The sequence below is a fragment of the Psittacula echo genome (assembly GCF_963264785.1).
Source record: "Psittacula echo genome assembly, chromosome: 2".
Classification (NCBI taxonomy): Eukaryota; Metazoa; Chordata; class Aves; order Psittaciformes; family Psittacidae; genus Psittacula; species Psittacula echo.
In genome coordinates, this window is record NC_137737.1 from 18,794,207 (window position 1) to 19,082,564 (window position 288,358).

The 288,358-nt window shown below is 40.0% G+C and overlaps 5 protein-coding genes and 1 long non-coding RNA gene across 16 annotated transcripts; 2 read left to right on the top strand and 4 right to left on the bottom strand.

Moving 5' to 3' along the window:
• Window positions 1–12,948: 12,948 nt before the first annotated feature.
• DPH3 (diphthamide biosynthesis 3) lies at window positions 12,949–108,045 on the bottom strand. Of its 8 annotated transcripts, none has more exons than XM_080609956.1 (3): window positions 103,951–108,045; window positions 103,750–103,824; window positions 12,949–13,631 (listed from the first exon to the last, which is right to left on the bottom strand). In XM_080609956.1, the coding sequence occupies exons 1-3, from the start codon at window positions 104,056–104,058 to the stop codon at window positions 13,599–13,601; spliced, it is 216 nt and encodes a 71-aa protein (XP_080466082.1). In that variant the 5' UTR covers window positions 104,059–108,045; the 3' UTR covers window positions 12,949–13,598. The 8 variants fall into 8 exon arrangements, with proteins under 8 accessions (XP_080466082.1, XP_080466083.1, XP_080466080.1 ...); XM_080609957.1 differs by lacking the exon at window positions 12,949–13,631 and adding an exon at window positions 62,978–63,101; XM_080609954.1 differs by lacking the exon at window positions 12,949–13,631 and adding an exon at window positions 66,406–66,591.
• GALNT15 (polypeptide N-acetylgalactosaminyltransferase 15) lies at window positions 61,035–85,647 on the top strand (the record flags this gene model as incomplete). The annotated part of the gene is made up of 11 exons (XM_080609950.1): window positions 61,035–61,652; window positions 62,596–63,120; window positions 68,808–68,974; window positions 69,680–69,884; window positions 77,363–77,530; window positions 78,114–78,231; window positions 79,015–79,209; window positions 82,850–82,981; window positions 83,482–83,583; window positions 84,408–84,548; window positions 85,501–85,647. Exons 1-11 carry the CDS (start codon window positions 61,627–61,629, stop codon window positions 85,645–85,647), a joined length of 1,926 nt encoding a protein of 641 aa, XP_080466076.1. The 5' UTR covers window positions 61,035–61,626.
• On the bottom strand, window positions 90,552–101,185 carry LOC308217193. Of its 2 annotated transcripts, none has more exons than XR_013956200.1 (3): window positions 101,007–101,185; window positions 100,436–100,498; window positions 90,552–99,488 (listed from the first exon to the last, which is right to left on the bottom strand). It is a non-coding gene; the product is annotated as an uncharacterized lncRNA (long non-coding RNA). The 2 variants fall into 2 exon arrangements; XR_013956201.1 differs by having other exon boundaries at window positions 100,432–100,498.
• A 135-nt stretch (window positions 108,046–108,180) lies between the features above and the next one.
• On the top strand, window positions 108,181–123,359 carry OXNAD1 (oxidoreductase NAD binding domain containing 1). Of its 3 annotated transcripts, none has more exons than XM_080639670.1 (7): window positions 108,181–108,527; window positions 108,805–108,868; window positions 112,349–112,455; window positions 115,907–116,048; window positions 119,174–119,416; window positions 122,221–122,329; window positions 122,990–123,359. In XM_080639670.1, exons 1-7 carry the CDS (start codon window positions 108,397–108,399, stop codon window positions 123,142–123,144), a joined length of 951 nt encoding a protein of 316 aa, XP_080495796.1. In that variant the 5' UTR covers window positions 108,181–108,396; the 3' UTR covers window positions 123,145–123,359. The 3 variants fall into 3 exon arrangements, with proteins under 3 accessions (XP_080495796.1, XP_080495797.1, XP_080495798.1); XM_080639671.1 differs by having other exon boundaries at window positions 122,287–122,329; XM_080639672.1 differs by having other exon boundaries at window positions 122,290–122,329.
• A 7,092-nt stretch (window positions 123,360–130,451) lies between these two features.
• RFTN1 (raftlin, lipid raft linker 1) lies at window positions 130,452–216,804 on the bottom strand (the record flags this gene model as incomplete). Its single annotated transcript, XM_080611379.1, has 9 exons — window positions 130,452–130,856; window positions 136,129–136,210; window positions 137,590–137,693; window positions 148,553–148,668; window positions 157,224–157,427; window positions 161,387–161,810; window positions 175,615–175,723; window positions 186,567–186,753; window positions 216,660–216,804. The coding sequence occupies 9 exons, from the start codon at window positions 216,802–216,804 to the stop codon at window positions 130,452–130,454; spliced, it is 1,776 nt and encodes a 591-aa protein (XP_080467505.1).
• A 28,137-nt stretch (window positions 216,805–244,941) lies between these two features.
• DAZL (deleted in azoospermia like) lies at window positions 244,942–260,162 on the bottom strand (the record flags this gene model as incomplete). The annotated part of the gene is made up of 11 exons (XM_080611380.1): window positions 244,942–245,431; window positions 246,200–246,298; window positions 247,024–247,128; window positions 249,425–249,475; window positions 250,350–250,427; window positions 251,808–251,941; window positions 252,242–252,308; window positions 254,351–254,402; window positions 255,789–255,880; window positions 256,096–256,230; window positions 260,103–260,162. 11 exons carry the CDS (start codon window positions 260,160–260,162, stop codon window positions 245,378–245,380), a joined length of 927 nt encoding a protein of 308 aa, XP_080467506.1. The 3' UTR covers window positions 244,942–245,377.
• Window positions 260,163–288,358: the final 28,196 nt, after the last annotated feature.

A 288,358-nucleotide genomic window follows, 5' to 3' on the forward strand; every position in this document is an offset into this window, starting at 1 on the left:
GCACTCCTGGAAATGGTGTCTTGAGCAAAACAAGGAATGTTTCTTTGTTTTGGAGGAAGAGGAGGAGGGATGGTGGAAAGAAGGTGGCTCTAAGGAGAACCATATGAGCAAGAAGAATAATTTTGTTTTCTTTACCATCTAATTAAAAAAAGCGTGCTACGGAACATTTAGACTATGGAAAGGACCATGTTTCTGGGACTGCCTATTTTGATTTGTGGGATGCTCTTGAGTGCATAATAATTGATGTATTATGGGCAAAAGACTGGGTGACTTAAGAGTCACGTCCACCACATGACATTCACCAAAATGTCTGGACACGTAGAATGTGCAGATGCTTTGCCCATAAAGCTGTGTTGAAGGGCAGAGGCTGCCTGAGGGAGAGCCGCACTTCCAGTTAATACATATAAGATTAGCAATCGGGAAAATGGAGGTAGGTGGATGTGCGAGGGAAAGTTCCTATTGTACAGCAGATGTTTTCAGCCTGCTCAGTGGAGTCTTCTTCCAGCTTAAAATCAGGGAGGCCAAGCTGAGGGGACACAGACCAGGTCAGGAGTTCATGGTCCTGTTGACTAATTTTTCTACTAGTGAAATGTTAGGGAGTGTTCGCTTGCACTTTTGGGATGTCTTAATTCCCTCCTCCTGTCATGATTCCTGTCCTGTAAATGCTTTTACTGTTGCTGGTTAATGAATTCCCTTTAGCCTGGCAACTTATCTACTAGCGTAGTTTGAGCAGCAGATAGTTGATATTTACCAGGCTGGAGTTAGAAATAATTCATGTGTTAAATTTGAATGTTGATTCTGAGGTAAACAGTCAACACAAGAGCGTAGTCCATAAGTAAGAACAGATGCAAAATTAATCACATACTTTTTTTCCCTGTTTCCTTTCCTATGACTTGTCTATTCTTTCTGTTAAACCCTGACTCTTCCCATCTTTTCCTTGCTGCAGAGAATGACACTGCATGCCAAGCTCACAGGCAAAACTGCCTTCTACAGTCTTTCTGCTGGTAAACACAGCTAAGTGCTCATCCATCCTTGCAGTCCCAGGAGTGACTGTAATGACAATGTTATGTGTGACCAAAGTGGTGCCAGGAGGTGCAGGCTGCAGTGTGACAGGAGCCGAATGTCCCTAAGTGGCCAGCGGCCAGAAAGCCGAGAGCACATACCACAAGAAACACTGCCGTATGCCTCCCTGTATCTTTGCTTTCCTTGCAACAGAAAGGCTTTTGTCTGACCTACCATGGCAGTTCCTATGGCTTGTTTTATGTTGTTTTCTTAACCGCTTGTTCCCACAGAGATCCTGTATACCAAGGAGAAAAACCCCAGAGATTTATCTTAGCTGGAGTGGATTAAAAATTCCTTCAGGCACAATGCTGCCCATGTACTCATGGCAGTGCTGCAGGGGGAACGCAGCATAGCAAGCTGCTAAAAATGGTCCCATACATTCCCCCTTCAAGTTCCCCAGGCTAGAAAGCTTGCCCATCTGGCATGGCTGCTGAACAAGCAGCTCCAAGGACTGGGTAGGGAGTCCTTATGGGCAACAGGGACGAATGGGGTCCATCCTGCTCTCAGGAGGTCTCTTCCAAAAAGGCCACCAGGCTTCACACTGCACTGATTTCTGCTGACTAGTGACATTAGAGAGGCTGGACTCTATAATAAAGAGTCTGACAGACACTGATGGGGCTCCTATAGCTATTGCTTTCCTTGCCCTGCTGCCTTTGTTAGGAAAGATTTAAAAGGTTTGAGGGGCAGGCTATGAATAGGCTTTGTTCTTTGCCCTGTAGGAATGTTGTAAAGGCAAATGAGAGGCGTGCACTGTGGCAAGCTGACTGTGCTTATGTCTGGTCTTAATAGCATCCTGCCTGCCATTTTGACACCACAAGACTAGGATTTCACAGTGAAAAGACATAAATCAACATTAGTTACCTTGGAGAGTGTCAATGAACTGTAAAGTACACGATGTGCTTGGCTACTGCAGTAAGAGCACCAATGTGCCACAATCCATGCCACATAAATTTTGGGCAATTGAACATAGCCTCTGCCTGTTCTTATTGAGAGCCACAATTAGTTAGCACACCTTCCTAGCTCAAAACAACAAAAGCATGGAGGGTAACTAGAGGAAGACTCCTTAGGACTATTGCCATAGGTGGTGTTTATCCTCAGGGTATCAATGACTGTCGGATCCCCAGCCCTCCCCAAAATGCAGGCTGAGAGAAAAAGAGAAGCCAGTAGGGACCCAGTAATGATATAAAAGGATGTGGCTGGGAAGCTGGTGGAGCTGTTGATATCAGTGCTGCCTTGCCCCAGGTAGGACTAAAGATGTGCCTGTCATAAAGATAGGGTAACTTTTTCCCCTGAAGGAAAGCTTGTCTTTCTCTCACTGCACCTTTTTCAATGGCCTTCAGGCAGTGAAGACCCTTTCAGTTTGGTCTAAAGATGTCCCTCCACCCTCCAAGCCTTGTGCTCAACTCTGTCCTCAGCTGGGTCCCTGCAGTCCAGAAGAGTGGCTTGATCTGCTCTCTATTTCTGTCCTGCAACTTGGACAGCCAAGAAAGGCACTTCAAGTATCTCAGCTGACTGTCTTAAAGGGTCCCTGCTGTCAGTAAGGAGGACACAGGCAGCTCCATAATGTCCAAAGACAGTTTCAGCAAGTCCTTGAAAGAACATTTTGCTCATTTTCTAGGGCATGTGTCTGAAAAACACAGACTGGATATTAAAAATAATAAACATTTATTAGGTAATAAATCCCAGACTGTGCTTTCTTGATAAACTAGATGATTGTGTAGGACTCTTCAGTGACTGAAGGCAGATTCTTTCGTGGTGGTGTCATTTGTTTTGAGCTTTGCTCTTTGTTACCTGGTTTTGCCTAGACTCTTCTCTACGAATGAGAAAAAAAATCCTCTAATTGCCCTTTGTGTAATCTTAAGGGAGAAATTCAAGTAACTGGTAAGGTAATAAATCCTTACTACAGATGATCACTCATTTTTCTTATGAATATAGTAAAGACTTTTACTATCGGTTGGAGAGGGAGAAAGCAAAGGTTAGTGCAATTCCTCTGCTTTGTTACCACAACAGACTGCAAAAAATAACAAATCCCTCCCTCTCTCCAGCTATTGCACCAGTCCAAGTCTATGCAGTGGGACTGTGAGTCATGTCACCAACAGCTCTGCAAGTACAGAGCTATTTCTACATCCTAACAAAAGCAATTCTGTAGCTTAGGATGACAAATTCATGAAACATCTGTGAAAGGTCATGAAACAACCTGCCTCTTGGGGACAAACAGGCTTTCTTCTGAGGTCCCACATTTCAGTGAAAATCTCTGTTTCCTGGCACATGTTGCCAAAAGTTATATTAAAAATATCATACCATAAAAAAGAAAAAGTGTTGCTGTAGCACAGCGCTGTTTTATTTAGGTCTTTCAGCAACCTCAGAAGGGCAGTTGTAATATTTTAAGAAACCAGCAAGCCAGCAGCTAGGCATTAGTATTCTTCACACTGTGCAGATGCTTCCTTGCATCCAAGCCAGACCCATCCCTGCTGTCCTTTTCCTTCTCTGTATAACCTGTGCAACTTAGGGGCCACAGGCTGCATATTTTCTGTATCTCTCCCTTTTCTATTCTGGAGATTATTCCCAACAAACTAAGACAGCTACAAGGGTGTCTCCAAAGAAAATAGGCTAACTGGGGGTAAGGGTGAAGTGAGAGGTGAGAAAGACCCTTAGGGTAGGTCCTGAAACAAAGTTAGCGTGAAAATCTGTGTGTCCACTCTGAAGGGAAAATCTGCCTCCTTTGGAGAGCAGAAAGAGATTCCACCTCTGGCATGAGTCGATCTGCAGATCACCATGTAGCGGTTTCGAAGCAGAAATCCTCTCCTGTGGGTTTTAACACAGAAGGGGCAATCTGGCCCAGGTTTAAGAAAATCCCCAGCCTTTTAAATCCCTTGGAACATAGTTTGCCTTTCTGTTTTGTCACTTACAACCAGAGGTGCTGTTACTGCGCTATCCATTGTTACACCAGGGTAATACTTTCCATCATACCCATTGTTTCCAGTTGCTTGTAACTTTGTCAGACTTCAATTTTAAAGGTCTGAAGTCTTCCATGCTCGTTCTTTGCCCAAGGTCAATTACAAAATACCATGGAAAGTTCAGATGCTTTCCAGAACAAAAACTAGCAGCAAAGGCAGGTTTCCCCATCCCCTTGCGCAGATCACTGTGAAGATTCAGAGCAGGAAGTTGAAATTTGGCAGAAAGACAACAATGGAGTTAGAAAGGTGTGCCACACCATCTCACTGATGGTTCTTTTCAATCCAGTTGACATAGACTTGATGAGCAAGGTACCAATGCCTGCCCCTCCTGCGTGCATGGTTGAGTTTGGTGAGTTCTCAGTTACTCCGTTCCTGAAGCAGAGTGTAGGTGGTAGAAGCTCAAGCTTCTGCCACTCACATCCCAGGCACTGGTGAGCCTGGTGCTGTTCAGAAGGGACTGTGTGGGGTTCTTATGCCATATGGGAGAGAGACAACGTGGCACACAGTCTGCCAGAATCTGTTTTAGACTGATGCTGTGGTCAGTGCTGCAGTGGTAGTGCAGCCCTGCATTCCCAAGTCACCAGGCAGATGCATCTGAACCACCTCACCTGTGCCATTGCCACAACCCTGTCTGTAAAACTCGGGAAGATGCACTTCTCAATAATTTTATTGACCATTGCTATGGACACATTATGCTAGTAATATAAATTGCATTGGTAACAGCCCTGCCCTGGTCTTCCCTGGTGCACAGTGGGAATATTTGCACACTGGCCTGCATGACCTTCGAGGGCTGACTCCCCTCCCACAGAAAGTGTACTGCCACTGACATTATGCACTTTGCAGAGCAATCCGCGCAGCACTAGGTATTCCTGAGCAGGGTGTCTGTGCTCTCACTTACCAAATGGACTTGGTGACCAGCAGGTGATCTGTTAAGGGACTTAGTACCCATATTTTCTAAACCTTGTTGCTAACATTTCTCATTGAAATCAAGGATGGGCTATGCCCTTCATACTTATTCAGTGGAAGCAGATAGCACAGTTTGGAAAAAGAACAGAAAGCACTAGGCAGACCCCCTTTGTGGGTTGGTTCTTTGAGTAGCTCTCAGCAAAGCCACCAGAGCAGAAACAGCCAAATGAACTCTGGCTCACAGTCCCTCCACAGTATTTCTTGAATTGCTTTGACCTGACAAAGGACAAAGTATGCAGCAAAGGTGTCACCATCACACAGCTGGACCATTTCCAGTGGGTTCCAGATCTGTGGTTCTGACATCTAATCTGCCTTCAGTCTAAGGGATGGACCCAAGAGACTAAGTTCCCCAATCTCAACTGTGTTCAGGTTGCTTTGTACCACTGATATATGGAGGAGGCAGCAAGACAGAAATAAGCTCTTGGGTAAAAGACGTTCTTAATGTTGCTTCTTCATGCATGTACATTTTGATACACCATTCATTTTTAAATAGCATTTAAACAAGCATGAATAAAAATTTCTCTTTGCAAATGTTAATGCTCCAAACATGTAGGACTGTATGCGCCATTAACTTTCAAGGAAGTAAAGGCTCACAAGTGCCGGCATTATTGCTGAAAATGAGATCTAAGTTGCTTAGATCTTGGAAAGTCTTGTGCACAGCTTTTAATTACATGCTTGAATCATTAAAGCATGTACAAAAATAACATTATAAATGTGTATAAATATCTAGTTAATGGACACACACATTCACATGTGTTTAAGGTGGCTTTTGCACGCTATCTGCTTCCTCTATTTGTGACTAGGATTGAGCCAAGACATTGATTTGGTATTTCCTTTTCTTCAGCTTCTTGTAACTTTCGTAGGATAAATTCTCCTGTTTACTCGCACCTCAGAATTACAGTAACTCTTACCACAGATAGGAAAAATTACGTATTTCAGCTATTTTCTTCCATTATCCAAGCATTTTTAAAAAATTACTCTCAAAAAAACGTTATTAAAAAAATTGCTTTCAAAATGAGGGTATTTTATGGTAGTAAAAGGTCTGCTGACAAAACTGCTTTGTAACAACCGGATCTGTAGATCTATACTGATGCACTGCATTGATTTTAAAGGAACTGCTTGGCGCGGTAGGCTTGTACAGGCTGGGACATCCTATCATATACAATTTTCTTGCCTCTCAGCACTCACTACAGATGTATTTCTATTGTTTCTTCACCACTTGCCCTGTACTTTATTGGAAAACAAAACAAAGTACAGTAATCCATTATACTAATTTTGAAGAGAATAGAGTTTTAAATTTTTGAAGCAAGAAGATTTTCTTGTTCTGGATTTGACCAGCACCAACAGCACCACACTCCAGCTCAAAGACTTGTCTTTTATGTTGCAATTACATTACAAATAAGCTATAGGATAGACCAAGATACACTTGAAAATTGAGATACAGGTAATAGAATTTTAAAGAAAGTTATTTTTCCAGGGAAGATTTAAATCTTTACACGTTTTGAAGCCTTCTCTTGAATCAATATCTAATAGGCCACACCACTGACTTACACTCCAAAATTACACCTGCATATATATTAGAAAATAGGGAATATTTTGCTTTGGATTTTACTCCTGGTCCTGCGGTTGTTCTGCAGACTGCATCAACTCAAAAGCCAGTGACTTTGGATGATTTATGAAGGACAATCAGCACTGGCAAAAATGCTCCAAAATCCATCTACTGCTAAGAGAAAGGACAAAGCCATAAAATCGGGTTGAAAAAGAAAAGGAGGGGGGGGAAGGAAATAAAAATAAATACATAAATAAAATAGAGAGAGAGATGAATTCAAGCTGACAAAGAAGACAAGAAGACCAAGAGAAATTGAAGCAGCAATAAAATACACGGAGTACCTAAGCAGTGAATTCTTGAATGCTTGGCTAACTTGTGGGGGAATCTGGGAATCAAACAAAATACAGGGGAAATAAAAGCCCCCTAGTTGTGTTGCTCAAAGAATAAAAAAGGTCATGTATGTGAGGAAAAAAGACCAGGTGAAATATGAAAACAAAAAAATTTCTATGCAGCAATATGACCAGTGTATTAAAATCATTGGTGTCGTAAGTATTTTCTCAGTTTTTAAGGTGCAGGACAACACAAATGGATCTTCAATTAGAAAGAGAGATTCCCCAAATCCACCTCTATTTCTTCTAGGACTTCAGTGAGAGGAAGAATTCTTCAACAGAGCTACAGCCTGAGCATATTTTCCCACCCCTAAATGCCTTTTGGAAACCTAACTGAGCTTTTCTATCTTTGTGTTTGCTAAAATTATTCCACACAGTGACTTTGCCTCAGCTACTCTATTAGAAGTTGTTAAATTGGGCTGCTTTACAAAGTACTTAACACACTCACATATCCTACCCTTGACACGGTCTTAGAGATCATCTTGGTGTTGAACAGATCAGACTCAAAAATTTCAGCAGGGGATGGGTGAGTGAGGAGAGGGAGAACACAAATTCTTTGTGGCAGAGCAACCCTAATTTGAATCAGGACTTGGAAGACATTCATTTCAAGCACCAGTCTCACAAACATATCTCCCTGGATGACAAATCCTTCCCGTAAGTACACTGTAACTAGTCAAAAGCAAACCCACTTTCAGAGTATATAAATACTTTGGGGCTGGTTAGAACTACCCACATATTAACATCATATATTACAGTTGTATCAAAGCAAGCAAGAATTTCAAATTACACTGGTTGGATCTTTTTTATAGGAGTTGTAGTGTGCTGGAGATAAACCTTGGAGAGCAGATGCTCCAATGGAGAAGTGGCTGTGAAGCATGACCTACCTTTACATTCTTTTCTTCTTTTCATTTTTTTCTTGAAAAGCAGGATTATTAAGATCATCACATTACATGACGCAAAGCAAATTATTTGTTCATCCAGGGCTTTTGTACAGAAACCAGTATCTGTGGTTTCCAATGCACTCTCCAAAGAAAAGCGGAGATCAGCATTTCCACTTTGTAAACAATAAGAGGGCAGCACAGGGAGTGGAGCGGCTTATCCAAAATCATGTGACACTTCGGTAACAGAGATGGAAGTAGAATCCATGTCTCTTTGCCATACTTTAATGCCTTTATCCTTACCCAGACAAGTGAGCAAACTGAAATGCAGTGGATAGGAGTTTGCAATGACCACTACTCATTAAACTGTCCCCTTATAACTGTCAATTGAGTCTGGTGCCCAGCAACTGCAGCAACAGGAAGGGTAAGAAATGAGCTGCAGTTTCGTGAGTTGGTGTTGACAGAAAGAAAATTGCAAAGATGTGGTAACTAATCTCAAACCCTCCCTGGGCTGAACTGCAATACAGTCTGGGACTTCGGCAAAAACCCCAGTCTCCAATGAATTGTCATGTACTATAGCTTTATAACCTCAAAGAGAAAAGCCACCAAAAGCTTTCTGACAAACCTCAAAACCCATCTGATCATGACATTCATAACATTGCTGAGTACCAAACCTGCAGTGTTTAAATCATGCAGATCTGAACAAGAAGAATGGGGGAACAACAGAATGAAACACTGAAAAAATGGTGAGAGAGTATGGGATATCTTACACGTTTTGTTCGTGGTGCACATCTGTCTCCTCTCTTTGCCCTTTCTGGCAATCCAGATGAAATGCTTGAAATTGCTCTTTTAGCCCATTTGAACTGCTGTTTTTCTTCACAGCAAACCTGGGAATACCTGGATTTTGCAAAGGAAAAATAAACAAACGGAGATTTTCCATGTAATTCCAGCATGGAAAAACTACTAGCAGGATCAACACTTTTCTCACATAAACACCTGGGCAAAGCACTTCACAATTTGCAATTCAGTCTTATGGTACCAACTGCAGAAAACATGACTGAAATGGAAGTTAACATTATTCTGCATCCTTTCTTATTGTTTAAAACTAACTTTGCTTTGCCAAGCAGACATATGAGCATATATCTTTCATGAAATTAGACACAACGCAGTTGCCTTGTCTTCCAGTGGGCTGGTGGTATCACTCATCCATTCAATAACAAATATGGGCCTAAGCTTATTTTTCAAGCTCTAAACTTTATCCACGGTTTTCTCTGGAAAACCTCTCTATTTCAGTCTGGTTTTTTGCACTCCAAAGGACCGAACAAGTTTTTAACGTGTTGGCCAAGCTAATAAATCAGTTAGCTGGCACAATTTGAGAAAAGTCCTGCATTCATATGCAGCATCTTTATAATTATAACTCACTTGCAAGGACAAGAGCAGTCACGAAGCAGTAACTTAGCTCAAAATAGGTATGCAAATGTTGGCTGCACTGGATCACTAAGCCACCTGCTACAGAGTCATTTGCATCTACTTAAACAGAACAGGGTTTATAGGAACACAGGCTGCTTTCTTTAATATCTATTAGGATCTAGGCAGGACAAATTTAGTTTGTTAATGAAAAAGGTCAGATTCTGCAATCCACACACTAATGAGAATTTTGAAGAGCTGAGAATGACAGCATTGAGAACACCTGTATTCACAGAATCAAATGAGTCTCCAAAATAAATGTCAAGATTGCTTTAAAGGCAGATGAGTTATCTTATGTGCTTGTATGCAGGAATGCAGCTCTCCCTGCACTGACAAGTTTAACACCAGAACATGCAGCAGCCATTCCAGGTAAATAAGCTTTCCACAGAATTATAATCAGAAAGCTTCATCAAAGCAAAGATTTTTTTTCTCCTGCAAAGACAATAGATGCTACCCTGAAGTGCTAAGCATGGCAGTTTCTGTGTGATATATCTGCCTGCCTGTGATCACCTCTTTAAGATTTGAAGTCTATGTGCTGCCAACAAACAGCCATGCTACAGAAAGTGTTTGATCACACTGAAGTACTTTCACTATGCAGGATTGTGTCTGGCCCTGAATCTTTTCCAGCTCTGCTTCCTGCCAGTATTGTAATAAATCCATTAATAACTGTGGAGTTACAGCAGCATAAGCCTATAGTCTGCCTACCTCCAGTGGACTCATCTATTAAAACAGAGGTCACGTCCCTTTGCTGGTCACTACTGAGACCAATAGAAATCCAGACCTGCTACTGCAATGGAGCCAATGCCTTTAATGGCTGAATCTTTAATCAAAAAACTACAGGTGTGGCCAGACAGCTACAGCAGACACAGACCAGGCATCATCAGCTTTGGAGTAAGTACCCCCTTATATAGAAGTTTTCTATAAACTCAGCAAGGCCTGATTTTAGGATGCTTATGTCTGATGAGGTAGAGAGAGTGTATGAGAGATCCTGGACACAACCAAAGCAAATCTAAGACATTGCTCTTCACTGTTGACTGGTGACTGACAATGAGAATACTGCTACAGATTTTAGCACCAGTGCAGTAAAAGTATACCTAAATAACCAAAGAGCTAAGAAAGTAGGAGTAATGCCAGTCTTAAAAGGAAGACATTTTAAAGAATGTTCGCTAAGTGATGTAAGGGTTTACATGCCCTGCTTACATATCAGTATGTTTTTCTTCTCTACCCATATTTTTTCTGCAGCATAGATGTATCTACACAGCACAAAACTGAAAGGTGGAACATATGTGTCTGATAAACAGCCTGTTACAAGCTGATTGTATTTCAGGATTGTTCCACTTCAGTTTACAATTTATGTTCTTTTGAAACCGCTTTGCTAAAACTGGGATTAATTTAATACACATTTTATGAAGATTTTTTGCAGTAGGGTAAGAAAAAATCGAAGTACAGCAGACAATGAAGCACTGAGTGGCCTGTAGTGCTTAGGGCAACTAAAAATAAAGCATATCAAACTACAGATTTCACAAATTTCCTGATTTCTTGGCCCCATTCACCCCTTCTCAGATCCATGTTAGAGTGAAAGGTCTCTTATACAATTCAGCCTTTCCTTAGACAATATGATAGGTATTAACACTAAATTATATCCATGCAGCCACTGTGTTCAAACAATGAAATTCTCAGTCCAACTCATTTTGTAAATGTGCTATAGCTGTTCAAGGGCTCTCTGAGCTCATGTGATTGGATTGATGGCCCTCAATGGTCAAAAGAAGGGAAAATTCTCTGCTGGGAATTTTCCATCTGGTTTACATTGCAGTTCAAACTCTACGGATCAAAGAAAAAGCATTTTCTCTTTCACTGTGTTATCTAACATGAGCCAAAGTATTTTTGGGTCTGTTCAGTGGAAAAGCAAGAGAGCACCACTTTCTGGAAACTACACCTGGTTTTATTAGTTTCAAGTCACTTTTTAAAGTCATAATGTACAGTAATAGACATGGGCAAAAGCTATGTGAGTGCCAGTACAAGGAGCTGAACAACGAAATCTTTGCTCAATTTCTATTTGGTCCTGAACAAAAGCTGTGACATCCATTCCTAGAAAGCTAATCAGATGCCTGCAAGCTTAGAGGCAAACATAAGCAAACTTTTGGCTTTTTGCCTCCACAAATCAATAGCAGAGCTACCAAATTCCTTTAGAAGTTTTAAGGCTCTCCAGACTTCAGAGCTTGAGCTAAAATACTGCAGTCTAGAAAAAACAGTTTAGTTAGTGATACAGAGTTTTGACCTCAAGCCTTCTAAGGTAGACATGCTCTGCTTTCTTTACCTGTTAGGCACTTTCTTCTAATGTTTCCTAGTTACATCAACAGCCCTTCTAAGTCAAGTTTTGGTGCTTGCTTCTTGTCAGCTGGCGCCCAGTCATACTGCCTAGCAAGCAGAGTTGGCTTAGAGACAGAAAAAAGCCTTTTAAAAGAGAGAAAGCAAAGAAAACAAAACCCACACAAAACCCCCCCAAACGATGTGCAAGAAACACAGACTCCCTCACACCCTGAACTTTACAGGAATGTAACAAACAAAATCATAGAATTGTTTAGGTTATAAAAGACCTTTACCATCGTTGAGTCAAACCATTAACCTAGCACTGCCAAGTCCACCACTAAAGTGCCTCATCTACATGTCTTTTAAATGTCTCCAGGGATGGTGACTCTGTCACTTCCCCAGGCAGCCTGTTCCAATACTTGACAATCTTTTTGGTGAAGAAATTTTTCCTAATATCCAATCTAAATCAACCTTGATGCAGCTTTAGGCTATTTCCTCTTGTCCTATTGCTTGTTACTTGGGTGAAGAAACCAAAACCCACTTCATTACAACCTTCTTTCATGTTGTTGAGGAGAGCAATAAGATGTCGTGTCCCCCCCCGAGCCTCCTTTTCTCCAGGTTAAACAACCCTGGTCACCTCAGCCTGTCCCCATAAGACTTGCTCTCTAGACTCTTCACCAGTTTTGTTGCATTTCTTTGGATACGCTCCAGCACCTCAGAGTCTTTCTTGCAATGACATTATTCTTTCAGACAGGGTACACGACTTCCAAAAAACCTCCAAACACTCTACATCCAAACCTGAAAAACAGCATGAAATAGCCATAGCTTTGTAATTTTTCTGTCACTTAGACAGTAGAGAGACCTTTAGTAGCTGTAACTTTACTGAGAAACAAAGGATGTCAGTTACATAGCCACACATTTTGTTCTGGATTGCTGATGAAGTCTTTTAGCCATATCAGCATTTTAATAGGGATCATAAACACAAAACTTTTTAAAAATTACTAGATTTAAACTTAGAAGAAACATAAAGATTAAATAGATGTACAGAGTGTACCCATCTAATCTCATCAGATCTCGGTGGGAAGACCCTCAGACAGCAACTAGCACAGGCAACTCAGTGTGCTTATTCTACAAAGTCTGTGAACAGCTCAACTTGCAAGAGGTAAAGGAGCACACATGGGATCAAGTACAAACACCCAGAGTGTCCGACTGCTAGAAGAAGCTTCTCCATCTGCAGGAAAACCAGACATTTCTACATCAGTCTGTGGAAAGGAAAAGAATGTACCCAAGAACAGTCCAAAGTGCACATATTCTGAATAAAACAAATTTCAGCTACAGAAGGGAGAAAATATCATAATTCAAGAGCTAGATACATCCACCGATTGGAATATTACGTGATTTAGATGAGATGATTATTACAAACAGGACATGACTTCAGTGATTAGTGTGACATCTGAATCTAAAATAAAGATTTTACAGAGAAAGTTGTCTCATGTGGAGTACAGATGGGTAAAACTTACAGAGTACACAGGGCAGATTATTTGCTACAAAGAAACAGTCTTGAGAAATAAAATAGTTTGCGTTTGCCCATGGAAATGGAATACCTGTTTTTGGGTTGAAAACATATCGGAGCGTGTATTTCGTGTAAAGACTTTAAAGTGCAGAGAATGAGAAGACCTTGAAAACGGGAAATATTTCTATAATGAGGAAGGAAACAGAGCACAGCTCTGCATGAAAGCTGATGTGCTGTAATTGTGGGCAACCTCCAAGAGTGCAAGGCCAGCTCCTTCCCCATCCTCCTTCGGGGCTGCAGCATCTGCTGTTCTCTCATGCATTGGTCCAGCTCCATCAGTCCAGGCCACTCGTCTCCCACAGAGCTATGTGCTGTTCCAGGAGTTAGTTCGATGTTGAATCTGTTCCTGTCTTGACCAGACATTTACCACCTGTTTACTATAACCAGGCTGTGCGTGACAGTGAATGGAAGGGAATCAGGACTGCCTTTTCTGGTGGCAGCCTGCAGTTAGACCAAGTTCCAGTGTAAGCAAGAGATCACCTGAGGAAGAGACAAATTGCCAGCAAATAAATACCTTAGATGCTACATTGCTGTCCAGTTTTAATATTACAAAACTTCTTAAAAAATAAACATTGCTTAAGTTTTATGGCAGAAAAGCAGAATGAAAACAGTCTGAAATTGCACACACAGATACATGCAAGCAAATGTTAAATCCATGATACAAGTTTGGTCTAGGAGTACTAGTTAATGGTGACTCTGGGCACCGCTTCTGCATTACTCCTGCCACTGTCCAGATCTTCTTAAAGAATATATGATCTCATGTATAACCTCTATATTTAATAGCTATTACAAACGGAGGGTAATGACTGACATTGAATCACAATTTGCTTATTATGTTTTGCAACAGCTGTGATTTGAGTGGTGTTAACTTCATAACCAGGAAATTACAATTAAGCCATCTTATGGAAAACGGTGTCAATACTGCTAAAATGACATTTTAGACCCCTGGTAAGTTAAGTTTGCATAGGTAGGGAGTATTAACCTCCAGGGTAACACACCTAGGACTATCACCTGTTGAAATCCTGTGTAAGAACAGCTTTATGAATAGGCCACTAATACTAAGAGTTTTGTGAGTGCTTGCAAATACAATGAGAAGATGAGACGAAGAAAAGCATTACAATCATAAGCCTGTGCACATATATAGTATAAAAAACAAAGTCCTTGTCCCAAAGGCGTCGGTGTCTAATGAAGCTGCTTCTATGAGTTGATTGCAATGGTTCTGAATACAAGAGAGGCTCAGGTATTTTAACTCCTGCATGGCACTGGGTTTTCGCTTACAATAGGTACTGTGGGAATTGGAGCCGCTTTTCAGAACAAATTAAACAAGGACTTGAGCCACGGAGAAGTTGCAGGAAAAAACCGAAACCCACTCAAAGCAAATGAGATTGTGGTCAAAGTCACTGTGGCACTTAAGGTTTCATGAGAGTAAAAAGACACTGAGCCAGCATTAAATTCTGTGCATCAGTGACAGGAGCAGAGGAACATATAATGAGAGGCCTCAGGTTTTTGTGGGTCCCCAGGCATGCACATATTACTACATGCTAAAAAATAATAAATAGCAAACCATGAATCTAGAGAGAAAGAGCATTTCTCTGGCAACTGCAGCATGGGCTTATTTCTAAAGGAACTCCATAAACCCTAGCAGAGAGGCTGTGTGAGCCAAAGAAGCAGAAGAAATATATCTGGGAATGGTAGCAAATGTAGGTGGAACCAAGAAAATCTGTCACGCTCTTTCAGTATTGCTCCCTGCTGAATGCAAACATCACCTCAGTGTGTGATGCTTTGTTCAGATCTAGAAAGAGCAGGATAGGAGAAGTAAATGAAAACAGAGATCTTGATGAATTCCAGGATTAGAGGATTGCGAATAATTCATAACGAATTTAATGTTAGCTCTTCTGCTGCTTATGAAACTGCTAGAAATAATGTATTCATTTGTTATGTATACAGTTAGAACAAAAATCTTTCAGCTGATTGTGAGTTGTTTACAGAGACCAATAATTATCTGATATATCCATTTGAGACAGGTCAGCAAGTACATAGACTGTCTCCTGGCTAGATACATAAGAATAATTTCCAGTCAGAAAGGATGGCTTAGGAAGCTTGATTCTCTTGCAGAAAGTTAGCAATACTGGGGAGGCAGAGGATTAAAAAAGCACAAGACATTTCAGACACATAAACTTGCCTTGTGAGGGCAGTTTACATTGCCTGATATGTTCTCTTTGAAAACATTAGCTTTATTGGCCAGAAGCCCAATTCTCTGGTCACATTCACAGAGAGCTCTCATGTGAGCACGGACTCTGACACAGAGGATGAGAAGAAGCTCTTGAAGTCCGTATCTTGGATGATATGAAAAGGAATAAAAAACCCCCCATCTTGTTCTGTGAAATAAGTATCACTGCCAGCCTGTTACAAATACTTGTGGTCAAGATGCTCAGCAGATGTGCGAGTGTCCAGCATTACTAACTTCAGTAGTATAAAGCCAGCTGCTCTGTGTAGGGCAAAGCCTTGAGCCTTCATAGTTAACAAGTTTTACTTCTGTGGAGGTTCGCATGGGTAATGCTCAGATTGTTGAGCCATTTCTAGAAAGCAAAACATGGGGCTAAGCAAATTTTTTTTTCTTTTGGTAAAATGAATTATTTCCCTCCAGAAATAGAAGCTTTGCACAGAAGTTTGACTCTTATTTCGGCTAAAAGGAACACCTCGCAATTCCAAAACTTCACAAGCCCTACATGAGGCTGACGAAGTACATATTCCTGTATATATGGATATATAGCTGGCCTGCTGTGATAACTTCCTGTTTTCTGCTGCTGAGGAATTTTATTTGGCACATGAAGCGGTTGCTAGCAGCCACAAATGGCATCCCTGCCCCATATGAAGGGCTTCCTGCAGGGTTGCACTGTCCATTCGCAGATGGCTCCAAGTCTGCAGTAATGTGGGCAAACTGCCCTGGCAGTGGCTGCCACATTATCAAGCAGATGGGATCTGGGCAACCATGTGGACTCACCACAGGTGAGCAAACCAAGGAGCAGCTCAGCCTGTGAGGCTATACTAAAGAGACCAGAGGAGAGTTGAGGGGGTCCCTTCCTCTACTAGCCACGAAACCTGGCAGCTCGACCCAGGAATTTTATGCTTTGTAAGAATTAAAGTGCACTGAGGCAATTTCAACCATTCTGGAGGAGAGACAAAGCCATTTTTGTGAAACATTGAAAGCCTCATATGGGTCAATGTGATTTTTTTACTGTACCTGGCTGCCCAGGACAGTGAGGTAATACATCTCCTCACTAGGTCAGGCACAGTCCCACAAGCTATAGAGCAGCCCAGCACCAGCACTGTTCTATGTCTACCTATGCAGGCCAGATGCTTGTGTTTTACAACCCGCAACAGCAAAGACATGAGGCCTGCTGACTGCAGGCAACAGTACACCAGCATCTCACACCAGACTTGGGTTTTGTCTTCAACAGCCATTCAAGGTGCCTGTGGCAGTTTTCTTTTGACTCTTGAAGACAAAAGCTTCTTCCCAAAGGATCAGTTGATCAAGCTGAAATACCTGGTTTGGACTTCATCCTTAAGACAACCTTCATATTTTGCCGAAGCAAATGGCATTTCTTTCCTCTGGAAAAATTCCGCAGAGGCAGTTAACCTCAGCCACATGTATCTACACTACTAATATATTTTTTACGATGTTATTGAAGCCTGGTGGATTAGAAAGCCTGCTGCATAAATTACACTTTGCAATCCTTTGCCAGCAGCTCAGGGGGAGACTAATTTTAACCAATCATCATCCCTTCTCCTCCTTATGGGCTGCACTAATTTTCAAGCGATAAATTCCCCATAGCACTCAGGGTTCTAGTTTTTTAGGCTTTTAAAAACCAACATAATTATATTATTACATAATGCAGAAATACTTTCAACTCATTATTATTATGAAAAAAAGAAATAAAAATCTCAAGTTTAATTTTCCCAGATTCTTGCTTTGCGAAAAGGCTTGGTATAGGCAAACAATGCAAGAAAAAGCCACTTTGGGTTTTAAAGCATGACTTAGAAGCCAGGATATATTGCTCCCAATGCAAACTGACACCTGCTGCACCTTCCCTTTATACTGTGAATGCAGGTGAGGCTGGCAGCAGGTTCAGGATCACTTCAGTGAGCAGAGCTAGCCAGAGAAACCACAGCAAAGAAAGACCCCATCAAAAACCCTGGGGTTAATGAACCATGCGGCAGCACCTCGAGATTCTCATTTCATTCCAATGAATAGCTGTAAATGGAAATTAAAACCACCAGCAAAGCTAAAACCATGAAAGGAGGAAAAGATTTACGGTCACCTGCATGGGGAGTTTTGAATCCCTCATTCCCTCAAGACAGACTCTTAACTCACCCAGCAGGAACTGTGGTTTGTTGAGCTGCTTTGTCCATACAGATTTTTCACATAAACACCCGGTACATATAATCTGTATTGCACGAGCTGTATGTGTTACAAAGGGTGGGACCCACAGACAAAAAAAGCAAAGGTGAACCCACATGTCAACTAGTTTTTACTCACTTAGGCTCTTAACATGACGTGGAGAGAATACTTGATTCTTTTCCCATATTTTACACACTCATGCACATCTGTGGGGGGTTGGCTGGCTTTTTTTATTTTTATAGTAAGGTCTATGAGAAAGGTTTCAGGAAGCTGTTACTTTCTGAAGTTCTTCCCTAACTCACAAGATCTATTAAACAAGCGAAAAGTCAGCTGCAGTGATCACTTGTGCCCTCTTTTGGCAGCCTGTTCTGCCACAGACAGCCATTTTTAGACCCTCCATAACAAGGAGGTTAGATGGGCTCTACACTGTCAAAGTACCTGTGAGCTGGAAGCAAGTCTGAATTGCCAACTAAAAACATTTTAGACACAAGATGTTTGAGGAGTGGCTGTATAGCTGGAAAAAGATTATTTCAACAGGTGTTTAGCCAAAATAATTCCCACCGTATGAAAGATGCCTTCCTCTTTTATCTAAAGGAAAACTGAAAAAATCCAGCAATGTAAGCTCACTTAAGCCATATGTCTCAGTTTTGGAATTAAGCTGTTTGATCTTTCCGGGTTTTTTGAGACCCTGGGAGCTGCAGTTTGAGGCCTTAGTTCCTGTTGTACTCCAGTGCATTTTACCAATAAACTGTGGTCAGATCAAAGCTGTGTTTCATGGGAATTTTGGTCATAGGTTAGCACAGGAAATGCAGGTCAGCTGGGGAGCAATGCTTGTACAGAACTGAAGCACGCGCCTGTGAAACTGTAAATTTCATGAGGCACCACAAGAGCAGCGGAAGCACAGGCTTGTTTTGACCTGAGCTAGAACAAAGTATTCATACTCTGTACAACACACTACTCAGATATTTTTGTCAGAACCATAAAAATGAGTCTGAATTAATGCCTTCCTTAATTTGCCATTCTGTAAAATAGAATGTCAGACTTTTCACCCCAACTGGACGCTTTTGCTTTTGAAATAATCTGGCTTCTTTAACAGACAGAATTTACTTCTCTGTGAGCTCAATAAGGGCAGCTCATGTCTCTCTCCTTGGAAGAGGTGGTAGAATGATGGACTCAGCATGCAGCTGGGAAGTTGCTCTCCAGAGCAGCTGGAGACCCCAGAGTGTGTAATTTGAATAGGAAAATAATGAGCCCTTCTTAATATGCGTCTTTCAGGAAAACACACCTCTAATCCCTGTGGTCACATCACATACTGAACACTCGCAACATGTCGTTTAAAAGCAGGAATAGATCAAATTTTAAGGAAGGGTGGGAAAAAGCGTAGGCAAGTGATATAGAAAACAGTAACTATAAACCAGCTACACCAGTAAAAAGTTGAATTCCCACTGCTGGGAGAAGGCGAGCTTTCTACCAAGGTTAAAAACAAGTTCCCTGTGGCAGTGGCTGGGAAAGAGATGACACTGCAAGGAGTCACAGTACCCATGTCCTCAGAATGACTGAGTAGCCCCCCAAGCAGTGGGACGTGACACACCTAATTCCACAAGGAAAAAGCCTACAGAGAGGGGTTGTACAATAACCACTAAAGGGCAGGGAGGGAAAGGGCTCAGTTAACATTCTGGCAGGATGAATTTGGCAGTTGTTAAATCCCAGGTTACTTAGGCCTTTATGAACCAGGAGACTGAGTTCAATTCCCAGACCTCCTGTGGTAGCAGAATAGGGACCAGAGCACTACTATGGCTGACCATCTTGATACAAGCAGCCTGCAAAGGGAATTTCCCTGTCTCAAGTTTCAAATCAGCTGAATTTCCAGGACCATTCAGGTCAGCCCTAGGAAAATGTTCCTTTCCCTCCTTTACTTCAACTTCATCATAAAGTAAGTGCAGAAGCTTCCAGCTTGGAAACACTTTAATAGGTGTACAACATGTGATGGTCTGTCTGGGCCAACAGAATAATCGATCACTGAAGTAAAAAACCAGAGATGGGTGACCTGACCAGCTACAGATGGCAGAAACGGGAGAAGGCTTCCTGACCTGACTTTCATAAGCAGGGACAGCCCACAGAGATGTCTAGTCTTCTTTCTGAAGAGCAGTGAAAACCCCACAAACAAGTGTGACTCATGATTTCTTTATTAAGTGAGAAATTGAAGCAGAGGTAGATACTCATATGACCTAACTGCTGATACCTAGCATAAGCCTTTTAGGTTCTCAGTAGGCAACAGCACAAGGGAGAGACACATGCACCTCCCTAGGGGTCAGACAATTTATCTACATTACACTCCTGCTATAAATCCCCTTCTCAACAGAGAAAGCATCTCTGCCTCTCTCCATTCATAATGTTAAGGAGTCTAGTTTCTGACTTAGGAGTATAATCACTGTCATAAGTTTCCTGCTGCTAGTACTACCAGGCTGTCTTTTCTCTTTGTAGTGTTAGAGCTGTAGAGCAGGCTGTTCTCTGATCTTTCCTAATGGTTTCTGTCTGCTTCCAAACAAAGGAAAAGCATAATTTGTGTCTGGTTTGTGATTGAATACCTACGTACTGGTAACAGATATATACATAGCAAACAATGGTTTTACAATGAAAGACAAGCTAAATATTAATAAACATCACAAAGTCTTCTTGGGGACCTACATGTAGAAAACAGTTTTTAGGACTGTACAAGCATTGGGCATTACTGTAAGTGATCAGTGATACTTACAGCTGGGGTATGTGTAGCCACTATGACACTAAATAACTTAAAATAAAGATAATAAACTAACTATATACGCACACACACACACATAAAGCAAACAAAACCATCCCACCTTCTCCTGAAAGATTATCACCAGTTGGCTGGCTGACAAGATGTAGCCCCATCTGAAGCAAGCAAGATAAAATAAGAAAAAGCAAGGCTGTAATAGTTTTTGTTAGGCCAGCATGCACTTCTGATGCAGTGCTTGAGGTTTTTGGGGTACACATGCCCTTCTCCAGGTCTGAAATAGAAGCAGCAAATACCAGGCCAAGTGTGCATGGGAGCAGCCGGTCTGAGTTTTGAGCATAGCAGCTACACCTAGACTGTCCTAACGTCTGCATGATGTTCCCCAGTGAAAATGTTCAGCTGAGAGAAAATTGTGAATTCAAGCCAGGCAGGTCCTCCATCACCACTCACAGGGGTTGTGCCTGCCCCTGCCCAGGCAGCTGTTTTTAGAGAGGGATAGTGTCTATGTAGGCAAAGAGAGTAAAAAGCAACAAGGCAGCAAGTCATTTTCAGGCCTAAAACAAAGATAAAAGCCAAGTGGAAACATACTCCACAAAACATTTCTCCTTTGAACTGCTTTCCTTCTAAGGAGAAGCAAATGTTTCATCCTGACAAAAGCTACAAATGAAAAGCTCTGAAGTACTTTTATCACTAAAGTTTCCTATGTTAAAAAAACAGTAATTTTTTTCTCCTAGTTTTAGTCTAACCCAAAAATATTTAAATGTAGGAGAAGAAAGAGTGAAAAAAGAAGAAAAAGGGGCTTTAAACTGTAGACACGTTTTTTCTGCAATGAACTTGGAATGACTGAGGTTTGTAACAAAAGTTGAGCGTGTAATATTTTCCACTGCTTACGGTTCCCTTCTGAACTTCCATTTTGTGGGAATACACTTGGATCACTGCTGACCTGTCTCTGGAAAAGGCTTGCTGTGTATTTTGGCTTGGCTTCCTTCCATTTCTACTCCTCTAAGTCTGTTCCCCATTTCAACATCTTATTGCCACATTTCCAAACATGTTACACAACCCTAAAGAAATAATTTATAGGAATATTAGAAATTCAGCTGTGACCAAAGAAGCGCTTTTCCCTTTTAACAGATCATTCTCTCCTGGGAATCACAGTTACATGGCTGTTTGCTCACTTGTTTACAGGATTGTGCTGGATGTGATATTTAAACAGGCAAACGACTCAAAGGAGTATAAACCTGTGAAAGCCAGTGCTCTGCAGCAGTGTTTCAAAGCAAAACCTGGCTGGCAATATTCTGTGAAGACTCTTCCAACAGAGCCTGAAAGAGTCTCATAAGTGAGTGTGTAAACTTCCTACAGCCAGTTGTGCCAAATACATACACAGAGAGACCCTGCTTTCATGTCTACAGCTTGAGGTAGCACCATGTTGATAAGAATCTTAAACACTCCAGTGATGGGTTACATTCCTAAGTACAGGGTACTCTTATAAAGCCATCAAATACAAGGATATGGAACTCCATAACTTACCCCAGGACTGGAGTTACTCATACACAATAAGTAGGTCAAAGGTAGTCTCACCAAATGTACCAAAATTCACAACTGTTGCCTGATCTTGCAAACACTATTTGCTTGAACACTGGCTCCCATGGGATACTCCTTCAGGCCATCAGTTTGCCAGGTCAAAGACCTTAGTTTTCAGTATTTTATTAGAAGATTACATCAAGTTCAATGTCATCTTCTCTGGAAAAAGAGGACCCCTGTTATGTGAGGTTAAAACCTGAGCCGCAATTAAGACCTTTTCATCCACCTCTGCAGAACAAGAGCTTCCGATTCATAACATGCAGTGTATTTTGCTGATCTTCAGTTGCCTTTTTTACTCCACTCCAAACGTTACTCCAGAGCTTCCCAGGTGGAGTATCTACCTGCCACAGTTTACAGCCTGACACACCAGCATGAAATAAAATGACTGACTAAATTTATGCACTCACTACAAGCTGCAGCTCATGATCACATTTGTTTCTGCTCAGCTCCAGCACTTACAAAGACCTTTGGAAAAGGTTTGTGGCATGAATTAAGGGCAGTAGTTGCACAAGCCATCTCCATGAATTCCACCTTCAAGTCAACCCAAAGGAAGTCCTGTAGCTATACTGTGCTCTCCCACAGTTATATGCATTCCTGTGTTGTGCAGCTGGTATAACTGTCATGGTTTAAGCCCAGCTGGCAACCCAGAAACCACACAGCCGCTCTCTCATTCCCCACCCTGCCCCTTCCTCCCCCCGTTCCTGGAGGGATGGGGAGGAAAATCGAAAGAATGTAACTCCCATGGGTTAAGAACAGTCCAGTAACTAAGGTATAACACAAATCACTGCTGCTACCACCAATAATAATAATGATAAGGGAAATAACAAGGGAAGAGAATACAACCGCTCACCACCCACCGACCGATACCCAGCCCGCCCTGAGCAGTGATCTAGCCCTTCCAGGTAACTGCCCCCAGTTTATATAGTGGACACGATGTACTTTGGTATGGAATACCTCTGTGGCTAGCTTGGGTCAGGTGTCCTGTCTCTGTTTCCTCCCGGCTTCCCCTCCTCCCTGGCAGAGCATGAGACTCAGAAAGTCCTTGGTCAGACTAAACATTACTGAGCAGCAACTAAAAACATCGGTGTTATCAGTGCTGTTCCCAGGCTGAAAGTCAAAAACACAGCACTGCACCAGCTACTAAGAAGGAGAAAAGTGACTGCTACTGCTGAACCCAGGGCATAACCCTGGTATAACCTAGCACTAAAGTGGAGCCTTTCACAGAAATAAGAAGTCTAGAGAGACCAAGTCAGAGAGCACAAGCAGAGCAGTGAGCTGCTGAGGCAGCAGTCACAACTTATGCTGCCTGACTCCCACCTGAAGGTAAAGCAGGTCTATTAAAAGCAACACACTCAGCCTCACCTGTGAGCACACAAGGAGATGGCCTCACAGACACAAGATGACATTTTTACATGTAAGGCACCCAAGATATCCAACACAGCCTGCACTAGCTTTAGTGATATGCAGACTTTACATTTTCCTGCCCAAAAGTGGTGAGCTCTGCAATCTGCCAAGGAATGACACAAAGAGACCTCTCTCACCACAGAGAGGTCTTCATCAGAGGTAGGCAAAACCAAGTTTCTCTATCACTGGTGCCATGCAATTACCAGTAATATCTTCAGCCTGAAACTTGGGTACAGAATAACACCCATATACCTGTGCCTGAAGTGACAGATGTCATTCCTGTCATACATTGTTTCCTTTCATCATCCTAACAATATTATTTGATGTCTTTTCTGGCTTCAACTACTGCTTACCTATAGGACACCACCATCAGTACATTGCAAGGGCAATGGGACATCTAATTACTGGGTGACATGCAGTCAGTACACAGTGGCTATCCAACTAACGGATCATTTCACCTATCCCCTTCTCATCATTCTTTCATAAGTAAAGCCTCAAGAAAAAGTTGTTTTTTAACAATTCTACCAGGAAAACCGAGGAGGAATGATGAGGCACGTGGCAGGGAAAGGAGTGAGGGGCAGGGGGAAGCAGAAGTGTTATAAGCTGCTCCCCATAAAGCCACTGAATTGTGTAATACACCCCCAGCTTCTAAATGTCAGCAGTAATGAGTAGGTTTTCTCCTGCCTCTGCAAGTTTTTCATTTCTCTCCAGGACAGAACTGAAGGCTATGTGGGCAGTAACAAGGGAAGAAGTAGGCAAACCAAGTGACAGATATTTGTCAAAAGAATTGGACAGAACATTCCCACATCCTCTTCAAAGATTTTAGTTGCTATAGGATCACAAGAATAGCACTGGGCTATAAAGGCACTGTAAACCAGTAATGCTCTCTCATTGTCCAAACTTGTTGAGGGGTAAACAGGAGAAAAATACAAGACTAAACCCAGAGCTATAAGCTATTAGGAGCTCTTGCGACTGAAGGAAAATTGGTTTGAGCCCTCCTGTGTGAAATTTCTGGGAAATAATAAAGTTAATGAAAACCTGCCATATCCAGATTCAGTACAGAGATTTACTGATGGCTGTGACAGCACAGTATGATCTGCCAATTTGCTGGTTACCCTCAACAACAAAATAATTGGACTTCCTTTATCAAGGACATTTTATCCGCACTCAGACTAAAATACTAATATACTCAGACTAAAATCCTAACATACCAGGACCTTAATAGTTGTGCCATAGAGATACCATGGGGGACTTGTTTCCTCCTGTGGGAATTTTAACTTGTCAGTACTAAAGCAAAGCTCAAAGATGCATTGGCCATTGTTTCTAAAGCACTTTGAACATAAAGAACCTGATACAGTGTTAGTAAGACCACCTGCACTGACTTTCACCTGTTCAAGAAGAGGCCAGAGCATCCCAGAGCTGAATGTCCTAAAGAAAGGACAAACTTGGGCTGGGATGAATGCTAAGAAAGAGGCCCAGGGTGTCTGCTCTGCTGTTCTGCCATTTCTACCAAATTTACAAGAGGAGGAGGGTAGAAATGACCCTTGCCCTGGGCAAACACAGAACAAAAGAAAGGGAGGGACACAAATGCAATGCTTTTGCTAGAGCAGATGTAATCACAATGGGACACAGGTAAGACAGAATACATCAGACTCCATACTTGCTTTTGTCCCCATCCATCCTTGGTGTCCACCTAGATCTTGTTGCATCACAGCACTCACTGCAGGCCTGAGTCCCTTGGTACGTGTTCCAGTGGGATCTGGGTCCTCCCAGCCTCACAGGGCCTACAGTTGCCATCACCACATAGGAACATTATCTGGGGTGGTGGCAATGTTTTGGGGTTGGCTCCCATTGGGACTCTTGTTCTTTAACCACTGGGACTCTTTAGGCAGCATGCAAGCCAAGCCTCTTCCTTTCTTCCAAATTACCATTCCTTTTCCAAAGAAAAATTAATGAATCAGAATAAAACCAAGCAGGGTACAAGGAGGCCCTGGGGGGGTGCTGGTCATGGCCATCAATGCCCTGCTAGTGCCACAGGAGCCCATACCTTGCAGACAAGACCACAGTGACAAACAGTGCCTGGAGGCGCTAATTTCATTATGCTGATAACTGCTTTGTTTTTCACTCCACATTTGGAAATGAAAGCAACTTCTAATCAAGAAGAGGAGCAAATGCTGAAAAACAGGCAGGATTTTTGGGTTCATCTTTGGTGAGGGTGATAGCACAGCAAGGGTATTTACAGCATTTTGTTCTGGTCCAAGATACTTCCCACATAATTAGCCCTCTTGCTTCTGTGAAACTATGTCATATATACCTTCCCTAGTGAGCGGTCCCATCTAACCACAGCAGTCAAGTAACAAATAAGACTTTGATTGTCCATGCTTATATTTTCCATCTTCAGCAGAACACATATTTTATTTCCATTAGATTTTCCAATCAATTTTCTCCCATCCATGGCAGACATAAAAGAGGACAGTTAACCCCTAACTTTCTTGAGGCCACCTCATTTCAAAGCCTGCTATCCAGATTTTCTGTTACTCTGGAAAGTGAGGGAGAAAAAGCACTGTATGAATAATTCTACTTATTGTGCTATGAGTTTGTGATAACAATAATGCAATTTTCTTCCCAAATCCTCAGTTGTTCTTCCGAAATAATTGACAAGAGTCAATACTCCTACTCAATGTTTTCTTTTCTTCCAAATACATTCATTATTTTGAGGTACGTTTGGTTGTTTTCCCCAAAAATACTCAATATATTAAAGCAGTGACTAAAGACGATTGCTGCTTTTCAAAGAAGCCAACCATGTGAGACTTCCTGTCTCTTCACCGTTAAGTGCATTAATAGGAATAGGAGAAAGGAAGAGCATTCCCCCAAAACACATGGATAATAAAACCTCACAATAACAGGCTCTGGCCCTCATGGACCCAGGAAATTAATGCATCTGTTTACTTCTGAACAATAAGAGCTCTGAACTCATAAAATCATAGAACAGTTAGGGTTGGAAAGGACCTTAAGATCATCTAGTTCCAACCCCCCTGCCATGGGCAGGGACACCTCACACTAAACCATGTCACACAAGGCTCTGTCCAACCTGGCCTTGAACACCACCAGGGATGGAGCATTCACATCTTCCTTGGGCAACCCATTCCAGTGCCTCACCACCCTCTCAGTAAAGAATTTCTTCTTTATATCCAATCTAAACTTCCCCTGTTTCAGTTTGAACCCGTTACCCCTTGTCCTGTCACTACAGTCCCTGATGAATAATCCATCCCCATCATCCTTGTAGGCCCCCTTCAGATACTGGAAGGCTGCTATGAGGTCTCCACGCAGCCTTCTCTTCTCCAGGTTGAACAGCCCCAACTTTCTCAGCCTCTCTTCATACGGGAGGTGCTCCAGTCCCCTGATCATCCTCGTGGCCCTCCTCTGGACTTGTTCCAACAGTTCCATGTCCTTTTTATGTTGAGGACACCAGAACTGCACACAATACTCCAAGTGAGGTCTCACGAGAGCAGAGTAGAGGGGCAGGATCACCTCCTTTGACCTGCTGGTCATGCTCCTTCTGATGCAACCCAGGATACAGTTGGCTTTCTCAGGTAACTTAGGATCACTGAGTTCACTCTACCATTAAATCTCTGCCACAGCAGCCTTCCACAATCACTGTCCAGGATAAAGAAAAATATTGTGAAGTGTGGAAAAGAACTAAACTAAACCCAAAGTATTTTAACTTGCCTTTGTACTTATTCATGGCCTATATGACGCCTGCTTTAATCTGGATCTTAACTTCCTCTAAGAAAAAATTTCTAACTCATTAAAATTGCCCACACTTAACAACTCAACCATCAAACCACCAAATCTAAAAGTAAGCCAGGGGTGACAGGGTGGGCTTCTTGCCATTTATGCCTATGGAAATCTGGTGGACGTATGGCAACTTCCTAAATGATTATTTTGCATGCTGTGTGCTTATGGCAGAGAGAGGAAACCAGACAACAATGAGTATTTTGTTTAAAATTTCTCCAAGAATTTCCCCAACTAGGTAGTCCAGGCAACATCTATAAGAAGAAACCATTACTTTAAGATAATATTTTATGTATATCTTAGTAATTACAACTTCCTGTAACATTTAGACTTCACAGTGTGTTTGCTGTTTGAAAAAGATTATGGTAACTATACAAGCCTATGCAAGCTAGAATTTTATTCTGAAGCAGCTTAATAATTGCCAGCTTGGTTTTTAGCAAGTGAGGAGTTGGAGAGAGCTTTGTGCCATACCACAAAGGCACCAGAAACTGAAGAATCTGAGGGTAAGGAAATACAAATGGATAAAAATTATTTTGAGTATATAGTCTGACGTTAATAGCTGATAGCAAGGTGAATACTATGAGGATTATGAGGCTCACATTGCAGAAAAGTGAAAATAAAAAAATCAGCATTTTTTTTATCTATCCTTCCTGCTTTTAAAAATATATATATAAAAAGGGAGTATTTCTCTCAACTAGCTTTGAATTAAGACTAAAATATATTGGTCATTTTCTTTCACTTCTAGCTGACAAGCCCACTTTCACACCAAAGTAAAACACAAGTAGCTCAAGAGCTGTCTGAGGATCATTAGAGGATGGGAAAACTGCATAATATCCTGTACTGCTTGTATTACCTGCTCACAGTCTAATAGCACTTTACAATATGACTCAATTTAGCCTCAGGTTTGCATAATGGGAAACTAGGGCACTGCTGATTTAAGCTTAATTCATATACAGATGCAAGTTATTGTTTTTATCACTTGTGTCTCAGGGGAGCCATTGAATCAAATAGACATTTTCCTCCCAGGGAAAAAAAGGTAAGAATAGCCGTACTAGGCCAGAGTGCTATATCCTCCAGCTCAGTATCCTTTTTTGGACAGGGACCAGTAAAAGATGTTGAAGTCAGGCTATAAGAACAGGCTAAGCACACAGTGATGCTTTGCCAGAATGCACTCCAAGCAATCAACAGCTTTAGGACTTCTCAAGCCAGAAGCATACACTCATGTATCTCAGCTGCTAATGAAATTTTCTTCCATGAGCTTGTCTGGTTGCTTTTTGAAGCTGTGTAAAGTTTTGGTCCCCACAGCACTCTGTGGCAAAGGCTGCAGGAGCTTAAGTGTGAATCACGGAAGATAATTCTTCTGCCTCCTGAACTTTTAAACCTGCCATTTAACTTGGCATCATGTAATAGAAGTAGTAGAGAAAAGACCATATGACTGTTCCTTGTCCACCTTCCCTGCTACTCTTTATTTGATAGCTCTCTACCATATTCCTCCCTCCTAGTCATTTATTTTTCATGCCGAAGAAGTGTAATGTATTATGTCAGCCCTTGAAAGGAAACTATTCTGTATCTCTGATCATTGCTCCATTCTTTGTGTGCTTTCTCCCTACTTATCTTTTTTTGAGAATGGAGGATTTATGAGTTGGGCACGCCATCAGCTCTTAGTGCGGTGCAACTCTTTCCCCTCTTTTTCTACCCTATTCCTTTCCTAACAACACCTAATTCTCTTTTTGCCTCTTTGACTCTCACTGCGCACTCAACTGGCATTTTCATAGAACTGTCCAAAATTACTCTAAGATCTTTTGTGATTACTAATAGCTACTTCATAGCCCTCCACTGCATATGTGAAATTAAGGCTGTTCTCAAAAGCACACCACTTTGCTTTTATCAACAGTAAGCATCAAATAGCATTTTATCACCTAGTTATGAAATGTGGTTTTTCTACACCATTTTGAAGTAGACTCTTTCTCCTCTCCTTTCATCATTCCCTACCTCCCTTTGCCAGATCACCCATCAACAATTTGGGCAGTGTTGGCACTAGTATTGATCTCTAGGAGACTCCAATGATCTCCTCCCCTATGAAAACGCATTAGATATTCCTGCAGTTCAAGTGAGATTCAGTGTATAAAGGAAAGCAACTAATGAAATTTTGTGTGTGGCACAGCCTGTATGGTATCAACAAGCACATGTTTCTCTTCAATCCCAGGTCACGTCTGTCAGTTTCATGCAGATGTTTTGGATATTGCAGAGCATTCCAGGCAGCACAAAGTGCCTATTTTTAGGCCACTGGGTCCAACTCTTTGTTTCTTGTTTCTTAATGAGTTAGAGACATATAAGGACAATTGCATTGCTTAGCAGTTTTGTTCCTTTTCAGAAGTTTGGAAAAGCTGGTCTGGAAATTCAGACCTACCATATAAACTTTTTACACATGCAACTGCTTTAGTAAAACCTCTAATAGATTTGCAAGGGATGAAATCCTTCTAGAAAAGCAGTGATAACACATTCCTATCACACCTTATTTGTTTATGCACCTATTTTTTGCTACACTTTCCACAATTTTCTTGATAGAAACATTAGACTTCCACTACTTCCCCAGAACCTGCTGAAAAAGTATTTCATATAATGAACCCACTTTTGCCACTTTTTAATCATCTGGTACTAAGGCAGTTTTAGGTGCTACATTATAGACTGAAACAGTTCTGCTTCCCTACACTAAATGTTGATGCAAAGATGCTGAGCTAATCTGAGCGCTGTCTCAGCATAAATTAATCCATGAATTAATCTGTCATCCATATGCCATGATCAGCCTTTGACAAAAATGAGAGAGGACATGCATCTAATACTTGGTCTCTGGTGCTTTCATGTTTAAAAGCTATAGCCATACCAGCAATTACTCCTAGGGTACACACAACCAAGAGTTAGCCAAAAAAGGTTCTTCTGTCCATGTGGTTTGTATCTAGTCCTTAGCAGAACATCCTACAGTAGCAAAATGGATTATTTTGGCTAGCATCTGCACTGGGGCTATGCTGCTATTGTCACATCAGCAAAAAGCTCTCACTCATCACTGACATTTCTATGTCAGCAAAACTTTTAAAGTGGAGCCTTGGCCTATGTTTTAGTACTTTCTCATGGCTGCCCCAAGGGCCACAGCAAAATCTCAGCTCTCCACAGATCTATGGCCCTGCCTCCAGTTTCAGTCTTCTTGCTGTATCTTTCCTTCTACCTGGGCTTTCAAACGAAAGCAGCCCCAACTACTTAAAGATGTTTCCCACCGTGCCTACACTAAACACATGCCACCAGAAAAGAGGTGAAAGACAGTGGGGTACAAATCATTTATCTGGATTTTAGTTGGAGAGATGGAGGTGAAAGCTTGGGGATATTTAATCCATGAGTCATCACCATCATTAAGACGTCAAATCTTCCTGTGAATTCAAAACTTGAATAACTGTTTGAAATTGATTAAACAATGTCTCCTTTTGTGTAATGAGTTGTAAAAATATTACATTGTATCTAAGTGAGTATATTGTCATGCAGAGCTGTTTTAGAGAACTCATTTCTCTTGTCCACAAGGGAATCTATCTCCAGATGGAATTTATTCCTTCATAGGGATCTTATTTCTCTGTAATATCAGATGCAAAATCTCTCTATTTTGTGATTTATTCACAGCAAGTCTTCTGGTAAGATACTTGAATCTTGTAGTAATATTTAGACAAGCTCAGTTTCTGGCTACAACTGCTGTAGATTATTCCTATCCTCAGCCAGTATCATGTCACATAAATGCATTAGGCCATTTTTCTGGACTACATTGTCTTTATGTGTATTGGAACAACTACAGAATAAACAAATGGGAAGGCATTCCCTGTGGCTGACCTGTGATTTGGAGTTCTCTCTCAATTCCTTGAGCTCCATTTTCAGTATACAAAAGTAAGTCCAAGCATCAAAACCATACAACAGTCACTTCCTCTAATGTCCATCTGTCGTTACTTATCTGAAAGGAATACAATGTGTAACATGCTTTCATGAACACCCATGTATCAATACATCTCTATTCACATCTATTTCATCGCTATGTTGCACCGATGTCTATCAAGTCCAATGCTATTTCAAGCACCTTTTGTTCCTTGCCTTCTTCCTTCTCCACCTTCATGGGGGAGGAGATCACTGGAGTCTCCTAGAGATCAATACTAGTGCCAACACTGCCCAAATTTGAAGAATGAAGAGGAGAAAGAGTCTACTTCAAAATGGTGTAGAAAACTCACATTTCATAACTAAGTGATGTTTTGAGGAACGAAAGAAGGAAAATGTTAGATGAAAGTCAAGCTATGCTGACTCTTCAGTAGACTTTTGTGGCTCACCCTTGCCTGGAAGATCCCCACGCAGAAGGACTAATTTGGGATACTTCACACCAGATTACAACAGCGTGAGAGAAACAGCGCTACTAAAACACCACACTATTTAATGCAATGGCCTACTTTGCTGCCTCAGGATTTCCCAGATGCTAAGATTAGGGTTACTTCTGTGCCATGCAAAGCGCCAAGGAGCAGGGAGGGTGGGAAGATTCAGAGATAACAGACCGAATTTTGACTACAAAGTATAGGAAGACCTTGGAGTTAAAATTATGAAGAGCAGCAAGTTCACAAGACGCTTTGTGTGCTACCCCGCTGCTGCAGCACATTTTCAGGAGTACATACAATCTTCAAAGGTGCATCCAGAAAGCAAGGCATAGAGCAGGCAGCCGACATCAGCAGACAGCAGCTCCACAGAGGGCTGCACAGGTGCTTCCCCAGCACACAGCAGCACAGGATGTGCATGGGGTTGCTGTAGCATGTCCAGATGCCCATTGGAGAGCTGGGTCATTTGGCAAACATTGCAACTTGGACAGGAAAACATAGTGCTTCAGGTGTTAACCACAGAGGTGGTACAACTGTCATTCCATCTCAGGATTTTAAAAATTTTCAAGAGTGTAATTTTCACCTTGGAAACACCATAAAAATAGTAGGCTATAGAGGCTGGAATGAAGCATTAGCTTAAGAGCATGAAATCAGAGATATCCTTCCAAGCGGATATGGTTGACAGTATGCTATGATAGGTTAAAAAACTCGAGCAGCCATGATAAATAAATATCTCTGAGGGAAGGGCTGAGGACAGGGTGGGAGATTCTAGCTAGGTGGATGCTTTAGCCCAAACATCAAGAAGAAACCTGCAGATGTTTCAGGGCCTATTTCAATATGCAAAGCTCAAGCTAAGAGTCTATATAACAGATGGCAGTTTCTGAGTCACTAAACATTATTATTTGGCAACAAACTTATGCTCTCTCAACCATTTCTTACGGGATTCTTGCCACAAACTGCTGTGAAAGCGATGTGTATTCTGTAACATTGAACTGCAGTTTCTAAACTGGCAGGCAGAGTTCCATACAACTGTAGACACAGATACATACTTAAATAAAAGATCTAAAGTAAACTTAACATACATCTGCCTGAGTCAGACAAACCAACACTGAGGTCCAGAGGCTCACCATTTTCTGTGTATTTCTGGGTTACTTGTGTTTGTACAATACTATCTCCTAAGAGAGGTAGATCTTCAGGAAATTTCAGTAAACATGACAGAGGAATTAAATCTTAACACTAACTTCTGGCACTGAAAACGACTTCTTTAAGATATTTTTAAAACACAGCCAAACCATGTTTATAGATTGATTACAACCCTACTATGAGTGTTACACATCCCACTGAACAAGTAGATAGAGGCTGAGATCAGATACACGAAGAGATTCAGGTACCCTCATGCTTCCTGATTTAGTTTAGTCTGAGTTTGATGTGATTTAGGTACCAAAAAACTTTATAGGATATGGCCCTGTGTATCTTTGCAAGGCTATTGGGGGCATTATTCTCATTGACAGAATTAAGAAGTCCCATCTCCAGTCTCATCCTCAGTTTATTAGGCTGTAACTTTTCCTCAATTGTATGAACAGTGTTAATAGAAATAGCACACAACCTTTCTGTGATAAGGGTCTTTATCATAACAGCCTCCCAGAGAGTCACAGTGTCTACTGCAGAGCTAATAATAGACAACATTCCTACAGGGACATAATTCATAGGGCTGCACGCACAAGACATGCACCAAAACCTCATAAAGCACCAAATGAATTATGCTCTACATAAAACCAAACAAACTGCATGCACTGGACAGTGATATGTTTAATGCAAGCTATCTGCATAACAGCTGCATGTCTTAAACCCCAATAGAGAGAGAAATGGTAGATGGTAGGCAATAGCCAACTGATTGTGTATCACATCTTGGACAACGATGTTGCTATTTTTGCCTCTGTGGTAACTCCTTCTGCCCGTTACACGTTTTATTCCTCTCCTGCAAGACTGTTGACTAGGAAGAGAAGGGAAACTATGAGCAACAAAAGCAGAGACTATTCACAAGAGATCAGTATGGTCTACTTAAATCTGGGAAGAAAAAGTACAGAAAAGGGGAAAGGATGGCTTGGCTTAAGACAAAAGGAACCTTCAGAGTTAAAGCATCTTCCTTTCAGAAGGAATATCCTCTTTCATAGAGCCATAGAACTTTTGGAAGGGGCCTTAAAGCTCATCTAGTTTCAACTCCCCTTCCATGGGCAGGGACACTTTCCACTAGACTAGGTTGCTCAACCCCCTCCCCTCTACAATACCGTACAGTTTACCAAGTGAAAGTCTGCTAGATGAAATGCTTCTTTCTCAGCAATATGCCAGTGATATCTAGAACTGCTCATAACGGAAAGCAAAGCCTGCAGCTATCTTCTATAAACAAATGTTGTTGCTTGTAACCACATATGTATCTGAAAAGCGATGAGTCCTTTCTGTGTTGCCATTTAAGTTGTCATTTTTGGCACAAACCTGCATTTTTGAAAAAGAATCAAGGCATCGTGTTACGCAGAAGAAAGACATCATGTTCCGAGCTGGAAAAATACTCTCACTTTCCTCTGGGCTTTGTCTATCAAAACAGGGCAACAGAGCTTTGTAACCTTGATATTGTACACTGATGTCAAAAAATTGTACACTGTTATATCCTGTTCACTGTGCTAGCTACAAAAAGAAACCTACTCCATTAGTACATATGGTAGCAGTAGTTTGGGAAAGGAAACAGTTACTGATATAAACTACAGTCATAAACAAAGAGAAGATGACTCTTGAGGATAATTAGCACACAGAAACCTTTTGGATTTAACTTTTAAAATTCATGGGCTTTCCTACTATTTTCTTCATGCATGCTGCAGTTTTATTTTGTGGCTGATTCAAGGAACAACAAAGCTATTATATGGGTAGTGTCAAGCCTAATGTCATTGCAAAAGTATGTAGCATGAAATCTTGTCCTTTCTGAAATGCACAGGAGTCTGTCATTGAGTTCAATAGGGACAGGATTTCAGCCATCCACTGAAGGTGTTTCTAAGTGGTAAGATGAGGCACTCAGCTTAAAAACGTACTAGTTACTGTCAGTGCTTAGACAGAATTCTGTGTCGTACAGTTTTGCTGCTTGAGGGACTTGCAGTGAAGGCACATGAAATTAATTTCCAAAGTCAAGCCTCGTGAACTCTTCTTCTGTAACTAAGTACGTACGCAGAATTAGGTGTCATTAGAGAGCCCTTTGTGATCTCTTCTTCTGTAATGTTTAATGCACCTCTGGTTAGCAAAAAGTGTCCAACAACTCTAGAGGTGTCAAATGTTTTCTGACTTGACTTTGTAGTAGCAAACATAAGATACTCCCTAGAGATTTAACCTTGCCAAGCTTTCTCCTCCTCTGTGTTTTGTACTCACAAAATAAGACATCCATGCAGCTCTACTTGTATCTCACCTTACTCCTGAGATTTGGCTAGAAGTATCTGCAACACTTCTGCTTGTAGTGACTTCACTTATCACAATCTTTTTTTTTCTCTTAACTTTTTTTTCTTTCCAGCAAGTAGGAAGCAAAACAGAATATTGACTCACAGACTGAAATGAATCACTAAGTCCAAAGAAACCTTTGAAAGAGATGGCAGTTTTCCTCTCATAAAACAGACTGCATAATCTCTAGCTTATTCTTTTCCTAAGCAACACATTCCTTCTCAGAGAGCAGTGTAAAACCACCCCATATTTCTCATGACTGCATATTTTTACAGTTGTTTGGTTGCTGCTTCAGATATTGTAAAATGCACCAGTTCAGTCAAGTGCTGCTTCTGTCTGTGTGAAAACAGGCATAAGAAATTCAATGCCTTCTAGTTTCTTTCCCTTCCAAATTCCCATCAGCCACTGTTCCATCTCTTTACAAACAGTACCCAGATGTTAATAAACATCTCAAACTTACATTCTTTAACCTTTTCCTATTCATCTTTTCCTACTCTTTATTTTGTTCACCCTGCAGCTCTTACTGTTTGCTCGTATTTCCAGCTCACCACAAAGTACGTTGTATGAGTGTCAACAAAAATTCCTTTAATAAGAACCAAAACAACATTATTTGCTTCAAATCCAGGGAAATGGAACCTGCATTTAAATTTATGCTCATTGGAGCTCCCACTAATAGTTTTCTGGATGGGAATTTAGTGTGGAGCGTCACTGAGTGTTCCAGTTGGAGTTCAAAAGTGAACTTTTATTTTCAGACTTCACAATAACAGAGATTGAGGATCTTTTCTGCATTTTTTAAGTGTGCTTCATTCAGTAGAAAATAGATCCCCAGGTCAGAACTATGCATTGTAAATAAATACAGGCCTGATAAGGTTGACAAGTAAAAGAAGTAAAATATGCAGCACCTTGCACAGGCTTTGTAGCACCACTGAACAGACTTATGGGCATGCTGATTTGACTAGAGAAAGAGGTTTTAATAGCTATATGGGAAATATGAAAACATATTATAATGTGTTTGCCATAGTTCCCATAATTGTGTGTATAGTGATACAACCTGACAACAACGAAAAATGGCATAAAGATTTGCTAAAAAGTAGTGGCCTGTTTCCAGAGTCTTGGGACTGAGGCTTAAACAAGGGGAGCTCTCCCCGAGTTTATCACCTTCTCAGGAGGGCTCCTGCAGGGAATCTGAAAGATTCCAAGTTATTAAAAGAAGGTGACAGCAAGTCTGGGAAATCACAGAGTTTCTTAGGGAATCTGAAAACTCCAGCTATTCGAGACATTGTTCCTTTGAAAACCACCTTAGGATCTGAAGTGTGGTGCAAATCTGAGGTGGAATTTCACTGACTGAATCACAGCTCTCCTGCTGTGTACCCTGTCCTGCAGAGATGAGGATAATCTTGTTTATTATTGAAAAACTCGCTTGTCTGGCTGCTATTTGTGCCACAGGACTGAGACTTACTATGATGGGTTAAACCCTTGCCTCCAATTAATATTGTTTAGTGAATCTAATGGGTATGCTGGGTTTGCCAGCCCAAGCTGAAGAGTGGACAAGAGCCAATGGCTTACCTTATTTCAAAGCCATGACAAGGGCTGGCAGCATTGAGGAAGCATGGAGCAGACACTGTGGAAAGCCAAAGCTCTCCTGGCATGTAGAGCCTTGACAATATACAAACATTGTCCTTGGGCCTCATGTTCACATCTTCCCTCAGGGGAATTTGGCGCTAGAGCATAAGCTATTTGCTAACACCTAGGGTCAAAAAGCAGTCTCTGCACCTCCCCTGTGGGACTGAATCAGACCTAACCCTAACCAAAATCCAACCAGACCAATGTTTTTAAGTCATTGCTAAACTCATACTAGCCTTCTGGAAAGTGTTCCTACTAATCAGAGTAACAGCTCAGCTATCACTGCCAGATAGGCATTTGCTGAGCACAGGACTGTCTGCACCTGTGCAGATCTGTAACGCTGTGTAATATCCTATACTACTACGGTGCATGTCCTCGACATCCATAGGACTCCCCAGTGGGTGCGGCACCAGCCCCTACACAAGGATGTTTGGTGCTGCCTAGATGCTGCCTGGCGTCTGTTCCTTACCAGAGTCTCATTGCTGTGTGCTATTGCTAGCTTTCATTTCAGAGACAGTCTGGGTTCCAGCTCATACGGGTTTAAATGGATTTGGGATTACCAAAGTGGCCAAGATCCCACCAGTGGCCTCCATGGGAGCAGAGCCAGAAGAAAAATCAGCCAGAGCAATGAAAAAAGAAAAAAGCCATGGTTCAGCTTTCTGGTTTTACTTCTCCAAGGACTTTGCAAATGGAAGTGAGAAAATTTTAAAGGAAATGGAATGATGTAGAAAATGATAGTATTATTACAGCCAGCCTCTGGAGTCTCTGGTAAAATTAGAGACCCACAGGCTAGATTTTGCATCAACACAGTCCTTGGCTCGAACAAGCTCCAACCCAAATAAATAAGAGAGGAAGGGAAGAAATTAAAACAGCGTGAAGAAAGTTAAATCAGAGTAGTAATAGTGCTGCCCTTGAGCACAAGCCCTGTGCTTTGCTCCTGAGCTGAAAGGTGGGAGAAGAAAAATACACACACATACACACACAAAAAAAGCAAGCATAGAAAACATCTTTGTTACAGTCCCCTGCTCAGGCCACAGTTCCAGGGTTGCTATTTGTTCCCCTATTAGACAATCTCACTTTCCCTGGCAACTTAGATTATTTTTCCCCCTCCTATCCAGACAAAAACATCAGAAACATGACATGAAACTGCAACTCATGCAGTAGATGTTCTGTTATCCTAAAATCATAGAATGGTTTGGGTTGGAAGGGACATTTAATATCATCTGATTCCACTCCCCCACCATGGGCAGGGACATCTTCCACTTCAAAGCCTTGTCCATCCTGGCCTTAAACATTTCCACGGATGGGGCAGCCATGGCTTCTCTGGGCAACCTGCTCCACTGCCTCACCACCCTCAGTCAAGAATGTTTTATCTAATACCTGATCTAAATCTCACCCTTTCTAGCTTAAAACCATTCTCCCTTGTCCTGTCACTATATGCTCTGGTAAAAGTTCCCTCTCCAGATTTCTTGTAATCTGCTTTTAGGTACTGGAAGGCTGCTATAAGGTGTCCCCAGAGCCTTTTCTTCTCCAGGCTTAATAAGCCCAACTCTCCCAGCCTGCCTTCAGAGGAGAGGTGCTCCAGCCCTCTGATAGTCTTCATGGCCTTCCTCTGGACTCACTTCACCAGCTCCATGTACTTCTTTTGCTGGTGGCCCAAGAGCTGAACACAATACTTCAGGTGGAGTCTTGAAAGAGGGAAGTAGAGGGGAAGGATCACCTCCCTCAACCTGCTGGTCATCCTCCTTTTGATGCAGCCTAGCATACTATTGCCTTTTTGGGCTGCAAGCACATGCTGACAGCTCATGTTGAGCTTACTATGACAGGATAATAGAAGTCAGTTGTGATTTGAGCATGATTATGGGAAAGGCCTACATTATTTTAATTTGGTTTTAAATTGTCTGAGGTCTGTAGCTGAATACTTGTTCAAGGAAGTAACAGGTATAAAGTGATCACCATGCAGCAAAGGACCAGAATATTAAGATAATTAGTTGCTGTGGTGACTCAATGTACAACATTTCCCAATACTACATGTCAAACATATTTATGCGTAGGATTTTCTTGTTTGGGGTGGGAGGAAAGTAGATACTCCCCTTATCATGCAGAGGTCTCTTCAGAGAATGCTCCACAACATCCCATCCACTAAATTTTTGGAAAATTTTAGAGATACAGCAAATATGGCATAACATTAGGTTAGAATTCAGGATCATGGTCACATCAGAACTAACCAATGCCAAAAGCCACATAAGAATTTGGTATAAAAAGCTAGAAATTCAATACTCATTTCACAAAATCCCACCACCTGGAACTAACACAAATAGAAAATGAAGGAACCTAGACTGGAAACTTCATATATGAAAAAACAAAACAGAAAACCACCATGGTTTGATCAGTTTGCCATTGACCTATTTACCAGAACATGCTTGCCAGGAAAATTCAACCCAATGCAGTCAGAATATGACTGCTTTCTTAGCTTCTTCACACAGTTGCTCTCTTACGCTGCTGTAGAATCATAGAATCACAGAATAGTTAGGGTTGGAAAGGATCTTAAGATCATCTAGTTCCAACCCCCCTGCCATGGGCAGGGACACCCCACACTAAACCATGCCACCCAAGGCCTCATCCAACCTGGCCTTGAACACTGCCAAGGATGCAGCATTCACAACCTCCCTGGGCAACCCATTCCAGTGCCTCACCACCCACACAGTAAAGAATTTTTTCCTTATATCCAATCTAAACTTCCCCTGTTTAAGTTTTAACCCGTTACCCCTTGTCCTGTCACTACTGTCCCTGATGAATGGTCCATCCACAGCATCCTTGTAGGCCCCCTTCAGATACTGGAAGGCTGCTATGAGGTCTCCACGCAGCCTTCTCTTCTCCAGGCTGAACAGCCCCAACCTTCTCAGCCTGTCTTCATATGGGAGGTGCTCCAGTCCCCTGATCATCCTCGTGGCCCTCCTCTGGACTTGTTCCAACAGTTCCATGATGCTGAGATATTAGTTCAATCATATATTAAAAAACAAAAAACGACACTTCTCTAGATCTTTAGAGGTGATACTTGGTATAGCCCCTTCTGCCGTATTTTGACTTTCATTTCAACTCCTCCTTATTGCTGATTTTTTGGTTCTTGCTGAGCACTGGTTGAATCTTTTTTATGGGAGAAGTATTCTACACCAGCAGGAAAAGTCACTTTTCCATTTATCAGTTGACCTGCTGTGTTCTGTTTGTGTAATTGTTAAGCCAGTTCCTTCCCTGCTCTGTATTATCTATTTTACATAAATGATTCATGAGGGTTTGGGGGTTTAAGAGTATGCAGTAATTATACAAAGGATCATATAAAATATTTATGAAGTTTAGATAAAATACACCTGCTTTGTGGATGCATTACCTACCAAGTCTTACCTCAGTTGGACTGGATTTATTTATTTTGGCTCTATTCTCAGTCTCCCAACCTTTCCCACTCTTTCAAGCCATATAACCTTCTAACCAAGGAAGTTAAGAAACTAATGTCAATGAAATCTATTCAAAGCTTTCACTTTTACTGATTTTGTCCTTCCAGATGTTCATAGATACCATAAAACCTGATCTGACCAGGGCCAGATGGCATGAATATGCCTCATCCATTGTACTAATGGTTTTAGAGGGGATTACTTGAACAGTAAAGGGCACGTATCAAACAAGAAATGCTTTTTCTTGCTTGCACTGAAAGACACAAACCAGCACTTAAAATGCACTCAAAATTAAATAATTTGATGCCTTCTTTAAAAAGGCCAGTATTAAATAAACAAACTATGTCATTAAGTGTATTTATAAGGATACCATGAGATGATGACAGAAATGAATGAGTTTTGCCAGACCCAAGTTTCATCTCTGTATCACTGCTCCCAAAGGGGAACAACCGTGCAGTTATCATTCCATTACACTGATGCATGGCTTTTGTTTCTTCTAGAGAGTGAAAAACTAGAAGATTCACCAGCTGAAACAGCTTTGCTCATAAAAAAAAAAATAAAAATCATAATTTTGTCCACTTTGTATTAGAATGAAGATCTTCAATAATCAAGGGGTTATCAGTACTTCTTGATGAACTAGTATGTTAGGCCTGATGTCTTTGGTGTCCTTTTGTTTCCATCTGAATCAGTGAACATCTTTTAACCTCTGATATTTCACGTTTGTTTCCAAAGAAAACCCTTGTATACATCATTTCTTTAGAACAACAAAAGCAGTGTCCTAGAAGTATGGTGTTGAGCATGAGGATTATCTTTTTCACTGCAACACTTAGTGGCTTATTTAAAAACTAATATTCCATGACTAACATAATTGCATAATGATGCTAAATAATACTCAAAAACATAATGAAAGCTTTCTAACAACGTTTTTGGAATACACCCTGAAAAGTCTGTTAATGAGTGACCTTCAACTCATGAGGAGCTCAGTGATTATACTCACATGAGCTGCTTTTTTTAAGAGATTAAACGACAGAAGACACACAAGGCAGCATTGAGCAATCATATCACTACTGGTGGCTGCACAGATCTACTAATACACCAACTCCATGGACAACAGAGGTAAAGAAGATGATAGAAACACTGGTGAGGAAGTTGTAGTCCACCAATGCCCACTTATCTTCAGCTATGTGGCTTATTCTGGTGATGGGCAGGGCTTTATGTGCAATCAGCCTTCAAATGTGCTGTACAGGCATTACTTCCATACATGCCAGTGAATCCAATGCTGTTAGGAAAGGGATAATTACTTCAGTTGATTTACAGGCCAGAAATCTTTGTGAACCATTTATACACCACTTGATCTGAATGGTCATCTTTTTTATGGATAACACACCAAGGAGGATGAAAGAATAAAACTCTCTGAGCACTAGGTGCCTGCTTTTGAGTTTTAAACTTCTATACAGGTTTCAACTAACAAACAATCTCTACATACTCATTCTGGGAAAGATTTTTGGAACATTGGTCTGTAGCTGGGGTGGAAGAAGTGCAGATGAGTCAGTTCTGATTGGTTGCATAAATTTTTATTTCTAGTAAATGGTTTTCTAAACATGCATTTCATTTTTTTTTCCCTACTTGCTGATGTTGATTTGGCATTGATTTTGTCTGCACCAGAACAGCAGTGGTTGCTATTTTCATGGCAAGTTTTGTTTTCACATTTTGGTAACTACAAAAAATAGTTTTCCCAGCACTAATTAACCCAATTTATCGTGATTCCAGAGCTGACAAGTAGTGGCTTCTCTGTGGGTACACTTCAGCTTATGCTTTTCAGCTAAGTACAATATCCATCCTGCCTCCTAGCTGGATTTCACTTACAATATACATTACCTAAATGGAGAGCAGCTCCTTGTAACCATGATCAGAATCCAGCCCAGACAGTTAATTCAGGAAAGGAACATAAAAATACCACAATAGTATTTGATATGCCAAGGAGAGCATGGTTACAACGTACTAACATGCTAAATATGGTGGCAGAGAACCAGCAAGTAGGTAAAGATTCTCCGCTTCGTACTGCTTTGACGGGGCTTGACATATGCAAGAGATATGTCACACGTAGTGTATGGTTAGGTCAGCCTCCATATGTAGCTAGACTAGTCCAAAAAGTCTAAATTTCCCTTAATGGGGCACTGCTAGAGACATCTGTGCAGGAATGGGAACTGACAGCTCAGTTGTCCTAAAAACCTCCCCCATATCCATTCCAAGCTGGGAGCACACTGCTTACAGCAGCCAACACAGGTGAGATGAGACAGAGGCCCCCAGCCAACATGATCCAGCCCTCCACTTGGTGTGCTCAAGTACCAACGCACAGATCAGTGATACACAGCATAGGAAAGCCCAAGGCCATTTCTTGCCCCTCTTTGACAAACCCTGCTACTCACACACCATGTGGACAACTGTGAAAAGTGGCAGCAATAAAGACACCAAAGGACGGTGTCCTCACAGTGAATGATCCAGCTTCCAATCACATTGTGAAGGATTTGTTAGTTTACATGGAGCAATGAGAACCGAAGCTGTTTCACTGCTTTTTCCACCCATTATATTCCACATCACTCAAGAGCTGTATTCCACTTTCTGTAGTTACCTGGCGCTAACTTAATGTGATGCACCAGCACTTGCATTTCCAGATCTGGCACAACGCAGTTACAAGCTGTAGGCATCACCTGCTCCTTACTGTGCCTTGAAGACACACTACAGGTACCCATCTCTTTCCTTGTCCCACTGTGCAGTTTGAGGCTACTCTAGAAACATAGTTCACTGCCTGCCTTTGACTTTGCTCTTGTTTGAGTGGGGGGCAGCTTATTGCCTGCTGTGGGGCTCATACTTCCACTCTTCCAGAAGGGCAGCTTCCCAACAGCAGCACACCCATGCCTCAGCTCTGTATGCCAATGCAGATAATGGGAGCAAACAGCTCTGCCTTTCAGTGGATATGCTTTATTTTGTGGGGTTTTAAACCCAATATTCTATTTAAACACTTATGTCATTATTACAGAGCACAGAGAAAGAGCAGGACAGCTGCTGTCCTTCACTTCTGCAAGGAGGCCAGCTTATCTCGGTACCTTGTATCAGAGATAGGGGCTACATACTACTGTGTACTTGTAAGCCAGTTTTAAACTTTGGAGGCAAGTAACTCTGAAATGCGTTAAATATGGTTATTTTAGTTCCTTGTCTGCCTGACAGTCTTGGACCACTCCTACAGTTTTTCAATACTTAGCCCTTAAGTCTCCACTAAGGAAACTGGAAATTGTGTGCGGTAATTTGTCTATTTTATCAATTCAAGTGTATTAAGGTTTTCCAAAATAGCTGGAAATAATACCTAAATGAATCTTAGCTGTAAGATAATGGATAAATATCCAGACTCATGGACTACAAGGTTTGGTAACAATTCTAGAGGGAATTAAAACAGTTTGAAGTGAAACAAAGGTTATTTGTCCTCTCCACACTTGATCACCTGGGGCCACCCTGATTACATTGAGTAATGGGTAAGGAAGGAAAACCAGAGTTGTCAGTGTTACCACAGGGCTGACCAGAAAGGGAGCAAAACTCCTTTATTCCTGAACTTTAGCCACTACAGCCCATTTTCCCTTTCATTTTCTCTGATCAGTAATCAGCCATGTCTCACCACCCAAGAATGAAACTGCCCTACAAATAGGTTACATACTAATAAAGGAATGCGTATTTTTCCATCATCTCTAGCCTCCTATTTTAGGAGGTTAGTTTTGGCTTCTCCCGCCATCCCTCTTTCCAACAATATTTGTCCGTCCCTTTCCCTTCACAGTTTCTTGAGCCTATTTCAAAGGGGGCTCTTGCCATCCTTCTCTCCATTGCATCTTGCTCACCCACCTCTTTGCGCTTGATCCCTCAATTATAGTTCCTACAGTTTTCCCTAAAACAAGCTGGTGTGAATCAAGTAACAAACAGCATTGCCTTAAATGCAAAGATGTTAATGGACTAAGTGGACAGGAAACAAACTCCAAGAAGACAAAATTAGTGCTACACAGTCCACACTGAGGAATGTCTCCAAATACTCCTGAATAAACAAGATGTAAGGGACACAAGGGCATTCAGTCACAAAGATGGATGAAGTAACAGTTTCCTCTTCTCAACTGCCTGGCATTCAAAATATCAGTGACATGGCAGCAAGCCTTGGCTGTGGTACAGCTTGAGCCTGTATGGATAACAGTCTGTACCTCTGCCTTGTGGGTGCCACATTTATGCCTTGTCAAACAGTAGTGTGGGAACATTTGCAGAGTTTTGCCTCTGGAGTGCAGGAAGCAAATAATTGCATGCAATTATCAGAGACATTCCAAGGACACACTACTAAACACATGCAATAATAGTATTTATTGTTCTTCTTCCTCTAAATGGACACCAATTAGCCTTGCACTTTTCTGACAAAACCTTCCCATTCTTCTCAAAACAGAATCTTTGAATGAGTTTCTTGTGTTCAGTGATACAACTCCTCAACATACTGTGATGTGCCTTATATGAGTCAGGGCAGCTGAGTAAAAAGTAAAGACCCAACACTGACATTTTGTCTTCTGTTACAGTTAAGCAGTTATGAATGTGGACAAAGTAAAAGTTAGAAATTCAGGCAATGAAGTCTCGACCTTGCCAGAATCCAAATGGATGAAGCTTCCTTCTCAGAATATGAGATAACAGAGATACAAGGATTCAATCAGCCCCTCTGCAATATATGAGTAGTGCATAATTTACCTTTATGTCAAGCAGCCTGTGAGTACTTCAGCTGCCATTCTGACTGCCTGCCACCATGTGTTGTCTATTTATGTAGTGAGAAACAAAGGGATTTGGTGTTTGGGTTCTTTTCCAGTCCTTATGGCCTTTAATTTCTGATTTGGAAAGAAATTCACTGAATTTTTCGATTTTTCTTCACCTGCAACTCCTATCAGAGGGAAGAAGAGGGAGTGGAAGAAGGGCAATATGAGAAGAACAGAAGGAGGAAAAAAGTAAATACCTCAAGCGTGTCCTCATGCCTTTAAAATTCCAAGAAAGGATAACAATTTCCATTTCACTTCAGCCAGTCATTGTCTCCTCTCCTATAGAGTGCTTGGGAGTGGAGGAGTGAATGCAGTAAGAGGTATATCACAGGCAACTGAAACAGGAAATCTAACAGTGTTTTGAAGGTCAGGAAAGTTCCTCCTCAGTGGGCTGGAAGTTGTGATGTGAAGCCCAACCCTTTCATAGAAAGGCTTAGGTTGGAAGAGACTCTAGAGATCATTTAGTTCCAACCCTCTTGCCATGTGTTCATTCTCCCATTTCACTGCTTACAATGTTATCCCCAGTTCACCCTACATTAAGCTTTAGAGGAAGTGGTTTTCTCCATTGATTCTCCAGAGGTGTTTGCTTGCGGCCACATCTAATACCACTTGTGCAATTCATGAACCACTAGCATTAGTTACTCCCTTTTGTTCCCTAATTGATCTAGGGAAAGCAAAATGAGATAGAGGAAGGTTGCAAACAACAGTTGTTCACTGAGTGACAAGAGCTTTGGCAAACTCAAGCTGAACACGAGTTTTCATACAAGAATTCTGTATGAAGATTTTCTGCTGTTACCTGAAGTCAGCAAACTTCAACCCTTTCACAAGGCAAGCATCTGAGCACTGCTGTCAGCAGTGAGGCCACTACAAGGGTAATAAAAAATGCCAGCTCACCCAACCCAGAGCTTGGCAGACCCACATCTCCGCTCCTTGCATGTCACAGGGTATCTTTTGGTGCTCAAGGCTGCCTGTGAGGAGGGTTGATTCCTTAGTCTAACAAAGCCGGCTGTCAAAGATTATCTGGGCATTCAGCCTACATTTTTCATTTGTATTTTTCACATTTCCACTAATTTATGCATATAAATAAACTATATGTACACATTAGCTTTTCTACATTTTAACAGCCAAGTATTTCTGAGTGAATATTAAAGAGATGGTAATAACATGGCAAGGTTAATTAAACATTGAACATGTTGCTATGTAGCTAGCATTTTAAGGAGAACTACAGCTGTTGTGATGGGATTTTATTTATGTGCCAGAAAAAAAACCAACCCCTCTTAAATTAATCAGAGATACATTATTCAGAAAAATAAAATATCAAAAAATTTCAGCTTTCAAAAATAATAAAAAAGAATCTGGTGGAAGCAAATCAAGTCATTTAACAATTGTATAAGAAAGCTCCAATTTATAGGAGTTGGTGAGGCTTGTTACTCATATCCTAGATGATCATGGCTATGATAACACATTTATGATGGGTTTGCATGAAGTAATCCAATCTTAAATGGAACAAAAAGAGATAAATACATATTAATATAAGCACAGATCAAAAGTGTCAGCAGATATGCCAAGTGAGAGATAGAGATATCAAATGTTGTTAAAGAGTTCAGTAAATAGCTATTCTGAATGTTAACAACAAGTGCAGGCAGGCAATTTAGACAAAGACTGAAGGAGCAGGCAAGCCATACTGCACTGATCAGCTGTCTCTCTTACTAAGCATCCAATATCATTATGCGATTGTTATTTTCCTGTTTTTGATTTATATGGTAAATCAAAGTCTGAAATACAATTTTCCATATGAAATCTAGTTGCCAGCTCCACTTCAACTCTGCTAATGTAACACTGCAAAGTTCCTTGCTCCCTGTTATTTCCATGTCAACTATTAACTCTTTAAGCCTTTTTCTGTTACTTTTAAGACTACAGTCACTGTAAGCACCCTTTGATACATGAAAACAAACCTAATTATCATAGCTTGTACTTCTCAAGCATCACAACAGCTATACTGCAGCTGTACAGACATCTCATTGTGCCTTCTGATAGCTGTGCAAATTACAGTGGGTTTACATAAATGAAACGTCTGCAACTTAAGCAACTCAGAAGGCAAGATAAGTATCCAACTCAATGTTTCCAAGGAGCATCAATTCTTCTAAGAAAAATGGTTAGTAAAATTAAGTGTCAAAACCAGATATGGCTGTATCCGCAGAGTCATCGTCTGATAAATGGCATAGTGGCTTCATCAGTATGGAGAAAAATCATAATTTAAAGCCATGTTGGTTCTGCAAAATGAGCCAAAATTTGCCCTTTGGCTACAGCTACTGCATATAAAAGGACAGAAGCAGGTCCCACCAATCTCACCATGTTAATGAGGTATTCTGAACTTTAGAATGATTTTTAAAACCTGGAATATATCCAAACAGCACTCCCAACTCCTGCAAAATTTCCCTTGAAATAAGGAAGATGTTGGCACACCACATTTGAGCAAAAACAGACTTCTGTAGTAGGGTGAAGCATTGAGCCATTTAGATCAGCAGCAACAAAGATTAGATGCAGTTAATGCTTGTGTTTTATATAAACACAATCAAGCAGGTTATATCCCAGAATTTCAACAGCCTTCCCTCTTCCAGACAATCCGTCACTCCTATGATGTAATAGGGAAGCCTCCAGACAGGAGAAACATTTTCCTATGCTGCTTTTTACTAAGGTCTAAAGACTCACTGCAGGGTTATTTTCACCAATTGTCCCCCATAGGTCAAAACCATCTGTTTAAGATATGCATCTGTAATGAATATCACTGTCATGTTCCCCAAGGCAGCAAAACACAAGGAAAATTTTGGCAAGATTAAAAATGAACAAAACACCCCACTAAGACTGAATGCCAATATGCAAAACTGGTTAAGTAGTAGCCATGCATAAAAACCTCTGACATGAACTCTGCTTCCCAGGACTGTCCATGCTCCTAAATTTGAGGCTTTGATTGCTGAGTCAAAGATCTTCTTCATGAATCTCTTTAAGGAATATACAATATAGTGACCAGAGATAATTGCTTGCATTCAAAGCATAGCACCTTTTGTTAGAGAAAGCCACCATCTTCAAGAAGGAATAACAATCTGAGAAGAGACAGCAGCTGCTGGGACAACCCTTTGAGCAGACTGCTAAAACAACATCTTCCATACGGAAATGGGAAACAACAAATGATGTCCCATGGATGTGATCTGAAACCTTAAGGGATGCTAGAAGATGGGTGCTCTAATTACAGTTTTGTACAGAATATTTGTCTTGAACAGACAGAGAACATGACATAAGAAAGACTTCAACCTGAATGATAGCCACTCTTCCTAATCCTCCCTCACTCCCATACTTTGCAGTGGGTCTTCAGAACCCCTAGCTTGAACCAGAAAATTCTACCTAAAAAGATAAAAAGCTGCATAGCATGACACATGGCAGAGGATCCAGATCTGATTTTTCTCACATCCCTGAAACTCTTCTCCTGACACTTGCAGAAGAAATGAGGCTAAGAATTCCATGACCAAAGAGACAACCATATCTCTTGAATGGGGTTAGGAACAAGGCAAATTGAATGATCTAAAAGATCAGAAATAGTATGGATGTCCCTGAGCCTAGTTAACTCACTAGCAAAGTAAGTGTAAGTAAGATCATATCGTTAAGGACCAGTTGATGAACTATACCCATACTCTCTGACTTAATCAGCCAGAACCCAGCCCACAAGTGAAGCTTACTTCTTTTGGACTTAGAGACACAAAGGAAACCTAGCAAGACTTCCAAAAAAACAGAGACCAGCTCAGGTAAGTAAACCTATCTTTACTTCAAGAGCAACATGGGCAAATATCTTTTATATTAGCAGGGGAAAAAAAAACCTGTATGTACTTGTCTTACATCTTGGCGCAAATCATTAAAATGACCACACTGCAGCAGAGTGTAAAACCGATTTTCATTAGAAACAGGACAAATGAGACTATGTCTGACAGTAGGCTACAGCTTAGCAAGTGCGAGTTTAAATCATTTGCAAGGAAGTGTGAATTTAAAAATGTAACAAGCAATTCCCATCAGCACAAATTAAGGGCTTGGTAGAAAACAGTGTCAAAATAAAATGCCTACTGCAAAAACTATAGAATGAGACTGCGATCCATATTTAACACTCTTTAATTAGAAGATACCAGTGGAGAATGGATAGTTGCTTAATGACACTTTGTTTGTTAGGTTGAAAACTAGTATCTGCAATGTCACAAATTCATGTTAGAATTGCTGAGAATTTACAGAGATATAAACAGGCAAAATGAAGCCCTGAATCTGATCAGGAACCCCAGGAACTCTTAGCGTCATGGTAATGATTCTTTACATATTATCCATGAAAAGACCCAAGTGTCTGTTTTCTCCACAATATCATAGAATCATAGAATAGTTAGAGTTGGAAAGGACCTTAAGATCATCTAGTTCCAACCCCCCTGCCATGGGTAGGGACACCTCACACTAAACCATGCCACCCAGGGCCTCATCCAACCTGGCCTTGAGCACTGCCAAGGGTGGAGCACTCACAACCTCCCTGGGCAACCCATTCCAGTGCCTCACCACCCTCTCAGTAAAGAATTTCTTCCTTATATCCAATCTAAACTTCCCCTGTTTAAGTTTTAACCCGTTACCCCTTGTTCTGTCACTACAGTCCCTGATGAATGGTCCATCCACAGCATCCTTGTAGGCCCTCTTCAGATACTGGAAGGCTGCTATGAGGCCTCCACGCAGCCTTCTCTTCTCCAGGTTGAACAGCCCCAACTTTCTCAGCCTGTCTCCATATAGGAGGTGCTCCAGTCCCCTGATCATCCTCGTGGCCCTCCTCTGGACTTGTTCCAACAGTTCCATGTCCTTTTTATGTTGAGGACACCAGAACTGCACACAATACTCCAAGTGAGGTCTCACGAGAGCAGAGTAGAGGGGCAGGATCACCTCCTTTGACCTGCTGGTCACACTCCTTTTGATGCAGCCCAGGATACAGTTGGCTTTCTGGGCTGCGAGCGCACACTGAAGCCAGCTCATGTTCATTTTCTCATTGACCAACAGCCCCAAGTCCTTCTCTGCAGGGCTGCTCTGAATCTCTTCTCTGCCCAACCTGTAGCTGTGCCTGGGATTGCTCCGACCCAGGTGTAGGACCTTGCACTTGGCATGGGTAAACTTCATCATGTTGGCATCAGCCCACCTCACAAGCATGTCAAGGTCCCTCTGGACGGCATCCCTTCCCTCCGGCGTATCAACCGAACCACACAGCTTGGTGTCATCGGCAAACTTGCTGAGGGCACACTCAATCCCACTGTCCATGTCACTGATAAAGATGTTGAACGAGACCGGTCCCAACACCAATCCCTGAGGGACACCACTCATTACTGATCTCCAGCCGGACATCGAGCTGAACAAATATATTCACAGCTGAATATAATATATTAAATAGAGGTCATACAAAACAAATCACCACAGCAAATGAACTTGGTGTGTGAAAAAACAAAAAGGTTTTTTTGTTCCAGAAAAGGTGAGAGAGAATCAGGCATAAGGCCATTCATTCTGCAAGATGGGCAATAAGGCAGCTGGATGCAGCAGCCAGCCACCCTGGCATGGCAGTGCATGGCACAGATGGACTTTATCCAGGAACAACACAGCCGATGTTCCTCAGGAGACCAGAAGATCACATAATAAATAGCAGAGCATGTCCCAGAGACTAATTGAGCATAATAGGTCCTTGGGTTGTTTTAACACATCTAGAACCTTCTCCTAATCCAGATCCTAGTCCATAAGGATACAGACTCCTTATAAACATCACTTTCATCCATGGGAAAGCTTAAAAAAAAATACATCAGACAGCAAGTAAATATTAAAGCTTCTGGAGAACAAGTAATTTTTTGTAGCTGTTAAGAGCCACACTGAGCTGTGGGTAACTGCATCACAAACTCTTTCTGCAGCACTCAAACCTCCATTGTGAACCCACATTTGGAAGAACCAGTGGAGGATTAGTAGAGACAAATTTCTCACCCTACTACCTTGAAATGTCCTAGCCATTTTGAGCCTTTTTGTAGAAAGAATGTTCTGGCTGCAAACCCATTCCACCAGTGAATTTTCTCTTATGAAGGAAATGGCATTCAGAGCTACAGGCATTTACATCAGTCAGTTCCACCTGTGTCTAGTTGCTAGGTTACTTTTACAGCTTCATAAAAGAGCCTCACTTTAAGGTCCCTTCCAATCCAATCCATTATGTGATTCTATGGTATGAAGTCCCACACTAGCCAGCTACTTTCACATGGACGATAGTTGTTGCACCAAGAATTCATTCAAGTTAAATGAAACAAGGCCAATACTTTTCCTAAAGAATTACACCCATTACTGGCAGTAATGAGGTTCACATCTAGCTTAAATGGTTTTGGTTCTATGCACTGTATTTAAGCACCCAATGTTAAATTTATTCCTTTGCTTTGCTAGTGTTCCTGTTCATTTTTTTCCCCCCATATGAAAGATGAGAGGTGTAATCTGAGACATTCCAGCACATTGGTTTGCCAGCCATTACCAATCCAAATGGAGTTCTGTGTGAAGCTTCTGCTAAGAAAGCAAAATGCAGACAAATTTTTCCAAAGCTTGCTCAGATAAAGAGGGGATCCTTGAACTCCTTTGCAGGAGCCAAGCAAAATGCATTAGCTTGCACTTCCAGTATGCAGGGCCAAGGGGAAAATAAACAGAGCTAGCCTCACTTATTGGCCTTGTGCCCTTTCTATGCCATAAAATGACTGAGGCAGCATGGAAGAAATGTTCTTCATACCCTGATAAAACATACAGGCCAGCCTGCTTGTATCCTCATTTCCAAAGGCCTGTGCTTTATTAACAGGCATAAATGCATTGCTTCCTTTCGGGTGCCTGTATGATATCCGGTGTTTCCCGTTCCACAACTTGAAGTTTGAGAGAGTCCATACTGTCAAGGAATGCACCAAAAGTGATGCTGTTCAAGAGGGCAAGAAAGAGAATGAGGTGCAGTCTTGTATGTAATATGATCTATAGACATTCATACTGCATGTAGTAGGAATAAAATTAGTCGTTAGATGAAATATAAATTTTACACTCCTGTAGTCAGTTACTTAACTGATCTTTCCAGAAACTTGGCAAAAGAAGTGTATTGCAGCTATGCATATATATTATACTTAATGATGGCCATTAAGCCTGCAGTCATAAGATTCAGTTTGCCATTTGCTGCTAAATTTGTACTGCAGCCTCACAGATTTTGTAATAGTTACTGACAAGGTAGTCCTGTGAAACCATGACCCTGACTAGTAAAGGGGTAACTGCACTCCCCTCTTCATCTTCATCAGTCCCAGCTGGTTTATACCAATAATAAATTTGGTTCATTCTTTGAAGATGAAAGTTGTTAGAAAGTGTACTTTATTAAAACCACTATAAAGACTTGTTATTTTTGCTCATATACTGCTGAGTAATGGTTTCCAGAAGTCTAATGGCACCCCCCGAATATGCAGACTCACTTTACTTTCTGGCTTGAAGGATTCCTCTTAAAATAGCAAGCCAGTTTTCCAGGTTTTGGTGTATGGCTTCTCAGATGCTTCAGGGCTATAGATCAGCCTTTCTATAACCCACACAGATGTGAGGTAGATTTACTGTGAGGTAGAAGTGATACTGCATCTTAAGAGAGGGAGATGATCCAGTGGACCAGGTTCAGAGTTAGATGCTGATCTTTACTCTTGACCAGGCCATGTTCTGGTGGGTCTGGATTTAGATTTGGCAGTGCCAAATTCTCACCATCTTTGATCCCAGTCACAAACCTCCCACAATTCATATAATCACTGAATGGTTTGGGTTGGAAGGATCATACAGATAAAGATCATACAGTTCCAACCCCTTGCCACAGGCTGGAACATGTTCCACTAGACAAGGTTGCTTCAAGCCCCGTCCAACCTGGCCTTGAACACTGTCAGGGATGGGGCAGCCACAGCTTCTCTGGTCAACCTGTGCCAGTGTCTCATCACCCTCATAGTGAAGAATTTCTTCCCAATAACTAATCTAAATCTCCCCTCTGTCATCTTAAGGCCATTCCCCTTTGTCCTGTCACTATAGGCCCTTGTAAAAAGTCCCTCTCCATCTTTCTTGGGGCCTCTTTTAGGTATTGAAAGAGTGATAAAAGGTTTCCCCTGAGCCTTCTCTTCTCTAGGCTGAACAAGCTTATTCTAGTGATTTCTTCCCTTGCATGACAACTTTCTTTACATAAGAAGAAGCCTGAGAAACCTGGAGGGCCATTTATTAACTTCTGGGAATTTTCCTCCCCCTCTTTCCTTTTGGTACAGAATCTCTGAATCACTGTTTTCCAAAACAGTATCCCAAGACTCACATGAGCTTTTTCTTTTTTTTTTTTTTTTTTTTTTGAAGCTGTTGACAGAAATATTAGTTCTAGCAGAAGAACAGCCCAGCTTTGAGGACCCGTACAATGATACAAGTCTAAAGTCACCAGGCACTTCCAAAAAGGACGTCATCTCCAGGTATGAACGTTCAAAACCAGTACTCTTCCTACCAAAACTGCCTGCTTAGCATACATTAACATACAGCTCTGCTGTATGGATGCCAAGAGTATGATTTCTGAGAAGCACTCCAGAACCTTGAACAAAGGCTTTGTTCAAATTACTGACTGCAAGTCTGCCTCCTAAACTCTCCTTTTCTCCCCCTTTAACAGCTCTATCATTTGTTTCAATTTCTGTATTAACCAGCCAGCTGGCTTCTCAGACCACATCTGCTAACCACCTTCACAAACCAAGCACCCCATCTATGCCTAGAGAGGCTTTCTCCTAAACAGGAAAAATTAAAAACATTAAAAATAAAAACCTCAGGCTTTCATATGAAGAGGAAAGGAATTAGTGAAGGGGGGGAAAAATAAATCTATTGTTTTATGCCATATACAACAGTTAAGAGAAATAAACTTTCACTTCTGTCATAAACACAGAGAAAATTAACTAATAGTTACATATAGTTAGTTTGTGTTCTTGTGCAGCTCAAAGTACATCCAGAGTCTGGTGGGTGAATGACACTAGTTTTCCTGGCATTTGACAGCCAGGAATCCCCGCCTAAATGACTGTTACAAACCAAATGGTATTTCCATAGGCATATCTTTAAAAAGATCAATCAGTGTCTATTAACAATCTGACTTGCTTGGGTTTGGAGCAATTAAGCTATTTGGGTCTATTCCTTCTTGTTTGACAGTCAGAAGTGACCAGAGCCTGTACCTTCTGCTACCTCTGCCCCTTTCCTAAGCTGCCAAGGAGTCAGAAGTTTGAGAGATTTAACCTATTGTTACGACAATTCTGTTCCACTTTAGTTTCCAAAATCCCTATTCCTGCCTAAGTTTTTGTTAATAACAGAAGAAAGGGCAGAAAAATCAGAGACAACTCCTACAAGCTACAGGGAGGATTTCCTTATAGCAAGTGTTCCTTGTAGCTGCATGCCTCACTTCCTTCAAAGGCTATTTTTTAGAAAGGACACTATTTTGCTTTTTACCAGTTCCTTTGGAACAACCTTTGCATCAAGGTTGTCTCCTATTTTAAGGCAGGGGAAAACAGCTGATCCAAAACAAACCAGGGTTCACGATGATTGACACAACACGGAATCAAGTCTAGCTAGAGCAGAAGCAGCTAGAGAATTTCCTTTAAATCGTTCTAAGTTCTAGCCATTACTGAGCAACTTCCCAGAGCATCATTGTTAAACAAAATGTATATAGATAGCAAGTTTTAAAAGTACAGTAATAAATTAGAATCATATACTTAATTCAGCTGTAGAGAATTCAGTTTTATACTGCTAGAGGGTTGGGAATAACAGACTTTTATCTATTCCAGTTTAAAATTTAAAAAGGCAAGGAAGAAAGTATCTTCAGCAGTTGTTTTACTGATTTCTTTAGTCACCCTGCCACAAACCAGAGCACACAGCACAAGACAGTAGGATAACCCAGGTATGAATGGATGTGTGAGCCACAGGAGTAGACCAGACTGGTTTTATTTTCTAAATTTATATTGTCATATATATATCTATGCATACACATGTAGCATATACAGAGACTGGAGTTCTAGACACTACACATTTCCTTTCTTTCTCTTTAAAATCAAGCCTGCTTTTAAATACATAGGCCACACACACAGCTCCCACAGATATCAGTGGGAGTGCATATGTGCATCTTTGGGCCAAACATAGTTTATCTAGCATATCTTAGGCATGAAGCCAACCTTCATTTTTTAATACTACTTTAACTTCTATCCACTCTACATGAGTATCAGTGATCCCAAATAATTGTAAAGAAAAGCACAGGGTTTGCTTTGGATACTTGAACAAAGATTTCCAAGATCCACATCAGTATAAAATGCTTCATATTTTATAAAATACTCACCCATTTCTTTCCCCCTACCCCCCCCGCATTTCAACAGGGAAGGGAGAGCGAGGAGAAGGAATCCAGTCCTTTATTCTTGGAAGTGAATTTTTACCTGCGCACAGCTGAACTGCATCCTAACTTCAGTGTTAATTCTTGTGAATGTAATGTATTTTAAAATTTGAATTTTAAACTGCAAAAATTAATAATAATAATAATAAAAAAAAATAACAGGCTTGCAAAGATGAGTATTTTCCACACTCTTATCTAAGTGCTAAAGAATAGAAGTCTTGTTTGGGAGATATGGAGAGAAGCCATAGGTCCAGCTCTCACACCTGCTACATTAACGTAAGTTACTTTCATTTTGTCTGTATTTTCTTTATACTAAAAATGAACACACACAAAAATAATACCTACTACAGCCTTACCTCAAATATCAATCCCATATTTGCTCCAGCTCTTTCTTCATAACAACATTCCCAAACATGGTCTCTGTGCACTCAATTTATGCTCACCTGCTATCCAAATGCAGCTCATTAAGCTGCACACCTGCAGTGACTTGGGCTTTACTCAGCTCTTAATCCTCCCCAGCAATAGTGAACTTGTTTGCTTTTCATGCCATCATTAGTGCTGTCTCATCAGGTCTTTCACAACTATGATATTGTCTGCTAGTTTCCTTGATAAGTCAAACCCATAATACTCAGCAAGTACCTGAAGAACAGTTACTATATCAAGTATTCACAAATACGTAACTGTTCAGAAAAAAATATAATAAAAATAATTATAAAAAAGGTGATTTCCAGCTTAAGTGATGTGGATGACCATTGCATTGAAACAAATGCAATCAGTCACGTTCTGCATGTCACTAAATGCTTAGTATGTCAAGAGACTCAAGAATATTTAAAGCTTTTTCTTTTTACTTATCGTAAACACCATTTCAACTGAAACTACTTCTTCTGGGAACAGCCTCTCCATATGAATATTATGACTTTTAAATACAGTCCGTATTTAAAGTTTCTGGGAAGCACACACTGTTTATCCATCTCCTGTATATGCAGAAAGAAATAGAGTAGATGTGAAGTTAGAGCTGCGGAACCGGAGAAAGAGTACATGGTAGGGAAAAAAGGCTTTGCTATGGATGTCTCACGTATAACTCAGATTTCTAGAGATACTTTGTTTGCAAATGGTTTCATGGCCTGTTCTGTGGAAGTAAAATAGGTTTCTGACCACAGGTGAATCTCTACCAGTAGAGTTCCCCAGGTAGGAGGATTTCATTTCTGTGACCTTCCACTTGTACAGCTGAATTTACTACTGAAGTAATGCTACTGATGTTATTAATATTACATAAGGGATCGACTTCCCTTACCTCATTTGTTTCATTTTTAAAGCCAAAAAGGCCAGGCCAGCCACTCCAAAGGAGTAACCCACTTTATTTCCATTTCCACCTCTGTGGCTACAGGAATTTAGAGCCTGTTAAGAACCTGTCCCATTGTCTCTAATAGTGAGTTAGATTTTATGGTCAGCACGGGATAATTTTGTAGTAAAGGATGTTGACACTAAAATAGTCCAAACCAGTCCCAGTTTAGAGCTGGATTCAGGTTACCCCTGATTGGGGTACTGGAGGTTGAAGGTATAACTACAGTTTAAGGATATTAACAGAAGTTGAGTATAAGAGACAGAAAGTAGTGATGGCATTTGTATTGCCCACAGTGCTTGAGATATATGATTTCTAGGTAGATTAATAATGATGAAAATTCTCATGCCTCACAAATACCTGCTAACTGTCTAAGGCTATGTTAGAGGGTAGGTTTCAGGCACAGAGTACATACTACTGCCCTTAAAGTCCTGAGAGTTACCGTTTCTGAGTCTGCTAAAGGCTTTGGTGCAGTAAATCCAGAAGCTGTCACTCCTATAATATATTCCCTCTACTTTCCATCAAGTGGGACCTCGACACGCTTGTGAGGTGGGCTGATGCCAACATGATGAAGTTTACCCATGCCAAGTGCAAGGTCCTACACCTGGGTCGGAGCAATCCCAGGCACAGCTACAGGTTGGGCAGAGAAGAGATTCAGAGCAGCCCTGCAGAGAAGGACTTGGGGCTGTTGGTCAATGAGAAAATGAACATGAGCCGGCTTCAGTGTGCGCTCGCAGCCCAGAAAGCCAACTGTATCCTGGGCTGCATCAAAAGGAGTGTGACCAGCAGGTCAAAGGAGGTGATCCTGCCCCTCTACTCTGCTCTCGTGAGACCTCACTTGGAGTATTGTGTGCAGTTCTGGTGTCCTCAACATAAAAAGGACATGGAACTGTTGGAACAAGTCCAGAGGAGGGCCACGAGGATGATCAGGGGACTGGAGCACCTCCCGTATGAAGAGAGGCTGAGAAAGTTGGGGCTGTTCAACCTGGAGAAGAGAAGGCTGCGTGGAGGCCTCATAGCAGCCTTCCAGTATCTGAAGAGGGCCTACAAGGATGCTGTGGATGGACCATTCATCAGGGACTGTAGTGATAGGACAAGGGGTAACGGGTTAAAACTTAAACAGGGGAAGTTTAGATTGGATATAAGGAAAAAATTCATTACTGTGAGGGTGGTGAGGCACTGGAATGGGTTGCCCAGGGAGGTTGTGAATGCTCCATCCTTGGCGGTGCTCAAGGCCAGGTTGGATGAGGCCTTGGGTGGCATGGTTTAGTGTGGGGTGTTCCTGCCCATGGCAGGGGGGTTGGAACTAGATGATCTTAAGGTCCTTTCCAACCCTAACTATTCTATGATTCTATGAGTCTAAGCATACAGAACTGCTTTTGCAAAGCAGTGCAAAGGTCCATGGCTTCCATGCTCCATTTTACATTGGTCACATGATTTATGAGCAGAAATCTTATAAAAATGGAATTTCAGCTGTATTTCCTTCACTGACAGATTGGCAAACATCTTATAAAATATAATGTTAGTGCCAAAATCCCTGCCTGTGATTAACAGATTTTATCAAGCATTAATAGCCTCCAAAACCAAGTTCCAAGGAGTCTTGTTCCAATTCATTGTTAACTTGCTCTTAGAAACTGCCATTGAATTAACAATATTTGGTATAATGCCAAGTACACAAAACATCTATAACACCTGCAAATAAATTATATCTTATGATAATCTAAAAATGTGTGTTTCTTATTGTATCCTGGGAAAAATGGGGAAAGAAACTTGTTTATAAAGCCACCACAGTTCCTGCTCCACGTGTAATTAGTCTCATTTATGCACTGACTTTCTTCACATCTGTGCAAATAAAGCCATTGTTACAATGCACAAAGAGCTGTGGCATATATAATATATGCAGCTATGAAACCATGAGTGCTGCTACGTATTGAGTCTTTAAATGGAAGGTGGCACATCTGCTTTTGGCATAGAAGTATAAATCAATCCAAGATGTTTATTAAAGAGTAAGTAACAACCTGTCCACACACTCTTTCTTCCATCCAGACTTGGTTTTGTTCTTGCTTTGTTATTTTCTTGGCAGTTAAATATGGGCTTTGCACATTGGAAGTATGTGTTGTTTCTTCATGTACGGATAACATAACATGTCACATAATATTTAACAAGTATGTCATGGGGAGTGGTTTGGACAAAAACACAAGCCAAAATGAGGTAGGGAGGAAAGGGTAAGTACAAACAGCTACACTACAGTGACTGAAAGGTTTATTACTCTGAATAAGGCAACTATGTTTCCTAATACTTTTAAAATTAAAATTATTCGATTTCATGCTCTACCTCTTGGCCATTAGTGAGCAAAAATTGCAACAGTGAAGGGTGGTTAATATTTTCTTCCTCATCAATCAGAGGCATGAGCAAGCATTAAAGAATGGAGTAGTCAATGCGTCCTGACTTTGTATTTACTAAAGGCATGTATACTTTCCACAGCTGGGTCTGTCTGAGCAGGACTGAGAGGAGACTAAGTCTTTCAACACTTGCATGGGTTGACCAGCAGGAAAGGCAACACAATATTGGCACTAGTCAATACTGGCACCAGAGATTGGCCCTTTCAACAGATGTATTTGGCTCAGCCCTTATGTAACATGCTCCTCTCCTACTTTAGAACAACACCCAAGGACAGTATCTTTTGTGGGCAGACTCCTTCATGGACTACCTGCATGAAGCAGCACTTTAGAGACTGGAAGTGGGGAAGAAGGCAGTGGCTCCAGGCCTGAAGGTAGAGCCTGGGACATGCAGTGCTCCTTCCTCTTCCATCAAAAGATGTACAGGAAAGGGTCCTAGGGTGCCTGGAGAGACAGACTCCCCCACAGCTAGGCAGGAGGAGCAACCCACTCTGTGTCCCAGGGAAGGGCCTACTTTGTAGCATGCTTTTTAGTAACCACAGGTAGAAAGAAGATACCATGGACATGGTCTTCTTGACTTCCAGGCTGATGAGAAAGCAAAGCTGTTCTTCAAGTACATTTTGGAAACAAGTCATGTCCTGTCAGACACTGAAGGGCTCATCCATTGGAAAGACAATCTTTCTTTTGTATGCAGTGAAAAAACCACAGTGCTTTCCTCGCCTTTTTTAAGAGATGAGGTTGGAAAACATGCAGGTTCATGGGAGATGGTTCAGGAAGGCTTGTTGTGGAGAGCTGAAGATGATTGTGAGAAAGTTGCAATAGACAGGTCCATGCTGAACAGGGAATAGATGCTGCTGGAAGTGTGCCACTCAGTGTTTTATATTTGCATGTCCAATTGACTAAACTGACCTCCAAGCACCTTCTGTAACTGCTCATTTCTTCTTTGTTAAAATGGTCAAAGGCCAGATTCCACATGCATACATTTAAGTGATAATTTTACCTATCAGCTCTATCCTAAAAGTAGGAAAGATTGCTGTAAAATTATCAATTTGGTCTCTTTTCATTTGTAGCTGAAACAAAACTGACCCAGGTGGATTTTTCAGCAACACAGAACATACCAGGACAGAATTTATACAGCAGTTACCACTGCAGGCTAGGATTATCTTGATCAGAGTTGTTACAGCATGCTGTTATAATACTTTAGCAAGGCCAAAAATATTAATTAAATTAAAACAAAACTTCTGGGAGGATGAGAAAAGTGAAAAAAAAAAAATAGATAAAAGGAAAAAAACCCAGTAATACTTTCTCCCATTTATTCCACACACTCTTATGTTTCTCCTTTTCTTTCATTTTCTTTTCTTCCACATGTCTGATAATAGGACTCTGTGGAACTGAACCTTTTGCAAGTCACTGGTGCCAGCTTTTTGCAGAGTGCCTTGGACAGGTCTCTTCATTTCCATTTCATTTTGTCTTTCTATGGCTGACACATATTGTTATTTAAATGAACGCTTTTGAACGCATATATTTTTAAATGCAAATGTGTGCTGCTTCCCTATTGAATTGAAAACATCAATACTTTTTTTCCCTATGAAAAAAACAATAAAGAGTAATATTCTCAGAACTGAAGGTGGGCTGGGATGTTACATTTCTGTGAATTTAAGCTAAAAAAGGGAGACACAAACAATGGTGAAATAGAAAAATACTTGCTAAATCTTCCTTCTACCCAAGATATGATTAAAGCAGTATTACATCTTTTAAAGAACAGCTGAGGTAGGAAAGATGCCAAGACACAGCAGACTGATCACACCACCTCAAGGTGTTCTGTATAAGATTGGGTGGGGTAGTACACACAGAAATGAGAGACACTACATGCCCTCAGCAATTTTAAGGTGCTCTATCCCACCCTTCCTCTTGAAGGACATGACTCATTTTAGTTTGAAAGTAGGTGTCCTCTCTTTTTTAATTTTTCTGGAAGTTGTTTACCAGGAACCATGAGCTGAACTTACAGAACATCTTACAGGGAAGTTATGGGGAAGAAGGGAAAATAGAACAAATCCTTGGTTCTCTTTAGAATATGCTGCAAAGTCTTTAGGCTTTTCCTTTACCCGTAATGTCCAGAAATGTACTTCAGAATAGAAGGTGAAATTCTGAAGTAATCACATGCCTCCTAGAGCTGGAGCTTTCTATTTATAAAATCTTACAAGATATGCAAAAAACCACACCCCATGCATCAAAAGGGTTGGTAACACCTGAGTTAATATCCATACCTGATCTCTGCCAGACCAAGAGGCATGTGACACTGAAGCATGTGGACTGTCTCATCCATTTCCCCATTGGACAAGCATCCATCTTGCAGCAAAAAATGTCACTGTCCTTGCCCACTAGCACTCGTGCCAGCAATATTAGCAAACAGACCTCAGAGACTGAGCTCCCCTTTTAGTCACAGAAGTTACTGTTTTCTTTCAGTGTCAGTAGTTGTTGTTCCAGCCCAGGCTTTCTACATGTTATTCCTGGACTAATAAAACCTTGAAGCGCCGCTTGCCCTGCAATACCAAATTTATGGATGAGGAGACAACTTCTGTCTGCCAGGTGATAATTTGGCATTCTTACGTCAGTGTTAAAATCCTTGCAGCTGTAAATATTTATTGAATATGAAATATACTCATATACTCCAGATAGCACATTACCATAGGAATAAATCTAACCTTAAATAAATCATGTGCACTACATCTTTTATTCAGTTTAAAAAATTCTTGCTTCTTGCTCTGAGCATTCTTAGCTTAATACGGTTACTCAGAAGCAGAGTGATTCGTGGTATGCCTTGATTTCTCTTTTAATACAGCATTTTGCTTCTTATATTTCACCTCTTACAGCTTTTGCAAAGTTTTGATTTGATAGAACACGAACAGTGAGGGCATTAGGACCAAGAGAAAGACGCACACATTGCTCTGTATTATGTCTGGCAAAGCGCTTCCTGACTGAGTGCCGTAGTTATGTGTGAAACAAAGTCAGGGACCGACTAGTTCTCATCTGTTGATCACAGTTAACTTGAAGCCTCTGAACGGGGGAGAGCTGTCAGTTCTGCTTTCAGAGATAAGGAGCTTCAATACAGGCAGCAACTGCAAACTTTGAAGAAACAGGATCTACTCTGGAAGGAAACCATAAGAAATGGAATTTCTTTTCACTTAGAATTTATAAAGGAAAAAAACCCCAAAACTTTACTTACTTTTTGCATCAGATAAACATGTGCTTTCCTAACTAAGCTGGGACTCTGTATCATAAAGGATCTACTTTTTCTCACTGGATCCATGCTACGTTTTACTACAGTAAGTGCAATATTAAAAGGAATGCTATATTTTGTCTGTAAATAGAGAGGAAAGCATGAAACGGCATCAGTGAAATGTGAGGGAAGCAAAAAAATCCTCTTGGCAGATAGTGAAAACCAGGGCTTTGCTGCAACCCGAGGACCAGAGTCTGAGGAAGATCCGAGTAATATTTAACATGACCATCTGTATCATTTTGTCACCAACAGTATGTTCTTGAGGAAGAAGTGCAGATATGGATCACGTAAGCTGCAGTTTCTCTTGTTGTTGCTGATGCTGGGCTTTTTGCTCCTGATGGTTACAACGCTGAATCCACCAGCCAGCAACCAGAGCAAGGAAGGGACTTTCCAGCCTGTGGAGTTCAACCCCCGGGAAGGCTATCAGGTGGACTTTGCGGAGACCCAAGAGATGCTGGAGACCCAGGAGGAGAGCCAGCAGTATTACCCTTTGGATGGGCTGTCACCTTTCCTCTCCCTGCGGGAGGATGAGTTGATCGTGGCCGTCGCGTCCCCCACCGGCAAAAGGAACCACAGCAAGGCCAGGAAGGGCTATCGGGTAGTGAAGCAGCAGAGCAGGCGGCCGGAGGGGAAGGCAGAGAGAGACGCCGAGTCCCAGCTGCTGCCCCTTCCTCTGCAGGCTGCAGGGGAGCTCGGCCTGGACACCCATGGCTTTAACGAAGCGCTCAGCGAGCGGATCTCTCTGCGCAGGGAGCTGCCTGAGGTACGACACCCGTTGTAAGTAAAACAGCCTATTTCATTTCTGAGAGAAAACTTGTCTCTTGCCGCCATCCCTCTGAACCTCTCCTCCTCCAAGCCCCGCGTCTTTCCTAACCACCTCTCCCCTCCGGTTCGGGTAACGCTTTCCCGGGCGCTGCGCGAAGAGCACTGCCGGTTCCCCACACCCAGAGGTGCTCCCAGCCTCCCGCCGCGGCCCCGGTCCCGCACCCGGCGGCAGCCCGAGACGCCCCAGCCAGGTCCCAGTTGCCCAGCCGCGGCCCGGGCACACAGCCCCCTCTCTGCTCGGGACGGCTGCAAGTGCTTCCAGCCCTCAGGAGCCGATTGCAGGCAACAGTGGAGGGGGACAAGGAGAGGCGTGAAGGCAGCTACGGCTTCCTTGGGGGAGCCGGGTGAGAAAGGGGGGTACGAACGAGCGCAGCGCGCCCGGCTGAAGGCTGCTGTACGCCGTTACCTGCGCCTCCCGCACCCCTCCCTGCGTGAACCGGGCACCCGGCGGCTGAGCCCGGCACGACCCGGCCCGGTCCGTCACCACGGCAACGCGGCGCCCTGCGGGCGGGAGGGCGGGCAGCAGTGCCCCCTGCCGGCAGCGGCGGGCGCGCGCGCTCTGCCGCAGCAGGTGCCGGGCAGGGGAGTGCACCGTGTGCCCCGGGACCCGATGGTTCCCCAGCGGTTTGTCTGCCTGCCTGCCTGCCTGCCTGCCTGCCTGCCTGCCTGCTGGGGCTGGGAACGGCGAATGGCCCTATGCTCCGCGCTGGGTGTGAGAGGCTGTCAAGCAGGAAAGGTGGCTGCCCCGCTCGGCCAGGGCCCTGACCAGCTCTGTGGCGAGGGGACTCACAGAATCATCAGGGAAGGGACCTCTGGTGGTCACCCAGTCCAACCCCCCTGCCAAGGCAGGGCCATCCAGGGCAGGTTACACAGGAGCGCATCCAGGCAGGTTTTGAATGTCTCCAGAAAGGGAGACTGCACAACCTCCCTGGGCAGCCTGTTCCAGTGCTCTGCCACCCTCAGTGTAAAGAAGTTCTTCCTCATGTTGAGGCGAAACTTCCTGTGTTTTAGTTTATGGCCATTGCTCCTCGTCCTTTGCTGAGCACCACTGAAAGAGTCTGGTACCATCCTCCTGGCACCCACCTTTGGGATATTGATCTGCATTAATGTGATCTCCTCTCAGTCTCCTCTTCTCTAGACTAAACAGGCCCAGCTTCCGCAATTGCTCCTCACAAGAGAGATGCTCCAGACCCCTGATCATCCTTGTGGCCTCCGCTGGACCCTCTCCAGTAGCTCCTTGTCTTTCTTGTACTGAGGAACCCAGAACTGGACACAGTACTCCAGATGCGGCCTCACTGGGACTGAGTAGAAGGGGAGGATCACTTCCCTCAACCTGCTTAGCTGATCCTTTTGGAGCACAGCTGTAGCAAGCATTCATATCTGAGAGGAAGGAACTGCCATTCATCATTCATGTCCTTTCTGTCATTTTAGGATCAATGATCTAGGTCCTGCAGTGTCACATGCAAAGCATCACACAGAACACTATAAAGTGTCTGTTCTTGGAGCACTCATACTTCACTCCTGCCATCAGTGCCATGCTGCAGCTGGTTGGGAATGGCTTTGCAGGCTCAGTAGCTGTGTTCTCCCCAGCCTTGCTCTGCCCAGGTGCTGAATGCTACAGTGCAAGTAGCCACCCCTCCGCTTCCCACTGCTACAACTCATTCTAAGGCTTGACAGATCCTCCTCATGGTGGGCCCCTGCCAGGGCTATGGAGTCACTGGTCTTATGGGCTGATAACAAGTCAGGAGTTGCAGCTTTCAGGTTTTTTAGTATAAGAAGTGACCCGACAAACACTGAAAGGAAACTCCTGGGAGGAAGGAAGGTGGAGATTGGTGTGTCTGACCAGACCTGCCAACACCACTGTGGCTAGCAGCTGTGGCCAGGCTGCAAGGCCGCAACAGTGTTGTGTGTGAAGCCCCACATGTTACATTTGAACCCTTCATGCTTCATTTGAAACCTGGAGGCTTGAGACCCAGTTACTCTAACTGCCCAAGACGAGCCATTCATCACAGCTCTTAAAAATGACATGAGGTGTACCTATGGAGAGGGGAAGGGATGTCAGTAGCAACCTGGTTTGCTTGCCTCCTGTAACAAAAGCTATTGCAGCTTTCCTCCCGCACACGGTGGAAAGATGCATCAGAAAACTTAGAAGTTAAGACACAGAACGTATATAATAATAATATTTCTAGTGGTCATTTTCACATGTTTAAAGACATCTGGTGGCTCTGATTTAAGGGAATAATCTTAAGAAAAAAGAAATGAAACTGTTTTCTGTGCTTGCTGATTAGGTTCAGTGCTAATTTGAGTAATTCCATTGAATAATGAAATGCTGGATAATTTCAGTCCTTTTTCACCATGCTTCACTGGCAACTCTTTGAACTATGTAATGTTCAAAGGAGGAATGATGACCCTGCCTGTGATGTGAGCCAAAAAACAGTATTACTTTGGCAGCTGACAGGCCATCCAACAAGAGACAGGTTTAGTTAATTCTAATCTTGGTGAGATTTAAGGCATGGTCTCTTGGATGGATTTTCCTGTCTGATCAGTTACAGACCAAAGAGCTATCAGCACCACAGCATACAGAGCCCAAGTTGAAACCACAGATCTGAACATCTGAGGCTTTGCTATTGTTCAGATCTAAAACCAGATCTAAACCTGCAGCAGAGGTCTACCTCTAAGCCAGTGCTGTCCTTTATAGCACCACACACAAACCACAATGATATTTTTTAGTGGTAATTTACTTGGGGGGGGGGGGGCCCTAATTCACACCTACATCACAACAGTTTTATAGCAGTGTAAAATGAGAGCAAACCAGTGATGAATCAGATTGTCTATTATTACTCTATTCTGACTGAATCATGCTGTTCTTAATAATGTCTGACATTATTTAGTCAGAGAGAACCCAACCAGTTAGAAGCATTTCAGTGAGTTAGCTCCATGGAATCAGTCTCATTTCATTTGAAATTGACAGCCTGGAAAAAAACATCTTCCCCTGGAAAGTGCTTAGTACTTAGACCTCTCTCACTCAACCCCAGCATCTAACATAACCTACTTCTCTTTGCATGCCTTTCCAGGTAAATGTTTCATGCTACTTCTCAGAAAGCAGATGCATAAAATGGTCTCTCCCAGGACTCCTACTGATCCCACAGTAAAACAACCCCTGACAAACGAACCGAGTGCCTTGTTTTTTCCCTTTTATTTTGAGATCAGTTTTGACACAGATAGGGTTTCTGGGTGAAGAAGCTTAATAACTTGTCCAATTGTACTAGAAAGTTGTTCTTCCGCACTAAAGGTCATCCTCAGAAGTACCTTCATCCCTCAGAGTGCTTTGTGCTGCTATCAGTTGGTCCAGCTGATGCTGACACCCTCCTGCAACAGTGGACCCAAATCAGGCCTGCCATTGTGACTTCTGTGATAGGAGTTCTGCTGGAAAAACAAAGATCTGTTTTCCTCTCTTGGGCTTGAGCGTCTAACATATCCAGGCAAAGAGAAACTCACAATGTACCTGAAAAGGTTCTGAGTTTCATTACAAAAGCATAGCTTCCACTTGAGTGCTGTTGGGAGCTGAATCTCAACGAGACATTTTCCTAAAGGTGGGTGGGAGTCGCAGTTGGCAGTGCCTTTGCTGTGTCAGAATTGCAGCATGTGACAATTCCTTGTTTTTCCCAAACGGGATTAAATCACTATGTCTCCTATCAATCACAGCCTTGACATTTTGAAATGCCAATTTATGATGGACAGTCTATGAAACTGCTTCAAATTACAGGGAATGTATTTCTGTATACCAGTACCCTTTTGCATTTTTCTGAAGATTAGATGTCTCTATTGCAAGTCTTTGCCAATCTCCATGGCAACAGAACACTCACAACTTAGGTTATGTATTCAAGTACAGTTATTTTCAATTCTTTTCCAATTAAGATTCCACAACAGCCTGATTTTCTTGCTATAACCACAGCACTAGCAAAAAGGCATTGTAGCATTATGGTGGAAAATACAGGTGCTTAATAGCTGTACTGAATAGTCCTGGTTGGAAGCTCCCTGGTAGTAAAAGAACTGCATTAGATCTTCACTTTTCTCAATTTCCCCTGGATTCTTCTGCCTGAAAATACAAACACTTCCAAGTCATGAGAGTCTCCTTTTCTCCATCCTGCTGAAAATGGAAACAATTACTCCATATGAAATTGTGAAGTAACAGCTTTGTTGATTACAGAAAGTTAGTAAACCAAGGACAACAAGAATTCATTACAATGTAAAAATCATCAAGAAAATCTCTCTTTATGCAAAAAGATATTATGTGAAATATTATAAATTATAATAAATTACTATAATTGTGCTCATTTAAAATTGGTATTCCACTGGTTTCTCTATAGTATTCATTTATTTTTATTTGTTATTAAATCATTCACTTATGGTTTCCTTTAAATGATAAGCAGCTTTGTGTCCTGGATCGTGTCTAGCATCGTAGGGCCTCAGTCCATGAATAGAAGCACTAAGTAAAATGGTAATAAACATAGAAATATCAAAATTATATCCCTTACATGAGGTTCTGCTGAGTAGCTAATTGTTTAACAACCACTGTAAAAGCTGTGTGAGGATTTGCTTGGCAGTGCAAAAATGCTGAAATAGCAATGGGCCACATTCAGCAAATTCTGTAATTTCTCAAAGAACTTCTTGTTGCTAGAGGTTAAATGAGTTAGGAAACCAAATAACTGCTACTCAGGAAATGGAAAGATTTCAAAATGTGTTTTCTAATGTGAGCAAAGCACATACACAGGCACATTCTCTGCATTCCTATAATTGGCATTTGAAGGCCTTTTCTGGAAAATGTGCATTCTTAGGCCAGTATAGCATGTCCTATGTCTCTGAACCAAGGCTCGTACATCAGAAAACACTTTTTGTTGTGAATGTGGTTTGTAGATCCTTTCCTTACGTTTATGAAACACTCATTGTCTGATGAGGGTTTGTAGTTTTCATATACTGTGAGGGTGAATAGGAAGTGGTTTTCAGTCTTATATGCTTGAGTTGTCTAAGCAACATCTAATTCACAGTAACTTTGATGGAAGTTGTTTCAATGTCATGAGTGAAATCTTGGCCCCATGGGAAAATGAGGAGGCCTGAGATGTTGGATCCTTCACTAGGATCCTGGTCAGGCACTGCACAGGTATACTGATCTGTTGTGAAGATGAATTATTTTACTTGCTGGTCTTAAAGGTACTGCATTTCAGTTTGCTCTTTTCTCTGTTAGTTGAGAAAATGTGGAAATTGGTGGAAGCTGACTGACCTGCTTTATCTCCTTCTCTGCTTTGTCTAATTATCTTTTCAGTTTTTCTTTGCCTTCTGGACCATTACTGTTTGACCTCTGTGTTTTGAGGCAGTCAGAGCAGAAGAAAGTATCCCAGAACACAGAAAACTTTCCTTTTTTTTGTATTCTATTTTTTATAGTGTCATTCCCGTTTTTTCACTTTATATTCCAGTCTTAGACACCTTAATACTCCCTTACTTTTCATTAGAAATTACCTGAGATCTTTAAACTGGTTTTCATCCTTGAAGGTTTAGGTGTAGCTTACAACTTTGCTCTGAGAAAAAAGTACCCAGTTGTACCAGTGTTGCCAGTGTATCCCTTATTTGATCCCATGCAGGTGCCTGCAGCAAGAATATGACTCCAGTCTGCCTACTGCCAGTGTCATCATCTGTTTCCACGATGAAGCTTGGTCTACTCTGCTGAGAACGGTGCACAGCATTATGGACACAGCCCCAAAGGCGTCCCTCAAGGATATCATCCTGGTTGATGATCTCAGCCAGCAAGGTATCCCCCATTTCTCTGTATATGAGCTCTTTTTCCAAGGCTTCAGGGAAGAAACTGTCCTCCTCCAAGAAGTGCATGAGGAAAGTAGGAGACAAAGAGCACCCCCAGGAAGAGAGTTAAGCAAGCCCTGAGCTGGCTGCCAGGTTTCACTCTTCAATCCCTAGAATTCAGCTTAGCCTTTCAATTTTTGAATACTTTCTTTTTTCTCCATCATTTCCAATCACCCTGAACTTTTTTTACTTTAAAATAAAATCGTAGTATGCAAATTTTAGTCTTCCCACTGGACCAGATCTGCTGTCATAATTTCCAGACTTGGATTTTGGCTGAAGTATAGAGTGGAAAACTCCACATTGCTAAAGCAATCCAAGAGCCTGGGAAAGCCAGACACCTGTAGTGTCTCATTCTGATCTGCGCCTTTTATGAGATTATGAGAACAACCACCTTTTGCTAAAAGCAGGGTAGGAGGCTATAAAGTTTCTTACAGGAATAGCTTCATACCTAGTGAATCTCAGTTTCCATCAGTCTCTACTTCTCTTTGGCATCTTGCTGCTGTGGGGATATTTGGAACCTGGCTTACTTGGCCAGGTAAAACAAATGCCCCCAAAGCATTTTACCAGCAAGATGTATCATCTACTACTAATTTGCTTTTCTATAACATCTTGAATCAAAGCTAAAACGTTTCGTTAACCATTCTGTTTCTGACAGGGCCCCTGAAATCAGCTCTGAGTGAATACATTTCTAAGCTGGATGGTGTGAAACTCATCCGGAGCAACAAAAGGCTTGGAGTCATCCGAGGTCGGATGCTAGGAGCTGCACGGGCAACAGGGGATGTGCTCATCTTCATGGATTCACACTGCGAGTGTCAGAAGGGCTGGCTGGAACCCCTCTTAGCCAGGCTGTCCAGCAACCGGTAAATATCCTTCTGACCTTGGAGCTCCTTCATATGCCATTTTCTGCTAAAGAGATGTACCTGGGAAGCTTTAGATATTTTTTTTTTTTCCTCTGTTGGTTACCTTCTTCCTTCTGGTCACACTGCTTTTATTTTCTGCCTTAGCACCACATGCATCACTCTGATGTGTGGGAAGCAGGGTAGGTCACACAGTTCATAACCTTCACTTCACATCCAGCATCACTAAACTGTCAGAGTTTGTATCCATTTAGAGCTATAAGAAATCTTGCTGGTGGTCTGAATTAAAAAGGTTGCAGTCTCAAGCTGCTCACAAATCGGCAAACAGCCATCAGAGAAACTACTGCAAGACTTCATCATTTTTACTTTTTAGCTGTCTCAGTCATGATATCAGGGATGAAATGCTTTGTCCTGCTAAGCCAGTCTGGCTACATATCAGTGTCATCTGCACTGTCTCTGAAGATACAGATTCATATTTTCTGAGTCTTCATGTTTAGGTTGGTGCTTGGCCCTGCTCTCTAAAGTACAGCTGAGCTCATCTATGCAGTCCCTAAGTCTTTCAAAGAGATTAAATCACTGCAAATGTTTCAAGAATTACATAGGAGTAAATCCTTTATTAAATGGACTTTTCTGAGAGAAAAAAAAATATACATTAACATCACTATCATTATCCATTTGCGATTTGGGAAAAAATGAATTGCTAGAGAGAGTAAAATTAAAAAACCTCAACCTATAAAACTCTTACCAGACTGTTAAATAGTCATACTAAAGACTTTCAAAGGCTCTTCCTAGGCACTGGAACAAGCTGCTTTTATGGCTGATTGTTTGCTTATAAGAGAATTAATATGAGTTTTTTAGAAATGATAACATCCTTCAGATAAAAACAGTACCAATACTGAAAGCAAGAGTAATGCTGCCCTAGGATGTCAGGGATATTCTTTTTAAAAGAGTAATGCTGCCCTAGGATGTCTGAGATATTCTTTTTAAAAGGTCCTCCTTGGAAAAGCAGATCATTTTTTTGTCTGCTGACTTATTAGATGGTTTATTATGACTATGCTTCATGATTCTTCTGCCTTTAGCTATAGTCTATTGTTGATGTTCATGCAAAACTGTCCTTATTCAAAGTTGTATTGCTGAAATTAAGAGAGTTACAGAAAGTTAGGACCCCACCACAAGTGTGGTGATTCACTGTCAAAAATTACCCCTTTTGAGGGAATGCAAATCCACCAAGCCTACTATTGCTCTGAGATTTCGTGAGAAAGGGATTCTCTTCCTCTGTAAGGGCCCATATGCTCATTCATTCTTTCAGGAGGGCAGAATTTAACACTGAGTTAACTAATGGCTAATTGGATTAATGGAGCAAAGCTGGAAAAGTGTTTGGTTAATAGTATGGACTAAGCCATCCCTTTCTGTATGCTGTACCAGTCGCTGTGTCTGAGCCTGGAGGCTTTGTCACTGCTAGTGTGGAGAACGTGTCCCATTCTCCTGTGTGCAGGGAAGACATGCTCTGGGGCACCTGGCAATCACTTTCCTTCCCTGTCCCTCTTTCCCCAGCTGAAGAATGGTGATAATAACACTGACCTGATAAGGAAGTTAATTCATGACTTTTCTTAAATTGCTTGTAATGCTTGCATGGAGATCACTATGGAAATGTAAAGCATTAGCATAGTCAACCTGGCCTCATTTACCAGTCGAGGAGCTGTTAAATTGAATCATGTGCACTCCCTGAGACTACCCAAATGAGGTAAGTACAGTGAAAAAAAAGCTCATAGTGACTGGAGAAATACCCATATTTCCTCTTCTTAATGTACCAGTCAAGCTCCTACTCATGCACTTTTGCTGAAGAGACAAGATGGGAAAACAATCACCCAGAATGGGTGAGTTGTTTGCTGGCAAGGCAAAAAGCAGCCTTTCCAAAGCTCAAACCTTTGCAGCAGCTTAACCGAGCTGGAGAGAGATTTTAACTTTGAAAATTGTGATTAAGCCTAATTTTCTAGACTTCTGATCAAATCTGCCACTGTTACTGTGACCTGCCTTATAGCGACGCTGAGAGATCCTTACCCAAACTGAGACCTCACTGTGAGCTGAACATACAAAATCAGAAATCCCCACAGTTCTTGGTAGACTGTGGTAATTACAGATAGGACAAACATGAGAAAAATTATCCCACTTTAACAGGTATGGAAATATTGGATAGATATTTGACGTTTCACCTCCCTACATGATGGCTTTATTCACTAACCCAGACAAAATTATTTTCAAAAAAGTATTCTTTCTAAAATCATTACTCATGCATTTATGGGCACCTTGACTGGAACTAGTTCTGTGAAGCATACCTAACGAATTGACTGGGAAGCTATGCATCAGCTTAGTATATTGCCTGGAGAATGGTTCAATGGTTTGTGTAGTGTCCCGTGACATTTTGACTGTTCAAGGGTGAATACCGTACGTACATGGACAACATTAGAAAACTCAATGAAATGCTTCATAGATCGTTTCATTTGACAACTGTTTGTGTTCCAGGCTAATTCTAGGTGAGTAGCATGGTGCATAGTAATGCAGCTGTGCCATTATTACAGTCATCTTTCAAGGTGTTTGCCTTTTCCAGGAGACTGCAGGAGACAGCTGCTAGATTGTATTCAGTCCAAAGGCAGTGAAAGGTGGAGAGGGCATAGAATGAACTGTGCCATGAAGCCTTGAAAAGATTCTTTCTTCAACTAAAACCAGTGACCATCACACTGAAGCAGGATGACTTTTAAAAAAATAGATCCTAAAAGTGGTTCCTGAGAATACCTCATGAAAGCAAAATGAGCCTTGATTATATGCTTGACAAGGAATTCCACCTATAAAAAAGGCATAGGCACCATAACTCTGGCAGAGGAGTGGCTTGCAAAGGGATAGCTTGCCCTTAGGATCTTTCACCTTTCTCCTTGCTCCTTATTGCAAGGGCTGATTCCCCCTGTGTTGGTGCACTGCCCATACCACAGTTCAAATACTACATTGGGAAATAGCAGCATGTGATATTATTCAAAGAAGCCTATCTAGTTTCTAAAATTCAAAGGCCTTAACTTAGGACTGTGATTCTAGGTCACTAATCTTTAAAGGAAATGCTGTTAAACAGTAAGAAATTAACACAGTGGAAAGGTATCTCATCCACTCCCTCTGGATGCTCTCATTCCACTCTCATCCACTCATCCACTCCCAATGTTTGCTCCCATTCAGGAGTGAATTGGAGCCTCTGCTTGTAGCTACGGGAGTTCTGCTGTCCAGAAAATTTCTGTGCTTCTAGTTTTATGGTAATACACCAGAGAGAAGGGAAATATTTTGCACTACAGTTTAACAGCTTGTTCGTCTCTTTTCATCTGATTCTCCACTTCTCAGTGGCCTATACTGCAGCTTTTTGAATTACCGAATACATAAGCCATCTGTTTTCTACTTTTTCTCAGACTCAGGGAAGCATGAATCTTATCCATCCAGAGCACGCAGAACCCCAGCATCTGATCTTGCAGTTCCTTGCTATTCTCCTTGTTATGGAAACATTCCATATACTTCACATATAACAGCCTGCTTCCTGGGACAACTCCTTTTGCCTGATCCTTTTACGTCCTTCATTTGCCAATAACACTCACTTCAAATTCAGTAAATTAATGTTCTGCATTTACATAGTACATTAGGTGAAGATATGCTATCTCTTTACAGTCTTTCACAGTTGATCAGGATCAGTAGGTGACCTATTTTAAAGAAGTTGAGGTAAAGAATCTGAAGACAAGAATCTAAAGCCAAAAGCAAATATTACTGCCAAAAGTAGGAGCAATGAGGATTTAGGCATGATCTATGGCACAGTGCCCTGACTGTCCAGTGTGAAAAACTATTGGTTGTTCCTACAGATTTTGATACCCCACATACAAATTTGGATATTTTAACAAAAAAGACAGGTTTGAAAGATTATTTTTTTAAATAAAGCATTCCTTTAGCAGTCTACCTAGCAAAGATCTGAAATATATGTTTAGTGCTTAGCACATGAGTTGTCCATCAATTCAAGGAGACTGTTCATATGTCTTGTGTTAGTCTGGAGCTGGTCTGTAGAGCAATATTTGAGTAAACCACTCTGAAACTGATTGAGAAAAATGTATAACTTTCATGTTTGGGTTTGGGGTTCTTTTGTTGTTGTTTCTCCTTGTTTAAAGGGGGTTTCCAACATATTAAAATCTGTTCCTTTCCCAGCAAAAGAAAGCACAAATCAATGAAAAGCACTTCCAAAAACCAGTGTATCTAAAACTGCAAAACAGATGTGTTAATTAAATCTTCCTCTCCTCATGTTACTTATTCTAAAAATAGAAAAGAACATAATGTTCATGGTGAATGCAAAGGGTCATGGGAAGACATTTCATTTGCAGTTGTATTTGATTGAGAAATCCCAAACCAGAAAATTGTTCTTGTTTGGGTTGCTCTTTTTCATGGAATTGTGACCTTTTGTAGTTCATGTATGTTCCGAGCATTTGAAATATGCACAAATCAGTCAAATGGTTCAAAGCCTTGCTGATAGCTGTGTTTGAATTTCCTGTTTTTCCCTTTCCTTGGATTCCACAGAGTAAAATTAGCAGTAGTTTGCCAGTGTGTGTTTCATTTCAAAGTACCGAGAAGCTGCTGACTGTCTGCCAGTTACCCAGTTAAAACGAAACGGAATAGCTAAGAACATTTTCCAGCTCTCAATTGCCTTCTGCTGCAAATTTGCCTTTAGACTCAAACATCAAACTATCACTGAATATGCATAAAACAGATATGTTATTAAAAAGAAATAAACATCAATACCGAAAGACAGGTAATACACTGCTTGATTAAGATTAAAATTGGACATTGACCAGCTTTCACACAAGATAAAGTTACCAGATTCCTCTATTTCAGGTCAGAAAGACTCTCCTAACATTTAAAGTTTTAAGAAGGTGTGTTTCTCTTGGTTTCAGCAGAGCTACACCAGTTTATACTAAGTGAAGACCTAACATTACACACCAGGGTAGAATGTGACCTATTCAGTGAGCTATTTTCAGCTGTCTTAAACACTGTAATTTTCTGTGTCATAATTTGCAGAGAGTTTGGATAATTGCTTGGTCTCCAAGCCATCAGAATCCAATACATCACTGCAGGTATTTTTCTTGAGTGGCATTGAAGAATAAATACCCAATAGCAAGCAAAAAAAAAAAAGCATGCATTAAATATAAACTATTGTTGCAATAAGAACTACTGCTGTGGTGCATATTCTTATGAGCAATTGCACTGATACTAGAAGCATTGCAGTGTCGAGTTTTATAGTAGCAATAAATTTAAGGTAGATGCAAAAAGGACAGGTTTCAAATGGCTAAAATTCTATGAGAATGTAGGATAGTCTGAAATGTTTGGATCATCTGATCCAGAATATGTTTGAGCATAACTGAGTATCCACATTGCCTCTGCCTGAACTATCTCAGATGTGCACATAGTCTTCAGGGTCAAGGTTTTTTAAATGGTTTAGTCTACATTGCCTCCATTGGCTTCCACTCAAATACGCCCCCCTGATATTTCCTTCTTCACTCCAAAATGATAAAATAAAGTACCCTGGGGTTATTAGCTCTTCAGTCCTGTCTGGATGAGATCGATAAACACATACCAATAGATAACATGCATTTCAGCAAGTAGCATCAAACTGAGGTGGGAAGTACACAATGCCAGCTACACTCCTAACGACGCAGTTGTCAGATACTCATACACTGGAGAATGAAGCAGGCTGCAGAAAGTACAATTACAGTGACTTTTAATTTTTTGAAGGTTAGTCATACAAAATCCATTTAATTTGTGAGTTGGATTTTCCCCAGCATATTAAAGAAAAAAGCATCTGCTTGTGTGAGTCTATGAGGACACTGCCTTTTAAGTAACTTCTAGAAGCAGTTAGTTTTCTTCTCATGCTGTTAGTGAGTAAAGGTTAAACACAGCTTGCAGTAGGAAGGCTCCTGCTGCCTTGAGTTGGAGGTGGTTGCTCCTGTCCTGAATACAAACTATGTCACACGGTATCATGAAGAGAATCAGGGGAGTACATCAGCTTTATTGTTTTTATTATCATTTCTTTCCATTTCTTCTTGAGTCCTGCAAGTAAATGACAGCAAATAACTGCCTTAATGTGCATGCCTACAAATGTTGCAAGTGACCATGAAATTGTCTTATCTATTTATAAACCCAGTGCTTGTTTCTAAGAGTGCCTATTATTACATATTACAGAGGCTGGATTTACACCTGAATGGAGAAATATAATCACTTCTCTATTTTAAATCTTTCTGCCGTTAGTTCATCACCGTCTGTTCTTATTAGGAAACAAAGGAATAACTGGGTCATTTGAATGCTATCCTCTGCACTGTTCATCTTCATACAATTCACTAACAGTAGCCTGTGTTTCTCCTTGGGATTTTAAAATACTCTACAGGAAATGGTAACTGTGATAAAACAAAGTTTGGAGTTTCCCCCCATCCTGATACTGAAAAAACATTATTCTAGTGATTGTAAAGGCAGAGAAGATATGTCAAGATTACATTAACATGACCTGGAGCTACCATCTTCCTCGGCTGGCTGGTCTCTGCCTCAGAAAAGTACAAAGGGCAAAGTGAACTGGAGACTCCTGAGATGTCCTTTCTTTACTGATAATATTATGTTTTAAGTATATTTCTCTCAAGAGTGCTCTTGACCAACTTATAAATCTTAAAAAGAGAAGATAAAACCTCCCACTTTTGGCCCCAAAATTGATAATTTAATTTCTCTCCCTCAGTTTTAACAAGAAGTTATTTTCTAGGGCAAGAGCTACTCCAGAATGATTTCCTATATGGATTCTCTTACTCTAGAACACAAATTGGAGTCATGCTGCTTGCTGCAATGCTAGCTCTTAAAAGTAGATTCCACACTGTGACAGTACATTTGCAGGAGCATTTTAAGCTTGTGATAAAATTTGAACAGAAACTGATTTATTAATTCAGTGATAAATGTTTTTGCAAAACAACCAGCAGAACAAAATAAGGGTAAGTGACCAAAAGCAACAAACTCATGAAGTGTGTTGAGTGTCTACAGGAAAATCAAAGGATTGCAAAGTGAAGTCAAAATTATCTTTTGCTCTACACTTTGCATCCATGCAAAGCCTATAACATAAGAGATTGGGGGCTCTGTGTGAAATATCTTTATAAGAATTCTGATGGCTAACTCATAGCAAAATCCTGAATAGCTTTATATGACAATGCAAGTGCAGGTTATCAATAAATTGTTGATCTTTAGCTTCCTCACTGCAGCCTCAGTATTCCCATGCACTGAGCACCTGAACTTCAATCAGCCGGGAAAGTAAGGGCACTCAACATTTAGAGGAGTGCTTGTATTTGACAGTGTCAAAGAGGAGAACCACTGTTTATTGATAAAGTTTTGAACTTAATTTGTACTTTGGCTTTGAAAATCAAGGCTACTGTCTTTTTCAGAAACAGTGTTGTCTCCCCCGTCATAGATGTCGTAGACTGGAAGACTTTTCAGTACTATCACTCGGTGGGCCTGCATCGAGGTGTTTTTGATTGGAAACTAAATTTTCATTGGGAACGAGTGCCAGAGCGTGAAGAGAAGGTACGACAGTCTCCCATCAGCCCTATCAGGTAACAGTCCATCAGCCAATATGTCTCTGCTCAGCTCAGCAGCAAAACTGTACAATTTGGCTCATCTTCCAGCTAACAGGAGAGAGACATGGTTACTTGCATATGGTCAGCTTATGTTTTTTGAAGGGATAGGCTTTTGGTTTACACTGACTTTGTCTGGCCCTTAGTAATCATTCTAACTAGATTACAGTCATACTTTCAACATGACAAATATATTTAGCACATACAACTAGTACACAACCTGACCGGACAAGGTGTGGAGGTTTGTAGGTAAAGCAAAAGATGGGTCATACAGAGTTAAAACAGACGTCTTAATCATGATCTGTTTATCTCTTGTTTTGGGTGTATATGTATGTAACATTTCTCACTGTTCTGAGCCTTATTTGACAATTCAGCTCTTGGCTGTCTTCCCCAGGCAAATCCTAGAATTAGGTTTCAGTTGTTTTTAATTTTGGTTAGATAATCAGTTCATTCTAGATTCAAGTGATGTAATACTATCGCTATGGAAATGGTGGGATTTTCACCCTTTACATAATTCCCTATCCAAAATTCAAAGTGTTCACCTCCAAACTTTTCTATGCAGGAGTCCTGTGGTAGCTGGTGCAGTGGTGGCCATGGATCGACACTACTTCCAAAACATTGGAGCTTATGACTCTGACATGACCATATGGGGAGCTGAAAATCTGGAGCTATCTATAAGGGTAAGAACCTTAATTAAAACATCAAGCTGTGGTAAGTATTGGGCTTTTAAGGAACCTGAATGAAAAGTCAAGCAGCAATTTATGAAAGCAGTTACGTGCAGAACATCTTGGGGTATGGCACTAAGACTTTCCTTTGAGAAATCTATCCTCACACTCCTTGATCTGTCAGGGCTATATCAGAACATGCAGCTGCTGTGAGTTAGGAGCATTATGTTAGGAGAAGGAAGTTTCATTGGCTATCACTATCTTCCTGAGGACTGAGTTACTGGTTTCAGCACCTTCTCAAAGCTGCCTAGTCTTTTTTGGCATTTAACATGCACCAAAGGGAGAGTAGATTTATTTCTTTGCCAACCTGTAGTTTAAATACCGAATTGTTTATATTAACTTGTTTGCATTGATTTTTTCTGGATACAAAGAGGAACTGATATTAAAAGCAATGAAAATTGCAGACACAAAGGATGTAGAGTCTTTAATGTCCCAGGCAAAAGAAGGTATGTTCCTGGTGTCTTCACTACACTGCACTGTTTGTGCACAAAAAAACATAAAAAGCCTATAAATAGCCATACTGAGTCAAATCAAATGTCTGATTGCCCAGTATCTTCTCTGTCTCTGTATTTGTGGGAAACAATGTATGAAGAAGCATGTAATAATGATCTTGCTGTTTCCAGCCATATGCAGATTAGCATTTCCTGAGGCAGAGTCTATAGTAAGGGAGCTTCTCCTGTTTAGATATAGCTAACCTACATAAGGTAAACTCTTTTTGTGCTTTCATCTGTGTTTCAGACCTGGCTCTGTGGTGGCTCTGTAGAAATTATTCCATGTTCCCGAGTTGGGCATGTCTATCGAAATCACTTTCCCCATGCTTTCTCCTATGAAGATGCCATTGTGAGGAACAAAATCCGAATAGCAGAGACCTGGCTGGGCCCTTTTAAAGAGAACTTCTACAATCATGATACAGTGGCTTTCTTAATCAGCAAGGTAAAGACATCTGTAGTGGTTTGTTTCTGAGGGAAGGAGTGTGTGTTGAGGTAGGTAAAGGGGGTGGAATACGGGTGGTGGTGTCTGTGTCCAGTCAAACATTCAGTGTGCGTGGTGCTGGAGATAGTCTTTGTATGAAACCTTCCAGTGGAAGAGCTGTCAGATCAAGAAGGAAAGAAACTTGTGTCTAGGAGTTGTTTGCTGAAGTTATCAAATCTCTTAGAGTATGACTCCTCCAAATGACTCCTTCTGCTTGCCCAACAAGCTCTGATTTATTTTTCCACTGATAGGATGTGGAGGGTTGCAGTGCATCTGAAGTGGAAGCTAGTAGCAGTGTGTGCTCAAAGGCCCCTCCTAGAAGATTAATTTGTTGTAACTGAAGGTCTTCCTCATGTGATTCATGAGGATATTCAGTAATATTCACGGGTATGTGGCAAACTGGTGTCTCTCCTACTGAAAGAGAACTTATCTGAGTGGTCTAGTGAAGAAAAAAGGTGATTTTTTTTTTTCCCCTGAACTGGCAGACATCCAGAAGCAACTGCCTGTAACTGAGAAGGTCTGATCTCAACATAGCCTTTATTTACATGTTACTTTTTCATTAGAAGCATCACTCAGACAGCAATCTGACCTCCAGGGATCTGGATTCCCAGCAGCCTGTAAACCAAGACAGGCTTACAACCAGGTGTGTGGTGTAGCCCTGGCATGCAGCCACACTTGAATCATCTGCACACCCACCAACAACTGCAGAATGACCACACTTGATTTTAAGCCACTGTATAATTCATTGCAAATTACGGTCAGTCAAGCAACTGTATAACCCAGGTATTACAAACCAGTGAATGTTTGTTTAAGAGTCATGCAGCTGTGGTTAATGTTGTTAATGGTAAATTGTTGATAATGTTAAGTTGTTGATGTTGCTGAAGCTCTCTGGAATTCTCTGGGTCCAGTACCTTTTCTTATAATGATATCCTGCCCTACAAGGCAGTGGACAAAAGATGTCATTCATCTTCCTATTCATTTAGCAATGCCATGCTTCTAAGGCAAAAAAGATCCACTGAAACATTAAGGCAGAGCATGGTTAGGTGATTTGCAAAGTGTCCCATTCAGTTTTACTCCTGCATTTCAACCCTGCACACCTCAGGTATTGCAGTATTGGCTATCACCTAAGAAAGCCAGATCAGCAGTAGCGGCATGAGGGTGGGGAGAAGAGCTGTGTGTCAGCCTAGTCTGACCTCCTCACATTTCACCAGTGGACCTGCCTCCCAGGCTGCCTGAATCAGCCTGCTGTGGTAATCCCAAAGTCTGAGCCCATCATGTTTCCCTTTTCATTCTATTTTCACATTTTTTAAAAGCTTCTCCCCCTTTATTTGAACTCCACTGGCCAGGCACCTGTTAATTGACTTGCAAGAGTTACAGCAATGTAATTGGAAGGAGAACACTAGGCCAAGTCTTTTAAGATAGGCAGTTAGGCCCTTAAATCATTTAATAATTTTCTGAAGGCCTTTCTTGTCAACTCAGAAGCAATTTTCTGTACTAAAAACTACAGCCACCAATGATGCAGTTGACTAGCTATAAGCACCGTGACCTTTTGCCTGAGAGTTCATTCTAGCCAGTATACTCTTAATACTTCTAAGTATGATGCTCATTCAAACGATCAATTTTATGATCTCTGTGCTCAGCATACCATAACATAAAAGGCCCTTTTCTTTGTTCCTTTCTTTCACAGCCAATATTTTCAGTATGTCAGTGCAGTGAGATGTTACTCAAAAGACAGAAGCAAGTGATGACATTACTGACGCTCAGATGCAGACGGGCCCTGCGGGGATTTACCGCACTGAGAGGGTGAGCGGAGCCACCTATTGGCCACTACAAAAATCTCCGAAAGCCCGCTGCAGAAAATAACCAGTGGCCCCCGTTCAGCTTGCTTTATAAGTCTTCTTGGTTTACGGTCTGGATCATATCTTGCACAGGATGCCTGTGGCATGAGTGTTAATGCAGATGAATAAGGCTCTTCTCAGCTCTCTACTATTTTAGCCACTGTCTCTTTTTCTCCTTTTCTTGTGTGGTGGTTGATATATTTCACTTACAAGCATAGTTTCCTTTCAGATTGGTTTACACTGATAATTATTTTCTTTACATTATTTACACCACTTATTCAGCATCAAATGCAGAATGTAACTAGTATGACAAAATGAGATTTACTGCCATTGCCTTCTTCAGCCAAAGCAGTCTCATGAGAAACACCTCATTTTAGGGGAAGCATTTTACTTCCTTATTTCCCTTTTCCAAGAAAACCTCTTGGAAGCAGGTTTGTGTGGTGCTAAATTGCTGAACCTTGTTGTTATGCTTATTGAATTTAAGACTGAAACTAAACTGTGAGGTTCTCTAACATATTGCAACTCTCAAACTTTGCTGGTGCAGCTTACAGGGGCTGGCAAACAGCGCCACATGGTGTGATTGATCTCTTCAATCACTCCCTGCCTTCAGAAACTGACGCCTCTCACTTGATATCAAAGGCCTTTCATTTGTCGGTGTTTTCCAGGCATGGAAAAAAAAGCCCTTTTCTCTTTCTTATGGATGCAGAGAGATAACTGGTCTGAGGAAAAGTTATTTACAGGCAATTTTTTGCTTAAGTTACCAATTTTAATTTCTGATGTAGGAATCAGTTCAGTTTCCTGGAATCCAACTCACATTTTTAAAAAGTAGAAATGTGAAGTGGGAGGTCTACAGCTGGCGAGAAAGAGCAGAGAGACTCAAGGGTGGTGGGGTATTTTAGTATTTGAGCACTGAGAGATTTAGAGAAGTGTTTCGTGCAGTTCTGAAACTGAAGGGTTAGACATTTACCTGCCTAGAGGTTTTCAGAAATGTTAGCCATCTTCAGTGCTAAATAGCCTCAAATATTCAGACTGTCAGTCCTTTGCAGTGCAGATGCTCATAGCTTTGCCAAGGGTTGAAGGCACTTGTCTTTCTTCAGAACAGAGTCGCTACCAGGAAGGGCAAGAGTTGATTTTGTGTGTATATAATTCAAGAAAACACATAAATTATAGAAAAGGTTTTATGCCTTTATAGCCACAAAACACATTCACTTACAAGATTTAGTAACTATCAGATAATAATGTGATTGATAGACTATATTTTGGGTTAAACTCGCTCATCACTTAACATCCTCCTATCATGGAGGACTGACAATAACTGGGTAATTTGGGCTGTTAAAAGCTAGGAAATTGAATTTTAATCAATGGGGCAAATTCTGTACTGAATGACAATCTAATGCGATTCCACTGATTTCAGTTTAACAAATATCAAGCTTGGTCCTGACTTTTTAATTTAAAAAATGACTGAATTATCTTGAAGTATAATAATAATTTTTTGAGGAAATATTTATTTTCATCGTGTATGCTACTTCTGAAACATTTGCTTCCATCATAATGCCAGACTAAATGCTGCTTTAACACAGAGTTGGAGGAAGGCTATAGCTGGTCCTCCTCCTCTGTGTACTGATAATAGATACATATCAGTATCCATAACATGCAGGATAGAAGAGATGGTACAAATAATTCCTATGTAGTCATTTTCACTTCTAACATCTCTAACACAAATACACCAGTAACCTTGTTGTTCCTGTGCCATCTCCATAAAGGCAGAGAAGCCAGACTGCAGCGAGCGCCTTCAGCTACAAAAGAGACTGGGCTGTAGAAATTTCCAGTGGTTTGTATCAAATGTGTACCCTGAGCTCTCCCAACCTGAAGACACACCAGGATTCTCTGGCAGGGTAAGAGAAAATACACTATGAAGAATGATCAGTGGGTTTGCATTGTTCAAAGACCACAGTATCGCTTCCGCATACTAAATACTCAGCATAAAGTAAGAGGCTGTTCCTGCTTTGAAACATTTGTTGTTCAAACAGACAATGCAAGAAGGATAGGAGAAGAAAGAAAAGAACAGCGGAGAAAAACAGTTGGTCACATAAACATTGAAAGCCAGCCAGGAGCTGAACCCAGATTGTCTACAGCTCATAGGATCCTAACCTTAGTTTCCTTAGGTCCCATTAGTAAAGGAAAAGAACTGTGTTGCCTCATGCAGATTGCCTTTTATATCAGATCAGTTTGCAAGATCAATATGCAAGATCTAGTTTGAGAGAAAAGGAAAAAAGGCCTGAATTATGAGCAAAACCATATATCATAAAGGGATACAATCACCAAAAAAGTTAGCTGAAGGATTTTTTGTTTGTATCTGATTGTGCCTTATTTCAGTATAAACCTTTACTTACAGCTTTACAATACGGGTGTTGGCTTCTGTGCAGATTACAGACCTGGAAGAGCCATTGAAGAAGGCTCTATCGAACTCTTCCCTTGCAGTGACAGTCTAACCCAGGTACTGTATATTTTAAGTATATAGGCACTGCATCAGATCTAGGGAATCATCTAGAAAACAGTAACTCCAACATAAAAATGACTGGGTTGGCATTAGTGGAAATACTGGTGTGTTCAAAATTAGACATGTGCTAAGGCAATGATGCCCATTTTTCTGCAGCTGACTGTCATTTGAGACATAGCAATATTCCATGTGTCACTGAGGCCAAATACCCATGCTTTGCTCCAGCAGACAACATTAAGTGCCTACTTGCTAGTATGTTTGGTGGTGTCCAGAGAACAGAAAGTCTGGGAGTAAAATGTAACAATACCAGAATAATGGGGATGGGTTTCTTCATTAGTGCTTAGTTTAGCGCCTAAACTGCAGTCAAAAGACAGGAGAGCAATTCATGTAGGCTCCCAGGTTGGCATTAGACTATCACCAAGAGAAACCAAACCAATACAGACTGACTGCAGATATTTACTCCAAGTCCCAGGCAAGTTCTGCTGCTTACATAGAGCTCAGGGTGAGCTGCAGGCATATTTCTAACTGCAGTGTGTGCAGACATTGGCAGAAACACCCATCTGTTCAAATATTTATTAAACTGGAAAATTTTATTATACGATAGGTTTACATTCCACAAAGCCTTACCTTAGGTAAATAATTACACTAGAATTAGCTAGCTGAGGGGATTGCTTTGCAAGGTCAAGGCTGCTGGGTCTCCATCACTCATGTTTGGGTTGCATCTTAGCAAACATGTACAGGAAATTATTTTTGGAATTAGCATTTAAAAATGAATTGGGTTGTCCTTCCATCATTGTTCAAACAAACCCTCCCTTTTCCAGCACTTTGAATATAACAGCATGAAGGAAATTCGGCTTGGTGCTGCTCCACTGTTTTGCTTAGATGCCAGACATGGAAAGGTTATCCCTCAAAACTGTACAAAGGAGGCAGACAACAATCACCAGCACTGGGATGTTCAGGAGGTCAGTAGTGACTGCTGTGAGGGGAAGGCAGCTGATGGTGACTGTGGGATCACTGGGTGATTGGCAGGATTCTTGTGTGGGGAAAGGATGAGTCAACCCTAACTATTCTATGATTCTATGGTTCTATTTGAAGGGGAAGTTTCACTTGTGTACCATTTATAGCCAGGAAATTAAGGATGCCTCTTGCCCCTCTACACTGTCTATGTGAAATAAATCTGGTTTAAAAATACAAATTACAGGAATCCTACTTAAATTCATGTCCTTGTTTTAACTGTTTGTCTTACTGGCTTTATAGGAGTAGAATCAGAATCAGTGGTTGTGAAAATAAGAGCAGCGCAAATCTTACCCACTTCTTTTTGACAGAGGAAGGGTCTGTGAATCCTGAACCAAGCCAAATGAGAGCCCTTCAGGAGTAGGGGAACATTAAATCTCTTGCATTGTAAGAGACAAGCAAACTTCCTGTTTAGAGGAATTTGGTATTATTCAAACTTCTCTACAAGACTGAAAAAAGTCATGCATTAGGACAGCCTTGGAAAATAGCAGTGACTGTAATTGTAGGGATGCTGCAATCCTCTGGTACAGTTCCTGCGGTAATTTGTTTTGATTCCTAAGGAAGCATTGGTTCTTCCAAAATTTTGTGGTCTGTAGGTCTGTAGTTGATGTTGATGACAACCTGTACCCACAGGAAACAAATAGTGGTGGAAAGAGATGTACTGGGTTCTGTACCTACCAGTCCTGTCAGCTTTGAAAGGAATTATGAATATTCACCATGCCATGGGCTAAAAGCTAAACCCAGCCATTATGTTTAGAGCAGTACTTTAAAAAAATTGAATAACCAGTCATTACTGGTGATCTATAGTATGTAAAAAGTTTCACAAACATGGCCTAGCTTTTACTGGAAATCCTTTCTTTTAAATGTGTTCTTTCTTTCCCTTCTTCTCCCATCTTGTAGAACGGAATGATTGTCCACGTCCTTTCTGGCAAATGCATAGAAGCAGCAAAGAGTGAAGATGAGAAGGACTTGGTTTTGTCTGCATGTAACAAGAATGCCTATCAGGTGTGGCAATTTGAACGTTCCCATATGCTGCGTCAGAGATGACTGACAGGTCTCTGTGGAGGTCAAGCCTCAAAAATCTAACATTACTTCTGTTTGGGATTTAAGATACATTTCCTGCATGGACAAGAACAATGTGTTGTGTTTGCTGTTGCATGCAAGGAAGTTAGGAAGGTCTCTCCTTTGAAAGCCTGTCTCAAATAGTTGCCACCAGTTCCTGTCTACTCAGCTCTAGCTAAAAATCCTATTTATTCTTTGAAGCAGGGAATAAAGGTACTGTGAGCATCAAGGGATTCTCAACTCTGTTGTTGCAGAAGACAGTTGAGTTTGCCCTTTGAAGGAAACATGGAAAATTGGCTCCCAGTCAACTCGTCTTCAGCGTATTCTGTAACTTGTGGGATACAGGAAAATGAATATTTGTGAACCTTCTGAAACTGTAGGAGGAAGGCAGCCAAACCAGGATAAGAGTTTAGCCTTGTTTTACAGAGCACTCAACTCACATAAAACAAAGTAGATTTTCTATGCACAAAAGTAGTAGATGTTTTCACATGTAATAGCTCAAATTTTGTGTTCCAACTCGCCTGAGCCAAATTTCTACCCTCTATGAGACTGCACAGAACATAAATTAGTACTTAATTAGGCACTAACTGCCCTAATTGATTTGGAATACTAACAGTCCTCAGTGTTTGGCACACCTTTCCTTAAATCCTTTGTCCACAGTCTGATTCGGATGGGAGAATAAGACTAAAATGTTAACATTTTTTTGATTTTGTTTTTGTGCAATCTAAGAACAACTCTTCAGGAAATTTTCTGTGGACTATGGAAGATGATTGAACTAGATTAGAAAGAAGGGTAAGAACTCCCCTGCTTATTTGGAAATGGAAAGTATCAGTGGCATCCATTTGCTCTTATAAAGCTACAGTGACAGAAGTGCTGGCTGAAAACATCAAATGAAGGGAAAGAGCCTGTTTCAATAGTGGCTACCTAAGAAGAAAATACTGGTGCCTACTTCCACTTCTTGCAGCATGAGTTAAGTCTCTTGCACTGTAAAGGGTGAAAAAAGCTTAATTTGGTTTTGAGACTTTTTTTTCAAGAGACAGATTATTTTCTTTTTTTTTAATGTAAAGCACATTGTTTGAATGTTAGAGAAAGGAAGAACAGCAGAATATCCTGCTCAGAGCCTTCCAGTCACTTGCCCTTGTTAAATAGTAATAAATTGGTTTCAGGCATCTAAAACTGATTACGACAGAAGACACAAACAGCATTCCATGTTGTGTTGTCCAAAACATTTCCCAGTGGGGTCTCTGCTTTGAGTGCTACAGATTCTTCACCATGTTTAGGCATCACTCCAATCATCCTAATTACCACTTACTCTTTGATAGCATCAGGATCTAGTACCATTTGCTGCTGTGTCATTTAAAGTTTCCTGTGATATTCTTGACAATGCTTCAACTTTCAGCTGAAAGGATGGTAGCAACTTCTTCCAGAAGCCCAAGTGATCCCTGATCATTGCCCAAACTGAGGGTAGGAAAAGAGAACTTCTAAAATGGCATAAAAGCTGAGTGAAATGCTGTTTTATTGACATGTGATTCCTTTGTTTTAAATTATAAGTATGCCAGATTTTTAAATTATGTATTATTTATTCTGTTTTGGATTCTACACTGGGAATATCATTCCTTCAGCATTTAGCTTAATGTCAAAAAATGTGTATACAAATATGATCACTGATAACAAGTGGTATTTATCACAAAGAAGAATGAAAATATTTTTTGCTTTGAGAGGAAATCTTTGGAATTAAACTGAAGAGATGTGGACATCCTGTACTGCTTTTTAACACAATGATCAAAACCTAGAAAGTAAGGTTTGCTGTAGATATATGTACAATAGGAAAGTATGTTACATTATATCTCTTCCAACAATAAAATGAAAATATATGGTTTGGTACCATTTAAAAAATAATTGTTTTTATACTTGTTGCTTTTAGTAACAGTGTAAGTGTGTGTCCAGTTTCCAAGGGAACTGAATTCCAGAGTACAGGCCAGAAGGGTGTGTGGTCTAGTTGGTTTCCATATGGGGACAGCCAGGGGACATAGACTGTGGGCCATACCATGGAGCACACTTCGCCTAATATAAACATTAAAAAAACCCCAACCCAAACCAAAACCAACCAAAAAAAAATCCAAAGGAAAAAACATCTATCCCCTATATTTCCTAGTTTCCTTCCTGTATGCCTTTTAAATGGTTGGTTGGTTGTACCAACCAATTTGTGGTCATTTACACTTTTACCCCTGTGGTTAGATCCATCAAGACTAGACTCTTCTCACATAGCTTGTACAAGGGGCTCAACAAAGCATCTCTGCTAAGGGTGCTGGTGTGTTTTCCTCATTTTTGTCCATCTTTCACTCAACACTAGCAGACAGCAATGCTTTGAGCATCACAAAACATGGAATTACTTTTAGCTCTGTATTTGGTCAGGGACAACATTTCATTTCTAATTCCCATTGACAAGAGGAAAACGTAAGAAAACAATGTTTCAGGCAAGCACGAAGGAACAATTTTATCTCTGAAGGCCTACAAAGTACAGCCTTGGGCAAGAGCAAAGGAATTCCAGCATAACACAAGTAAACATCTTGTAGCATAACTCCACCTTTTCCTTTGAATTTGGCAGCCCAAGCATAACTAGTGCTTTGAGCCAAACCCACCCATGAAGCTGAGCTAAAAGGTCAGATTCAAGAATGGGTCACCTTTCAGTTGACAGCACTTACTAAACGGCCTGGATTATTCCTCTTCCAGCTAACCGGAAATGGAAGAACATAAAAGCCTGAAGTAATCTTCAACTTACTTTTAAACCTAAACCTAGTCAATTCAATCAGTATTGGCCATAGTTTGGGGCTTGTCCTGTTAGGTGAGGTGTCATCGCTAGTGCAGAGAAACAGAATAGCAGCATTTGTTCCATGTATTAACCTGAAGTTTGAACAGCGGGATGGTTAAAGCAACTGTTAGGATAAACCCTGTGGCAGAGAAATGTTCAGAGTATCTGTCAGTGCCTCCAGGTCCTCCCTTAGAGATGCTGATGGAGCTGTAATACTGTCTGCTTACTAAAATGCAATAGCTTCTATTAGAGATTTCCCCAGGAAGGAATGGGGCTATGCTGAGGCAACCAGAACAAGGACAGTAACAGCCTAGATTTTCATAACAGTTGGAAGGTGACATGTGAGTGAGAGCTTTCAAATTCTGCCTTTGTATCTCATTTGATCTCCAGCAATTTGATTCAAATTACAAATGTGTTGGAAGAGTGAATGTGAAATGTGAAAAAGGAGTGTTTTGCAAATACTGCTAACTTGGCTTATGTTTTTAAGCTATGCAAACTGCACATGTCTGCCCTGAATAAAGTACATCAGTGCACAGTGAAATGTTGTATTTGTATTTCTCTCTATTGTGATATGATCGGTTGATGCTTCTTTTTCCTTATGCTGCATAATAGCTGCAAAAGAACCCTGTTGGAAAGCCTCCAGTGGCAATACCTTCATTTAGCCATCACATAATGGCCTTACAGGAATGTACAGTAGGAGCCTGCCTCCACTCGCATCTTGGAGGGGGTTTGTCTTTATAGTCCTGTGCCAAAATTCCTATCAGTTTCAGTGAAAAGGTCTGAATAGGGACTACAGAAGTGGAATCTCTGGAAAGCACAATCCCTGGCACACCCTTGAGACAGCTCACAGCTGCTTCTTCACCAGGTGGCTTGGGAGGATGGACTAGAAAAGTAGTCTGGCTACATGACTTGGGGCAGCAGGCACAGTGGGGCTGATGTCTTTCTAGCTGCAAATGGTGGGGGTATTTTTGCAAAACAGCTATCCCACTTGGAGATTATTATGCATTAAATATGGACAGGATTCACCCCTGTTAACTGCAGCCACCTGAAGAACAGCAACAACCAAGTGACTTGTTTAGGCTGCTTCTACCGGTTAGCAGAGACCTCTTCCAGAGGTAATGTATTTAAACAAGATGGGTCGATCACTATCTAGAAGTGCTCACTTTCTCTACTGATCAGAGGCAGTCTTAATGTTTAATTTAGATGGCATATGTAGCCTTTAAATGTGAGTTAGGTGGAAGGAACATCACCCAAAGGGCACTCAGACTAAAACCCCTTCCAGAAGCCCAATCCCAGCACCCAGCTCTTCCAATTCCCTCCAGATTTGGCTTGGGTTCAGGCACAGAGATGGCAGCCAAAACCAAACTTCCTTGCTACCATCTGCAATTTCCTCAGATAAGCTTACATCCAGCAGCACTCTTCCTAAGACAGCTTCTTTGTTCACAAACTGAGAGACCCCACTGTGAGGATGCTGTGTGACTGCGTAACCTCGTCCCAACACAGTAAGAACGTGAATTTTCAGAAGTCTGCCATATTTTGAGACGTTAATGCTGTTATTAATGACAAATCTTCTACCTCTTTCTGCTGGATAGGCTAGAAAGTTACAGCAGAATTTCCACCATACAGAACAGAAACAGATGTCAGGATTGTTAGCAAGGTTCTTCTTTTTTTCTTGAACCTAAGGTACACGCAGACCAGCCTAAAGGCTGAATACAACATTCAGTTTCTAAGTAGCTACACAATGACCTTTGCTAAAGTCCATGCCCTTTGGCAATACTATGATATGTATTTATACTAACAGTAATTTTGTGTTGCAAATTGAGAAAATAGTGAAAATGACCCATTTTTTAAAATATGCATATATACTAAATATATTTTAAAATAATTTATTTTGTGTGATTAGTTAAGATTCCTACCACAAATCTCTCTTCTTTGCCATGTATTTATTAGTCTCTCCGTCTTACACACTGATAAAAAAATAATCTAATAATGTAATTTATAGTCATAGGCATAAACAACCTTTAAAGGATTACATCCTTTAGTATAATGTTTTTCACAGCATTTTTTTCTCAACTTCTGAGCTTAATATGCTACTAGGTGAAAACTGAGGGTTTTACAGTCTCTTATTCATCATGTAATGCGACATTTACATGAAGAATTTAATTGCAGGTATGAAAGAAAATCAGCTGGTACTTTGATACATCAGGAGTTCATCTCTCAAGACTTGGAACATCAGATATTTATATCTGAGTGCAAGCCATTGTGAGGCTGCTTCAAACACAGGGTATTCTGTCAATCACCCTTTATACATATGGTTTGGGATTGAAAGAATGAAAAGGGGTCAAAAGCTGTAGCCAAACTAAAATGTTTAAAGCCAAACAGTCCTATAGAGAAGACAGTTCAGTGTATTAGCATCATCTTCTTTCTCTTTCCATTTTATAGCATATACTGCCTGCTTTGCCTGCTTAGAAGTCAAAAGCCAAGCAGTGAACAAAGAAACAGTTTGATAATCAGAGTATTTCAAGTGGGCAGACATAAAACTCCTCACACCAATTAAAAAGAAGCCTTGCAGTTCTCATTGGCCAAGTTTTTTATCTAAAACACTGGCTTTTTGTCATCTTATCTAAGTGGTGTATGTGTCATACCCATCAAAAACATCATCTGGGCTGCCAAGAGCTGCTGTTACTTACAAATCAGCCAACAAATCATATAGCCTGGAAGACCACTCAGTGTGACTGAGGCACAAATGCTTCCTGAGTTCATGCGGTTCAGCTGATGGATCACCATCAGCTCCTCAATGGTGGCAAGAGCTGGTTCTTCAGGGCAGTGTGCTGTGGATGCCTTTATTTGCAGAAGCAAAGGAAACGTTAATTTCCCAGTGCAACACACCGTGCTCAGGCTGCGGTGCCTGTGCAGATATGTGCACGTACAGCCTCAGGAACAGAGCCTGGTGCTGGCGCTAAGGAAATAACTTTTAGTTTTACATAAACAATGAGCAGTTTCAGCTCCAGTTCCTGCTGTTGGAGCAACCTCCTGCGTGCAGCCCGGGACAGTGCTCTGAAGGTTTCCTAGTGCCAAGAACAGCTCTTAAACCAGTGATGCGAGGGACGGCTGGAACAAAATAAGTCTTGACACCGTGAAGGAACTTGATAAGTAGACTAAGTACAAAGAAGCCACAATTTGCTAATTACAAGAAAATACACATCTTTTCAGAGAAATACAGTATTTTCTAAGTTTTCATTCAGTGTTAGGCATTGTAACATAATGCTCAAGCTTGGCAGAAAGTGGTAATTCCATTTTGCAGAATTTTCAGGGTTTCTGAGTTCAGTTTGGTTTCAGTGTGGAACAAGACCAAGTGTTTCCTTTATTTTGTGAGACAGAGATGGGATGCTCATTAGAGTCATGATGAGAGAGGCCCCCAGGCCAGGCTGCCCATGGCAAGGTGATGGGCTCCACTTCCTTGTCACCACATCGTAAGAAGGAATGTTTTCCTCTGGGATACCTGATGCATTGCCTCCAACAAGCTGGCAGATTTTGATAAGAAATTGTTTTGCTGGAATTTTCTTTGCCAGCGGATTCTATTATTCTTCAGTGAATGCATTTAGAACAATAACATGCTATCAAAGACTGCAGACTCAGCAGAAGGAGGAAAATCAATATTCAAATTTTAACAGAGGGACAGAATAGAGAAAATTGGCAAATGGGAAAAGCTGGATTTAATTTCAGTTCCCAGGTATATCCACCCATTTCTTTTTACAGCACTGAAGCACTGTACAGCAGTGCAACAGGGCTACAACAATAACAGCATCCCCAAGTTTATGTTGCAAGTACTGGCTCCTACTGGCATGCCTGGCAGGGAAGGCTTTTCTCTAAACTTTCACGCATTCAGGCCATTTGCTTTCTTTTTGCTCTCCTTGGCACCTGGGGTGATTTTTCATCTCTCCCTACCTACAAAAGCAAGCTCTGGAGGGGAAAGGACAAAGAAGGAGACTGAGGATTAAGGAACCAGAAGCAAGTCCTCGAAGCTGTTTCAGCAGCTGCCCTGCTGTTTAGTACCATGGCATTTGATAAATTCTTGGTTGGCCCTCGCATTTCACTTGTCAGGTAGATCCAAGCAACCTCAAAGCCATCATCCATAGCTCAACCCTCCCTGCTCTAACTTGGGGGGCATGACAAATTAGCTGAGTATCACCCAAGTGTAAGCAAAGCCTACCTCCCACTCCTCTAGGGTACAGCAGAAACGCATGAAAATCACTCTGGATCACAGACAAAGTTAATCTTTTGGGTCCAACAGGCAGATGCTGTTCCTCCAGTTTGCCTAGCACTAACACATGCTGTCAGCTAACTAATGGGGGCTTTCAGTGACCTGATACTCATGTCCACCTTGCAAGAACTCTCCAGTGCCAAATACATAGGTATGTTGTGCCTCCTTTTCTTATTATCTTTAGGACCTCTAGTGTCAGAACAAGAAAGGTGTTTCTAGAAAAGATCATCTTGAAAAGATCTTAACATGAAAGCAAGACATGAGATACCAGTATGGCCATGAACTCCAGTCAGTAAGGAATGTCTAAGTGCCATTTCTTTAATTAACATCTTGGATATTATCCAGGAAGAGTTATCTCATCTTCTTCCCTCTTGTACAGAATACTGCAAAAGAATAAACTGAAACAGGCCTCTCCATTTGTGGAGTGAAGAATTCTTTTGTGCTAACCAAGGAAAATTGTGGTGCACTGACTTAATAAAGCGCTACTTCTTCTCCCCTCTGGCACCCCAAAAACCACCCTACTATTATTCTGAGCACAAGTTGTCCAAATCCAGGGCTGCTACTGCATAACTCAATGAAAGACTTAAGTCTGCCAGGAAAATATCCAAGACATAAAATATACTTATAGCTACTGTTTTACGCCGGTCAGTAATCTTTTTAGCAAACAGCTATCCTCAATTACCGATCTTCCATTATGGGGTTTCAAGGTGACTCTGTAGATGAAGGTTTAACCCCTAATTTTCTGTTTCTCAATAGGAATACTCTTGGCATGATGAACATTGGAAATGTACTGCACACCATGAAACTCTGTCCCTCCAGATAACCCGCATTCTGATCCTTTACAACAAAAAAATGGTTGTTTTTTATCTGCAGCCCTTAGGCAGATCATCCCAGCAGTGCCGGTACCATTAACCCCCACACACTCTGTGTGGATCTAGTTCTGCCAGGCCACCGATTTCCCCCTCTGAACCAAGGAGAATATCAGGCTGCAAAAAGGGCAAGAGCAATTTATACATGCTCCTTTATAGGTCTCATCAGTGCAATTATATTATTAAAAATGTTTAAAGCACACCTGCAAAATAATAGTAAAATTAATAAAAAAACCCTAGATGCGGACAATGGTTTGTTCAGCCAGCAAGAACACAGGAGAGATGTATCCTTTTTCCTTCTTTTTGGCAATAGAATGACAATCCTAATGGAAAACACAGGAGAGCAACTAACAGCATAAGCGGCAGGACAGAGGTTATTTCTCAGATTGTGAGAATGTGCAGGTGGTCATTTGATCTACTGAGACCAAGATTCCTCTTTTTCTGGCTGCGCATGTCACAAATACACACAAATCTATCCTTGAGGTCTCCTCCCTGCCCTATTTGAGAGGCTCATCTTACTGAGCTTTCTGCTGGACTGGCTATCATGAAAAAAATGGTGGAATTTCCACTAGCAAACCATCTATATTGTGAACTACGGACAGTCTTGGAATTGTCATTTCATGGTAGTCATGAGCAATCAATTACAATACGCTAAATCTAAGGGAAAATACTGGAAAGCATCTACACGGTAAGGATCTGGATAGTGCAAGAATGAGCAAAAGTATACAGCATTTCACATGGATAAAACCCATCTGACAGGTTTAAAATACAACAGTCAACTCTAGTAGTAGTAGTATATTCAAAGTAGTAGTAGAATATTCAAAGTGAGTGGTTTCAGATTTTCTAAAAATGCTATTTTTTAACAGTCATTGTGCCTCCAGGCATGGATGGAGCTCTTCAAATCTCACTGAGGCATTTTGCTTCTCAGTTAGCATTGGACAACTGGCTAGGACCATCAAGAGTGTGTGTAACACAGTAGGGATGTATTCACATCCAACAGCCTGACCTCATGAAGCAAGTTATGGTGATAGAGGTTGAGTCTTATCAAGTCTCTGGAGGGTGTTTTAATAAGAGATTGTATTGCTGCTGAACAATATAAGTGAACAGAGAGAATCCAGCAGTAATGTACAAAAAGAGAAATCAGACTCATTACTCCCTGAGTAACGTCCCCTGAAAAATTAAGTTTTGGATGAGCAAAACCTGCTCACGGATTGGTGCCAAGCACCAGGCTGCATGGAGCGATTGTGCAGGGTGAGAAACACTGTGACATCTTATATTGACTTCTTCAGAATGAAATTAATAATCTCATAAATACTGACATGCTTCAGCTGACGCTTTCGTACCAAATTGATTTCTAGTCATTTAAAATTGCTTCCCCTTTCTCCTATTTTTCAGTTCAGCGAGAGAATAACCAAGAACAGTTACAGAATGTGCCCTTGGCACTTCAAATACAGCTCTGGTGAGGACAGCATCATGCTCTTAAGAAATCAGGGGTTTGTCTGCAGTTCTGCCTCACCCAGAACCTCCAATGTGAATGACACCAAAATGCACTTGCCCAGTTTGATCTTTTGGCTGACACAGTGAAGCAGCAATCAGATGGAGTCTGAAATATTTATGAGAGAGAGTCATGAAGGGCAGGAACACCAGAAATCTATTATTTACTGAACATGGTCTTTATTCTCTGTTCATGGGTAATTCATTTAAATTCTGCCCTTCAGTTGGGTGAAGTGGATCTTAAGTAACATCCCCAAAGCAGTCTGAGTTACTCCAGATTTACACGGCTGTGCTGGATGGCAGGATCTAGCTTGGAGCACTTTATATTAGCCATGTCTCCCCGGGTACTCTGTGCCCAGGGCTCAGAGCATCCCCAGCCAATTTAACCTTCACAGGCTGCCCTTGCAAGGCAACCTGCAAATGTGTTTACATATCTAGCACAATAATTTCTCACTGCTTGGGTTGATTAACCTGTCAGAAATGCATCTCTCTCTTCAGACCTCTATTTTTGCAGGTGCTCCTGGTGTAAAGGCCTCAATGGTACTAAACTGAACTAGACAAAATGTGCAGACACTTTATTTGGCATGGAAAGAAACCAAGGACACAGCCCTGTCAGGGTTGCAAAAATAAAAAGAGTGTGGGGAACTTAGCTTTCCTCAGTGGAAACTTGACGTTTGGGTGGCCCCACTGCAGTCTGTGTGGGGCTGGCAGTCACTGTCTCTGAATGAAGAGGCTGCCTTAACCTGGATCACTATCAAATCCTCCCTCCGTGAGACAGTGCATTTGGCAGAGGTACTGACAGAAATTCTCTGGCTGAGGAAGTGCAATCGGATCCTGTTAGGCATAATATCTTGAGAAGGGGGTCTGTTGGTTTCAAACACTGAGAAAGCCTGACTCTGGTTGTTTGGCATTTGCTCTGGTTGCTGATTTATTTGAATTCTTCAGTTGAAAAATCCCAGACTTGAAAAAACTATCAAGGGGAACAAAAAAACCAAAAAGGATTTGCAAGGATCAGAGTGTTTTGTAGGGACTACGTTAGCTTCTTCAGAGTGTATCTTCCATACATCATCAAATGCAGCACTAACCACTAGGTTACTTCCTAGGTTTACTGAGCAAAAAAAAGTTCTCAGATCAATGCCTGACCAAAGAGCTGGGGTGGGGAGAAAGCCCTTTCTCTCAGAAGCAGGAGCAGGTGGGCCCTGAACCAGCACATTCCCAGGCTGCCCCACCACCATGCGCTCTCAGTGTACACACAGAGCAAACCTTATAGGAAGTGCTTAGGCATCAGCCCTCTGCTGCTCACCTCGCTTCCACAGCAAAACCACATCCCTACCTTACTATGCAGCTTGCAGTGGAGGAGTAGTGGCCACAGAAACATATTTTGATGCCCAAGGCAGGATGTCAGCGTGGTGTACCGTCACCTGCTCTCCCCCGGCCTCTTGTCAAGGGATATTAAAAACACAGTCTTGGTTCCAGTTCAAAGGACTGCTTACACTTCATGAACCATCCCTGGCAGGATCATCTTTTGCTGCTTGCCATGTCCTTTTCACTGTCCTGTGAGGGGCTGCATTTGCCCATCAGTGTCCCACTCTGCACCATCCCAGAGTTTGGGAATTCTGCTGTTTGTCTCAACAAGAAATGGATTAAGCTCCTGCCTCCACAGCTTTTACTTGCTCAAGGAAAGCTCGCAGGCTATGACCCCGGGCTGTTTGCAAAGCCTGTCAAAAACCATTTGTGTATGGATAGCGCAGCAGCGAACATCACAGTTAAGGCTCATTCTAGGTCACTGACTTCCTAAGGGTATTCTTCCAAGAAATAGCTTTATCTTGAGTAGCTCTGCATGAGAAGAGAGATTGTGAGTTACAATTAACCCCTTCTTCAAAAGGAAAAGCAAGAGTTCTTCATTCTAGCACATTCATCACCCATGATTTATTCAGGGTAAGAATTTGCCCCCCTACCCTTACCCAGACCAATATTAGAAAATCTATCCATTAACCACAGGGCAGTGCTGGGGATGGAATGGGACCAAGGAGACCCTTGGTCTGCCTTGGGATAGCCAGTTTGGCTCTGATGGACTTACCTGGTGTGCTGCCACAGCTCATCTCAGCCTCTAGGACAGCAACTTTCTTTACTAACTCTGAAATGGCACACTGACGGTTGGTTTGCCTGCATCTCTGCCTCCTGACTGTTTCCATATCTAAATTCAAAGTCTGGTTCTCCTTATCAAGCTAAGGGATGTACACCAGAATCCACCAACACAGTAATACCTCTGCTATGCACTGCACTGGGGGTCACAGAAGCCTCTGCATAACAGAAGTCAAATAAATGTATTCGACCACAATGAGAGAAAAGGTAGGATAATGTAGGGTTCATATTTTACCTACTACTTTCTATATTTCTATAATCTTAAAATCTGTTACAAGCTACAAAACCAGTCCTCTGTCATGGTGTGATACAAAACGATATATTCATGCTGCAGTACACAAGCCCTGCTAGAGGTCATCAGTCTTGCTATTGTCTGAAAGATAGAATAAATACCAGTCAATATTTACATTGGCTTTGCATAGGTATGTGATTTCCAGAGAAAGAAGCAACAATGGGCCGATGATCAGACATAGAAATGAGAACTGTTGAGCAGTACCTATCTCAATGTATTAAATACTGAATAAAACCCAAAAACCCCTCCCTTGAAAAATCTGATTTTTCCTAGGGGATGCAAAATCCTAAGATTATACCAGAAACTCGTATTTTGTAAATACCATAGGATCACACAAAAAAAGATCATGCTCAAAAACATTTCAGCTATTTAGTGTTCAGGTGAACTGGAATAACTTCAACTTGAAATAACAAATGTGTCAAAGAGAGTTGTTTTCCGACTACAACTAAGACCAAAGTAAAAACATTTACTACGGAGCAGAAACAGCACAAAGAGGGCACTGAAGAAGTGACTTACGGCTAAGTGTATTGCCAGCTCCTGTTGGTTTTATCCTGAGTCTTATGATAGTTGGATCTTTTCCTAGAGCAACAGCTTCAGCATTCAAACAACACAGTAAGGATCTTGGCTTTGACTTAAAAGTAAAAAATGACCACCACATAACAGAAAAGAAAATCTTGGTAGCAAAATGAAAACACAATCCCTAAGAGCTTCAGTATGAAATAATGAATTCAAAATACTTTTTAAATACTACTATTCTAAGACAGACTTGAGATCTTCAGGGGCCCAACTCACCCATTTTGAAAGCTTCGTTTCAGCAATGAGCTGACTGAAAATCTGTCGGGGAAGTGACTCTTGAAAAAAAATCTGCATTAATCACAACAATTGAAAATATGGAAGAGAGCAAACAGAGAACATGCTTAGATAACTACATATATGTGGGGCAAATACTCATTATTGCTACTCCATGAATGCAAATTAAATCACTTTCCCACTAGAAGAAAGAGAGTGTGCATAAGATCGTAATACTCATGAGTTAGTCTAGTTGCTTCCTTTGGAAATGTTTCATAGCATGACCTATTATCTGGGGGTCTCAAAAGTTTCCTTCTCAATTATACAGCTGCCCTCAGCAATATCACATGTATTTCAAATTATTCCCTTAGATCACCATATACCAGCAGAGCTCTTCCGCTCCTCAGAGAAAACCAAAAATGGAGGCAGGCATTGAAAATGAAGAGAAAGGGCTTGGACGGCTATTTCTGCCTCAGAGCATGTTGGTGGACACTGTGATGAAGCTTCTGCCTCAAGAAAAAAAACCCACAAAACTCAGAGGAAGAGCACTAAAGTACTCTGAGAGCACCATTTCCTGCGTCACTGGCTTAAAGGGCCAGATTCGCATGTTGCAGCACATAACCTAATGTGGAAAATACCAATCTGTTGCTCAGTTGGGTTGTTCTAGAAAGACAATTCTCACAGTAGCTATAGTGACTGCCTGCTTGGTTAGACAATGGCACTGCTGGCTCAGGCAGCTCTGCTGCTGACCTTGGAGCACCCTGAGCCTCTGGAGCAAGGTTCTCAAGGTTCTCCTGGGTCACTGTGCACAGCCACAGGGTAAGTGGCAAGGCAGTGATACCCACATGACAGGAAGCCTGCATGGACCAGTGAGCTGCCAAAAATTCTGGAGAGGTGATCTGGTATGCAAAGAGAGTGAAATGGTGAAGGCAAGGGGTAGGAAATAGTGATGACAGGTCACTTAAGCTTCTACCCTTTCAGCTGGTCCCTTTTGACCCACTTCCTCCCTGGCTGCAGGTGACATTGACAGCTGTTTTCCAGCTCAGCACAGCGGCCGTCAGTTGTTGCCTCTGTCACTCATAAAGTTTGACAAGTTTCAGAGCTGATGAGCCCACCACCTTCAGCGTTACACAGGAAACCTCCATCTCCTCCATGCCACAGCTACTATGAAGAGACATTAAGAAATCAGCACTCTTAAGTTACCATGAAGAAGATTCAAAGCTATATCCCAACTAACTATAAAGAGAAAGCAATTCACAAGGAACTATAGTAGGAGAAAATCACAGCAAACACTTGTTACTATGCTAAATATCTTGAATCTTCTCTGTAAAAACATTTTAAGAAGTTTTCAGTGTAATAAATACCTGTCCCTACAGTTAGCCTGTTCTGAACATTAAACTGGAATAGAGGAGAGAAATGGTGTATATGAAAACTGTTTTGCTTAGTGACAATAATAGTTGTCAGCTCACTTTCTTCACTGAAATTCTGAGTTTGTTTGAAATTAATCAGTATCTGCTTCTTGGCAAACAGACTCATAATCTATGTAACGATCTATATTACACCAATTATTGATTTATTACATGTTCTACAAAGGATTTTTTTTTTTTTTTTGTTGATGCTGAGGATCAAAATTAAACATCACGATGGAGGTAAGAACTGTGGAGGTATTTTTATCAGGATTCTTCAGGACATCACAATTTCCCCAGCATACAGACAAATGGAACAAGTGCCACATCTGAAGTTGGTGGCCTTATGACCTCAGCTCTTGGGGGTCCAGAGTCTCTGTCATGACTTATAGAGCAACTATTCAAGTCTAATCATGTATGCCACTGACATACAGGCACAATGAGCCAGAAGTACATGACCTTCCCAGCAAGTTTCTTTGAAATGCAAAGGATGTGACTGCTTAGAGAAGCAGAGCCTCTTTAGTTTAATGAAGAGCAAATTTCATTTCTTCCCATGAAATCATTGCCACAGTATATTACTTGTTTTCAAAATTATCCAGGAGTTTAGTGCTATTTAACAGCATTGGCAATTTTACAGCTAAAGTATCTGAAATTGATAGTAAGTTGTTCTACCCTCTCTAATCTCTAGTAAATACAACTTACTCCATTAATGTTCATGTGATATTGTTTTCATCACACTGCACTCCTCCACACAGAGTCAAGGACCTAATGAAATACATAATCAATCAACCTGCTTGTCAGATACAAACAGCAAGCAAAAGACTTCTTTGTGTCCTACACAATTGCCTTTTTAGAAAACAAGTGAACCACTGATCTGTAAGAACACGCAATACATCAGTAACGCATAAGGCGCCTGCATGCTCCCTGTGGTGCTGTGAAGAAACCGTGTGACTGAATTCCAGAAGAGGAACATTTCAGAGAGTCCCTTGGACTGCCCTGACTGCTGTTTTGGAATTATACAGTATGGAATTTTTTTTTTAAGCTGGCTGCAATCACTAGAGTCAAAAGCTTCTCACAAGTTAACAAAAGGCAAAAGTGAGCAGCTCTTTGGCTTTAGCACCTCTGAGCTCTCATGAACTCTGTTGCCACAGAATTCCACTTCTTTCTGCAGAGTAAAAGGGAAAGCAACAAAACAGCTTAACAGTTTTTAAACATCTCTCTCAGATTCCCAAAGAGCAACAAGAGAGACACATGACATCCATCCTTGTTTTACCTCCTTTCTTGGGGGGGACAGCAACTACTTCTTGAGATTCTCAAGACGCTGCAATGAGACTGAGTTGAGAGCAATTGATGTGAGCAGATGTGGCTATATCCTTTCCTAACAGCATCAGCCACAATACTTTACTGTTGTTACACTGTAAAAAAGCTGCAGAAAAGCAAACATAATGCATACTTATTAAAGCATTAATATATACTATGTAACTAAATAATTTTAATGTACATATAAATTGCATTATACAACTTGGATCCTACTCCTACTTGGTAAAGAGTATGTTTACCATGAAACCTTCAGCACTGACAGTCCCAACTGATGATCTGGAGTAATTAATTTTGCCAAAATTAATCTTTAAAAAGTCATTACCTGTATTTTAGATGAGTGGGGAACACTACAGAGAATCACTTCAAAGCTTTCATTAGCACATGCCAAATAAAATTCAATTGATAAACACTTTTTACAAGCAGGTAGGAATCCAACCTTATGGAGTATAAATAAATCTCTATGCAAGTTTCATAAGTCTTTATGACAGTGCCTTAACCTTCATTATAAACATTAAAACCAGTCAACTTACTTCTGTAAAATCCATGCACCTTTAGAGATACTACACCTTGCAATTTATTTTGATGTAGTTACGTCAGAGCAGACATTCCCTGATGTCCCATTTGAAACTTACTGTTTTATGTAGAATACTTGTGCAAAAATCCTTAATATATTCATGCAGTAGAAATTTGAATAGAGATTAAATAGGGTTCCTGTAAATTTGCTTTATAGCATCTCTTAATAGACTGAAAAGCTTTGCTAACTAACCTGATGATATTCCAATATCATGGACTCACAGAATCTATAAATCATTACCACAGCAGCAACTCAACACCTCTGGAAATCACTGTGGCTGGTGCACAAACAGAATAAGCAATGGCCCATTACAACCACTGGTATAGTCTTAAATATCTTTATTTAAATAGACAAAATAAATATTTGATAAAAGATAGCTAATCAAAGTACCACAGTTGTTCGGGGTTTTTTGAAGCACAGATACCGAAGTAACGCGAGTGCCACCTCCTGGTTTAAGCATGAAAACACTTTGGGTTGTGCACTTCTACCTGAAGGGTGTAGTTTTATTTTTAACTTTATTCTCTCCCTCCCCCCCTTAAAAAAAAAAAATAAAAAATTTGACTGCTCATCTTCAACATTTACAGAACGTTGGAAGAACAAAATAGTTAAATACAAGAAATTAGTAAGATTTGCTTAACCTTAGTGCCTGGAGCAAAATTAACTATATAAATGCTGCACAAGTATTTTTCCCCAAATTTAACTTCACAGATGTCAAATTCTACTAAAACACATGAATGACCACAATTTTAAATAAATACTTAAGTGCAGTGGCTTGAAGTAGTCTTGGTGTTAATGTACTTTTGAGTATATACTTCCAACTTCTTTTTACCCTAAAAAATTCCTTTTTATCACTTAAGTGAAATGTGTGCATCTCTTACCCAGGTAGTCACAGAACCTCACAAAGGAAGGCTGAGGAACTCAGTAAATGCACTACTACAAATGGCACAAAGAACTGCAGCCCAGTTTATATTGCTGCAAGTCAAATCACAAAGTTGTTGAGAAAACATGGGTAAATTTCTGTGCACTCTGAGTTTAAGTATCAGCCCACATCCTGGGTGATGCCATACTATGTCAAAGTGGTAATTCTGTATGGCATCACATCCTCTGGACTTTTAAATTTTGTTTCCCAGTATTTCAGCTCTGTGCCATTTCACACTGTCACATGCTCACACAAAGCCTTCTTTTCTCCACAGGCTAAGAAGCACTGCTAGACAAATGTTGTAATTTCACAACCCCACACACTTCTATGTATTGACATGCTGTCATAATTCAATCATAATCCTCAAGTCTTCTGGAATACACATGGCAACTCACATATTTTTAAAATGTAAAACCCGTTTGAACAAAAGCCGTTCACGTGCCTGATGTCCCAACAAATTCTTATTCAAATTATGAAGACAGACAGTTATTGCACTTGTATCTCACAGCAGCGAGCACTTCCAGGAGGAAAACCACGTCTCTTTCTGCAGTTGCCATCCTGACACTTTCTTATGTTAAAGCGGTAACCGTTCATGATGTGTTCATCAGCACTTTATCAACTCCTTGTTTGGCAAAGGTTCTGCAATGACTTCATCACGCATGAACTGCTCCTAAAGACAGCAAGTAGAATTTAGCTGATTTTCATTATTGCTGGAGCTCCTCTCCCCCCAGAAAATACCAGACACTGATTTTGTTTTCTAGCCTGGGTATAACTGCTATGAATCCGTCTCCCAAAACATGAAAGCCACAACATGCCCACTAAGTATGAAAAGCAACCTGACAGGTTCAGAAGTATAAGGCTACATGACAGGGTCATAAATATATCTATGCTAGGGTCATAGATAGCTCTTAGCATCGCACAGATTGTTTTGCCTGTTTTCCACCCCATGCTCACCCAAGCAAGCATGTTTTAAAGCCCAAACACGGCAGGAGGAGGAAAATAGAAAAAGAGAGATAAAGAAGGAACCGTAATCACAAACAAAAGGCCCACTAGCTCACACAACCCTACCCGGTATGTACCAGGCACTTCTAAAACCTGCTGTCGCGCTTTCTTCAGGGGACGGCGAGCCGGAACCCGACTTGGCAGGCCCGGCGCCAGGGAAGCAGGCCGCACCGCGCCCGGCAACCCTCGTCCCGCACCAACCTGGTCGTAAATGACGCGTAGGATCAGGGAGCAGCTGGGGCAGGTGGCCACGTCCTCGCCGTTCTCCAGGTCCTCCTGCAAAAACCCCGGGACAGCAGTCACCCACCCGCTGTCTACCCACAGGCGCCGCGGCCTGCGGGAACGCGGCCTAACACTGCTCCATTCCCCCCCGCCGCCTCGTCCCTACGCGGCCTCCATTACCCGCGTGATGAGGAAGCGGTCCCCGCAGGGGCACGGGTAGCTGTAGGTCTCGGTCTCTTCATCGTACTCGAAGTCCTCGATCTCCACCTCATCGTGGAACACCGACATGGCGGCGACGGTGAGACGCGCCGGAAGCGGAGCGGCGGCGCGCGTTGACGAGAAGAGGGCGGGGCGAGAGACCGGCGTCACGTGATGCGGCGGCCGGTAGGGGCCTTGCGGCGGAACCTGGGGGTCCTTTGGGGTTGGGGGTTGGTTGTGGGGTTCTTCTCGGTCTGTTCGGTCCCCACGGCCGGACAGCCTGTGCGGCCTCTGGAAGGGGTGCAGCCACTTCCCGACCGGTGCGGCTGCCCTTTGCGACCGGTGCCCTCCCCTGCACGGCCTTGCCGGCTTCTCGTCCGGGAGGCGCGGAGTGGGGTTCTGTGGTGGCTGAGGCGGGGCGGCAGCAGTTCTTGTCAGGACAGCCGCGACCTTGTCAAGGGGAAAGGATTCTCTCGGTGGTGACCTGCAGGAAGGACAGTTTGTCCAGAGGGGTGGCTCTTACCGGTCTATGTGTGCATGCTCCTGGTGAAAGATTTCCTGTCCTGCTTGCTTAAGCATGCTTGCTTCCCCTTCAGCACTCACTTGTCTGTAGTTTATGCAGTAATTTTCTCTTTGGTGTGGTACAGGTTAACTAAAAATAGCTTTCTCCCTTCAGATAATGCTGATGTAGGACTGACCAAAAGAAGAGATGCAGTTCTAGATCTCAAGCGATATTAACCCAGGGCCAGTGGGTCAGAGGATAAGGAGAATGAGTGAATTGCTTGATTTTAAGTGAGGAGAAGAGTCATATATAAGTGCAGCACCCATTTCTGTCTGTGGAGGAAAGGAAGAAAGGGAGTATTTAGAGTGGCTGTTTCTGTAAGGACTTGGATAAGAAGAGAATAAAAATTAAAGGGAGAACATCCTTCTGGACAGGAGCTTGAGAGGCTGAAGCCCTGTGCTTGAAGGTCAGGGAAGTGCTGAAGGGCTGGATGAGCGAAAAAGGTTGCAGAGGTGATATGGGCGTGAGGCAGTTCACATTTTATAAAGGCATGACTCGTATTTGTGTATGGTAAAGGAGAACCAGGATTCATTAAATGAGATTTTAGAATCTATTACTTGCAGAGGAAAAATTACAACAGATTTTTATTGTGACTTTCAGGATTGGAGCATAATGGATGATAATGTGAATGGAACAAGTATCTTGAACTACTGTTCTAAAGTTATTTTAATTTACAGTAGAGTCTCACTCTTAAAATAGTCTGTATCAATAGGGTCTTTCAGCTTTGACTTCAGAGTTGTAGCTGCTACAGTAAAATAAGGCTGACATATTTTGTTTTCAGTGTTATGCATTGATATTGAACTTTTGTTCGGGGTTTTTTGCATTTTCATGTGTAGAACTGAACATACTTGCTTCCTCAAGTGGTAGCAGGGGAAATGAAAACGAGGCTGGCCTTAACTGACTGTCAACCTTGGCAGCAGCATTAAATGAAATGTGTAAAATACACAATCAAGAACCTTTGTGTTGGATTTTAAAGTTAGGCCGCTTAATTTACCAGCAGATGTCGCTGCATTTAGTAGCAGCTGACTGCAGAAAGGGTTTTGAGGGATGTAAAAATAAATAAATAAAAAAAAATAAGTAAATCTCATTCTTTTGCCTCCAAAGCAAAGCGTCAGGCATTATGTGGTTCATTTTGATGTTGCGGTGATTTAATTAAAGTCACGGCTCTTGGTGTAAACAACTTACATAAGAATGACCACTTTCAAATCTGGTTTGTTTTTTTCTTTTAATTAGTTTATGTGATAGAGTGAAAAGCTTGAAATCACGACTCAAAAGCATAAAAAAAGATTACATAGATGGATATAACCAAGATGTGCTACCTGGTCATAAAATGATCTCATGAATTTAAGTAACTCGGTGATGTTTGAGCACTCTGGATTTACAGACTGAACATGCTGAGATAGAGGAATGCGATTTCTTCACCGGATGCATACTTTTCCTTGCTAAAATATTTTAAGATTGTTAATACTTTTGTATCAATGGCTTCTGCACATTTGCGTGTAGAAAATGCTATTTTGTTTAAATAGAGTACTCTGTGTATGCTGTGGGGAAAAATAAAACAAGTAATTTTGCTCACTGGTGGTAGAATAATTTTAAATACTTCTGCTTTGGAAAGTTGCAAGCTGCTGTGGAATTAAATGCTAAAAAGCTATTAAAAATTATGGGCAGTTAAAAGCTGCAGGAAGTACTTATGCTTGAAAGTGGGCATTTTGAGCACTTACAGTATATGTATTCCATTTCTGAGCAGCCTGATTTATGAAAGCTCTGCCTCCCATTTGTACATGATTACAAACAGACAAATTACTGAGTGACCAGCCAATGCAGCTGTTAGTGAAAGCCCAGAGAGTATAGGCCTGATTAGTTAAACAAGCTGGATCATTGCCATTTCAAAGGATTCAAGATGAAAAACAAAAACATTTTGAAAATACATTACATGCTTTAAAACGATGTGGGAAAGGACATGTAACTAGAAGTAAAAGATTAAGAGCGCTTTAAAGAAGCAAGGGGACTGCATCATAGAAGTAATAGAATTTGATAGGTGGTGATAATGCAATAGAGAATCATGTTAATCCACTTCAGGAAAAACGAAGGCAGATTTACAAGCAATGAGAAACATCTCTTGGCTCACTATGAACCTATTCCTACACTTGGTAAATGAGGGGTGTTTCTGACTTAGTTTGGATATTGTACATGCCAGTTTTTCTGTCAGAGCTGTATTTGAGTATGCAGTTTTGAAGCTTCACACCATGTGTCCATTGCAGTGCATATAAGTCTCTGCCACTTGCTTAACTGGTTAGAGGTGTAAGTATTATGTAGGATATTTGGAAGAATGAGGGATTTAGGTGTTTCTAAATAAACCTGTAAACAAAAGGTTTTATTTAATGTTTATAAAAATTTCCAACCAGAGCCCTTCCTTTGCCAACAGAAAGGGAATGCATATCCAGTGTTTGATCTTCTTTCAAACATAAATATTGTTTGAGCATTTAAAATCACAGATATGTTGGCTGGAAGGGACTTTTGAGTGTCATAGAATCACACAACGGTTTGGGTTGGAAGGGATCTTAAAGGTCATCCACTTCCAACCCTCTGCCACACACAGGGACACCTTCCACTAGACCAGCTTGCTCCAAGCCCCGTCCAACCTGGGCTTGAACACTGCCAGGGATGGGGCAGCCACAACTTTTCTGTTCCAGTGTCTCATCTAGTCAAAGCTCTTGCTTGGACCAGTACAGTTGATAGCACTGGATTAAGCCAATCCCATGTGTAGACTTTTGTACTAATTAACTTCATGAGGTTTCTGTTTTCCAGTCCTGCAGCTTCTCACTGCCCCTTTGAAGTGAAGCTCATTCAGCATGTCAACCATCCCTCTAATTTAGTATCATTCACAAGTTTGCTGATGGTACATCCTGTCTCATCTTCCAAGTTATTGGTAAATTTATTGAACTCTATCAACCCTGAGATACTCTTACTGTTACTAGCCGGCAACTGGAGCAACTTGAAGCCACTAAGTCTTCAATTCTGACTGCCTAGGCAGTTTTTAACCATTCCAGCAGTCTGTCTGGCCTCAGCTACCTAATGTGCATGCCATGGGAGATGGTGTCAAAAGCCCTGTAGGTCAGTCAAGGTGTACTGTATCCATTGCTGTCCCCTTAGCTGTGTGACCACATTTCATCACAGTAGGTGCTCAGATCTACCAAATATAATTTGGTGTTGGTAAATCTGTGTTGCATCTGTTTGATTACTTTCTATGCTTTCACACAGCTAAAGGGACAAGCTTTGAGCATGTCCCACAGCAGTGGCTGAGGTGGTATTGACTGGACATAGGCAATGCTTCTTGCCTCTCTTTTCCAGTCCACTGCAGGCTTTCTCTGGTAACTGTTTTTCATAGGTAACAGACAGTTGCCTCACAAGCATGTCAGCTGTGTCTCTTGGCAACCTTTGAGTGTAACCCATCTGGCTCTGCATTTGAATACATCCAGCTTCTCTAAGCAGTTGCTGGCCCCACTCCTACTTATTCCTCTCCTTTCCAAACACTGTTGGTCTGGGTGCAGGCTTTGTCTGTGAAGACTGAGGGAGAAAAGGTGTTGAGTATTTCATTCTTTTCTATACCATCTGTGACAAGGCTGTCTTCCCCTTCAATTGGTGTAGGCACATTTTCACTTCAATTCTTTATGATACTTTTGTACTTTTCAGATTCCTTCTTGTTACCCTCTGTGTCTATTGCTAGTTTCAGCTTCAGGTGAGCTTTGGCCTTTCTGATTTAAAGAAAGTAAAGGGTGAAAACAAGCCATGTCAAACAGTGAGTATTTCAGTTAACAAATATTTATGTGTATTTTTCAGGAGCTGGTGATTCTGGCCCAGTCATCATGGCTTGTGCTACTATTCATAGGGGTTTTACTGTTCCTCAGTTACTGAGAGGTGCCAGCAGAATTCTTCCCACTCATTCTGCATTGGTGGTGTTGAGGCACTCTGCTTTTTGTTACTGCACAGTGAACAGGTGGGTTATCTACAGACAAAACCTTCTTTTTCTTTTTTTTTTACCCAAGGAGAATGTCATGGTAACACTGTCAAAATGAAGCTGACAAATTATTACAGACCTAGAAATACTTATTTAACTCCCAATTATATATTTTTACTTAATTCTTACTTAGATTTATGTAATCTGTAGTTCAGATTACACTGGTAAATTGTTATGTTCATAGAAATTCGTATCAGTAAGGGACAATAGCACTGCTGTAAGAATGACAGTTATCTTTGTTGGCTTTTTGTTGCAGCACAATAAAATCAAAAAGGAAAATGGATCATCTAGAGAGGACAGCAAACAATTTTCGTCAGGAGGTTAGTGTTCTGTTCTTTACGATGTAAGTAATTTTTGTGTGTGTGTGAAGAAACCGGGTAATTACATTTGGTTTCATGTTGTCTTCTGCTGGAGTCTGTTTTACTTCTTTTTCTCCTCATTTTTTGTATTTGATACTGTTATAAAAAGAAGTGTATTTTGTAGTCAATAGATGGAATGTAATGAGTTAGAAAAACTGTGGGTGACATTTAATTTATGTTGGACAAGAAATTTGATAGAATTCTGGCCAAGTTTTTGGATTCTGGTAAGTCACGAAAGCATACGCATACCCATGATCTCTACACAAACTTCTCAGATTTTTATGGATCTCTATAATTCTGGTTCAAAGTTGAAACCAAAGACTGTGGAAAATATCGTTTTATAATATAGGAGGTAAGATTAAAAAGTATAGACATTTTGAAGGGAGAAATGATAGACACTTATAAAAAGAATCTTTAGTTTGTATCTAATTTAATTCACATGCAAGGAAGATAGATCATTATTCTTCACCAAAATCCAGAAGTGCTTATTCTGGATCTTGGTTTTGTGCAGTAAGCCATCGTTTTCATAACATTCAGAGGTGAACATAGTCTTGTATTTCATGTAGGTATTTCCTTCCTGTAATTAGCTGAAGTAGATGTTCAGAAATCTTTTAATACTGGGAGAATATGACTTCAATTCTCAAAAATGTTTCAATAGCAAAACAATTCCGCATTTTTCTTAGACTTTTCAGGATTAGTAGGGCACTTTTTTCACTGAAAAAAATCCCATCTTTAATTCCCAGGAGTTGGGAAACAGTGCCAAATTTTTCTCCATTATTTAGTTAGCTTCTCTGTCTTGAATAGCCAGAGACATGACAGGCCAGTATTGCATGTGTCATGCAGCAGGGCAGTCTATTCTCACACTACACAGATGTTAATGTACATTTATATACATAATGTAGTCTTCCTCTCTGCTAGATTTTTCCCTCACTATAGTTGAGAATTAGTCATAGTGAATTCCCTTCTCAAAAGGAAGCTGGGTGGAGGGGATATGTAGGTAACCCCCCAAACCTGAACATTCAGGACTTGTTACAGGCTGCAGATGGATGAGACAAATGCAGCCTTGTGCTTCTTATTACCAGAGCTGTCAAGGTGTGATCCAGCTTTAGGAACTATGTGTCTCAGAGCTGTGCCTGAGCTACTCCCACCTAATGTCAGCTCTTGAGTACAAATTAGCATTGCATGTGGACATACAGCTGCTCAGGAGAATCCAATTTATGCCAAATTAAGTCAGTACATGGAGAAAATGAGTGTAGAGTCAGGTAGAGGTAGATGCACATTCTTCTTTGCTTCTGACATGGAAAAAGTGATTGCACTTTTGAGTTTTGCAGCCATGTTTATTTTATTTTGGGTATTTCTGATTGCTTGGCTTGCTTAGCATTTATGCTAAGCAGAAAAAGGTACCTGGAAAATGTGTGGAAAATGGATCCTTATGAGGTGTTGGAAGCCCTGAGGTTGAACAGGGAATGGGAACTGTAAGGCCTTAGGAAGAGAAGAAAGCTGTATAAGGCAGATGAAAGAGAAGGGCTAAGTTCTTGCTACCACAAATTTTCCGCATATCAGAGAATTGTGCTGTTTTCTTTTTTTTTTTAATGCTTGATTTATTTTTTGTTACTTCATTTGTGACCACTTTAAAATCCGTTTATTTTAAATCCTCTGCTTGGTTTTGAATTCCATGTAATCAGCAGTTGGCATCCCTCAGTCTGCATTGCCTTATTTGGCCATTTCAGTCCTGTAGAAAGATGAAAGAACCATAGATCTGTGTTGCGTTAGTGTACATGCTACACATCATTCCTGTTGAGGAGCAGTAATGTGAAGGACCAGGGCAAGGAAAAGGTGCCTAACGCTTTCTTGAAATAAAAAGTCTGGAGTCCTGTGTCCTCCTCTTTCTCTCTGCAGCCTTGGTTTGGGCCAGTTGGATACTCTTGTGATGGTCCAAAGTACTGGTTGAATGCCTTCGATCACCCTGGCTCAAATTTCATTTTTGTAATAACTTTATACTATGAAGAATTAAATTCCCAGTGCTCTGTTAGATCTACCAGCCAAAGAACAAATTAGGGAGTGTGCTGAGGAGTACAAAAGGAAATGAAGAAGATCCAAACTTAATGTCCATTTCCTGCAGTTATGGAAAGGACGTAGTATGTAAGAACAAGCATGTAAGTCATGGGTCTGACATTTCTCGTTAACTTAGAGTGATTGCAGTCCCCATTTAATACTGTCTGCTAAAGTGGAAAAGAAATGTATGCTACTTCATTTTAAATTGGCACACGTCCTGCTGTTTAATGGGACAGTGGACGTGTTCAGATGTTGCCTTATGAATAAATTAATTTCCTGCCATGTGTTTTAAATTAGAGCATAGTTGCTTAAAGTTTTGGGGTTTGGTTTTTTTCATCTGTTTGATCTTATACAAATGAGAAGTGGTGGAGTTGTGGGGGTATTATTAGTGTTTCCTGCTGTGGTAAATGACACCAGCATTTATTAACAAAGTAAAATCTGTATATTGCTCTGTGTAGAAAATACTTAAGGTATTGCTTTCTTTGTAGAGGAAGAAGGTTAATAATTATAACTCAAAAATACCTGAAAATGAAGGTCAGGGAGGGGATGAAAATCCATGTTGTACTGATAGGCATCAAGGAGCTGAAGTGGGATGATCCCTGTGAACAGTCCTATTGCAAAATCTGCTTTTCATTTAGAAAAGCATTATATTTCTCTTAATTCTTATTTAAACTCTTTCAAAGTGGTGTCAGGTCTGGCTCTTGCATCCCCCCCTATGTGGCTGCCGAACAAAAATTCTTCTGTTAGCTAGCAATGAATGCTTGTGTTGCAGTTTTCTTGTCTTCGTACATGTGGTCAAATGGGTATGTGTGTAAATGCAGTAACACAAGAGTTGTTGATTTGTTGATTGGTGTGTTTTGTTGGTGTACTTTTTCCTTAATTCTCTATGTATTAATGCGTAGTCTTTCAGTAATGCATTTAATTACTTAAAACTAGATACAGATCTGGAATTCTTCAGTAGCAGCCGATCTTGTACAAGTTTCCTTTGTCAGTCTTTATATCAGAGATCTTTGTACTTTGTTGCTGGAAGATACAGGAGTGATTGCGTGTACAGATGTCAAAAGAATCTGAGAAGTGATAACTAGCAATTGCTTCTCTTTATTGTTACATTCTCTTCAACTGAAAAAAGTTTGTGTACAATCTTTGAATAACCCTGACAAAAGTGACAGCCATGGTGGACTGTAAGTAGAAAACTATTTCTCCATTCAGTGACTGTGTAAGTGAATCCATTTTTGTTTCTCTGCCTCAGTGAAAAAATATTGGTGCTTTAGGTAATGATGTGCACAGATACCCATCATTTCACATGTTCTCTCATACACAGATTTCTGGAGTACTTTTGCTGCAGATGATCTCTATGTAACACAAGGTCTTATTTTCTTTTGTTAGGTAATTTCACAAGCAAAAGTGTGTGGAATCAGCAATGAATCGGAGACAGTCAAAAGGCTTCGTTTGGCTATCACAAATAAAGATTTTACTTTCAAAGCAGGACAGTGGTAAGATCTTCCAGTATTTGAGAGGAAAATTACTAGCAGAAGTGCACTGTAACATAATGTTAAAAGGCCTCTGATACTTGAGCCTTGGAAAAAATCCTTAATTGATATAATGCAATGTCTTCTTACTGGGTGCTCTGTCAACCAGCTGATACTTGGCATAATTTTAAACCAGCCATTATTAAATATGCTAATAGTAATTTTAAAAAGAGCAAAACCTGCTAATTCTTTAAATGTTCAGTTTGATTGTTCGGTATTTTCCTCTGGTTTATGCATTTACATTGTTTCTTCAAGAGTGCTTTGAAGTACACTGCACTTCATTCTGCAGGCTGCCTTTACTGTCTTTCTGTACTAGTTAGTTATATGGTGGAGCTGAGACTGCTGATTCGCAAGTTACTTAGTTTGGGTTTATAATTAAATCAAAATTGCCTGTTAACTTTTATTTCTTGCCCTAGAAGTTTCCACCCTGAAAATTAAGCCTGTTAAGTCAGATTAATAGATAAATATAGGTAGGCAAACCTGAAAATAAACCCCCCTGGAATTATTAAGCCTTTGAAATAATGAGCTGTTTGTTTAAGCAATCTTAACTTTTTTTCCCTAGGGAAATAGTATATTTTCATGTTTGTCTTCATTCCTTGTTAAAATACTCCCACTCCATCACTCTTTCTTTTTTCTTCTTAGAAATTAATTTTAAACTAGGAGTAGTTGCTTCTGGCATTGGGCATTTAAAGGTTCCTGAACTTTTTATTGGCTTAGGCCATCTGAAAGTGGTTTTGCTGGAATCAAAGTATAGCTGCTAGGGTATTAACAGCATATGTTACTTGTGTAGTGTTAATATGCTGGCTTTTAAATTTAGAACCAGAACACAAGATGTTGATTGCAATAATTTGTTTGTGGAGTAATTTGTTGCAGTTTTTGCACATGTGCAGTGACTCATATTAAATTCTTGCTTGCCAGTACTTGGAAAGTGCATTTACCCTCCAAAAATGTTGTAGAAATTATCATGTTGGAAAGGGAAAGCTTTAATTATAATTACTCTTTTTCATTTTCTTCTTCCTTGAAAGTATGCTAATGCTATTGTAAGGTGTACAGCAGCTTTTCTATACTTGTAGCTATAAACTGTGGTTGCAGTTTTTGATGAGCACTGCAAAACATGAGGCTACAATTTCCTGAGTAGAAAAGGCCAACTTGTTGGAATTTGCTATAGTAAGATGTTACAAAGATTGTCACTAAAATGTGTATGTTTCTTGAAAGTGTTGTAATTACCAAGTTTTTCAGAAGCAAGAGTGAATTTGTTTTGTAAGCGTGCTGCCAGATAGTGGTCTTGATCTGGCTTCAAGTAATAATGAAGAGACTTGTTGCTGTTGCCTGTTTTGATTGCTAAAACATACATTGAGGTATATGCATGTTATTAATACTTTGAAGAAGTAGTGTTATGGTTTTAATGTTTCTGATCAAACAATTGCTAATTATTGTTTGTTTCTCAAAGATTTGGCTTTTCCCTTAAAAGGAGGGAAATGAAAAAACACCATCAAATCTATTTTACATCTTTTCAGACCTCAACTTGTTGTGGGTTTATATAGTTTGGTTTTTTGTTTCCTCCCTCCCCCCTCCCGCTGCTCTTCTTGCTTCAGCTGTCAGATAGCATTTCTTTAGGGAGTCCTCTTATCCTTCCTACACATAACTAAGATGAGGCAGACCATCAGAAATAGAAGCCAGTCCATTATAACAGGGTATACCATGCCCTGAAATTTCATATAATTATGTAACTGGGAAAGAAATACTAATATAAAAGGAAACATACACCTACGTTAGTACTTTAGAAAGGCAAAAAGTACATTTGAGTTGGGTTTTACAGCAATGTTTGGTTTTGTATGTATGTTTCCTCAGCAGGCACAAATAATATTTCACTTATATTCAAGCAGAACATTTTGACTTAAATGTAAGCTGTTACTTTACAGCATAAATGCAATTTCCTTTTTCCTTTCCATTAATGTAAGTAGTAAGATTATTTTCCACCAGAGGGTAGTAAAGAGCTTTAGTAGCATCTTGAGGTGTTCTTTGATACAATAAATGCTGCAATACAAGAGTCCTTTCTAATCTCTTAGATCCTTATTACCCATAAAGCTGAGCCCATGGTCAGTGAGGCTGCAAAAGCCTTCTTGACTGTTTTTGTTACTGACCTTTCATTTGCGATCAGATACCTTTATACACCATCAAGCATAAAGTTAAAAGTGATATCACTGTAATATTGTGTGTATCACTGTACATGCTTCAAGAGAAAGAGAGGATCTTTTTCTTCAAAGGGTGAAGCTTTGTGGAGAGTAAGCAGACAAGATTCTTTCTTTAAAGCAGTGAACTGTTCAAAGGGCTTTTCTCCTCCCTCAGGAATTTGTGATCACCATGAGGAATACAGCCTTGCAGTCTGTATTTCTTCTTGTATTCTCATTTAACTAATACTGAACCAGCCTAACTTGGGCTTGGATTGCATAATGATTCTGTAGTACTTGGCATTGCTTACCAGTCTAGTTGGTTCCTAAGTGGAACAGTGCAATTAGTTTTAAACATTAGTTTTCTTTTGAAATACAAGGAGTTTGTCATGTACTGCAGAAAACCAAAGTATTTAAAGATGTATGCAACACAGAGGAGTTTAAATGTTAGATCATAAATCGGCTTCTAACTTTTCCTGACTCTATTTGAAATATCAAAGCCTTACTTTTATGAAAATGAATTATAGCTCATATGTGTCAGTGGCTTGCCCTCCCTACTCTCTAACTGCTGGTGTTGTAAAAGCTTAGCCATGTCTTACCTTCTAATCTGTAGAAACCCATGTCTGCTTTACTTCAACTGTAAAAAACTTGCAGTAATTTATTCCAAATTCCTCGCAAGAGATCGCTGCCACCAGAGGGCACCGCAGGTAAAGCAATGCTGCTGCTAGGCACTGCCTTCTCACATGAGGAATTCTGTAAGGACTGAGGTATTACTTCAGGTATTTCTTATTTCCAGAAAGAAGAAAGTGTTTAATCTAAGGTCATTTCCCTAAAATTACTTTCCCAGTCTTCTTATGCTGGAAAATTGAAGAGCCCATCATAGGGACCAAAAGGAGTGGGATTTAAGCCACTCCATATTGTGGTTTTGGTTTAATATGCAAATAATTGATTTAAACAATTAGAATTCCAGTCTGTTGTAAGATGTGGCATCTAATGCTAAAAGCAGAATGGTTTAAAAACCTGTTAGTTTAACAAAGGTGGTGACATGTTTCTAGATGAAAATAATTCTAAGGAAATGGCGTTACTCAAGATTTGGAAAAGCTGTGTTATGGAAATGAAGATGTTTTTGTACAGGAAGGATAACTGAAGCAAGGGCAGCCATGTGATTGTGGTTATTGTTTTCCATGTTTGGGGTTGTTAGCTTTTTATGGTTTTTTAGACCTTTGTTTCTGGTCTATTTTTAGGGTTGATTTCTTTATTCCTGGACTATCTGTAGTTGGGGGGTTCTCGATGTGTTCAAGCCCTGGCCTGTTGAAACGAGAAGGAATATTAGAGCTGGCAGTAAAGCACACTGATCATCCTCCTGCCCACTGGATTCACACTGAGGTAAATAAGATTAACTGTGAGATCTGGCTGCTTTTTTATCTTTCTTTATTTCTGGGGGGAGGGGGAATATGGAGGGACTGGTGTGTGTGATTTCAGACCACATTTTGCTATTAACTGCAAACCTCCCATTGAATTATTCAACCATTTTTAATACAATGTAAATCTTAAAATCTTTTGTTCAGTAAGGGACTGAAATTGGATGTTAAATTGGATGAAAAACCTCTGTTCTAATTTGTGTCCCTGACAGCAGGCTGTGTTACACATTGCAGAGTTACATCTGGTAACTTGCCATGGTTCCTGCCTATTTCAACAAATACAAACTTGGAATCATTGTCAGATGAATACAAATAGAGATTATTAAGGGGGAGCAAAGGGAGATATTTAGATCAGTTTTTCTGAAATGATAAACCAGCAGAATACTTCAGAATTTCTATAGTATTAGTTTAAACATGCAATATTTTTGTAATACTGGCATAACCCAAGGCTTGACTTTTGCTGCATTAAAAGTCAAGTCTGACACTTTGGCCTCTTGCAGTCTCTTGTTTGTCCATTTATGCCATTTAGTTGTAATCAGAAGAGTCCTATTTCTGTTGCTGATCATATTTCATAGGTGATCTGTCCTATCAGCTCTTGTTCTTTTCTCAACCACATGTGATCTGTCCTATTTACTGTTCCCAGCCTGGCATTTATATTTCTGAAGTGTGGCTGCAAAGTTTAAATTGGCAGATTCTTGTAGGCTTACAACTGCTGCAGTTTTGTTCAGCGGCCAGCACTTATAATAAACGTTTATGCAAATTTACTAGAATTGAGAATATGCAGAGCGGTGCTAATCTAGTAGTTAGCATGTGACCATCCACATGGTGGATTTTAACTGGTGTCATATCAAGTTATCTCCACTGGAACATAAACAGAATAACCTTCATGCGATGTTGTGCAGGACTTGGAGCGCACATGCCAGCAGACCCTGTAATGCCTAAGAGGTTTGTCTGGGTTTTGATACTGCTCCTTAGAGTATGTGAAAGCCTAACTTCATAATTCGCAGTCTCTGAAGACTCTTCTGTGATTTTTGATCCTGCAAATCACTTTGCTGTTGCTGAGTTTTCGGGATGGATTCATAGGAAAATCATTAGTTAGCTGGTAAGCTAAGTCAAACCTGATAATCCTGTGGAGAAATCTCCAGGGTACATATGGACTGGCCTAGCTAAACAAAAGTGAATGCTTTTCCTTAGGAAAGAAGAAGAAAATAGCAACCTAGAATTTAGAAGGTTGTGTATGTGATGAGAAAAGTCTGGTACTTACTTCTTTAAAAGTAATTTCTCAAAGAAGGTACCTCAGGGTAAAAGGTGTTATGGAAATAGTACTCATTTACTCACTATATCTGCGGGTTTAGGGGTATTTAATTTTTAATACTACTATATATAAACCCGTAACTTTTAGCACAGTGTACTTGATAGCTGTAGGGATTCATAGCCTTTTCTTTAGAAAAAGGTACATGCAATGTATTGATTGCTTCACTTCTCTGCATAAACTGTTCCAGTGCTGTATGTACAGACTAGGCAAAAGGACACTTTCTCACCATATTACTCCAGAGTCTTATTATTTATTTTTCTTCTTGACTACTGACTTACTGATACCATTGCCATGGCCAAAGCACTGAAATATGTAGGAGACTCCTGATTAAGAGAGATTCTTCCTGTGGGCCATGTCCAGTCTTGATGAGTTCTGGCTGGTTAAGGAGGCAGATTAGACAATAATGAGATTGTTTCTCCCTTAAAATGTCTATTTCCATACAGGGTACCGTATTCTATGTACTCCTGCCACAGGAATTTGGAACACTTCTGCACTCACGCATTTCTGAACCAGAATAAAACATGGGAAAGCTTGACAGTGTACATTGGAAAGGGGAAGACAAATTAGTCTTAGCTAATGAATGCTGATTGTCTTACACTCTCATTGAGAACAAATACTTTATGCAATAATTAAGAAAGGCAGGAAACTTCTTTTTACTGGCCATGCTCACCAGTTCTGGAACCTCTGTGTTGTGTGCAGTACCTGTGTCCAAAACTGCCTCCCTCTTCCTGGTAGAATTATTATGTGTTTAGGCCTTTTCTTACTGTACACTTGTCATTAATGGAAGTCCTTTTGTTCCATTACCGCTTCCCGATACCAGCAGAGTTTTTTGGAGGCAGTGTTTTTGTTCTGTAACTGATTCATTGCAGGTTTTCAGCAGTTCTTGTAGCTTTCCTTTTTTTCTTCTCCTCCTTTCCCACCTTCTTTGGTTTCCTCTGCTCTTTGTTTTTTAAACCCAGTATATGGCCTGAAATGAATTCTGTTTTCAGCAGCTATTTGTTCTGTCAGCTTGCAGTGAGGTGGGAGAACTTGCCTGACTTCTCTGTACTGTAGTTTCACCCTTCATTCGGGGATGCGGTGCTGGTTTACCAAGAATATACTGACCCAAATGGGGATTTTTTGTTGCAGCTTTAGTTTTCCATGTATCAAAATAACATGCTTTGGCAAATTTCTCTAAGAAAGAATTTCTTATGTACAAGTGGAGAGGAGGAGAGGTGGTTTTCCCCTGATTTTCCTTCTTCTGCAACTCTGAAGTTGGAAATGCCAAAGGGGTTCTGCAGGAATATTCTTATGGATGCTTGCTTCACTTTGGGTGGTTTTTATTTTTCAGGAATGGGAATGGAAAAACTTTCTGCATCTGTGCCACTCATTGTGGCTTCCTTCTCTGACCTCATAGCAAGGCCTCGTTTGACATGAGGCTGGGTTTGGGTAAAAGTGTGATCTCACACGTTAACCTCGGGTTTTCACAACCGCATCTTGCTATGGAAAAATTCTTGCATGAATCACTCCTGTCCCAGCTCTTATGGGGGTGAGAAGGGGGAGTCACCATCCTGCCTTATCCGAAGAGTGAAACTTTTGAAAGGAGAACTAGATCCCTAGAGACACTGAAGCAGATTAAAACAAACATGGTTTCCAGCTATCTGAAGTATTTCAGCTTTCCCTTACTGGTCAATAAAAATCCCAGCCTAGAGAGTCTTGTGACTGTGGTGCAAGAAGAAGTGTATTTCAGCTTTTGCTTTGAGTTTTGAAAGTAAATATCTTCTTTTCCATCCTAGTGTACTCTTGACTCAGAAGTTGCCCTGCGAGTGGGAGGTGATTTCTTCTTTGATCCTCAGCCTGGTGACTCCCCTGTAAAACTAGTGCTGATAGCAGGGGGTGTTGGAATTAACCCATTGTTTTCTATACTGCTGCATATAGCAGATCTGCATGGATACCAAGAAGGTAAAGGAAATGGATACAAAATGGGAACAGTGAAGCTGTACTACAGTGCGAAAAATTCAAGTCAACTCTTATTTAAGGTAAATTAAAAGTTGGGGTTTTTTTTAAATGTAGATCACAGATACTCAGCTATTAGTGTGTGTATCATCCTGTTGCCAAATTCCAGACAGCCCCTCTGTGGAAGAAGCTGCACAAACACATTCAAAATTCACTTTATGCTTCAAAACCCATGTGTGTTTTGTTACTTATGCCAGTGGAAAAATGTAAACGTGTTACTGTGGACACACCTGGTCTCATTGACTCCACTGTCAGCTACATTTTACTGTCATGTCATAAAAGCATTATAGTGTATGAAAGGTTATATATAATATATATATACACACACTAATAGTATGCATAATGCTGTATGCTAAAACACTGTAATCACATAGTCTCAGTATAGATTGTATTGAACTTAAAGACTAGCAAGAGCAACTATAGCCAGAGGAGATAGTTCCCAATATAGTAAGGGAGCTTTATTGATAATGCATTAGTTTAGTTATTATTGGGTACTAGTATATGAATGAAGGATTTATACCTGCTTGTAAAATTGCTCATACAGTGTGTCAGTAACATTTACTTAGCAGTTAAGGATCAGTTGTCGCACTCAGCCATTAAGGTTCACCAGTAACATTGTAGGGTCAAATTAGCACAGGTTCTGTAAATCATCCCTAATGACTGAACTTTCTTTTGAAGTATGGAAAGATTTTGATGGTAAGAAAGAGCTGAAAATTTATCATGATCCCAGAAATCGTGTGTAGGATCCATCATTACTTTTTCTTCTGTATTTGCACTGTATTTCTGGATACAAAGGTGATTGATTGCTTTCTTCAGAAAATCATGTTTGTTGTTAGAAGCAGAATGATAAACTGGAACCTATCTACTCTTCCGTTTGGCCAACTAGTGGTCTCCCAGCCTGTTCTAAGCACACACTGAATTTGTTTCAGTGCAGGAGCTATTATTTCCTGAGTGTCACTTCAGCAGTGTTATGACAGCAGAGCTTTTGTGTTAATGCTTCTGGGACAGAAGAGAGCACAATAATGTCACAGTGCTTAAAAAGTACATCCTTCCCCTCAAGTCCAGAACATGTATATGGAATATCTCCTGTGCAGAGGATTGAGGAATTGAGGATCCCTTGAGTCTTTATGCTGTTATGAGATACATCTGCACAACTCTCCAGGAGGAACTGCTTGGTTGTCACTAAGGACCAGTTCCCTGCAGAAGCAGCTGTGGGTAGGCTGACAGGGATGGGGGATGATGCGGATGTAATTGGTTTAATTCTCATGTTGGCTGTGCTGTCATTTCACAGGCAGAGGCACTGTGTGTGCTTCTGGAAATCCCGTTATTTAAAATGGCAGAAGCAGACAGTGTTAGAATGACAAGAGATGGCATCCTAACTTTGCTACTGTGAGATGGCAGTTAGCTGGGCTTTCCTGATTTCACGTGGACTGAATGTGACCTGTGTTTTCTTATTGTGGCTGGGATGCTGGGGCTAGGCCTTTTTCCTCAGGGAATTCCCTTAGTGGTCAGCTTCATTTTGTACACTAAATCACCAGGCTGCAAAGAGCTGATGAGCTGTTCAAATTCTTCTTCATTCGGTTAGAGAGCCCATCTCTTGCCTTAGGATACTAGAAAATGGTACTTTGGTGGTTGATATCATGTGTATATTTGCCATTTTGTGTCCATGTCACTGAATTAGAGAGTGAGGGGTTACTAAGAGGTGTTGTGAATGACTACAGGATTATTTAAGCAGGTTAAGTACTACCTTAGGCATGCTTTGTGGCCTAGTCCTGAGATTTTAAATCAAGAAGACGTGGTTAGTTTCAAAGGTGCTATCAAATTCTACATTCTTCAACGTGAAGGAGACTGAAGTTCAGAGTCACATCTAGAACAGTAAAAGCAGGTGCTGGTGGAACAGTGAAAGGTACTGTCTGTGCTGCTTGTCACACTGTGGCTTCTTAGGGAATCAGAAACTAGATTTGTCTGTAAAATATAATCTGTCTGAGGATTTGTGTTAAGCAGCCTATGGCAGACTGTCCACTGTAGTAGCTAGTGAGTAAGCAAACACATAACAAAATGAGCTAATTTACCTGTTCACAGAGTAGACATTATTTTTAATTTCAGGATATTTTAAGAAAGAATTTCCAGTGTCCATTCCTGCAGTGAAAATCCCAACTAGCGCAGAGTCTAGGCAGTAACTGCATCTTGGGTTCAGAACTAAGTGCAGCATCTGACTGACAGATTGATTTATTTTTTGCTGTGATTTGAACTGAAGCCACTGGGGTTTTGGTGGGAACTATCACAGTTGTGACTTAAGGAACTGAAAATTACAGTTTCTGTTCTGGTAAAAATAGCATTAGCATTACACTGTACTTGGTTTTCATTGGAGAACATGAGAGAAAGAGTAAAGGGACCAGTAATCTTACTAGATACAGGAGACAAGACTCAAAAAGTTCCTAGCAAGTGGTAAATGCACACTGCAGAGTTTTGGTTTTTAAATGGAAAACCCATGGATGTGGAAGGATGGAAATAATGAGAATTTGTATGTGGAGGAAGTCAGGAAAGGACATAACTGGTTCTTGGGTCCAAATCTTACAAATTGCAACCTTGTGTAAAATAGGAGAGGAGCACTGACAACACAGCTGGCAGTGTATTCATGTTCCAGTTATGGAAGTTCTGTGTATGTGTGCAGGTCAGCGCTGTGAAGTCAAGTCCATTGAGGTCTCAGTGCTGAAATGCAGTAGTCTTGGTGCTGGGTAATAATCACAGGTGTTGTGGGACCGTGGGCAGACATCTGCTCTGATTTACTGGCCTGTGGTGTAAGCGAGCGTGTTTAACATTACAGAAAAACATTCTTGGTTTGATGAATGCATTTCCTGGAAAAATCATGTGTCATTTCCATGTCACCCAGCAGAGCTCACCCGTCTGTGAAGAGCTTCGGCCACATGTTACAGGTAAAGATCATGGCAAGGTACAGCCACGATATCTGCAGTCTAAGGTTGATTACATCCTAGAGGATGAAGTTAAATGCATAATTTAGCTATATGCATAATAGGATTTTTACATGTAAAGATTCAAAATGAGATGTGAGTTAAATAACTTCACTGTATGTATTGTGCTCTGGAGAAACATTTTACCTTTGCAGTTTTTGTTTTCATTTCTAATAACCCTCCTCTGTTAATTACAAACTTTATACAGGAATTTCCCACTGCAAATTTTATTCCAGAAACTATTAAGCAAAGTGTTTACTTTGCTGAAGGTGGGATTGATGAAGGAGAAGCTAACTGCTTCTAGGGGACACTTCACATTTCCCCTTCTGTTGCATTTGTGTTAGAGATACCTCTTTTTTTTCATCTGAAAGTGGGATTTTTAGTCATACGTAAACCATGTTCCTCTTCAGTGACTAATGCCCTGTGCCTTCGAACTGGAAGTACTGAAATCCCCTGAAGAGCAAATGGGTTTGGAAGCCTCCAATCTCGGTAGCGATTATCCTTCAACAGGCCGGGCATTTTTAAGAGATGAGAGCTTAAAATACCTCAAACCAGTCATTCTTTTTGAAATTACTTCCTATTAATATTTCTGTTCTCGTTTCCTACTTTTTTTTTTTTTGTCAGAGGGAAGAATATCTGAAAAGGATCTAGAAAAACATGTATCCAAGGATACTCTATGGTACATCTGCGGTCCACCTCCGATGATAGAATCCATATCCAAACTCCTGTCTGACATTGGTGTTCCTAGAAACTGTATTTTCTTTGAGAAATGGTGGTAGTAGACAGAGAAGATGATACTGTTTTTTTTTTTCTAGTGTATTTTGATAAGCTAAAATGTACAGAAATGGACTATGAATTATTTGGAAGATTCTGTTTCACACAGGAAGATGTCCTCAATCATAAGAATGTTCCTTTAATGTAACCATAATTCAACTGTAATGCTGCTGCTTTTGGGGGGAAAAATGATTTTATATTAAAGACATCAACTCTTCTGGTTTTTTGATGGGCTGCTTAACTTCTTACAGGTAGCAACATATTTTCACTTTATGCACTTGTTTGTTAGTCAGCTTCTTGGAAGCCGTGGAGTGCCTGATGCAGCAGTTGCAGAGAATTAGTTGTGCAGAAGGGCCAGGTCAGTTTATAACAAATAATAATTCAGCTCACAACTTCTGACTCTGCTCCAAGCTGTTGTGCTAATGACAACACACTGCTTTCCCCAGGTCTGTATCCTTCATTTATATTTTATAGAAGTCAAGTTGCTGTGACTTCCCTCTTGCCACATCTTCTTAAAAGAAAACCCCCCTGCCTTTTATGTGGTTTATTTAAGGAAGGCAACTGTGCTGACAGTAGAAGGCATGTTTTCATAATCAGACTCAGACCTGAGCTAGGAGTGTTGAGTGTTAGCCCCTGATAGAGCTGGATGGGAGTTACTCACAGGAACCTGCCTCTGTTGCTGGTGCTGTGAGTGCCCATCCAGCTTGAGCTTGTACAGGCTGTGTCCTCTAAAGCAGCTGGGGCAGGGCACATCCATAATCCTGCTGCAGCACTGAGTTTTAGGAGTCTCCAGGAGATACCTGTTCAGTTTGGAAAAGAGTCTCTGAAGAGTTTACACTTTCAGGGTAGGAGTGTACCTCTGGGTGCAGTGACTGACACCAGGTCCCTTCCTGAGTAAAGCTGCTTCCCTTGACTTGTAGAAAAACTCGTCCTAGCAATGATGAGACTAACAAAAAGCCATAATGAGTTTGTTAAATACTGCTGTAGACAGTTCAAGTCCTTAAGTGATGGAGATTCCCACTGTACATTTGAAGACCTCAATAATGAACATTTAAATTATTAAAAAGTTTAAATTATTACTGAATTATTAAAAATGCTAAATATGTTATGTAAGGCCTTCTCTTTGTTAGTGCCTCCTTTCCTTGAGTTACATGTTTCAGACAACAGTCAAATAGGTAATGCAGCAAGTTTCTTGCTTTCAGGATCCCTCTGCTCTGCCTTCAGAGGTTGCAAAGATACTGATCCCATCACCCGATTTCCAGGCTTCAGCAGTACAGTTGGTGTGCAGCACTTTATGTATTTCGAGCGTAACTTTCCAGTGCCTGGCTAAAACAGCCTGCAGCCCAGCTCCAGTCCTCCCAGAGAGTCATTTCAGCTCTGGATGCTGGGTTTAGCCTCGAGCCTTAACCTCTTTTTACCTGAGTCTTATACCTTCTGCCACATCCACATTCACCTCAAGCCTCAGCGATAGCCTCACTGAGAAACTCCGGCCCTTTTTTGTCTGCAGCACAGGAATACTGCTGCAGTTGTTGCAGAAGCTGAGGGAACAACTGAAATGTCCTAGTGCTTCCTGGGAGTCAAAGAGGGTGCCATGATGAGAGAGTGCCTGTGAATTTTCACCTTCTGGTGCCTGCAGCCTCATCTACTGAGGTTTGCGTTTTTCTGTAGTGTGTAGTACTAAGGGCAGCCAAAATGAGTTGTGGCTGCAGCCCCAGGGGGGATGTCTCTCCCCTCCCGCAAAAATGAGGAAGATTCTTTCCAAGTCCCCATGTTTCAGGGGATGGTTCCTTGTTTGTTCACTCTGGAATGTAAAGAGGACAGCGTGCTTGTCGCAGAAAATAAAACCACGGCGGTTTGTGTTCTCAAAGATGGCAATTGACATGTCAGAGCTTGATGCTTGGAGGAAGCAGGCTGGGTGTTTTTCTAGAAACATGCACTAATAGCTATTGGAAAGTCCTGGTGCCCTAAAATAAAAATCATGCATGAGGCTCCTGCATGCTTATTGGTGTAATGACAAAGAGATTTCAAGAAGCCTTTAAATGCTGGTTTTCATATGACTGTTAAATTGTTACATGCATAATGAACTGGTTTACCCTTTTTTTTTCCCCTTAACGCACAGACTTTCTTCAGCCCAAACAACATCTCGTTCACAAACCACTCCTCAGCCTTGCGCCAAAATGTCCATTTAACAAAAGGCATTTCAAACCCCCTTGCTTCTGCAATCCTCCTCTTTTCCCTCTAACCTCTTTCTGTCATCCCCTGTTATACTCAGACCAGTGCTGTGGGGCAAGGACACATCTCGCTCATTGTATAGGCTCACGCGCTTGAGGAGCAGCATTAAACGCACACACAGAGCACTGAAAGATGGAGGAAGAAAACAATTCCATACCTCCCCACCTCAAAAAGCAGGAACCTCAGCTCTTAAGTTCGTTCTTACCTCGCACGGTAATCCTGCCAACGGGCACTGAACTCCTTCTTGCCATCATGCTTGTAATGGGAATAAATGCCATTTCTGAGCCAGGAAGCTAGGGAAGGTGTTAACATCCCTTTTCCTCCATAGCCTGTTCCTGTTGACACTTGAGAATATTTCAGAAGGCTCATCTTTAGCCTAGAGTCTAATGGTCTTGTGGCAAAACATCAGTTTCACCTTAAACTATGTTATTGGATTTGACTCCATCGTAATTAAATATCAGGAATTAACATGAAGGTGGTGAGGCACTGGCACAGGTTGCCCAGAGAAGCTGTGGCTGCCCCATCCCTGGCAGTGCTCAAGGCCAGGTTGGACTTGAGAGGCTTAGAGCAACCTGGTCTAGTGGAAGGTGTCCCTGCTGATGGCAGGGGTTTGGAACTGGATGAGCTTTAAGGTCCCTTCCAAACCATCCTGTGATTCTGTAATTGAAGAGGGGGAAAGGGAAATAAATAAATAATTTAAAAAGAAAGAAAATTCTTCTATACATGAAGATATCTCTACAAGTAATTAAATAAATGTGATATTAGCCCACACTGGCAGGAACAGAGAGCAATCCCTGCTCTTCAGCAGCTACTGAGGTGGAGAAACATCCTCATCACATCACTGAACCATAACATGCCATATTAGAAACTGCTTTTTTCCTCTTACGTTTGTGCCATCAGCTCAGGAGCAACTACACAGAAAATGCAGACTGATACTTCTTTCTCTTTTTTTTTTCCAATAAAATGAGGCATGCAACATGTCTCCATCTACACATTTAAACTTAGTGAGATAGATCGTAGTTACCTGGTGTTACAGCCTTATTAGACTGAATCTTTCTCTTCTTCCCGTGACACACACTTTACCAGTTCACTGCATGCTCATTTGGTACAATGAATATGAGGTATTCCCATGGGATCTGCATTCATTAACTGGAAGCAGAGTGGCTATTCAGTCATCATTACCTCATTTTAGGAGCTTTTAGAGTGAATAACACAAAGCAATTAAATGGAAAAGCCTTTCTCCCCCGTTCAGCATCCAGGTAAGGCAGTCAGCTGCACGTGGCATCACAGGCACTTCTCAGCCAGCAGAGGCTTGGCAAGGATCACCTTTTACAGCCAGAGGCACAGCTCCACTGACAGGCTGGGAGATACACAAGTTGCATCTACAGCTCTGAATTCATAGCTGCGCTGGTGCTGTTAGCCAGCGTTCCTCCTGCTTTTGAGAAGCATTTATCAGCAAGAAATTAGTATCTGCTCTTCCTACACCCCTTCAGTTTGGGAGGATGAAATGCCTCATGAATAGCTGATGGTGCTTTATTTCTGCCCCATAATTGGCTCCCTGAGATAAAAGTACAGTGAAAAAGATGGGTTTCCTAATGCAGAGCCCTTCCTCTGCTCACCTCAGAAACTGAGGCTGAAAGAGGAGCCAAATTAGCAAAAAATACAAGTACATTGTTTTATACTTGGCTTCATTTCCATGCATATGTTAAAACTCGTCTGAGCTATTTCAATTACGCTGTTTTCAAGCGTACAGATCCAATAATGAAAATATGCAAAATGAAGTGCCAGTCAAATTGTTTGTGCATTTAATGCCTCCTAAACTCTACAGACACTGTTTTCATGATGATACTTCAATGTTTTGGACTTCTCCCCACCACAGTTCTGCCCCCCCTGCCCCCCTGCTGTTTCAGTGCAAACCTCCTTTTCATCCTTCATTCAACTCAGCCACTCACTCCTCTTTGCCATCTTCATTCAATCACTGGCATTTCTTCATTGTCCAAGCTGCATTTTCTCCGCTGAACTTATCCCATTTCACCACTGTCCAGATAAACACTTGCTCTGAACACTGGCATGCGTAATTCCTCCTCCTTCAAAGATGGACCTACACACCTGAATTTTGTTGGTCTAACAAACAAGGACACATTCAGGTTAAAATACACCAGCATGACACTTGTGTGAGTTGTCATGCTTCTCTGTCACCAGCCGGCGTAACCATTGGTAACACATGGTAACACAACTCATTCATTCCTTCCCCAGGCCTGCCAGCAATACTCACCGGAGCCTCCTTCCCTTCAAGAGAGGCATGGTAAGGTTAGTTTGCATCCTTAATGGGAGATTCAGCCTAGTTTGGGGGAAAAAATAGGCTGGGCTTAACATGGTGGCTCTCTGTGGGAAAAGAAAGGGCCTGGCTTCTCTCTCCACCTTCTGCTGGGGTGACAAAGCCCACTGTGGAGCCAGTGGCTCAGCGTAACTGTGGCTTCTCTGAGCGAGAAGTCAGCATGGAGCCCTGAACCCCACCACGAGATGAAGGTTAAGGCTGTACCACTGCGGCCACACACAGTCTCACCACTGTTGGTGCATTTCCCCGCACTTCCTCCAGACACAGGAGTTGGGCCCTGGGCCAGCCCTTTCTCTTCTCCATTCATACTGTAGGATAAGGGCATGACTGCTTGCCTTCACTTCCTCCACCACTCTGGTGGTCTTGCTTTTTCAAGCCCCCAATGGCAGAGGCAGCTGAGATAAGATGCACAAAGCAGCCACAGAGCCATGATTCAAAGTCACAAGTTGGAACTGATTATGTGACTATAAAACCAAAACTGTTTGCCCTTTTTAAACTGAAACCCCATGAAAGTTCAAATCTCCCCAACCCTAAGCCACTCCGGCATTTATGGGAACAAACGTTTAAACTGAGCTTTCACATAAACAAGTGCCACTTTCCTATGGACCCTGACATGCTCTGTCAGACAGAAAACCAAGTAGCCAGTTCTCTAGCACTGGTAAGTACTGCTATTTGATAATAAGGAGCCTCCCTTCACCACCACTTAAACATGCCCAGCTCCTCTTGGGGACAAATTATTGGCAGTTGCACAAGTACCACGAGTAAGAAATCTCTTCATGACCTTTATTTCTCTTCAGTTTTGTAAGCAGCTGGGATCCAGTCACACCAGGTCAAACAGCAATCCAAGAAACACTTTCTATTCCAAATACTTCGGAGAGTTTGCTCTACTGCAACACTTTCTACTAGTAAAATGTTCATTAAATATAGTGAATTTTAAAACAATAGTAATACAAAGCAAGTCCTTGATATAGAAACCACCAGTAGAAGGATCTTACACGAATAAAATCTACAAACAAGTACTTAAAACTGTACAGAGCAGAGAACTTGTATCTAAGTAGAACAACTGAAACAACCTATTTTTGAGGCTACTGGAATTCCAGTCTAATCTCAAGAAGCAGAATGAAAGAATTCAAAAATACCTTTATAAACTGAAGTTAATTCCAGTCTTGTGGTTAAACCACTGAATTAAAAACAGAAAAACTCTTTAATCAATGAAAAACACCACCACCACTGTACTTTGCGTATGTGAAATCCAGTGGTTTCAACTTGAGTGCTATTGGCCCGATCAGATGAATATTCAAAGTGGTGTGATTTTTCCCTTCTCTGCAATGTTCTGCCAACTGTATTATTTTGAGGTGTGGAAGATGCTTTTGAGCCACTCGAGGCGCACACCTGATACAGAACACGGTTCTTTGTACATACAACATTTTGATTTGAAGACTGAGGGAAATTATCAGGCACAAGTCAGCCAAGGGAAAAACCAGCAAAATGCTTACTGAGCTCTTGCTTTAGAAACAAAAAAAGCAGGGGAATTCAGAATGTATTTCTCACTTTATTACCAAATTACTTGACCACTTCTAAACTGGGATGAAGGCAAATAAGAAAAGAGAAACCACTGCTTCCTACATTTTTAGGAATATTGAAGTACTCAGAGAACATTGGCACAGAAACTATATTACACATGTACATTCACTTGTAAATATTTTAATGTAGCTCCAAACATAAAAATGTTGCTAATTTTACAGAATTCTGGTAGGTATCAGTCCAAAAATACGGTTACTTGTATAAAACCCCCTTTATTGAGGTATGGGTAAGGTCATTTAGTGACATTTGTTGGACACTGACCCCTGTGTACAATTTCAGTTCCCATATCAGTGAGGAAGTGGTGCATGACCACCTGGAAGGGGCAGGAGGTAACATCTCATTCCAATTTTAGCAATGATAGCTACTGAAAGCAGCACATTTTACCTGCTTTTTTGTTTCCTGTTTTTCTATCTTCTGAAGCCCCCACGCTATTGATGAACTGGCAAAGAGAACAGAAACGTGAGCAGATAGCAAACTGCATTTTATATTGGAATTGTCTGCCTCACACAAAGGTACCCTGTGGTTTGTTTACCCAGAGTGCCTAAAATAGGTACACGATTTGCTGATTGCTTAAAGATCTGCAGGAGTTAATAAAACTCAGAAGAGTAAAACTCATCAGTAAGTATGCTATTTGAGATAAATATAGGTAACAGCCATCTTATCTATGCTTTCCCATTTCAGCCTGTTTAAGTCCAAATACCATTTCCATGACACTACAAGCTTAATGACAAAATAACATATGGCACAATAACTTCTCCAGCAAAGATACGTGGACAAGAAAGTATTACAGAGTAAGATCTGAGTGGAACGTTTGCCCTGACCTAGATGCAAACCTATTTTGCTAAGGTCACTCACAGAAAAACCCAAGTATGTTTTCTGACCTTGCTTTTTAATTTCAAGTGTAGCTCTAGGAGATGGTGTAGGGCATTTCCCATTCTGTACAGCAGATGGAATCTTGCAATTAATTTCTGTGGGTTAGAAAGCCCAGGCCCTGGAGTTACTTAAAACATCAAGATATTGGTGTGCTAAAGAGCAAAGGAAGTACAATGCCAAAGAAATGCTGAATTGAGCAATGGCGTGAGCAATGGTGATAAGCAAAATCTGTTCTTTTCTCTTGGCAAAGTATCAGCAACTCACAGGATTCTCCAAGTGCGGGTCTTATTCACAGGAGCTGTACACGTCCCCACCGCTGCAGACGTCTGACACTGGAGCACAGTGTCCCTGCTCTGTGACCTGCTCCACACAGCAGCCAGCTCTGCTCTGGCTGAGGCAGACCTGGGCATCACTGTCACCAGTATCGCAACTGGCAGGACATGTTTCTTCTGATACCGCGTTGGGAGTCCCAGCTACTGCATCGCCCAAGTCTATGACATCATTCAGCTGCTCTTCTGGATCAGGCTTGCCTGCTGTTGCAATTTGTGCTTCTAAGTTTCTTGTGTTCTCCGTGACTTCAAACTCCTGCCTCTCTGCTGCTTTTTGCTTCTCCCTAGTACTTAGTTTAGCCTTTGTGGAATTCTTCATTTGTTTGTTGTGCACGTCTTCTTTGGAGAACCTCCAGTGAAACTACAGGTAAGAGACAAATGTTAAGAGACCATTAGAGAGACTCTGACATGGACATTTACTTTCCTGAGTAGAAGAGCTTTCATTATTTAGTTTTAACTCAAAGACTAGTTTGACCAAAAAGACCTAAGATCAAAAAAAGACTGCATGACTAAATTGGTCAGCTTAAGATCATTTGTGCCTACACGGATATATCTCTTACACCAGAGAATGAGACTGTGATGCATTCTGCTTCTGCTCTTTCACAGGCTTAGTGCACACCACTCCACATGCTATGTCACCATTGAGGCCTACAGAGGAAGCAATCCTATGATGTTATTCCAACGTTTTTCACCAGGTTAGCAGCAGAACTAACACCATACCCAAGACTATACCCAAACACTAAAATATTCTGCACCACTTGTTAAGAATTTTTTTGGATAAGAAAGCATGAAGCTGCCTCTTGTAGCACTTGCCACAAGACTTATCACAGCTGCCCCTTCAGAAGAACTGTTTTAACTATTAAAAAAGGGAACTAGCAGTACCTTGAAATACTGACTTGACAGGTATAACATATACAAAGGCTAACATGCCAGTAATAGATCTGCTTCATTTGTCAACAAATAAATGGTCTTTCCCAAGGAAAGCCAGACCATGTTCTAGCCACCTCTGTGCCGGCCTGCACAAGTTTGCTAAGTACACGTGACTGTGCACAACCATTGTGTCAGCAGTGTCCAAGCTCATGGGAACTCGGGGCTGGGTTAGGAGGCAATGTCTGGGTGGCATAAATACTCTCATCAAGACATTCAGCAAATTCGGCTATGGTCCAAAATCTGTTTCCTCCAGTGCAGCCATGTCTGTGCTGAAGTCGGTCCAAGGAAGGATTCATGTTCATAAATTTTTGATCTAGCTATTTATTCCTTAATCAAAAAGCCATTCAAAACGTGTTAAGTTTATTAGATTATGAAGCTGGAGCAATGCTCTTTCCTTCTGCTAGCCAGAACTTAATGTAAAAAGAAAAGGGAAAAAAAGTAGAAACTTGCTTTCAGCAGATTCTTCTTGGTTTTACTTAGAGGGAGCAATTTTTCACTTAAATATCATCGCAACTTAGATAAACAGGAAAGACAGTATCTCAGTTCTAGAGCTCAACTGTTTCAAATTGTATTTCACAAACATGCAAACATAAGCATCACTTTTGTACAAAGTGAATGAACATGATTATCTCATTGCTGACTGGATATTGCTCTATTACGAGTACTTCTGTCTTACTGAAGAGAAAAATAAGTTGTATCACTCCTTGCATGTTTCCTTTTCTGTTCCTCTGGCTAAACTGAACAGCAGGTGGTTGGTGTGCATAGAAAGGATGGGTCAGTTTCCAAGACTGCAATGTCCTTTTAATTTTATCAGATAATTTCCCCCTCTGAGGGTTTATCTGTAAACATTTCAGACATGCCATGTCACAAGTTAAAAAAACCCCCTGAGAGTCTGTGATACTGTATGTGCAAAATATTCAGCAACTTAACCAAATGCTAGGTTTGGCATCTTTGATGTGACTGGCAACAATCATGTACAGATGTAGAACCAGTCTTACATTTCTTTATATGACTATAATACACATACCCCATTTTTCCTTGACCTTCAGCATGAAAATGTGCTGTAATGATTCTGCCCTCAAATATGTCTGTATATTTAATACTGCCAATGAGTAAATCCTTTGTTTTGACAACCAGACATTGTTAAATAAGTTTTTATATCCCCGAATGAAAAATTTTAAACAAAGCTTTGAGTCATCTGGATGGTATGTATTTGTTATTGTAACACAAGAAATCAGTATCAGACTGATTTCTCTATTTGAAGACGTACAATCACTTATAGGCTCCCACCCCTCCCATTAAAACCACACTGTGTGTGGTTTGATCAAATACAGGCATTCCAACCCTCATCCCAAGACCCCTTTAATCACCTGAAAACAAAGAGAAAACCAAGTAAGATGGACTTCGTAACATGTTGACAGAATACTCTGGGCTCCAGCTCTGCTAATGAGAGAGGGTAAATCCTAAATCATGGCGTCACACTCATAGTAGTTCTCCCCCTACTTCAGCCAATTCAAACACCCTCCACTGTCTCTAAAAGATGACTTTCAAAGAACCAGGCTCCAAAACAGTGAGGGCTTTATATGTGAAATCTGACATTATCTGAAATGCTGGATAAAATGCTCCTAGTGCTCGGCTCTGCTTAGCATTCCCCATCAGCTTCTGCAGGCCTCGAGCTCACTGCTCTTCTTGGTGACACTGCACTAGCCATCACTTGCCAAAGCACATAGAACTAAGGTAAAAACAAGGCTGTATCTATTAGCAACCTTTTCATCATATGGTTCCAGAGGTCTCTTCCATGCTTCACCTGGCTTTCCTGACCCTCTGCGTACTGAAAGGGCAAGGAAAACTCAAGCCCTGTAGGAAGGTCAGCACTTCTGTTTCCAGTCCTTCTACCTCCCTCTCAGCGGTAATAGTGTGAGAGGTTTGGGCAGGGGTTCATAGAATCACAGAATCATAGAATAGTTAGGGTTGGAAAGGACCTTAAGATCATCTAGTTCCAACCCCCCTGCCATGGGCAGGGACACCTCACACTAAACCATGTCACCCAAGGCTCTGTTCAACCTGGCCTTGAACACTGCCACGGATGGAGCATTCACAACTTCCCTGTGCAACTCATTCCAGTGCCTCACCACCCTAACAGTAAAGAATTTCTTCCTTATATCCAATCTAAACTTCCCCTGTTTAAGTTTTAACCCGTTACCCCTTGTCCTGTCACTACAGTCCCTGATGAATAATCCATCCCCAGCATCCTTGTAGGCCCCCTTCAGATACTGGAAGGCTGCTATGAGGCCTCCACGCAGCCTTCTCTTCTCCAGGCTGAACAGCCCCAACTTTCTCAGCCTGTCTTCATACGGGAGGTGCTCCAGTCCCCTGATCATCCTCGTGGCCCTCCTCTGGACTTGTTCCAACAGTTCCATGTCCTTTTTATGTTGAGGACACCAGAACTGCACACAATACTCCAAGTGAGGTCTCACGAGAGCAGAGTAGAGGTGCAGGATCACCTCCTTCGACCTGCTGGTCACGCTCCTTTTGATGCAGCCCAGGATACAGTTGGCTTTCTGGGCTGCAAGTGCACGCTGAAGCCAGCTCATGTTCATTTTCTCATTGACCAACACCCCCAAGTCCTTCTCTGCAGGGCTGCTCTGAATCTCTTCTCTGCCCAACCTGTAGCTGTGCCTGGGATTGCTCTGACCCAGCTGTAGGACCTTGCACTTGGCATGGTTAAACTTCATCATGTTGGCATCAGCCCACCTCACAAGCATGTCGAGGTCCCTCTGGATGGCATCCCTTCCCTCCAGTGTATCAACCGAACCACACAGCTTGGTGTCATCGGCAAACTTACTGAGGGCGCACTCAATCCCACTGTCCATGTCACCGACAAAGATGTAGAACAAGATCGGTCCCAACACCGATCCCTGAGGGACACCACTGGTTACCGGTCTCCAGCTGGACATTGAGCCATTGACCACAATTCTTTGCGTGCGGCCATCCAGCCAGTTCTTTATCCACCGAGTGGTCCACCCATCAAATTGATGTCTCTCCAATTTAGAGACAAGGATGTCGTGTGGGACAGTGTCGAACACTTTGCACAAGTCCTGGTAGATGACATCAACTGCTCTGCCCCTGTCCATCAGTTCCGTAGCCCCATCATAGAAGGCCACCAAATAGGCCAGGCACGATTTCCCCTTAGTGAAGCCATGCTGGCTGTCACCAAGCACCTCCTTGTTTTTCATGTGCCTTAGCATGTCTTCCAGGAGCATCTGCTCCAAGATTTTGCCAGGCACGGAGGTGAGACTGACTGGTCTGTAATTCCCCGGGTCATCCATTTTCCCCTTCTTGAAAATGGGGGTTATATTTCCCTTTTTCCAGTCGTCAGGAACTTCACCTGACTGCCATGATTTTTCAAATATGATGGCCACTGGCTTAGCAACTTCATTCACCAGCTCCTTCAGGACCCATGGATCGATTTCATCAGGTCCCATGAACTTGTGTACATTCAGGTTCTGGTCTCTAACCAGATCCTCTCCTGCAGTGGGCCCGAGGTTTTCATTCTCACAGTCCCTGTGTCTGCCTTCCAGGACTTGGGTGGTGCGGTCAGAGCATTTGCCAGTGAAGACTCAGGCAAAGAAGTCATTAAGAACCTCAGCCTTCTCCAAATCCAGAGTAGCCAGTTCTCCTGATAGCTTCCGGAGAGGACGCACATTGTCCCTTTTTTTCTATTTGCAATGTACCTATAGAATCCCTTCCTGTTATCTTTACCATCCCTATCCCAGTTTAATTCTAACTGGGCCTTAGCTTTTCTAACCTGGTCCCTAGCTTCCTGGACAACATCCCTGTATTCTTCCCAGGCCGCCTGTCCCTGCTTCCACCTTTTATGAGCCTCTTTTTAGCTTCGAAGTTTCCTCAGCAGCTCCTTATCCATCCAAGGAGGTTTCCTGGCCCTCCTGCTGCACTTCCTTCTAGTTGGGATGCAACACTCCTGAGCTTGTAGTAGGTGATCCTTGAATATCAACCAACAGCCTTGGGCCCCCTGCCCTCTAGGGCTATATCCCATGGAACCTTACTAAGCAGGTTCCTGAAGGGGCCAAAGTCTGCTCTCTTGAAGTCTAGGGCAGGGTTCCCACAGATACACATTAAAAGTGGAAATGGGAATACATGTGTGTATCCACATACATACACTGTTAGCTGTCAGCTATGTTCTCGGATAATTTAGTTGGATTCAGGCTTTTTTCTTTTCAATTTGAGTAGAATTCATTAACATTCACACAATACACAGAAACATCAGCCCAAGATCAGGCCTACATTGTGCTAGGCTCTACCAAAACACATAGCAAGAAAGAAAGAGCAGTTTAAACAGAAAAGACAGGCAGTGGGCGAGAGACAACAGTATTGGCTTCACCTTGCAGGCAGTGAACATGGGCAGAGAATTTTAGGTCACATGGAGGTTTATGGCCAGTTTATGTGAAGAGAAATCTACATCTCTTTTGCTGCCATGAGTTCAGCACAGAATGAAATATAAGAGCTTTCACAGCAGTTGAGCATTTTTTGTTTCTTTCATATGAACAGTTTGATTCCTTATGTCTTGCTACTGTATCAGAGAGACGTTGAACAGGCCATTTTTACTTCCATAGGAAATAAATTACAATATTAAAGTACTATCAAGTAAAAGACAAAGAAACCAGAAACTGAAGGTTGTTTACCTTAGATTCTTTCTTCTTTGCTTTCTGGGGCAATGAAGGTCTCTGAAGAAATACAATTTGCTTTGTAGATAAATTTCCCTCCCTGAAAAGAAACAAATGCACACTCCTGAGAATGAATTAAATTCACATCCAGCATTGCTCAAAGTGAAAATCCATCTCAGTCATTTATTTCTGCAGGTCAAAGAAGAACAAAATGAAGAACAACCTAAACACTGCCTGTCCCCAGTGTCTTTGAGCAGCCTGGTATTTTGGGGAAAAAAAAAGAGCAACTGTTCAGCCTGATACAGCCTGTCAGCCTGTGACATACTTTTGCTGAATGTTTTAGCATTAGTGTGTAAGCACAGAATAAACTGTTTGGAATGAAAAGCAAGAAACCCAAGTGCTCCAGTGCCAGTGTCTCAGGGACACCGGAGTGCTCCCTCCCTCGCAGGGCACTAATCTGGAATGGCGCTGGGTGCTCCCTAGAGGTCTGCAGCATGGCACAAGGCACAACCAAATGCCACCAGTGTTTAGACTGGGGGGGTGCCCTTCTGCACCGCCAACCTGACCTCTGTTACTGAAGTTATAAATGAGATTCAGAAAGCTAGAAGAGAAAGAAAACCAGATATACCTTTAAGAGACAGGGCTTCCAAACCATAATTGTGATTTTCTTTTCATTCCTATATTTAAATATATATGAAAAACTTAAATACTGTTTTTCCCCCAGCACAGATGGCCTTTACTTTTTAGGGGTTTATGTGTAGGAGTAGTCTCCATCTAGATCTCCTCAAGTGCTGGGCATATTTTTACTCTTTTAAGATTAGAAAAATCATAACTGATTATATTGGTGCATATATATATATATATATAAATACATTCCTGACCAGTGAAAGCTCAGAAAGCGCCATCTTCATGATTAACAACTGGGATAATTGTTTTTCACCACAGTTATGAGGAGTATTTTTAAATTACTTGCATTTATATTTAAAACTCTGGAATATTAATAATAGCGAAGTAGACAGCACAATGATTATGTATGCAAACAAGGCTACTAGAGTAATGAAACTCCAGTCTCACATGGCTCTGCTCAGCTAGACCGTGTGTATCAGCAGCATTAGACAGACGTCGATTACAAGTAAAACTACTTTTTTTCAGGTAGGCAACATCTCATTCCAAATGTTAACATACATTTTGTCTTTGCTCTAAGAGGAGTTACTGGGACATCCACAGCACAAATTTTACAGTCAAGGAGTTTACAGAGAGACAATACTCAGAAAACTTGCACAGAAACCACACTACCACCTGGACATGTGTTTCCTGCCACATGTGGCTTGTGAGGCTCAGAAAGCCCATAGAAGAGCTGCAGCAGGGTCTGCGCAGGCAGTTACCGTGCACATGAAGGTGAAGTCACACTGAGTGCACAAACTGCAGTGCTCCAACAGCAACTGCCCTGGCTGAAAGGCAGTGCCCACCCCTCCCTACCTGTTTGTCTTCACAATGGGAGTAGGAAGCACGCATGTCAGCTGCCAGCCGTACATGGCAAGTGAATTCAGCAGCGGAACGTAATCTGTCTGCACTTCAACCCCCTAGGAAAGAAAAATCAACAGTTAGCATCATCACTTGGAGTGTGACATTAAGTTTGACGTGAAACAAAAACCCTTAAGAAAAAACGTGTGTGTTTTCTGGAAGGGAGAAAGGGTTTCTGTAGTGAACTGGGTCACTTTGTATGTTCAGCTTAGCAGGAAGGAAAACGATCAAAACCATGAGACACGGGACCACTCGTCCATATATCCCAACTGTTAAATGAGTTTGTTTGAAACAGTAAACATCTGTGATCTTGTTTTCACACTGCCTGAGTCATCCATCTAGCTTTAGATGACTCCAGATCTGAACAGGACAAATTCCTTCTATGTTATCAATTATCTCTTCCTAGGCAAAAAGACATTCAAGTAGTTAAAAAATGACAACACCACTTTGCTCAGATTCTGTTCTTATCTAGGCTACATTAAATCCTAAAGATCTGTACCGAAATCAGTCAGGTTACTCTACCATGATGGATCAAAAGCAAATAGCCAGCAACAACAAAAATAAAACCTAAGTACAGGTCTACTGCTTTTATCACCCACAAAGACGCTTCGCTTCCTTGTTATTTTGAATCAGGAAATCCGTGGGCAAGACCAAAAGCATTGCCTTTTAGTGCAAAGTCTGGCTCCAGCCACAATCAACCCAGCTGAGCCTTGCTAATTCTCTTTCTGCTGAATGGCAGGCCCTGTAATTCGCACAGAGAGAAGCACTGATGCTTTCAACAAAGATTGCTCCAGTGAGATGTCTACTTGACGTCCAGTAATTTAACAAATAGATGCTAGAGCACGTTTACTAGTTTTTAATTTTAATAAACACAAATCAGGGAGATGGTAATTACCAGCCTCTACAAATGTAACTATATTCCATTGGAATAACAATTACATTTGCCAAAAAGCTCAGGCACTTCACACTGTTTCATGTGCATGCAAGGAGTTTTAACTGCCAATTCTCAACACTGGGTAAGTCACAGTAGTTCTGAAGCTTCAAAAAAAATCCATTTATTTTGCAGTAATAAAATAGTCATTTGATTAGAACTAATCCAAATCCTTCTGTAGTTATTTTAAGGTATTTTAGTGAATTCCAATCTCAGCTATTCCTTTCTTCTAACAAATATGATTTAGGTCACTTGGTATCTTTATAACTGACAGACTGTTTGACTATACCTATTAAAAACCTGATCATGACTACAAATGCAAACAGCTGAAGAATCTGTATCACTCCTGCTTATAAAGGTGAACATTTAAAAACTCCCCTCCAGATAATGCAAGCACCTCTAATTTCTCTACAGAGGCTTTCAGAGACTGACAGAGATACTGCTGCTGTACAACATCACTATGTACAGACCAGAACTGCTAACTCTAGGAGAGGAAAGATATGCCCTGCAAGAGGGGAGCAATACCACTCATGTCCTCTGAAGCTATCAGGGCTTACACTACAGCTGTGAACATGGTAGATTTAGCGTCTCCTCAAACTTCCGTTTCTTCCCATAAGGTACATATTTTCCCCTCTTTCTGGTTTTAAAATAGAACATCCAAAGGTAACGCAAAAATTCTGACATATCTAGATGCCTTTAAGAGCTAATGTCTCAAGAAAACACATTAACAACACAGTGAGAGAGTCGTAAGTCTGGTCAAAGCCTTCCAAAAACAAAGATGAAAATATGCAATATAAGCATTAAGAATAAGGTCAGAGCATCCACCATCACAAGCCTGCCATGAGGTGCTTGGAAGAATGCATAAAAGGACCTGACCAAAACATTCCTCCATCAAACAGTGTTTGGAGGAAAAACCACAAGGAGTTCACTCATTTAGGGGGTGGAAGACTAGCAGGTCAGGAAAGACTGGCACAGCAACCCTTGTTTGTGCCCCAAGCAACAGCCTATGTGGCAAAGAGGATTTCTATTTTGAATTCATTGCCTAAGGTTCGTGATTAGCATGGAGAACCTTCTCCTTGCATCAGGATGTGCAACAAACATCACAAATCAGAGGGAGATTAGGGCAATGAGGAAGGACATCAATACCACGCAGAGCTCATTTGGCTGCTGCAGAAGCCAAACTGTTTCAGGGACGCACCATCACTCCTGCCACAGCCCCACTGTCCCTGCAGGCTCTGAGTAGCGAGACAAGACTGGCTTTGGACCTGTCTGACTTGTCAGGGTTAAGAATCCTCTGTAGCAGATGATGTTGTATATCACAATCCCAATGGTGCAGAAAGGAAAAGAGCAGGTAAGCACATTCAGAAGAGTAAGGTTTTCAGAAAATAAATCCAAGATTAAATTAAAGTCAGACTTATAGATTTTTCTTTTTTTTAAATCTGGAAATGTAAAAATCTCTGTGGAATGAGTGCTGTACAACTGTACAAAAAAGGTGACTTGATTTTCCTGTGTGCTGGTACCCAACAATCTGCATGCTCAGCTGCTTAGAGGAAAGGAAATGTAATGAATGCAGAGGTGCACACCTCCTCTGAGTTCCACACGCTCCTTAACAAGCTCTCTGACTCTGCAGGACGCTGCGCTGGAGCCAGACACCGCACCTCTTCCCCAGGTCCCTGAGGAATAAGCTACTTCTCATAATTAGCTGCATTTGAAGATGACAGACAAGAGAAAGGATTCACTCCTGAATAAACAAGTGTAATTCATAGGAGCTTCAAGCTCCTTACTTGCAAATATAGATAATTGAAGCTTTCTTTAAGACAACAAGAAATGACTTCTCTCTCCCCCTCCTGAATCATCAGCTGTAATTCTATCCCATGACTGGAATTTGTGTGCCAGCAGGAGTCACGGTCACACAGACCTTTAATTGGTGTCATATTAAATGCTTTCCAAAACAAAAATACTTCTAAACAAAAAATGCACTGGGGGACGGGTAGAGAGGAAAAGAGTCTTGCTGAATTTATATTTAATACAATAATTAAAACTATTCTATCTACTATTAATTGAGACAATGGAAACAAAATGTCAAACATAGAATTAAGTAAGATGAAATTGCAATGCTCTTTCTAGGTGGCAAATATTGGATTTGAACATTAGAAGAAGTAGAAAGCACACTCTACTGAAAAAGAAGTGTTCAAATAATGCATCTCAAACTGGGAGACATTTCATTCAGTGAAAGGGTGGAAAATTTTAATTAACTTGCTTCCCACTCTCCTGTGGATGATAAGTAATCTCTGATCACACCTTGAGTGTCAAGAAGCCAGAGCATATTGAGCTAGGTTTTTCCCTTGACTTGCATCAGATGAAAAGAATTCATTTTATTTATAGTTGTACTGTTTGTTTTCAGCAATTTCTCCTTTCACAGTTGCTTCTGCTCATTAGAAAAAAAAGAAGAAAAGAATAAAGGAAAAGATTAAAAACTGGTAACAATAATATCTAGGGCAAGCCACACAAACAACTGCATTAACCATTTTTCTTTCTTTTTCCTCCCCTACTGCAGCAATTTTAACCACAGCAAGATTATAAACAAAACAACTACTAAGCTCTTGTGAGACAGAAGATCTTTAGAAATCATTCTTCCCCAGGTTCAGTGAATGTGATTTAGTTACAAGGCAGCTGTGGGTTTTCACTATTTAATATTTTTTCCAGCATGGATTAAAGAGGGGAAGATTGAAAATCCCATTAAATAAATCTTAATAAAACCTTTATCAGCAAATCCTAACAGACTGTGTACTAAGATCTACAGACAGATGGCAAAGAGGATGGGAAGTAAAAAACATGAGTTGCTTTGGAAGTGTAACCTACTGTTGGGGAAAACAGACAGTGCGTTCAAACCCAGCTCTTAGAAATAACAGAGGGGAGAGCCCACGAGGGAGACAACGTGCACCCCAGCCAGGGCTGCTCACCAGTCCCCAGCACTGCTCACCAGCCCTCAGCACTGCCAAAGTCAGTGCTTTCTCTCCTAGGGCACTGAAGGGAGGAAGAGAAAGTGCTGAAGGCAGGACTTGCACCTTAGTGGAAAAGAAGGAAAAGAAAATGAGAGAAATGGAATATATGTGCTGTGCAAGAATGACCTGCTAAAAGCACGCTGCAAATGTTCTATGTTCACAGTAACACAGCCGACAAGTGGCCTAAATCTGAGCTTTAAATCTGTGAATTATTTGCCTTTTTCCTTTCATACTTCTACCAAAAGGTAATTTCTGCTAACAATATAACATTATTGATCCATTAAAAATGTTCACTGGAAGCAAAAGAGAAGTTTCACAAGTGTTTCAGCAATAAAAGTTGGACTGAGCTCCTCCAGTATTGAGCTGCTCCTAAATTTCCACGTACAATACATGACAGCACCTTGATAGCAGATACTTGTTACCCATCTATTAGCTGTATAGCAGAGGAGTGTGGGATGTAGAAACCACCAGCAGCTTTTGGCAGCAGACAGGTCACTGACCAACACAGCCTAGCTGCAAATTGGGACCCTGGTGGGAAGCTTATAGAAAAAAAGGGGAAAAATAAGTCCACAGACAGGCTTTTTGCACATTATTCTGGGCATATGTAATGCAGAGTTATTTATGATTAGTTAATATATGTGAATTCATGCACTGTGAAATATTTTTGAGAATATAAAGCTGTAACACTATATGGGGTAGCATCCTGTTAAGACAGCTTTTCTGTGATTCAGATGTATCCAGTCACAATTTCCATATACACACAGGCTGCTGAGCAGCATTCACATCTGTTTCCATGTCTAGGATAAAATAAAAAAACAACCAAAAGCCCTCCTGTGCCCACAAAGACCACTTCTCTCAGTGGCTTCTGCAGATGCAAATCTGACTTTCTAGTGTATGTATAAACTCACAAAAAGGTTTGAGTGCTCCTGATACTGCCTGCACCTGTAACACAGGAACACGTGCATAGCAACACAACTTTGCACCTACAGAAGGACAGGATAAGTAGCAAAAGCTTCACAAAGTGAATGTGCTGACATGGAGGGTTCTTCACAAAGGAAGCACAGATACATCTTATGAAATGAGTTAAACTTACCATTGCACAGGTAACATACATGTGATAGGTACGAAAACTCCAAATAACTGGCCACAAAGCACAAGAACTAAATGTGATCTATCAATCCATCAGCACATTTTCTTAAATAACTCTGGCACTTTTAGTTTCACAATTCCTGCAACACTTGTGAACACTGTACCTTAAGGTATGTGCTGATGCTACTGTTTCTCCATCAACTGTTTTGGGTAAAAAACAAGACAAAAAACACTACCTGAGAACTAGCATACTCTAGGGTGCCTTAATACACACAGCTTAATCACAGAATCATAGAATGGTTAGGGTTGGAAAGGACCTTAAGATCATCTAGTTCAACACCCCTGCCATGGGCAGGGACACCTCGCACTAGACCGTGTCGCTCAAGACTCTCACTGTCAGGGATGGACCATTTACCACTTCTCTGGGCAACCTGTTCCAGCGCCTCACCACCCTCACAGTAAAGAACTTCTTCCTTATATCTAACCTGAACTTCATCTCCGTACAGCTTCCCCATTATTTCCTTTGGTTATAATTTTTTTCTCAAACAAACTTCGGCTTTTGCACAAACGCCATGTGCCTCACTCCATTATAGAGCTAATAATCTATTTCCATGTAAGAAACACAGCTGAAGACCCTCTCTACTGCCACTGCTCCAGGCAGCAGGAGAGCAAACCTTGGCACTGCCCTTCGCATATATGCAGGCTGTGTATGCGATTGATAGGGTCCCAGCACCTGCCTCCTGTGCCCCTCAAAATGCTGAGGCTCCTCTCAAACCTGCTTGGCAGCAGCACAGGGTCAAAGAAGTGCATTAGGCAGGGCACTACTGCCTGGCTAAAGGTGACCTGCTGGGGAAAAGAAACATGACTTGTGCCCTGTGTGGTTTTTTATAAAGCATAAAAGAGGACTCGAATGCTTTTTCTCAGCTTGTTTTAAAATGGGAAACTGAGATCTGGTATGCTCACTTATTCCAGAAAGATTTTATGTGTGAGCAGAGAACTAATTCTTATCTCTGCTCTTGTCAGAAACCTAAGCAAACCGTGACAGATAGGATGCGATTTTTTTTATTCATACAGTTTTAAATCCTGTACTTCTCCACCTGTTTACTTCAAATACCCTTTATTCACTCTGAAGAAGCATTCACCTTGCTAGATGTTCAATACTGCCACTGCCACAAGAAAGCATGAGGGAAGTTTCAAATTCATATTGCTAGATTTTATTACTAAATTTATCAACAAAACCAAAGAAAGATTAGCCTGTGGATTTTAATCCAGTCTAGAGCATATGTCTACTAAGTTCAGTAGACAAATACGTATGTATCTATGCTGCTTTCATTTCTTACATAAAAAGAATGAAACAAGAATTATGAAAACCTTTTTAAAAGAACAGGCTCCTGAAGGGTTTTGTTCAGCTTTTCTTAAAAAGCAACAAAGGGCATAACGATGAAATGCTCTGCCCAGGCAACCTAGATGTTCTCTGGGTGGTAAACAGGGTCACACACACAACTGCTTTTCATGCCCATCACCCTCACTTCCTTTGCTGACCTGGTCATGCCTTTCTCCCATGGCCAGAGACTGCAGAACATAGCTTAGCTGCCATATGACCTAAATCAGATTTACAGACAAATCAAATCCTCATTTCCAGAGAATTTGTTCCAAGGCTTACATTAAGGCAACTTGCAGCCTAGGCTCAGCAGAGATAATTTTTAAGTCTTTGACACATCCCACTTTAAAAGGTTTACTATGTCTACAGCAGACACTGACCCCATTCAGTTCTGCCAGGGCAATGGCAACACCATGATGTATTTGAGATTTTAATTCATGTTAGCACACTAAAGATACGGTATAGCAGAAAATAAAAAAGTGATGAATCACCAGCTGAAGATTTTCAATGAGAAAATACCTGGAAGTTAAGGCCAATATTTTCAAAATTAACAAGGATTCAGAAGCAGATCAATGCAGATATCTGAAATAAATGTTATAGCACTCAATTTGAAAGACATATTAGCTCTTTTGTCTTGGGTAATGGGGAAGAGAAGGTGACAGATTAGAGCTGGGAAGAGGGAAATCATGCAGGCTCTGATTAATCAGAACTGTCTACCCACATTTGCCTACGCAAGCAGAATTAAAACCATCAAACAAGTTTTAGGGCTAGATCTCAGAGGCTGCGGTGGAAATAATATACCCTGACATTTTAAGAGTTGAAGTGATAAATGATGAGAGCAGCATTTTGTCATTATAAGTCCTGTGGTCATTTGCAGAGGATGCCACAGCTCTACTTAGAGAAGAAAGAGTTAAATTACTCAGAGCTATTACATCCTGTCTGCAGCTTGGCGGGACCACATACTGTGACAGCTGCGAGCTTTACATCCTCTACAAACTGACATTTTACACACATACCGAGTGCATCACACTGTTCAGCTTATTTTCTCTATTAGCCTTAGCAATTAAAAAGGCAGCACTTTCTCTGCCAAGAGGTGTGCCAACCCCTCTCCTTTGCCTTTATGGTTAAATGGCAAAACTTCACCTTTTCATTCAGATAGGTTCTTGGTTTATTACTATGGGCATCGATACATCCTACATGTCTTCCTTTTTCAAGCAGCCTTCTTTTGTTGTGGCACAACCAATTTATGTTCAATACAGACCACATCTGAACAAGTCCATAGCTCACTCAGATAATCAAATCTGATACAGATTTAAAATAAGGATCCATTATACACATTTATGTCATGCTGCCCATCAGGGCTGCTTCCACAGTCTTGATAAAAACAAAAATGACAAATGAAAAAGGTTAATCCCGATCAGAGCTGAACCTATACAAAAAAAATAAGAATGCCTATATAAATGAGTCATGCCACTGCTCCACAACTATCTCTGTGTAATTATACTTTGAAGTACTCAGAAATAAAGCCTTTACTGGCTTTTGAACATCTACTACTATCAGTCACTACTGAACTCCATCTCCCACTCTCTACATCTCCCATTTTATAGTCCTTTCCTCTACCACGGCATTATTCCACATTTATCATAAATAAAGGTGAATTCCAACTGGGTTTAACAGAGAGGCGACTTGGTCTTCTGGGTACAACACTGGGCAAGTCCCTAAAGATCCCCTGGCTTCCAGTTTTTCTTTCATTCATTTGATGACTTTACCTACCTATGCCATTGCTGTCTCAGAAAGCATGAGGCATGAAATATCCAGGCAGTTATTTAAACATCAGGAAAAAAACCCCAGAAGTAGTCAGCTCTGCACTTCCTCCAAATGGGTAAGACCTCTGCAAGAGCTTCCCAATACCTCCACCTCCTTCCCTCAGCAAGCTTTTTCTTCTCCATATTCTTCCACTTTTATGTTGGTGGATAACACGTTCATAATGTCCCCAGAAGATGGGCACTTGATCTCAGAAGAGCAAAATTGCCAGGGTACACCCAAAATTTAAATTTTAAATTACAGCTGAGAATAATCTGATCATACCAACAAGCTGTGTATACGCTAACAGTTTCTAAAACTGCACATACCAGATTTTATGTCTAGAATAAGAGATTCTCCATGTCAGCCCTCATACAGACATGGTGTGCAGCAGTACAGCATCTTTTGACACACCAGATGGCACTGGGGGGTTGATTCCTTGATCTGTTGACCAGTTGTGTCTCCACCATGGAACTGATAGAATTGAAAGCAAATGATACTCCAACCTACCAGGGCTCTAACGCCTCAAGGGGCCCTGATAGAAGTTACTCTTCTGCTGTGTCCTAGTGCTTTGGTCACCACTCTGCCACCACTGGATCCACATTATCAGATACTGTCCTTGTCATGTAGCTTGAGACAAATTTTCTTGTGTCCACACAGAGCAAACTAAGAGGTGCATGTGGGCCGTAATAACTTTGTTGCATTATCCTACTGAGACAGAGAACCTTTCACTGGTTGTCTAAAAGCCAAGCTGATTCAGACTAAGAATTCATTTAACTCAGAAAGCTGTCTCAAACATGGCTATAAGCGACAGCTAAGGAAAAGTAGTATATATCAGGGCAACATATGTAAGATACCTGCCCCAAATATTTTGCACATTTCCTCTCAGCACATCTGGTTTAGTTTCCATTGGAAGTTATCCAGTTTGTGCAACATGAGACCACTCTATGATGTGAGGTGAAGCATTTAAGTGAGGAGGATCAGGGGGTTCACTTCAAACGCACTCCTGATCTGAATTAAAATGCTTGTATAAACAGAGATAGGTAAGGTCAAGGAAAAAGAACATCACTTCCACCTCAATCCACCTAAACTTCTTGAACCCACAGCATTCTCCAGAAAGGAGTTCCGCAGAGTTCTGCGTAAAGAATTACCTGAATTATCTCCTTTTTGTTTGCTTTGAACCTGGCCACAACTAGTCCTGTTTGACAGTCCTTATACTGGAAAAAGTTCTTATATTGGAAAACATGGTAAACAGTCAATCCTGCTCTACATGCCTCAAGCAATTTAGGAGACCTCTACCTATTCCACTCCCTGCAACTCTTTTCCAGGCTGAAAGGACACACCATGCAAAGTCTTCCTAACACAGAAGCTATCTGTATCCTCACTGCTCTTCTCTGAACAATTACAGTGCTAACATAACCTTCTGAATAAGATGCTGTCAAACAATGGCTATAGAATAGGATGTAGTAGTATATGCTTGCTGTTTCACCCTCTGCTCCTTGCCTAACAATTTTTAACATATGGTTAACATTAATGCTTCTTAAACATTTGCTTTCTTGATCAGCACTGACCTAATGCACACATGGAACCATCTGTTGTTATCCTAAAACCTTGCTCCTGAGTGGCAACAGCATAATTTGATCCTAAAAATTAACAAGAACTTACAGTCAAGTCTGTAATAACATTAAATGTAATATAGGAATTGTTTGTCCAGATGCACGTTAGCACAAGAAAACCTGTCATTAATGCATTACACTGTTCTTCAAGAAGTTTCTAGCCATTATTGTATGTCCATTTCTTACTACACTTCAGTCATCATCTAATAACAAAATTCTTGATTCTAGTCTCCTCGAATTTATCCATTTAGCCTAGCATCTGTCCCATTTTCCCTTAATCCATCCTTTTGGCATGTGTGTGCCTTGCTTGTCTTTCTTAGGATTTTATACCATTTACAATATATTCCAAGTGAAAAGATCAGGTATTGCCTTTATAGATGATATGTAACATCTATTTCCGGCAGACACGTAATCAAATAAAATAACAAAAAAAAATACCTTCAGAGAGTTATGCAGCAGTATCTTCTTTTCCTCCATGATCTTTTTGCTTGAAGTCACAAAGAATTTTAAACCCAGCTTTTCAAATACCTTGTATTAAATTTGCTGTGGAAGATCAGTACTGACTGATCTAACGGCGTTTTGTGCACTTGGATCAGTAAAAGGCCAATTTACGATACACAGTTTGTTTATAGGGAGCTTTCCAGAATATACGTTTCTTTCAGCATATGAAGGAGGTCAGACAGAGGCAAATGCAGCTATCTGTGCAATTCTACTGCAGCTAAGCCTACCTAAAGGGCCTCTTTCTTTAGAACTGCAATGCTACAGTGACTTGTGTGATCATGTTGACCTGACAACCAATGGAGATCCTCTTTACAGTTAATCTAGCACTTATCTGTACTTTTGGGACAGATCACTACTCACCATCACTTGCATTTTTTCCCCCACTGCAATAAAGCATGGGGATTATCAAAATCAAAAGTGCACCATACAAACCCAGAGTGTGCTTAACTGGTGCTATTGTTATGTTGCATCCCTTTACCTCAGTTGTCTGTCTGGTACTGTTAAAGCACAGATCAGTATGTCAGAGTTTGCCTCACAGTCTTGGAATGTTCTGATTTACAAAAAAATCAAAGAAGAAAATCTGCACACATACCTTCAGGACAGTCCACTGCTCTACAACAATTGCATCATAGCCTTGTACGTTTTTACTGTCTTCCACAGAAACATCTTCAAAGAGAAATATTCCATCCATTGTCCCATGTAAAGAATCTGTGAAAACACAGGATTATCTGTAAGCTTTATGGAAGGCACTCCATGTATAGTGAGGCATTTGAATTTATTAATAATAAATTCTTCCAAAGATGTTCATAAAAAAGTGCATAGGCCTTCCTCTTATAGTCCAGCTCTATTAAATGATACTACTAGCTACTAAAAACTCTAGCAGTTTTTAAGAGCAATCCTACTCTCTAACAGCAAACGTCACTGTCCACTCTGCTACTCCAGAGTTTGTCCTTAAAACACACAGTTCTCCCATTCTGAGCTGGCACAATTAGTTCAGTCCTCATTCAGGAGTACTGCTCACCTACTTGAAGTTATACACACACTCTTGAGGGCTAAAAAACATGCATTATGTCAGCTTTGTAAGGACTTTTGAAAGTACACTTATACCAATGACTACACCCATTCATTCACACAACTCAGAACTCTACGTACAGATCAGCCACTGCAGTTACACTGATCTACATGGACTAAGGATGATCCAGCATATCTGAACAGTGTTAAAGAAAAGGTACATTCATAACTATTTAATAAATTTATGAAGGCATTTTGACCATCTGGTTTAGTGACTCTCTATTCTCATTTGCATTCGCAGCACGTTCAGCCTTTTTCCAGACAACACATACTATTAAAGTTACATAAGCAGCACTTTTTCCTTCAATTTAGCCATATATTCTATAATCAGCAATCTCTCCCATATGGAAGAACTGAAGTTTTGTCAGGTCCATGACACAACAGAAACAGGATAACTGAAAAAAGTCCAAACCTTACCTTTCTTTGCTAAAACTAGACAGAAAGAGGAAGCAATAGAATTACATTTAGAAAAACTGTAAATAAGCCATACTGTACTCTTTATGAACAGAGAAAACTCCACTTACATTGACACAAAGCATGGTTTTCAGTGTTTCTAGTTTAAATAATACGATTACCATGTACGACTGATTATGAAGACCTTGCTTATACCCTCTCCAAGTGTTATGTTTTACCTTATAAAAAAATTACGCCTTTTGCTTTTCTTTACATTTTTAGGAAAACTATGTCCCTTGCACTGGTATGTTGCATGCTTTTGAAATGCAACCACACATGCCAAACCAACAGATCTCTGAACTTACAGGACAGTCTTCTGAGTAAGTCTGCTTAGCTGTTCCATCAGGTTCTCCTGCTTTCCCTGGTGGATGTTACAAGGTCAAGAAAGGTCAGCAAGAAGGCACTGCTGCCTCCAAGGGAAAAAATGTATCAAACTCACAACCAATTTTCACAAAGGAGGCAATGAAAAGAGTTAAGAAGCTTCTTAACTCTTGCAGATACAATCTCAGTCAACATCTTCCAATGTCATTATATGATCTAAATTTAATTTACTATCTGGAAATAATATTTTTTTTTTGTGGGTAAAGTGCACAACAAACCAAACTCCGACAGTTGGAGGCTTATGTCTACAAACACACTGTAGCAAGATTGTTGGTGCAAGTGTCAACCATCTGCACACCCCCTTGTTTCTATCTCCACATTCCACTACCCTCTCTTGCCACAGTTTCAATCAAGTCATTAAGTCGTAAGTGAGCAGATGCAAATACTTGAACCTAAACTAACAAAGCGTATTTTTTACTTTTATTTAGTTGTGCAGGAAAAAAGCTGTAAATCACTTACTACGGATTCTCCTTGGGATTCTGTTGGGAGACTCAAAGAAGTACAAAAATACACTGTCCATTTTCACACTGTCTCCCCAGGCAGGTCTCCTGTAACTCCGTTTAAAATAAAAAGAGAAGACAACTTCTCACCACTAGAGCAAGCCAGTATAACACATTGCTGCATTGCTCCAAAGAGGATGAGCTGGACTACAAAGCAGTAACTCCTGTCATCTAGATAGATTTCTCATCCAAGTGAGGAGAACAGACATTTTTGTTGTGAAATAATAGGCCAGATCAATAAGTAGCTGGGTTACAGGTTAGAAAACACGGGGAGAACAAACCTGCCACATTTAATTATATTTAATCCAGGAATGGCACTTTGTGAGGCCCTACATTTCAAAGCAAGAACCACCTCAGCTTCTGTCCGATATATCATGTTCCAACACCTAAACCCATACCCAAATCTATATTAGGATGCATAACGTACAAATAACCCTTTAATTTTCCTAAGCATGGGTTACAGGACAACACCCAAGGCTGAAAGCAGAATCCTGTGGATCCGTATTAGACACAGACACGCGGATCTTGCCAGGGCGGCTTTATACAGCACTGGTACACTGCTCCAGTATTCTGAATTCTCTTAATGAAATCTAGTGTTGTGCTGTAGGCATCCCTGCAGCTTGAGCTCACCCCACGCACTTGCTAGCTAATTACTAAGCGATCAAAACACAATCAGAGTGCGTGTGTTTACACTCACTCGTATATCATCCTTTATGTTTCACTCTGCTGCGCTTTCCACTCATCCAGTTCACAGCTTCCACATATGTGAGCATTACAGCACATATGTAATGTTTTAGAAACTAATAGCTGAGCTTGTGAGACCCTACAGGCAGCAGATAAACTTGGCAATGTTAGGTTTACAGACGGACCCAATGATCCTGAGGTCTTTTCCAACCTAAATGATCCTATGATTATACGAGTTTGCTTCCTTATTGGATGTACAATGATTACTGCTGAATGCTACATCCAGTCAGTCCTAAGATCCATTAATTTTTTGGCCAGGAAAGAAACCTATAGAAAATGAGAAGGGGAAAAATGATGAGGGAGAGGCAGCTGCAGCATACTGGTATCTGATCAACAGAGGCATGCTGGTGAAAAACTCTGTAAGAGAAACTGGTTGATGATGCTCATTAAAATTTTCCTTCTTAACCATAACTAACCTTCTCTCTACCTGTATGCCACAGTGTTTAAACTTTGATGCCATGAATGCATGACTGCCAATTCTCACACCTTGGCTGTACATCTTCCCTTTCATTGGTCATCTACTACCCTTCCAGAGAAAAGGGGGAAGTAAAACAAAGAATAGTAGGATCATTAATTCCTTTATATATGAAAAGCATTTGGGAAGCTGAGAATAATTAGGGGAAAGAAGAAAGCACCAGAAAGAGAGATAACAGGGTCATATTTTGGAGAAAAGGCACACATAACCCATGCTATGGCGTCAGGATTAGCAGGAATTTCAGGGAAACTCTTACACAGAGGTGTGGAAGGGCATGGACACAGATGTATGCACCGAGTCCACCTGCAGTATCTTTATCACACAGATGCTCTAGGTCTAAGAGCACCTTAAGTCTACAGTCACATTCTACAGCTGACCCACTAAGTGAGATTTACATAACCTAACATTAGATATTTATGATACAGAGGTCTACAGCTGAGTTAGTTATCTAAGGTTCTCTTTACAATTCATGGAGAGAAATAACCATTATTTCATTCAGGACCCAGTTTCATAGAATCATAGAATCATTCAGATGAACTGTTCAAAGCAGGTTTAGCACAATGCAGACCAGATAGCTCAGAGCTTTATGTAGCTGCATCTTGAAAATCTCCAAGGATGAAGACTGAACAAATTCCTGGGCAACCTCTTCCACAGTGTGATTGTTTTCATGATAAGAAAGCTTTTTTTCATAAACAACCAGGACCTCTCTTGTTTCAATTTATATACATTTTTCTCATCCTCCTACCATACACCTGAATCAAGAACTGGATCCACCTTTTTTATAGTCTCCCCAACAGGCACTGCCAGGCACTATTACACCCTCAAAGCTCTCTCTTCTCCAGCCTAAACCAACCAGCTCCTCAGTCTTTCCTCACAGAGCTCCAGCCACTGACTATTTTGTTGGCCCTGTGCTAAACTAGCTCCAGTTTGTTGACATCCTTCTTGCTTCCTTTGGGGGAGGGACAAAAACTGGACAAATTATGTGATCTAAATGCAATCTAATGAGCACCAAGTAGAAGATGATAATCACTATCTTTTATCTATTTCCTATATTCTTGTCATTACAGCCTGGTATGCTACTGCCTTCTCTCCTGCCAGGGCATCCTGCTGGTTCACTTTCAGCTTGCTGCTTACTAATATCCCCCTCAGGACCTCTTCAACAGATCTGCTACCTATCCAGGCAGTCCCCAGCCTGGATTAATGCAAAGGCCTCTCCCTTCACAGAGGCCTGGACACATGCCTGTGTAACCTGCTGTAGGTGGCCCTGCCTTGGCAGGGGGCTGGACTAGATGATTTCTAGACGTCCCTTCCAACCCTAATGATCTTGTGATTCTGTGGTATTTGTCCTCATGGATTTCAAAAAGCTTCTGCTAGCATGTTCTTTCAGCCTGCCCAGGTCCCTCTGGACAGCAGCCCAGTTCTGAACCGCATCAGCTGCACCCCTGAGTATTGGATCATCTACAAATTTGACAAAAGCAAGCCCCGCTGACTCCTCTGCATCACTGACAAAGAAACACAACAGGTTCCGGGACAGATCTCTGTGGTACTCCACTTGTCACTCCAGGTAAAGTGTGACCTATTAACCATGATCCACTGAGCCTAGCCATGCAACCAGTTTTTTACCCTTTCTAGTTGTCATCCCATCTAGGCTGTAGAGTCCTAACTTGGATACAAAAATATTGTGGAAGTCACTGTCAAACTTCCTTGATAAATACACCCAAAATGACATCTACTGCTTTCTCTTCATCTACAAATTCAGTCATTTTATTCTTTCAACCCATGTTGACTGTTCCAAATCACTATCTCCAACTTCATGTGTCCAGAAATATGTTTCAAGAAGGCTTACTACATTTATTCAGCTGAATCTACTTATCTACAAAGACCAGCCATCTAAAGCTTTTTACAGTGAGTTGCTCCAGTTTCCACCGTTTCTCATGCAAGGTATTTCCTGATTCTGATGCAGTTGTATTCGCTTTTAGTAATCCCTTGTTTAACAAGATTTAGCTCCTGGAACTTGACCTACATTAAACAGGTTTTTCATAATTCCAAACATAAGTTCATTTGCAACTGGGCAGTAAAAATTGCCAATAAGACAAACTGTTCTGACTTTGCTGTCTGTGGTATCATTGCCCAAACTCTACTCTTGAATTGACATAACTCCACTATTTCCTAAAGAAAAGGCTCTGAATGTAAAGGTTACAATCACTGTCCTCCCTCTGAAAACATTCCATTACCACTGCATTTTTCATTAAGGTATCCTACTGTGCACAAAAAGCTATTTTCACTGGGTTGTATAAATATTTGATGTAGCTCAGTTGACTAAAAGCTATTTTGAAGTTCTTGCTTCTCATTTAAAAGAGGTATATGGGAAAAGACTGCTTCCTTTACCATGACAGCTTACCTAGTGGGCAACAATTTTGCCCTTGTTGTCTTTGAACTACAAATCCCCCTTACCCAGGAACGTAACCTTTAGGCTGCTGTTGCTCTCAATGAGGAAAACTAGCTATTTGTGGCTTTATGTGGCACATGACCTGAATGCTGGCATTTGCTTCATATTTATATTCCTCTCTCCTCCTGAATCTTTTCACCTTCAGTACACACAGAGAAAATAATTCCATATGGATGATAAAAATCCAGCCCCAGTGGCTAAGGTGACTATAATTGACCAAACGCATCACTGCTTCATCTTTGTCTGAGGCAATGAGAATGTAACCAATATAATCAATCTGGCCCTCTAAAAACCTGACTACTTTCCTTTTCCAAGCAACTTGCATTTTGTTTCATTTGCCTTGTCCTTGAGTACTGTCAATGTTGTCTAGTTGGTTGTCTGGCTTTTTCTAAGTTTGAAAGGCAGGAAATTCTCAGACAGAATGGTAAAACAAATACAAGAATGCCAGGCATTTAAAGACCGGCAGTTCAAAACAAGTAAAGATGAGCAGGCTTGTGATCATACTGTTAAGGCATCAAAATATAACCTTAGTTTTGACTCTTCCTCCATTACCACTCTCATCTTCTCATATTGCTGATTGGAGACCTGCTGTTATAGGAAAGAAGACAACCTTTCCTGTTACATCCTTTCCATTCTCAATGGTATTAATCTGTAGCTTATTACTACAGTCTCTAGTTCTTACTAGAAGAGGGAAAGGTAAAGTCCTATGATCACTTTAGATCGTTAGGGAGGACCAGTTCACGCCTGGGACTACAGGCAGAATTAGCAATGACATGAGCTTGATGAAAACCACCAGCCAGTAACTAAACTCCAAATCTAAATAACTGTTATTTGACAACATAAGAACATCCAAGGACCAAGCAAGTTGCTGTTTCTAACTTACCAGCAAAATCTGAATACATTTACTATATGGTGTGACTCTGTGCGGTTTACATATTGTAATTTGCAACTGTGTTATATTTCTGTTTATAATTATCTGGTACAATAAGCAAAAAGAAACAATTGTTATCAGTGAACTTTAAAACTATTTTGAAGACTAATTATTAAACTGTTGGCAGAAGGAAGAAACAGATTTATGACTACTGACAATCTGGAAATTTTCATGTCATTGGGCATTCCAACGACAAGGAGGAAAAGAAGATAATATCCCTGCTTCTAAGTCTAATAAGCAAAATAATGAATTCATACTTTAAGCCAAAGAGAAAATCAGCCCCCAGAACAAAGAAATGTGATATAACCAATTAAAGAAAGTATACTAATATTACCTTAATTTGGAAGAGGATTAATCAGTGAGTAGGGAGACCTGCTATGAAGAGATGGTTAGGCTTTTATAAAAGAAAAAGTAAGTAGCTAAGAAGCCGTCAGCCCCCTCTTTCTTCCCTCCTCTTTACCCTGGGTTGTGTTTCATAGTGGTTGGCGTACGAGTGAAAAAGCTGTTAGTTTCTCTGCAGCACAGGAAGATTTTAGGATTTAAGTAATAAACATTTAACTGTAACTGAAACAACTTGCAGACATTCTTAGCAAATGTTCTAATAGCATGGGCATGTTCATGGCAGTTTAATGTAAGTGTTCTAATCAATACACTTTTAGAAACCTTAGCTCTGAGCTTTTTAACTTCTAAATCTGTTCTTCCTGAAACTGTAAAATGCTAATAAAAATGTTTATTAATAGTTCATCTTCAATCTTTACTCTAGTTTAATCCTGAATCAGTCCACTTTTACATAATCTGTTGTTCTGTTTGCACTGAGACTTTACTGTCATCATTCAAGCCTACTTTATCTATGTCTGCAGGCAGTTATCCAGCGCTCCTCACTCTGGCATCCAAGTACATGAACTTCCCCCAGGCCTCTGTTATGTAAATGAACTTTAGAAGTTTAAATAACAGAAAAATGCTGTGTTTAAAGCATTTTAGAGTGCACTGATAAGCAGTTTTTACTAAAGAAAACACTGAGCCTGATAGAGCTAATTAGGTTTGCCTCTATGAGTTGCAATTTATACACATAAAGTAAATGACCATTTGTTTTTAAGCAAGTTAACTAGCAATTACAAGGCTTTCCAGGAAGCTGTGTAAAGCATTCCATCAGCTGAACTTTAGACCTTCCTTTCTTGCTACTTGCTTGCAAAATGAAAAATTAGGATTGCCTGTTAATTTCCTGATTGACTTTTTCCAGAACTGACTCATATTACTGTGTTTTATCATGTGTCCTGGAATTCTGACCAGCAGCAAAATGGCTGCTCTGGAAGCAGTTCCCCTATAATTCAAGGCACAAACCCACTAATCTTAGTAGCAGTGCCCAGTCTATGGGTAACCACATTCCTTTTGAAGAACGCCAAACAAACCAAAATTAGGTGAAAGATTCAGCCATAAGTACTTTAACCATGAAATACATTAGTCATGTAATTTTCCAGTAAAATTAATCTGGTTGTAACCAACATTTTTATGCTCAAGTACTTGTATTGGTTTATTCTCAAGGTCCCTTTGGTCATGTCTCTCAGATCCCTACTCTGCACCAAAGTCTTTCTTTGTACAGCAGGCTTGTCTTCAAAGCCATGGTGGCCACGAGTGTAGTACGGGTTGGCTACAGTATTAAGCTGGACTCAGTGCCACATTTTCACAACACGCAATAATCTGGTTTTGAATTTTTCTCTTAAAGACCAGCATTTATCCATCACTCATAAGACCACACTAGCTAGGATTAAACAAACATAGAAGACAGTTTTGCAAAACATTGTGACATTAAAGTGGAAAGGGTCAGTCTCTACAGGAACTGGCAGTAACTAACTACATGTTGACCAGATGAAATTCGAGGGTCCTTACACTGACCTGTAGTCAGTGTGTGCCTGGACAGCTAAGAGGAAAGCCATTCTTCCATGTATGTCATCTGCTTTACAGTCTTATTAATTTAATTAATTTTACTTGGTACTGTTTATTAACTCTGTATATTTCAGCAATTACAGGATCATCTCTAGTATGTTTATAAAATACAATACATGATCTGTTTTCCTTATTCAAATGCCAAAATATTTCCTGTGCTTTCATTCCATTTCGCTAAAATAAGCTGATCTAAAACAAATCTGCCCCAAGCCTACGCTAAAGCGCCTCCCAAATGCCTTCTCTTCAAAGATAATGACCTCTATTAGAGGAGAAAGGAAAATAATCACAGCGTAATGCTTTCTGTAATTTCCATACCATTTACCGTTCCAAGGCTGAAGATGGCATTTACCAAGGAGCCTCCTTTCCTGAAGTGATCTGTCATGTGCTCCAGCCAATTTGCTTCTAAGCTGTTGACAGTCTGCCCATTCCTGGAGATCCTCATAGGGATAGTCACTGTATAATATTGGCTGCATCTCTGTGGGGTTTTAGGCTTGTTGAAAAGAGCGAAGATCTCTGTTTCTACCAAAAAGAAAAAATGGAGCAATGCAACAACTCGTATAATATTTGAGCTAAAACAATGTATAACCCACCATTTGTCCTTGCCTGTGTAACTGCAAAAAATACTTTGGGATGTGGTTAACTCCTTAATACATGTCTGCAGTGTCTAAGACGCCAGGGTCTCAAAACCCAATATGATATTCTGACTGCTGTTACAATAATTATTACTAATAATGTATTCACTGTTGATAACAGAACATTTAGAGACTAATGCACAACACCCCTACTGGAGTTACCAGTATAAGCTGAGATAGGAAGACATGCTCCACAAACTGCTTTAAGTACGGTAGCAGTCAACAAATCACTAAAAATCAATGCACAGAATACCTTTATTTTTCTAGTGAATTGTTAAAAGAGCTGTGACACTGAGGAAAGTTCAAATATGAAATCTTACTGCAAATTTAGGAGGAAATGCATTCTGTAGCTCATGGCCATTAAGCTAAAACATTAAGTAACTTGGTTTTGATAACAGAATGGCATAGAACTGGCAAGCAGTAGTTTTATCTAAAGAAAACACAATGAATCTTTAATGTAGCATAGAGACCATGCTAGCTGATTTGTTGATTTTGTCTGTGTCAAAGCCAAGGTGAGACATAAACACATCTGCAAATGAATTTTGAAAGTGAAATAGCAAAGGGTCTTACAAATAAGAACATTTTCTAGAGTCTGCTCCACATCTTCTCCAGGATATTGTAGGAGCAGTTGATGTAGGCTTACCATCACAAAAAAGTCATTGCTGACAGCAAAGCTCAGCTTTCACAACCTTAAATTGGAAGCAAGTTGAAGTGCAGGTACAACCTTCAAATTTTCAGAAGGGTACAACTATCAATAAAATTACCTTTTTTTTTTTTTTTACATTAGATCTTACTTATTAAACCACATGGAAATGAATGGTAACATTTTTATTGATTCCCAAATATCAAGAATTCTCCCAAAATAAATTAATATAAAAAGTAAAGACACAATATTAATTTTTTTCATTCAAGAAGCTCCTCTTGTTTCCAAGGTATTATATTCTAACCTCAAGTATTAAAGAAAGAGATGTCAAGAGAAATGTTAAGATTGCTCTCTTACAAACGTCCCTGAGCAAGTAGTGTGTAAATTGAAAAAGATATTAGAAGGGAGATGCTCAGAGTCAGGCTGGCAGCACTTGAAGCAGAGGGCAGGAAGCTCGTAATATAACCAAACCTGAAAAAAGAGACCAATCCTAACTCAGAAGGGCATACACAGAAAACTTCTATGATAATTTTGATTCTGACACCCAAAATAGAATCATGTTGGAAATGGAGATCTTTCTGGTGTGTATTAAGACATTATACCAACAATAGCAAAACACGGAACTGAAAATCCATAGGGAAATGATAATTTGTATTTTACACTGGGCTGTCGACAACATGCATTTAAGACGTGTGGGAGTCTATCAGTGGCTGACATGGTTTGTCATCATTAGTAACTGTATACTACACCAGTCCTAACCACTTTTCAAGTAATGATTGACAACAGTTTTCACCAGTGAGCTTGACTGCTCAAGCATAGACGAAGACACCTTCAGTTTGGTTCTAGGTAACACAGCACTTTTGGACATACTATTGAAATATCTGTGCCTTGTTCACAGGCAAATCATTCTCTGGATTGCTTTGAACAGCCCTTTAATAAAAGGGAAAGTGTATGAGCACTAAAAAAGATTAAAAAAAAATGAAGAAGCGTAAAAATAACAGTTGAATAGTATAAAAGTTAAAATAAAGAATAAGATTAAGATTCCACAAATAGGAAGAAATATTTTTTTTTTTCCTGAAGTTTTATGTACGGAAGAAGGAGTTCAAAGAGTGGTAACTTCCTATGGAATAAGTCGGCTAATCGGAAAAGAAAAGAAAAAACAAAAAAACAAAACAAAACAAAACAAAAAAAAAAAAAAAAAAAACCAAAAAAAAAAACCCCAAACCCCACACAAAACAACACCCAATGCTTTCTATCTTCATGTTCCCAAGGAAGGATGGAGAACTGGTGCCAAAGACTGAAATACATTTTCCATGGGAGGAAAAGGGAGTGCTGTAATAACAAAAATTCATACAAGAGTAATAAGGAAGTCAGCAACGTTGCACAGGCAAGAGATCCTACTGTAGGTGAGCTGTCACACAAAAATGCCTTCTCAGACTTGGAAAGTAATTGCATAATTCACCAATTAAAAAAAGAATGAGAAATAAATGAAGCCAAAAGGGACTCAGGGAAACAAAGAGAAATAAGGAAACTAAATGCATTTCTAAAATAACCTCTCTTATATGGAAAATCAGCAGCTGTAATAAAATCCCAGAGTGTTACAGACAGATAGAAGTTGGGAATACTGGAGATGATCAGCTTCACATTACGCATAAATATTAAGAACATGGTTACTTGCAACAGAAGATTTTTTGTGTTCAGTATGGAGAAGAGCATCAAAAAGATTATTAACTTGGTAGGTTAACTCTCTCAAAGACAGTGTACATAAAAAGAGATGTAACTGGTCTGCTTAGACTTGGAGATAAATAATTTAGAACTATAACACTAAGTGAGGCTTTACAATGTGTAAGATTCTAGTGTAAACCAGAACATATTATTAATTTGCCTTTTTACCCAACAAAAATTGAGGAAAGTATAGTGAAAGGTTACTAGACTGTGATCCAAATCTGATGAAAAAAGACAATTACACCACAATGCAACGTAAACCAAGACAATAGTCCAAAGAGGGTACAATGCAAAGTCATTCTTGGTCCTATATAAAAAAAAAACCCCAAAGGGGCAGGATTGTTTGACTGAATCTATGTAAAACATAAAGAACACAGATAAATTAAAGTCAAGGACAGTACCAGCTGAAGAAATTCCATCTACATTCCTCTTACGTAGATTTGTAGCTTCTAAGGAAAACAGCAAATTGGTCAGAGAAACGAGCGTACAGAGTTTTCTAAGATCTAAGCAAATATAGGAAAGAAAAATATTTTGAGGTTTAAACTGGAAATGGGGCAAGAATTATTTTCTTATGACTTCTCATTTTCTGAATTCCTCTTGTCTACATCCTATTTTGAACTACAGTTCCTGTTAATCAAGTAACCTCCACGCAACAAGCACCTTAAAGAGGGTATTTTGAGACCTCAGCTGAGACTTTTGGGTTTTGATGGCATAAAATGACATTTAAAAGGGGAAGGCACACCTGAAGAGAAATATGTCAAAGAAATGAAAGAAAAAAAAATGGTATATGAAGAATAATCTTACAAAAAAACGAGAATTGCAAGACAAATTATTAGGAGCATCATTACAAAGAGGACCTTTGTTATGAATAAGCAAACATGAGCCATTAACAAAAATAACTGCTGTTTTCCAGTAGTTACTATTCTTACTGTAGCACTGACCCCAGCCTGTCTACAGGATACTTCAGAGTACAGATCACATACATTTCTGCTGTTCCTGATGTGGTTTAATTTTGGCTGTCTGTTCACCTGCTACAAAGGGGCTAGCTGCGATAAGGCTTTGTGACTTATTCCTTCTCTTGCTGCAAAACCTTATCAGGCAGATTAGCAGGGCTTTTTATTCAAACAGACAAAAAGGATACAAAGATCAAGAGCTCTCAAGGTATCTCAACAAATACAGAAATAAACCAATTCAGCTGAACAGCAGATAAAAATAAGTCTTTACACTCAGGCATACGAACAGGCCATAACAAAGTGGCACTTGCTTATGCCACCTCTTTATTTGCCATGTGACTTATGCTCAGTCGTGAACCGTGTAACCATGTTGAAATCAGGTTAAGAGGCTCATCTGGTGCACTTTTTCTTCGCTACTACAGTGGTAACGTCGTCCCATCATCCCCACCCCCCAAAAGAGCTGGGAACATAATGGAAGCAATTTTAACGCGGCTTTTATGTATGAGACATCACTGCAATACTTACTGCCAGTAAGTGGTTTTAAGCATCGTGCTGGTGTTTCATTCTCTGCAAGTCCATTTGGCTTGTCTGCTGCTTCTCTTACACTTGGGTTTGCATGTTGAAACTGTTCTTCGTTTCCCTTTGTAGACCTGAGATTCACCTCTTCAGCAGCCTGTCCTTCACCCCTCCAGTCCTCCCTGGATGGGTCACATTGGTCAGCACTTTCCTCACTCGGTGCTGGTGTACTGCATCCATTAATGCCATCTACTTTCTCGCCATCAGGTGAAGCGTGATCCTCGGGGTAATTTGAAACATTTTTGTTATCTCTTGATTGCACAGAGTTGTTACTGGTGGGTGTCAGGGAGGCGCTGACAAGACAGTTCTTTTGGGAATGGTACTGAGGTATAATTCCAACAAATTTCAAGCCTTGACTTGCAGCATCTTGAATCTACAAGTTGAAGAAGATTATATTTTTAACTGTCAAACTGTCTTAGCTAAATTGAAACATAGAAAATAACACCCTTCAAGGCAGCTAGCATGTCACTTGGCTACTTTTGTCCACTACCATAAGAAACTGTCATGTTAAATTTACATAAAAAGTTACATTTTATAGAAGCAGGATGAGAAGTTCCCTAAACCATCCAAAATAATGTGAAAGTGGAGAAAAGAAAAGAAAGAGAAAAAAAAAAAAGAGAGAGAAAATACCTACATATTTCTTCAGAAGGGATAAAGTGTGTTTGAAAAGTTTATTTATGCTAAACTATCAGAAGTGGTATTACTTGCAAAAAGTTTTAATATCAACCATAAGAAGTCTGGGACCGCATATTTCATCTTCTGCTGTATTACGTGTATGACTATGACATCTATGCAAGGAAAAAGTTACTAATTCTTGCTGTTAAATGCACCATTATAACAACAGTTGTTGTTTGTCCTATTTTGGATTGAGATGCAAATGGTAAACATTCACATAACAACTACCTGAAAGCAAAGCTATTTTAATATATCACTTTGGGAAGATACAGAACTCGGAACAGAAGAAGGTATTGTGAGATGAACTACGCAGAAAAATGTAAACTAAGGGGTGCTATTATTAATCCTTTCCGCTTTAGGTAAAAGAGGAAAATGAAGGAATCCAATCACAAAAGATTCTAAGAAAAAAAAAAACTGGGCTAGTGGTAATGACAATTAGATAAAGTTGGAATTAACAAAGTTTGAGGTGAAGCAGGAAGAAATCTCTTCTGGCAGACTCAGCACTACAGATGCACCATCCGTTCAAGTCACTAGCCTTACACTCCTCAAACCGAGAAGAAGCTGCAGTGAAAGCCAGACTTCTGTGAAAATGTATGTCTGCTAATTCATTTATCAGAGTCCTTCACCAAAAAGGAAAGGTTTCCATGTTTCCATGTAAGGTATATTCTTCACAAAACAAATGTAAACACACTTAAGGAAATTCCTTGAGAATGGAGAAATAATTCCACTTCCTCCAGATACCATGCAATTCCAGAGAGTTAAAGTGTGTTGATTATTCTCTGAAGCTCAATTTAGTAGAAACTTAAGTGAAATAGTTTAGAAACAGTTCAGGCTTTTTCTTTTTAACTTAGGAGAAGGTCATTTCTCCATCTTCCCTACCCAGAATTATTTTTTTTTATAATGAATCATCTACTTCCTGGCAACGTGTTACTGTTCTGAACACACAAACCTACAGATGACACCTGATCAACAAGAACTTCTTCTTTCACCACTATTACATTTTCCATGTTAAATTAACTCTTGATTTTGTGATCACAGGAACTTAAACAGAGCTCTCCAGGAAACAAGGCAATGGGCTTCCCAGGTGTTTAGCCTGGCAAACATAGGATGTTGACCTACCTAAAGCTCGTTGCTAAAGAGGGCAATAACCTCCAAATAAAAACACTACTAGCAGCATCCTGATCAAATACCTGTCTACACAGGATGTTAGCATGTAACTAGCTTGCTCAGAAAGGCTGAAGTGAATGATAATGATAGACGCATTCATAATATGCTTAATGGTCCTGACTCCCTATTGTAACTATACAAATACTTTTTCATACAGTCAAGGACAGAGTTACAAATTCAGTCCATCTCTTATCCCTGATCTATAGACATATCACTGTATTTGTTTAGTAGGTTGCAGAGCAGCTAATTATAGAAATGTAACCAGTATACAACTGTTAAGAGTTTGAGGATAGTACATATGTAGCAATTTTATTGCTCCTGGTCAATAAAGACTGCTTGTCAATCTACACCAGACTCTCCCATGCTGTGATTTGGATGAGAAGAGCTTTCACAGCTATTGTAGCAATGTTTTACAATCTTGGCTCACGCAAAAAAAAAAAAAAAGTGTTTGTTCTAAGGAATACCTGATGCTGAGGTTTTTCTTCGAGGCTCCTGTTCTCAGAACAGAAATAGGAGGAACAAAGGACCGAGTGATAGCTTAAACTGCATTAGCCTAACATTTTAGCAGAAAGACTGGGAAAAGAGACTGTATCTTCAAGGCCTTGCCCTTAAGGAAATCAGTATTATACAGAATACAGAAAAACCTATATTTCAAATTTTCTCAATTACATGAGGGGGAAGCAAGCATCTCATTATTTTCAATAAAGCCAATTTAGCAGGAAATGTTACATCAACAAGGCAAAGTAAGCTGCAGAACAGCAAAGTGATGTATTAGTAGACATGAACAGTCTTTCCTTCCAACTTTCCACAAGACCATGGAGAGGCTAACTCTCATCATAAATAAAGTACAAAGCCCGAACATTTCCAAACTAAAAAATCAATTTGATTCTCCAGCATCCTGTTGAGAGTTAAATAGTACCAAATTGTAGTTGCTTTTACATCCAGACCAAATTATGCCATCCACTATACATTCACATTTCCTGTTTCCTGGATGGGAAATACTGAATATTTGAATATAAAAAAAAAAACCAACCCCCCCCCCCCAAAAAAAAAAAAAAACAACAAAAAAAACCAAAAACAAACAAAAAAGCAAACAGAAAAAAAAAAACAAACCAGAAAACCAGAACCAAACCCTAAAACAAAACCCAGACTTAAACAAGCCCAAACCTCAGCACCTGGACAGGTCATACCCCAGAGCTACACACGTCAGAAGGGCTGTTTCTACCAGCCACCTATGGGTTTTGGACCCTTTGAGGCATCCTGCACTGGTTCACACAGATATGTCTATTCCACTCTTTCGGGAAAACATCTTAGCAGATGTAAGAAAGAGGGCAACACATGGCACAAAGCAGGGGCAAAGCTGAATTGAATGGGAAGAACATGATGCTACTGTGACACGGTCATTCAGAACACATTCCAGACCAGATAAGCACTGTAGTGCAGTGCAGGTAAGCACCATCAGTTGTCTTTATGTGCCAGTTTAGAAGACTAACCAAGGTCTTTGTCATACTACCCTGTATGACTAAATGAGAGGAAAAAGCATAAAAAGCAGACCAACTGCATCTCCATCACTCACCACACCAGAAAAAAAGCTGGATTAAAAATGCCCTTACGTTAGGTGATCCACACTAATTTAAATTGTTTTGCTGACCGTTTTTGTATTTTAAACATGCTATAGACTTGCTCTTTACATCCTGAGAAATTTTTAAAAGGGAAATTCCAACAAAATAAAAAAATAAAAATTTCTTTGGTTCTTTCCCCAGATAGGAACAGAAACATTTTTACTGTCTGATTAAGTGCTGGCTGGACGATATTAACCACAAATACAAGAAGATGTCTCCATCACAAAAGATGTTATTGTTCAACAACAGAAACAGAACTTAACTCATTTAACTCATTAAATCCTCAAGTGGGTACATCCAAATTTGTTTATAACCATCTTGCAACAAATTAGATTTATGCCAGTTTAAAAATAGAACCTGCTTAAAAAAGGGGTGAAATTTCAAGTGTACAGAGGGCTGAGGCACTTAAAGAATTTAATGTCATCCCTGTAATTTGCTTGATTAGAAACCTGGCATTTTCCCTGAGGGGGAAAAAAAGACAGATTTAGCCTTTGCTATCTGTGGAATAAATTTCAAATCTCCCACTAACTCTAGCAGGAATAGGAACAAGCAACAGGGCCAACCCCGATGTGACTACCTTAACTGAATTTTAGCTGGGGCACTAGTGTCAACATTCTTACCATTTGTGAAGTGTTAGCGTTTATTTCAGAACTGAGTGACCACTACTTTTATGCTGCATTTGCAAAAAAGGAACCTTCAGCAGCACAAAGCAGTGTCACTAAATATTATGTTGATGCAGCAAATTTATGTTCCATCTTTTCAAATACTTCTGGTTCAAGAGAAGGCTCCCTACCTAATTAGAAAATGGCTGAGAGCCTAATTTAAAGATCTGTAAAACCACACCTGGCAACAGTATGACTAAATGATGAAATCCTCTTTTCTGGAAACTACCTGCTTTTAGACTATAGGCCTCCCAGTGATGAAATAAGTGCAGAGATTCTAGGCTGAAGCTTATTTTGAACAGACACATACAGGTTTTCATTTCAAGTCTATTTAGAATAAAGACACTTGGCAACTTCATTGTATGGTTCACATATTGTTTGTGACTCTACATTTCTTGCCATATCATCAGCTCCATAATAATTTCCTATTCATAGTGAGCATGATGTTCTTACTTATAAATACAGAAGCTCAAAGATATAGATCCCATGCTGAACAGAATGATATACTTTTGTCAGCTTTGGCAATTGCTTACAGGGTGATACTGTACATTTCTCCCATGCAACGGCACACAGCAAATCAAAACACTTCCCACAAGCTCGGGATAGTATTCCACCCACATCAATAAACATGGGAAATAACGCAGGGCAATTTAATAATGAGGATCTCTCCCTTCGATAGGCATTTTCAAACAAATGAAATTTCTTTTAACTCCTGTACTCCAGGAACTGGACATTTCTTGGGATGCATATAGAAGAAAACCAGTTTTACCAGTTTATTTCATCAGGGCACTCCAGTTTATAGTAGTCCTACACTTCCTGATCACCTGGAAAAAAAGACCTTCAAAACCTAGGCACCAGGACTGAAGCTTTCATTAATAGGTTTGCTGTATGGTTGATGATATAACAAGATGCTGAAAGAATGTTTTAGTAACCCAGAAAGGACTGCTGTTAATATAAAACCAAATAACAGAAACAATTTACAAAGCGCAGACATAGCCAAAATGTACTTTGAGAAAAGAGAACATTCTCTAGGAGCAATGAACTGATTTTCTGAGTGGTCAGACGCATTTAGTTATCTCTGCAGTGAACTACGGGAAGAAAGACTGCTACTTAGTCTTACTGGTGGCCAAACATATGGCCTTTGAAACAATAGCTGTTTAATTTGCTCAGAGCTATTTAAACCAAGCATGAACTGTCTTAGCCAATAAAAAAAAAAAATGCTTCTCTGTCTGTGTGTTATTTGGTTGTTGTTTTTATAAGAACAATGTTAGAGGCATTAGATCTCATAATGCGCACCAGAAACAAGATCACTGTATTTTTCTACCTTATTTTTAGGATTCAAGCAAATCTCCTATGACATAGCACCAGGGATCTGCATGCAAACAACATGATCTTGTGGTTTGAGAAGAACGCCATGTACTTGCACGCCAGGAGCTGGAACTGGAAAACGATGTTCAGGACTGCAGTCATTAGTATTTAGTAGTACATATTTCATCATAAATAACTGCACATCTCCCTTCTAGTTTCATTTCTGAAAACAGATGTTTAAAATTAAGACAGACTTTTAGTTTGCCTCTGCTATTTTCTGTAGGTCTCACGAGAAGAAAGGAACAGTCATCAAGAGTTACTGCTTACTTTAAAACCAACTAAGCTTAGCTAAGGTTCTGAAGGAGAGGTTTAGTTCTTTCTGAACAACTCAAAACTTCTGCAACTTTGGCATTTTTGCATCTCTAATACTATGTTACAAAAGAGATAATTCTACTAATCAAACAGCAAAACAGCAACTGCAAAACATTTTTCTGTTCTTACTCTGACTCTGTTTCACTACTTGCAGATTTCCAAACCATGCAACCTTTCTGACTAGGATGCTCTGTCATTTAAGCCTGTACTTCCCATGCATTTTTAACCTTTTCCAGTTTATACTTGGCAAATTGAATTTGAGATAGATAGTTCATGTTCATATAAGTAGATATAAATGTAGCTTTTAGAAAGACAAATCCCAATCTGCATTCAGGCTCTCATATTATCAAGTATTTTCACTATCAATTACATCAAAATAGGCCATCAAGGATGAAAGACTGGAGGGATGCCTTGAGAAATGTTACCATAATCCCAAACCACAGTGTCACCCTTTAAGCAGTGTTGGTGACAGTGTTTATATTGGTACTTCCAATGAAACCTTGACTTCAATATTACTGTTCAGGAACTTTAGATAAGATTCTTAGATTGAAGTTGACAGACTCAAGAGAAGATAACAGAGTTCAAGACCAAACCCAGAGCCTAAACACGAGTTTCTTGAAGAAACAGGTGTATGCTACCTTTCTGTCTCTACAGTACATAGCCCATTCAACAGAACCATTGACTTGACATTTTAAGCTCCCGCTGTATTTGTGGTAGAGCATAACAAGGCACTGAAAACAAAAAGAAAGAAAGCTTTGCAGTTGTACAGCATGCTCAATGGTAGTAGCTTCTGCAAAAGAGAACTGAAAGCTACAAACAGAACAGGGAGAAATGTAGTAAAGCACGTAGCTACTACAACTTACTGCTATGCTGAATAAAACAGAAGATAGGGTCTTAAGACAGCGCTGCCAACAGATATAAAGTTACAGCAAGCTATACGTCTCCTGCTACTGGAGCCAAGGCAGGGATCAGAGTAAAAACTTGAAATTCCTCTTCAGCTTGTGTTATCTGTACATTTATTCCTGAGAACAATATCATTATACTAAACATGTAGTGCAGCATGGTGCAAGTATATTTGTTCCTTTCAGTGTATCTCACTAGATGACAGCTCTTGAAACCACAATGTCTCATCCTCTGTGGTCCTAAGTGCAATGATTCTTCTCAAATTATTAATTTATTTTGGCATCTGTTCCTTCACAGAGCTGGCAAAGGGTAGACATTGTTGGACACAGGCTACAAAGGTTCAGTGACTGCGGTACCTGCCCAAAAGCTATGCAACATACGTGCATCCTCCCACCCTCGCCTAAACTGTGAAAAGAAATCTTGAATTTACCCACATCATTTAAGATTTATTCCCTAAAAAGTGTTTTTGACATGGGATAGACTGCTACGGAACAGCCAGCTATGCTCACTCAACACAAATACAGGTGTAGAAACTCTGCCCCAAGCACTTGCTCTAGAGAACAAGCATTTTCAACATACAGACCATGTCTTGTGCATGAATCTTGTGACAGAAACTCCCACACTAATGCGTGAACATAAGCAAGGGGAAAATAAAGCTTTATAGAGATAGATAGTTGAGTGTTGTATCTAACAACTGTTTTAGCTGGATGAACACAATTCAGTATTCTTTGTAGAACACAAGAAAACAGTCATTTATTTGTGATCAACCAGCACTAACATGATTCAAAACTGGGACACTGGTTTAGTCCATCTCTGTCCTAAGCAATGTAAACAAAAAACCCAAAAAGGTTCAGGACAACAGGAATAGTTTACAAATTAAGGTTTCAGTCTCAAACTTACAGACTTTGCATTTAATTTGCAGGGAACACTTTCTTTTATCTTTCATATCAACCCAAGTGTGTTTCTTTAAAATCACATTGTTTCATCAAGCCATCTGCTACTCGTAGCCAAAATTACAATTTGAACAATTTGACCATATTTTATTTTGGTACTGTATAAAATATTATACTATTTATTGTTATTTTTAAAGAGATATTTTTCTCACCAGACAGAATTGGGATCATTAAAGACATCTACATACTTTGCAATATCTATTTTTATCCTGGTCAAGAGGATGACTCTGAAAGCTGCTGGGGGCAAAGGATTAGAAAAGCACAACCAGGCTCCTGGGAGAGTCCTGAAAATAGTCTTGCAATGTTCGTGGAAGATATATATCAACACCACTCTTACAGGGCTTAGTCAAAAGAACACAAGTTGAAAGAAGCTTAACCAGGAACAGATGTTTCCCTTCACACCAGGCTGTTTAAAATACAGTATATGCTATTTTTTGCCATCTCTTGTTATATATCCACTTACAAAATGTTAACAAAATACCCTTTAATAAATATTATCACAGCAGGTCACAAACAGCCGAACCATTGATGTTAGTCTCAACTTCTGCTTCATGACCATTATCTACTTCTAAGATCCAAATACTTACAAATAAACTAGGGGCTCTGTTTGCAATGAAAACATGTAGAAAACAAAGCAGCTAGCTAAGTGCTCTGCAATGGTTTTCATTACAATGTGCTAAAGAAATAAATGTTGTATTGTTCTTTTGCAAATACCCTGGAGAGTGAAGGTTTTCGGGTGGGATTTTTTGGGTTTGTTTTAAGGATGAAAATGATTTTAGAGGAGGTTGAGATCATGTGTAGATAAGTAATCCCAGGTAATAAACAGTACTCTGGAGGGGTCATTTTCTAGTCACAGAGGTAAATTTGAACTGCTTATTCATTTGAAGAATGATCCTCTGAGCAATATTAAAGACTCGATCTTCTTCCTCTTCTATCTTTTACTGCCACCTGCTCTGACTGTATACCCTGCAGGAAATTTCTGAATAGGCCAGCTAAAGCATATCTAAAATAATGTTTAGGATTACAATAACCACCTAAGGAACCCTGGCATCAACAGAGCAATCAGAGACTTCACAGAAGAGATCCTTGTAAGACTGTAGCAACAGTCAGGAGTCTAGTGCTCTTCAGAACATCTTCTAAAACAGAAATCTCAGGGCCAAGATTAAGAGTTGAAGAATAAAAAACGATGAACAAAAGGAGACAAGAATGTGAGAAATACTGGAACACCTATATAAAAACCCAGTATTTTTCTTAGTGATTAGAAACAGAAGTAAAAAAAAATACAAGATTAGTAATTTTCACATTCATTTTATCTAGAATATTTTAGACTTTTTTCTTCTCATTTGCTTGTCAGACTATTTATTACAAACACAATTATATAAAGTACATATTATGATGAACAAATTTGTCTTATGAAACATTTTTTATCTTCCACATCTTTTTGCCATTTCATAGTTAGATGCTGAAGAGAGTTTTAAAACTCAGAAACTGAGAGCTCAAAATCATTTTAATATTGCTTTTACACAATATATGGCTATATGAAGTCCTTTGTTTTGATCATGTAAAACAAATGTTCATTCTGATACGAGCAAATTTGTAGGAAGTAAACAAAGAGCCAAGTCTGGGCTGAATCACTCCCTTGACCATGAACACCTACAGAAAAGATTTAAAAAGCTCTTGAGAATTCATATAGAGATTCAGTTTTTATCTTATAGGAGAAACAGAAGTCCTCTTAAATATTCCAACCCTGCTTCTACCTAGCAACTTAAAAGAAGCAGGAGAATTAACCTTTTGACAGCAGTACTAATATAAAAATTCTTCACTAATTACAGACAAAACATTAACCTCCAGAAAATGATGTGCATGAACTAAGATGGCAGTTACCTTGATAATATCAAACCAGCTACAGATGAATGAAGGGAAAAAACAAGAAAGTAGGAAAGGAAGTATCTCAGTAGTTTGGTGAAAACATCAGCATGGAGAAACCTGCAGTGAGACTGACCTATGGTTGTCTGGAGTGTGTAGCAGTTTCTTACCCATCCACTCAGCCTGTCTCCTGCCTCCTGCTCCTTTCAAAGGAGTGAGGGCAGATGAAGAGCAGGAGGATTGAACAAGTTCAAGAATGTCTCGCCTTTCAGGAGTGCACTAAGCAAGTTCAACTACAGTTTAAACTTGTTGGTACTAATGTGTATTAATTTTCAGTCCATAAACAAACACTTGAAACATACTAATTCTTCACTCTAATTCTATTCCTGAGAACATTTTCTAAGAGACATCCAGAAAAATTCCAGCAAATACCAGTTCATACCATATATTCCATAAAACTGGCAGGAGGGCTCAAATATAGTAGATCCTTTCAGCAATATAGGATGTGGGTTCTTCATACAAGTGTTAGTACTGTATAGCCTGCCTTTCAAAACAGTCCAATTCCCTGTGCAACTTGCCTTTGTACCAGGGAGAACTGGTGGTCACTGTTTCAGATGCCAACTCTAGAACAAATACATAGATAGCAGTGGCCCTGGAAAGCATTTTTATGGCATATTCCTCCCTGGGGTCCCACTTGCTTAAGTCTAAGAGGTATCATCACTTCCTTGGCCTACTAATGCTATTACTAGGAAACAAAGGTTAACAAACTTACAGGCAAAGTCACTACTGCAGGAGTCAAGATTATTTCTAGGGACTACAGTTGTTCAGAGGATCACTTAAGGGAGTGACAAGTTACTGGCAACTTTTGAGATGGTGCTAGTGATGGCATCTGTATGCTCACTGAACTTCATCAAGCCTATGAACAGAGGGCATAGCAATGAGAAGATCTGACAAACAATCTCATATGTCAGATTCCATCTCAAGATAAGTGTGACACAGGTGTTTCAAGATAACAGTCACGTCTCAAGCTGAACCGTTCCGCTTCTGAAAATGCAAAACCAATTATTCATCTGTATGGCCTTAGGTTTGTTGCAAGAAATTAGACTCATTTCTGAGTCAAGTGAGGACACAGAAGCAGGGAGAGGTCCTTGTCTAAGTCAAAATCACAGAAGGAAGGTGCCTGCATTTGGATTCCAGTTAAGCTGAAGCATTTTTAAACCATGTTTTCCCATGCTTGGGGAAACCCTGGGGATGTATGATATTCACAGAGGCAAGTAGTATGAACTCTGCAATGGGTCAAACTGGAAAAAGAGTTAACATAAAAGAGTTTCCTTGTGACAGGGAACATTGTTAATAGACATTGTTTAAGCAGGCAAACAAGGATACAAAGATGTGCTTCCTAAATTTTAAAAAGTCGGAACTAGGAAGAAATGGTAGAGAAACTATCCTCTATTTCCTAACCTTTCACCAACACCACCAAGATATGAACACTGGCATACAATCTTCTGCTGTTACAGTTCTTCTAGAGCATGTAACTCAGACTAATGTGGAAAACAAAGGTCATGAGAAACACACTCAGCATTCATATATGACTGTGTATCCAAAATAACTCTTTCCTTGGGATGTCAGCCTAGTTTTTTCTTCCCTTGTCTGAGCAGATGAAAAAAACAGGAACAGGATACACAGAAGAGCAAGTAAGGAAGTAATTAAAGACAACCCTATTTTACAAGACAAGTCAAATTATTACAAAATATCGTACCTTAAAAGTAACATCTCTGATTTGCAACAACTTCAGCATGATCTGAGCCACAGTGATGAGAAGTTCAGAAGTTAGCTTTGCTCATTAAAAAGCAGATGAGCAAATACTCAATCTCTGTTTTGCCTGAGAGCTAAAGACAGGAGTGCTAATACAGCAGTAAAGCACATATACAACAGTTACTTCTTCCATTTCCCAGGAATTACATGATAAAGACACCACAGGCGTGTTTGAGCTCTTTAAGACAGTGGAACCGCACTAGATCCACACTGATATGAGAAAACAAAGAGAATGTGGTGATGTCAATATGATTTTATCGTACCTATGCAACACTATGCCCCCCGTATTTAATTGTCTCTTGGCTCTTACCACAGTCAGAAACTACAGTAGTGGCAGAACATACAGAAGAAAGTATTGAATGAAGTCAGCGTCTCAAAGCGCAGAGGGCCCTCAGCAACAAAACATAGGTTTTCCCAGAGAATCTTCTTTGGCTTCTTCAATGTTTTATAGTCAACATTGTACTGAGACACTTTGCTTCACTGAGCAAGGACCATCCTCTAGGTGAAATAACTTCCTCATTTCTGATTAATTACTCTTAAACATTTATATGGCATTACAGAACAAGAAGAAATATATTACCTATGCTTTATGCCACTGAAAAATTGTTTTGTGTTTGCCAGGAGCAAGCAGTTAATTTTCACTATGACATACATTTTCAATGCAACAAAAAGTCAATAGAGAAAAGAAGTTACTAAAATTGCACCCTGTTCAAACTCCATGTAAACAATACTTCCTCAGCAGTGCATAATAAAGCAAATACAATTAATTTTCTCAGGGTGGAGGAATTTTTTTCTAGTAAATTCACAATTGGAGAAAATTTTGACTTGATACTTTGTTTTGAAACTCTGGCTATTCTATTTGATATCTATTTTTTAAGTATAGTAATTAGCAATGCAGAAAGACAATAAACCTGTGCTAAACACCTCTGTTATGAAAAGCTCTGTGATCACAGATTTGCCTATTCAATTACAACACTCTATTAACTTCAATTGTGCTCCACAGTTTGAGAAGAATTAGAGGGTTGCTCTTTTCTGAAAGAAAGCAATTGCCCCCTCTAACAGCTTTTTGTTACTACTTTCTTTGAAGAACATCTTTTATTTTTCATTTCTTTTGTTTGCAAACATCTGGTTTATATGCCTTTAAAAGCAATGGACATTTTTGTTGCTCTAATTAGTTAATATGACAATTAATTCCTACTCCGAAACAAGTCCTGTTTCCCGAGTTAGATTTACATAAAAGTGTTGAGACTTTCACAATGTGTTTAATCAGATATAGACAGTGACACAACACACACTTGACAGCAACAGCTTCAAAGACCTTCAAATTCCTCTACATCAAATAACATCTGAGGATGAGCGACATACTCAGCCTACAGAGAAACAGTAAATATACATTTTAGCTATTAAAATTTAAATTATTATCTTTCAAAAAGGCATCTTCATAATCCCATAATCAAATGGCTCCTACCAACAGAAACATTTCCATGTCTAGAAAAGCATTCTAAAGAGCCTCAGGATTGGATATTTATGGAAATAAGATGACTCCTGGATTGTCATTTTGTTTTCCTGTTAGGCACACTCTTTCTGAAGTTACAAATGCAAAGAAATTTTCCGTTGCAATGATGTAGAATTTTGCTACCAGTTGTGACAGATAAGCCTACATTTCTAGTCTCACTCAAAGAACTGAAGAACAAAACCAAACACGTTGAAAATGATACACAATAACTACACCAGTCTTGCCGAAGTGTGAATATATAGAAATAATCCAAGATCACATCAGATTAGCAGTGCAAGAACACATGAATGAATCCTGAAGTGAAATTCAGACTCAAACTTCTATATATTATTAAGCGTTCAGAAAACTTCAGTTTTTTCTGATACCAAAATCTATGTATCTTTAATTATGATGACAATGATCAGATATCCATAGCAGCATTATTTTTAATCCATTGTTTACGATTCATAGTAAAAACGAAACACTGAACAGGAGTGTAGTCTGTCAAGCTGAGTCTCTCTCAAACTCATACAGCCTGTGCTGCAATTTGTTCTACAAAATTTTCTTAACTATTATCACTGCAAGACGGATTAAAGCGAGGGGAGTATGCCTACTCACAGTATTCTTACACCATGTGGCTAAGTAAATATGGTATTTAATGATAGCTTTTGTAACATGCAAAAGGACACAACAGATGCTGCAGTATTTGAAAGATGCCCAATGAATCTGTCTTCACTAAAATGGACATAACCTGCTAATTTCCAGTCTGGCAGAATATTACAGCATCAAAAATAATTGTAAAAAGAAGGAACCAAATAAAGAATTGCAGGTTTCTCTTCAAACTCTCCAGTATATACAGAAGTTTCTTGAAAACAACAAAGGGTTGACAACGGGATCTAAGTTACCATCTCTGCCTGCTAACACCATGTGACACTGAAACAAAACTAACCTGGGATTTTAGGTGCTACCAGGCCTTTTAGCTAAAGTACTATCCAACAGGATATTTTTACACTAAAATAGAAATAATATATCTTGTTTCAACTTAAAATGTTATCCATTATGCAACTGTCTTCTACTGTCTTAGTTGATATCTGTGAGAGGTCACTGTCCTGTGATACTACAAATCATTTTCTCATAATAATCAGACTTGTTTCTCTCAGTAAGTATAATTACCCTTCAGATACTTAAAACTACAAACCACTGCACAAAGTGGACACATACTCCTCTTGTCAGACTGACAAAACTAGCAGCAGTAATAACAGTGCAAATAAAAAGATACTCTGTTTTGGGGGTTGCCCCTCTTCCTCCTCTCTCCCCGCGCTTTTTTTTCTTTACTCACTTTCTTAATAAAATCAGGAATCTCCTTTTTGTCTGAAAGTTGGTTTAAAGAGGAGCAGCACTCTACCTCCAGGATATATCCTTCACTATGGATGTCACCTTTTGAAGACCTACAGAGGCAGATAGAAAAAAAAAAATCAGTTTCTGTTGTAAAGATCAGACACCCAGACATTCCGTTTTTAAGTATTTCTCATGGAGAGCTAACCTTCAGACAAAACTTCAGCTTCAATTCATTCACTCCATTGAGCTCCACACAGTTCTGACAAGTGGCAGCTACAGCATCTCACCTGCTTGCTAGGGAAGGAAATCATACTAGTAACTGTGGATGGTGGAATGCCTCAGGGACTTCCAAATTTCTTAATCTGCCCAAGAAACACTCTGTCAGCCTGGCATCTATGGCCAATGCCAAGGAAATGTCCAGGTGAGGTAACTCAGAATAGTCAGAAAGCAGGCTCCAATGCAGCAGGCTGACAGATGCTCTGGACCCCATAGGGCAGCCTGATGTAGGATGTGTTTCACAGACAGTAATTAAAGGAATCCCTGCTCTCATCTGTTACCATTCCAAGTCAACATCTAAAAACCAGCGGCTAATCAAAGTAATCTATTCTTCAGTCTTACCTTACGCTTTGTTGTTGACAAAGGCAAAGCTATGTCTCTTTCAGAAGACACTAACTCCTAAAACAATTCAAAGTGTATGGCATCTGCCATATACAATTTGCAATTGTATATACATATATACAGATATACAATGCAGAACAGATACATATATAGAGATATACAATGCAGAACAAATCAGTACTGTGGAAATACGGTATCAGTCAAAATATGCTAAGGGGAAGTTTGGAAGTTATCCTGAATGATCTTAAGAAATTGTCCATAGGCATGCACTGTAAGGCAGTGCTACTGCAGGCAGTCTTTATCTCCTTTATCTCATATTTTTTGAAAGAAAACTTACATGCCTGATCAGCAGAGGAAATCTAGAGAATCATTTGTTTTATCAGTTCTTTAGAAGAACACATGGAGGAATGTACAAAAATAAAAGCTGGCATATAATTATTGGGATTAGTTACAAAGTAGTTATCTTAACATCCCATATGGAGAATCCAAAGATCTAGTTTGAAGTACAGAACTAATCCTGGCCAGCACTCATGTGATGCACTGGGTACCTACTGGATAGGAAGAAAGGTGCAGAAGCTTGAACCAAGAGTGCTGAGGAAGCAAGGCTTCCTAAAATAACAAAAAGGCTTTGCAGGCTTGCGATGCTAGCAAAAGCAAGTTTGTGTAGAAGCCCTGTTCTGAGGATTGAGACTGGGTGACACCTAAAGCATGCTTCAGCTACAGATGGTCCCAGGGGCTTTCCTGAGATGCTAACAGTTCCTCAGAGCCACGAGATGCGTAGGCTGCTGAAAGCAAACTGGCAGTGTGTTTCCTAGGCAATGCTGCAGAAACTTTTTGACATACCACATGATACGTATTTTGTACTTGATCCTCCCACTCTCACACAGGCTGCACTCTCACTTCCTTTCTCTTATCTCACACATGGGACAGGCGGTACCAGACTGTGAATTGTTTGGAAACATTCAACTCTTTTCCCTATTTGTTTTTTCCCTCCTTCTCACAACTTGTGGCCCCGTTCTGTTCTTGATTCTTGACAGAAAATATAACAAAACACTGTTGTCCATGGAAACTCTCAAAACATCTTCAAAAGATTTACAAAAATCATTACAGGGGGACTTGAAAGTTTTCCATCACTACTCCTCTGAAACACGCGTAGAGAAATTAATTTAAGCAGCAAAGAACAACTTTGCCAAGAAAGCAAACACACAAAACAACAAAAAAACCCCAACTTCTGTGAGGGGAACACATGAACTGCAGACAACCACTATTTTTGCTGTTCTAGATAGTCTAGAACAAGACTAGGCAAGTCTAGATAATTTATTCTGTGCAGATTTTCTGCCACAGACGAACTCCATGAATTCAAGAACATAATAATACACTTTAAAAAGTCTCCCTGCTAAAGTGCTTACTGCTCTATCTACATTTTTTTCCTAAAATCTGTATATGACCAACTGGAAGTGTAGCCCTGATGTTATCTAGCCACGACAGAATGATGGAAAGACAGAAAGAAATAAGTATGAGCTGGGGCTCTCTAATGCTCTAGCAGTCAATACAACTTCAAAACTGCCACTGGGTACTGTATTGCGAAGTCCATACAACATCAAATTCTCCAGTGCTTCAGTGGTTGTGTAATTCCAAACCAGAAGTGGATTACCAGGTACAGGCAGCAATGAACTAAGCCCTTTTTAGACCACCAATCGCAACTTGGGGGAACAACATCAAACCTCTACAAACATGAGGACCAAACGCCTCCCCCATTTCCCTTGCTGGAACAACCCACTGCACTCATCACAGCCCCCTTCCAGCCCAGCTGAGGAAGCCATACAGCTCAAATTCAAAACTAAGTTATCAAACCCTAGAAATTAGGTATGTGCCATGCTACTTCTGTGTCCACTCTTTTTTCCAAAGCCAGTTCCTTACACTGTGATCAGGTCTCCATGCAAACTGTGGCACTGCTGTAACAGTGATGCTTGCTGTGACAAATGTGAAAACTCACAATTTCAATTGTGCTAAAAGAATGAGGAGTTACACGTTTAAACCCACTGGCTATTTGTAAAACAAATTATTTTCAAGCTATACTGGTGAGGTTTATACACAGGTATAAGGAAGAGAGAAGTTCGCCCTTGAACCATCCTTGCCTATTTCCTCTCATCCCCCTCAACAGCTCCTTGGACTCTGATTTTGTGCAGTTTCTGAAGGACCTACTTCCAAGTTCTTTGAAAAGAGTATGTGTTATCTGAGATGCAGATTATATCCATAAAAATATAGTGATCCTTACTGCTTAAAATGACCTGTTTGATTTTCCCACTTTAACAAGTACTTACTTTGAAATACATTTGCTGCTTGTAAATATTTAAGTGAACAGGAGGCAGTGAATTCTTCCTCTAACAGTCTGGGGGCTGCCTCTGCTCTAGGACTCATGGAACAAACTGTATCAAATACCACTGCACTCTGTTAGGAACATTATTTTACAGAACACACGTAACAGAACTTACTGAAGGCCATAAAATCTTTAGTTAAAATCTTCCAACAGAAGTACTCTATACTACCAACAAGCATTTTTCCATGCTTTCAAGTAAAGTATGTGCATAGATGTTAAAAGTGAGTCTTTGACTGTACCTTTTCAGGCAAAATTTAAGAACCTATTATTCTGTCACAAACAAAACAAAAGCCATAGCTTCTTACACGAAAATAATAAATAGCTGTGGCTGTCACAGACCACAGAAATAATTTCCTGAGCAAATCCAGGTGGGCAAGAAATTCTTCCCAGCCTCTATATAATAAACAGTACATTTCTTCTAGGAATCACAAAGTATTTAATAACTATCATAAAAGACTCTCATTATGCTCTTTGAATATTATTAGTATAGCTGTAGAGAAGTAGATAAATATAGGACAGGTAAATCCTGTACCGAACAGTAATTATTATACTTTCAGTTTTATTAATGTAATGGGACTACTTTTAGGATCACTTTCATTAGACTATGAATTAGGAGCCCCAAAATAAGCACATCTGCCAACATCACAGAAGTCAGAGGAAAAGTCAAAAGCAGAGCTCAAGTCTCCAGAATTCAGTCTTGTCCGGGGACGTACATCCCCCTATTCTCTTTTGAAGAAGGACTGATGTCAGTCATTTGAGAAATAACCCTGAAAGAAGCACATCCTGATACAGTAGTGCTGTACCCTTCTTGGCAGCTAAGATGAACTGGAGAAGCTGGTACACCTCGACTCATTACATTACCCATTACTATTCTCTACAATGAGTGTGGTATTTCGTGATACCTGAGAGGGAACAGAAGGGACAGTGCAAACAACACCAACGCTTTGCCTGCAGTGGGGAAGGGCAGTCCGCTGGCACCATCCAGGAGAGGACAACCACTGGTTAATCATGGAGACGGCCAGAAAATTCTCCTGTATCTTGTACACCCTAGGCGTTTGTTTGTTTTAGTTCCTTTGTTATGTATCTCACTGATTGTTTATCTATTTTCCCGAAGAAGGGATTTTTCTGTTGCTGTGGGTAACCTCAGTGACCACCATAGACAAACTTAAACACAGGGTGGCAATGAGCTGACAGAGAATTTCAGGCTACTGGTGCTGTGCAGAAGGACAGCATTCACAGGGGTGGAGGCTACCCACAAGTGTCACTGATACAGAAAAGGCTGAGGACCACAGACTTAAACAGAGTGTCATCTTGTATCCTAAATAGGACCTCTAGTGCCACTAAAGAAGAAAATACATAGAATAAATAAGATTTTCAGCTATAATTGGAAGTTCACTGGCCAAAACTATTTCATGACAGTTGTTTCAGTAGGCTGCCATTTCCTGCACAGCTGTTTGGAGTTAACCATCATTTCATGGTAGATAAACCATAACCAGCTGTAAAGTACCAGTAACTTACACATTGACTATTAAAGCTGACAACTCAGTGTTTGTTACAAACTGGATTTCCAGTCCTCTTCAGATACAAGAAGGAAACGAGCGACCCAATATTTGGTCCTAATCCCCCTTTAGTTCTCCATGCCCATAAATTTGGCAAGCCACTTGTAAGCACTTGTAAGCAATCTGGCACACTTGTAAGCTGCGCAGACACTAAAATTGCTATTTAATTAAGATGATGCTAGGAATATAAGTGCAGTTTTGAGATCTTTCCACTGCACAGGAATAGCTCCACAGTTCAAAATATAACTGTACATTTAAACAAACTGATCTACATTACAAAACAATTAAAACCACAACAAGGTGATTAATATGAGCAGTTGGTATCTGCAGAACTCTGGGTTAAAAAGCTAGCAAAACTAGAGTATTTGAAAACCAAGGCGGCAGCAATGACAAACCCATGGGATTTTGTATAACCTTTTTTTAATGACAGCACATAGAGTTTCCTGAGAAAAGTTGAGGCATGTACGCACACATAGGCATCTTTAATGTGCAGTGTTTATCATTTTGAGAACACGGATGAAAGAACATTTATTTTAGGTCAATGTTAAAAGTTGTGAGGAAACATGTATTTCTTTGAACTTGAAACAAATAGCAAACTTTAAAAACTCAAGCCATTGTCCCCTGAGCTAAAGGACGGTATCTGTTGACCTCTGAGTATGGAATAAATATTATCTTTTCAGCAAGCTGAAATCAGCCTGCTGAGAGCAACACCACATACTGCATTCGCACACAAAACACAGTTGATCCTAATGAAGGCAAAGTCAGACATTTGCTATCTTCAAGCCTAAATCCTACATGAAAACCAAACAGATACACATGCATTCACAGAATCATAGAATAGTCAGGGTTGGAAAGGACCTTAAGATCATCTAGTTCCAATCCCCCTGCCTTGGGCAGGGACACCTCCCACTAAAACATGTCACCCAAGGCTCTGTCCAACCTGGCCTTGAACACCGCCAAGGATGAAGCATTCACAACCTCCCTGGGCAACCCATTCCAGTGCCTCACCACCCTCACAGTAAAGAATTTCTTCCTTATATCCAATCTAAACTTCTCCTGTTTAAGTATTAACCCGTTACCCCTTGTCCTACCACTACAGTCCCTAGTGAAGAGTCCCTCTCCAGCATCCTTGTAGGCCCCCTTCAGATACTGGAAGGCTGCTATTGAAATTAAAATTATATTGTATCAATGCAAAATATCTACTTCCACCAACTCAAGCAAGCACATAAGTACTGGAGATCACTGGCTTTTTTTGTCAGACTGTATCATTGTGGAACGCCTTCAATTGGAGTTCCTACTTTCTGCAGAGTATCTTCTGTGAGTTGCTGCTTCTTCCCAATGTAATTATGTCTTTCCATACTTCATCAGTTTCTTGGCATAATACAGTTCTTCCTTCTTTCATGGGGTGAGCTGTTCACTACTATTAAATGAGGAGTTTAGTTTGACTGGAAAAATACAGAGTGCAAAAGCTACTTTACATTTTCCATAAATCCATTTTCCACATTTTCTGTAAATCCAGACTTTAAATGACACAGAAGACAAAAAATTTGGTATACTCAGAGGATGCCATTAATTGAAACCACTTGGAATTAATGGGAAAAAAAAAAAAAAGAAATCATAAAAATCCTGTTTTGCTATTAAATGTTTGAACTCAGTCCATCAAATTCCTTTGCAGATAAATAAGACTTATTTTTGGCCAAGTGATGAAAAGTTTACATTCCATCAGGATTAATGGATATGGTGAAATTATCATAACAGAATCAGAATCATTTCATCAAGTGAGTCACTGAACACCTGACACCTCAGTATTTTACAGAAAGGGAAATCAGCTGCAATGCTGTTTGAGGTAAACATAGAACTTTACTCTAAAATAAAAATTATTCTTAAATTATACTACTTAGTCTACTTCTGCATGGCAATGTTTCCAGGCTGAATGCTCTATTGATTGGAGACAAAATCTGTAGAAAGGTATGTCCTAAGACATAGAACAGTGAAGAGAAAGACCTTGCTGTATTTGATTTACATCCCATGCTTCACTCTGCTGTGGTGAAATGGAGCATCTGCAAGCACATCGAAACTATTGTAAGCAGACAGTTCTAAGCCCATTCCATGCCTCTTCCTAGTGGAAGAGAATGGAGCTTGCTTTCTGGTGACCAGGAGTTAGAAAAGGAAAATAAAACATTTTAATTGACATAGAATTTTGAAACTTTAAGATAATAGACAGGGGTGTCACACTACGGGAAGCTGGGAATAAATTAAAGTAGCTTTGTGCTATGGTTTTGTTAGTTTTTATTCGGGGGCTGACTTGGCAATTTCTTTGCAGAGAACAGGTTATCTGCAACAGCCACAAGCTGTCCAAAACAGTAACACACACAATACACAGACTTGTGTGCCTAACAGAGACTGTTATATTAAAAAATATTGAGTATGGAAATAAAAGGGCAAAGACACACACAATTACACACACAATTACTCGGAGGGAATGGAAGTGACGTATGTGCTACTCTCCTTACCTGAGTTAGCCAGAACCTCCCAAATGCATAGACCTTCCCCTGTCCCTTCCTCCAGGAGAGATTCACTGTCACACCTTCACACTTTCCAGGGTTTCGCTTTTCCTGCGATTCTTGTCTTGAAGAGTAAATCAGTGCGAATCAACTTTTCTCAAGTGTGAATCAGCTTGAACTTGTGGGCCAGGACTCTCTTAACACCCAGAACCTTCCCTACATTCAGCTAAAAAAAACCTGTACAAACCTGGGCTTGAAGATTTTTCTTTGCCTATTTTTTTTTTTTTTTACAAGATGCCTTCTGCAAGAAACCCAAGTATCCCAGAACTCAGCACAGACAGTAAAACAGTCAGCTGCTTTTGAGTGAAGAAGTCAACTGAAATTTAAGAGAGAAAAAGTGTTCACAGGAGCACTGAAGTTATCTGACACTAATCAATTTGCCTTCCAATCACTGGTTAGGGTGCAAAATGCAATTAGGTGCTAGAGAAATATTGCTATTTATTATATGAAATTTAATGAGGGCAATGGCAGAGTCCTTCACCTATGTAGCAGGCTACCTTCATGCCCAGTGCCGCTAAAGAATTAAACACTCTTATATTTACTTCATTTACTTTAATTGAACATGACACTTTTTGCAGTGCAAACAACTGTACTGTTGATTAAAAAAAAAAAAAAAAAGTAAATCTGTCCTTTATTTTCATATTCTCCCTAATATTCCAAGGGACAAACCCTCCTTTTCAACTTTTAAAGCTTCTATCTATGTTAGGGATATGTTTCCCCAAATGTCCTACAGCAGCAATGTCTCCTACTTCCTTATTTACCAGAAATAATTAGATAGCTAAGATAATAAAGCCACAGAGATACCCGTAGAGATTAAACACAAAACTATCGTTAATGACTCTAAAAGTCATCTTAAATGTACAATGATGCTGCAAATTCACACTGAGTTTTCAAAACTCCAGGACAACAGCAAAACAGGAGGAATAACACTAACAGGTACTTTTCCCCCAAGTTTTAATGCATAACATTAATGCATAACTAAGGACTACCTTTTCCATTTTATTTTTTAACAAATTAAGGCACAGCAAATTTCAGTGACAGCAGCACACAGTTCTAGATGTGCATCATCTGCTGCAGCTAGTATAGCCTCTTCCTAGCTTTGGACAGGCAGTGCTATAAAACTACGTCCTCAAACTGTGAGTCAACAGTATCCATTTTTAAATGTAAAACTGACATAAAAAGGTGCAACACTGATTAAAGACTAGTCCAAGTGTTCAGCTCTGTCTCTGCATACACAGAATTGACTGTGTATACTGTACCAAAAAGGCACTAAAATACAACAATTTGATTTTTTGTTCCATTCAGGCAACAAAAATAGCAAGGTGAAAAACCGCATGTGGTATTTGAGTTGTATTTGTATAGCATTGGAGACACCTGCACTGAAACATCTGCAGTAAGAAAGGAGCTACACAGCCCCACGTGTTTTGCAGAAGGTTCCTGGGAAGCTCAAGGGTAGGCCCCACACCAACTTAGAGAGCTTTCTATGGCTCCTTGGCTCCCCATGAACACCTGGCACCACCATTACAGAAAGCAGACAAAGACCATTTTGTACTTAAGAGCATAAATGACAGTAGTAGTGATCCTACAACTGTAGTTGGACCATTTGTACTTTTAAAATCTTATGACAGAAATAAACACTCACCTGATCAACAAATATCCTAAGCAGGCCTTAACTTCTACCCAAGAGTTCAACTGTTTTATAGAGAGACAGCCTACAGATGCCAGACACCTGAGAGCCCTCAGTAAAAAAAGCGTAATTTATTCTTCAGCAGCAGCGTAGTGAGAAAGGTTTATTTAAAAAGATCAACAGTATGTCTTTTATTTCCTAACCAGGAATGGAATAAACTCACAGTTCCAATATAGCTGGTTTCTATGCAGGCCATAGTCATGCAAAATTTCTGCAACACCCATCTCTCCCTTGCACTTGGGAATGTATTTGTTGCACCCACTCTTCTCCCATACTCTCTATCAAACTCAGAAACATTTAAACTACATGAAACACCAAACTCACGTAATTTCCCTTTCTGGTGCTTGTCTGGGTTTGCCCACTGCACCAAGTCTCTTCTGCTTCCCTATGCAGTCAGAAATGACAGATAAGAGAATGCAAAGAAACGGAGTGTGAATGTAAAAGGAAATATAATTGGTTCAAGACTCTCTACTGTCTTCAATTTTGTACAGTCATTTACAGCTGTCTCAAGCGTGTGAAACACTGGCACCCAAGTGAGTGAGTGGGCAATTAAGATTTTGTACTCTTGCACAATCATTCTTCACAGATGAAAACTACTGGATATGGCACGAGACAGCAGTGACACACTTGAGTGCTCTGGCTTGAAGACCGTATCACTACACTGAGAAGGATGCTGCTTTTCCCTGATGTGTCTTTGCAGCTCATTCCTGAAAGATGCTGAACCCTTGGACCCCAATCCATCAGAAGTGCTTAAGTGCTTACTTAATATTGCAAACTCATGCATGTAAATACTTTCATTATTTTCCGCAGAGTATTTTGCAAGCAGGGGAAGCAAGGCTCTAAAACTGGGCAAGCTCAATCCAATATTACTCATGAAGTTCATTGTTTAGCCAAACATTTTATGTTTTGACCATAAGACTGGAAAACCTTTAAACAATACTATCGGACAAAGCCAGCAAGAAGTTCTGTAGTAATAAAAGTAAAAACAAGTCAAGGTAAATTGAGGGTTATTTTAGAAGCTAAAAGTGCCTTTGACATCTAATGCCTACATTTATTCCCTACTGAAATGCAAAACTTTTTCCTTAGGTCACAGAGTGAACTCGACCCTGTCTGTAATTGCTACCAATTGATTACCAGGCTGTAGCAAATTGAGTGGTGGTTTTACTTTAGTTTCTTAAAGAGGTGTTTAAAACAGCTACATCCTTTCCTGCAAGTATCAGCACAAAGAGAGGCACTAGGATAGCCAAATGTTGGTTTAAATATCCCCCAACCTTCAGTACTGGTCACTTTCAGAAGGGGTGGACTGAGGAATGCAACTAACCTAGGAAAACTGTAACAGAATTGCTGCAAGAACACAGGTAGCAGCAGAGTTGTAGGTGGCCAGATAAGGTCATATTATGTTTTAAATCATTCAAAATCATAAATATGCACTTATAAATAGTCATATTTTAATTTTCTTCTATTTAACAGCACATTCTAGTGATTATTTGTTCATATCAGAATAAACCATAAAAGAACAGTATTCGTGTTTGTTTATTCATCTTCAGACTTTGATTATGTAAAATATTCTTAATGCATTTGAAGAGACTGAACAAAGCAGGAGAATCATCTTTTTATTTAAGGAGTCTGCACTGACTGAAAAATTAAAAGAACTTGTGTTGTTTAGAGGAAACAAGGGCCTGAAGTCTACAAATAAATTTAAAAAGTATGCATTAGTACTGCAGTTCTCCAGTTAACTGCATTAACTGTAACCGTCTAAACACAAAACAAGCCTTTCCTAGGCAAACATTTCTTCTGTCTCAATTTTATCTAATACATTCTTAAAGGGTACCAACGGGACCATCCTCACAAATTGTCAGGCATAGGGCTTGTTTGTTTGCCCCTCATGACAACACATCCTAAAATACAGAGCATATTTCAACTTGTTATTCTCCAAGTCGTCTGCCAAACTGCACATGAATTGTAAACATGAAAAACATGTTAAGCCTATTCAAGCCCACCAAAAAAAAAAAAAAAAAAAAGGAAAAAATATTAAAAAAATCAAGTCTTGCACAGTAAACTCTGCTATAATTTCCTGATGTAGGTTAAAACTCAGCAGGAAATCACATTGTCTATTTTTATCCCAGTTCACTGGGAGTGCTTTACCTTTCTGTTTTCTTGATAAGCACAGCCCTGAAGATTTGTTCCTGGGGAGTTTTCTCTTTTTCATCAGTTGGTTGCACGAAAGGGTGGACAGCAGCCAAGACAAAGCCCTGCTGGTACAATTCTTGCAGCTGAGCTGGAAGATCACACAAGGAGGAGAGCTTGATTGCAGATGATCCTGGCAGCTCAGCTGGAAACAAAAAGAAATTGGTCAATAATCCTTCACCAGACTATCCTGGTTTTTAAAATCCAGGCTCCTGAGAGTCAAACAAGCTTCACACTGATCTACAATATTAACACAAAACTGACCTTTCCTGAGGCCCATTTTGTATTTCAGATTTTAAGAAGGCTGTCTTGGCAAAGGACTTGTACCACACAAGAGACTGGTGCAATTAAACAATAAATGAGATACATTAAAATGCCAAATTCACTACATAGTCTGGAAGAGATGAAGTAGAGGATTTAAAAAAAACAAGGCAGTAGGTCAAAAGATATTCTAAGTTTTAGTAGTCATCAGAGTAATGCAAGTTGAGGAGAGTGAGCCACGATTCAAAAATATAAGGGGATGTCAAAAAATGTAGAACACAACAAATTCAAAAGCAATAAACAGAAGCATCCATCTACACAAAAGATGCATTATCAGACTAAGAGATCACTGATAAAAAATGTTGTTGAGACCAAATATCTACAAATATAACTAAAGAGAGCTTTATAGGTATATTGATAACAAGAGCAATGCATATCTGTAGTGGTGAGAAACCTTTTAAAACAGACACTAAACCTTATACCTCAGGGTTTAAGCAAACCAATACATATTAGAGATAAGGATGAGACTTAGTGCATGAAAATAATCCTTCCCCAATCTGCTTACTGTGGGGTTTCATGCCTTCCTGTGAAGCATTTAATGCTGACTCCCGTCACATGCGACATACACACAGATACTACAGTCAGTAAAGCAACTGCTCTTATTTCTTTGGGCTCTTGTGGGCTTCAAAAGAAAACTCCATAAATCACCTAAACCAACCTTCCATTCTCTTTCTCTCTACATCAGTAATTCTTTATACGTTTTTCATATCTTATGTGAAAAGACATCCTTCTTTCCTGACCTTTGTATCTTCATTTCCATCTCTCTAGGGGGATATTTCTTCTTTCATTCCTAGCCATATAGAGTGGTGAGGTGCTGGATGACTTCCCCTCCCACTGAAACCAATAGGGAGGGGATGTTGCAAGAAACATGACAGAGGTTCCCAGCACCTTGCAGGCCTTCGTTAAAAAAAAAGACTGGAGAATAGTTTGCATGAAAGACACCAGCAATGCAAAATAAGGTTTCATTGTATTGCTTTTTTCATCGAACTGCGTGGCTACCCTTTATGATAATGAAAGAGGTTCTCAAAAGCCTAATAAATATTCAAAACCAATAATACAGAGGAATAATTTAAATAATAATAGATGTGCTTGGTATGATTTTGCTTCATATAAGACCATGTTCCAGAAGAGGATAACGGAACTTTTTTGACCAAGAACTCGGAGATGCAAAATTTTTATTATTTTTGCCAATAAAATGAGAAATCCAAGCAATGTGTACATTGACAGAAAATAGGGCTCTACCTTTTACAACAGCAAACAAATCACTTCAGTCATAAAAAGAGATGGCATGAATGAATAATGATGAATAATGCATAATAAATAATAAAATCGACTGGTTGTGGTTTTTTTTTGCCGAGGATCAAAATGAGGAAACCCAGATGTTAGAAGTACTTTTTCCCTCTTGTGGCTCAGACACTCCAAAACTGTAGACTACCCTGCAAATAGTGCAATTAATTTAAAGACTATGAAAGCTGGAATACCTTTCTGAATAAGCATTTTAACTGAATACAATGGAATGACTAAACACTATTCAGTAATGTTAATTCTGGTAATATTGCTCCAATTTTAAAAAGCATCTGTGAAAACTGATGCTTGCCTTGCACATGTACCTAGTGCCTGGATTCTTCTGAGGGTGCCTTAGTAAAACTAATAGAAAGTCTACTCATTAACATGGGAGAGCAATTGCTTCTTCCTGAAAGCTAAACACGAAGGGAAAGCGTGAAAACATGTAATTGGAGCCTTGGGATGTACACTTTGAGATTAAAAAAGAAAGGTAATAAGAAAATAAAGATGTGAAGGATCATCCAGCTAGTCCATCCTATTACCTAGAGGCAGGATCAGTTCTAGTTTAGCCATTTCTCACAGTTTTTCTCATCTATTTTTAAAAACCTTTAGTAATGGAGATTCCACAAGCCTCGTAAGTCATGTTTCAGTACTTCTCTATTTTTACTATTCAAAACTTTTTCCTAGCATGTGGCCTAAATTTCCCTCTTTGAAATTCAAGACTGCTGCTTCCTCGCCAGAGTATTTGTTTTCTGCATCAGCATTTTACAATTCCTACTACCTGCCATGCCTTAATCTTACCTTCTTTAGACTGTACAAACTCAGTCCTTTCAAGGTTTCCTGTTTGCTTGTGTTTTCTAGATTTCTAAGTAATCTTTGATGGCTCTCTCCTGATCCCCTTCCATTGGTCAACATCTTTCTTCAAGTATAGTACCAATGCCTCACCACAGTGATCCAGCACAAGCCTCTTCACAGCTTTGTGGAATGGAAATGCTTTTTCATGATTATACATCAGTTTACATCATTTGGGGAAAAAAATGAAATTCTTTTCCCCATGACTAACAGTGGCCAAATGTCCCTGCCCTCAGTGATTTTTAGGGCTTTTTAATTTCAGTGTTCCAGAGTCATTCTGGATTCTGAGCTCCACAGTGTGAACAGCACTTCTCACATCGGCAAACCTCAATAAACATACTCAGTGGTCTATTGCTAGAATAGTTACTGAAAATCATGAATTTTAACAAACCCTGGATTGAACTATTTTAAGCCTTACAGGTAATACATCTTTTCGTATTGGTTTGGTGCTAAACTACTGCTCTACCCTTGGACTAGAGATCCTTAAAGACGACAACAGTTCTTGTTACACAACTGATGCCCAGAAGGCCAACATGGGTTTCCTGGGTCTGCAGATCTGTGCTCCCACAGACAGACTGGTTCATATGATGCAGATCACTCCCCCAAAATCCCTGCTACTCATTATCCTCTGGATATTGTGTAAGTTATTTGTTGCAGAATCTTTCTGAGCATTAAGTTAGGCTAATAATCATAGAGTCCTCTTTAAAAGCAGGTTGAAAAAGGACATCACAGTTTCCTGGAGAGTCACATTCATTCTTCAACAGTCTTCAAACTTGAATGGCAAGATTTCAATTATTTCTTCAGCTAATTACTCTAAGGTGCATACCTGTAGATTCAACCTACTAATATGCCTGATTTATGAAACCAGCTTACTTTACCTTAGAAAAAAGCTAATGTTTTCAGAAAACTTTATACAACTTTCAATAAAATTCATTAAAACCTTTCAGGTGCTAAAAAAATATCTAATCATGTCAGTTTTGAAAGAAAAAGTAAAATCAAAATTGTGTACAACAGGGACTTGTGTAAGGTAAAAGAGCAAATGAAAAAAATCTAACTTGCCAAAAGATAAAGCTGAATTCTTTTAGCAGCCTTCATGTTGCTCTTCAAACGCAGTTAGCTCTACGTTTTGTATTCTGCTCCATATTTCTGTATTTATTGTTGCACTTCACAATCTGACCTCAAAAGATTCCTTTGTCTATTCTGTCTACATTTACACCAGTGTGCAAGGAACTTGTAAATGACAAATGCTGGGTTTTTCAATCTTGCTAAGACTGAAAGTGGAAATGGAAATGCTGGCTGCTTTTGGAATTGATTATCAGGCAAATTAGTTTGTTGCCTGACTGATAATTGAAGCTGAAAACACATCCAGCAATGTCCGGATACATACAGAACACTACAGCTTAGAGATCCTTCAAAAAGAAAAGAAAGTTTGTGTTACACAACTGATACCCATAAAGTGACTTTCCTGGGTCTAGGGACTCATGCATTCTTTGCTGCTAATGGAAAAAACTGACCAAACACTCACACCATCCCCATCTTGCCACAGAAAAATCAATAAAAGGATTGAGTTGACATAAAAATCTCCAGGTTGAGTCATGTATAGGGGTCATGAAAGGGGTCATGTCTGCAGCTCCAAGAAGCAATTTATAGGAAATAGAAGAAGGTGATGCAGTCTGCCACAGGGATCCTGAGACACTGAAAGCAGGCTGAAAAAAATGGTTGGGGAGACTGGTATTGAGGAGAACTCCTTCCTCCTACGGTAAGGAGCTCCTCTGTTCCTCCTGATGGATCATCCAGGTCTGCTACCACAAAGATCAGCCACCAACCAGCTTCAAACTGAAGCATCCCATATGACCTGCAACAACTGTGCTATGGTCCATGCTAAAGAGGCAGATGTAGCCTGATCAAACATCATGAGGAAAGACAGTTACAGCAACTGTCTACAGCAAGTAGGGTAATTTTTCAATATTAAAACAATAGAACTTTCAGATGCTGTAACCCAACACTTTCAAATAAGAAAAGCATTACTATGCTTTGTAAAATAAAGCATGGATTCACCCATTAGCCCATGCTCAATAACAGCAATCATCAACTACAGTACAACAGCATCAGATGCTTTTAACTCTCTTTCATAAGCAGTGATTTTCCTTTCCTGCTAGTTACATTTATAACAAAGCTAACTCAAACTTTATTGGTTTTTAATTTCTTTCTACTTAAATGATAGCTATGCTCAAGGAAAAAATAGTATGATCAATGTCAAATGGCATTTACTTAATTTCTCTTTACTGAAATGGTCACAGTCTGGGTCCCATTCAGGTCTTGGTTTCTCTTGGCTTATCCTTAATACTTCATTCAAAAGGACAAGCAAACTGTTCTATATTTCTATTATCCTGTGTTAGGTGTTTACTTCGTTTGCTTCCTCCAATGGAACAAACTAAGTGTTGGTATTTTTTTCGTCTTAATTTTTTAACATGCTTTCCTGATTAAGCTTTCATGTTTTCATTCCAGTCACAGCTGTTACAGACTGACGAAGCCCTTAATGACAGTTCACATTACATATGAAAACACTCAACAAAAATACTGGATTCCTTTTAATTACTTTCTGTTCTCCTTTACTTTTTTCATGTTCATCTGCATTTTCAAATTAATGTTCCTCATTTTATTATGAAACATTAAACAAGCCTCTTCCTTTTGCATTAAAACAACCGAAGATCAAGTTAGTATGTACACAGATCATACACAGATCATAGAATCAAATAGGTTGAAAAAGACCTTTAAGATCATCAAGTCCAATCATTACCCCATGACTGCCAAGCCCACCACTAAATCACGTCACTAAGGGCAAACTCCTCTTGAGATCTTCCCTCATGGCTGCCTCTCATAATCTCCACTCACAGCCATCCCTCATCTGCCCCCCATAGAGGCCCACAACGTACAGGTGCCGCCCCTATCCCTCATGGCCGCCCCTCACACCCCAAGGCTGCCCCTACTCTCCCCTTAAGGTGACCCCATGGCTGCCCCTGCTCTCAACTCATGATCTCTTCTCATGGCCGCCCCTCCTTTCTCCTCATGACCTCCCCTCCATGGCTGCCCACCCTTTCCCCTCACAATTTCCCCTCATGGCCGCTCCTTCTTTCCCCTCATGATCTTCCCTCATGGCCGCCCCTCCTCTCCCCTCACACATGCATTCTCTGTCTATAGCGGGTAAACAAGAAATCACTTTGCACCAATACATGCCCAAAACATGGTATATAAGGGGGTCTGACACAGAAAACAGACTGGCAAACTCAACAGACCCACATTATTACGTGATGCAGCAACTCTCTTCCCTGGTAACTGCAAGCACAATACTCCTACTTCACTGAACCACAGAATAGTTTGGGTTGGAAGAGACTTTCAAAGGTCACCTAGCCCACACCCCCTGCAGTGAGCAGGGACATCTTCAACTAGACCAGGCTGCTCAGAGGCCCATCAAACTGGACTTTGAATGTTTCCAGGGATGGGGCATCTACCACCTCTCTGACAAACCATTCCAGTGTCTCACCACACTCATCATAAAACATTTATTCCTTTTTACCCAGTCTAATCTCCCCTCTTTTAGTTTAAAACTATTACCCCTTACCCTATCGCAACAGGCTCTCTCCAAAAGTTTGTCCATGTCTTTCTTGTAAGCCCTCTTTAAGTACTGGAAGGCCACAATAAGGTCTCCCCAGAGCCTTCTCCTCCCAACTCTCTAAGCTTTTCGTCATATGAGAGATGCTCCAAGCACTCTGATAATCTCTGTGGCCCTTCTCTGGACTCACTCCAACAGGTCCACACCCCTCTAGTGTTGGGGACCCCAGAGCTGGATGCAGTACTGCAGGTGGGATCTCATGAGACCAGAGTAGAGGGGCAAAATCATCTCCTTTGACCTGCTGGCCACCCTTCTTTTGACACATCCCAGGATACAGTTGGCTTTCTGCGCTGTAAGAGCACATTGGCGGCTTATGTCCAGCTTTTCATGCACCAGTAGCCCCAGGTCCTCTTTGGCAGGGCTGCTTTCAATCCCTATCACGTCAGGCACTGCCCTGACCTAGGAGCAGGACCTTGCACATGCCCTTGTTGAACCTCATGAGGTTCACAAGGGCCCACTTCTCGAGCTTGTCCAGGTTCCTCTGGATAGCATCCCGTCCCTCGTGTGTCAACTGCACCACTCAGCTTGGTGTTGTCTGCAAACTTGCTATGTTATTTGATCAGGCCTAACACACATCAGCAGGCTCAGACCGTTCAAGTAATGCAGTCATAACTTTTCTTTTTCAAAGCGCTGGATGAGGCTGTTCCCAATCCCATGGTTGTTGCAAGCTATTCCCATTCAAAGCACCCAGGGCCAGTAATCTACAGAGTCACTTGTGCTCCTGTTCGCACCTCCTCTTCCTTCCAACACCACAAACCTTGCAGGCCCCTGTGCAAAGCTACGGCTGCTCCAGGTGACTCATGGAAATGACCATGTCCTTCTGTCTCCTCCCCAGATCTCAGAGCAATCCTCAGAAGAGGAACGTGTCTGACAGAAGGGCCACAAGGACAACTGCAGTGCAGCTCTCCCTCTCCCCACTGCAGGCTCAAAGGCAGGTAGTGACCCCAGAGCAAGGCTCTACCTGTGAGCTAGAAGGGAGCAAACATTCAGACACGCTACTCACTTAGTCATTCCTACTCACTACTCCCACACATTTCCCTGCTCAGCATGATTTTTTTGCTGCTGTCCTTCTAAAGCAGCTAAATCTCCCTCCTCCACTCTGCAAAGCACATAGGAGACCACGTGAAAGAATCTGGATAGTGCCAGGCATTAGCATCCATAGTCCTTGACAGACATAGCAATGGGCATGTAACATGAAAACAAGCTACAAGCAAAATTATGGTCATATGGTAATACAGTAATACAGTCATTACGCCAACACCATCCACTGATGCCCTGCAGGGCTTTATAATAGATCTGGCTATTTACCTCCTGCCTTTAGTGACCACCCCATGGAAAGCAGCATTAGCTTGCTCTGTTGTGCCTCACGCATCCCACCAAGGTGGTCGTAATTGCATGTCTGCTGGCAGGAAACTAAATAGCAACAACAAATGGAGACAACAATGTGGCAAGAGAGCATATCACTGAGCAGAGTGTGAGCAGACATGTAAATCTGGCGCAGGTCCACAAAATTTCCCATGCTTTCACACAGGGACCTTCCCGAGCATGTTTATGACTGTTTATACCAGCCCTGATGATTTTGCAGAACAGGAAAGCAAGCACACTTCCTCTATTTAGTATGAGGATTGCTGTTTCTGAATTTAATATTAATTCCTTTCCAGCAACTTTAATTTAATTTAAATAAATCAAATCTACAGCAGACTAAGTTCTAGGGTCAGTAAAAAAATATAACTAGAAAGTTTACTGTTAAAAGATGCAGTTTCACCTACATTAAAACATTTCATAGGAACATGTCAAATGCAGCATAGTTTTTAATTTGGATAATACTTGTGAGTTTTTAAAAAATTAATGTATCAATGTTTTGCATTATCAAAGTGGTTAGAAAAGCACTTTTTTTGTCCATGGTTCTGTGAATTTCCACTCCACTTCAAATTAAGGAATTACCTGTATTACTGGAAATGTGTTTTTTTGTTGGAAGGTACAACTGCAGCGACAGAAGGGGCATACTCTCAACAACTAGGATACACAAACAAACCAGTGCCGCTCTGAGCAGCTTGTTTCTGCAAGCTGAACACCGACTGCTAAATGAAGGACCATCCTGTCAGGTCTCTTTCTGGTTTGCCAAAGTCCTCGTGTTTATCTGTGCAGGCTCTGAGGGCTCCCTGCAGAGAGGTGGGTGAACATCAGAATTCACCTGGAGGAAGGTGCAGGGTAAGAATCTATTGTGAGCTTTCTTCTAAGGATGCAGCACAGATTGGAAAGGACCTCCTCTGCACTATAAATAAGAATGTTTTTAAGGCACTTTTCACTGAGTTATTTAGCAGTTGGTTGGGAACAGCTGAAGGAATCCAGATCATCATCCTTTCCAACTATTAAGGCTTGGTAAGGCCAATTTGTTACTCTGAAGAACAGAAAGCAAACTGTTACTTGAATATTATCAAAACACTGATTGATTGATCCTGGGAGAACAGAGTTATTTCCAAGCAGCGCTGATCTCAAAACATCTATTGCAAATTTTCATTCTTTGTTACAAACACTAAGGAACTCTCTTTTACATAGCACAAATTGTTTGCATCGCAAAACAACACAGTCATTGTACTTTCACATAACTGTAACTATTCTTTCCTCATTCTACCCACAAATAGTTTCTTGTCAACAATAACAAAAATCTATCATAGAATCAGAGTACTTCCAAAGAAAATAAAGGAAAACCCACTAATAATGTAACTTAAAGAACGCAAATCAATAAACAGATTTCTGCTGAGTTTTATGAGGAACTCCAAATAATTATTTCTGAACTAAAACCTACCCAACAAATGCTAAAGCAGTATGAGAAACCTAGCAGAAAATATACAGTGCTTTTGACACTGTCACACAGCTTTAATTACCTGAAATACACTAATGGTAGAATTTAATGACTTCAAAGCTCAAGCTTTTGGAGTAACAACTATACAAGCTATACTACAGTCTCTTTTCCTTTCTGATAGAGCCTGAGCTTCCATGAGGTGTACACAGAAGTCCCTTAGTTTCAAAGCCAAGGCACACAGTCTGAGTGTGTTACTGTTCAGACTGTCAGAAGAGGCAAGATACCTGATGTTAATGTATCACTTTCCTTTTTTGGTTATGCTACATGACACAGCAGTGATTTTTCTTTCAATCTTCAAGGCAAATACAATAAATGTCCTCATCAAAGAAAGGAAGAATGAATATGCAGGAGGAATCAGGACTTTAAATGAAGGATGACTGTTCAATAAGCTCCTAGTGTTTACTTTCAGTGAAAATGTAATAATGGAACTTAAAGATATTCAAAAGCAAAGCACTGTATCTTAAGTGGGTAGACAGAGGGAAAACCAAAGAAATACTGTGAAACTGCATGCATGCCCTTCGAAAGTATTTATATAGGTATGTGTGCATATATGTATGTGTGCATATATGTATGTGTGCATATATTTGTGCATACATGTATATGTACACACAGACATACACCAACATTCTTTCCTTTCCTTTAGGAAATGGTAGATACGTGCATTAGTCAAATTGAGAAAGTACTCAGATAATTCACAGATGCAATGAGATTGCCTGCAACTTTGTCTAATAAATCGTGTTGTCTAATCTCATTGCATCTGTGAGTTATCTTGTTTGTTCTCCCGGCCAAGTTTCATTTCTATATCTTGCAACCAGAAGATAAATATCTTAAGAACTGGGTACATTTGCCGCAAACACTATGTGGTTATATATGGGATGGTTTCATCTTTGGTGTTTTAGAAAAAGGAAACAGCCAGGCTACCACCTCCACTAAGTGAAAAAGCAATACTAAACAGAAGTTTAGTTACCTAAATAAACTGACAAGCACTTCTTAAATGACTCACAGCTTACATACATTAGCTTGTGGCAGCATTATGGAAAATGGACAAAATTAAGACCACCTACTACACAAAAGAAAGGTTAAAGACTGTGCAAAAAGCAAAATGAATGATTAAAAAGCCGGGGGGGAGTGATGACTTCTCATTTAAACTGTGCATAGAAAAAAGAACCAAGTCCTATCCCTTCTGTGCCTGAGCAGCTCTTTGAAATGATATGTTTTTACTTGTCTCTGCTTGGTTCCATTTTCCTAAATTGGTGCAGACCAAACACAGAGACAACATAGACAGATCATTTACATTTCACAAATCCAAGAAAACTCCAATTATGTCTAACCAAAAGTAGAAAGTGTTCAAATTGCAGTATTTTATTCATACAGACTTGTTATCTACCTAGGCTCCAAAAAGGCAAAAATTACACTGAGTTACAGGAGAGAAGGGGTTAATTCTGAGCTACAGGAAGGGCCAACACGTTAATTCACATCTCTTTTTCAACCCCCGAAAAAAGTACTGGTTCCTTGCCGTAAAGACTTTAGACACCATGTTAATCTCCTGATGGCAAAACTTTATCTGCCAAAGTCAAACACTGCATGCCATTGATTTTAACAGCTTAAGTAGTGAACCAGGACTTCCCAACAATTCTGGTGGAACTGGTGGTGCAGCAAGTTACGTCCTCTCACAGCATTTAGCCAGTAATCAAACACTTGAAAAAGGAGGGAAGGAGGAGCTTCTCAAGGGGAGATAATGTAATACTCACTGAAGAGATCTTCTGGTATCTTAGAAGTTGACGGCATTATAAAATCTGGGGGGCTGATGTACCTTTTTCGCTTTGACCCCTCTCTAGCTAATATCCCCACTGGTTGTCTTAGCAGCAATACTAATGAGCACTAGAGCGTTTCACAGCTAAAGCGCATATTACAGAATCTTCTCATTCTCTCCTCCAATACTTTTTAATACATATATGCCTTTTCTTCCTGGCACCGTCCTTTTCCCTTTCCTCTTTTCTCTGTTTTATGCTTCACTTTGATATTCTTTCCATATTTCTGGCAAATTTTCATTTCAGATTTTAGAACTGCAGAATACGACAAAGAAGTAACAGTGGATTCTTTGCAAATTTTACAAAGGCCAAACTTGGACTGTAGTAAAAGAACTGTAAAAAGCACAGATAATATCCTCAGAAAAGTACAAAAAAAGCCTACTTCATTAAGTTCCAAATTATGCAGAATTTATTCATTTTATAGTACACTTTCCTAGATGAGAGAAACCTCCTCTGAAATGGAATTGGTAGGTTTTTCTAAGCTTTCCAAATCACTATATCCTATTGACAATATAATGCTGCATGTGCTGAATCCTCAAGGAGTTAAAAAGAAGGAAGGTTCATGTATCAACCTACGTTTTTCCATCCAAAACAACTGGGACCAACCTTGAGATTACTGGTTTTATTTTTAACCAAGCACAGATGAACAAAGTAGGTTGCATGCACTGTATTTGGGATTCTTTCCCATACTCATGAGATAGTTAAGAACTGAAAATCTGATTGAAGCCTAGTTTCCACAATGACAAATGACAAGAAAATATCAAAACATTTAAGAAAAAGGGAGGAGAAAAGTCATCAGTAGTCACTGTGGCTGAATACATCCACCATGATAGGATGCACATTTTTCATGATACATTGAACATTGTGATTAAAATCAAATACTTGGCACAACTCAGAGAAATGGGAAGATAAAACTGCCATCAAAGTATTACGATAAAGCATAGTGTTTTTCCTCAACCCACAAGATAATTGCTGAATATCATATGGACATGGAAATAAGAACATTTAAAAGTCTGCATTTTTTAAATTCAGCATTCATCACAAATATCTAAATTTACTGACATATCTCATAACCTTGGGAAGAAAGGTTTGGATTTATCAAGATGCCTTTTATTTCCCAAGCCAACCTGTGCAACAGAGAACTGATAGTCTCCAGGGAAACCAAAATCTTCTCGGTAGGTCATGCCTGTATGCATTTTATATGCAACGCTTTGCATTATATACACAGAAAAGGACACACAGCTTTAGAAACTCTTTAAGGCTTTATTCAAAAGTTACCTGCTGGTTTCTATTTCTCTTCATTTCAAATCTCGTGTTTCACATGCATTTTCCCCTTCTGTTATAATAGGTGTTTTTAGTCTTTCTTGTAAAATCTTATTTAGGATGATACTGTGTGCCAAGTTTGTTTGATTTGTTTTTTATTTTAAAGCTAGAAATGGATTTTTTCCAATCCTGTCACTTAAGTCTATATATTACTCTATTTCAGATGTTCTCATTTCTTGACTACATCAACCAGCAACATTCCTTTTCTTCAAAAGGCGGTGGTACACACTAAGCACTTAAGTTTCAAATTAGAATAAGCATCATAGTGACTTTCATCTTTTTATCTCTTTCCTGGCTCAAGACATTTTATTTTTTAGCTGAAGAAAAGACATGTCCAAATTATGCATGTTTTTCATTTGGAAGATAAATAACATGAAATGTAACTTCTCAGCGCTCTTTTGGCGTTCCTTTAAATCAAATTCTCCTATTTGGGAAATCCTGTAATTTTTCATAAATATCTGTCAAATTGTTTTCAGCTTTACTGGCAAAATTAAATAAATGTTAACATAGCCAAAAATGTAACATACATAAGCAAGCAGAGTTACTTGAAACTATATTCTCAATTAGATTCTGGCCCCAGGTTTGGTTATGTTTGAAAAAGAAAGTTGGGCAAGAGAATGCTACATGATGAAATTCAGTATAAACAGGAGATATTCAGGGGCAGGTAAATTAAATTCAGAGGAAAAGGAGATACAATACATTTGGATTGTTTTTAAACACTCTACCCTGTAGTGATTCTAACAGAAACACTTCTGTGGGCACCTATACAAGACCCAGAACACACAACAGCTGTTAGATTATAAACAGAGAAAAAACTGATCCGTTGAACTTCCCAGGAAAACCCCGAATTTTAAAAGGGAATAAAAAGTAAATTAGATCTGTCTTCATTTCCAGTCGTTAGGCCTGATAGGGAACTGCAGTGAAAAGCCAAATGCAAAACATTCTCCAGAAAGTATTTACCATTCCTCTCAGCTCTCCTGTCCACACATCTACTTTTTGTTCAGCTGTATTGATAACAAGAATATACTCCCATCACTGGAAATTATGAGAATACCTCTGTTAGAGTATGTGAATTTCATGTGAAGAGTCTGTGTCTGGATAGACAGATATTTAAATTTAACTGTCTCAGCAGACCTCATATCAGCCTCACAGGACTTGCCCTCAGTACCACCACTGAGCTGTACTTGGAGATCTCAGCTACGCCATAGCATCAAAGGGAGCAACCCAGTTAGAACTACAGCCTTTTCTGGAATTCGCAGCAAAACAGGCCTGAAGAGGAAGAACTTGTGATCCAAATCCTCACTGTTTAAAACTGTCACAGGAAACCCTGTCTCCAATGGCACACTTAACGTGTGAAGATTTGTGTGTGAATGTATGAAAATACACAGTGGCAGCAATCCCTATCAAATAATTTCTCCAAAGGTCCCAGATTAATTCAGCATATGCAAGAGCCATATATTACCCCATCTGCGATTTTTAGCCTGACCACATAAACTAATTATAGAAGGTATAAAGCTAGAGCCACCAAATCAATCAGTTACTCTGCAGCAAATTAGGCAATGTTGTGCTTTAGAAATGAGGTAAGGGTGAGTTACAGCTATAGCAAAGAGGACCTACTTTACAGTCAATGCTCATTGGATTTGCTGACTCTACTGGTACACAAAAGTGATTAATGATCTGATTAAAACCAGTACTAAACATTTTTTGCTACCTATGTCACTATATACAGTGCTATCATACAAATCCCCCCTCAAGTTTTTTTCCATTAGCATAGCTAATCAAGAGTGATTCCACTGAAGAGGCTTTTGTTCTCCAACCTGACTGCAGCTGCATTCTCCTCCTTTCTTCCCACCCCTTCGATTCCTCAGCTGAAGAGCAACAGTGATTTGTGGCTCTGCTGGAGCAATGCATTGCTTGCTGGCCAGCGAGCTGTCACCAAGGCAAGTGTGCATGGCTTGGTTCTCCTCACCTTTCCCTAATCGATACAGATGTCTGTCTTCTACCCAACAGACAGCTTCCACAAAAGTAGGAGCAGCCTAATCATCTTGAAAAATTTCTAGCAAATTGCTTTGAAATTGTGCGGTTATAATTATTTGGAGGAATGAGACAGACAGACTGTGAGCCTTTTTTAACTCTCGTTTCCCTAGGAAACCGGTTCAGAAACAAAACAGAAAAAGCCATCACACTACCACCCCCAAACCCTCCGAAAAAATACCCTTCACAAATAAAGGCCTGGAAAGAAAATCCTGCTAAAGGTATTATGGGATATTGCCTTCTGTAACACCTCTAACGGTGTATTTAACAGCGATAAAGCTTTCACAGAATACTGAAAACTACTAGCAAGCAATAGTTCACCACTGGCACCTAAAAGTAGTATGTCATTGCCAAACACACCACAGCACTTCAACTTGGCAAGAGCACTTGATAGAAAGCCAAAGAGTAGTGGAAAAGGCTGTTAAAAGTTAACAAAGCACTTCCCAAAAGTACTGCTTTGTTTTTTTAAGCAAGTCTGCTAGAGCATGGGTGATGGATTTACTAAAGAAAAAAGTTTTCCTTGGCAAAAAACCCTGCTTTTTCTGCTCAGAGCAAATTTTCCTGTCATTCTCCAGAATTTGAACTCCTACTCGCTTGTTTCAAAAAAAATGTGGCCAGTTTCTATTTTCCAGTGAAGAATTCCCACACAGTAATACTGATAGCAAGCAAATCTATTGTTTAATATGGGTCATGGGAAAACAGCCACAAATTCAAGCATCATTAGAATGGAACAACTAAAGCCAACTTATATATATATATATATTTAAATTTTGCAATAAAATGGTTGTTGTTGCAATTTTGTTTGCAGAAGGTAGCAGAGTATTTCTCCAAATGTTTACGAGAAGGCATAATTTTACCTTAATTTCTCAGTGTAGTTGTGTCAGAAAAAGTGTTGCATCTAAAATATTTATTGTGAATTGGAAGATAAGCAGCAGAGATACCTTATCTTCAAAGCTGCCAAAGAATGAGTTAATGAAGTTATTATAATCTAATCCCAAAGTAATAAGTATATGCAATAAAGATGTAACAGATGTCTTGTCCAACAGGGACAGAATTCCTTCATGGTATGAAGGTGGTAATTAAAAAGCACTATGTAGACAATCTTCAGATTTAAGACTTTCCCTTACTCCTGGATAGGATCCCCTTCAGATTAGTGACATCAAAAAATTACTTTCATAAATGCACATTCTTACTGATTAAATAATAAAATACAGAAGCAAATAAACAGGTCAGTTTCTCTGCTTTGCAAGGAATAGAAAATAATCTTTCTAGGTGGCACAGTGGTGCATGAGGATGCATATTCAGAGCCAGCATACAACAACAGAACTGTTCACAATTGTTCTTGTCAGCCACTGCTAACACAGACAATACCTCAGGAGCAAACCTGTGAATGTGTGTAAAGCACAATGCCTCTATGCCTTGACTAACACTGTTTTATCAGAGGTCCTAATAATGCCCGAGAAGGTCACAAGCAATCTCATGTGGCTCTAACTTCTAATCACACGATAGTCCATGTTAAAGACACTTTCATTTCTCTCCATTCCTAAATATTCTGCAAAACAGAGAATCATTTCTAAGTTCTCTTTAGGTCAAGAAGGGCCAGACCTGCTACTGGCTCATAATGAAAAATATCAGTGATAAAACAGTCTGAGTTTTCATCAGTCATTTTGGAAGGGCTCCCTGGAAGTATATATTGATGAGCAAACCAATTTTGCTCCAAAATTTACTATAATGAAAAAACTAAACAAACAACAAAGCCGACAAGCAGTGTAAGAGTGCAGCTTGAAAACAAAGTCTTCCAATTATGAAGTATTTTATTCAGTGAACATGTGGTGAAGAACAATGAAAATAATCCCACAGAATATGTACAATTTTATCTATTTGATCATTTGAAAGGCTTCATCAAGGCATTCAACCCAGCTGGAAAAATCTAGTAGAATAAGGACTGAGGAGAAAGACAGATGCTGCATCTGAGCTGAGCATTCCTAAGTAAATAAACAACAAACCAAAACAAAACAAAGAAGTGATTCTGACACAGTTCCAAACTTTGAGACAATAACTTAACAAAAGACCATTTATTCTGTCACTCTTTTCATTCTTTTGTTTTGTGATTTGAGATAAAAGTAGATGCTAATTTTTTTTGCTTACTAATAATCTGTACAGTAATTGCTAGTGAATTAACCCATGCAACTTAGCACTATTTGTCAATTCTTGTATCAGTTGTTATTAAGAAATTCAAGGAAACAATTGTTCAAATAAAAGAACACCAATAGAGGGCTTAGCAACCAAGGAACTACGGCAGTAGACTGCTGTTTATTTATATTTCACTAGTAACCATGTCTTGGCTTACTTCTAACTTTCTCAGAATTCCATCTATTTATCTGTAAACCTCATACCTCATTCTTTTTAAGATTTAAGGCCTTTTATCAATTCATTTGGAAATGCATGGCATCTTTAGGACTTCTCACATCCTTGATGTCTTTAATTTTTCATGTGCCACATAGTAAGCAGAAGCCTCTGCATTATCAGACTGAGATGAACTCTTTCAACTGACGAGTGTTTAACAGAGACAGGTAATATTTTTCCAGTTCTTAACTCATCTGATGACTGTCAAGCTTGTCTTATATGTGTTGATCAAGAGCTGCAGCTCACAGCAAAGGCTTAATGAGATTCACTTCCCCTTGAAAGGGCTGTTTCTTTCAAGAAGGATCTGAAGCGAATCACTGCAAGTCTCTAGTGGACATTATTTGGGAAGAGAAGGAAAGGAAAGAAGAAACTTCTTTACAATTTCAACTAAACAGAGCTCCATTGATATGAAATAAGCACGGTTTGCGAAAAAACAACTGGCTGGAAAAGCTTAAACCTGAAGTTCCTGTACAAGACCTTATCACAATGCATGGGTTACCGTTTACCGGTAAGGGCCATACCAAGTAGCTACAGCAGCTGAGTAAGCATCAGACCAAGCTGAAATTTCTCATATGCCACCTCATACCTGGGAAACCCCCTGATGCTACTGCTCATCCTAAGTTTATCATATAGCACAGTGTGTCACAAGTATGAAACCACTTGCAAAAGCACAACTACACACAAACCAAGAGCTTGGTGGATGTGCAAGTTATATCACAGAAAGCAAGTTGCGATTTCACACAGTAACTATGTCCAGGATATCACATATTTGATTTGTATGACTGTAATAAGATGAAACCAAGTCACTGAAACTTGGTTTAGTGTTTAAGATAAAGGCCAAAAATAATCATCACATGCCAAGGTTTTGCCAAGGTATGTGACTGAGTGCCAAAGGAGCTGGGTTGGGAACTGGAAGCAAGACTAGTACAATACTCAGCAAATGCTAATAAGTTCTTGTCCCCCACATGAACATTCTTCCAGGCTGCCTCATCACTTAAAGAGAAAGCCACAATCTGGAAGCCCGGATCAATCTTTATCAGCTTTGTAATATGTAATAGCTGTAAGACAGTGATGTTCAAACAGTGTTTCACCAAGGAATCACATTGCAGAGTTCTGAAATTGCTGCAGATTGACCATGAACCAGAAGGCAGGTGTCAGAAGCACCTGAAATGCAGCCCTAAACCAACCTAATGCAAAAAGACACATTACAACAGGCTCAGTTTGAGGTGTTTGCTTGGCACTACATTTACATCTTGTCCAGACAGAACACGTGTTAGGCGATCTATCACCTGTGCACATACACACAGGCACTGAAAAACCAGAAACAAAGGTCTCATGTCGATAATGCAGTATCACAGATATAGGATCAATGCCTCTCTCAGTACTAAGTCAAGGTACAGAAAAAGCAGGCCAGGCATTCACAAACAAAACCCATGCAAATACTGTAAGAAGACTAACCTAGAAGACTAAGTTAGCACTTGATACACAACCATTAAGGTTTGCAAACTGCATTACTTTGCTGAGCACAATATTCATAATCTTATTTAAATTGCAGTCACAATTATGCTTGTTGCTAAAGCAACAATACCTATTTACCAAACTGGGCAAAGAAAACAAGAAAGCCTGCAGTTTCCATGCACAATAGAAATGATAGATATAAACCACCTGTATGTTGTCAGGTTATCCTTCAGATAAAATTTAAATCAAATATTGATCCTTCTTAGGAATGACGGCATTTAAGGTTTAAAGTAGCCGCTCCCTGTTTAGTAATGAATTAAGTCTAACGCACTCAGAAGATGTTTTCCGTGTCACATTCAGATTCAAAGAACAAAAGCAGTTGTCATGGAAGACCCAAAAGTGATCTGAACCCAGAAATGTAAGTTGTCTTCTTCAGTACAAGACCATGTGCCTGCCCGTGTGTGATACCATGTGTTTTATGCAGGAAGGAACTCAACAGCAAATCTTGTCAGAATGACAGCCGCAGTCCCTGCTGGGCTTCATTGGTTTCAACGCAACAAAAATGCATCCCTCTGGCATCAGAAAGCTCCCAAAACACTGAAAAGTCATGCAATGCCACATCTTCTCTTCCTATTAACAAGCCAAATTATATATGTCCCTCCATTTTTACTGTCTACCATCACCACCAAGGCTCTTCAGTTTGTGTATTCAGCTCCTCCTGGCCCCTGATATTCTTTCCCTATTTTATCTGCTCTACTTTCTCTTAATGCCTCCTCCTTTCTGAAGACCTTGTCTCTCTTCCCACCGTGTATGAGTGCCCACATCCATCCTGGCAACAAAGTGTGCAGAGCATATGGAATGTCACACTAACACAGTCCTCTCAGGCTTCCAGACACAGAGAGATGCTGCTGTGAAACCCCTTCCCTATTCAAACACAGTCCCCAAAATCACAACAATGGCTCTATACACACCATTTGGGGTCTTCATGCCCATGACCTACAACAGCATGGGTCCATGCCAGGGTGGTTCTGCCTCTCTGGAGAACATAGCAATAGGTGCCCTTCCCTTCTGCACTTGGTGACATGCTGCCTTAGAGGAGCAGCAGCAGCAACAGTCCTGCTCCTGAACTCCTCTCAGCTGAATGTGGGATCCTCTGCAGAGAGGATTTCAGTATGCAGCCTGCAGACAGGGTGCATACCTCCCATGTTCTCCCCATGACTGTCAGCACAGTGGCAGACACCCAAGCTGGGCTCTGCCATTTAGCTTTTGTTCCAGTTAATCTCTGGACATGCTGGTCCGCTGGGGAATGTTTCTGGTGTGGGCCATATCAGCACCCCATCACCCTTTTTTCCCTATTTTTGTCCCTGCTCCAGAAGTTCCAGATGTCTCTTTCCCTCCTTTGCTTTTCACTCCCGTTAGGGTCATGCTGGTCTTCTCTGGGAATAAAGTTGGCAAAAGCATTGCACAACTTTTTCAGATCCACTGCTGTTTAGCTGCAGCTGTGCCTTCCACTTTATCAGCACAGAAGCCTGAAGTGCACACATTTTCTAGGGTTCAGCAGCAGGAAAGCTGTGGCAGGGAGCCTGGTCTAGGGATGTTACAGCTCATCACAAAGCTGACAGACATCTTGACTGCTGTATTTTTTTGTGGGAAAGAGTGTAGACGCAGTATTTAGGATTGAAGGATTCTGGCTATGAAGACCCTTCGAAGCTTCGTATGAGCTGACATGTCAGCTGAGTGTTGACAGCCTACAGAGCAGCTGACAGGACACAGTCCTGCTCTGAATGGCGTGCTTCAGCCAAAAGCCTAGGAACAGGACTGGCAGGCCATTTCCTCTGCAAGCTAAAAGGAAAGCAGGGAAGGAACGGATGCTTCCCAGAGAGAGATGCATGTTTCCTTGCGGAGAACAGGGAAGAGTTGATCTTCACACAGCAGGACTTAATCAGCCTGTACTATCTCCCTTGTCCTTACAAGTCTCTCCTCTCCAAGCCAGGGGAGCAGCACAGACTTTATCACTCTTCCCTTTGTCAGTTCTCCCTCCTTTGTCACTTCTCAGAAGAGCAGGGCACAGGATTCACTCTCACTCCTCCCTTTTCCTGCGTGCTGTGCTGCTGCTACTTTTCAGCTGTGCTTTTCCCTAGCAAGCAACCCAGTCCCAAGTCTGCTGGGTTTCCTGAGGGCCACTAACCCAGCAGACAAAGGCATTTGCCAACAGGAACAAAAAGTCAAAGCAGGCACTGACAGTCAGGGAAGAGACAAGGTAACTATGCCCACCTGAAAGGTATAAACGGTCAAATGCCACCAGGAAAAGGGTGAACCTCTTCACTTCTAGACATGCAGCTCTGCTATGCCTCTCTGCAAGGGCAGTGTTTGAAACACTGTTTGGAGGATGGGATTGCATATCCTGATCATGACTTTGTCCGCTGCAAATTTGCCCTCCCTCGCCAAACTGGTCAGCCACTGACCAACAGGTCCTGCAATCACAGGACGCCATAGGATGACAGCCAGACCTGTGACAGCAGGTTTGGACTCCCAGAATTTTGAAGACTAATGGCAAAGTCTGTCAGTAGCTTGTAACAACAGCAAGTTCTGACCCACCACACCATTAGTGCAGAGAGGCAACCACTAGCCCAGCCAGTCCAACGTTAATGTCACACATCCATGGTACCCTCCAGTGGATGAAGGGCAGAGCACAAAGAGTGAAAGCTCAAGAAAGTAAAGGACAGTCCATGTCTTCATCCTCAGACAAAAACACGGAGGGAGCAGGAGGGAGTCAGCTCATCTGGAGTATGCTCACACAGCAGCTGCCACAGCTGCAGGAGGATGCTCATCATTTTTGACACTGGCAAAAAAGTCAGAAGTCATAAGGCAGTGGGTGCAATGGTAGCATGTATGGAAAATCAGGAACAGAAAACAAACCCAGAGCAGAAGTAGAACAGAAATTAGACTTGCTTCTGCATGTGAAATCTCTTGACAAGTGTCACTGGCAGAGGCAATGACAAGCTATAGTCATCTGCATCACACAGGCACTGGAACAAAATAGCACGTCCTAGAGTGGCTCCCAGAAGGGCTTGTAAGCCAGAAACCAAACACAGTTCAGTTACCTTTCCCTCAGGCTGCTTTGAAGCACATGCAGTGGGATGTTCAGTGTGCAGGAGGACACTAAATTTTGTTCAAAGTAAAACCTTCAAAATACATTCAATGCAGTGTGAACTCCCCAGAAGCAACTGCTCCAACTTGGCTGTCTATCCCTCTTGCACCACACTGCTGGCTTGAGATACACACAGCCTGATACCAGCCAGTGCCTTTGGGTCTGACACCAAGAGTCTGTTATAGGTTATTTGAAATAGCTAGATGTCCATACTGTTTCCGTCATAATAGAGACTCTTCGTTCTTCATAAAGGAAGATCAGAAAAATAAATGCAAACAGAAATAATCCCACACAATCTAGGTACATCTCCTCAGCATTTTTTTTTCAGCACAATCAAAAGTGACTTCTCACAGTCAAGAGCAGCTGATACCAGCAATTCCCATTTTCTCCCAAAGGGGTTATGGTATCCCCCACTTAGGATTAACCAACTCTATGTCTTTCATTTGCACGAGATTTTAGCCAAACAACAACACTTATTTACAAGGTAAATGATTAAGAACTCCATTAAAATTAAAATATTGCACAGATTTTATATATCATCTTTTATCTGGCTGATGTCAAGGAAACTGTAGTAACAAGTGCTGGAAAGACTAAGCAGATTACTACAGAGATGGCTTCAAATCACTTCTATGCCATAATAAAACCATAAGCCATTTATTACTCAAAGTTACAAGCCACCGTGTGATCCCCTGTTCCAGTTAAACACAGGGGAAGTTTGTTTCTAAGAAAACAGGATTGGGCCCCTGTGACTTGAAGAATCTCACCCTTCCATCAGAAATGCCTGTCTATCAGCCTTGCAGACTGCCAAGTCCAGCTCTTTGGCTCTTGAACAGCATCACAAGAACGAAAACCACATGCAGATTAGAAAAATGTACAAACCCAGAGGCAAAAGAAAAGACAGGACCACTTAGATCATGAGCAATTCCTGAGAAAAAGACATGGAAGTTCAGAGCTCTTTTCAGACAGATCCAGAACTATTTTTCCATGATGTGAGTGAACTACAACATTCATGTATGTGTGATGTATGGTATGCACCTCTTGTAAAAATTAATTAACTACATTAAGAAGAAGCTTCAGCTAACACAGTAGATACAATAAATGACTGCATGGTAAGAATGGAGTATTGTAGCTACCCATTCTTCAGTCTAAGAATGGGTACAGAATAGGAAAGTTAGCACAAACATGACTTTTGCAGCAGCCATATTTTTTCACAATGTGGAACATGCATAAATAGAAAACATCCTGCAGATGTTCCTTCCTTCCCTAACCCATTTTTCATTGGCACGTACCCATTGCCCAACTACACATGCACAATCCATGGAGAAAAGTGGCTATTCCATTGCTAGATTTATTGGGGGTGAGAGTCCATAAAAGCATTTAAAAGAAAACCACATAACCATGTTTCCAATCACAGTTTGAAAATACAGTACCAAAAAGCATGCTCTTTAACATATTTGAGACTTCTAATACACATAGCATGTTGTATCTAAGCTTTCATCTAGCCTGTAATGTACTATTCCAACAAAAAATAGCAATGCCACAGTTCAGCTGAATTTTGAGGCGGCAGGCAATGCCAGCAAATTACAGTTTTTTCCATCTGAAGGTATGTGAAAAGTACAGGTTTTTTACAGGTACATAACTGTTATAATATGGCTAGAAAATTTAATTCATAATATTGACTAGCTCTTGCTTGAGCTTAAGTGAGAAGGGTGCTCTGGAGGCCATGATCTAGCTGCCAGAGCACTTGACTTCCAGGGACACTATTCTGTCACAGTCATCACAGGTCTTTATCTCAAGCTCTTTGTACTTTCTGTTCTAGTACAATTAAGTGTAGCCATAAAGCAAAATGGAAAAGATTGAATGTTCATGTCCTCATGAACTACCCCCTCAATAATATAAACGTATATCCAATACATGTGTATTACACATGCTACTGATGTACAGATAAAGATATGCTTATTCATATAAAGAGAGAATGTGTGCATACAGGTACCATTAACAACAAACCAGAGACCGTAATTATGGAAAGTAAAGCTTGCATTTGGAAACTAGAATATTTCTAACAGATTCTACTTGAGTTATGCAGCCTTATTAAAAAGGCAACCATGGTAAAGAAGTTCAAATTATTTCCTAACAATTCTTTAAAGCAATTACATTTATGATGTAATTTACTGCATTTATTAAACTACTAACATATGGAATGCTCCTTTTATGTCAAACTGCAAGTTTCCCAAGACACACAAATAAGTCTTATAAACTGCTATAGCATGAACATTCCATTTTGCTGTGCCTTCCAGTGGCAAGTCCTGAAAGGTTACATATTACTATAGACTGTAATTCATTTGAAACAGAATACCAAGAGAAGCCAAAAAATTTCATTTCTTCGTGTTTGTGTTAATAGAGAGGACTGAAGCCCAGATCCAGCAACCTCTTTATGCCAATTCTTTTCATCATGTGCATGATCAAACTAAAAGTTTGATCAAACTAAGTTGAATGGGATATGCACACGGACAAAGCTTAAATGAAGGAGAAGCATTAGCAGAACCTAGGCTGCACAGAAGTAAGCCACTGGCCTCTTCTGCTCATCGTCTTACTGCTGTGAACCTGTTACACATGAATCTCCTTTGAAGCAATGTCCTAGTCTGTTGTAGACAATCTATACATAGTCTGGCTCAAACTATCATACCACAGTAATACCCTAACAATATTTGGCTGTGCTAATTTTATTTCATCACTCCTGAGGACAAAATGGTGGTAACAGACCTGATCTACCTGAAACACAAAATGGAATGCTAATTTCATTTATGTTCTTTTGCTTGCAGAAATGAAAACAGGAAATTAAATAACTTCACCAATGGGGAAACAACTGCTTTTACTAATCTTAAATAGTAACACCTGCAAATGCAGGGTTTCTTCTTTTTTCAGCTGTACAGTCACTTGCTTGGAGAAGCAGAAGGGTTCTGTGTGGTTTTCATGGTGGAGTTTTTTAAGTGAATGGTGAAGAGAAACAGAAAGCAGAAGCCAGGCACAAATAACTGCTTAATGCAATATAAAAATTACCGATAGGAAGAGACAGTAATCACTGAAGTCAACAACAAATATGTTCTGTAGCAAACAGAATTTCCTGATTAAAAAAAATGCATACATATGCTATAGGAAAAATGCCTCCTCAATCCTTAACTCAGACACTTTCCAGCGCATGATGCTTCCAAGTTCCTATTAGACGACTTCTTTACCCCCTTTGAGAGGAAAACTGGGGTGTTTTTTTCTTCAAGCCTACATACAACTGAAATGTAATCCAAAATTCAGAGTATGCGCATATGGAAATATTTCTTTAACTACTGATAATAATATAATGTCTTTTATAAAGGTTAATGCATTATTTGTGTTTTGTATTAGAAAAAAGCAATAAAATTCAATCAAAAGCCCAGCCACAGCAGTTATAAGACTCTAACAAATAATTTTTGAGCAGTAGAGCTGGCTCCAAAACATTATTGTGTAGTATCTAGAATCTTGTCAGAACTTGAAATATAGATACACGTCCAAATTTTATACATATATGCATGCATATAAATATATATATACACATATGTATATAGAAAATGGGTCAAAACAGGTTTTATGTGTGTAGTAAACTTATAATACTAGGCGTATTGGCCTGGTAAAATATATGTACTTAGGCCATAACACTTAAAACACTCAAGCAAATATAGGATGGAAACATTGTAATGTAACTAATAACTTTTCAAATAATTTTCTTCGGTTTGATTTTTTTCTTTTTGCTAAAGACAGAGATTCTTGCCAATAAGCATAGAAACCATACGCCCTTGTATTCACACTGTAACTTTGGAACTTCTTTGGGACATGTGAAGTATTGCTATTTTTCATTCTGTCAGTCAAAACATCTGGATTTTAGTGGTTTTATAGCACAAAAGGCTTGTTCAGAGTATAGCCTTTCCCCATTTTAAAAAATTTATACCCTCATTTCACTCTCATCACATGGCCAGCATATGTTTCATGCCAACTCTTTTCAAGGGCAAAACCTGTCATAACTCATCAGGCCAATGAATTACTATAGGAATGTAAAGCAAAGCAAAAAGATTCAATCAAATCAGTAGGAAAAAAGAAAAACCACAACCAAAACCAAACCCTAAATACCAAAAAACTCTACACTATTCTGAGGAGAAGGGAAGAGATAAATAACAATCAGATTCCTGGCTTCTCTCAGAAGGTCATCATAACTGAAAAGAGGTGGAAGTAAAGAAATAAAGGATGAAGAGGGAGAGTTTCAGTACGTCCTGTAACTGCCAGTTAATTTTTCCAAAATAAATCCATCAGATAAGAGCAGGGAAGGAATGCACATTATGTAAATACTTCTCTTTCAAGCGAAACAATGAAACAAAACAGCTTGCCCCAGAGAGTCACTGCTGAAAATGCGGTTGCTTTAAATGGCTGTTTCATTTGTCAGCACATTTCTTCAAGTTCGCTCATCATTTGCTTCTAATTTCCAATAAAGCTTGGATATAAAAAGGTACAATAGGATCATTATTCAGCTCTTTTTACTTATACGGAGAGGGATGCAAAATAAACAACAGTTTACTTTGGGGCAGGTGATATAATCTCTTGGGTTGTTTTCTTCCAGTAAAGGCCACAATTAATCTTTTGCAGCTTTGTACCAAAAGGTTTGCTGCAACATTAACCTAATGCTGCCACCTTTGAGTTGCCTCAATTTTTTTAATGTTATAAAATTCAATCATTCCCACTTAGCATTCGTATTGTCTCAAAGTCAACAAGAAGGCAACCAACTGAGGAACTCTGAAGCGAGGATTAGCCAGCAGAGAGCTAGAACATTCAAATAGCAGATAAAGGTAGTGTACACCCTCTTCAAGGCATTACCCTGCACCCCTTGCATGCCACCTTTGGGAGTAGTGGGTCTGTGAGATAGAATGACTTGGACAAGCAGCAGAAGAAATGACTGGGGGTAGAAACCTGTCAGACAAACCAGCTGAAGATGGAGATGATGCAGGACTAGACTGTACAGTTATTGATGAGCCTGACTCTGAGGGAATGAGCCTTTCAAGATGACAGTGAGGTGGGTAGAGTTGAGCTGGATGAGCACACCAGGAAAACACACCAAGCTACATGTTACAGGGACAGGAGCCTAGTAGCTTACTGATGCCAACAGGGAGCACCTCCTCTAGTATTTTGCTGACCCAGCAATGGGCCATCCAATTTACAAAGCTATTAATGGCTTCTTGATGAGTAAAAATATGTGATGAAATTTATCCATTTAATTTGAGTGAAATCTGATGTGATTTCACCTGAGGGACAGCAGCAGCCCACAGGCTTTGGACAGTACAGATGACTAAAGAATAGATCACAGGATAACATTGTTAAGGGACAACACCAAAGAGACAGTGATTTCTTGGAAGAGGCCACCTCTGCAGGAGTAAGAAAGGTAAGGATCATAAGCAGACATTACAATGCCAAAAACTCAAAACAAGCATACCCACCTCAAGGTTTTGAAATGCCTTAGCAAAGTGCTTTTTTCCTCAAGTGCCAGTCTACACTAGATGACAACCTTTTGCTACTATCAGTTATCACACTTGCTCAAGAAGGACAGTGGCAAATCAAACCATTTAATTCTGAAGAGCCATGCAGATTATCAGTGTTGTGGTACACAACAGAAACTGATGGGTTCTTCATAGCATGCTTTCCTTGAAAGCTTGGGAAATCTTTCTCTAGACACTAGTATGTCAATCTTGTAACACTGGGAAATGTCAGAATGAGGTTTACACTTGCAACCTTAACTGTGTCTTTTGCATCTATGCATTATTAATACAGTATTTAAGTAAGTGATCAAATACTATTTTCCACTGGACATCTGCATCAGTGCTGAGCAAGGCTCAAGTCCGAAAAAAAATTGAAAGTATAATAAAGGAGCAGATTTCCTTATGTTCCTTCAGCTGTGTATGGCAGAAGCTAAATAATAACCAAAGAGAGCAAGCAAGCAAAGATAAGTTTCTGGCTAACATAGAGAAATGACCAGCAGGACATTATTTTATCCCTGTTTTCAACAGAGCCATGCTAAGGGAATGAGTTTGTAACAGTGTGAGCTGACTCAAAGAAGGTCCTACTTCTTTTCCTGACTGCCTACTCCCACCACTTCTACCAGCTCCAGTATTCTTCAGACCCTTCCACAAGATGCTGATCTGGCAGAGGATAACCAAATAGAAAGACTGCATAGCCTTCTGCCAGATCCATGAGTTAAATCAATTCACAGAGCTGACAGGAGGCAAGAGAGGGTAGCAGTATCTCCTCATGCATAGCTGCAGAAAACTTACGCTTAACAACAGCTGCTTTTAACACATGAAGAAATGCTAAGGACTTGGGAAACTTCTGGTATTAATCTGTGCATTAGATCCCACTTGTAACATGGAGATAATCACATCTTTCTCACCATCAAGATTAAGCGCCTGTGAGAGACACAGTTATCAGAGCAGTAAACGTTACAGAAACACCCCAGAGAAAAATGAGTACCTGCCTTTAGAGTCAGCCTCACTAGTGTTCTAAATAAGGGCTAGAATAAGGATGTAATAAAAGACTCCGCAGCCACTCATAATTTAGCCTGGCTTATTCTAAAAGCCTAACGAAGCAGAAAACCTGTGGAAAAAATGATGTCAGTATACATATACACACAGTGAAAGGGCTAAAGTAGGTTCACAGAACACAGTCTTCACAATCCAAATGTTCTTTTCACACAGCTGTGAGCATTTCATTTTCAGAAGCCCTGAATCCATACAGACATGGGTGAACCTTTCATCATTAACTCTGGTTATATGCAAAGATTATTTCTGAGCAAAAATATAAATGAACCAGTGATGCTGTCACCATTGAGAAAAACCTGGAATGCTATAACTCTACACAGTGCGACACTAGCCAGTAACATGAATAGGGAGGGAGCTGCATAACCACAGGCTGCTGCCCTGGCAATTCTGAGAGCACACAGTTGGGGGTGATCTTAAGGAAAAGGAGCAGGAACAGCAGCGACACCTCCTCCTCATTTGCTTGCCCACTGCCATGTTTCAGAGACTGGAGTGATGGGGATACAACATGCCAAAGCACAATTCAAAGGGAGCTGGATAGCTTTGGTGAGCATTTGACAGAAGTACTTCTACTTATAGTCTCTTTAAAACCATGCCTCCTAAAACCATAATAAAACAATCTCTGATGAGTAAGAAAAATGTGCAAGTACGCTTTACAACAAACCTATCAATTTAATCAGACTTGGAAAGTCTGGGTTTCATTTTTTGCTCTGTGCCAGACATCCTCTGTGCCTGAGGCAAGTCACACTGCTACCACTTGTACCGATTCTTCCTCCATACAGTAAGATGAGACTTCATGAGGTATCAGGAGAACACTAAAGCTTGTGAAGCAATCAGGCAGAACAGTGATGAGCATCCCAGAAAAGCCCACACAAACGTGTTCTCAATATTAATTCATTTTCACTAATGACACAACGCTCAGTACAGCTCAGTAAAAGTTGTCAAACTATCAAAGGACATGAACAGTTCAGTTTGAAATATAAATACATAAGCACAGAAACAACTGCAATACATAAACATGAAAAAAATCCCTCTCCCATTTGTTTGGTGCTCTCAATAACTGCAGTACACCCCCTTAGCGTAACAAAACCCACAAGAATCCATGAGTGTGGGAGATAGGCAAAGTCTGCGAAGACAGAATTTCTCAGCTCCCACACTGCCTACAAAAGCATGCTCCTGTCCAAACACCTATTCCAAACCTCCACCTTGTTCCAGATCCAAGTTCACTTGCAGCAAGTTTTAAAAACCAATTCCCGTTACCCTGGGCTGAACATACTGAACTGCACTAGAGGTGTCACATGCAGCACTTTGTCTCACAGAGTGAGAGACGTACCGCTTTGGCTTTTCCTTTGACCCGACTTGCAAAATCAAGAGAGCTAGCAGAACACTGCAGGGCAAAAGCATAGAGGCTCTACCTGGCATCCTGCCAACAAGCTGTAACAGATTTTGGTGCTGTGTTGTTTTATATATATAGCAAGAAGCAGGTCTCAGCCTTCTGCTCAAGCTTCAGATTTCCAAACGGTGTGAGGAGTAATTGCTTGTAGAACAGGCTAATTTTGAAGTGAAAGAGGGCACAGGCGATGGTGTGAACAATACTGGCAGAGATGCTTAATGTCAATCAGGAAGGAAAGAAATGGAGTATCTGTGGATTGTCATGTGGATTAAAGCAAGACTGCTTCAGACAGGAGAAAAAAAATTAAGGTAAAATTTGCATGAAACTGGACCTTCTGCCTTTTGGTGTTTTACACCTTCAGTGTCTCCCACTATCCCATTTCTACACACACGAGTGCATCTGTATTTGTAACCATGTAAGAGTTATTTAAGGTAAGTTAGCAAAACTGAAAACACTAACTTCAACATCCCAAAATACTCCTGGGGGAGCAGACGGGGAGGAATAAAAAAGAGCAGTGAAGTACACAACCTGGCAGACCTGAATAGCTTCACCATATGAAACTTGGATAAAATGCAAATTAAGGAAACAAACATCCAAATTAGAGTAACAAAATTTGAAAAAAGGGGGGGCGGGGTAGGAAAGAGTTTAAAAGAACCTAAAATCTGACAATCTATAAATAGCCCTATGGTTAAAAACGTACAGAAAATTCTCAATCACATGTCTGCCCATCAGCATTATGACTGAAGAGAAGATGTTTACTTAAAGAAACCAAAGACATTTTAAAAACTTCACTACTATTTAAAAACATTATGGAGTTATTAACATGTTCACGTGAATAGGAAAAAAAAAGTAAAGAAAAATATTGTGAACTTACTATCATTTAGTGTCGTGAAGTCCAGGAATCTATATTCATAGCAAACATCTATCTTGGTTTCTACCTGGGGCCTCTTCAAAGTTGAATAGATATTACCAGGTCGTTTTTCATCATGCTTCTCTAGTTTGTTCAATCCACAACCCATTTCAGCAGCTCCTGAGGCAGGGAAAGGGAAAAGGAAAAATGCATAAATGTCATTCATTTAGGCTTTTTCTTTCCAGTTCCATGCGCCACACTAGCACATTATGGGGACTTTTAGGTTTTAAATACAAACTAAAAAACTAAATTACAAACTATATGAAATAGTAGAATTAAATGCTCAGACAGTAACTGAAGTACAAACTACTCATATCAACTCTCAGGCATGCTATTATTTTATTGGAAAATTGACAGTTTAATGCATGTATTTTGCATCTTTCACATGCATTCAACAGTAAACTTTGGAAGACGCATACACCATTATAAAAAGTGGCTGAAAATGCAAAATAACTTGCTAATATAAGGACTGATAAATTAATAACAATTTCTATGTAAACAGTTACTATGAGAGGAGACAGTATTAACAGAAGCCTCTGTAACATTCAAATAAGTATCTACACCTGTAATTCAGAGGAAAAGGCAAGTTTGCAGAGAACTACCAGCATTAAGAAAACTACCTCACTTCCTTCCATCTCATTTTCTCAAGTAAGCCACAGGAAATAATGGCATTTTATAGAAGCCATCTTCACACCAGAAAAGGCAAACGGCCACAGAATTGGACTAGATAAATCTAGTTCTCTTTAATAAGCTGCCAGTCCACAACATTTTAAAGGATTACTCCTGACAACCATTTCTGCTACACAGTAAATGTTTCTCAGTATCCTGCACATCATGGCTCATCTAAGTATGAAAGAATGGAGAAATTGCTTGGTGAAAATACTCAGATCATCCAAATCCATCCCTGTAAGTGTTCAATGACAGGTTGGATGGGGCTTTGAGGAACCCAGCTTACTGGAAGGTGTCTCTGCTCATGGCAAGGAGGTTGGAACTGGATGATCACAAGGTCCTTTCTAGACCAAACCATTCTATGATTCTATTAAATCCTCTTACTCCTTTTCAACTATGCTGCTTGGACTGAGGCAAATTATTCAACCAGCAGTGAGTTGAAGAGATGAAAGCACACCATCACAAAAAGATGAAGACACACCGGCCAGGCACCTGAGGTTTTTCATTACCACCCACCCAACATCCTGCCTCCTCCACCGTGGAGAAACTCATGCTTTGCAGACGGGGAGGGAAATGCACTCGGTGATGAAAAGGAGTTCCCACAGTCCAACCCAGGCACACTGAGGCATGGGATCCATTCAGCATCACCAAGATCAGCATTTCAGCCTCCCTGCAAGTTCTAACAGATAGCAACAAGCACCTGAAAAACTTCAGTCACAGAACAGGGCTGCCTTTACCTCAAGAGTTATTAAACCTAAAGCAGAGAATGAAAAAAACAGTTCAGGTTCCCCTCCTCCAAAGAGGTCCTTGTAAGTTTATGCCCTGTAAGCTCCATCCCCCAGATAGCTAGAAAGTGAGTCAAATTTCCAGCCCCAATGTACTTGAGATCTATTCACAGAAATTTATTTATACATATATTGTGCTTTAACTTTTGTCATTTTTTCCCTCTCTCATATTTCCTTCTGAAATCATCTTTATGAATAGTTACTAAATCCCTTCTCATATTTTGCTAGGATAAATGTGCTTACAAGACAGAAGCTCTGCTCCCTTCACCACCCCACTCACTCTCATTTGCATCACTCCTGCTTTCATTTCTCTACATGAACACAGGTGACCATATGCTCAAAATGAAATCTTCACAAGGGCTATTAAAATAACATTGATGCTTTCCTGTCTCTACTGCAAATAGCATGCCTACTGCACCTAAAATCATCATTCACAACTGAATCACATTCACAGTTTACCATCAGCTTCTCAGAAGAGAAACCCATTTCCTTTTGTTTTTTATCCAACACAGGTAATTGACAAGTTTGCAACTCATCCCCTGTAACTCTTCTCTACCCTTTTGCATTTCTACCACTCGGTAATAATCTCACCCCTGGAAGAGCCAGAAAGTCTTTCTAGGCTCAGCAATGCCACCCACCTTCACATCATCTGCAGAGCCTGTAAGTGTACACCTACATCTTACTGCAAAGTCACTAATAAAAACATCAGATAGGACTGACCAACACATCAAACCTCACAAAAACACCACAGTAAATATCTGATTGCACAGTAACTGGAAGCAATAAAAAAAAAAGCCAAAATTCAGTGTGTTACTGAACTGTGAATCCAGCAAATATTGAAAACAACCTACCCTGCTTATTTTGACAGAAAAGCAAAGACTACTTTAACTATTTCTATAAACAAAAGCTAAAGTTTAGGATTATTTTTCTTCTCTTTTGGCATTTAGGGTTATAAATCTTCAGATCATTTTCTGTTCCCAAAATGACACTTCCTGCCTTTTTTTTAATGACAACTACTACATTAAGCAAAGGATTATTCTCTCTTATATGCAGCAGCTTCCTTCTTTTGCATGTGCAATATGATTAGCTTAAGTCTAAAACGTTATTCATTTTAATATATAGATCTCTATTGTATAATAACATGCCTAACAAGATACTACCTGCATTTCCATGGACTGTAATGGAACACATCTACCAGTATGCCTGTGCTTTATTTAATACATTGTAGAATGAGGAATTAAGATAGCAGTAACTTCTAGAAAGTGTGTAAGATTTCCTGTTTCAGCACTGGCCCAGTAATTCTTACACTTCATAAGTACACAGTACAGCATTTCGTAAGGAAAAGAATTCCATTTCAGAGGTCATCAAGCCACACTGCCTGCAACCCTTAGTTACACAAAGAGTCTCAAATCCACAGGACTCTTCAGACAGTGATGGCTGCAGAAGGAGGCCTTAGGGACACCGTATTTCACATCACAGAGTTTTGCATTCTTTCTTGAATTGGGGTTAAAGTGCCAGAAAATAGAAGCCTGCTCCTCCAGCAGCAGCCACAGATGCTCTCCTGTGCTTGTCTAGCAAACATTTCCACGGCCCTTCTGAGAAAAACAATCCATCCTCCCTGCCCATGCGAGTAACGATCTCTGCAAAGAGTGCCAACCACAAGTCACTCAGCATGGACATACCTGCCCACTTGGGGCTGGACTGAAACATACTTCTTTTGTGTGAGTATGTGAGTGCTTATCACAAGACTGACTTTTGCCTGCCTGCTGCTCAACTAAAACTTCAGTTATTATCTTTCAAGAGAAACTCTTTCCCCCATTTTGTTAAGTATAGACAATTATATTTGTTACTAAAGCACATATACAGCAAAGAATGTTTTCACTTGAATAAAAATGAGAGATCAGTAGAAAAAAATAAGTTTTACAGCATCACAAACTCTTCCACAGTAATTAGGATGCAAGTGCTGCAGCAATAAAAGATAAATTTTAAGAAATAATGTTCCTACTTTAATACAGGAATCTAAGTACTAAAAAACCAATGAGAACTATGACTATGAGATATATGAATACTTGAAGTTGTCTTAAAGATACTGATGATGGGGCTGTTCAGCCTGGAGGAGTGAAGGCTGCATGGAGACCTCATAGCAGCCTTCCAGTATCTGAAGGGGGGCTATAGGGATGCTGGGGAGCGACTCTTCATTAGGGACTGGAGTGATAGGACAAGGGGTAATGGGTTAAAACTTAAAGAGGGGAAGTTCAGATTGGATATAAGAAAGAAATTATTTACTGTGAGGGTGGTGAGGCACTGGAATGGGTTGCCCAGGGAGGTTGTGAATGATCCACCCCTGGTGGTGTTCAAGGCCAGGCTGGACAGAGCCTTGGGTGACGCGGTTTAGTGTGAGGTGTTCCTGCCCATGGCAGGGGAGTTGGAACTAGATGATCTTAAGGTCTCTTCCAGCCCTAACTATTCTATGATGTGTATATGACAGGTAATCACTGAATCACCAAATTCTGCTCAATGTTAACCCACAAACTTCCTACTGGGACAGCTTGCTTTATAACCTTCCAGAGACCTTTAACATCAGTTATTACCCTCTTCCTTCCTTTCCTTTGCAGCAAAGTTAGTGCTGTTCAGTCTTTCCACCCTCGTCTGAAAATATCTCCTTGCTTTTCAGTTACAAATCTAGTTGTCAACAGGACATTATTCACCTTCTTAGTTTTCTACAATGAAGTTATCAGACTGCTGTAAGAAATATTCATCGATGCATTTAAAGTCATCTAAACCCACTTCAATGCCCTTCTTCAGCAGGTCTATTGTTTTCCTATAAGGGATGCTTAAGGTGTACTACATACACATCTGGGTTTTTACACCTGCATGTTAATTCTACATTTTTTACTCAGTGTTAGAACAAAATATTATCACTAATAGTCAGGGTTTAGTAAATTAAAAAAAACAATTCTTCAAAAACACTGCCAAATTTTCAAATATTTTTTGCTCTGCAGTAGGTTCATTTCATTAATGTAAAAATTATCAACTTACTAGTTCCACACTTACAAGAAATACCTTGAGTGAGAGAAGAATTAACATCTAATTAGGTGTACTAACCACTAAAATTAAGATGTAGCTATGGGATCTTGCAGCTACACATGCTGGAAAACTAATTCTGTCCACAAACTCACTGAGGCTGCAAATTAATCTTACACATGCTGTACAATCTTCATAATCTCCAAAACTGTTCTTGTGTTCAGCCACGTGCTGATAAAACTAGAACTGAAACCCAGATCTAACAACAAACTGGGTGGGTTTTTTTAGTCTATATCTCATTTTAATTTTGCAAAACATCAAAAATGGAAGCTGTGATGAGTTGCAGAACAACAGCAAAGCCTATAGTCTATTAATCCCTATGTTTGTCTTGTGAATGAAAGCAAAGGCTCCCACTGGTTAGGAAATGAGTATCTTGCTTCTGAAAACTGAGTTCAAAAATTCAACCCCCAGAATTTGTACATCCCAAGCAAATGCCCAACTTGCAAGCCAGAAAATAAGCCTCTTGCTACCACCTTTACCACCTCCTTATCTCTGTTACTGTCTTTTGTTGTGTATTCTAGGAGCAGAGGAGCTCTAGGGAGTGTCTGAAGGAACAGGACAGAAACCCACTCCAGCATGGCAAATGACCTGTCCCTGAACACTCCTTCTCAATGCAAGTTTTAATGAAAATGGTACCATCCTCTGCCATGAAAAATAAAAAAATACAACAAATTGTACTCAGCAAGAGGGGGAAAAAAAAAAAACCCAAACAGTACTTCCCATTTGAAGCACCTCTGTAGCCCAGGAAAATAAGTGTATCTTGGATAGAATACAGGAATTTTTATAGCTTTTTTAGAGACCTGCCAGGTTTTCAACTCATGATCTCTGAACCTAAGCTTTGTTAAAATACCCTCTACAGCCTGGGTTTGGCTTCTCAATTTACTAGCTTGTGTTCAAAATAGGTGAAATACAACAAGTTCAGAATTAGCAAAGAACAAGCACAAAATAATACCATGGCTAACCACTTATTTTCTTGTTAATAGTGGTTCAGTCCCCAGGATTCTTTTTCAGCAGGAAGAGAGCACAATGAAGAGAAGAAAACAAAACCTTTGCCTTCTATTTGCTTTTCTGTTTGGGGTTCTGGGAGGAAGAAATGGAGCCAATTTGCTGTGGTATCACCCCCTTCCCTCATGGAACTCCATGACAATTTATCTCCAAGAAGTAATGCTGAAACTTACACTGACACATAACAGAACCACATGGCTAATGGAACTTGAATAGATTACCAGACTAAGTAATTTAAGGAATATTTATCAACTAAGTATTTGTTGGCTAAACAGTTTATTTTAGCTATATCAATATTATGGGAAGCATTATGCCAATGGCTACTTACTGGGATGATTTGAAAAGAATTCCTAAACAGTTCTTTTGAATACTTATAATTTTTGAATCAACTGCTAAGTACGTAGAATTAGACTGAATATTCTAATACAGGTGTAAGCACAATACACTAACACCTGAAACAGAAACAAGGTAATTCTAATATTTACAATGGTATCCAAAGACAATGTGCTGTACAGGCAGATTATGTTATTGCCAGCTTGTTTTTAAGTTCAATCAGTGAGAATAAGCTTGCTTGCAATAACACATTTAAGATGTTTATTGTCCAGAACTAGTAATTTCATTTTGTAAGCTTTATCACAAATTAATTTGTTTTCTAAAATATCATAAGTTACTGCTAAAGTTCCTTTCACAAAGTTATGGAATACAATACTCTGACTGAGGAGTGTGGCACCTGGGGAACAAGATAACTGCAAGGTATTAATAGGTTTTCTCTCCTGATTTTAGTTAAGTCCTTTCATCCTGGTTCTTCCTCCCGTGGGTAATGCTTAGCTACCTCACAGGGATGCAAGAAGGCTTTTACAAATAATGACAGGACTTCACATTTGTTGTGCAGTAATGAGATACACTTATTTCCTTAAACCCTCACTCCTACAATCCTGACCTTTCCATTTTCAAAATAAAAAGCAGTCCATGCTCAGCTTAGTTCACTTGCTGGCATGTGGTCACTTAATCCTTGCATCCTTTCCGGTCTACAAAACACCAGTGTTTAGCTCCCCATTCAGCTCTAAACAAACCCTGAGAGAGCTTGCAAATTATGGTCACGTCCCTTTCCTTTCATAGTTAAAGCAATGAATCAGAGGAGGAATAACAAGGAAAAACAACAACAACAACAAAACCCACAAAGCAACATAACCAAGCAGAGCGTTAAAAACACCAGACTTGGCAAACTGGGTATACAAAGGAATGGGAATACTATGTTAGGATGCCAGCACGACCCTCTACAGGGTACCAGAATAACGCCATGCTCCTGACATACCTCATTTTTTCCCCACCCTGGCTTACCACTGCACAAGCTTTCTGTGAGATTACACCATCAGGAGGGAAATTCCTTATCAAGAGATACCTACCTGGTCTCTTTTCAGATGTATTACCATACAGGTAACTATGTAAGCATATATTAAATAAATACCACACTAATTTTTCTTTGTAGGGAGGGATCAGTGGTTTAAATATCTAATGTTTAACAAATGATCTGAAAAATTCTGAAAAACTTATTCTGCAATACAAAGAACAATCACCATAAATCAGTCCTACCTTTTGCTGGATGTCACAGCCGAACAGGTTTTTTTTCACCATATACTGACCAGCACTATCAGGATTTTAGACTTGCAGCTGATAACTAAATCTCATCTTATAGAAAGGTTGGTGAAAGAATAATCCCAGATTTATTCTATGTGATTGATTTGGTTTAGATTAAATGGCAGGGCAACACAAATAAATCTGTAATTAAGGTTTTCAATTTCAAAAGGCAAATCTCAAAAACTACGGGAACTCATTAGTGAGATGAACAGGAATGAAAAGTCAGGGGATGTGAGCACAGGGGAGGTCTGGAACATGTTTAAACTACAATATGAGTATCTGCAGAATTTGGAACCCAAGGAAGTGACAAGAGAATTCATAAGAAGGTTTCCAGACACAGAAAGATGAATTACCTAATAAAGAAGGTAGAACAAGCAGAGAGATTTCAAGGGACAGGAAAAAAGGCTCAGCAGAGGAAACTACTGTCTCAGATCAAGAAACACGAGCATAAAGTGAAATGTGCCAGAAGTCAAGCCCGGTTAGAGAGGCCAAAGATACCAAAACTAAACGGAAGCAGAACACAAATCAGGAGGACTAATTTGGACTCCTACCAAGCACTCTGGAAGACCTGTCATGATGAACTGCAGATTTGATTGCTACAATTAAAGTCAAACTATTGCACCGGGTTTGGTACCATCTCCCTGGGAGACAAGAAAATGTGCTGCCTACACAAAACAATGAGGAAAGCATAATATGGCCAATTAAGACAATTGCTAGTCTCGCCTCAAGAGTTTGCTAAGCTTTAGGAAGACAACAAAGTAATACATGGATAAATACAATATGGGTTCAGTGGCATTAGAACAAGCTACCCTGATAGGTCTTATATATACAAGTCACAAGAAAGCACAGCCGTAGCATGCAGCATGTCAAATAACACACCACTGTGATAACGTGATTTCAACAAAACATTATGAGGTGCTATGTTTTTTATTGCAGTGTTCACAACGCCAGTCCTGGGCTCAACTCTGCTGCCCTGAATAACACACACTTAACTTTCCTCTGCACTGTCCTGTGCCTGCAGGTAGGTGGGCCACCTCTGCAGGCATCAGTGCCTGCCACCAGCTGCACTCAATCCTCCCTAGGGAAACAAAGCTGGTCTGAGCATGTGTGCTTGTGGGTGAGAGTGTGGGAGGAAGAAAAGCAAACAGCATCAGAGAGCACTGGTGGAGGAGTAAGGCCAGTGCGCCGGCGTTCGGGAGCACCCTGAGGAACAGTAGGCTGGTGGGAGAACCTTGTTTCTTACCCCACCCACCCATATCACCCTGTAACGCTCATCCAAAAGATACAATACTTAATGATGCCATGATGCTGTCTTTCAGTACAGCTAAAGATTCAGATGGTACCACATATTTCATAGAATCATAGAAGCGTTTGTGTTGGAAGGGACCTTGCAGATCACCTAGTTCCAACCCCCTGCCACCAGCAGGTACACCTTGCACTAGACCAAGTAGGGTATTTCTGGTCAAGTAGACAAAGCACAGGTGGAATTTCTTGTGAAATACCACAGCTGCAAATGTTCAAGTAAGATGCCTCCACATGAAGACACAAGAATTCTGAGATACTAAGAAGGTGTAGAGAGCTGTTCTCAAGAACTTAAGGGGAAACTGTAACAGCCAACATTTACTGTCTAGCAAATTAAAGACTGACTGGACCCGACAGAAGCGTGCATAGGAATGTGAGATATGAATCCAGCCTTCCTTTAAAGTTAATCCCACACCACTCTAAACCCACAGAAAAGAGACATGGAAAACAGATGCATGATGCAATGTATGCACAGTAGTTTCAAGGACAGGGAGTAAAACCATGGCAAAACACAAAGCTAGACAGGCTTGGCAACCCTATGCTTACACTCTGTTGCTAGTCTGCTATGGAGTAAAACCCTGGCCAGCCAGTTTGGGGGGAAAGGTAAAGTTGACCACTGGAGCCAGGTGTGAAGCTCTGGGATCTCACATGAAGTTGAGAAATGGAATAATAGTTGTGTGATATTTTTTTATTTATTTACTTTAAATACAGACTTTGAGTTTGATTTTTGTCCTTCCAAACACTGTGGCTCCAGCTTTTCAGCTTTTTCACTACAGATTATAAGGCCACTTCATTATACCCAGTATGGTATCTGCATTTCCCAGCACCACAGCTCAGAACTCCCCTAGGTATTTAATCACAGCTGTATATACTCATTTTGCACCACATTCTCGCTCTCAGACCAGGGGAATGCCAGCATTCAAGCAGTGGAAAGCCCCTTGTCTAATGTAACTAACTTGAGGTTAAGTTAGATTCCTAAAATAGCCCTTCATTCTGAGCCTTTTTTTTTTTTTCCTTAAAAAAAATAGACATTAAATACACCAATGTGACCACTAGTATTGTGAAAAAGAGGGTTACTGCCAGTAGGTTGTTATTCAATACCAGGAGCTGAAATGGACTGGATTCATTAAAAATAAAACATAAAAGCAGATGTACAGAAAGATTTCCCCTTATAAACCAGAGATCAGCTATATCTTGACGTTACTTATTCTGCTAAATAATAACAGTTAAAACCAAACATAATTAGGTTTTTACGGCATAAAAACAGAAGCAGGATATAATCAGCTTCCAAACTTTGGCTGAAAACACTAAAGAGCATTTTGTCCTGTATTGTTAAGTTGTTATTATTACACACAAGAACTGCTCTAGCACACCCGCCACCCTACACCAAGACCACAGGACGGCTCCAGCACTGCTCCTGTCCTGCCACACGGCAGCCTCTGCTTCAGCTTGTTCCACTGGTCCGAGCTGGAGCCAAGCACGCTCCCTCGGAATGGAGAACAAATGTCTCCCATTAATTATCTAACCGAGTTGGAAGCACCGCTGAAGCGCTCTGAAAGTCCATCCAACTAAATTCCCCTTTCCAGAAATACACAGGCTATGAAAAGTTGCCGCTTTGACAAGAATCCAGACAAACCAGAGAGGAGGGAGATGGGTTTCACGCCCAGATACACAGCTGCTGACCCACGGTCATGCCGCCTCTCCTCACATTGTAACAAAAACGTGCTGGAGCAGTATCGCGGACTTGTAAAAGCAATATCCAGCGCAGTCTTTGAAAATAGCAGCTGTAGAACCACAGATCCCCGATAGCCACACGATGGCACGTCACGGTACCGCAGCTTCCAGGTGCCCGCCGTGTGAGGAGCACAGCCACCCGGCTCCTCCCGGAGATCTGCCCCCGGCCCGGCTCTACCTCACCGCGGCGGGGGACAGACGGGAACGACCGCGCTGGCTGGAAGCGGGTCTCGGCCGTGCCCCCGCCCCGGGGGTCTCCTCACCGTCTGACAGGACCGCGCCTCCCGCCGCGGGCCTGGGCCTAACGGCCCCCTAGAGAATGGCAGGACGGGACCGGTCGGTCCCCCCCAACTTCAGGAGCCCGAGGATCGGGACAAGTCCGAGCCGCGGAGAGGCTTTCCACGCTCTGCCGCCCCGACCCTCCCCAGGGCACCCCCGGACCCTCTCCTGCCCCCTCGCCAAGTTTGCCCGGCGGGCGGTACCTCAGACAGGCGGCGGGCGAAGCTCAGCCCGGCGGTGCTGAAGGATGCCCGGCGGGCGGAGACGGCCGGCCCCGCTGACAGCGCTTCCTCCGCCTCCTCCGGCTGCCGCCCGTGCCCGCCCGCCACGCTCCGGGGCCGCTCTTCCCCCCCAACCGCCCGGCTCCGCGACAGGGAGGTGCCGGGGCAGCGCCGCACGGCCCCGCTGCCCAGCACAAAGTTTGCGCAGCGCAGGCAGGGGCGGCGGCACGGCGGAGCAGCCCCGCGCCGAGCACAGCCGAGGCCAGCCGGGCGCCGCGGCCACTTCCTCTTCCTCCGAGCTGTGGGGCCGAGCCCCGAGCCCAGCTAGAGCCGCAGCAAGGCAGGACACGGGCGGCGGCGGCTGCACTTCCCGCCTGCTCCTCCAACCCTGCCCGGAGTGGGATCGCTCCGCCCGCCGGCCAGGGCTGGAAGGGTCTCGACCACTGCTCATCTCGGTCCTCACCCTAGCCCCAGCGCTCCCCCTGCTGCAGCTCTGCGCGCTTCCCCGGCGCCTCAGGCCGGGAAGGACTCTGCCTCGGTGCTCACCGCAGTGGAACCGGAGTCATACCCAAAGGCTGAACGTCTCCTGTTCTCTTATCCTCCGTCACATGGTGGTGAGCCTTCCGTTCTTCCAGGTCAGACCAGTTCAGCTCCCTCAGCCTGTCCTTGCAGGACACCTGCTCCAGCCCTGGCCTAGGTGGCCCTCCCCTGAGCTTGTCTTGGCACAGGATTGTGAGGGGTGGATGACACACCTGGGCACGCTGGCTAGAAGTGCCCGAATGAGTGCCAAATAGACAAGGATAATCACTCCTTCCAAGCTGGGGGCATTCTGCTCTTATGTATGTTGCCTACTAACATGCCCACAGCCTTTGCAACACAGCTGCTAACCAGACAGGCAGTCCCCAGTCTGGAGCTGTGCAAGGTGATGTCCCATCAAAGTAAAAACAGTACGCATGCTGGTCTGTTCTTGCGCCTGCCTAGGCCCTTCTGAACAGCAGCCCAGCCCTGAAGCATGTCAATGGCACCCCCACTATGTGGTCGTGTGCAAGCATGGCAGCAGTGTGTCCTATCATCTCCTCCAAGACCTGGAGAAAGACATTAACATGCAACAGGCCTCCACTTGCTGCTGCTCTTCAAGCAAAGTGCAGCCCACTACAGTGCAGTTGAGTTTCTCACCCACCTAGCTGTCTGCCCACCCAGACTACAGAATCCCAAGCACATACAAAACCAGCACGGGAGCCAGTGCCTATCACCTTACTAAAGTTACCATGGCATCCACCACCATCCCCATGCCTACAAATGCAGCCATTTTATCATATAAGGCAGACAGTTGATGAGGCATGATGGCACCCTTTCTAGACACAGGAAATACACAGAAGCCAGTCTGTTCCAAAGGGACTCAGTCATTTTCCCTGGGACTGATTTCCTCATGGTTCCCCAAACAGTCCTTCAGCCTCTTCTGAAGATGGGTGCAACATTCGCCTTGCTTTAGTTGTTGTGGACCCTCCTCATCCCACTCTAAAAAGTAGACAGAGCAGTTGCTCTCATGGCACCACCCAGCTCTTTCCAGCAGCCTCACACTCAGCCCAGCTGGTCTCAATTTGTACAAGTCTGTCTTGATCCTCATCCATTGCTGGTAGGTCTTTGCTTGCTCGAGCCTTGCCTCCAAGTACAAGAAAGACTGAGACAAAGGCAGCTCTGAGTACATCAGCCATACCCGTGCTCACATTCAACAACAGGCTTACATGTTCTTTGTTCAGCCTCTTACTGTTAACATGGTCTATTTGAGAGCAATGCGAGATTCCACAAGCCCTAGTGTGCACCAACACCATCCTTACATGCCTTGACAACATTTCTAGTAACTCCTTCACCATTCTTGCTTCCACAATAGTTTTGCAAGGAGATTCAGTCAAATATTGCCCATTTAGCCCAGCTGATGTCCCAGTTCATCAACTGGTTCTCCTATTTGGATGTGCCACTCTTGCATGAGGAAAAGATTGCTCTTAAAAAACTGCCAGCTTTCCTATGCTCCCCTTACCTTTGAAGCATTGCCTGTCATGACATTTTAATTACCAGTTCCACAAATAAGCCCGAGTTTGCTATACCAAGGACTTGCCTTCCCGACTCCTTTTAGGATCTTGAGCTCTATTGTATCATCATGACTACAGCCAGAGTTGTTGTTATCACATTCCTAAACAACTCTTCCTTGTTAGTGGACATCCATTTCTGCAACACCCCTGGCTGGCCCAGTCAGTGTATCTACCAAGAAAAGTTCCTTTAACCTGATGGATATTGCTTGCATCCCACCATGTTGCCCTTCCAGCTGCCAGGGAGATCAACCCCTCTCCAAAGACCAGGATCTATGCCCCATAGGTATTGTTAAGTTGCTAATTTAATCAACCTGCTGGTTAGGTTCATGAGTAGCTGGTCTGTAATCCACCACCTTGTCACCCTCAGTAGCCTCTCCTTTGATCCTTAGCCTTCTCAACCAGCCTGTAATTCATCCAAGAGCTTCATTCATTCCAGCCACTCTTTTCACTAAGGGGGCAACCCTTCACCCTCATCTTCCCTGTCTCTCCAGAAAAACATGTATCCATCCTAATTGTCACACCTGTGGACCAAGTCTGGAACTCTGCTTTACACCTTTACCGTATTTACCCTTATTAAGCCAGAAACCTGCTCAGCAACTCCTAAACCACCCTTGATTAACACTGAAACTGCTTGAAGCCCTTGTGCCCAGCAGACACAACTGCATTTGTTACACTTTCCCACTTCAGAACCTCTCTCCCTACTGCATAGGTGCATAAACTAAATCAAATTACATAAAAAATATATGTGCAAACACGACACTAACACCTCAAACTCCTAACAGCAGAATATTTCTGTATTTGAGGTTGGTTTTGTCATGGATTAAATCTATTTGAATCTATTTAAATCTTGTTGACATCATCTACCTGGATTTGTGCAAAGCATTCGACACTGTCCCACACGATATCCTTGTCTCTAAATTGGAAAAAAAGCCAACCGTATCCTGGGCTGCATCAAAAGGAGCGTGACCTGCCTCTCTACTCTGCTCTCGTGAGACCTCTCTTGGAGTATTGTGTGCAGTTCTGGTGTCCTCAACATAAAAAGGACATGGAACTGTTGGAACAAGTCCAGAGGAGGGCCACGAGGATGATCAGGGGACTGGAGCACCTCCCGTATGAAGAGAGGCTGAGAAAGTTGGGGCTGTTCAGCCTGGAGAAGAGAAGGCTGCGTGGAGACCTCATAGCAGCCTTCCAGTATCTGAAGGGGGCCTACAAGGATGTTGGGGATGGATTATTCATCAGGGACTGTAGTGACAGGACAAGGGGTAACGGGTTAAAACTTAAACAGGGGAAGTTTAGATTGGATATAAGGAAGAAATTCTTTACTGAGAGGGTGGTGAGGCACTGGAATGGGTTGCCCAGGGAGGTTGTGAATGATCCACCCCTGGTGGTGTTCAAGGCCAGGTTGGATGAGGCCTTGGGTGGCAGGGTTTAGTGTGAGGTGTCCCTGCCCATGGCAGGGGGGTTGGAACTAGATGATCTTAAGGTCCTTTCCAACCATAACTATTCTATGATTCTATTTGAAAGTACCCCCTCTATTTTTCCCTCAAGTGCCATAAGGGAACAAGAAAGTTTCCCCAGAATGGCCTCTGTCTGCATTCATGTCCTCTTAAAGCACAACTATCAGCATTAGCTCTTAGTCAGTAGCCAAAAGCATAGCATCAGAACACTGAAGTATGAAAATGAAGTTACTTCTCTACCACTGTTGAACTATGAAGCAAACACTAGCTATGCTTTTTGTATTGGAACTTCACCAACCTCTTTTTCCATTTCTTTCTGTGTGTTTTGGTTTTTTCCTCTTTGTTTCTTTTGATTATTTACAGAGTTTTTTCCTCTTTCCTTGTCCTTCGTAATCTTCCTCCACTCATTAGTATCTCTGACTTTCCAACTCTGTGAGAAAGCAGTACATAGCCACATCAAGGTGCCATGTAATTGAGCTGTTTTTCTACTGCTCCTGTTAGAGCATATGGGGAAAGATTTCTGAATATATACAGGAAGAAGTGAATGTGCAGCTTTCTCTGTATTTTAAACACATCAGGTCTTAGATGGCTCCAGAAGGAGCATCCCAGGCACCAGACCTTGCTGACACTACAGGATTTGCCAATCTGCACATCAGGGGTTGAACTGAATGTCTGGCAACATTAAAGACTTTTGCTGGTGCAGTCTTCTCAGATACAGAAAGGGACATCAGCACTGAGAAAATAAAATTCCCGGATGACCTCAGATGGCTATGAAGTGTTTCACATTAATGTTTACAGTGGGTCACACAACACAGACCCAGGCACTACAAACCACTTCACAGTCAGTAACTACCAGATATCTCTGCAAACTTAAGAGCTATCAGATGCAAGACATTTCGATGTACCAACTCCAGCCTTGAATTCCTGTACTCCAGTGTTAAATACACAACCCTTCCTGCACTTTTTAATAATTAAAATTTTGTTCCATAGAATTTGACATGGTGTTTTTCTCTGACTACAAAAGTCTATTACAGAAGCAACAGATTTATTACCAGGATTACCTCTGCTATCACCTATGTAGGTGTGTCTACCTTGAAATTCAAGAAAACAAAGATGGTTCAAGTGCCCAGCATCAAGGCATGTAAGCTGAAGCACAGCATACAATCTAAACTGATACTGTACTTCTAAACCATTGTTCCTAAGCTACCGTGAGATTTCAGAATTCCAGAATGCTGGCTCATAAGTGTTCATATTTTTTTTAAATACGCCATTCCCACATTTCAAGATTGCCTCTTTCAGAACCACTTTGGTTCAGACTTGATATGATCTAGAATGTATTCTGACTGTAACAGCTATTTCACATGGTACTCTTAAGAGCCAACATTATTCCCTTGATAAATCTGATGAACTGGAAAAAATCTAAACAAGCATCCTGCAGACATTTCAGCTGAGGTTTTTTTTTTTTTGTGTGTGTGTGTGTGTGTGTATAAATGCATGCGTATACACACCCCCTCAGATAAATTACTGCAAAACACAAGTGACTCAGTAATTAAATAGTAAATTACTGCTCTAACAACCATTTAACTATAAACAACTGAAGGACCTTGCTGCTTTAATCAACACTAAGATGTTGCCACTAGACACTCCATTAGCAAATATTAGTTTACCTCAGGAGTTAAGTGCTTTGATAGTTTTGTTTGTAGCCAGTGTAATCTTTCTTGTAAAGCCACAGATTTTAGCAGCACAGAGCTCTACAGCCTCCTGTGTCACAAGTAAAAGTGATCACATTTTCCATTTGCACTTTGTAACGCTGGATACAGCTGGGTAAGGCAAGTTCAATGCAGGTATAAATTGCTACTGGTATGGCACTGCAGAATTCTGTTTTGCCGAATATCTGTACTTACTTAGGCATAGGCAGAGAAGATTGCATATTGTGAAAAGCAGTCAAAAAAATCACATGCACAGCATTTCTCTCTCATGCAAGGTGTTTTTAGTTATGCCACTAGATAACATCTTGCTTGGTTATTCCAAGCATTATTTGAACAACTAATGAGAAAGATCCACGTAAGTGTAAGCATTTATTTTTCTGTATGAAACTCAGTGTTACCAGTTACTGTTATTTTGACCACAGACTCCAGCATTCAGGTTAACCACATCCCATTTTTCTGTTCTTTATACTAGCACAAAAAATATTTAAAGCTAATTTAAAACAAAATGTTTCCTCTGTCAAAAAAAAAAAAAGAGAATCAAACAAACAAAAAAACCCCACAGACACCTGCAACTTCACCATCATATTGAACAGGATTCAGCAGAACTGAGTTACTACTGATTAACTTAATCAGAAACAGATACAAAAATATTAGTAAAGAAAATTAGTTTTGTTATTTACCTACCACTCTCCAAAAGAATATTTAATATCTACTGAGATTTTTATTAACGAAAGATGAAAGAAAAGCCAAAATGAGAAAAACCAAACTGTCAAGTAATTCCGCATGTTTTCTTCTTTTATTGTTATTGTTAGTTTCAGATCTAATTTCAACTGCTATGAAACATCCTAATTATTCTTTCAAGGATCAGACTTTATTTGTTGATAAACTACCCTTTTTGATTTCTAATTTTTATTTTGGCCATAGATTTCTGAAGACTACACATTATGTGCAGGTAGTTTTTATTTATCAGTATCTGAAAGGATATGCCTCCATAGGAGTAAGAGGAAAGCAGTGGATACATTTGAGAATTACTGACAATCTATTAATTCATCCCTATTTATTTTTCCTTTCCTTAATGTTCCAGTACACATAATATGTATTTAATTTTGTATTAGGTGTTTTCTCACTGCAAAGAAATTATTTCATAGGGCCTTATTCAGAACGAAACCATAACTCCTCAGAAATACCAGGAAAACTGCATCCAAATCATAAAAGGAACCAAAACAGAATAGAAAGAGAAGTCAGGCCTATGCTGCTGCTAAAGAGAGAACCAGTATCATCAGTAAGGCATTGGATATGTACTCATCCGTATTTCTATTTTCTGATCATTCCAGTAGTTTAAGAGCACTATAACCAATGCATTTTTCAATTTCTCCTAATTCACATATAATGGCAAGTAATTCTCAAAACTTTTGATGTTTTAGATTTCCACCTACCAGATACATGGTGCTCAACTGTACTAATGAGGTCAGAGATTCTCATTTGAATAAATTTCACCAATATGAAAAAGGACAATCAGGCACTTTAAATAATGCAAGAAGATTCATGAAATCTTAATAAATGTTAACGGTCTATTACCCTTATAGTAGGTGGACAGGTAAGATACACCCCAGAAAAAAAAATATCCCCCCAATTTGGGTCAGCCAAGCTGTTTCAATGGCACAAACAGTGACTAGGCCAGGCAAAGACTAGAATAGGTGACTATCTTCAGGTTATAAGCACTTGATTCTAGCCATACTGGTAATAACTTCTGGAAAGAGTTTGCTTCATTTCCACCTGAATAAACACTACAAAGATACAGTCTCAGGAAACTGAAGTTAATGCAATGATCTGAAAATGGATATATTTAGTAAGTGCAGTTTCCCAGCCTACAAAAAAAAGTATTTCTGGGTAGAGGAAGGTGAGAAGCAACAGCAGCTTGATATAGGAAATAAAAATAAATAAAATAGGAAATAAAAAAATATCCACATCACCCAAGTAGATCCAGTTCTTTAAGCTAAAAGCAGTGTCACAATCTACAACTTTCTAGTCAATGAACACTTCTCCCAATTCAAAAGTTGCTTTACTAGTTTGACAGGAAAAAGTGTGAAGAACCTTGAAAAAAATACATCCTACGGCAGCTGTGATCCTTTACATGGCCCACAGCCTTCAGTTTGAGCTCTGGTAACGGAGGATAGCATCAATGCCTAAGCAATTTCACATTTGCTGTCAGGGACTCCCCTGAAAGTTAACTGAAGGCTCCTAAGGCTTCCTAGTCAGTAGATCAGATCTGTAGCAGTTTCAATGGAAGCACAGGACAGATCCAACTCTAGTTCCCAGGGAACAGTATTACAAGAAAATGAAAACCAACACCAAGGCATGGTGGTGTGTCTGGTTTACACTAGAACTAGCATCTCAGAAATGCAGTATTGTTGGTATGTTTGAGCAAGCTTTGACAAAGTCCCAAACTCAGGAGAGAGACTGTACAGCTGCACAGACACCCAGTGCATTCAGTACAAGGTACATGTCACATTGAGTGATAGTAACTGATGCAGTTATGTCCAGATTCCTGATCTGCAACTGAAAACAACTTACCCCTATCACACCTACGGAAATCACTGCTGAATATGGCAAACCAAACTTGTGCATCTCCAAGCTAGTTTGAAAACAAGCCACTGAAGTTGCACCACTTACTGCATGAGAAAGTTGAATTAATCTGTTTACCAAACATTAGTATCTTACACAAACTGTACATAAACTGTTCATTCTGAGTGCATTAATAGGTTTTATATGCCAGAAGTATCACCTTGTCCTGAAGTACCCTAAGTTTTCTTTGAACTACTCAAACCTAAAAGTCTTCAAACAATGCTTTACCCTGCACAGTTAAGTGTGAAAGACTCTTTTGGGGTATCTTTGTTGCATAACTGGATCAGGTACAGCTAACAAGATAAAGCTTGCCAAGAGAGTATGAACAAGAACAACAATCTAACCCAGACTCCTAAGAAACAGTATAGAGAATGAGAATTAAAAAAAACCCACGTTCTATACTAGATCCAACTAGAAGTAACAGTTCAGGACAGGACTAACCTTCTCTGAAGAGATTCAATTACAAAGAAAAAAGCATCAGTGGAGGAGCTACACATTAGTTTTAGATTTTGAAAACTGTAAAACCATACTGACGTAGGCAGTTCCATTGTGAAAGTGATTTCAGCATGCAGAGCTTTATGTATGTGCCACCAGAGACAGAAAGCCAGTGGTGTTAAAGAGAAGATGCTTAAACACGTAATAATTAACAAAGTGACTAACATTACAACAAGGTAAATGCAACTCCATACTCTCCAGCATTTTCACACAGATACAATAAGCTTGGCTTGTCTGATGTTACCTGTTTACTTGTTCAATAAACAAGTATTTTAGTTGACTAACTTACTGTAACAAAAACTTATTTTCTGCACTACTTCTGTTTTCTGGGACATTAAGTTACAAAACCTGCAAGTCTTTAGAAACCTTACTCTGCTATGCACTTCGGGAACAGTATTTGAAAAATAACACCATTACGTTTCTTCCTTGACCTTACAGTTAAGTATGCAGACGTAAAGTATATCCATGTTACACAGGTAACCAATACAGTGGCATTTGTGACTACTCACAGCAACTCCATTTTCCCTGCTAGCTCCATCTTCTCTTTATCACCTGATGTGAAGGACAGCACACAGAATGAAAGAGCAGGTAATAAGATTCTTGAATCAAGTTTTCAAACTTAAGTTTACTAACAAGTCAAACAGACTGAAGTTTGAGTTTCCATGTTACTTAATTTTGACAAAATTAAAAAGAACTCTGCTCTTGAATAAGGCAAGACAAAGATCATGTCTGCTTCCCATAGTGCTTTGAAAGGAGCACTTAATGAACATTTCAGCCAATTCTCTAACTGCTTCTGTGCATAAACTAAGGCAGAATTCTGTTTCCAATTAGACTTGAGATTTCTGCTTTCCAAGTTGAAAAGCATTCTTTCCAAAATAATTAACAGTACTATAATACAATTCTGTTTCATCCTTTGATTGTACATATGTGAGGGAACAGACACAGAAAACATGAATTTTATAGTTTGAGGCTGCACATTACAAGCCAAGCAGGCTGCTTTGAGATAATACATCATCTGCTGCCAAAACACAGACCTCTGCAACTTGGACGAAGAGACCACTCTCGTAGCTGTAACAGGATCTGCTGCCAGCAACTCAAAGCTTCAGGACACAGTTGAGAGTCATCATCACTAGTGATACACATCCCCAAGACTGTTAAAGAAGCTTATTTAGACACTATCATATATCCTAGAATTTTCCTGATTTAGCTTGTCTGTGGCATCAGGAGCTGCTTCTAGTTCTGCATACAGGATATTTTTTGCTAGTTAGGCAGCACGTGTACAGCACTTGAAACTACCATACTCACAACACATACCAAGTACTTCTGGAGAGCTCTAGGTATGAATACATAGTACTATCTCCTACTGCCTTCTTTCTAAACAGTTCCATTACAGGGTTGTTTGTTTGTTTATATATATACATATATATAAAGAAATTGTTTAACACTGAGTATGGCAGAAAATCTGTTAAAGAATCCTAATGGTTTATAAAAAGTTAGTTTCATGGTTTGATTTTTTAACAGCTTTGTTCCAAGTTAATGGACTGCTATTTAGGTTGAAGCATTACTAAGTCTGTAAAGGCAAGGACGAAAACATATTGGACTTGTACAGCAAATATAATTCCTTTTAACTGCATTCTGTGACACTATGGCAAGAATACTCTAGTACAGCCTGCCTTGCTACTCTGTTCAATATATACCAAAAGGAGGGATCAAAGACAAGCTCCGAAATACTGAGGCACACAGCACAAGAAGCTGAGCATATTCTTAAGTATCTATTTTCTTGTCTCTTTATTTTTCCAGTTATAGACAGGTTTCCAGTACAGCTACTAGACAAACTAACCTAGACAAACCCTGACATGGACTAGTACTGTAGTTCTTAACTAAAATTATTTAACGATCACCACTAAATGCAAGAATTTGACAAAGTAACATATTTTTCTCTTCTTCGATAGTGTTTCTAAAACAAGATAAGCAAATATACAAGTGAACACTCACTTTTTTGTTTGTTCATTGTTGGCTTCTTAATACCTTGTCATAAAGTGTCATTTATATTGGAAAATGTCACACAAGAAAGCAAACATTTCAGAGAGCTCATAATTCCCTAGGAGAAACAGATGCAGCAACTGAAAACTGTTATCCACAGTTTCTGCTAGACAAACCCCTCCCCTCCTCCAGCCAAGTACTGTGGACCTAGGAAACATTGAAAACAGCAGGTAACAGTAAGCACTGGTAACAAAGGTAAACCACATGGCCGAGTTCCCATCCATTTCCAATGACTCTGTTCCATTTACAACAACAGAGACATTCAGAATGAGTATACAGTTGAAAGAAGTATTCCATTCTTACTCATTTCAAACCTACCTCTGTAAAAATGGGAACGAAGAAGGCTAAATGAATCCATTCAAAATACACTGAGATTTAAGTGTCACTACAGGCTTTTCTTTTTACTATTTTATATTTCTCAAATTCTTGGGATTGTAGAATAAACTGGACTTACCTGAAAGCAGAAAGAAAAATGAAAGCCTTTTCTGACTTACCAAAAGAGAGGAACTGAAGAGAGCTACAGATAAGCTGACAGGAATTTATCAACTACAGAATAAAACTGTGGTTTAAACTTCCCCGTCCTGCTTCCCCATGGAGTGCCCAGCTCTGTCCTGACAAAACACTCAGGCCTTGCTAACAAGCCCTGCCTTTCTGTCAAACTGATTTTTTTTTTTTTTTCACAATGACACATTGTAACACAACCTTTGGTAATCTACAAAGTGTTTTCACTGCATTTCTTTAATGCATAAATTAAACTAACCTACAATAAAAACTGCTACATTCTGTAACAGAGACCTTTTATCATAAAAAGGACAGGCTATAGTGTTCCATAAGAGAACTATTTAAATTACAGTATTTGGTAGGGTTTTGTTAGCTTAATGCCCCACCTGCTGGCTGATGACTAAATTGCATTGTGACAGTTATCAAAGGAGTCACATGCCTATTATTCTGTCACCAGTAGGTAGCTATACGCTGCCATGGCAACTGGTACAATTCTCTGCAGAAGACGGACTGCACAGCTGGGTCCACCACAGTGTGAAGATTAACATACAGAAATAGAACCTACATGGTTTCAAACAGATGTTGGTTAAGATTTTTAATAACCATCCAGACTAATCACACTGAAGTATTACAAAGTGTAATGTAACTTAAGAAATACTACAAAAACAGTGAACTCATGTATCTTTAGTCTGTATAAAAATTCCTACACCTTCAGCTGCATGCAGCTCAGTCACCATATGGGGCTGTTATATTCAGGTATAGTTTCTCAAAAATGGATCAAAGAGTTGAGAAGAGACAGAAATCAAGGCTTGCAAAAATATTTCAGATTCATTTATTTCAGAATGCTGACTCGAAGAACAGTTTTAAAGATTAGCCTATCATAAAGAGTAAGTACAGTGTATTGTCCACTTGGTATCCAAACATCACTTGGTTTAAGGAGCTCTGCCTGCAGTTAGTGCTAGCCTGAGTTCAGGACCTGCTTCATAATTTGAATGCACACAAACAAGGGATCTTTCAGCAGCAGATATGTCTGACTGTCACATCCACCCCCTCCCAGGCAAGGGAAACGGAGTCAAGCAGACACCTATTCAGCTATGCTGAGACATGTATCTGCCAAGAAATGTTTCTGCAGCAGCCCTGAATTTACATGGGGACCTAGAAAATGCTCTTTCCCTGGACATACAAGGATTTGCTAAGGTGTCAATTCCTATCTTGTATTTCAAACCACCAACTCCTCAGCTCAAGACTCCGGAGCCTCTTGCAGATATTCCACATGGAGTCAACTGTGTGAGACTCTTATTAAGAGCTGAACAAATACTATCAAGTTACATGTAGTAAGTAAAAGAAATTCCATATTCAGGCTTCCTTTACCTCAGTAGACATGTTCAGTACTTTCTCAGTGTAAGAAATCACACTGTGGTGTGCACTGTCCCACAGCACAGCTTATCATCTTCTAGCAGCGCAGCATTCTTAAGTGCTGTGCACCTTACCAAGTCCCCAGCCACCACAGCAAACAAAGCTCATCTGCTCAGACGGCCCAGTTTACAAACAGACAACAGAGCACTGAAACAACATTTCTGAAACTTCACCACAATTATCTTATTTTGAAAAATCTGGATTTAAAACCCATTAACAGAATTGCACTTTTAATTAATGAAGCTACCACAGACTATATAAGAAAACAAGTAATTCCCGAGTCTGGCTGTCTCCTAAGTCAGGGAATAACCACTGCAACACTAAGTAAGCACAACTGACAAGTTCAGTTCTATGAAACCTATTGTAACATTCAAATAGAAAGACCACACAGACTTATTTCCCCATCAAAAATAGATGAAATCCAGCATTTACAGGAAGTGTCTTATCAACGTAGATCAGTTGTTGCAACATTTTCCCTTAGAAAAGACTCAGCAAACAAGTTGGTAAGCTACGTACAAAGATCCTTATTCTAGTGAAAGAATCAGGAGCACTACGCAAGCAACCCTAGTAACATTTAGTGCTGTATCGAGGACTTTCACCTGCATTAATGAAACATCTAACAACAACGAAAATGCCTACTTTTCCCTTTTTTAAAAAGTATTAGTATCATAAGCACGGAATTTCTGCATATTGCTCAAAATAAAGGTAATTAATAGCCTTAAGAGACAGTAAGGGAAATCTTAAAAAGGAACCTTATGTCAGGTTTTGCCTACATGCTATAGACACATCTTTATCAGTGATGTTTCCAGCTTAATTGCTGTTTGTAGTCTCGCAACTACAGTGATCTTTTTAGTCAGCACTGAATGTGAGAGCCCTCTAATGGCTACAGGGAAAACATCCTCTGTAGCAGATTCGAAGCCTACCTGCACGTCACAGGGCAGCTGCTCAGTGCAACACGGTCCTGTCCTATGATGACATTTTTCCCAGTAATTAAGAGACACTTCCTTCAGAAATTTCCTAATATGTAAAAGAAAGGAAAATGCTTTAAGGGTATGTCACAAAGCTTTACAGGGAGAAAATCAGAAGGGCTAAAGCCCAACTAGAACTTAAATCTGGGTATTGCCATAAAAGACAGTCAAAAGTGTTTCTATAACACTATCAACAAAAGGAAGGCCAAGGAGAATCTCCATCCCTTATTGGATGGGGGGGGGGGGGGGGGGGAACTTAGTGACAAAGAATGAAGAAAAGGCTGAGGTAATTAGCACCCTTTTTGCCTCAGTCTTCAATTAGTATACAGTGAGTATGGTGAAACACTGGCAGAGGTTGCCCAGAGACATGGTAGATGCCCCATCCTTGGAAACATTCAAGATGAGGTTGGATGGGCAACCTGATCTACTTGAAAATGTCCCTACTCACTGCAGGGGGGTTGGGACTAGATAAAAGTCCCTTCCAACCCAAAGTATGATTTTACAGTTCCAAGCACCAACTTTTCCCAAGGAAAAAAAGTGAACAACCTCCATTAATTGGTGGTTCTAACCCTAAATTGTTCTAGGAAGGCTTTACAAGAAGCTTAAGAATTCCTTGAACACCTATTCATAGTGTACCATGTAAATCAGCACAAGGGGGGAAAAAACCCTTTTTTTTTTTTTTTTTTTGGGGGGGGGGCAGGGGGTGAAGAAGGGTGGAACGCAACTCAGCAAAATAGTATTCCTCTAAATTTAAGACAAAGCATACAGAGGTTAAGGCCAGACTTCTCTTTAATGGGGTACAGGGAAAGGAAAGCAGCCTCCCTGATAGTTCAAGAAATATACTGAAATTCAAACACCTAAGTTACAGAAGAACTTGTAGGTACAGGTGAGCAGCTAAAAGCTTAGTTACAAACACACGGCCGAAGTAGAGCAGGAGTTTTGCAGAATAGTGTCTTACAAGCACTATCGCTGTTCCAGAAATACACTGACCGTAGCATGCATCTTCACTGGGCTATGTATTTAGAGGTTTTGAGAGATTTTACAGTTTTAATTATGCTGCTAGTCCTAAAACAATTACTGTATGGTTTAAGATAATTCCCAATTTTCAACTCAAGACACTGTATTTTGTAGTAACATTAAATCAAAGTATAGTAATGAGGACAGGTTTTACTAGAGCCTCCCAATCCCAAGTGAAAAGAATGAACCACCCTTTTTCATATTTGTCTTGAGCACAAATACACTTAAGTTCACACTATTGGGGGGGGGGGAAGGGGAGGGAAGGAAAAAAAAAAGAAAAAAATGGAAACAAAAACCCTTCTGAATTTAGTTACAGGAGCTAAAGCCACACAATCACTGGAGCAAAGCAAAGGTCTTTTAAACACAGCTGGTGCCTTCTTTCTTAGGAAAAGTTAGTGAATTTAGAGTAGAAATGCAGTATGAAGTTGTACGAGACTGTGAGCTAGTTAGGCTTTTTCTTGAGATGGACAAATCATCTGAAGCCCTAATACTTTTTATAGCCTAGATCTTTTAATTTGTTTTCCCTCCCTCAGCTACTTAGAAAGTGGGAAACATTAAAGCTTTTAAATTATACACCACTGATCCTAAAATACCAGTCTACCAAGTCATTCCTGTGAGTAAAACAGACTGCATACCTGGTTAGAGGACTTCGAAAACAATTTGTTCCATTGAGGCATGCAAAAGAAAACCCTGTGGAAGGCAAGGAAGGGAAAGTCTTTTTATTTCTTTGTAGCATTTTAAGGATCAGATCACCTTCATGTAGAACAGAATTTAGTATCTTGGTTTAGCACACAAATACCTAGAAGCAAAAAAAGTATTTCCATTTTGACAAAGAACTAGTGTCTGTGTCAGACAGTCATTCTAATGGAAATCCAAGAACACCATCTGGCTAGTTGTCTCATTCCAAGAATAACTGTCAGGTGGCAAGGCTTGTAAATAGAGTATGAAAAGGCCACAGCACAAAGCAGCTCATTTGGGACACTTCAGGTAAGAACCATAAAAGAAACAAGTGTCATAGCCCTGTAACACCAAGTATATGCAAGCACTTTTTCTATCTTGCCTAAATAATTGTTTAACAAAAAGCTGTCTTACCACTGAAAGGAGACTTGCATGATTTGGGGTCCCACACAATGTACATACTCTGCACAGGCAAAGGCAGATTCACAAGAACTCAGTACTGCCTACTAGTTCAGTTAACATGGTCCACTTGATTTGGTAATACAAGAGATACAAATTTGCAAGAAGCTCCAACTGTGCACCTATTTTACAAATGCCTTCAGCTACAACAGTATTAAACAGATGTTTTGACTTTCTGAATGCAAAAAACAAAAATGAATGCAAAACACAAGAGATTTACCTACTGTTCTTGGGTTATGCTTATAGGGTACTTCAAAAAACATTAAAAATGCATGCTCTTAGTTATAACTTGTTACTTTTACTGGCATATGCCACAAAATGTACAATTCCCAGATGGAAATAAAGAGATTGGTTTCCTACAGGTGAGAAATTGCTAACAAAACCAGCACATGATCTAACGGAAGAGAAAATAAATGGTACTTGTGAGGCCTGGGCTATGCATTTCACTGTGATAAGCCATCTCAACACGCCTGTAAGAACAGTTCATACCTAGCAGCACCATTTGAAACATACTGAATAATCAACTCGCTCACCAGATGGTCCTTCAGGTAACACTTGGTCAAATAAACATAAAATATGCACTCCATGTAGCTATCTTCTGTTTTATCTCTTTCTTTGGGTGCTGAGACTCTTCAATGAACTACACACAGGCACTTTGTTTTCTTATAGCTACAGCATAAAGCCTCAACACATCCCAGGGCAATCAAGCCAACCAAAACATTAAGACAAAATGAAATGTGCATTTGCAAAGAAACAATTACCTTTATCAATAAACTGACATCACAGCTTTTAACAGCCCAAGTAGGCTGCTTTAAGTAGGGTCCTGGATAGTCAGCAAACTCCAGATTTACTCTTAAAATAAAAATACTGAGTTTAGCTGCGTAACTGTAGAATTTAAGTATAACCAAGCTACTAACTTTAAAACTGTAGTCTTGAGTAAACTATGGCAAATTGGTATTATGGGAACACTTAATACTATCTTTAGTGACATGGAACAAAGCAAAGAAAATGTTAACAGCTTTGCTTTTTCAGGTCAATGTATGCTATCAGAACATTAGTATAATTCTTCATAAAGCAGCTCTAAAACATATAATCATTTCTAACCCACCCTTTCTTCATTAAGGAAATTCCATCCATCCAGAACACTCCTGAGAAGCAGTTCTCAGACATTTTTCACACTGCAGCCGTATTCCCTCCCATGTCCAGATCTGTAGCCATGTTCCCTTGTGTGCATTTCACTAGCACCTACTTCTGGGGAAGTCTTTTCCTAGCCATTACTACTTCCAGAAATTTGAAGCTGAACATGCAGCCCTGTTCAACCTCAATCAGAGAGGCTTAATTCCCTTCTTAGTTTCCCCTTCAGGGAGACTGACATGCTGGAGTAGGAACTAAAAAGCAGGCTAGGGCCCAACATACAGACTAAATACAGTTCTCAGATCTACTCTTTCAAAACTACAGCTACAAACTATACAAAATGAAGTTTGTCACTATGAATGTGTAGTAACTCCAGTTCCCATATGGGGTAACAGATCTCCAATAGCTTCAACATATCTTTATTATACTACATGTCTTTCTCAAGGGAGCTTAAATTGGCTCTAGCATTGTATCAGCACATCACCAGAAGTTTCAGAAGCAGAGACAAAATAAAAATTTATTTTAATTGTTTCAAAATACACAACTAAAATCTACATAATTATTAAAAGTCTTACAGATATTCTTTGATTAACAGTTTGCATCACATAAAGGCATATTTTAAAGGCAGCATTTTCTCACAATTTTAACATGCAGGTATTGCTAAAATTTGTCAAGTAAAAAAGCATACTCTACTGAGTAGCCAATACAGCTAATTACATACTTGCACCTTAAGTTAGATATAGGAATTTTAGGATTCTCCTAATTACTCTCCCAAAGCTAGTATTGATGGTTCAGACTGCAGGTACATAAACTGTCATTAATGAACATAACCACATTGATTAGGTAGTCTAAGACAACCAGGACTTAAGGGGCTTCAGCTGAGTTACAACTTGACATCTTCCACTTCACTGATTAAGAGCTCAGTTTTAAAATACCACCTCTTGGGCAAATAACTACTTCCACATTTAAACTGCAAGAGATAACTGGTCAGGATTAGTCACTTAAACTGTGGTTTAACAAAAAATAGGTGTAACATGCAAACTGTATCTTAGAACTCAAAAGAAAATCCACATGCAAACAAACCAAGAGTGTTTTTCCAATATAGACTCTTTAACACATCAGTTATCAGAGGAAGCATGCAAACAATTAATAAAACATGGAAGTCTGTCAACTGTTACAACTTTAAACTTCAAACTACTCAAGCAAAGCCAACTGTATTGAAACAGAACAGAACACAAACTTCAACTTGAAGCAACCTTCTGAAAAACATCATACTGCATTGCTAAACTGAACTGTAGTAACATCAAGTCAACGAACTTAAGATACTTTAAAGCTTTTGTTGATCAAACACTTTCACATTCTGCCTTCATTGATCAAATACTTTTGAGTACTGCTCTTCCTTTTCTGAAGTGATGTGCCTTCCTCTCCTAGAATAGGATAGGAGAAAAGACAGGAAAAAATTTCTAGGTAATAACCACAACAAAGCAACTGAAGTTTCAGAAGCATCTGAATACCTTCTGTACTCTAATCACCACCACTCCCTCTAAAATTAGCAAATAAATAGCTTCTGTATTCCTGTTTCAGGGTACATGTGGCTAGTTCATGTTTGTCCTTAAAAAAAAAAAAAAACGCAAAGACTTAAATATAACATTAGGAAACAGAAATACCAGCAGGAACATAATCAGAAGCTGCAATCCTACAAAGACTGAACACATAGCAAGAATGTGATGACCAGCTACCAACCTGGACTACAGTTTATTGGTTACAGCACAGACATTATACTTTGTAAGGAGAGCTACAACACATAGTGGATACAATACTTAACTGGTGTACAGACTATCAAGGCTCAAACTCAACATCATCTAAACTAGGGAATAACCCACTGCTCCTTCAGCAATTTGTCACTGAGAAATGATTACCCCAGCCTTATACTCTTAAGTATCCATGGGTTGCCTGTTCAGCATTTTATGTAGTCTTCATTAAATGCACCAAATCCAAGTTCTGCATGCGTCTCCAGCATTAAGTAGCTGAGAGCCAAACCCACACATCACAGAGCACATAGAAGAAAAAAAGAAAAAAAAAAAAACAAAAAACACACATTCTAGATATGCATCCCTTCATCTTTATGGTGTATTGTAGGAACAAGTTGAAGGTCAGCTGTGTTTTAGGGATTTAATTTTGCTTTCAGTACATACCTTAGGGTAATCTTCTTGAGATACAACAGTGCTCCTCAGACGATTCTCAGGATTAAACAGACAGGATACTACTGTTTGTATGCTCCTGTCCACAGACTTCTGAAATACAGTTATAGGTGTATCTACAACCATACTGATTTTCTTAGGCCAACAGTAGCAACACATGCCTGCCACAGAGTTTACTTTGCATTCAGGATTCCTCAATTGCGTTACATTTGCTGAGCTCTTATTTATCTGCTTTTAATCCTGGTAACTTCATCATCATCCTTAGATTTTACAAGACAACATTTCTAGCCAATGACATGCCAGTTTAGTTGTGGAGTAGGCAAACAGCTGAAAAATGAGGTCTCCTTTAGAATTCAGAGCCAACTGTCAGCCAAACTGGGGTCACCTTCCACAAAAAGTGGAGAGTGTTACCAAAAATGTTACCAATTCAGATATTTGAAGCTTAAAATAAATCTGCATAAGATAGCAGGCAGTGCTACCTAACCCGCATTTTAGTACCTGCAATTCCCCCGTAATTCTCAGCAGATTAAGCATAATCACTTAAAAATATTATTGTACTTAATGAAGTAGAACACACATTTTATAGGGACTTCAGCACTACAGGCAAGCATTAGTAGTTTCAAGGAAATTTGAGGCTTCTGAAGTTGTACTCAGAAATCAGATACAGCAGATGGAGCAAATGGCTAAAGCAGCAACTATAACCTTAGTTTTGAGGATACTGGTCAGAGCCCCTCTTCAACAAGCCACATAATGCTCACATGCAAATTTCTGGGAACAGAATTTATGGCAAAACATTGAAGTTTTGAGAAAGCACTTACCTTTTGTGGACTATTAGTAGACGACTGTGTGGGCTCTGGTACAGCACATTCTGTCTGTATAAATTCTTGATCCTCAGTGCAGTGGTAGCTTACTGAAGTATAAACCTGCAGAGTTTAAATATTGCAGTGTTTCAGTAACACTGGGAAAACATGCACAGTTGTGTTGTCACTGGTCCTCACTTACTCATAATCTACGCCAACCTTGTGAAACTATCAGAAGTATGAAGGCTGGTGGAGGAAATACTATACGTTGCTTTAAGAAAATTCTACTTCCTTCCAAAAAGGATATATTCTAATAGCTGCCTCCACTGTAACCACTCAACAGTTAACTCCTCAACCTACTTCTTCCATGTATGAGGTTTCTTTGTCAAGCATAATGAGTAATGAAGGTGTTCACTAAGAATGAGACAACCAGCAGTAACTTCAAGAGATTAAAGTACTAAAATCAAACCAAAGGGGAAGCAAAGCATCATCTACCACTGCCCTTCCAAGAAGCTGCTTTGCTCTATACAGATCCTTTCTTATTTGAAGCTTCCTCCATGCCAATATAGTTTAAAAAAAAAAAAAAAGAAAAAGTAAAAATACCTAGACAAGTCATTTTACATTTTCTTTCAGAAATTCCCTGTCTCTCTCTGCTTACAGGGCAGTGTTACAATCAGCAACCAACTGCAGAGTTAAATTACAATAACCAAGAGGTCGATGAAGCATCTATTCTTTATGAAAATATCCTTCCAGACACTTCCAAAGAGGACTGGCAGCTTTTACAGCTGATTTCACTGGGTACTCAATGGCAGGGTTAAGCATCCTCAGTTTCCAGGAGCCAAACTCCCCATTCCACCTCCATCCCAAAGTAATCAGATTCACTCACACTTGACAGTTTCTTGTAACATCATTCTTAATGTTATTTGCGATTATACAAAGCAAACACCAGGTGTACCACCTGACATTTCCAAAAGCACTTCAACACCAAAACTGTAATCTCAAGCTGATGATAATGGAAGATACAGTATTAACAGACTATTCCTTTCTGGACACCACTCCTAACTTCCATCAGAAGAGGAATCATATCTGACCTCATCACAACTGGGGCATTTCACTTATGAATGGAAACTGATTAGCCACTGAATAGGTAGGTATACAGCAGCAGACCAAGAGATGAAGTTTGAAGTTTCCCATCTCATTACAGGCCTGCCCTCTTGAGTCTGCATGAAGAATGTATTTAAAAGATGCTTAACAGTTCTAAAACAGTTGTCTGCTCATATAATAAAGCTTAAAACATTCAATGAAAACCATCATGCACACCCACTCTAAATACTCTTCAGCTTGCCATTATCTAATTGCGTTGTAGTGCTGCTGTATCATGTCCATGAATGTTATTCAACACAAATTATTTCAAGCCAACAAGTTAATCAGTATTTCAATGATTTCTGAACCCTTTTGAGTGTTTCTGCTCCCACTAAAACAAAGGTAGGTCTCACTAGTAAGAGACTTTCCATGAAAAGAAGGCAGCTGCATCTCTGCTGAGAAGCTGAAAGCAAATATTAGTAGACATGATTGGCAGTCAGCAGGAATATTCTTCTAATATGATCAGAGACAGAATTGCCAAATGCATGCAGGCAGCAATACAGACGCACGAAGTTCTATTTTGCTTCATTTTTTCCTCATTTACCTTACACATTCTACAGACATCTGCTGGGAATTAGCTTGGAAGAACACTGTTCAGAAGAAAATTAAGTATTACAGCTTTTAAACACTTAATAGAAACTGTATTCAATAAATACAGGTTTATACCCACAGAACACCCCAAGATGCAAGTTTAAGCTCCAACACTTCTGAAGAAATACACAGTATTTTTTCCTCTTGTGAATGTGTGTGGAGTCACAGAAAGCAAGTAAGTTTTAGAAGGTATCAGCACCATTTACAGCCTGCAGCAGCCTGGGAAGTAATTTTAAAAGCTGTTGAGCCAAAAATTATCAGTATTTGCAAAGCAGAGTATTTTGAGGCTTTTTAAAAAAATTTGGAACAATAAGCAGTAATATTATACAGATCTTTAAGTCAGACTTGTGCATTGGGTCATCACTTATTTTTCCTTCAACCTTTCATGAAAAACCAATTCTGTTCATGTTGAAACTCCAGAATTCTGTGACCAGAACATATGGAGTAACACCACAAAACAGGTAGTTCTGTTCTGCCAAGAAGCTCCTAAAAGAGCACCATGTCAGTAGGAAGCCCTAAACAGCTACCTACTCTGTCAGCAGCTACAGATTTGTATAGACCAGATTACATACCGCTCCAGCCAACAAACAACAGTGATTTTTATTGTTATTTAAAGTATCAACCTGTCAAACCAGTGCACTAATTGAGAAAACAAAGTTTCGAAAGTTTAACATTGTAGACTTACCGGAGGCATAACATAGTTTCTTTGCTCCCCAGCAAGCCATTGTGGTTGAACCTTAAACAAAAATTGGACAAAACCCAGCCTTTATTCATTTGGTTCCAACACAAGCAAGTAGCTACTCTTTAAGAGCACCATTTATAATAATTTATGTCTGGATTTTTCACTGAATAGTAATTTACAGTCTTCTATCCAGCAAGATAGCTTTTTCACATGTACCTCACATAGCGCTTAGCATAAGGGTCACCCTTACCAAAGATTCAACTATCTCCTTCCTCTGCTGATTCCAAGGTTTTCTTAAAATAAGATTTCTGAACTTTAGAAAAATAGGGGAAATCACAGCAGCCACACTGAAAACATCTCAAACCTCTAGTTAATTCCAGTTACTAAACTATTTCTGGTTTAGCTTCAATAACAGGACTTAGAAACACATTTCACTTACAAGTTCAAAAATTACTGTCAAGTGAAGTGCCTTCCAAGACTTTTTTAGAGCTCAAGGGCATATCCCCTCTAAAATACATCCCACATTTTTATAGGCTGGTAAGACCCAGTGTTTCTGTTTTACGTAACATCAACTAGCTGCACTATAGTATGCAAAGCTCCTTCCCATGAGAATAAGTATTACTGATCCCTGTACTTTTTGCTGATTGGGAAGTTGATTTATCATTGAGTATTTAAGAGGAAAAAAAAAAAAAAAAAAACAAGTATCAAGCTGAAGAGCATGCTGAGTTATTCAACAGTTTTCACTGCATTAGAATAAAAGTATCACCAATTTTGTTTTTACTTTTGGTTTGTGAAGCAGGAGCTGAAAGGAAAAAGAATTCCCAGAAAGAGAAACACAGAAAGGTCAGACTCCAGTTAACACTGTTCATTCCATTCAAGTTTTGACAGGTATCAAGAGCCTTTCTGCTGTTACTAAAGAATTACATACCTGGTAGTTGTAGGCTGGCTGATAACCTACAGGAACTTGTTGCTGTATCAATACAGCTGGTGAACAGTATGGGTATGTCTGCAAATAAAGTTCAGTGTTTTTTAAAAAACAAGTCTGAAGCAAGACAGGAGTCAGGACCACATCTTTAGATGTAGTCACATTGTTATTTCAATCCCCATTTCACACTAGCTTCATTATTTCAAAGCAACCCTTATAGAGTTCCAATGGGGCTTCAGCACTTCAGGCACTAAAAATCTCTACCATGTGGGATTCTAAATATGTACCTAAAAATCCCACACCTGCTTGCAGCTGATCTTTTAAGTCATTTCAGAAGTACAACTCATCCCAGCCCAACTACCATGAAATAATGGACTACAGCCTGTAGATCAGTTTCTTGGAGCCAAAGCAAGCCAAGTATTACAATTCAAATGATTTCCCAGCATTTCTTCACCACAAGTATTTTGACATAATGTTAATCTGGAACCTTCTCAGCTTCTTCAGAGCACAGTTAAAGGCACATTCCAGCATTTAAGACAATTAGTTCCTCCACTATTTCACTCTCCCACTAAACTTGGGAGGAACCAGCAAGAGTACTATCAAGACCTCTGCCTTGGAAAAAAAATATTTCTGCAAGTCATTCCTGTTTGCTCATTCATTTACTTAATTAAAACATACAAAATAGAATCAGCTTCCAGTTAATACTGCCCTGTTGTATTGCCATATGATATAGGGTTAATACAGAAAGATGCCATAATCTGTGAAGCCTTCTCTTTGCAATACAGGGCTCATAACAAGGCCAGAAGTACTCTGCCTACGCCTCAGTAAGAATGCTTATCTGAAACACCAATAAAGAGGCATCCTGTAGACATACCATACTGGTCACAGCTGTTAAGAGCAGATGCCACAACTGTTCTTAAACACAAGAGCAGTTCAGAAATATGAATTTGCTCAGGTAGGAGGAAACAAAGTACTACAGGCAGCTTCAGGTTCCATACTTGTTTAAAAAAAAAAAAAAAAACCCACAAAAAAAAGCTTTTAAGTTCTGTGGTTTAATCTTAGCCAGGGTAGCAGTATGTTAAACATCCGGATGCATTTGATTTGTGAAGTGCATCTGTGGCAAGTAGCAATTTATATAGTTAAGTTATATAAAGTGCTGTTACATAATTAAACATTATATAATTAAAATTTGCTCCACCTTCAACAGCTTTCATTCTCAAAAGAGAAAGTTATCTCCACCTTTTGGTTTCTAAAGAGATGACATCACAGAGTGAGTTTTTCAAGGTCACTGGCATTCTCTTAAAATGGTTTGAATTTGGGCATTGCTTATTGGGGAAGGTAATAAGAAAGCAGGAGGGAAGATGAGACTGGAGTCTTGATACATATTCCTGAAGTTGTATGTGCTTTCACCTTTGAAAACACTTAATTATGATTCAAAATCAGTGTCATGAACAGCCTTACCTGAACATACTGGGTTACTGGGCTCATTACAGCTGGAGGCTGCATGTATGCCTCTGTATTTTGATTTCCCCATACACTATGGAACTGTGGTACAGGAGGATTGAAGACTAATGGTCTGGGATGCACATAAGAACCTTTTTTTAAAGCAAAGAAAAATAAAGTATTGGAACATCTTAACATGTATTTCATTACTAATCTGAACTCAGACTGCAAAAAATTTAAGTGTTTTGATTCTTAAATTTAACTCAACATTAACTATATTGTGTACTGCTAGCAACCTGAGTTTATTATCAAAAGGGTACATCACACAAGTAGCAAGGTCATAAAATTCAGAAGTGATCAGATAAAAAGGAAATGCAAGGGTGTTAATGTAGAATTAAGAGAAACTGTAATATATACATGTAGTATCAACAAATTTGTGCATGTATACTTACATAAGTTTTGTTGCTTTCTAATCGCTGGCCCCAGTTTCAGCTTTTTGCCATGGAAGTTAATTTGAGACTGAAAAACAGGTTATTTCGTAAGCTGGGCAATTAGTGAGGCAAGTTTTTTGCTTGATTTTAAGAGACTGTACTCTGCTTCTACACCACAGGATCACCAACTGGTATACAGACTCAAGAGCCTCCATTCTCCTCTTCTACTTCAAGAACTTACACCCTTTAATTTCCTGTGATGCTGTCAGCAAACTGTTTGCCTACGCACCGACTCTCCAAACCTATTATGGTATCACTTGCCTTTACAGCAACATCCACTGACAGTAGCTTGCAGCTGCCTATTAGTGACTGTCAGCCTTCTGCTTTTATACACACAGATTTGACAATTCTTGCCTGAGTGATGATATTAATGTAGAGTACCCACAGTCTAGGTTCCCTTGAAACCCTACACTTGAGTGCTATTACAAACTGAATCAGACCCAAATCAGAAGAAAAATACTTTCAGGTTGCATGAAGCTACAGAGCTAGGCAGATCAACATAGGCATCTAGAGTGGTTTTAACCATGCAGCTCTATCTTGTTCAGTTACATAGAACACTGGGGCAACTCAGTACAGGTAATGCCTGAAATGAAGCAGACATCACCTCACTGCACATGACTCAAGTTCTAAAATGCAGATGTTAATTCTTTCCCTTTTTCCATCCTCTCTAAAAATCAACATCTTTGTAAGATTATTTCTATCTGGACATGCTTCTTCTTAAGTAATGTGTACTGCCTGTACACCCAAAAATTGTGCTGAAAAGCAAATTTGCCATATACCTCTTGGGTCTTTCAAGATTTCTGGCATGCACACTCACATCAATACTGTATTAATAGACATACACTAACGGCTTTCAGCTTTGAAGAGATGTACACAGAAAATCAGTAATGTACATGGCTCAAGTGACAATGCTACTTGAGAGGCTTCTATAGAGATTGCTGCCTCAGAGTAGGCATTCCACACTGATCTAGTACAGTGAAAAGGATTCTCAAGCAAGTCTGTAGCTCATTACAGCAATATTTTTGTCAGCATCCCATGAGAGTTAAGGAATAGGAAGCTTTTGAAGTGTTTTGGTGAGAATCAAGAACTTCCTGCTAGAGCTTCACCGCTTTCCACTTCATTCAAACATGCTCTCTTCCCCCTTAAGGAGCTAGACAGCAGGTAAATACATCTGAACATACCATAGAACACTAAATTTGTGCCTGGATTTGTCTTTCAGATCTACTTCACTATCTGAGAGCTTCAGAAGCAAACGAGAGACTGTTTATTCTCCAAAGACCTGGGAGTTTCTGATGCAAAGGGTTCAGAGAGAGAAATATTTCAATACACATTTCTCCCTTCCTCCTAAAACTAAGTGCAGTAACAATGAAAACAGTAAGCTTTCAGTGCGTTTTGTAACCTGCTGAAAGCTATCAGAACTGAATAGCAGATTTGATCATAAGCACTGAGATTTAAAATTTCTGATAGTCAACTCTTAAGATCAGAAGGGCTGCAACAGTTCTACCCCTTATCTCCTGTATGATCTACAGGAAAACTGTATGAAATGTGAACAGTTTCATCTTGTAGTCAAGGAGGTTTAACACACACCTGCACTCCAGGCAGCATCCAAAGGCACAAATAATTCAAGAGAAACACATACTTCAACTGCTGTGACATAAGTAAAACACACTAATGCTATCTTTCTGTTACCTGAATTCTCAACAATAATGCTGATAGGTCTATGTATCTGCCATAAGCACATGGGTTCTATGACAATGATACAATGCAGAAAGTAAGCAGCTAAACCACATACATAAAGTTTTCAAGCACATAAATGAATGAGAATTACCAGAAATACAATTACATGAGACATTCAAGCACACTAATGCTAAAACTAATCTGGTTTCTTATTTAAGTAAACATACAAAGATTCTACCACCAGTAGAGATTTTAGCAAGTTTACTTTTCAGGCAGCCCTACACTTTTCCTCATCCTACTTGACCCTACAGGGTACATTAACTTGGTTTCCCCTGAACATGTCTCCAGCCTTCATGTATCAGCTTCTTCAGATAACTTAGACAAAGAGCTTACTTCTACTATTTTCTGAACATCCACGTTGTCCAGGAAAGATACAAATCCATACCTGAAAAGAAAAGACAGGCTATTCAGTAATCAGATTTGGATTTGTTTGTTGGCCAAATTATCTTGAACAAGAACTGTTAACAGCATATACGCCAGGTGCATCATATTTCATGCCAAAAGTATCAAGTAGGACATAATTTTATAATTCAGCATAAAAATCTATTTACTGCTAACTGGCAGCATATACTACTGGGCCAGATGAAAATAACCGATTGCCAGATTCTAAAATAGTATTAAATAGAAACAAGGGCTGCTCTTCCATTCCAGCTACTCAAAATGAGCACTACAGTTGATACTACTAACTCAGAAAGAAAACCCTTTTAGATCTGAATTATCAAGTTTTGTATTTACTACAGAGATTTGGACGAAAGTAAACGCTACAGAACAGTGACATCAGTAGTGGAAGTGATCCTTGATTGGGTTTTTCAACTTATTTCACTTCCCTCCCTCTCCCCCCCCCCCCTTCCCCCCATTTATCTGGTCTAGAAAACAGAGGTAATTTCAGAACATTATAGGAACAGTCGTGTCAATTAATGGAGTATGCCAATGCATTATCAATAGTCAGATCACACACTGGCTAACTGCATATCAGAATTAAAGACTAGCAACGGGTATGAGGAAGTAATTTCCAGCTTGTGCATTACCATGTAAGCCCAAGGGGGGGAAAAAAGAAAAAGTGACTTTTTAGGGTCTGCTCACATAATCATAGGGGGAAAAAAAAAAAAGGGCTGGAACTTTCAGAGGTTGAAGCCTCCTTCTCAAAGCAGAAATAACTTCAAAACTGGGAAAGCTTCCCCAGAACCCAACAACTATGGCACTGCACACAGTGTTTCACCACAGTCAAATCAGAACTTATTTTTTTTTTAAACACATATATTCATATATATATTTAACAGGAATTTTGCATGCTTTAACTGTTCACTTTAGTTTCACTCTTCACCCAACTGAGTTGTTTTCTCCACTTATTCCAAAGTGTCAGAAGAGTGCAGTGCCATTGCCCTGAATAAGCCATCTACCCCTCCTCTTAACCATCCTGAATTCTCTCTAGATTGTTGTTAAGTACTTTAACCATCAGAAAAATTCTACAAAAGAACTGCCTGCATAAGCATCACAAAGTTTTCAGCTTTGTTTCCACTGGTTAAGTGACAATGACACTTTTCCCTAAGCAGACTGAAGTCAGAAAAATCAGGCTACTCTTTGTAAAATTACACAGATTTATGAGCTAGCGATTTAGGCATTTCAGTGTTAATTCACCACAACAGAAAACTGCAGCTAGTGTTATGGCTTAAGCCTGTCAAGTGCATTGCTAAGTAGTTGCTCGTATCATCTATGGCAGAATTAAGTCCACATAGCAGCAACTTAAAACAACTACTCATGTTCTACTCACCCTTTGGAAACACCAGTTCTGTCAGTGATTATCTTCACCTCTTTCACAGCACCGTATCGTTCAAAGAAACTCCGAATTTCTGCTTCATTCATCTAGAAGAAACAGAATCTTAAACATCTTCAAACACATTCAACTGCTCAGAACTGATTTAACATAGCCAGTACAAATTCTTAAACCCATCTTCTACTACTCAAAGAACTAAAGTTACCCAACTGCTCCAAAGTTCTTCCATGATGCTGCAATACCTTAATTCCCACATCATTTAAGTGCCCTATACCTTAAATCTTAAACAAATAAAAGTAAATACCCTTATATCAATTCCACCAACAAATACTGTGTTTGGTATGATCTTTCCTTCTGGCAAAACATATCCTTGACTGGTTGTTGACAAACGGGTATTGTCCTCTGAGGCACCTCCACACTGGGCCTCCATGTTTGCAGACTGAAAAATTTAAACAGAAATATGTATTTCAGTCAAATAATTACAGTACACTTTAAGATACTAGCATGCCTGCATCTTCCTATAGATATAGCATGGGACAATGGATTTCAATAGCACCTTTCCAATTCCTTAAAGGAAGTACTTGCTGCAAATGGACTATTCATTGAAAAAAGCTTAAGTAATTATTCTAAGGAGCTTTAAAAATTTCAATCTAGACCTAACTTAGGCTACCTTAAGTAGCCCTGTCTGACTATATAAAGCTTCATGATCAGTGTTGCTACTACCAGACACAGTGAGAATGTTAAAATCATTTCTGACCTTTGTCAAATTCCTTTCACATGTAAGCAAGGAATTAAATTCTTTAAGATACAACTTACTGTGTAAATTAATTATTCAATAGAATAAATCTCATCATCTTCCTGGTCAAAAGCTTTAAATCCTGAAGACATACTTCAGCTTACAAACAGCCTTAGAACACAAGTAAGAGGGTTAAACTACAAGTTAGCTGTAAGAAGAGCAATCAGACCTTCATGGGATATTCACACTATTCATTTGGGGGGGGGGGGAGGGGGAGGCAGTTTAACTGCAGCAGGAATATGACTGACTACAAACTGTTTCCAAGTAGTCTACACCAAAGCAGGATCTTCTACATGCAGCACATGTATGTAAAGAAAAACTGCAAAGAATATTATGATAGAGAAACTACAGTCACAACACCCTTTGCACACCCGGACTTCAGATGCACCCTTTTGGTCCTGAAGCATTTTGTCACAACCTATGCGTTATGGATTCATTTAGTGCAGAGAAGATAAAATACTCACTAAACAAACAGTAAACTCAGTATTTTGATCAGATGAACTACTGATGCTAGATGTGTTCCATATACTGCATGAGGTTTGAAGTGTTTTACAAAGGTATTTACAAGAACTAAAACACAACATAAGCACCACAGGCACTACAAACTCAAACCCCTCATCTTACACAATCTTGAATGAATGGTTCTAGTTATGTGCCACGCTTTGCCTGGCAAGCATACAAACAACTGACCAGTTCAGTGTTACTCATCCTTCTACATTAATGGGCTTTTTCTTACAATTCAACAATCTATCACTACTTCAGATACAGCAAACTTTGACTAAATCAAAGTTATCTGGTATTTTGAAGCCTAGGAATTTGCAATAAGTAGCATCCAATTTTTCTATGCAAGAATTTTATGTTCAATGCACATTTAAATGCAGCTGAGGGACAAGTACTCATTCAAACTAGACATCCAATAAGGGAATGAGAAAATTACAAGAACCAAATTATTTGCCCAGCAACTGAACAAATCCAAAACTAGAACTCAGCCCTCCAAATGTGATTTCAGAGTGACTGAACCAAACTAACACCACACCATTAATAGAAGCCAGAGAGGGTTTGCCCACCACTTTTCCTGCATCTCCTCTGTACAACTTCTAACACCTGTCAGTTCAAATTAAGCTGGCTTAACAAAAATTGGCAGGAAGATTGACATAGTGCATAGTTTTTCACCCTATTAATATTCCACTATTGTACAAAATTGAATCAGCTTACTAGGCTATCACAAGCACCAGGTCAATGGATGCAGAAGAGTAAATGGAGATGGAGGAGGCACAGCCTCTTCTGAGAAGCACTAAGCCATCAATTCAGTTCAAAACCATTTCATAAAACTATACCTTAAAATCTGCTTCCATCACAACAGCTATTGTCTCCTACACTCATGTCTCCCTACACTCAATTTACTCAGACTATGCGTCCTACAAGAAATTCTCAACAAAAGTTACAATTCAATCCTCTCCCCTTTATCCTCCAAGAACTCCCTCTACCCTGCAGTTAACTTGGAGACCCCAACCTCCACTCTTCCACAGTAACAGAGATTGTATAATAGAACATTTCTGCTGTAAACAGAAAAAGAGTAGTTCTCCCCTTCTCTCCTGTTGTTCAAAAGCTCTTTACATCACTGTGCAAGAAAAACAACTCTATATTTCACAGGAGAAACATTTTGTAGTACTTTTCAGACATATCCACTTCCAATCCAAGCACATTCTGTAGTTACATAAACACTGAACAAGTATAGAACAAAAGAGCAAAAATTAAGAAGCAAGAAGACCACTTCTTTGGCTGCACCCCCTACCTAAAGGGCATTTGAACTGAAACCTGAGACTCCAACTCCTCAGCAATCTTAAGCTAACCTAACTGCTAGCTTCTACTTTTCTGCATTTGTTTCAGTGAACTAGACTAAGAGAGAAGCATTGGCTTTTCTGTGTGAATTCTGTCCAGCCTAGACCAGGAAACAGCTCACAGCAGAGGCACCCAGCAAGTGCCAGAACCACCACAAGTGGGTAAGCATACAGATACTGCTGATACAGTCGTAGGTGACCTTGGAAGCACAGCATTTCCCACACTAGCCATGTAGAACACAGTTTTCAATGAAAATACAATTACTTAATGCTTTTACACATTAAATATCTAAAAGAAAAACAGACTACTTAGGCATTCTGGAGAATTCGTCATCATAGTATGTTTTAAGATCTTTTAACACATGTGCCTTAGAACTCAAAAAAAAGCTATTGAAAAATGCACAGTGGTATAAGTTTCATATTACAACAAAAGGAAACAATCTCCTTTCAAAGTAACTTTTCAAGTCTTCAGTACTACAGTGCAAAACTTTGGATTGGTAAAAGTACTGTCCCATCTAAAACCAAGTTATTTTACCAGCACAACATGCAGTTATTTTACTACACAGCATTACGCAAATGATTGTACTTCTATTTGCAACGTGGGCAAAGAACTCGCCCTGCTGCTGAGCCACCATCCAAAGCCTGAGCCACTTTACAAGTTTTCAAAATCTGGAAAATCCTTCAATTGATGAATTTGCTGCCTTGAAATTACAGCACCAGCTGAAGTGACACAACCCTTCAAAAACACACTAAATGGGGTTGATTTGCCTTATCCATCTCATGAGGTATCTTTCAAATCACATTTCTGGATGTCAGGAAACACAGGGCTTAAGTTTTTCAGCTTTCTGAAGCTAACGAGGAGGTGGGAGAAGGGGGGTGTTTTCCACTTTTCCCTCATGACAAGGTAAATTTAATCGGTTTGCTCTTTGCCATTATCCCAGCAAGCATTAACTTGACGCCAGAAAAGTGAATTAACCTCTTCATTACAGTTGCTATGAGGCTAGTTAGACTCATCAATTAACAAAAAAGGGTGGAAGAGGGCTATCCTTCGAGCCAGGTGGTTGGCTCGTTATCCAAGTGGGTTACAAACATCAGTCAGCCTCACTCACATCTAGGAGAGGAAGACCTTCACTTTTAGCCACACAAGTCCTCGATTTCCCAGGCTTCTCCCCGCCTTTCCCTTTGTTAAAGAACAAGTACTAAACATTTTGGTTTGTTTTCCCGCCTAAGTACGTCCCGCTCTGCAGCTCCTCTGTGAGCAGAACAGTTACCATGACAGCACACTCCCTAGAGGAGAACATGGCTCCCGCGACAGGGAGAACGTCTGCCCACCGGGCAGCAGGTGGAGCCATCAGTCAAGTACTGCAACTGGCGCCAGTACCTACCACCTGTGAGGCTTAAAGCGGCGTTTGGGTTTCCTTAATACCCTGCTTTCACGGTACTATCAAAAAAACCGGCGTTACAGTCGCAAATTCCATTTTTTTTAAATTAAATCCCGAGCAGGAAACAGCAACTCCCATGCTGAACCAGCAACGTGCGGGTTCAGGCAGTAGTTCCCCCTCATCACACGGAGTCCCCGCTGCACAAAGCTTGGTAAAAAAACCCCACCAAACCCAGAAAAAACACCAGCGGGGAAGCTCAGGCAAGCCGGCGGGGCTGCCGCTCCACTCGTACCGCCGCGCAGACATTAGCGGCTTCACGCCCTGCGGGCTTCGCACCTCGCCTGCCTATCATTACCGAACAAGGGGAGCAGAAGGGGGTTTCACGCTTAAGAGACGTGTGAAAGAATACAAATGGGGAGGTGCCCCTATGGGAACAAAGGATGGTGTTTGAAAGCCCCGGACGCCCACGGCAAGGGTTGCAGCCTGACCCTAACGGGAAGCTGGGGGCAGACAGACGGGCTCCCAGCCGCGGCGCCTGCATAGCCCCAGCCCGCCACGGCAGGTGGAGGAGCGCCCGGTCAGCCTCCGCACAGATCGGAAGGAGCCCGACGGTGGGGCACGGCGCCATGTGGCAGCTTCACCACAAGATGGCCACTAGTGGTGTGAAGTGCCTCCCGCTTCAAAGTCCTCACAAGAGCTGCAAGTCAGGACGCTTTCCCACACACAAGCCTCAGGTTTTTTAGTTCAGTATTCCTTCCCTGACTTTCAATTCCTCACTTCCTCTTAAAACTTTAAAGGTATAAAGTTACAGCAATCCTGAAGAGGTTCCGGCGCACCCCTCACTGCATTAGGCGGTGACGCTTCTATAAGCACCACCGTTCCTCACCCTAAGAACAAGCGAAAGAAGCTAATGCGCCACTTCCCCGTCCACTCACAACGTAAGGTCCCGGGCAGCCACTACAGCCCCCCGCAAAGAGCCGCCCCACGGCTCTCGTCGTTCAAGCTAACTTTCTTCCCTCACTTCCCACCATACCGACCACGGCTCCCCTTTCGTCTTTCCTCCACTCACCATCATCCACAGAAGCTGAGGTAGTGCCCACACACTTAAAAATAAGCGAGGCCTTCAAAACAAAAACAACACCAACTTTCCTGAGAAAACAAACCCTGGACCGTCCCTTCTTTTTACCCCCCTTTTTGGTTTTTTTTTTGTAGTTTTTTTTTTTTCCCCTTTTTTACCCCCAAGCTAGAGGAAAGCAGCTTCTACCAGTTCCCACCCTTCCCCTTAAGTAGCCCCGAGTGGGAAGGGGCGGGGAAAAGCCACACCCGCTCACAGCCGCCCGGCGCGGCCTAAGGGGCAAGCCTCCGGATGGCCCCCTCCCACCCTGCGCGGACCAGTCTTTGTGCCGTGTTTTAGGGGGGAGCGAGTAGACGAAAGGTGTTGCGGCTTTTCTCTCTGTTAGGAGATTAGGTAGGACTGTTATTTCTGCTATTGCTGTTGAGCGGGAAGTTACCGTTGAGTGAAGGTGGTAGTAGCGCACTCTTGCTGTTTTGAGCTAGCACTTCCTTGGGTTTGTTGAGGTTTGAGAGGTGTATTGTTGAAGAGGAAGAGACTTTCACTCACTTCGAGACAAAAGCTGAAGCTTCTTCATGAATATTTTCATGAACTCTTAACTGTACTGAAAACCAACCTGCTCTGTTCACCACTTGCCCAAGACCTTTCTAGAAGGAAACCTCTCTGGCAGCCCTTCTGGTTTTACAGTAAGAGCATGCTTCTACTAAGTTTTGGAAATGAGTTTTAAATTATTGTTTGCCACTGGTATCAAGTGTTTAGAACATACACTGATTTTAGAACATTTCAGGGAGAGGGGAAATGTATATGTTAAATGTCTAGCCAAAGTAAACCCAGCTGCTAATTGGGATAGCTTAGTGAGGATTTTTGTTCATGTGGGGCTTTCTAATGGCAAAGGCATAAGAATTAGACTTGTTTAGGATGAAAAACGGCAGTACAAACCGAAGCTGATAAATTGAAATGTACCTTTTTTTTTTTTTTCCCCGCTATGACATAATCTTTCTTCTAATGCATAAACTTTTTAGGTGTTCAAATTTTCAGATGCTGATCATCATAATCAAAAGTAGACTGTACTGAACATTTACTTCATTAAAATGGATTCATATTTATCCTTAAGAGTGGCACTATTTTTGTGCCATTGTTAAAGTGCAAAAAGAGTAATTTTTCTTCTACTCTTGAAACAAAGACTAGTCTATAGTCCAAAGTAGAGCAGAAGCCATATTGTGGGTGGGTTGTGTGGTTTGCCTTATTCATTTCTCCCTTGGCCCTAACTAGAAGATTTCTGAAGCATCTCCTGTTTGCTATTAAGTGAAAGATAACTGACCTGGAAATTATAATACAAATCCTGTTCTAAGAAAAAGAATTCTTTACCTTTTATCGTGGAAATTGTGAGTACTCTTCTAGTAAAATTAGTGTGATTCCAACACACCAGCAGAGTGGCGTAGTTGCTATAAAAAAAACCCCAATCCTTACCAAGGCATTATCAATTCTAATTTTGTGATGCTATCCTGAGCTGCTGTGGACTGGCTTTGGGTCAGGATGTCTCCCATTTTTCCTTAACTCGGTATTAACTTCTAAAACTGGAGAACATCTGTTGCTTAAAACAAAGGAGAGAGGCATTTATTTTTCTGCTGCCAGTGCACAAATCTCAAAAGCGGTGGAGTGAGTGGAGTAGGAAATTGTCTTAGTTTGTTTTATTAATATTGCTACTGGAAGGGTTGTTGCTGAACAGCTTTGTTAAATGCACTAAGGAGCAGAAAAAGAAACAGATTTTATGTTTTGCTATACCGTACAGTACTTTTTACTTAATACACATTTAAAATACTTAGGATCTTAGACAAATTGTCTCCTGGAATCTTATGATTTCAAGTAATCTAGGAGCTATGACCAGTTATTGTTATGTCTCAGTGTTACCATAAAGATGTATGGCTTTTTTGCTTTAGGTTGTTTGCTTGCTTTTTGTTTTGTTTGGATTTTGTAATTTGAGTAACTGATAAATGAATACAATTCAGGGAGTGCCCTTGATACAGGATCTGATAGGCTGCGGTGGGTGAGGATTCTACAAAAAAATATGATGAAAAATTATTCTGATTATAAATAGTGGTGGCTACATTTTACAATTTAATAGTTAGAGGTACATACTTTAAATACCAGGTTAGATGTAGTCTTCCTAGAGGTAGATCTAAAACTGGAGAGCAAGAGTGTCATATAGCATTTGAATTATAATAGCATTTCTTGGAACTCTTCTGCAATTTTGGGACCTTTTCTTGAGAATCATCTTGAGCCTTTCTGTAAGGAAATAATATGAACATGAAAAGCAGGATGTAAAAGAGATACTCAAAACAACAGAAGAAGGTTCCACTTTTTAGACAGCTAGGCAAGCTTGCTTACAAAAAAGGTACTGAGTTACCAAATAGGGTTTGAGTGTCTGTTTTCTGAATTGCTATTTCATACTGAAGAGAGAATGCCACATGTGTTTCACAGCAGTCAGCTTTAAAGGATCATGCTGTATTTAGTTAAGTTTTGGACATTTCCTTTACTGCTGTTTGCATTGGGGTACTTATTTAAGATGATGTGACATAATATTGTGATGAACATCAATATTTAAAAATAAAAATCAAAATCACATGCTGTTATAATTAACACTGAAATTCTAGTAGAGTTTCCTTTGGCTTCACTAAACAAAGCAGAATCTGTGTTCTTACCGGCATGGTAAAATCCTTTGAAATGTGGTGCATCATATGCTGACTGATTTTTTTACTTTTGTTTTTTCCCTAACTCTGTAAGAAGTAATGGGACACAAATAATTTTAAAAGACACAGTGAGTAGCTGCATGTAGAAAATTTCAATTAAATTGCATTTTTTTATCCTTGATTTGGATGAAAACCAGAATATTATTTTGAGCATTACTCCATTTAGTTAATTTTCAGAAGTGGAGTTCCTTTGGGAGCTTATTTTTCTAGAAACTGCATTATTTTAGAACTCTTCAGTTAGTCTGATAATAAATTTAATACAATATGCAAGTAATAATTTAGTGAAAATTTAACGCCTAAACTATACATACTTGAGTTATCCATAATCTAAGCTGGGACAGGGCTAAAAGTGTTGTATGATACTGTTCTATGGTCAAGGTTATATTTAACACTATAAATTCATTGTGATTAGCCTTTAGGCATTTGAATTCTGACTAGTTCATTACATTTTAACGTGAATAATTTTAGCACTGTAGGAAAGCTGGTAAATGCTTTAGTGTGTACTATGGCACGTGGCATGACTGGAAGATTTTAATACATTGTACAGACAGGTAATATTCTTCATCCAAACATTTTACAGTAATTAAATTCTTGCAAATTAAAATTGTGAATGAGACAAGTGCAGAAGAACATACAAAAATGGCTATACGTGATTCATGACAAAAGTGCCTCCAGTTCAGGATCTTTGTTCACGATAACCAGCAGAATTCCTCAGGGAAAGGATGTGAAGACAGGACAGGTGTTGGAGTGGTTTCTCTTGCTTTTATTTTCTCCTTATGCTTGGCAATCTCAAAAGCATTTCTTGAGGGTCCTTCATTATTGCATTTGATAATACTTGATGCTTTTTCCAGTAAACTTTAGTCACTTTTTGAACTCGATTTATACTTAGGCCTGCACGATAGAGTTTGGCACTGAGTGCCACAGGCACTCAGGCATTGTTTGGAAAAAGTAATTGTTTGCTTAAGCTTTTCTCCTGATAGTTTAACTAGAGCCATCTCATTCATGACTTAACAGCAATAACAGCAAACGTTCGTCCTTTTGTCATTCGACATTTTGCTGCCATTCATGATTTTATAGGCTCTTGTCATAGCTCCCTTTCAGTTGTCTTAGATTTCAGACTGAAGAGTCTTACCTGGGTTCCCTCTTCCCTTTCCTCCTCAGGTCAGCAGCTTTCAGAATGGGTGAGCCGCCAGCTGCCTTGGCTTTCTCAGCCTCTTGCAGGGCAGCAGCTCCTGCGTTTGTTTAAACTGATTTGCCTCCCTGTGTCGCTAACTCCTGTGCTACAGCACAGCCTCAGCGACCGCAGGCCGCAGTCAGCACAGAGTTTCCCAGCTATTTCATGCCCAAGGCATCATGCTGCATTCCAAACAGAAATCCAGAGTACTGTTGCCTAAGTGTGATGAAACCACTGAGAGAGCTGAAGCCTGGAAGCTGGTATCTCTAGGTCTTTTCCTTAAAATGTGTTTCCCAAAGGTGAGAAAGGTGTAAACACCAAAAGACTGACTTTATTTGAACTGGTAATTAAACAGGAAAAGGGATTCCCGCCCCCCCCCCCCCGACCCCGAAAGAAAAAACACTAAATAAGGCAGAATAGAAATAAAAGTTGTTCACAAACAGTCTCCCATTGTCATCCTGTGTTTCCATAAATCACCTTTGTTAGGAGGTGAGAAGCTACAGAGCTGACTGAAACTGAGTGGACAGGCAAGGGCTGCTCTGAATTGTAACAAATTGTACACATCTCTAGTTTCTACGAAGAGTTTTTTCATTGCCAGGAGAGTTTGAATGTCTGCTTTTCTGCTGTCTGCTTGGGTGTGTTGCGGATTCTTCTGTCTTTTCTCTAACCTTACAGACTCAGAAAATTTTTCTTCGTTAGCATGGTAGGAATGAGACTTGCTTGCAATGACAGGAGCCGTGTCCCTTCAGGGAGTTTCACCTTTATGCCCCTTGTGTTAAAAGAACAGAATGTAGAAGGTAGAAGTGACAAATAGAACAAATACTGTCTGTCCACAGGTTCCACTGTTTGATGGCATTAATAATGTCATCTTGTCACATCCTTGCAGAGCAGCACTCTTCAATCTGCTATAGAAGAAAGAGGAGGAAGAAAAGCAGCATGTTTTAATGCTTTTCTGTATATTCTGGAGTGGGATGCCAGCCTTTATGGCTTAGAGAATCCTCTCAACTCTCAGCCTTGGCCGTGATTGAGCACATCTTTTGCGCAGCTGTTGGCTTCTGAAAGATTTCAGTGTGCTTCAGAGCCTAATGGATTCTCATGTGGTACACTATGTACTGTGGATAGTTTTTTCTGGAGAAACACTAAAAATCCCCCTCTAGTTCAGTACTATTGAGAACTAAACTATTTACCCTTTTTTTGCCTCTGACTCCAAAGATGCCTTTTTCATACATGGTTTGAACTAATTCCTTATTGCCTAAATTTCAACCAAGACATCAACAAAGCAACAACTTCCACAGAACCTGCATTTTATATTTGATGAAATAAACCCACCAACTTGTTTTATCCTTTTTCATTTTTATTAAAAAAATATCTACTGAAGGGAATAGAACTGAGAAAGTGTCAATAGCACTTTTAAACCTCTTGTGCAAAATCTTAATCCAAAATGCTGTTTACTTAATCCAAAATGCTCTGGACTTTTTATTTCTGACCACAGATTAAAAATCACATAGGCATTTGACATGATTGAAATAGTGGGCTGCAGTCTTAGATGCACATCAGACTCTTGTACACTGATACATAAAATTGGGAAACCTTGAAAAGAAAGCTTAGTGCATTGAATCTGCAGAGGTCTGCTTGTATTTTGAATCTTGACAAGCCTTTGTAATTTGGGCTGTCTTCATCTATGGCTTAAAATCGACAGACTTCTGTATTATGTGATCTCTTAGATCTCTTGATTCTGATTTCTGTCTGAAGGTTTTGGCTTCCTGTTGCACTGAACTCTGCTTAGTGGGATTATTATTCTCTTAAATTCAAGCAAACCAAATTCTACCTTCTCTGAAAGTTTCTATCCTATGTGCTGTGAAGAAGATGGAAAAACAGCAGTGGATCATTTTTGCTCCTGTAAGGAAAACTATGTCTTGATACAAATACCTACCAGTGAGTTCCTCACACCAATGCTGACTAACACATTTGTAGACAGCAGGTGAGAACCTACATTCAGTTTTTGGAAGCAAAATAGCTGATCCATTCTTAGGGTAAAAGGGCTTATAACACTGGTTTGAACTCTTTCCTTTGCAACATCAGCTTACTGTAGGACACTTCCTCCCTGCTGGAACAGGGATTAAAGCTTCTTTAGGAAGATGTGCCACCTGTCATATAAGGAGTCACCTGAAACCTTTCCCTAGTCACCAAAGAGCAGAATTTGTTATGGTATGAGGCTGCTAGACGTTATTTATGGATGCCATTAGGCTGACATCTTCCTGACTGAAGCGAGAAGGAAGACAATGAATGATATTTACCACCTGCTGAGCTCAGTACTGGAATGGAATATTTACAGTAAACACTACTGGGTTGTGTTCTTTCTTGCAAAGAGTTAAACAGTCAATAGTAGGATATTTGAGTTGTCACTGGTTATTCGAGAGTTAATAGCGGATTGAGTGAGCCCTTTAACGGCTATTAGAACAGTAACTACAGACCTTTTACAGGTGCCATACTGAATAGTTGAGGATTATTTACATATGACTGTGTACAATTGACAGGTTTGCTGGTAAAGCTACCCTTGTACTGCTCATACCAACAAAGTCAAGTGATGTAAACACAATTCGTGTCTACATGACAAATGGGTAGCAAGGCCCATTTGCTGAACTAGAAAACTAGAGGAGAAATAAGGTGCAATGTCCAAGCTGCTTGTTTAATACAACTGCATTTGCAGTAGAATTCATAGCTAAGATATATATACTGCCAAAAAAAAAAAAAAACACCAAGAAACAAACAAACAAATTACATTTTAGTCTGTATAGCAAGCATATTATGACAAACATTCTTGCTGTGTAAGTAAATCCTATGAAATCTTTTGCAAACTTCATACATAAGCCTGCTTTCTAAAGCAGCTAGAATTGTTTAGGAAGGATGATAGCTTCCTAAACGTGCTTTTGCCAAAGGGAGCCAACAACAATATTCAGATAGTTTCTGGTATTATACCATGTTTTGTCTGTTGCAGTGTTGGTACTCACTAAGCCAGAAGTCATTCACTCCCTGCAAAGTACATCTGATTTGAGAGAATTTTACTAATCCTTCACAATCTACCAGGTGAAAATCATATATTAAAATAATAACTATATAGGGTATTGATTGCATAAGGGTTATCATTGTTGTGTGTCTATCACAAAACTGATGTGTTTAGGGTTATAAAAAAAACAAAGTGCACTTCACTTTTTTTTCTTTTTTAGCTTTTTTTCCCTCACAGGATCACATTATCATTTGGTGATCAGTCATCTGAATAGGCAGCCAAAATCATTGCTTTTCAAGCATTCCGAAACGTTTGAATCAAAGGAAACGGAGAATGGCAAGTATCCTGAGAATGGGCTGTGTAAAAGTCTTACAAATGTATTGTCAGTCTAGACTTATGTTATGCCCAAAAGATTAGGTGATGATGCTATTGTATTGTCTGCAGTACTAGTCTTGTGGCCTGAGCTCTCTGAAACCCTTCCTGGAAAATTTAGTTTTCACTTCAGTTCAAGGATGCTGAGGCACCTTATTCCATCCTTTGTGTCAGGACAAAGCCAAGGTGATACTCTTGTATGACACAATCAGGAGGGACTGTTGCTGTGGCATACAAGTTCCTTTGCGTAAGACAGAGAAAAACAGAGAGGTTTCAGTCCTGTGTGTCATCTTCTGATGTAATCTTTGTCATGCAGTTATTGTGGCCTATGAAACAGTCCTCACCCTCAGGTAAGATCAGGTTATTTGTGAAGTGAGAGGAGGGAGACAGCTGCAAAGCCTGAAACCAAAAAGCACTTGTTCAGAAACTTGAGACTTTTGTGTCTTTTCACTACAGTATATTTACTTTAATTTTTTTTCCTCAACCTATTGGAAAAGGCCAAAATGCTACTCATTACTGATCAATATTTTTTGATCAGATATTCAATTTAAGATGCTCTTACAGGAAGATCCCTACAAATAGACCTCTAGGCCAGCACAAAGGTTGTTGTGAATTAAAGCCTACTGATTTGATTTTATATTTTTTCTTAAATCCTATTTAGTCACAAGTAATTAAAATAGTCTACAATGATTCTGATTAATTCCATCTATGGGCAACACTCATTCCTGAACAAACCAGTTTGTTTTAAGTAAAATGGAATGAAGCACTTCTGTAATAAGAATGGCCCCGTATGGAATTAATCAGGCACAGTTCTATGTGTAGAATGCCTTAATTAACTTTTGAATGAGTTTCATTTGCAGTGTCTTTGCTGGAATGTATATTTGGATCTAGGTATATATAGAGAGGATACTCTGGTTTACAGTTTTTGCCAGAAGTCTTCAGAATTTTTTTTTTGGTGTGTTTTTTTTTTTTTTCCTTTCAAAATTCTTCTTACATGTTGGTGGGAAAACAGAACATGAATCTTTAGGATTTTAGTCAGTATGTTAGGCTTTCTTTTTTAAGTTTAGAGTCTTGGTTTTACTCAAATAATAAGTAGCTTAAACTTCTTACATGCTTTAATTATCAAAGTACTCCAAGTAATACTGAATGTTCTGGAGTAAATTTTCACAGTCAGCTTTTCTTGCCAGAATGATTGAAAATTTCTTCATTCAGGTAAATTTATAGATTAGTATGTTAATAGATACTTAGGTTTATAGATGTTTTGTGTCCTTCTTATCTGACAAAAAGACAACATCATAGCCTAGTGGTTTGTTTTATACTGGTAATTAAAGCCTCTTCAGTTTGAAATACAGTCCAGTCCATACATTTTGATACAATCAAATAGTAAATTTCATTGTTCTATCTGTGAACATTACTTCTACCAGTGAATTGATGCCAGTTACAGAATACAGAAGGATGTCCGATACAAAAAAACCCCTGTATTTTTCTTTTGTTTCTTTTGAGTCTTTGCTAGCAGTAATTTAGTTAGATCTTTCTGTTTTCCTTGAATATTGAAATTTTTTGACCATCTGGTTAGATTTCATTGTTAGTCTTGTGTTGACAGACATTTTTTTGTATTCCGTTAAAATTATCATTTTGTATGTATAAATAATTTTTGTATTAAAAACATGGGATTTTTAGTGGTGTCTAGAAAACCACTAGTCAGCCCTGATTTATCACAGTGACTTGTATGTAATAAGAGAGGATGCAGTGGTGGAGAACAAAGTGGATTCCCAATACTTCTGAGTGCCTATGTATATAAAATGTTTCCACAATTTCATTAATCATGCTTCTCTAAAAAAAAAAGTCTCCATTTAATTCTCTGCTTTTAATATTTTCTTTCCTTCCTGAATAGAATCGATGTCAAGGATACTTACATCGCACCATATGACTGGTATCCCCTATGTGTGTCGCACTGGAGTTAAGAAAGGTTAAGAAATGCTTATTTTCAGGGGGAAAAAGAAGCAAAGCCCTCACAATCTCGTTTCCAAACTGGACCATTAGTTTTCTTGTTTAGTGGAAGCATCAGTTACTACGGGCTTATAAAACTGTTGCTTAACTGAATTGTCTGAATTATATTTACACTGTTTGTTTTATATCATGCATTGCACAGGCATTCCTTGACTTGCGCATCAGAAGTATGTGAGGGTATCTGCTTGAAATTAGAAACTTTCTGTAAGAATCATGAGTGTTCATAACTTTGTTGTGCCTACAATTTTTTAAAACATGGACACCTCCCCACAGTTGCCACAGCAGACTTGAAAAGAATTATACAGAGCAAAGTAAGTGGATGGCAGTTGTGCTCAGAAATAACTAGGTAGACTTGCATACTGAGATGGTAGTATCAGGCTAACGTAACTGAAGTGTTCAGGCCTGATAACAGTTGTTCAGTATGATTAATCAAGATGTAATATGTTCAAGACCTTATTTTTTTTTTCTTTTTAATATTTAATAGCATTAGGGCTGCACATAAAATGAAGATACTTTTGAAAGAGCATACTCTTGAAACTCTGTCCAGGGCTGTGAGAATAACTCATGTTCTGACCCCAAAGGTGCCAACAAATAAGAGGTTCAGTATTAAATCAAGTAAGAATGTTGGAATTTTACTCAGGGCTATCTAAAAAAGATCACGTAGCCTTTAGATGATTTGTTCAAGGAAATGCTCTATGTTAAACTTACTATGAAATTAAAATAAAAAAAAAGCAGGGGGGGAAGGATTTAAAGAACTCAATACAGGTGGAATTGTCACCTCTATTCCTTCCTTACCTTTGGAAGGAGGAAAACAATGGAAAACAATGAAATTTTACCTGGCATTTAACTTGCCATTGTATGCTGTAGAACTAACAGGCAGAAACATGTGAATTTGGCAATATAATCATGTCATCAACCTTTGGAAACTCTAGTTGTTTACATACCTGAATTGTAGCCTCTCAGAATTGACTTATAGTGGCAGGTGATGAAAAATGTTATTTACGGATCTTAATCTTGGCTTCTGGTATTTGCGGCTATGAATGTAGATTACTCCAGATTTACACTCGAACAGAGTAATGAGAAAACGATCTCCTCCAAAAGAAAATATAGTATGTATTTTGTTGTTATTAACGTTACTGGAATCTTTCCTAGTCTCTTTGTGCATGCTGTTGTCCATCCTCCCAAACCTTCTGATTATCTCTTTGAAAACAGACTCTGACATGCTTCAACTTTCTTACTTAATGAGGTGGTTTCTCAGTCTTGATTAAAGGAAGACAGGAAAGGAATTTAACAGTTCATTTTGGAAGCAAGATTTTGGGAGTTTTGCTTTTTATTTCCCCTTTTCATTTGCTTAGTCACAGTGGAATCTTTTCCGTCAAATTTGAATCACTCTTCTATAGAAACTGTTTCTATAGAAATTTTTAACAGTCCTAAAGGCAATATGTGGCCCTTCTTTTGAACACTTTGAATATTGGATCCAGCTTAATTTCACTGTGCATGACTGCATGTCACAGTGTACTGTTGTGTAGAGATAGGTGAGTTAGTTCAAATTATGTTATTTACAAGAGCAGAAATGATCTAACCAAATTGAGTCAGAGCTTTGAGTAAGTACTGCTGTACTTGGAAGGCACAAATGGTGGAATAAGGCCTCAGATTTGCTGGTGAAGGAAGACTGTTCAAAGAAGGCTGAACCCTTTGAAACTAAGTTCTTTTAGAAAAGGATAAAGTTTAGTAATATGGCAATACTGACAGCCCCCGGGTTTTTTCCACTGCCATGCGAGACTGTACATGAGCCTGTAGAAGTGAGGACTCTTGACATTTCACGCATCCTGCACCAGCAGCCATTGCTCTTGACAGCCCCAGTAAACATTTCTGCATGTATTTTGTTTCCACACATATAGTTACCTGTTGATGAAGCTAAATTTTCTCTACTTCCAAGCCAAGCTGCTTACACTTAGCTTAGTCACTTCTCTCATACTTTAGGATCTGCAGTAAGCATCCTGATAGGTGTCACATGCATTTAGTGCAGGGTACTGAGTTCTTGTGATCCTAGACAGTTCTGTCACTCTAATCCTTACATATGACTGGGCCTTGGAAGCAAATCTTGATACCTTATTAGTGATCCTGTCTCATGGGTTTATAATATTGACATCTCAAGTATTCAAAAACATCATAGTTTAGGAAACAAGTAACCATTATGTGGCCTAAAAATTAGAAGCTTGGGAAAGACACACATTTCTAGTTCTTTTTGTCTGCTTTTTTGACTTCCACTGGATTTGCATTTTCAAGCTTTTTTAGCAACCAGAAATTAGGCCTCCAACAATAATTGGTTTTAGAAGTATGGCATTTTATAAAAATACTTTGTCATAAATTTCTGTATGGGTGTCAAGCTTTTGTGGTGCATGTACTTTATATTTTAGTGGTCTAAATGGCTAATAATCAGACTGTAAAATTGTGTTGGTTTTTTTGTAATTAAGAAATTTGGCATTCACATGGTTCTGTTAGTTTAAAGAACCAGCTGTGATAAAAACTGCATCTGTTACTTTACTGCATTATCTTGATGCATCTACTTGATATCTGGCTTATCAGCTCTGCAGTAGAGCAAGGGGATCTGAAAATGCCCATATGAAACCTTACTGAGATGAAATCAGTTTCTGAGAATAAAGTAAGGTTTGCAAAGTGAATTATGTCCTTTATATGTGTTAAAATACTATTTTTGATGCAGAAATTAGGATCTACTTACTATTATTGCTATGATGAGTATTCTAGAGGTGCCTAAAATATTTACACTTGACTTTAATGTTCATGTCCAGAAAGCGAAAGAATAGCTGGCAGATGGTCAGTACTAAATACTGTTGACCCGTGTGACATTTTAGTTTGACCTTGTGTAGTCTGCACTAAAGCGCTGGAAAGGTAGCTCTTTAACAACTTATTAGGTAAGGCAGGGTCAGAAAAGACTTAGTAGATCAGGATGCTTCTAGTTAGGAAAAGGAAATAGAAAAGCATAAAGCATATAGAGAATTGTATAATAAAAGTCTTGGATTTTAAAGCTAGCAGTTCTCACATGTTTTCAGTCCTAAGTCTATATGAGCTATTCACTGAGGGAGTTAACATTTCTATAATAATTTCATCAGACCCTGACTTTAGATAGCTTGCCACACTTGCAGTCCAGCATTAAAATGAGGTGAGGTCCTTGACTACAATGTTGAAATAACAGCAGTGGAAGTGATGCTACTCAGGCAATTCCTGATAGACTTTTGCCTAAAAATCTCCAACAAAACCTGGCCTTAAACACTGCCAGGGATGGGGCAGCCACAGCTTCTCTGGACAACGTTCATCTTCATTAAATTGAAAGTGAGTTTTTAACCTGCATGACCTCAGAGGAAGACCTGTTTTTCAGAACTCCAATCTGCATGGCTAAGAATTTGAAAACCATCAGGGAGTCCAATTTCTGCTTTGCTGGTTCTTATGAAAAAAAAATGAATATTGTGTCTTCATTAGAACTTGAGCTCGTCTTAATTACCATGCCAGTTCTATACTACTAAAGCTTACTGGTAGATTGTTTTGACAAACCCTAAATACAGTTATGTCAACATAAAAGCTCTGATAGTTTGTCAGTGTGGTTTATGTGGATGATGTCCAGAAAAAAAGTGCTCATGTCCTGCATTGTCACAGGAGTGGCAGCAATTCTTCTGTTACAGGATACCTCTTAGCCAAATTAATTTAAGTGTGTGAGGAAAAGACAAATGCCATGTTGTGTTTGGAGCAAACCTTCTAGTTGCAACTAAACCCATACTATTCAGTTTATCTGAAACTGAAATATTCAAATCAGCAACATAAATGGTTTATCTAAATCAACACCTATTGAAACATCAGAAAAACGGTGCCAATCACAACCAATTTAATATTGACTTTAACCAGCATTTGTGGTTTTTACTTTAAAGTAAGACTTGTTAAAATATATGCAGTACTAGTAGTTCTGATACTGATATTATGGTTACTGAATAGTCACAGCCTTACTCAAATAAGAGGAAATTGATTTTTGACTCAATTGTATATTCAGCTTTGCTGTGTAGTTTCCCTGGTGGATTCTTTAAAATTGGAATATTATATACAGAATCTGAGTGGGACTACAACAATCCTCTGTTGCGCATATGCCATGATTGCTTTTTATTATCCATAGTTGAGCTAAAAGCCAATTAAATGACAGTGGTTTTATCTTGGTGTTTTCAGACATGGTTTATTTGTTTAACTGTAGTTTTTGTTAGCTTTTCCAAATGTATTGAAGCTGTCTTTCCACACATTTCCAGCTGACTTAAATCCATTCACTGCTGTAACCCTGCATATAAACTACTTTCATAACTATGTGAAATAAACACTTCTGTAAACTCTTCTGTGACAAGTGAATGCTTGTCAAGTCAGAAGCAGAAGAATCCTATTTTCTGAAACTGTTCAAGAGGAAGAAACTTGATGGTCAAGGTGTAACTTCAAGGTAGCTCCATTTTCCATATGAAGTGTAAGGTTTTTTTGTTTACTTGTGATGTAGCGTCTGCTAAGAAAACAGGAATGAAGTGTGTGTGAGTGAAAGTACAAGCAACTTTGTACACAGCTAAATTAACTTGCATAGACTGCTGAAAAAAATACAGAAAAACTACATGAGAGCTATGTTTTATAGTCTTCCAGCCAAGATTTTTACTGTTCTATTTCTGTGATAGAGCAGACGTCAGAAAGGAGAACAAAATCAGCCTTGGTGCCCATTCTTCACTATGACAAGGAATGCACAGATCAGGGTAGTCTCATCTTGCACTTTATTTCTTTAACATCATGAGGGAGGGAAAAATTGCAGTACTGTTGCAGCAGCCACAGAAGAGCCCTGTGCTGTTCAAAGCCACCTCTGATAGAGGTATTAAAGCCTTTATCCTTCATTTTGTGTACTTGATAGCACAAAAATCTGAACTTTCACCTTTTCTTCGGCGTCATGATTATGGGCCTGATTTTCTACATTTTAGCTAGGTTATTTTTTCACTAAATTTAGCTGACTTAGAAGTTACACAACTGGATACTGGAGTTACTCCTTCTTGTCAGTAATTCAAGATTTAAACCATTACAATTTCACTGACTTCAGTGAAAGTACATAATGTTGGCCAGTAATAGTGTAGCTGAGACAGGATTGGTATCTGCAAGTTTTCTACCGTGTGTTATTGTGGGAATCAAAACAAAAAAGAAAACTGAACAGAAAATCTACCTTTTTGTGTTCCTTCAGTTTTTAATGTATTACTTGAACATGAAGGGGTGAAGAGAGCAATATGATGCAATATAATTACTGAAGCTTTAATATTTTTTCTAGCTCATATGTATGAGCTCTCATGGGAGAGATGGAGACTTTTAAGCTGTTGTCCACTTACTCAATTTTTATTTTCTCTCAGCTGTTACAGTATTAAGTTGTATTTTCATGTGAAATCACTGTGCTTTAGATAGCTTATCTTCCTTATTCTGTCTCATAAAATTCAAGTGACTAGAAGTCACCGAATGGTTTTATGTGGGACTTTGCATACACAGGAGAGTGGTGTTCATGTTGATGTCAGTCACTTTACATTGTAATGACCTTATCCACTTAGGAACTATGAAAAGATTTTAAAAGTTCTGGTGATGAAATATTTCAGTTACAGTATTTTCAGGCTTTTGCTAGAGATCATCAAGGGAGTTCGGAACTGAGACACTATGCTGTGATCTCAGCCAGGACCTCATGACAGGTCAATAGTAAAGGCAGGAAATGCTTTTAAAAGAAAAAAAACCATCTAATTGTGATTCCTTCCTTATTGAGTAGCTGCCCACATCACTGTGATAAGCCATCACTTCTGCTAGCTGATGACTTAGAGACCAGTAAAGCTTTTGATATAGGAACTTGTTAAAAGCCAAGAACTTTTCTCAGGGAAAAAAGAAGGCTTAACTGAATTTCAAAGGATCAAATAAATCATGGACTTGAAATACACACTCAGCCTTACAATCTTCAGTTGACTTCCTAGTACTGAGATAATCTATTAACTTTGCAGAAAACACCACAATTGGTAAATACTTATTTTTTAATTCCGTTTGTCTTAATTGCAAATAATTGCTTTGTGTGCTTATACCTACAGTTGGGTTGCTTTTGTCAGGTACAACTTGACATGATTATGTTATGTGGATGTGAGTCAATAGCGTTTCCAATTATGATTCTTGAATGCTAAAAATGGGGACTGTTAGGGGCCGGGTTAAGAACTTATCACAATAGTAAGAATTTAATAGTTTACCTCATTAACCCCAATCCTTATAATATTTAGTCTGGCTCCTCTTCCTGCTGCCTCACTGTAACATTTGACATACCTGATTTTTAAAAGTTATCATAGAAAAATATTTACAAAGTGCCTTGCAAATCAAAAGCCAGCCACTACATGAAATAGATGTCAAAGTGTTATCATAGGAAATATTAAAACATTAATCATATGAAGCAGTTTTAGAGATCTTCCAACTATGAAGTAGCATATTTTCAATGCTACAATATTTAAGGTGATATATTTGTAAACCTGAGGCATGTGAAAATGTACACAGCAGACACAAATTTGTCATCCTGAGCATACTGTGAAGTCATTGCAAGATTCATTTACTTTTACTATATATCTCTTCTTAGCTCCTCAAGAGATTGTAATGTAATATTAAGTGCACAAATTCTGAAGTTGCTCTCAGACTGTTCCAATAGCCCAAGTTAGAGATGCCTTATCATTTATTTTCAGAAGAAACAGCTATGACATTTCAGTCATTCACAGTGTCAGGTGGGCAACATCAAAGCATATTTCCTGGACTTCTCTGAGCCTTCTTGAGAAGAACCTTCTCAACCTTCAGTCAATGAGATCATTGTCACATTTTCTAGTGTAAAAGTGTATGTATACTTGCAAATGCTACTATTATCTGCAAAATTAATGGCTTAAGGACTTCATGACTTACAAGTAATCATCCTTCTGCAAGACTGCTTGAAAAAGACACGATTGCAATTGTCCCCTATATCTGTGAAAGCTTTGACAAAGAATTTACTACCATGATGCATAATAGCTGACAAATCATAATTGCTGAACTGAACATGTGGGCTTCCAGAGTTAGACAAGTATCTAAGAAATGGAAAAAGCAATAGGTATAGATCTAAATGCAATAAACCATCTATCTCTTTTGAGTGCTGAAAGATCTTGCAGGAACTGAAAAATTAGTTTATCTCTGTTACTATGCCAGTGATGTCATGACTGTAATGCTAAGGTTTAGTGTTGTTTGTCCATAACAAAGTACTTGAAGGCAGTCCTACCTCTCAAACTCCACTGACACAGAATGCTTCTGAGCAGCCCTACTATTTAAGTGCTGGCAGCAAATGCTCTAAAACCCACAATCTGTAGCAAATCTGGAGTCACGTGAATGAAAACTGGCAGTCTTTATGGATGACTATGCCTGAAGTAGCAAATAATCTTTGATGAGGTTATGACGGGGGATGAAAGAAAGTACCAAAGTTCTTCCAAGGGGTACTGTGTGATTCAGTTTTGTGGTGGGGCTGGGAGAGAGGTCTTCACTGAGGTAGTGAATACAATTGTATGGCTGCCAAAAATACGAGGAAAGTATCAAAAATCGTAATAAAAACATGAATAGTGCTTTGTGGTTTCATAATGGTGTCCTAACTGTAATCATTCTTGAAATTATCTATTTGGCTTAAGGATGAGATACATGCAATCTTAGGTAGCAGCATTATAAAGCAAAAATGACATAAGAGAGAAAAGTATTTAGAGGAAGAACTGAGGCGTAAACATGATATTTACCATGCCAGTGAAATGCTGTAATCCTTACTTCTATTTCTTGTTTTGTTTTGTTTGTTTGGGTTTTTTTCAGTTATTATAGTAGACATTTGAATGTATCAATTGTAAGGAAAGACCCTAGCCTAGAAATACCATCTCTGCAAAATAGTTCTTATGCTATAAGGCATTTCCTGTAAGTGGCTACATATCTCAGTTTCTAGGTCTGAACAGCCAGCTAAGTTCATTAGTATTAAATCCACACATATGCTATATTCATGCTATTGAGTGAAGGAAAGAGAGCAGTGCATTAGTGAGTGTAATCAATAAAAGAGATCAAGCTATGAAAATGAACAGGATGCCTACTGGAAACCAAGAAACTGTGCTCAGGAGGTAAATAAAAACTGAACCATATCTGGAACTGCATCTTTCATATTAGAGAAGCTAAATGGAGTTAAAATAGTTAAAGTGTGTCCAAGTATTTTCAACAGAAAGGGTCACAGAAATAGGAGCATGTTACAGAAAAGCAAAAAAGTAAATGTAAAGCAGTGGTGCAAGCAGGAGAAATCTCTTCTCCCTGTTCCTATCAAGAGCTGATAGAACATGTCCATGTTAAGAGAATATTCTGTTTTCTTTTCTTAAAAGTATCATAAAATTGATAATTTCCAAAAGCAGTGTCTGTCTGCCATTGTCCTGGATCCTGTACTCCCTTGTTAAAATTTGTGTCAAAATTTATCCTTAGCAGAGTTTATTCTTACTCTGTAGCATCTGCTACTGCAATTGTCAGAGACAGTTCAGCCTGCTGGGCTGGATCCAGAGGGGCTTTTCTTGTGCTCCAAATTACTAAATCCAGAGTGGTGGGAGATCCTTTCCTGAGGCTAAGATCGAGGGTAGGGGAAGAGAACAGTAACACAAAAAGGAGAACTTCTGTCATAGAAACCTACATTTACACCACATTACATGCAAACCTTCGCTGCTACTATAGAACTACTCATTTGAGTTTGAATGAAGATAAAGCAATCTGATGGCTGCCGAAAAAAGAGAAAATATTATGGCCATACATTGGAACAACTTAAGTGTTTTTACCCAGCACTATAAAGGCAAACAAAGTGAACATGTGTTATATTTAAACATTTTCTTTAAAGAAAGAAAATTTCACACAAGCTCATAACATATACATGTATAAATGTAAGCATAAACTTCAACTCATTTCACTGAAGAGAATTCACAAGAGATTTTAACTAATGTAACATGCTCATACCAACAAATAGAATAGCATCAGTGGATTTCAGGTTTTTGAATGTTTGAATTTTTCCTTTTGTGCACCAGAAGGAAAATACGGGTGAGACGCATGTTCTTTGTCTTGTATCTCTGAGAAATCCTTTGGAGCCTAGAAATTGCACAAAATACTTTTTTCGTAGAAAGTAGGAGTATGCAGAATGCTTTTCACCTGGCCCTGAATAAAAGAATGTCTAAGGAGTGCCTGAAGGAAAACATTATAGACTTCTCTCTTCTTTTTTAATTATTTCCTTAAGAGAGTAAGGATGGTTTTAAAAGTAGACATTCCATTCACCTAGAAGATGTGTGTTCTAGTTGTGTAGTGTGCAGCTTTAATTTTTTTTTTTTAGGAAATTCTACCATTGTGTTGTTTGCACGTCACCTTTAATACAGTGATTCAGACATTGCAGTCTTAGTTTAAAATTTATTGTTCACATCAGTGGGTGCAAATTATTTTTAGAGCACTAGCTGGTCTCAGCAGTGATATAAGCAGTTATTATGCAGATCTCCCCCATTTAGCTCTGCTACTTTATCATACCTCACAGCTTCTTACTTGCTCAGTCCTGAAAAAAGGAAACTTATTTTTTTATGGAATGCCTTTAAATAGCAAACTTTTGTATATGCTCAAAATCAACCATATGATTTAAAAGCAAGGAAGAAAAGAACAAGGAGAATTAAAACAGGACTTTTAATCTCTTGAAAAACAAGTGATTGTTCAAACTTTGATGTTGTAGGTGATTGCTTTTCCTTATCTCAGCTACTTGTTCCTTGCTTTGTGTTCTGAAAGGGAGAAAGATGGGTTATAGGTATAACTGAGTAATTTTATTTCTCTTGCTATTGAGGTGAGCACTAAGCTATTAACAGTTTCCTTCAGTGCACTATTAAATTATTTGTAAATTAATATTTACAATAAATTTCATTTATGTACAGTAATTTTTATTATGTAAATAATATTTACATATCATATACATATACATATTTACATATAATATTTAATGTTTACATATAAATGTATAACAATTTTATTATGTAATATAAATATTTTCATTTACAAGAGTGTTTAAATTTACTATAAATTTTATAATAAAATTATAAAAATATATTAATAATATAAACAAATTATATTGCGTTTTAGGGACTAAACTATGTCATTGTGGTATGACCATCTAGATTTTAAAAGGAAAATTTGAAAACTGAGGTAGTTGCTTTCTTTACCACCTGCTTTTTAAAATTTATCCTGATGAGAGGCAGAACAGTCAAAAGAAATTTAGAGTGAGGGATGTTCAGACTTGGAGAATATAACCAAATTACTCTAGACTGACAGTTGACAACCATTTTAGGCAGTTTTTGCAATTTCCGTCATCCTACCCTTTGCATCTGTAATGTTTTCTCTCCTCTCTAGACACAAGGTGCTGCAGACCTGGGCAACAGGGATTGAGAAGGAGGCAGAAGTGGTAGGATTATATAGTGGTATTTCTCCTGCTTGCTTTCTGGGCATGCTTTACTACTGTCTGGAAGAGAAGAGCAATGCTGAGGGCCTCAGGGAGGGGTGAAGAAGAATCAGGGACGCAGGGCTGCCTTCCTGTTCTCAGCCTGTGAACTCAAAGATGAGTTACCAGTGTTTTGTTTCAAACTAAGAGGGAATTTTAAGTTAGGTTCCAGCAGAGTCTGTCCTAAGGTCATTTCCATTTAATATTATAGTTAAGTACTTGGGTAGTGGAAAGGAGAATGTGCTTCCAAAATTTATGAGTAAGTGCAAGCTGAAAGAAAGGGCAGGTACTGTGAAGGGCAGAACTATCTTAACAAATTGGAATCATGGTCCACAATAAGCAGGATAAATTCACTTAATAAATCTGGAAAATAAAGACTTCTAACAAAGTCAGAAATCAGATACGTACAAACAAAACAAGGAATGACCATCCGTCAGTTATACAGCAGAAGGAATCCAGAGCCTATTCTGAATAGCAAGATAAATATAAGCAAATAACACAGTAGTGTCAGAAAGGAGTGAAATAATGCAGTTTTGGGAAATATTTGCAGGAAGGTAATGAATTAGATAATAAACAAATTATTCTGGTATGCTCAGCAATGGTGAAACCTCAGTTCGAATGCTGTGTTTGATTTTTGCATCACACTGAAAAGATGAAGGCAAACTATAGGAGGTGCAGAAGAAATCAGCAGAAATGAGAGGTTCAGTCTAGATGGTTTCGTATGGCTTCATCTGGCCCTACATTTCTGTGGAATAATCTTTGAAAGTTTCATCATCTCTCTGCCCAATGCACTTTACATATTGTACTTCTGTTACTTTCACATTTTTCACCAAGATTTCATGATTGTAAGAGCCCTTTGTCCACTGCAACTGTGTGAAACACGGACTCCTGATTTATTTGAAATCTCTCTGAGTTTAAATACTGACTTCAACAAGACCAGGATTTGGCCTTTTCACCCTGGCTATGTCCTGAATTTCATCTACCGTTAAATGATTATTCATAGCTACTTTTTTGAGGATTAATTCTAGTTTGCATGGATTTGAATTGTGCCAAACATTTTTCTATGGTGATGTCATTTGTTACATTTGTATAACCATTCTTTGTTCTTTCAAATCTGTTAGAAGATGAAGTAAACTCATAATTAAGATTAGATATGCACTCAGCTGTTCAACAGCACTTGGTAAATTACAACTGTCACAGTTACAGGAATTCTAATTTGGAGATTTATGTGGCTTGAGAAATGGGCTGACAGAGCCTCATGAAGTTCAACAAGGGCAATTGCAAAGTCCTGCACCTGGGGAGGAACAGCCTCAACTACACTCAATGTATGATGGGGCTGCCTGGCTGGAAAGCAGCTTGACAGAAAAGGACTTGAGAGTCCTGGTGGACACCAAGTTGAACATGAGCCAGCAGTGTGTCCTTGTAGCAAAGGCAGCCAGCAGTATCCTGGGCTGCATTAAGGAGGAATGTTGCCAAGAGGTCAAGGGAGGGGATTCTTGCTCTCTACTCAGCACTGGTAAGGTCACACCATGTGTAGTGCATCCAGTGTTGGGCTCCCCAGTACAAGAGAGGCATCAACATGCTGGAGAGAGTCCAACGAAGGGCCACTAAGATGATGAAGGGACTCTCCTAAGAGGAAAGGCTGAGAGAGCTGGAACTGTTCAACCTGGAGATGGGAAGGCTCAAGGGGGTCTTATCAATGTATATTAATACCTGAAGGGAAGGTGCAGAGAGGACAGAGCCAGGCTCTTTTCAGTGGTACACAGTAACAGGGCTAGAGGCAATGGGCACAAAGCTGATACACAGGAGGCTCTGTCTGAACATCAGGAAACACTTTTTTGAGGGTGACTGAGCACTGGCACAGGTTGCTTTGGGAGGTTGTGGAGTCTCCATCCTTGGAGATAGATACTCAAAGGCTATCTGGATGTGGTCCTAGGCAGCTGGCTCTTCATGGTCCTGCTTGAGCTGGGGGGATGGGCCAAATGACCTTCTAAGTTCCTTCCAACCTCAGCCATTCTGTGAGCCTGATTCTGTGAATACCTTGGAAACAGTAACCTTCATCTAAATACTTGTTGAAAGAATAGGACACAAGAAAGCCACGCAATCTAAAATATTAGCAAAAAGCATGTGGTTGAAAGAAAAACAAGTGAGGTTTTGTACTTCTGTGAACAAAGAACCCTGCATGCAATTATTACCTTGTAGAGAATATTCATCCCATTGGTAAATTTGTTGAGAAATGTCTGAGAATGTTTTAATCTCCTAGATGGCCATTTACTGTCCTTGCTTTTTTTACATCTAACATCCAATTTAATCACTTGTCTTTTTCTTCTTAGTTTTACTCTGAAATTTATACTCGCCCTTCCTAAATATAGCACCTTTGTGTCATATTTAATTTTAAATGAAAAAACTAACTATATCTTTTCCACAATAAATCCTCATGCTGTACTATATTTGCAAAGATTAATGCTTGATTATTTCTCTCTGTTTCCTTTGCCAAAGTCCTTTAAATAAGGTTTTTATTTACTTTGATACTACATTTCCTAGAACTAAGAGTATATGTCCACCTTTGTAGCTTGTGTAACATGGAATAAGGTTGGTTATATTTGTCTCTGTCATGCATAGTGTTGACTATAAGATAGACTATTCATGCCATTAAACTACCTGCTCTCCTGTCTTGGATCACTTAACATATACCATAGGATTCTCAGTGATTTAAAAAAAAAATAATTATTATTGAACAATTTAACTAATGTCAGGTTTTTGTTAGGGAAGTGTCTTACCTCCTTCATTGTCCTACTATTGCATGCCTTTCCATATCTTTATACTTAGAAATTCAAAGGTAGACAGTTCTCTGAGGCTTAGAATTGTTTTGTGATGTGTTTTTCTGAATGGAAGTCCCAGTCCATAAATACAATTATCCTTGAGGTTTTGTTTTCCCTCTTAACACCACCTGAAGTTAACATTGTGCACCAGGCTACCCAGTAAGTATGTATTTTTAGCTCAGAGTAAATGTCTCCATTCTGTTTCCTCATAGACGCTTCTCAAAGTTGCTCTTAAGGGATTACTTAGTAAAGCTTTAACATTACAAACTTTTTTCCAAGCAAAATTCACACACCTGAAAAACAAACTGCAAATGTAAAAGTTCTGTTAAGTCTGCTGAATAACTTAAGAAGCTAGAACAAGTGGAGCATTTAGAACATAAACTACAAATCAGCCTTTTATCATTCTCTCTCATGCCACTTACAAGTCCTTGGTCTTCTCAGGTGCCTCCCTTAGGGACCCTTCCAGTTTTTTTGAATTTATATCTAGAGATCACAGAAACACGTGAGTGCAGCAGATGTCAGCAGTCCTACTGCAGATTCGTTGCCTATTGTAATGCATGTGAGCAGTGTGACATTTGGCCTGAACAGACGTCTTCTGCTCCATGAGGAAGAAATCTGTGCTGCTGCAGCTTCACTACTGTGGGTATTCAAACCATAAACTACCAGTAAGCATGGCAATCGTATTCCTTGGCTGCAGACTTGTCTTTTGTGCGTATGTAGTTAACCACACTATAAATTAAATCTCAACATCTAGAAACAAGGAGGGATTTAAAATTCGGGGGTATGTGGGTATTCGTTAGTTTGCCATTTACTAAATAACTGTCCACAACTAGGCATGTCCATGATCTGAAGGATTTGTCTGTTCACTGGGCTGACATAAAGTGAGGAAGCAACAGTGAAGCTAGTTAATGTGTGATACAAGAGCATAAAGTTATGCATTTTAATACCCAGCATGATAAATGTTTCTTTTTCCATAGTTGATGGAGATATATTAGTGAAATATACAGAATTCTAATCTTGAATTTGCAGTTCACTTCTTCAGATAAATGTAGAATCTTACAGTGATGTTTCTTTCCTTATCCTTTATATATGCAATTTACTGCATTTTGAAACACATATTTATCATAGAACTGAATGCATACTAAAACAAAACAGAACAAATCTGCATTCATCCCTCACTGTGATATTATCTTGTGCAGCTCTCCCCTATCCTTGCTTTACTATTTATTCACTCTTAGTGTCTGGTCTTTGTCTCATAAATCATGTTGATGGTAAGCTAAATCTAAAATATATTGTATTTGAACATGAGATTACATTTGGCCTCTTGGGCACAGTTAGTATATAAGAAAACACAGGTTTTAATTTTGCCATTTTTTATTGTTTTCTTTTTAATATTCCCATGATCATTCTCTCTATGACTCTAACTTAATTCACACTAAACTTAATTCACAGTTTTATTTCTTTAGTCCACCAACTCCTCTTAGCTTTCTACATCTGTGCTAATTTTCTCTCACTCCTTGGTTCTTTCACCACTTTCAATGCCTTTTCTGCCTATTCACATTACCACTCATGTTTTTACTTGCTTAAATCTGTGCATGTTAATAATTCACTTGATTTGAAAGAATGATGCACATTTCTTCATTGGCTCATGTATTCTAAACCAAACTGCTTCTCTTCACTGTTAGCACCAACTCACATGTGGTTTGCTTAAAAATTGGTTTCAAAGCAAAAAAAAAGCAAGCTTCACCGAACAAAGTTTTCAGCATAGCATATGTATAAATACCATCTGAATGATTATAAATACAATGTTTTTCTACACATAGGGGCCAGGCCTCTCTCAAGCAATTTGTTTGATGTAAATTAAAATGGAAATTAAATTCTTATGACAAATAATTTACCGCAAAGACTCAAGCTGAGATTAAAAATGTTTCTGATGTTCTGAATGAATGTAGATAATATACTCCTAAATAGAGCAGGATGTTCATATATATATTCATGCTTACATTTTGCGTGTTACATGCAGCAGCTGAGCTTCTGTACTTCTGATTGTAGTATTTGTTTGATCACCGGGCAAATTGCTTGCTCTTCCTCTTTTCACGTGTAAAATGTGGATATAATTTCTATTTGTAATAATATAAGAATTAATGTTAGTAAACCAAGGATAAATTATTATCCTTTGGCCTGATTACCAGCTCATTTATTTCAATATAATTCCACTGATAATTATTAGTCCAAATATTTGCTAATTTTCCTTACTTTCTTTGAAAAAACCTCCAATTTTTGTAATCCTTAGAAAATCCCACCGATACTTGTTAATTAAGCTTTAGTAAGTGAGTAAAAGTGACTGTGTTTCTCTTTTTTTTTGGTTATACATATTAGTTTATTGATACTGTTGCAGTATCAGGAAAGCACCAGTGTTTTATAGTACAGATACACAGTAAAAGTATGGTCCTTTACAAAAAGAGATCAAAATCTCAGAATTGGTTCAGAGTTCCAGCTATGACTGGCAAAATATAACAATTGTGAAATACAGAATGAAAATAAACCTGTAGGCGGCTGGCTTAACGTATACAGTAATATCAGACAGTACAACTAAACTGCAGCACATGAGGAAATGTAAATAATTGTTATTAATCCTCCCATAGTCCTGGAAATTTCTAATGTTAATCATACCATAGATAGTCCTTCACTATATCCCAATGAACTTGTTGCTCTCTTCTGCTTCAGTAAGCAAAGACTGATCTCTGTTTTGTTCAAGGAAATGTAATTTGTGGAACTGTTAACTCTTGGCATAACTAGATAACCTTAAACTCTGTCATCGGTTTCTGATCCTAATGGATATATCCCGAAATTAATTGAATAGTGTTGCTGTACTTCAGCCTAATGTTATAACATTATTTTGTAATTCCTTAGTACCTTTCATCTTATCTTATAAAACTTACTGGCAAATACTGTTAAAAGAATGCTACTAGTATTGCAGAGTTAAGCAAAAAAAATTACATAGAGCATTGCTCATGTTGTAATAGAGCAATTGCCTTTAGCCATTTTATGTGTGTGTGATATAATTTCTAATTTCACAGTCACAGTATTTCTTCACAAGGGCCATGCTGCAAGTCAGGAGAAAAATAGTTGGTGCTTATTTGTGAAGAAGCATTTGGTACTGCATTTCCTCCTAAGGGTGTGAGCTCTAAGTTACTATTGCTGAGTGTATGCCAGTCTGTCAGTCAGCTTGCTTTTGAGTATCAGTTTGTTACCTAACTATGAGCACATCTTTCACCTTTCAGAAGCCTAAGCTATGTCAACCTTGTTTGCAGCTTGAAACCTTCCAGATACCAAGTTTCAAAGAACAACCAGTATTCCTAAATGAGCTAGGGCCCCAGCCATATGCAGTATGGCTGGCATGATGCTCACTGATGCATGGATTAAGAGTGAAAATGCAATCGAGAACCACTTTCAAAACAACTTTTCATCAGGGCAGCAATATGTGATTTTACATCATGGGACTCTCCTTTCTTTTCTTGTAGTCTTCAGACTAACCATGCAGTTTTCCATCTCTGCAGCAAGTGAGGAAGGTTGCTACTACAGAAAAAAAGGCTCAATCGCAACACCCTGTGCAGTAAGCACTGGGAGCGGGTTATATGATCATTTAATTAGAGAATGTATTAGTATAAATGTGCACAACAAGTGGAAATTACAGCATCACAGGTAATCCTAATCCTGGCATTTAAAAACTTATAAAATGCCTTTTTTTTTTATTAAAGACATTTACTTTTTTCTTTTCTTTGAATGTGCCATTGCCCATGGTTTTATCAATGCATGTTGAATAAAAAGAAATGTCATTGCTGACATCTACAGAGGTCATCAGAAAGCGGTAACTGCTATGTTAACTGTAGAAACTCCTGCCAACTCAAGCTGACAAGCCAGCTCCTATCAGCAGAGTGGTTGTCATCCTTTACATGGGCCATTTCTAGCCTTCTTTCAAAGACAGTTGATATCAGCAGTGAGACCTCAGCAGTTTTGCGTCACCTTAAAAACCCCCTGATTTTCCTACTGAGGTTGCCTTTCTCAGCCTCAGTCCTCACTGCCTGTCCTCCTGCAGGGAGGGTGCAGGGTGGATAATCTCCATTCTGTCCTTCAACTGTTGTGCATGCTCAGCATCCCAGCTGCTTGCCTGAAATCCAGTGCTTCACTTTCAGCATCACCTTCCACTCCCTTTGCTTCTTCCAAATCTGCAGATGTACCTATGCTGCACACTGCAATGCAGTGGATGCATAAATCGCCTACTTACCTGTGTATATATGCACAGGTACTGCAAGTATCCCAGTGCCAGCAGCATCGAGCTTTTACTTACCATGACCTTCCCTTTTACAGGCTGGTCTGGGTCTGCTGCCTGGTTATAGACTTGGCTGCACTTGTTTAAAGTATTCTGAAAGAATATGCATATCCAGTGCTGTGATGACAACCACTGTCAGTGATTTTGTACCTCACAGAGACTCTTTGATCTAGAAAACATTGTATTTGTAGTTGGCAGTCCATACATCTTTTAAAATCAAATGCTTGTTAAATGAAGAGGAACACTGTGTGTGTCTTTTGATATTCTGGATCTGGATTCATCACTGCTTACAGTACATGACAGGCTTTGAAAAACAAAGCTGCTGTGTCTTTCCTTTCTGTACTGTTGCCTACTGGGATTGCAGATATTATGAAGTTATCCTTGGAGTGATTAAAACAGTGGCAGCAAAGACAATGCCTTTGGAACTCTGCTGTG

Coding starts and splice junctions, on each gene's coding strand:
- DPH3 (XM_080609951.1), bottom strand. CDS start 104,058: ATGTCGGTGTTCCACGATGAGGTGGAGATCGAGGACTTCGAGTACGAT. Junction 103,825..103,950: donor ACCGCTTCCTCATCACGCGG/GTAATGGAGGCC, acceptor GGGTTTTTGCAG/GAGGACCTGGAGAACGGCGA.
- OXNAD1 (XM_080639670.1), top strand. CDS start 108,397: ATGGCTTGTGCTACTATTCATAGGGGTTTTACTGTTCCTCAGTTACTG. Junction 108,869..112,348: donor CAAACAATTTTCGTCAGGAG/GTTAGTGTTCTG, acceptor TTCTTTTGTTAG/GTAATTTCACAAGCAAAAGT. Junction 122,330..122,989: donor GCTTCGGCCACATGTTACAG/GTAAAGATCATG, acceptor TTTTTTTGTCAG/AGGGAAGAATATCTGAAAAG.